This window comes from Molothrus ater, chromosome 1, assembly GCF_012460135.2.
Source record: "Molothrus ater isolate BHLD 08-10-18 breed brown headed cowbird chromosome 1, BPBGC_Mater_1.1, whole genome shotgun sequence".
NCBI lineage: Eukaryota > Metazoa > Chordata > Aves > Passeriformes > Icteridae > Molothrus > Molothrus ater.
The window spans coordinates 97313495-97601852 of record NC_050478.2 but is presented as its reverse complement, the minus strand read 5'-3'; the positions used below and the strand labels follow the sequence as shown (position 1 = coordinate 97601852).

At 35.9% G+C, this 288358-nt stretch overlaps 3 protein-coding genes across 3 annotated transcripts; 1 reads left to right on the top strand and 2 right to left on the bottom strand.

The window, feature by feature from the left end:
• Positions 1-43871: 43871 nt before the first annotated feature.
• On the bottom strand, positions 43872-57135 carry LOC118694725 (protein-glutamine gamma-glutamyltransferase 5-like). The gene is made up of 13 exons (XM_036395915.1): positions 57129-57135; positions 54636-54815; positions 54074-54316; positions 53026-53144; positions 52374-52502; positions 51958-52135; positions 50879-51011; positions 50064-50167; positions 49727-49969; positions 47982-48308; positions 46964-47121; positions 46511-46644; positions 43872-45564 (listed from the first exon to the last, which is right to left on the bottom strand). Exons 1-13 carry the CDS (start codon positions 57133-57135, stop codon positions 43872-43874), a joined length of 3648 nt encoding a protein of 1215 aa, XP_036251808.1.
• Positions 57136-78408: 21273 nt separating this feature from the next.
• Positions 78409-108977, bottom strand: TMX3 (thioredoxin related transmembrane protein 3). The gene is made up of 17 exons (XM_036405395.2): positions 108693-108977; positions 107597-107891; positions 107322-107376; positions 102630-102669; positions 101523-101646; positions 98322-98367; positions 97298-97378; positions 96316-96415; positions 95986-96063; positions 93684-93750; positions 91623-91721; positions 89566-89623; positions 88803-88856; positions 88429-88485; positions 85013-85142; positions 82776-82844; positions 78409-81412 (listed from the first exon to the last, which is right to left on the bottom strand). The coding sequence occupies exons 1-17, from the start codon at positions 108975-108977 to the stop codon at positions 81146-81148; spliced, it is 1905 nt and encodes a 634-aa protein (XP_036261288.2). The 3' UTR covers positions 78409-81145.
• Positions 108978-157577: 48600 nt separating this feature from the next.
• CCDC102B (coiled-coil domain containing 102B) lies at positions 157578-283481 on the top strand. Its single transcript, XM_036395903.1, has 5 exons — positions 157578-158006; positions 159843-160051; positions 164614-164722; positions 183540-183644; positions 283350-283481. Exons 1-5 carry the CDS (start codon positions 157578-157580, stop codon positions 283437-283439), a joined length of 942 nt encoding a protein of 313 aa, XP_036251796.1. The 3' UTR covers positions 283440-283481.
• Positions 283482-288358: the final 4877 nt, after the last annotated feature.

The following is a 288358-nucleotide window of genomic DNA, read 5'->3' as shown; positions in this document are numbered from 1 at the left end:
ATGTAGAGTTCAAAATTAAGACCTTAGTTAAGAATTGTCAGAACTGATATGGATGGAGTTCTTCAATTTATGTTTTTAAAACATTTCCAAATGTAGCCTGAAATCCTATTTTGCACACTTCCAATTATTCTTCTGTTGTTCAGTTCTAGGAGCAGCAAAGTGTAGATATAATCAGTTGTGCATTCAGTTCTGAGTTTTGAAGGTAAATTTTCTGCAGCCACCAACAATGCTTTGACCTACCCCACAGCCTCCTGCACTGCCCTTTGTCCCGACTCTGTCCCTGGCATTTGCCCTCACACAGCACATTTGCTCACCTCCTCCCAAAACCCCACCCAAGGCCCCGAGTCGTCTCAGCCTTAGGACTGGTCAGCTCTCAGCCTTGTACTGTTTTATACCACACTTCACCATTTATGCTCACTTACTTCCTGACTCTTTTCCTTGCAATTTTTTCCTCCCTTTTACTCACAAATCTATCAATTACTCCTTTATCACCTTTCCTATCACATCCATCCTCTTATTCTTCATGCTCACTAGCTACCAACAGCAGATATAATGCTTAACAAAGACAGACTCTTACCAAGACTTTTTAGCTCTTTTCCTCCCCAACTTCGATGTTAATAGGTTAGAGGAAGAACAAGAAGGAAAATGCAGGAATAAAAAAGCCTGGAAATACCGTGCAAGTCTTCTACAGTCCTATCAACACTTACAAAATTATATTTTCTTGTAATTTAGATAAGTTATAAAAAGATCTCGGTATTGGTAACAAATAAATATTGTATTTTAATAAGGTGACTAAAAGCTAGGTAAGTCACATACAAAACAGTATTTAATTTTGAGTTGAAAAAATTTTAAAATTGAAATGTTGATTTAAAAGTGAACTATTTTTTTTCAAACCTGGATATGAGAACACTTTTCTCCTAACCTGCTCCTTGGAAATGTAAATTATTTTCATCTGACCTATTCCTTGAAATGTTTGGCAAGTTTTAGTTATATCTTCTTGAAAATGTCTGCTTGAATTGATTAAACTGTAACAAAGTTGTAAGGAAGTAAAAACAGATATCCATAGAAAGTATCAGAAAAATTCAGATGTAGACTTTTAAAAATTCATATACACCTTGATATATTATAAATGGTCATATAACTAGCAAATATCAACTTGGGAGTTACTTTCCTGTTATATTAGTTAGAAATATGATCAACAGCAAATAATAAACTTTGTCCAAAATTTTTGCATATTAAGAATTTATTAAAACTGAGGATTTTCCATCAGTCAAGAGGAGAAAGAAAACAACTCTGTGGTACTTTAATGTTGTTTATATAATGTTGTCTATAAAAACGTATAATGTTGTCTATATAAACTTTCCATGAAGGCAAAGCAACACCTGAGAATTTATTAAAAATGAAGGTAGACTGCAGTGCTATATTTCAAATCTGAGCAAAGTTCATGAATGAACTAAACTGCCTCTTGCAACAGAAAACTAGAAAATGCTCTCATTGGCCTAGACTGAGGTGGTAAAGTATTGCTGAATCTTAGTGTTTGGAGTTTATGCAGACACCTTGTCTGTCTTTGCTAATCAATATTGATAATTTTCCTATTGATTCTTTCTCTGGGATTACTGCTGCATGTCTGCCCATTACTTTATTGGGTTCCTGCCCCTGGCATCCGCTCAGCCCTAGACTTTGATGTATCAGGAAGAATGAAACAGACTATGCTTAAATGGTTTGGAAGGGCAGATTATCCCCTGCTTCGACTGAGGGCCAGAGAACTTTGCCTTTATGCCCACAGATTTAGAGTGACCTGCTTCTGAGTGCAGCCTCCAGGGTAGGAAACTAAATCCTCTAAGCAGAGTTACCAGAGAATCCCATGCTCATTCCATCCCTCCTCACTAAAAGTGGAGCACTAATTGATGTCCCACATGCTGGAAGTAACCAGGCTATTACCAAAAGCACTGAAAATTTTCAGCAGCTTTTGGAAATATTAGAATTGATAAGGAAAAGTCACGTAACAATGTGGTCATTTGGAAGGTAACACGTCTTGCTTCAAACTACATAAATGATTACCAACACATGCACGTCATCTACTCTCCATTATGGTTCATTTAGCTAATGAAATGCTTTGGCAGCTAGTCATAGATTTGCAAGACAGAACATACTAACAGAATATATATTATGAAATAATGGGACATTTTAGCACATAAAAGATCAGCTGCACATTGCCTTTAATCCACAGGGGTTTCTTTTTACTATAATCTTATCTTATTGAGCGGCAGAAGGTTCTATAAATATCTAAATGTCATCATTGCTAATTCTTTTATTGACAACCATTTTGCTAAGAAACACCACAGGTATTTCTAAACTAATTTACAAAATAGCAAATGCCAGAGACACCATGTGGTATTCATAATGTACTGTTATGAAAGCAGAACAAATTTGATTTCTTTAGCAGATGAAAAGCTGGCAGTGATAAGCAACTTTTGAAAACAAGAACCCAAAAAATGCTAGTTTAAGTCATGAAAGATATAAGGAAACACAGCTGCTATAAAATCTAGCCTTTCTGGTGCAGAAAACCATTAAACTATAAATAGATGCAATCACGTGGAAAACAGAACTCCCTCGTCCATTTTCTACATTCTAAACCCTTACTGTACCTGTGAAAATGAGCACAGGAAGAGAGAGGGTTCTTCAGGAATCAGAAGTAGGATTGAATGAGAGTTATTCCATGAGAGCATGGTAGTTGGCCTTCATATGAGGAATGAGTTACAGACTGCTCCTGAACCTCTGCAGCAGTTCAAATCCCTTTTCAAAGTTTTACAGCCTTTTAGGTGTTTACCAGATCTGAGAGCCCTGGAGTGAGGAGCTGTGTTGACAAGCTAATTTAAAGCCTTCAGTTAGTCAGTGGAGGAAGTGGCTCTTGGGAGTAGGGTTATGGATCAAAAACTTAATATAGATGTTATGAATCTCCCTATGGATGAAACTACAGTTGCTCTAACCTGTGCCATTTCCTATATTTATTTGTATCTGTCACCAACAAGTCTCAACTACCCTTTAAAGGAAGATCTATGGTGATTTCTGAAGAGGTAGATCATGAATTTATATTTAAGACATTCCTAGCCCAGAAACTGAAGGTGCAGAGCCATGTAGCCAAAGAAAGCATAACAAATACAATCTGCCTGTAAATATACTATTATTTTTTTAAATTATATACAAAATCATTGAAATAACTTCTCAGTAAGGTATTTTGCCATCAAAGTAGAAATTAGCCATTTTGAAACTGTTTCTGTGTTGAATCTGTGTTGCCTTGTAATGAGATGCACAATCTCATGTGGCCTGTCCCTTTATCATCCAAACTCTTCACATGGGAACTCAAAAGATCTTGGAGAAAGTCCGGGTTAAAGCTAGTGAAATCTGCAGAGCATATTTTTATTAAAGTTCAAATTTTCCAAGTGAAGTCCACACCACACTAATTTTTTCCTTGTTTGGAGTCTAAATCCTTGCAGGAATAGAGGAGCTAAGAAAACATACTCACTCTTCTGAGTCCAGGAAAGATTAGAAAGTTTAATATGTCTATAAATTGAAAAAAAATGGGTAAACCTATAGTGAAAAAAATGTAAACCAAAGGTAGATGTATTTTGTTCACAGAGGTTACAATTCAGTGTAACTGTTCAAATGAATGAAGATACAATACTTAAATACAAATAATCAGAAAATCATGGGCCAAGCTGTGACCTAAGAACACACCAGTACCACTGTTGCCCATGAAAGCAGTTGTTACTGGGGGAACACTCTGGACACTGTAGCTCCAGAATGACCACATTTATGTTAACGTACATACAGTGGTATAAAGCCAACTTCTGGGAAAAAAACTTCAGATTTCACACACTGAATTATCCCTTACAGTTAAGATGCAATATCAAAAAAATCTTTTGTTCTCATAGTCAATGTATGACTTTTAAAAAGAAATATCTTTTGTCACCTTTATTTAAGAATACCATGTTTATTTCACATATCAAAACTTGTTTTATGCTAGTATTGTCATCTCAAATAAAAGTGTTTCTATGATATCTTCCTTTACTACTTCATGTTTCATTTCAGTTGAAAGGTAATTAATTATTATTTCAAGTAAAATTTTCAGTTTAGTTTATTTTACTCCAGAGAGAGCAAAACTGGGTACTACTCATGCAATGATCTAGCTTTGAAAACCTTGTAAGATCCCTGCAATCTCAAGTGGAATACATTGATAGTTCTCTCAAAAGGTTGCTGAGAGAGAAAATTAAATCTAAAACCACATTTAGACTTCAAAATGCTTTGAAATTTTAAGAACTGGCTACCAATTTAAAATATTTTGTCCCATGCAATTCTGTGGAGTGAATAGCACTGTACCCCTGCTCCCTGTTAAAACCATGGATGAAAATGAAAAGTGGGAGTGGTCCAGCCATTCAAACAAATTCTGCAATATATGCAAGGTAACTCTTTAAATGCTACTGATTCTTGCACCAAGTAGTAATAATATGATTTTGACGCAGCATTTAAAATTTCAAAGGTTAAAAAAGATCAGAGAAACTTTGTTTTTCCTCCAGAAATGGGTACATATCTGATTTAGCATAGGTTCCAGGAAGTGGAAGAAAACATCTAAGGAGCCATATTAATATACTAGCAGGAGTGTTTGAAGGACAGTGTGCCAAAATGGAAATGGAGGATTTTTGGATGCCAGACACAAAGCTTGAAAATCTGTTCTATGCTAGAAGCTGATCAAGAGATTGCATGAGAGGCAAAAAAGTACATTAAAGGTAATTCTGCACATAAAGAGCTGTGTGAAAATCACTTCAGAGAAATAAAAAGCATCTGTTGGTAGAGAGGGAGACTTTGTACCTATATTCTTCATAGTGTCTTCTCTATCTCATTCTTTAGTTAAAGAGCGTTCCACTATTTTAGGTCTCTACTGACATAGCAGTCTCCCAGTTCTAAAAAATTTAAAATGATTGGTTTTATACTGAAAGAAAGAAGACACATTCCTATTGTACTTTTGACTAAGTTAGCAAAAGTTAATCAAATTTTGGCTGCCTTGGTGAGCTATAATTCTTGTGGACTTTGTTATGTGCTTGACCATTTGTTTTAGAAAGGTGATGTCAAAAGATTGGAGTTCTTTTTGTTGCGTTGTTTTTTGGGGGTTTTTTTGTCATAAAAATATGATTCTGTCTTCATAGATCAAAGAATATTTTGGGTTTTTTTTGGGATTTTGAAATCAGTTAGAAGGAAAATAAAATAAGATCTTAGGAAGCCAAAACACCTTCTTCATACTTTAAAAATATCAAACATGTTTTGCAAAATTCTTAGTAAATTTGAGTTCTATTTTGTACATAGAAACATCAAAGAAATGCAACAGCGGAATCCCTTATTATGTGGCTATGGCCTTGAGCATCCTAATTTAGCTTTGAAGTTAGACGAGTTTGGACTCGATGATCCATAACATCTCTTTTCCCTCTTTGAACTCTTTCTATGAATAGGAGCAGCAAAGAATATAACCAGAGATGGAAGACAACTTTCAAATTTACAATATCTGAACCTATTTTAATCTCAAAGAGTCATTTTTATTGCATAGGTGATTTAATAGTGTAAGGTTACTTTTTTCAGATGGTACAAAATATTTTGTATTATTATTTTACAAATATGTGGGGATAGGTTTAGGGGTGATTAGGATGGTGTTAGGTTGACAGCTGGATTAGATGACTTTGGAGGTATCTTCCAACCTTGATGATTCGGTAATATTTAAAAGAAAATTAGGTTTTTTTAAGTGGGTAACAGAGACCCCAACTGCCATAGGCTCTAAAGCTTTCAGTCATCTCCCTATGGGAAATAGTTTGATTTTAAGGAATTTCTGTAAGCTTGCAGGGAGAACCTACCCCAAAACTCAGTGAAATTATGTATTTCACTGAGATACATATTGTCCTTGCACCTCATCTAAAAGCTAAAGACACACCCAAAGTAAATTCATGATGATATATTTAATTGAAATTAGAATTTAATGTAAAAATTCTAGGCCTCTGAGATTACAGTTATTTGAGAGCTTGCAGGGGGAAGGAATGTTTGCTTTCTTTTATATACCTAAGAAATGTCTTAATCTATCTCATTATTCCATGCATACAAACAAATTTACAGCTGCAGAAAACTCACTGGCAAGTGAAGTTTGTTCAATAGTTCAGAACAGATGTATGGGGATAAAGCCATCATATAGTCAACCCAGGACAACATGCAATCTATGTCATTCCAAACATGCAAAATATTTTTCCCTCTTAACACAGGGTGACATGACCTACATTCTCCCAAGACATTTGTCTTTCTGATGTTGAGCACCTCAGAATAGCCACAAGCCTTAAGTAGAGCAGTGACACTTCATTTTTGTGCAAACTTGTGAGTTTCTCATCTCCTTTAGACTTTATATCATTTAAACCTTTAGACTTTGAACATTTTAAATCACTTCTAGCTCTTTTTGATTAGCATTGATTGGAAAAGGAAGCATTATGTCCGGTGTGACTAACCATTAATTTAAAAACCTAAAATTAGTTGGGCATGCTTGCCCTCTGGAAGTTTTCAAAGGCATTCAAGTATATTAACTACTTGGGAAATTCAGCATTATTTTGGATATAATACCAAATTTCACTGGATCCTTGAAATTCATGATGACACATTTTTACTTGAGCTATGTAGACTAGATCTCCATTATAAATGTCTGAATAATATTTTTAAAAACCTCTTCTTGTTCCATTTGGCAGATTAGCTCTGTAACCCTGTTTCCTTTAAGTTTGGCAGTGGGATTGTTCCTCCATTATTTTCAGAGTGTTTGTAATCATGATCTCAGATTAATTGAGAAATAACCAACCAGTGCCACCTCATAGATTGTCAATGGTAGGGCCAGAGTGTGGGATCCTTACTATTCTAAAAATGCAAGGCCTCAAAAATCAGTGGAAAAAAATTTCAGCCATACTTTCTGAGACAGAGACTAGCTTAGTACAGTACTCAATGTCTGTAAACGCATGTGCAACTCCAAAAAACTGCAAGCAAACCTTCCCTGAGGAATTACACTTCTTGAGATTCAAAACTGTAGTATGTTTTGTGAGCACTGCCTGATGAACTTCACATTCTGATACTATGTCCTTCACATTTAACTCAAAGCAGTAAAAGCTTCCCATCTAAATACAATAATTTTATTCAGTGAATAAAAATTGAACAGGTGGCAAAATCCTTTGTGCAATATCAGCACAGATGAATAACACATCAGAATGCTTGGTTGGTAATGGCCACCAGATGTCCAGCCAAAGAAAAAAAGACGAAAAAATTTTCAGTTCTGTGGTACTGAAGTTCTGTAAAAAAAAACCCTTACTGTTCTATATAATAACATCAATATTAAACAAAAACAAAAAAACAAAGGAAAAAAAGTAAAAATCTAATATCTAACAGGATTATAACAGTTGTCCAGTCTCATCAATTTTTGAATTAGGGGTAAACAGAATTTTCCAATGCTGTAGGAAACAATCATGTATGTTTCACTCATAATGAGAAACAATTTGACGTCAGTTGAATGGGCAAGGAACCATTGCAAGGCAGAGAATTCATCTTTATTTACTATTCTTTCTAAATATCTGAGTGACATGTGAAACAATCAACAAATATTGAGATTAAAAAAGTTTAAAATGTGATTTTTAAAATTACATCAGACAGAAATACTCTAAACCAACTGGTGATATTTATACAGAGCATTCAGATTTCATGATAACATCCCAACAGGTTGTGTGTATAGGACATACTGAAATGATGTGACAAAGAACATCATTCAGATGAAAGCTTTTCTTTTCATTTTCCCTCACAGATACACACACACAAAAAAGTCTAATATATTCAGGTTTTTTTTCCAGATGTCTAATTATCTAGCTCTTAATAACTAAAATGGTCTCTAGAAACCGATACTCTGAAACTGAGAAATTGGCTTTATCTACAGAAGTCCAAATTAAATAGTTAGGAGGCTATAACAGGGATGTCATAATGGGCTGAAAACACTGATTTTTATTTACTGTTTTCTATTCACTTTTTCCCAAGTAAAAATCTGAAAGCCTCTAGAGAATACCAAAACCCTCTGTGCCACTCTACTTGCAATATAACATTAATATCTACACTTACATATAAATCAGATAGAGGCAACACTTCAGTAGTCTCCTCTGAGGAGCTCCTCTACTTAATTTTACACGTTTGTAACCACTGATGTGAAGCTGAATACGTTCAGCTGTGTGGACTCTCAGTGTTTTCCCAAAAAACAGAGAGCCAGAGAATAGTGTCATTTGGGTCTCTGTAATAGTCTGTAAAACAGAGTCAGCTGTTTCTAAAAAACAGTACAATATCATCTTAATTTCACTGGACACTTTCCCTGAACCAATAGTTAAGTAGAACATCTTTACCAACAGATACTTCATATTCCTTCCTTTTTGTTTTTTTTGTTTTGGTTTTTATATATATATATATATATATATATATATATATATATATATTGGTTTTGCTCAGGAATTCAGAATCAAAAAGGATTAAAAATATTTAAGATTACATGGTAATCTTAAATATTTTTATAGCCAGTAGGTTAACAACTCTCTTTTCTCTCCTTCTGCAAGAAAACAGAAATTGATTGGAACTCTCATTTCATTTCAGTAGCTCTCAGAGTTTAACTACAGGAGTGCATGAACTTATTACATGAGAGGAATAACTCAAAAGATCCAAAATTGTCAATACAGTTTATTCCTTTATAATTATTAATTAATAAATTATTTTATATTCTGAAAGATTATGACAACTGCAAGCAATAGGAGAAAAATCCACTGTTAAAAATCACTTCGTAACAAGAAGCAATAAAGTAAGTTTTCTTCCAGAGTTTTCTTCTTGAATGCAGTTCAGTTTTCAATCATCTAAAAAAGTACTTTTATATCAATAAATAAATCCTTCATACTCATAAAGTTAAGTTACAAGTCTCCCATGAGTTCAATAGCATTTATTCCACACTCAGTTTCAGTATGTTTATACCATAATAGTCATCTAATATATACAAGCAATGCAAAGATGAAGTGTAATTTTTGGCTTTCTAACAAAGATCTTCTTCTGATTCAGAATTACATGTATGGAAATGATTTTCAAAAAAGGTATTGCTGGATATGTGATTGGTGATAGGTCACAATTTTACCTATAAAAGGTTGTTTGGTTTTTTTTAATATGCATCCAAGTAATATTGAAAGAAGACTATGAGAAGGAAAATAAAATGAAGACCTTGCTTTCATAGCAGTGTTGCTGTGGTAATAAAGATATTTTAAGCTCTTTGTTATGCTCAGATTTCTCTGCTGTTTGCAAGTTTAAATGACTATTTAAGCAAACTCTGTTATTGAAAGTAAACGGTGTCTCTTCTGTAGTGGATAAGTGCTGAAGCAGCACAGTGCTGCTGTGGTTAAAGATTCTTATCCTGAAGAATATAATTAAATTACATGTGAATAGAGCATTTGAATAGCTAGATAAGCAATGAAGATAAATCAGGTAAAAATTAACAGATAAAACTCTGCCTTTCCTGAGACACTTAGCTGAAATCAAGGACCTGAGCATTCTGTGTTTTGAATTGTTCTTTACTGTCGTTTCTGCCTGACATTAGTGAAAAGAAAGACCTTTCTTTAAAGATATAATTTTAAAAATACCCAGTGGGAGTAAACAGACTGTCTAGAACGGAAAAATCACAATGACTGCAATGATATCTTATCTTTACAGAAGCAAAATAAAGTGTCAACAACAGTGAGAAAGAGGAAAAAGGTGACACACAAAGACAGAGGATTTTTGTCTTCCCTGATCCAAGTCCAATCAAGCAAGTGTGGAGGGGAAAACTGACAGTGCAGAACATAGACATTCTAGAATTAAAGAAAAAAAAGTTAAAATATCTATAGCAGTCAAAATATATCCAGCTTTATCCAAACCAGCATGAATTATACACAATACAGCCATTTTTCCTCTTGCCTTTGGAGATTCACTTGAAAGAGAATCTGGACACAGCTAAAGGTGCCAACTGCCTAAATTCAAGCAAGTTTGAAAATAATTGACTTGTCTGTCTTCCTTCTCTGTCCTTTCATATCTAATTAAAAATCTTTCACATAAGTACCTTTTCTTTGTGAACAGGTTGACTTTGACACTACAAGGATTTAATTTTTTGACTTCAAAGGACTTCACATGCTGAATTGTAATGCAAAGGCTTGTTTTATCCATAAACTACTAATATATCTTATCCACTGAACTTTGAGGATTTATACTTCTTTGTCTTTTGCTATACAAACAAGTGTTTTTGAAATGGAGCATGACCTGCTTTAGATTAATCTAATTGGGTACATTTTCAATTATTGTAGACTAATTTAAAGGGACTTCAAGGGTCCAGTTTCTCAGCTGCTTAATATCAGAGAGTTTTCAATAGAAATACGCAAATTTTAAAGATCTGTGTCTATATATACATGTAAAATATAATTTGATTTTCATAACAGAAAGATTTTAAAGTAGTCATTTATTATACAAATGTTTTTAAAATAGACCACAGTTAAAATTAGTAAGATTTAAGTTGCAAAATATGTTATAAATTATAAAGCATTTATCTCAACATTCATGTAGGTTTTTATATTTCAAACTTGAATAGCATTAGCTTGTTCTTCACTGTATTTAGGGTTTGTGTTAATTATTAGAACAAGCTTCACTGTAAATAAGGCTTAGGTGAAAGTGCTATAAGTAGTAATACACACAGAAGTATTTCATGTATGCAAACAGAAATTAAAGTTGAAAAGTACATTTTGTACTGCTTTATTCTCATTTTCCTTATCACAGGTTTTGATGTATATGTTCACTTACCATTTTCCAAAATTCTGTAAAGAAGCAGGAATGCAGTAATTAGTTTTAATATCTATTTTAACTATATAATTAAGCAAAAGTGTAATAAAAAATACACAGAAGAGCCGTGCATTTTTTCTGATGGGTTTACAAAGGGTAAGTTTACCTTTGTACCAGGATCACAGAACAAACAGAATATCCTGAGCTGGAAGAGACTCACAAGGATAAGCATGTCCAACTTCTAACTTCAAGAAGGGTAACATAAAAGTTAAAACATATGTCTAAGAGCATTTCCCAATTGCTTCTTGAACGGTGACAGGCTTGGGGCTGTAACCACCCTCCAGGGGAATTTGTTCCACTGTTTGACCAACCTCTCAGTAAAAAAAAAAATTATCTAGTATATAATCTAAACTCCAAACTGCAAATTTAAGTCATTCCACCTGACAGTAGAGATCAGCAGTAGGACCACCTCTGTCTCCATCATGAGGAAACTGTCAACAGCGCAGTCACCCCTCCATCCCCTCCAAACTGAACAAACCCAGCATCCTCACCTACCCATACCAAGTCATGCCCTCCACTCCTTTCACCACTGCTGCCCACCTAGGGTCATCACATTATATTTTTATATCCTACTCATCTTGTGGAGCCCAACACTGTACAGAATACTCCAACTGAGGCCACAGCAGTGCTCTGGTTTAGCAGGACAACCACTTCTTTATGCCCATCCTCTGTACTGTGCTTAAAGCACCCCAAGATACAGTTGGCCCTTTTGGAACACTCACAGTTCATTGTGAACTTCCCATCAAGCAAAATCTCCAGATCACTTTCTGCAGGGTTGCATGTGCAGCTCCTGTCCCTCAGTCTCTACTAATACCATAGAAATATACTTATATACTTATATCCATATAAGTATCCTTACATACTTATATATTACACTGTCCCAGGTGCAGAATCCAGTATTTTTCCTTGTTTCACATGGTTATACCATGAGGAAAAAAGCTAATGCTGCCTTTAATTAAGGATAAACCTGAGAGAAAAGCATTTTCAATTACAGGTCATTCAAAACCATTATTACAAATAAAATCAAAATTAATTTACAAAATTAAAATCAAATTCTTTGAGTTATTTCATGCATATGTCAATGTAAAATATTTCTCCACTGAAATCAAAGCTGAGGATTGCATTATTTTGTCAGCCAGACAATTTCCTCTCCCAGAGGAAAAATAAGTAGCAGATAAAAAATAGGTAATAACACAGAATAGATGGCTGCTTAGAGTGAGAAGCCAATTTCAGAAAATTTTGGAGTCATTCCCCTTTTAATGCAATGAATAATTTGCTGTGCAACAAACTCTTGTTATTCCTGTGGATATATTAGGAACTTTGGGCATTCTCTGGCTGCAGTTAACCATCCTACTTCCTGGCAACAAAATGGCAGCCAAAAGATATCTGTAGTACTCTTGAGAGATATTTTTTAAAGGAGCTAGTTAATGAACTGTGTTATGAAAAACAGTCTGAAATTTGCTGTGAGTTAAAAATACAATAAATAAAACCCTGACCAAACCAAACCAACCAACCAAGCAAAAAACCCCAGACGTAAGAAGCTGAAAAATTCCTTATGTTCTTGGCTAAAGCTCTTGTATTCACAGTCCTTGTCAGGAAATTACTACAATTTAGACAGCACCTATGTCCATAAATGTGAAAGGGGTTGCTGTTCAGAGGAATTAGTTAAGTATCTAAAGGAAATAAGGTCTATAGGGGCTGAACCCCAAATGAATCTTTAGACTACAGCATAAACACTACAAAAAAAAATAACAGAAGAAGGAATTACTTTTTCACTGGGCAGGAAATGGGTTTTAGGTTTTACACCTTGCTACAAAACCCAAGTTCCTGAAGAAAGTAGGAAATGATTACATTCTGGCTGCTGAAAACTGAAATGGCCCTAGGTCCGATACATGCAGCTTCTGTCAGCATTGAAATCCAGATGAAGTAGGCCAGATATAAGTGAAGATAAGCAAGTTATTGCTTACATGTTCTTTAGGAATATATCTTTCTAACAATTCATTTTTTGATAAACTGAAAGAGTAATTTGAAGCATAATGTGAGGGTTTGGAAGATCTTAAGATGTCAAATATGACAGAAAGTCCTCGACAGAATGTTATTTTCATTCCTTTTTATATTTTGCTTTTTGTTAAAGACAAAAGAAGGCTTTTTTTCACAACCGTAAGGTGGAATTCACAATTTGGGTTCTTATGCTGTGTGTAACTATTGAGTTCATCTGTAATTTTAGAAAAAGTTATGCACCTCTGAGATTAACCAGGCATTAAATTTTTAAAAACACTGAAGAAGCTGAAGTGACTTACATTTCTTCACTCTTTTAGGATGAACATTAGAGGGCTTCATATACCACTTAAAGATTCATAAACACCTAGTCATTTTTGCCTAAAACATCTTTTTTGGCAGACGACATGGGATTGTACCGTCATTTGTGAAGCAGTTGAGAGGAGAGTTTGATGGAAATAGTGCAATACCTCACAAGGATTCTGCTGAGCAGAATCTCAACCCAAAGGCACTCATACCCATATTATCAACCTCTCCTGACTGTCCTAGATGATTCTGCTCAAGTCTTCCATTCAAATTAAAAAAAAAAAAATTATAGGGATAATTATTGTATCAGAGAAAAAGAACACAAGGTTTTCAGTCTCCTTTCATATCTAGCCTGATTACACAAAGGGCCAAGAATTAGATTCCCATAGAGCACACCCATACTAGCATGTAGTGCTGCATCAGGGCTATGGCTGTGAAGTGAAACCCTCCACTGACTCCCTCAGTGTGTGGCTCATCCTTGGAGCCATCCCTGGCACACGAGCTCGGTTCCTTTTGACTCACTCTAAAGATCTGCTGCTGTTCCGCTGTGCTGCTTGCTAATGAAGACATAGCCAAATGCAGCTCAAAAACTTGATTAAATATTTATTTGGAGAATAGCTTTAATTCCAGCCTTTTAGGGAGGAAATCCCCTTAGAGATGGAAGGTGTGTGTTTGAACTTCTCAAGATGAGGCAGTGCTTTACCTGAATTCCTTTACAGCCTTACTCACTCTTACACTTCCCTTGTAAAAGGAAAGCAGCACTTCTTCAAAGGAAAGCAGTAGGGAATATTGTTTTCAGTGAAATTTAACTCTGCTGGTTTGCCCTGGTATCATACTCCTCCCTCCACAACAGACACAGCAAAGCCAAAGCATTGCCATACCAGGCCACATCAAAGGTCCTCACAGCCCAGCATCCTGTCCCCTACAGAGGCCCATAGGAAATGCCTTGGGAAGGGTATAATTACAGGACAGAAAGTAGTTCTCTACCCACTTGAAGCGATTTCATTTCTTTGATCATTATTACTGCCCTTTCCTGAACACTTTAAGGGTGTAATACTTTTCGGGAGATAAAAATACAAGAATGACACAGAGTTTAATAGATTTTAGTGATTTGAAATGAAGACATAGGGGTGTTTTTATCATTATTCTTTTCCTAATAATTTTTAATATCCTATCTGCTTCCAACTGCTACTGCACATGGAGTTTTTCACAAACTATTACAATTCTAAGATCAGATCCCCAAATGACTGGTTAAACTGCATCCCTGCACAGGTGAAGTCAGGTTTTGGCATGGGAGTTCTCTTTACATAATTTCACACTCATCTACATTGATTTTCTTCTGCCATTTTGTCCCCAGCTAACTCAGGCAGACCTTTCACTGGTTCTCACAGTCTTACTCTCACTTTGAATACTTTAGGTTGTTAGGACACCTTTTCACTTTGCTTCCCATATTATTTCCCAAATAATAGCTGAATATTCTGAAAAGCATAGGCTCAGTGCAAATCTCTCTTGGAAAACATGAACATTTATTCCTATGCTTATGGCTTTACAGGTTTGCATGATATTACTCATACGGTTAAGAACCTTCAATTTCAATCCAAGAATCTCATGTTTGTAGGTGTTAGTAGCTCCCACCAACACAACATTTCATTGCTTTACCTTCTTTCTTAATATCAATCAATTCTTAAGCTTTATGCATAGAAGTAGAATTTTGGACATTTAAAATACTTCCAGGACTGGCTGTAGACACAGCTGAAGTAACGATCTATGCTTGTCACCAGACCTAACTCACTTTTACTGAGGGAAAAAAACCTGGAAACACAGCAGGTGGTGGCTGCCATCACAGGCTGCTGAGGGAGCAAGAGAACAGAACAGAAACTATGTTGGGCCAGGAGCAAGTAGAATTGTCTCTCAGTGGCAGTCAAATTCATACTAGGGACACATTGCTCTGAGATTTCTTGTGATTCTTAGAGGTCCCACTAGCAGCTGGACTAGATGATACTTGTAGGTTTCTTCCAACTGAAATTATTCCATTCCATTCCATTCCATTCCATTCCATTCCATTCCATTCCATTCCATTCCATTCTTCCTTAGTGATTGCACCACACATTTTTGTGTCAACACAGCAAAGCACTGAGGCCAAATTCTTTAACAGTAAAATTTAATTTTACTCAACCTGCCTATGACTTTCAAGCTACTTCTTAGTCCATAGGAGCCAAAAAAAAAAAAAAAAAAAGGGAAAGATTGGCTCTGTGTTCACTTTTGGCATTTGTACAAACCTGCCCGTCTAGACATCTCATGTCAGCCTTTGCAAAAGACTAACAGTGTCTCTCAGTTTATCTAGACAGCTCAGTATTATCAGCACAAACCCCATTTCCTACCTGTGCTTTTGAAATTTCATTTCCCTTGACCAGAAATCCTTTTCTGCGAGAGTACACATCTGAAAATGAAAGGCACAGGAAAAGCCAGAATCTCTGGAGAATTCAGTTTGGCTCAAACATCAAATAATACTTTGGATCTTAAGATGGTCTTAAACTAAAAACTATTTTTCATTTCTTCATGCAGAAAGGATTTTTTTTTATTTCAGAGAGAAATACAGTTTTTTGTCACATAATCTTCCAGAGCATCCAGACTCATCAGTAGTATAGTTTGGGAGTATTTAACTTGCCTGTCAGTCTGTATCATACTCATCAAGAGCATCTGCTACCACACTGCACAGAGAGAGCTACAGATTTCATGAACAGGTGTTTATTCAAAACTGAATTTATTTAAAAGGTATTCTGTTATCAATTGATATGCTTCCAGCAACACCAAGATGTTTCAGGAATAAAAGTATCAGGCACTTAATGAGAATTCTGTCTGTAACAGGTGTGAAGACTATGAAACAGGTAAAATTCACTCCTTGGCAACACTGGTTAAAAAGTTTTCCTAGCAAATACCCAAAATCAAGGCAGAAAAAGTTGTATCTGCTAATAACGATAACTCTTTGTTGCACAGTGTCTCAACGTATCTCTTGCACTAAGAATGCTGATGGAAAATCTGAAGCCTTTCAAGGGTGTAGGAGAACTACAAGGGTGTAGGAAGCCAAAACTATTATCTACTATTAGCCTTTATGTAACACTCCTTATGACTGACAGTAGTGAATATGCAAGAGGTGTATAACTGGATGAAATTTGCAGGTTAAATGACTCAAAATAAAAGGGGTAAACAAATTGTACACATTAAATTTTGAGGCAGGTATCTTCAGAATCCTACATGCTTATGGTCCCTATTTTTAAGACAGAGTTCACTTTATACCTCTCTTGACTTGATGAAGTTTTAAAATGCATCTCACGTAATACAATTACAAGAAAATGTGTATTTTTTGCCAGGATGATTAGAAAAGTGGGGTTTTTTTTAGCACAGCAGGTCATATTTATATGAATGACATGCAAAATAAGTGGAGTATTATTCCTTTTTTTACATATACTCTAGAGCTCAAACCTAAACTATGAAATCTCCACCTTATATGGATCTCTGCAAAAATCTGCAATCATGGTGATTCACAGAGATCCTGAATTAAAAGCAAGAGTAATAATCTTCAAATTTTTAAATTTCCTTCGATGTGTAAAACAACAGCCATTTTTTCCTGGCAAAAGACTGATACCTGTGGCAATGAAAAAAATATGAGGTTACTACAATTGATAGAATCTTATGGAATTCTTGAGCAATATTTTTATGAAAATATGGACAAAAAGGTCTGTGTGTCAATTATAACTGTAATGAATATTCATTCCAAAAATTCCTGTTGTGTCCTAACAACATATTTGTAACAGAGAAGAGGTAAGGAGGAGAGCAAAGGCAGAAATCATTTTAATATTCCCACTTTTTGCATCTTCCTTTTTTCCTAACAGTATTTCTTCTTCACCTTTTCTTTACTTCACGTTCATTTCCCTATATAAGTTTTCTACCTGCCAGCCCAGAAGATATGCAGTAGCTAGCTTCCTTGAAGCAGGAATATTGTTCATAATTTATAATCCATTGCCACTGAAAGGTACAGGGAGAAAGAGAAGAGGAAGAGAAGAGAGAAAGGGAGAGAGAACAGAAACACAGAAAAGTGAATGGTAGCCTGCAATAAAACCAGTCATTCTTCTTAAGCTAAGGGGAAAAACACAAGCCATGAAATAATGATGGGTCTTGCAGCCCATTTGTTGGCTTTTTGAAATAGGACATAGTAAGCACTAGCATTGTAATTTAAAATATCAATTGTAAATTGGGCTTGAAGCAGAGGAGAGGATGGAGAAGAGAGAGGGGCTCAGGTGTGGCTGGTGGGACTGACAACTGATATGGGGACTGAGAACTACCAGAGCCACATCAGTGCAGGCAACTCCAAAATGAAACTCCTGTCAACTTCATTTCATCTCCACCAGTGTCAACACTACACTCCCTCCATTATTACAGTAGCCTTCTATCTCTTTTCTGATTGCTATTGCAGTTTATACCTCAGGGAATAATGCCACATGATTTTTCACTTTGTAGATAATCACCTGTCTCTTTAAATCAACATCAGGTGTCAGCTCAGGACCTTCACAACTAAAAACCTCTTACTGAGTTGGTGGGAAGTAAGACTCATATCCTAGTGCCTAATCAGTTTTTTTAGGCATTAAAAAAACCTGCTGCTTTATGAAAGCAGCTTCACAGAAGAATCACATTTTCACCTTTTTTATTGTCCTGACACCATTATTTTGGTTGTGGAAGCATACTCCTCTGGCTCAATTTGCTTTACTAGGACACACTGCGCTGGGGCTTTCACAGCCACTGCTGATTTGGAAAAGAAATACTTACCATTACAGCAATGCCATATTTCTGTGGGCTTTTCTTTCCCCAAATGATGTATGGATAATTCTGGTTGGGATAATCCCAATATTTTATGGCTGAATATGTCTAATTAGAAACCCAAAAAAATCCAACAAAAAACCAAAAACAGGTGAAAATCACATCACTTTATTTTAAAAAAGTATTTACATGGTTATGATTCCTTCTAAGAAGGAAAGTCTAGGAAGATGAAATCTGACCATTGAGGAAATTCAGAATCAAGCTCTGTAGATGCATCTAGGTAATTAGAGGGTAGACACAAGTTCTGCTCGTTCGAGAGTGTAATGGTTTCAGCCAAAACCAGCACAGAGAGCGTTAGTCTTCAGGCACTGCCCCTGCCTGAGGCAACTCAGTGAGACCCAGGAACTGGCCACAGCAACAGAAGTTCGTCCAAGAAGACACATATTCATGCAAAGTGACTAACCAAGGTCAAAATGTTAATTTTCTCCAGGAAGGCAGACAGTGGAACCCCCTCTAGATCTGTATTTTGCATCCTTTTCCATCTGATGTTATTGGTTGACAGGTACTTTACATATTAAAATCCTTCTAGTCAACCTGGATAGGTAAAAAAGGTGTAAGTGTGTGATTTTTGCCTTTATTTCTTTAGAAATCTCAGAGATTCACTGGTACAAAGACAGAGAAGGAGAAAGAAGAGGGAATATGGAGCAAGACAAATTATTAAGAGCAGGTTCAGCAATCACTGTATCCCTTTTGAATGGCTCTTGATGAGCTGCACCTGTCCCATTTTCAGCTAAGAAGTATTTGAGATGTCTAAGAAGATGAAAAGACTGATAATGAAGGTATTAAAAAAAAAAAGAGGAGCATCATTTCTGCAGATATAAGAAAGAGGAATTGGTGTCCAAGCTGCGAAAGGAAGGAACAGAAAGGTTATACGTGGTACAGATCAAGGGGTAGAAATCTGCAGATAGAGAAGAGAATTGAGGATAAAAAACACATAAAGAAGAAATGACAGAGGAAATAAGCTAAGTGGTAAGAAATGAGAAAGGAGTAGAAAAATTAGAAGATTATGCCTCAACACGGCTTTGCTGGAGAGAAAAACATCTGTTGAGGTGATCAGAGCAGTTGTTGGCCACCGACACCCTCTTCTGTCAGGTGCTAGATGGCTCCACGGGTCTGTGGTAACAGAGAAAAGGCTCGTGAGGGTCAAAGCGCAACCCTTAGAGAAAGCACACTAGATCCTGCTTCATCACAGGGACAGATAAAACTAAATAGAGACATTTACTCGGCTTTTTGAGTGGAGAAATTATTGACATCTTTTGTGGCTTTTTTTTTTTCTTTGTGTACTATCTTTTCTATAGTCTTTAGAGACAACAAGGGAAATTTACTTAATTTAATATGCTTACAGTTAGAACAAAATTTGATGATTGATTTTGGTATTAAAATAAAAAAAGTGCAACTTAAACAATTAAACAAATGCTTAGGGAAAAATCCTTTGTCTGCCCTCCCCATGCTAACTTCATTCCAACACCTTTTGTGGTGTACAAAACTCCTTTACTTTTCACAATCAAATTTGAAATCAAGAAGCCTTTTATATTCCTATATATAGCCTGCTGTTAATTACAGTTCTAAAATTGTTATTGATGAAAAGTCTCATTAATTCCAGCAATACAGACTAAATGGAATGTTTTGCTGTATATAAGCAATAAATATCTGTTGTTGCAGACCATAACATACTTCTGTCCTATGTTAAACTTGCCAATTAACTACAGTAGTTATGACTGATTTCAACACCCACCTTTCCTCTACAATTAAAATTAATCCTTCTACTTTATGCTCATTAGTGAATAACTTAGCGTGCTTGGAAATCATTCCCTTTTTGCTTAACTGTGTCCATCTTGAGAGTCAAGAAGAGAATTCCTTGTAAATTTTTTAAATATAAAACTACTTTTTGCCACATAGGTCAGTTTTGGAGGTGTTGCTTTGGGGGATTAAGACATCATCATTAAATTCCCTTTGGCACAAACAGCCTCAAAAATATTTCAGACCTTTCACACCTGCATTTATTTCTCAGAGTTTTAGGACTGAGAATAATGAGAAAATAGATGTTTTTGTAAGATATATATATAAGGAAAAAATGTTCAAACTACTGACTTTATACACTTACTAAATAATTTGAAGAGAAGAAGGTAATACTAGACCTGCAAAAGCATATACTCTGAGAAGAAATTAGATCATTTTGGACACTTAACAAGAGCATCTTCTTCCATTAAAGGAAGAAAAGGTTACCAAGCAGATGCCTTTATGTCAGTAGAAGTCCAGCTGCTGTACTTTCCAAATTTCATGTGAAATGTTGAATTTCATTGAATAGTTCAATTTCTTTTCCTTTACTTTTTGATTCCCATAGGTGTTAATGTACAGCAAGAGAGGGCAGGGGTGAAAGGGAAGGTGTGCATTGCAATCATGATTTCTGAGGAAACATTTTTAAATGCTGTGCAGTGCAGTTCAGTGCAATGTACGAGCTTGTTTGCTCGTACATCCAGGAAAATAAGACATATGAATAGCAACTGAAAAGTAGAAAAGCAAACAAACAGACAAACAAGTAACAAACCTACTCCCTGCTGTCATGGGGCCCTGCTGGCATTTGGAAAAAAACAGATTTCTCTGAAAAAAGTGTTGATGAGCTTCCTCAGAAACAGACACCTGAGCTGAGAGGGAAGGGATTATACAAAAACCAGAGCAAAGGAGGCAAAGAAGAAGGATTAGCAGAACTAAGTGTAACCAAAGCAATTTACCCCTCACTGAATTTACTTTGAGCTACGTAGGAGAGAAATGCTCTTGTGCTAACATTTGAGCCTTAAAGGGACAAGGTGCTCTTTAAAGCTAAAGTACTGTACAGATGCACTTAAAGGCTGTTTGCCAGTCAATTGCTGTTCAACCAGCAATTGGTTCCCTACATCACACACAATGTAGAAGAACTGACATATTGACACGAAAAGGGCAGCCAGGCATTCTCTGGATATAACCAACATAAAACATAACCTTGGCTATAGAAACATAATGGTATTGTCTATTGGTACATAGCTTCTACTATTAGTAGTCTTTTTGGTATCAGAATCAGTCCTTGATGCACTGTTTTGAAAAGGTATATTTACCCACACACAGAACATATAGTTAAAAAAACTTCTTTAAAGTTTTATGATGTCCTGCTGACTAACAGTACAAGTCATCCTTATTTGCTAAATGACCAGGTTAGCTGCTAAATGACCAGCTGATGGAATTAGTTATAATTTTGTTTTAAAAGCTGACATGCCACTGTCCTGTGGCATTAAGACAATTACATTGCCCTGTAATTGTCTTAACACAAATCACAGATGTTTTAATTACAAATTTCATAGCAGCTGTCCTTCACCTTAGCTGCCCTACACTTTCCTGAATATCTGCAGCCACCAAATAGTGAAATTCCTCACAGCTTCCTTTGATTCCCTTACTCATACCATTTCCTCCAGTCCTCCAATTCTCCATTAACAGTCACTTTGACTACCTTAAAATGAGTCCAGGTTCTGCATTTTCATACTTAACACCTTATTTATAATAACATACCACCTTCTGCATGAGTTAAAGCCTTTCATTTCTACTTAGAGCATGATTACCAGAACTAAACACATACTTTTCAGTGTTGATAAGAAGGACCAAAAAGAAGACAAATAAGAAAGAGGGGAGGGGTTTTTAGGTGTTTGTTTGGTTGGTTTTTGGTAGGGAAACACATTCTGTGCCGCATGTTTATAACGAAGACCTGATAAACAACAAAACTGAAAAAAGATAAAAACATCTCGCACACACGTACACAGACAGATTCACACCCATTTTTAATAACAGGTGCCTCTGCTCCCATACATTGCTCCTGGCTTTTCTTGAATGCACAACACTGACTGTCCATCTAAAGTCATTCTTCATGAAGAAGAAATTACACAACTTCTTCCTATTTGTCATAGGCTTTGAGGGTCTTCAGTGCTATTTTCAGAGAGCATTTGTGTTTTCAGCTACAATCTAGGCTTTGATTCCTCATCATTTTAGCAGTAGGGAAATTTCTAACTCTCTTCTCAGGCTTCATGAGCACCTGCATGCCTGGCTTTCACAAAGTATGGTGTACTTTGGAAATTTCAACTGTTAAAAAAAAGGTAACACTACACAAAAGGATATTGTTCTACATCTTTCCACTGAGATGGCTTCAGTCAACTATGGCCAACTCTGGAAAATTAATTTAAAGTTACAATATTGCTTTCAAAGACTACTGGAGAACTTTTCTATTATTTGATTTTCAGCTCAGATTTTCAGCAGAAGCACATGTCTTAGTAAGAAGAATTGGTGCAATCACATTTATGATAAACATTGAAATCTAGATTTTCAAGTAGCTAATGCCTTTGATTTCAGATTATTAACTTGAAAGCCAAGAAACAAATTTTCACAATTCTCCTTTAAAATTTTTTCCTTAAAGTTGCTCTAAGGTATATAGTCAGCTCTTTGGAGCTCCACATGAGCTTGCAGAAATTTAAGCTCCAAAAATTTGGATGATATTACAACATATTATATCTCAGCACTATTTTTCCTTCTATAATATATCTTTATATACTATAAATATAAATACAAATATATATACAAAATGATGCAACATTGTCGTTAATCATGTTATGAATATCCCCTAAGAATGTGTATTAATAAAAATAATTGTGATCTGCAAGAAACACATGGAACATAGACTTTTCATTCTTTACTAGAGTAAAAAAATCATGCTTATTTTTTCTTGAGTAACTCTAAAAATTAGTTTGCATGAAACCATTTATACATTTTTTATTACTTATTTTCTATGGCTATTCTTATTCATCACAGCCAGAATGTTTTAATTGTTTCCTAATTCATTTTTTCTTATGATTTGTCCTATAAATCATACAAATAGAATAACAAACATTCTTTACTTCTGCTCTCTGCCTGCCTGCATTTTATTTAACACAGTTCTTTAAAGAACAGTTTACATATAAGTTTCATAGACACTTATTACGAAGAGAAAAAAATTACAAAAATCTCTTCTCTAGTGAAATATAATTAGTGTATAAATACTTTTATTTTCTACTGGTATTTTTTTTTGTAGGCTTGGACCTACCTACTTTGCATGAGATGGCTTCTGCTGAAGCCTGATGTCTGAAAATATCATCATTGTTAAGCCAAGCACACATATATCCCCAAAATTCAGTAACTGTCAAAGTTTTGCCTCATTACAAAGGACCATCCAGATGCCAAAGCACTGGAACAGAGTCTACAAGAGGCAGCATCTGGCACTTTGGCAAACTAGGCTGGCAGATGGTATTACATTTGCTGTTGCTACTATTTTTTGTTTTACTGCCATATCCTCTTTTTTTTTTTCTTGACAGAACTTCATTTTAGAAAACTAGCCACTATTTGAGTAACTGTTTTATTCTATACAAATATTTCATTGCTTTCAAATAAGTACTAAAAAAAGGAGAAAGAATAAAATTAAAAAGACTGCGGCTCTGCATCTGTATTGTAATTACAGTGAACTCACCCGTGTAGTATGCATTTACTTGTGTGTAGACATTGAATTCTGAATTCAGACATGACGTTGATTTTTTGAAACAGATGAGATATGTGTGTCTTTTTACAAACAACCTCACAATAAATTTGTTTCTGAGAAGCGTGAGTAAGCTTCTAAAATGGGGACATTTTATAAACTTCTGTTTTCATAACAATTATCAGAAAGACTCACTTATATCTATGATGAACAACTCCACACAACTGATTTTAAATTTGTCCGCTGTTTTAGAGTGAAAATACTACATACTTCAGTTATTAATTTTCCTGAGCAAAAACTTAGGCCTTGCTACTGACTACCAAAAAAAAAAATTATTTGATCTGGATTTAAAATCCAAAGCTTCACAATTAATTTCTACCTTTCCAAGGAAGAAACAGCTAAGAAATACTCCAGAGAGGTAGAAAGTCTGTTTCAGTGATTCCAGTTTTATGTCAATATCAGATTTGCAAGAATCTTTAATACCTACCAGTTACTAACAGTGTTTGGCATCTGCAGTGCGGTGTGACATTTGCTGGTGGACATCGGTTCATCAAAAGTCATTTCATGATGCCTAAATACTCAACTTTACTACTCAAATAGTTGTTACGTGCTCTACCAGCTATGTCATTGAATGTGTGTGTCTCTACTGCCACCTACCAGTGCCAGCACATTTTAAAAAACCTATAGAAACAATGAAGGCAGCAATAAAAGAAATGCCAGAGATCATCCAAAACTGCACAAAAAAACCCAGTATTTTTCTAATTCCTGACAGGCAAAAAGGATCTGAATCTATTCATATTGTTGCACAAATGTAAAATTTTCTGCACTGGGTTACCCTAAGTCTTCAGTGGTTCTCATCTCAAGTCTTCATCTCATTTACTTCTCAGTCTTTCACAAAAATCACAGCAGTATAGTTTAAAAAGATGAGTTATTTACACATAGAATTGATGCACTTATATATATGAGTAAAAGGTGATCTTAAAAGCAATGTAAAACAAAAAATGAAAACACTAAGTGCAATTAATGATGAATCAAGTGAAAGGTGTAGGCAATTCTTTTTTGAAAACGTGAAAGCTTGAAAGAACATAGCGAACTCTTACAGTAAGGGCAACATGGAGAAGGAAGCAACATGAGAAGGTAAAGTAAAATTCAGGACACAATGTGGCTCACAAGTGGAGAAAACAAGCGAGGAAGCCCTCAAACTTAAGAGGGGTTACTGCCCTGATAATAATAGGACTTGGATTCACTACAGGACTGATTCACTTTGACTCATAAAGTCATTGCCAAGAGGCCAAGCACTGGAGCAGTGTAGTCTGAATTATGTGGTAAGGTCTACAAATGCAACGTGGTCATTTGCCAAGGTGAATGTCAGTGCATTATGTTTGCTCACTGTCTGCAGAATAGACATTTTGTTGCCTCCAGGATTTTAACTTTTTTTGTACTTTCATGAACTCTGGGTCCTGAAAAGTTGAATATGTGTGAGAGTTTTGCCATATAGTAACAATTTTTTTCTTTTACAAAGGTTTTTTTCCAGTGTCTTTTCATTTCAGTGGGGAACCAATTCAAGCACTGTACTAAAGAAGGGAAACATGAATGAGAAACCATAAAAGGTCCTGAGAACATTGCAAGTGGCTGCAGACTTTTCTAGGCATGTATGAGGACCTACAGTCTTTATGTCATCAGATAGGTACCACATTTGAAAAAATATTCCTGTATTAACATATTATAATAATGTTGGCTGCAATTTACTTCCCAATGAACTTGCAGTTGAGGTTTGTAAGACTCCTGGCAAATGCATGTATTTGTTTGTGTGAGAAAAAAGTTACTATGCAGATTCTGTCTGAGAAGATTGATATGAGGAAGGGGAAGAAAACCTCTTGGTCTCACGCCTGGAACATGTTGACAGTGAATGCCAATGACACAGACAGGACTGTGAGCTTTCATTATCACAAATTATTGACTGGGACAAAAATGACCTCCACTAGCTGGGAGAGTGGCACTGCTTGGCAAGGACCACCAGACAAGCACTGTAAGGGGCATCAGAGAGCACTCCAGCGAACATGAACCTGAGACAGAGCCCTGCTGCTCACAGCAGAAACTCACCATCAGAAAGAGGGTGGATAATGCCTGTGTGGAACTGAGTGTCTGCCAGACATTATCCCCATGGACTGCAGACAGCCAGCAGTTCAGCTGAGTTGGATGAAGAGAAATAAATGCAGCCTTTCCAGGAGACATTCCCAGAGCAAGGCCAGAGCTACCCCATCTCCATGGATGCATTGGGTTTGCGTGGCAAAGTTTCAGTAGTGGGGGTGGGCAGGGCTAAACAGGTGGCTTCTGTGGGAAACTGACAGAAGCTTCCCCCATGCCCAGTGGAAGCAATGCCAGCTGGCTCCAAGACGGGCCCACCACTTGGCAAGGCCAACATCAGCAGTAGTGTCTCTGGGATAACATAGATAAGAAGGGGAAAAAAGATGTAGTGCAGCAACAATTGAGACCAGAGAAGAGAACAATCAGGATATGTGAGAGAAGCAGCCCTGCAGACACTATAGTCGGTGAAGAAGGAGGGGTAGGAGCTGCTCCAGGCACAAGAGCAGAGATTCCCCTCCAGCCCACAGAGACCACAGGTGTGGAAGCTGTGTCCTGCAGGCCATGGAGGACAACAGGGATGCATAGATCCACCTGTAGCTCAGGGATGATCCCACACCAGAGCAGGTGGATGTCAGGACGTTGTAGCCCCATGGGAAGCCTGGACTGGAGAAGACTTCTGGTAGGACCTTGGCTTCTTGGAGAGAGGGGGCCATGCTGGAGCAGGTTTGGTGGCAGGGCTTGTGATCCCATGGAGAATCCATGCTGTTCCTGAAGGACTGCATCCCATGAAAGGGACCCACAGCAGAGTAGCTCATGGAAGTAATTGTCTCATGGGAATGACCCCATGTTGGAGCAGGAGAGGAGTGTGAGGAGTCCTCCCTTAGGAGAGAGGAAGAGCAAAAGCAATGTGTGATCAACTGACCAGAACCCCCACTCCCTTTTCGTCTACACCATTCAGATGTTCCAAGGTTACAGCTGTAACCCTAAGGGATCCCTAAGGGATCTTGGGAGAGATTGCAGAGGCACGGACTGCAAAAGAAGGACATTACAGACATTCAGGGCAATTAGAACCTCCACTGCCTCCAAAACTCTGACAGTTTGGATATTACCTTATATATTTACAGGTAAGAGGTGGAAGTCACAAGACATGTGCAGTGGAGTCCAGGAATGGTGAATGCTGTGAGATCTTAGGGGACACGTGGATTTCTGTACAGTCAGGTGTCAGGTGATACCCTCTCTAGGCTGGACATGATTAGGGTATTTAGGATGTTGAAGTTTGAACAAAAAAACCTTTTCCAGAATGAGCTTCTACTGACAACACCATTTGGAAAACACACATGGCATAATAGGTGAATGAGAGCAGCTAATTGTGCAGAGGTATAGGGTGAACTAGTTATCTTACTGTCTTCTTCTTGGGGAAAAAAAACCCTGAAAACATAAAAAGAAAACAACTATGCCTCCATATGGTTTAAAAACTCTCATTTGAGATATGAAATACAGCATACAAATTCATAAAGGTTCATTTAGGATAGGTCTATTCCTCAAGGTATTTCTGTAGTGTTACTTTCTATACTCCTGGTTAGCAAGTGTGGTACCCTGTAAGAGTCAGACATGATATTTGTGATTCTTATTTGTGGGCTACACTGTGTGGAAATCCCAGCCTCCAAAAGCCTCATCCAAGACTTCCTGAGGAAGAGGTTTATCTCTGTTCTCAGTCCTTCACCTCAGCAGGTACACCCTGGCACCAGCGGGGATGCTGCAAACATGGCCAGCTGGTGTAACTGAATGTTAGAATTAATCCCTAAGGAAAAAAGTCAAGAAACCCACAGTATCCTAAGAGTTACATGCAATATGATATATATATATATCTATAAAAATTCAGAAACTAAATGGTATACACAGAGAATGTAAGATTTTTAGACAAGTGTAAAAGACCTCACCTTTAATACCCTACTATTAAAGCAACATACTTTAGAGTGCTGTGTGTCTCTAAAATAAAAAATCATTTGAGCATTTTACAAGTTTGAAAGTCCAGTTAGCTTTGACTTACAAATATTCTGTTAGGTGGGCCTTAGCTTCCTCACCCCACTGAAGTATTCTAGAAAAGACAGAATGAAAGGATCTAACATTACAATTTCTGGATTCTATATGAAATACCATATCAGCTTAAACAATAGTATTATTCAGTACAAGTAAAAAGCTCTTGCTTACTACTACATTATATAGTCAACTGTCAGAAATTCCAAGCTGCAGAATCAAGTAAGACTCTCTCAAACCACAGTATCATAAAAACACCATCATTGTTAAAAACACCTAGGTTATATCAGCCATTCCAATTCCATTCTTAGCTATATTCTACCACAGCATTCCCTTCATGCCAAATGCGCAGATATCCCAACACAGTGAAAACTGGGACTATTGTACTTTGAAAAACTCATCTAAACCTTGAATAACCATCTGAGCAGATGTTCTTGTTTATCTCACAGTATTTTCCTGGTTTAAAGCTGCACAGGGCTAGAAATCTGTTGATTAAGGCCACTCTGAGTGCCCCCAGCAAGGGCGGGGGGGAGAGAATCTTAACAGATGCAGCAAAACTCACATGACCTCCTAATTACAAGTGATCCATGGGTAATACTGCAAGTGTATTGGAAAATGGAAGTATGGAATTCAGGCTTTCTCTAGATCATGAGCAGTGCCTTGCAGAAGCTGCCAGTTGGCATGAGCTATAGTAATTGGAACCTGAAATGTCCTAAACAACACTGCAGATCTGTCAGAACTGGAGAACCACAACAAACCCTAAAGACTTTCTTGCAGGATTTCTTTTAGTCCTAATTAAATTTTTTTGGAATACAAACCCAAAGCTTCTAGTACTTCTCTGGATCTCTTTTTATTTTCCCCATCTGCAACAATTTGTTTGTACATTTGTCCTACGTTTGGCCAATCATGCAATTTTTGGCTGAGAATGGCATGGCAGCTGTGGCTAAAAAAGACTAACTCCCCTACTAACCTGTAGTATATAAAGTATACAGACATTATGGAGGAAAGAGTGATGTATTCTCACCTAACCCACTTTAAGATAACCCAATATGCAACAACAAGCTCCTACCTAGTGTCAAGAGGAATGTACTCCCACCTTGTTGAACTATATATATATAGTTGAACAGCTACGTATATAAAGTTGTTACAGATGGAAGGCAAACATCTGTCATGATGCCTTACCTACCCATTGTCCCAGCTCAACCACACTTTTCCTTTCTGTTCACATAGTGGCATTTGTCAGCATCAAAAGATAAAGTGCACAGAAGAAAAGGACTGCAGAACCAAATTAAATCCTTTCCTTCATCAGAGGAAAAGGAAATTTTAGGAGCAGGATTATAGCAGGGAAGTTTCCATAGTTAAAGCTTCCATAATTAAAAGTTTCCATAGTAAAGGCTGGGTATTTATATGCTGACATTTGGAGGGTTCTGTCAGTTACAGAACACAGGAAGCCTTTTTGATCTTGACCAACAGCCTGGCTTATGTAAAAATCAGATCTACATTTTCTCATTATTGGGTAAGCTGAAAGATCAAGTCCTATGTGTTTACTAGGTGGAGTTGCTTTTCGAAATTAGCATATATTCTTGAAATGAAACCAATTTATAGCATCACAAAAGGAACACGTACAGATTGCAGTTGTGCACTGTGTGGTGTGTAAACCCCATTTCTCACAAACCGCAAGAGAGAAGCCAATTCCAGAGCTCACAGCTGGGTCCCCACTCCCTTAGGCGACCTTGTTAGCAGCCTCCCTGCCAACTCAGTCCCACACTGCACACTCCCCAGTCCCTCTCCCTCGGTTAAATACCAGGTATCCTAATGAAACACGGATTGCCCGTCAGCAGGGAATGTGAAGCATTGCTTGTCTTCATTTTATGCTTTAAACACATCATTTGTTTCGTTGCTTTCGTTCCCCTTCCCAGTCATTACCTGCTGTCATGTCATCCTGTCTCAATTCTTCCCTGATGCTTTATGTTTCATTGCTTTTCTTTCACCTTCTCTCCATGCTCTGCTAAGCACCTTGGCTGCAGCCAGCTAGAGGAGATGCTCTCCCTCATTTTGTAGCTTAACAATCCCCATGCTAAACCCTGTTCAGTTTCACTGGGTGCATTGGAATTAATAACCATTTGTTGTCTCCAGGCCTTTTTTACTCTGTCACTGACTTAATGGAGAAAAAAAAATGTTTTTGCTGTACAAAAAAATCTACAGCAAATAACATAATTTTGAGGTATATCAAATCCACTTTACTCCATTAATTGAAAAATATATTTTCATATCATTTCACATCTGTGCAAGCGCTCAGTGTAAATGTGCCTTAAAATCTACATTGGTCTTAGGTGAAATATCTAGAAAATCAGGAATGAACATGATAAATGTGGGAACTGTTTTGAGAGGATAGGAAATAGATTTTGCCTATATACATGGAGAGGCAAAAAGTGAGGAAACCACTTGTTTATCACCTTTTATCCTTCCACCATGCTTCCACCCTCACTTTCCCTTGGCATGACATTATACTCAAAGCAGGACATGCATAGGCTCAGTTTCTCTGCAACTGTAGACGATCTCCTGTTTGATGATTCAACTCAGCTGCCAGTTTCAGTGGTATTTACATTCCAAAACATAAGACTCTTAATGTATGTCATGTCCATAAAATGGAAATATTTAGCGTGATGCTACACCCTGTAATTCCTGATGCTTATAAGCTTGCCTGGGAAAGCTATATTAACTCCAGCTGTGCCTTTCTGGTGAAGCACGAAGGGTATTTTTGGCATGGATTGTTTATGTGTTGACAGGGAGTTCCCAGTGACTTAGATATCTGATCTTGACCTTAATAGTTTTTTGACCTAATTAAATAGGTTTAAGTGGTAAAAAAATGTAAGCTACATGGGTATTTTCAGGTTTGCAGTAAAATGGTGTATATATGAAATACATAGGTTATTTCAGGTTCTTTCTCCTAAAATTCAATTTAGTGTAAAGGATTAATCTTGAAAAGAATCATACAGGTTTATGTGACTCATGAATTATTGTGATTGATAGGCCCTTAACTTGACTGAAATTATCTTTTCTCGCTGGAGTGTGAGTTCAATGCATAGCATATGCAGTGTTTCCAGTTTGTGAATGAATAAGTTCATATCATTTTTCCACAGCACGCTGAGAGGACGCAGCATGACAAAGTCTGCTATATGAGGAATTGATAAGGAAAGATCATGCCTATTCAAGCAATCACAAACAATTGCTTCTGCAGTTGCAGTCAGGGGAAGAACCTAGAAAGCATTCATGGAAAGATATATTTCATTCACCTCATCTTTTACCACGATGTGAAAGTGACAGCAAAACCAAGTACAGAAAAAGAACAGATCAGCTGACTGGGCAGGGGCCTTCAGAAATTAACTGCTCAGGAGTGAACACAATGCTCAGTAGTACAAGATCACTGCATGATACATACAATACATACACTTATGTTTATAGTGTGTGCATCTGCACTAGAATTACAGGGCAGAGATGTTCTTTTAAAGCTTAACCTCTCAAATCTCCATTATGCACTTTGCTTTATATTTCAAAGTCATCTCGAAACACATGAACAGCATTTCTTTTGTGCAAGTTGACCTGGAAAATCAGCTCCACCTATTCACATGTACTACTGAATCACATATTCTTGGGATATTGGATTCTCAGCATCAACTGCTCAACATTACCACTTCGCTTGCATTTCCATGTAAACATACTTTTAAGAACCAAGGGGAAAGTTAGTGGGCACAAAAAATGGTCCATATATGCTGTACTCAGTGCAGCTTTTTCAGAAGTAGGGAGCCTAGCCTAACTCTTAGAAGGCATCTCCTATTCCTGATACTCCAGGACAGGTCTACCTGGAAAGGGAAGAATGTAAAGCATCAGTCACTTTACTCATTGGGTTTTTTTAAATTCAAAATTGAATAAACATGTTTCAGAAGAATAGTTCATTTTTAATAATTTTTATCTTACTGTTATGTGTATTCTTCATTTGTCTTAATTAAATAGCATTTTTCCTGTACTGGATGAGTGCAATTTTTATTAGCAGAGGAAGGACATTGGAAAGAGTTGAAGATGGACACACAGACATCTGGACTAAGTTCTTAATGACAGGGACATTCACAAACAAATCCTTCTTAAAAACAGTGGGGATTTAAATTTGCCTGTACTATTGTTTTTTTTCCTTCTTTCTGTATTTGTTTAAGGAAAATGGTTGCAAATGTTATCCAAGTGACTCAGACTTACTCATTCAAATAAACATTTGCAAATACTTCTTGCTCTCACTTGTTCTACGCATTTTATTAGCAAAAGCATTCAGATTATTCTGACTACTTGGCTGAACACAGAAAAACAAAACATTTCTGAGATAGTTTTTGATGGTTTTGTACATTCTATGCAGTGAAACAGGTATATAATTTTACATATTCATTTTGCAACAAAACCACTTATTTTTAACTCCTTGAGGAGGAGTAAGGCCTTGTATTTTTTTTTTTTTTTTTGGTAAAGAAATCTCCTGTACTGTTTAGATAAAAATAAGTAGACTCAGAGGGATGTTCAAATACATGTCATGGTGCTAAACACATCCTGTTGACTCTCCAAAGCACAGAGCAGGCAATACCAATAAAATGGTCTTCATGAAAAGAGACTGTAACTACCTCCATAAGTATCCTGCTGGAAAAAAAATAAAGGTCTAAGTTTGAATGAGAAGCTCTGATGAAGTCACAGAAATCAAAAGTGTACAAGTATTTGTCCTCCTGAGTTTCATTTTGTTGCATCTCCTCATGTATATATGTTTATTTACCAAAATCCATTCAGAAATAAGTAATAGTGGGAACATTTTAGTAGCAACTATGTTCATCTAACTGCTTTCCCCTACTTTTCCTGTCTTTACTCATTACTACTATGTAAATTATAGAACTTACAGAGAATTTCTATAAATTATAGAGAAAGACCCTATCATGTTTAAATGGAGTAGAGCTTTACACTGCAGTTTCATAACCAGTTTAATACGACATAAGCTAGCTCAATCATCAAAGAGTCATCCCACCACCCCCTCATTCCTGGGTGATTATTTCTCCACCCATAACTGCAGGCACATGAAGTCATATGGCCTTGCAATGAACTACCTCAGGGAAGTCATCTGAGATAATTAACCTGGGGAAAAAGAAGCCAACAGAAAAAAAAAAAAAAAACAGCTATATTTAAATCTCCTTCTTCCAGCTGGGTGTTTTTTCAAAGAACCGTCTTCAGCTGTCTCATGGTGTTGGGATTTTTTTTATTTTTACAGTGCAAGGGACAATGCTTGGGTCAAGAAAACACTGCCAAGAATTTCAGGTAGTAGTGCCACCTTATGCAGACCTGAACTAACATGAAATGATGTCATCTTCATGCAGTCAGTTCTGAGCACTTCAAAGAGCTATTAGCTAAAACAAATACAATGCTACTTAAAGCAAAATGAAAATAACCTGCTTTAAAAAACCCCCAATGAAATATGAAGTAAAAAGCATATTTTTAGACTGCATGTCATGTAGAAACATTCAATGCCAGCATATATATCTATGGCTTAAAAAAGAAGCAGGAAATCTGTGAATTTTTCACATATTAAAAAAAAAATCAAATTAACTGTGTTATTTAACAAGCCAGCTTCTGTTTCCTGCGTAAGTAAGTAAGAAAATGGACGGGTATCTTGCATCATCAGAATTCACCTTAGCATTTGTTATTTTTTCATGAAATTAAGGTGAATTTCACAGTAGGTTAAAGTTCATAAAGTGAGATGCTGACAAATGCAGGCATGTACATGCAGAGTTCTGAGGACTTTTCGGCTTGGAGGCACTGTAATTCTGTACGTGGCCAGTTTGTTTCTTCAAACTTGGCAGTTTGCACATCCCACTCACTCTCTGAGCAGTGTCAGCAGCTGATTTGTACCAAAAAACAAGGTCAAGATCCACAAGTCTAACATTCTTTAGCACACTTGGCACTGATAGAATTGACATTCCTTCTAAAGTGCAGCTACTGTTTTCTTTCATGGGGGAGGAGATGATGTTGTCTTTTGTATTCCACAGACTGTGGAATAGCTCATCCTCACAGGAGAAGGGAAATACCCTTAACTAGAAGAATGACATATCACTTCATCCTAGGCCATTTTGTGCAACATATCTAACATATCTTTCACTTCTCATTTTGAATCTCTGCTGCTGAACTGAGAGAAGTGTACGGGTCAGGAAATTTCTGAACTATAGAGACGCAATGAGAATGTCTGAGCAGCCAAATATTTAAGGTATTAGCCTAGGAAGAGAGAATCCCTGTTTTCCTGTCTGCACTCCAAAATTATCTCCTGGTTTTGCTTTTCTTAGACACTTTATCAGGTACTGGGTAAAATATAGATGTGGTGCTTAGAATCATATGCTTGCTCCACCTTAACATCGATACTGTAAAATCATACTGTACCTCAGCCTGAGTCACCTACAGCCCTCCATGATTTGTTCCTCTGATCCATACTCCCTGCTGGACAGTTCCAGGATCCTTTGGCATGGTGAGTTGCATGGGATAATTTTGAGATAAGAAACTTCCTTTGTTCACTGTGTGGGAATTTATGATATTTGTTGGTGTGTTTGGTTACATTTGGGGAATCTGACCACTAAAAATTCAGCAGTGAGGCAATTTGTCCATCTGGAAAAGGTCTGCCCTTTTTCGTGCTGGTTTCTATAAATTATTTATACTGTAAATTGGGGGCCTAAAATACAGGACCATAGTAATTAATAATAGTGTTTACTAAATAAGGAATAATATTATTCAGTATTGATGCAGCCATAACAATAGAAGTAGCAAATAATTCACAATTTAAAAGGAAAATTTATATTATTATAGAATAAAGATATGGGGGAAGAGGAAACAAGGTTTATTTAAGAACATCTGCCTTTCAAGCAAATAACTTCTTCAACAGAAAATGTTTTTCTATCACATCAAGTACAAAATCAACTTATTTTACCTCAAGTTCATTCTTTCAAAAGATCTATTATATATATTTTTTTTTGCTTAGACACATTTGCTCTCTCAGTATTTATTATGAATAACATTGTGATATTTATTCTTCACAGGCACACCTTAAGGTTGAAAATTTATTTGCAGCAGAAATGCAAACATCTCAATATTAAGGTCTGCCTTATCCCAATTTTCCAGGGATTTTTTCAGTAATTAGTATTCTTCTGTGTCAATAAATCATTTATATTTTCATTCTCAAACATAATTTCAGCCCAGAGAGAAACTGTAATAAATACTTATTATGCACATGATATATTACTAATGAAGAAGATTATAAATTGCTAATAGAAAAAAAAAGTATTGTGTAAGCCTTGCTGAAATACAGGTAATAAATTACTACTAGAATTCTCAGAATACAATTTTCAGGTGATCAAACATTCTTATTAGATTTCATATGCCCTTCATACACACAGTGCTCATCCAGAAAAATTCTACAGTTTTCTTCCTGCTCCACTGAATCCATCAGGACTTTGGACACTGATCTCTGTAGGAGCCAGGTCAAGCTGGGAATTAGTGAAGGAAGAAGGACATCTAACGTGATTTTATGCATCAGCATGTTGTCCCATTGTCCCACATGACGTCAAGTCTGAAATAAAATTGTCCAAGGAATATTTAGCAAAATCAGTCCTAGAAGAAAATGGGAGGAATCAAAATTCTGACTGGGGGTCAGCATGCTTGTGAGAAGCTGCTCAATGGAGGAAGCTGAGAGCCAAGTGTGACAGTGTTGCCATCAGGGCAGGGACCTCACCAGCATGGGATCTGCTCCGAAGGCTCCTGAGCAGGAAGGGCAGAGCAGGGCCTGAGCTGGGTCACGGCTGCAGGATGGGCTGGCAGGGACACGGGGATGGGGATGAGCTGAAGCTAGGCTGGGGGGGTGGTCAGGGTCAGGAATGTAGAAGTGGGAGGCTCAGGGATGCCTCCACCCAGCTCAGGCAAGACCAAGGGCAAGAGCTGCAGCTTTAAACCAGGTCAGGGTGAAGACAGGGAGGACCTCACCTCTCAGCCACTTGCACACAGCTCTGCTGCACTGCTGCACCAGGCTGGACCCCAGCCCACAATTAGCCTACAGGTGAGTGGGTGGATGAGAGAAGATTTGCACACAGGAAGGCTTTGAAATGTTATGCTGCTCGTTCCTGGGGTTTTAATCATACAGTCATCAGCTGTACGACAACATTTCCAGAGTTAAATACCAGATACCAAAGCAATTACAAGAGGTCAGACAAGTAAGACCATCTCTCATATATATAAAATATAAATTCAAACTTCTTATCATCTCAGAAAGGAGAAATATTGCCAGTGAACATTTTTCAAAGAAAGAGTTTGACATTCAGTTCAATAATCTTGGACATAAATAAAACAAAATGGAGAAAGACTCACATTTTAATGAAAAATCCTTAATCCAGTAAATTTAAAATCAAGGATTTTAACACTGAAAGATGTTAGGCAAGGTCAAAAGTTGTAGTACCAGCTCTGCATTCCCAGAAAGCTCGAGCGGATTTCTTTAATAGTAAATCGAACTATATTCAATGCAAATCTTTACTCTTTTGAGAGTATGCATATTCTACCAGACATTAGAAAGTAGATGTCAAAATTTCTTAATTAAAAGAGGATATTTTAGCATCATTATATACTGATTTTAGACACTAGGAATGTCTACAACAAGATGCAAATTATTTCCTTCCAAATAAGTTACTTCAATGCTTTGATGAGGTTTAATTTACAGTTTTTCACATTCAAGCTCTAAATACTCCAATATTTTAGTTATCCTCAAAAAGGTTTTTTTAGACAAAACCACACATTTTGTTCCTGCCCCCCAAGTAACTTAAACTATTAAATCAACACACAGGATGTTTTCTATTTGGAGAAAAATAAAAATACTTACATTAGTAAGTACGTTATATTACCTCTTTTTCTGATTAGTATTACTTTAATCAGACTTTCGGTCATAAAAAATGTCATTTGTGAATTATTCTATATTGTTTTTAAATAAAACCAAGTAGTTACTTTCTTCCAATCCAATATCACAAACTACCTAGTAGTTTTCCTTCTTTTAATAACTGAGACATATGGTTTAGAATTAAAATGCTCATATTTCACTCTATTATCTTTTGGATATGGTGTTCACAGCTTATTAACTAGGGATTCATTAAGCCATATGGTGAGTAGTAGTTTCACATCAGGTACGACTCAGTCAAATAATTAAACAGTTGCTTTGTTCTAAATGCACTTTTCAGTCCCAATGAGACAGGTGAAGATAATGCTTACTTAAACATTATTCTACTTAAGTGCACTTAAAATAGATTCATATCCTGATTTGTAGTAGCAACACAAATCCAAATAGATGGGTGCCCAATGTCATTATCTTTTAATCAAATACAAAATTGTGCCAAAAAATGAAGCGGGGCTCAGACCTCTCATTAAGGAAGAGCTCCTTTTGTCTTTCCAAATAATAATAGGGGTTTATCAGCTGCAATTTACACTTTAATAGTTTCTGACAAAACTCTTCTGCTCACATAAAAGCTTAGCAAAAGCATCTTAAAATTTGTAATCCAAATTGAGTTTGCTTCTTCAAGTTTTATTATTGATGCAAAAAAGTCTAGCTGTGTTAAGTATAGGTTGTCAAATTTTGTCTTACTCCTACCTGAGTCTTAAGATGATAAACAATTTGCACTATATCCAACATGTATTGCTGAAAATTCCCATGTTCTTAGCTCTGACATGCTTTAAAATTAAATGATAACAAAAAGGTACACCTTTCTGTCCATTATCTGCTTTTATATTACAACAAAAAGATTTGATGGGTTTTTTTCCTATTTTCAGATGTTTGCTGATTCACACAAAGAAAACCCCAGATAATGTCACAATTTAGAATACTCTTTACAATTTTAAATGGAGTTTAGCTGTTTGGGAAATTATTCACTGTAGAGATGTCAAAGAATAATTTATGTTACAACTGAAAGTATATTTTTACTTTTTAAGATTTATATACAAGAGATTTTAGATCCAGTATATCAATGCATGTTTGTTGGTACTTGTGAAAGGAAGATCAGTACCTTAGCCCTATTGTAGCTTATTTTTAAACACAAGACTAAACTGAGTAGAACTAAACTTTTTAACGAAAACATAGTCAATAAATAATGAGCATCAAAAGTTGCAGAAAAGTATCATCCACACATTTAGTTGTTTTAGCTTACTCTTATTAGTACTATTAGCATTCATTTACTAGTACTCTTCATATTTATAGTTGTTCTACTGAAATTAAAAAAAAAAAAAACAAAGGAAAAATAAGTTAAAGCTATTTAGCTGTTCTACATAACCAAAATAGCACAAATGTAAACTATTTAATACTTCCACCACTTGGCCTTGAAGAGAGATTCCCAAATAATTTCAAATTTGCTTGTTCTCCAGATATGGATCTTCTATTCAGAATACTTGTGTGTGCTAATTCTTCAGACATGGCAGCAGCAGGCCTGGAGCTGGGGGAATCTGTACATGATTGAAATTCTACTACACTGATTGAAAAACTGCACACTGCTGCTGTGAGAAAATTTTATACACAATTAACACTTTTCTACCTAATTTTACTTATGCAGATGGAAATATATACATTTTGATAGGTATATTTGTAACTATAAAAATTATTTAATCTTTGAAAACAGTACCTGGCATAAGTTTTTTGCAAATGCTTTCCTCTGTCAGCTTTCTAGAGCTCTGTTGGCCAAGATACAGAAGAGGAAATAAAAGATGACATTTACAAGCAACTCAAGTAATTTACATCCTTACAAATTAAATCTTCTTGTAGATAGCCACTTGCTAAAAAGCAGCACACAGCTTTGAAAGAAAGCAACTGAAGTGAATGAATTGGGACAGAAGGAGTTGAACCAGAAACTTCTACTGAGTAAACAATGCCTTTTCTACATCATCTCTGTAAAGACTAATGTTTAGGAGCCTTCTCCCTCATTTACACATTCATTTCCTTCTAAAAATAAATGAGGAAGAGGATGCTATCTGGATGGCAATGTGTTCGTGGTCCAGACAAGGAGCCAGGAAATGTTAGGTAGTTTGCCTTCAGCTTTCAAGAGACACCCAAGAAAAAAACATTTAACAAAGGAGTAGGTGGAAAAATTTTTTGTTATGGGGATTATGGACACCACTCAAAGCAATAGTGATATCCATTCCTCTGGGAATCAGCAGAACAAAGCTAAATCTTTCTTTTAGAGCACAACCAGCATCAAGTGCCTGGGAAATTTATAACAAGATGCAGTTTCCTATCTGATTCTTATAACAAGATGTAGTTTCCTATCTGATTCTTTGCTCACTGGAAATGAATAAGTCCTTTGCATCCAGAAATGCCCTTCCCAGACAGAGAAAATTACTGTCTCCTCTGTAATGGGGAACAGAAAGACAGCACCCTTCTGTTACAGATGGGAAAAAAGATTATACTGTGGGAGAAAGACAAGGAAAGCAAATCCTTTGGGATATTGATAAGATACTTAACTGTGTCCTAGATTTTGGGTCTAGCTTGGAACTGTACTCACATTTGGTGCTAAAGATGAACATTAAAGTGTAGCTTAAATACAAATTATGAGGGCTATTTATAAACTTTGCAGATATGTGTGTGTTATATTCATTCTCAGCACATCAGGGATTAGACCATTTAAAGGAATTTGGCCTGGAAATACCCAGCTTCTCGACCTTGACTTGGCTTAAGAGTAATGAGAAGTACACTGGGTTCAATGCAGATCTCGCTGGCACAAAAGTTGATACATATTGGGACATAAATCTCAGGCACCTCAAAACTTTAAAAAGAAGCAGCAAGGCTCCTGCAGGGTTTGCATATCAGCAGAATTAAGCAGTATCCATCACAAAAACTTCAGAATTGCAGTTTTGGGCATTTAGTCTCTAAATTTTGCCTTGTATGAAATAACCGTTCTATATCTTATTTCTGTCTGATCCATGGTCTTCAAATGAACTTCATACCTAGTTTTATATGAGCATATGAAGTTTCACTGCAAAGTTTTTATAAACCAGGTTTCAATGAATCCTGTTTATCATTCCTTCTGCATTGATACTGTCCTTGGCAAATGGCCTCAGTCAGCGATGCAGAGAAGTGCACTTTAGTATTCACCTAATGTACAGTTGGGACCCCTAATGACTCATGCTATTATAAAATTGACTGAGATCACCTAAAGGAAAGAAACAAGATCATTACAAAAACCTCAGTATTCTCCAAGACTTGTAATGCTTGTGCTCTGAAGACAGAATTCCCTATTAGCTACTCTGAAATGTCTAATGAAGGCTGTTGCAGCAATTTTGATGATATTTGCAATTGAGGAGTCTCTAGCTATTCTAATTGTTCCACTTGTTTGGAAAAGAGGTGAAGGGTAAAAAAAGGTCAAAATGAAATTAACAGATAAGCAAAAATTAGAGATGAAGATGCTACATTTAGCTCAGTCAGAATTATGGAGTATTTCTAGGTCAGGGTTAATAGCAAATGTCTCAGCTCTCTACCCAGAAACTGCTGTAGATGATGGATTAGGTTTACTGGAATATTTCAAGAGATTGGAAAAGCAAGGATTCCTGGTAATATTTATTTAATTCCTTTATTTTTATACAATTCATAGTATATATTCCAAAATATTTTGGCTTATTTTAACACTAAATAAAATTACTACAGCGTTTCCTTAATTTAACCTTTTTGTCTGACGCAATATATAACATTTAATTTACCTCTGTAACTAATGGTTGGTAGGAAATTTGTCCATTGAGTTATACCTTTCAACATTTTTCTTGCAGGTAATGGAATATATAAAAATAAATCACATTTCACTCCAGTATTTTATGGTATGCTGTCAGCAAATGTCCAAAGAAACACAAACCTAAAGCATTAAAAGCGAAACCATTAACTTGCAAATAAATCACAGAAACTTCTCATTCAAAAATGATTTGTAAAGGTCTAATGAACTGTTAGGGATAAGAACTGAAAATTACCACATATTAGAATGGTAATTTTCCTCATCTCTAAAATAAATACAACCTAATTTCAGCTGGACACAAAAGTAAATTCCACCAGTCCCATTTATACTTTTAAACCACAGAAAGGGTAACTATAACAATGCATGAGCAAATACCTTCTTTCACATTCATCACTTAGGGAAAAATGTGAATATATTTCCCTCACTTAAATAAAATTCATGCCTGAACTGAGATTAAAATTAGAAATTTATTCCTGAACACATAAATATGACAGTACTGTATTTAATTTCTGACGACTATAACTGTCATGCTTGAGTTGGCTTTTCATTCTCTAAAATAGACTTCTTTATGTATCACACCACATTACTGAATACTGTTAATCTTCAATATATTTAATACATTAGGCAAAAAAAATTAATTTCTTGTGGGTTTTACTGCAAGAAAGTATATTTGAGACAGTCATTTTGGGCTGACTTTGTCAGTTGTGGGAAAAAAAATCACAAACAAACCAAGCCACCACAAAACAAAACAGAAATTTTGTGGAAATTTAAACCATGTCTTCTAACAAAGGAATTACCTTATAAAACATAGGTTAGAGCCTTCCATTCATTGATGCCTAAGAAGAAGATAATTTAAATTCTGCTGGTTTTTGGGCTTTTTGTCATTATTGGTTTGGGGGCTCTTTTTCTTTAGTTGTCCACATGTTGCCCACCCCCTCTGCCCCCCCCCCCCCCCAGTGAGTAAGAGACTGTACAATGGACTTTGATGAGAGACTATGAGCTACCCTTTGTTAATGTCATGCTGTATGAGACAACAACAGCCTCAATACCATTCATTCAGCATCGGAATAATTTTGAACCTAAAGGATTTCTGCCTTCCTCTATGGCTCTAGTTAGAATGAACTTATTCCACTTTTCAAAAGCAATGCATACTCAGCATATACGGCAGAAAGAGTGTGAGTTGAGGTCGCACATGCTCTCAACAACTCCAAAGACCAGATCTTTGGAGCTTCTGAAATATGCAGTCAGGTTCTTTCTCAGAAATTAGGAACATCAGATAAGTCATGCCACTATTGGGAAAAGGAATCTGAAATGTCATTTGAGAATCATGTAGCTACCATGTACTATTTACACTTTTAAAAAAAATCACATTTTTTCTTATAGAAATACTGTCAGTATCTTATCTATCTCTTCCTCAGCCACCCAAAGGTTTGCTCATTTTGGCATTTCTTTGGATTGAAAGTTTTACAGAGCAAAGGAAAAACTCATGCAACAAGTGGAAAAGTTTATTGAGAGAAAAGAGGATGGCTTCATTTTTCCTCTAACATCAAACTGAGTATTTCAGGTAAAGTAAGAAATCTATAGATTTCCCCTAACTTCAGATCTTATTCTGAAGCCTTGATTTCAGACCTTGAGGAAAAGAACAGGAAATTTAACAGAAATGAAGTGGAGGGAAGATATCACAAACCATTTCACTTGCAGAGATTTAGTCTTCACCTTTTAAGCAGTATTACTGAAAAAAAAAAAGAAAAGAAACCAAAACAATGGAATGACAGGTGGTTTTTAAATTTTTATTGTCAGTCAGGCAAAGAAATTCTCAGCACATATCTAACGCAGACTATTGAAACTGTGTAAAAAAACAAAGTCACTGAGTTATGATCACTCTACTACAATATCCAGGCAAATCTTTCTTCTACCCTACTCAGAATTACTATGCAGTTGATAGTGTTGGCATGTTCATAGCTACCACACTATCTCAAAATCCTCAGAAGGTTACTCAATTTCATCACATAGGGGCGTAAACTACAATGATACTACTGAAATACTATTGCTACATGGCTGAAGATTCTGCAGCACCAGCAAAATTACCTTACCACAAAACCCCACTAACACTTGCTACTAAAATTAATGGACTACTTTACTAAAGACAAATAATGGAGGGATGGGAGGTGATGTTAGTAAATCCTAAATTCTTATGAGCAAATCTAAAATTCAGGGATAGTTTCATTATGACAACGTATAATTTCAACTCCTAAAACATCTGGAGAAGATTAGTACTGGAACAGTACCATCATCTGAAGAAGACGCAGTACATTCCACTCACCTTCTTAAAAACTTTCAGCTGGGAGGACTGATGTTGGAATGGAAGGATAACAGCGTACTTCCTTTTCTAAGTTCAGGTCTAGTGGCAGATTTCTCCTAGCTATACTCAATCAAAAAGGCACAGCTGGGGATTTAGAGCTTTTCCTAGTAACCTAAATGCATACAAGGTATGTGAGAAAATTTTTGAAATATGCTATATGAAAAACAGTCAGTTGTGATAGCCAATATATTGTATTGATTATTCATTGAGTTTTTCAGACTTTCTAACATGACCTCTGTATTCTTGATACTAGGTTTGTAATACATCAAGAGCTGTAAAACTAAAATTATTATTTATAAAAGGAAAAAGGATTAAAAAAAGAGATGCAGTTAAACTCTTCAGCTGATTTGTAACGATTTAGTTGCTCTGCGACCTCCGCAGTTTTCAGTGTTACACAGCTAGGGAGACAGAGTGCACGCAGAACTGACCTGAGCCACAACAACACTGGGGTTCAGGTGCCCAGTGTCTGTTAGATGAGACATAAGACACATCTGCTGTCACCTCTGCAGCATTCCAAGGACAGCACATTTCATGCAGGGAGATAGATTTGCTATGAGTGCTGTAGCCCAGGGAGATCTGAGAAATGTGCATTGCAAAAAATCAAGAGAAGAGAGAGTGAAAGCACATCATTTATAAAACAGCTTGACTGAGCAAGTAAGTCTGATTACCTGCACTGTGCCACTATTGTCACGATGGCTCCACAGGGAGCACATTCATTTGTCATTTCCACCGTACCGTATCTCAAGACATACAAGTATTACATTGAATGCATCCCTCAGCAGTTGGCTCACAGCCTGCTTTCTGGCACATCTCAAATCCATAGATAAATGCTCAGGAGCAGCAAGCTGCTCTTCATCACCCTATTTCTAACCTCTTGTAAAGCATCTGCACACAGGCTTTATTTCACTGGCTTCATGTTTTCCCAGGTTACTCTCCGTTACAGATATTTGCGTTTGAAATAGGTGAGAGTGCTCCTTGTGGGACTCCAGGGCCTGCGGGACCCTGCCAGAGCCAGGGTACTGCCAGAGGGGCAGGAGCCGGAGCGAGTCAGGGCGGCATAGGCAGAGGGAGAGGGGGAGGTGGAGCGGGGTAGGGTAGCGTAGCCAGAGCGGGACAAGGTGTAGGAGGAGCGGTTCAAGGAGCTGTAGGGAGGGCGTGTAAGGGTGCCGTAGGTGGCACGGGTCGAGGAGTAGCCCAAGCGCCCCTCGGGGCTCCACAACGATCGGGAGGTGGGAGCCCAGGTGGAGCCAAAGCGAGAGGTGCTCTCATAGGAAGGGCCCCACTGAGAGCCACACAAGGAGCGAGAGCCAGAGGTGCCCACAAGGTGGGAGATGGAACGAGAGGTGGGGCCACAGAGCGAGCGGGCTGTGGGACCTGCCAGGGGGCGCGGGGATGGGGAGCACGGCAGGCAGGCCGCAGCCGAGGAGTCCAAGGGCTGAGCGGCCGGCGAGCTGGCAGGGCGGGCCCCCACGGCCACCAGCGAGGCGGAGCTGGGCGAGCACAGGGAGTGGGCGGCGGGGGGCCCGACGGGGCGGGGAGCCGGAGAGCACAGTGAGTGGGAGGCCGGGGGTCCCACGGGCCGCTGGGGCGCCGGGGAGCACCGCGAGTGGGATGCCGAGGCACTGCCCACCTGCAGCACTGTCGGGGTGCTGCTGCGGTCAGCAGCACGGGGCACTGGGGAGGCCACTGGGGAGCACATGCCGTGCGCTACGGCGGCATTCAGGGGCTGGGAGGACAGGGTAGCCGCTGGGCCGCACTGAGGCTGGGTGGTGGGAGAGGGTGTGGAGCTACAAACGACGTGTGAGATGGAGGCACCAGGCACTGAAAGGGGAGTTGCAGACTGGATGGGGTTGCCAATGGTGTGGATTACTGGAGAGCACATGGAGTAGGATGGCGGAGCAGGCATAGGGACTGCCTGGGTTGCCCCATTGGGACTGGGGCCACCCATGAAGTGGGTCAGCAGCGCACTCACCGCATTATTTGCGGGGACAGAGACGGAATAGGACATCGGCCCCCCTCCACCTCCAGAGGGGTGTGTGGGAGCACGACCTGTCTCAAACACCACGTGAGGCATAGTGGTGCAAACAGGGTTGGATGCTGGGGCTGGCATGGAGCTGTACATGGCTGGAGCCATTGGAGTACACGTAGCAGGAGGTACAGTTTCGCATATGACACGGAAGCCAGGATCGCATCCCATCTCAAAACCGGGATTGATGCTTGGATTGAAGCCTTGGTTGCAGATGGTGTTGCATAAGGGATGGCCTGCAGGGAGGTACACAAAGTCGTACACAGGCTGTCCCCCTGCACTGCAGTTTGGGTTGCACACTGGGATACATATGTATTCACACATGGAGTTGAAGGCAGGGTCTGCCACAGGGACAGCCGTTCCGGCTCCCCCAGAGCCGTTCATGGGGACGGAACCATTCTCACACACAGGGAGTGACCCGTTCTGGCCGATGGGCAGGACACCATTCTGGCCTGCTGAGCAACACACTTCAGCTTTGGCACATCCCTTGCAGTAGGCAAACTTGTGGCACCCGAGGTTGGCCAGGAGCCGGTGGCAGCCAAGCCTGTAAGGTGTAAACTCCACGATGGTCCGTGCCTGTTGGTTGGCTGCCAGCGTTCCCAAACTGGAGCAAGACAAATAAAAGAATTAGGACCCTAATCCTTAGCACTCAGAGACCTACAAGATGTGTGCACAAATTAAGTTTGATTTGCTATGACGTATTTTAGAAACAAACTGTTATGACAATTTTGTTATTCTTGTCTTTTTCCAAAAAAAACATGTTTGCTGTTGTGAAAAGCATGGTAAAAGCTTTTGTCCCAAGAGAAGATTTGGAAGACTCCCACAGTCACTTCTGTAATTGGAATTGGAAAATCATTTGTGGTACTGACTTGAATTCTTAGAAATCCACCCTTCTGCCTCAAAGGTGTATTTATTGCTTACCACTTCCAGCAGTTCAACAGGACAGCTTTGTGGAATCCACTCCATTACTATTCAGTGAGAACAATTCTTAACTTCTTGCCCTCAAAACTAGTCATACTTTTTTCAGTTCTCCTTGTCATGAAGAGAAGCAATGCATATTAATGAACAGCTACTTTTCCTAGAATGTTACAGCATCTTGGAAGCTTCCAGTTTCCTGTGATTAACGTGTTATGAGCTTAGAATGCATATTGCTATTTCTCACTGTTGTTCTCTAATTGTTCCTACATGTGGTTAGTGCCAGTTCATGAATATTTAGAGGAATTTTATTATAAATTCAATAGGATTGTAAGGGACAGGGGACCTAGCTAGTACTTCTTGTAAAGAGAAGTGCAGACAGATATGTGATGCACCCACTTAAATTAAATCTTGACAAAAATGAAGCAGCAGCATTCCTTGCCAGCTTTAAATGATCAGTTTCAAGAGGAGTGAGGCTTTCAATGGAGTCTCAAACTAATAAGAGGCAAAATGTCCTGTTCATGTGCTAAACGCCAAAAATACCAAAACTATTTTCTCTCTCAAAACCTGTTCTGAACTTGCACACCTTAGTCAACCCCCAATATTATCCCCATTTCAGGAACTGATGAACTTACTCAATGGTCATTGGCTCTTTGAATAAACCACAGCCTTCTAATGTCATTACACAATTCTTCATATCCTCCTGGAGAGGATTACAGAAGGAGATCTCTGCAGTACATGGTACTTTCAGTCTGGGTTGGCTCAGTAGCTAGTTAAAAAAGAAATAAACACATTTTATGTTTTTTAATCCTTACAAAATTGACAATGAGGTAAATAAATGGAAGGGGAAAAATTAAAGGATTAGTAATATGCATTTCTTTTTGACTTGCTTCTATGATCTCTATATATTACTAAGTCAACTATTTTACTTTAAAAATCACACTAATCTCACTAAATTTTAAAAAGACAATAAGATAAAAGAAAAATGTAAAATATTTCAAGTTTATTTGCATTGTACTTAGGAAGTGGTCAATAATAGTCCCCAGGTCTGTTCCTTGATCCCAAATTCCATAATTAAAGTTACTTACCTTTACAATAACAGGTGGTCTGTTGACCACAATATCCCTGCTCACCATCAGAATTTCTCCACACTCTGGGTCTGAGACAGCAACCACTTTCATAATGTTGTGATCACAGAGATAAGGTCCATATTGATTATATGATATACACAGTGGAATTTTTTTCACTGTAAAACAAATTTTTTCTTTTATTTTTCTGAATTTTTTATTAATATTTCCACTTTCCTTCCTCCTAAAGTTTAACTCACGCTTACAATGGCTTAATTAAATATTAAGTTATTGTGACATCTTTGAAGATAGACAGAATTTTTCCTGACTTAGGGTGATACATTGCTATCTTCAGCAATCAGTTTCACAGTTTTCAATTCATCTATTAGTGAATTTTCAAGATTAGTTGATGATAATAATGATGATAATTATTAAGCAAAATTTGGAATCATTCCTCCCAGTGCAATTCTTAAAATAATAACTCAAATATAGGCAAATTAAAGCCACATAAAATAGAATTTTAATACCAGTATGAAATCTTGTCTTACAATGGTGTGGTTTAATGAAAGAGATCTTGTTTCTTCCAGAAAAAAGACATTAACCATGAAAAAAGGTGTTTATGTTCTGCTACACATTTGCACTTCCCAGCATATGGTATGCCTAGGTGCTCTAAGCAAGTGTTTTACACTGGCTGATATCTTCTGGCCAAAGAAAACATTGCTTTTCTGATAGACAACTGCAGCTTTATCTTTGTGTTGAGTATAGAGTACAGAATTGAAATTTCAATGAAACAATTTTTTAAACAATCATAAGTATCTCTAAACCTTGAGATATTAAGGAAAGACTACAATTTACTTGTCACTATACATGTAGTATTGACATGGTGTTGATTTTTGAGTGATCACCCTAAAGGGAATTCAGCTGTCAATATTTAACACTGCACATCTCACTTCCCACCACTATTAGGAAGTCTCCACAGATGCTAAAAACCAATTAGCTCTGAAAAACAGCAGAGTATTAGACAATTTCACCCTCTTACCTTCCCTTGGACCCAATGTGACATTCACACAGTCTTTCCAAAATTGATCCATTGGGACACCACTGTAGGTTATAATTTGTGCGCACAAATTAAACTTCAGGGTTTTGCTCTCATTACGCAAATTTTCAAGCAGCCAGTTCAGCTGGACATCTTCACCATACATTGGGCAGTTGGCCATCTTTAACCTCATATTAATTCCAGAGTCACTCAGAAATGGGTTTTTCAGAGACGATAGCTCTCTGTCGATATGACAGTTGGAAGCGTTGCAGTACCCTGGGTGAATCCTTCTGTAAGCCCGGTAATAGGCTTCTTTGTTTTTCACAGAACCTGTTGAAGAAGATATATGATAATGAATCGGCTGGAGGCACAAGAACCCTATTATTATTCTACCCAAATAATAAAGATAATTAAATTTATTGCTTCTTCTTCCTGAAACCCAAAGTAGCAGGTTGTTGTAGAACGAATGCATGAGATAATGAAATATGAGATACAGCAGACTGAATGCACAAAAGAAAATGAACACCTCAGGGAAAAAAGAAAAAATTATAAACCTTATTTTACTTTTAAGTAGTTAAATATAAAAAATGGTCATGTAAATCTCAAAATGTATAGTTAGTACAAAACTGAAAATACAACTCTCTAAAAGGATAAGGGTGAATATGAGATGCTACCATTCTCTCAAAAGACAAAATATGCCATTAAAACAAAGAAACTGTCAGTTGTTTTCCAACCAACCAACCAAAAATAAACAAAAATCCCCACAGAGCTTGCAAATGTACAATCAGCTGTGATCTACTGTTCATTCCTTTATGTAATCTTGCTAGTTGAACTCCTCCTTGTCTACTGGAATATGAAAATCAGTAACCCATGACCCAAAGTAAGAGCAGCAGAATATGCTAATAATACATTAATTTAGTAAGTAGGCATATATTCTGACAGACCCAGTACAAGAAGCAACAAGTAAGGTGTTAATCCTACGTTTAGAAGAATTTGTGGGTTTTTTTAGGTTATCTTGAATCTGCTAATATTTAAAACTATTTTCAAGGTGAGACAAAACATATACATATAAATAGTGTTATTTAAAGGGCTGGAATGCACATCCTGTTAAGAGCAGGTAAAAACTTTGTCTAGTTTGGAGAAAAGGAGGCTGAGCAGCGACCTCATTGTTCTTCCTAGCTTCCTGAGAAGAGGAAGTGGAAGGGGAGGTGCTGAGCTCTTTCCTGGTGTCCTGTGACAGGAAGCATGGGAATGGTTCAAAGCTGTGCCAGGGAAGGTTTAGTCTAGACATTAGGAACAATTTCTTTATTGCGAGGTTGGTCAAACAGTGGAATAGGCTTCCAAGAGAGGTGGTTGATGGGCCATGGTTGTCAGTGCCTTAAAAAGAGGTATTTAATAGTATGTTTCAACTTTCACTTAGTCCTGACATGTGAGGCAGTTGGATGAGATGGTCATTGTAGGTCCTTCCAGCTGAAATTATCCTATCCTATCCTATCCTATCCTATCCTATCCTATCCTATCCCATCCTATCCTATCCATTAGTATGTGCTTTGTTTGAATCATCTAAATATATTTAGAAGTTTTAAAATCAAGATCTTTGAAGAGAAAAGCATCTGCCTCTTTCTCAAAAATGAAAAGACAATTTCAGATTGTTTTGCGCATTTAAACACAGGAGAGATTACTTTGATACTTTTATATGATTACCCTGTAAAATTTCCTCTAACCCATTCAATATGTTTTCGTCATACCTAGTTCATACTTGTAAGCTCCAGTGATATCTTCAAATTGCTCACTGCCAACACTCTTGGTGATTAGGCGTTGTCCACATGGCCATGTGTCACAGAAAAATTTTGTTCTTTTGGCATTGTTTTGGGAAAGCCAGCCAACATAGTTAGAGTTTACTCGAGAAAACATATGATGACCATCATAATCCAAGTCCAGTTCCCCTTCCCTGATGCTTCGAACCCATGTAGGACCACTGCAAGCTGAACCTAAACCAGAGAACAAAAATGTTATAACACATTGTAACCTGAATAGCAGGGAAACATAATCTGAGTAAAATTATTCCAACTGTAGTAAAATTACCTCTGCCTGTTTCCAGAGGTGTTGGATCCAGACACTGCCAGTCACCACAACACTGATTTATATCTCTGCGAGCCATCCAAGATTCATTCCAGCAGTGGTATCGCCTGTAGAATGAAGGAATACTCGGTTAAAGATGTCTCTTGGATTACCAAATTTAACGCCTATGACAGAGGAAAACCATGTCAGTGATAATTTTTTGATCAACTGAAGATTTTGTATGTCTAAACACTGTTAATGACATTTATGACGGGAGTGGTTTTATTCACGTTATATCTCTCAGGCTGGAAATTTGTTCCTGAACCCCACAGACCTGATTGCAAAACTTGTTTCTTTTAGTAGATAACATGACAACACAGTTCGTTAGATTAAGTTTAACAGGCATTGAAAGGTTTATAAGAATTAAACAATCCATTACAAGGAGCATCAGGAGGACAACACAGGTATCAACCAAGTGATTATGACTAAAGATAAAAGTCCAAATTAGGGATAAATTTTCCCTAGCATTTAGTGATCTACTGTACACTTTTACAGCTTCTAAGCTTGATGGCCTTATTTGTTTCAGCTGAGAGTGATAAGCAAGCAGCATGGATTCTCACAAGAGGTTTTGCTTTTTTCTTTTTTGAACATTAATATTGAATAAACTGCCTCTTCAGTAATGTCATGATTTTGAAATGCACTATTAGGAAACTGAAGAGCATTACGCACATAAAGAAAGAGATACACCAAAGAGAGACACCAATCTGCTAAATTTATATCGTTTTTCTTATCATGTAATTTTTAAAAGGGGAAAAGAACTTTATATTTTTCTTATTTACCATAGTTTGTCTTTGCCACACAGGTTTTTACCAGTAGAGTCAAAAATCTCATTGATACCAAGGGGATTCTCAATTGAGCAAGGAAAACAGAAGCTTGTGACAACACGGCTTGGAATTCCCAAACATCTCATCACTGTAAGAAAAAAGATGAATGAATCATTACAAATCACAATTAGTCAGTCAAATCCTTCACTTATTTTATAAATTATTATCTTATATTCTAATTTGCAGTTATAGAAACACAATGGATAGGAAGCAATATTTGGCATGCAGTATCTTCAAAATTCTTTTTAGTTCTTGAAAAGTAGTTTGAAAAAAAGCCTAGCAGAAAGGAATGGTTTTTTACTCTTCCATCTTAAAATAAAAACCAAAAACATCCACAAAAACAGATAGTTTAAGTTCAGAAATCATTAACATGATTCTGCACTAATAAAACTTTTTTTTTTTTTAATAAATAGTGTGGTACATATAGATTCATCTACAGGACTCCGATTTAACTTTCTTCATTCAACGTAGAAGCAGATTCAGTAGATAAATGGTATAAAGCTGGAACTCAGATCTTCTGTCTGAAGAGTTTAGTGCACTATTATCTAATCTTTTGCATCAAAAGGAGAATATAGCCTCATGCACTTGTGTTTTGGGGGAGACATTACTATAGATCTTCCTGTTCATAACTTAATGCTTTTTCTTATCCTTCAAATATCACCCAAAGCATAAATTTTGGCTCCACAATGGAGTTGTGGAGGTTGTGTTGGTTTCTTCCAACCCCAACTACTCTATGATTCAACAATGCTGCACTTGCTCTGTGTTTTAATGAAAGTTTCAGTATTGATAACTGCATGATATAAAGGTCACAGAGAGGATGGAACTACTTTTCTTGCTCTTCAACCTGTATAGGAAAGCAAAAGGTTGATAATAAACACTTTATCAGGAGCATAAGAAAAATATTCAATTTCTTTTCTAGTAAAATTCTTACAAGTGAAATTATTCAAGTAGTTTTTAGGGTCGGAAGTTTTTGATCCTTGTTTTCTTTCTTCTTTTCTCTATGAACTAGGTAAAGGCAAACTGAATTATCATACCTGTGCACATTACTGAAGCAAGAGATCCACAGTACCCATATCTAACTGGCCTGCATCTGCCACTGTACCACTGCTGTAGAATAGGGACACTTCCATTCCAGGAAAATGGCTTTGTTCCTTTCAGGTAATCATTGTTTTCTGGAATCTTCATGATACTGTTAGTGGTATGGCTACTTATCTAAAAAGAGAAAAAAAAGACAATCTTTTCCAATTGCTGACCATGTCTTCACATTCTGAGCATGTCTCAAAATCATCAAAGATTAGCATTAAAAGTTTAATTTTCCTGTGAATCTGAACACAGGAAGGATTTCCTCTGCTCGCCTGCCGTGTTAGATTACTGTGCAGTCTGACCTTCTAACAATATAATGAAGCGTGACCTGATCTATTCACAGATCTCTCACCCCCACAGATCTTACCATGTGATTCACCACCATGCTGACATGCACGGGGTCATTGCGCCAGCAGTGGTCACGATCAGAGCCGTGATGGTAACTCGCACCCATATCTAAGATCTTCAAGCAGATATCCAGAATTCCATCTTCAAACTGAGGAAAAAGACAATAACATAGGCATCATGGTATGCTGATGTTGCTAAAGTACCTTTCTTATCAATAATCCAGTCTTTTTCAATTATATGAGTTGCCTTTCACCTCTCCTGCCTTTTTTTTTTCCTTTTTTTTCTTTTTTTTTTAATTTTGTTAAATAAAGCACAGCTCCTAGTGGTCTGCATGGTATTGCCCATCTGCCTGAAGGAAAACCAAAGGCAAAAATATGTAATTTTTATTTATGTTTGACCAATGGAATAACTTTCCTTCTGAAGCAGTGTTTGTTCCACCTGTTCCCAGAACATTGTGCAAGTTCCCTCATTTTACTAGATAAAAACTTTGTTCCAGTTATTTGGGCTACAGTGAAATTCTCAGACATTTTGGTTCATGTACACATAGTCTGAACTGATCCTAAAAACCTTTGCACTACAAATAGGCATACATTTCTGAAAAAAATACAAACAACACTTCATTTATCAGTATATGGATGTCATCTGTTTCTGAGCAAGTATCAAAAAAATACCTGTCCAAAGTGCCATGGTCGAGAGGTTATGTGCTTGTGGACTCCTTCATACAGTATTCCATGTTCATTCAGAACATATTCTTCTCTATGGGCCTGATTGTCCAAATATACAGGGTCATCTGGAAAAGATGAAGAGCTTTCATTCAGACAAAATGTACCTTTCTAGTACTTCTGTGTTTCTGCATCACTGGATCCCTCTTTCCTTTCCTACCAGTTTTTGATGTATACTTTTATGTTGAAGGTTGTGGGCTCTTTAAGCACTCACAGACAATTCATTCCTACTTACAGCTAGATAATATCCTTATTAAGTCTCTCCCTGCTGTAGAACACATTAATGGAAGAGTTTGCAATTTATCTTCACACTAAGCTGTTCTACAAGTCAAACACTCAGCAACATAGAGTTGTGTATCTGATTTAGATCAAATCAGCACAGACAATGTGAGTATTTGTCATGTAATGATTTTGGCGAGGTCCTACAGACTCCAGAATTGCTTGCCACCTGAGCCTGCTCCAAAGAATTTAATTTGTATTTGTACTGTATTATTTTATGCTGACAACACAGTATTCACAGAATTACAAAATGGTTGAAGTTGGAAGGGGCCTCTGGAGGTGATCTGGTCCAAGCTCCATCCAGTTTCCCAGGCCACATCCAGATAGCTTTTGAATATCTCCAAGGATGCAGACTCTGCAACCTCTCTGGGCAACTTGTGCTAGTGCTCAGTCACTCTCAAAGCAAAAATGTGTTTCCTGATTAACAGAGGAAATTTCCCAATGCTTTCTGTCCTGTCAAGATGCTGTAATATTGTGGGGAAAAAATTATACCTCACCCCTACTACCATTAAAAAAAAAAAAATCTTAACAATGGCTTGAGACAGTCTTGAACTTGGAGTAAAAAGATTAAAAAGAACAGAATTAAATCTCTCCTTGATTCTCATTGTTTCTGTTACTTCATCCTTTATGCACCAGCTAAATAATAAATATCTTCAACAGTTTTACTCATCACTAGTTATTTTTCTTAAAACAATCTGATTGTCATTAGAGTTCTTACCTGCACACCAAGGGTTAAAAAGGACATAAAAATCTCCAAGACACCGCTGATATGTGTGACCACAAGATGTGATTTGCATATTGAGAATATAACGGCCAATGCAGACATTGGAAGGAGGAAACACGCTGATACTGATGCATTTTGGCTGATGAACTTTGTAGGAAGCACTCCAGCAGGTTTGATCCAGACATCTGCCCATTGGGAAGGTGCATTTTGTCTCATTTGATTCACAAGGTCTGAGGCCTTTTCAGGAAAATAAAAACCACTTCCATCAGACTACTAAATAAAGCACATGTAAAAGGCTGGTAATTTGCTTAGGCATCATTTGCAAGGCGAAGCTCCCAAGGGTGGATTTCTTTTTCACTTGTCACTTCTCTAGCAGAGTGAGAAAACTTTACATATTAGAAGAACTGCCTGATTTAGGGGAAGGTAGTCTCTTTACATGGAACATAAGTAGGTTATAGGAATATGAAGACTATGAAAGAAGTCTTCTGGAGTCTATGGGAATAGCATTAATTAACAAGGGACTAGGAAAGTCTACAGAGTGCTTGGGAGTGACTACCTGTCTCCACGGTGAAAGCAGCCTGGTCCACGGAGTCATCCCATTCCCGATTTTGGAAGCGAGCATATAAGCTAAAGGCTTGCCCTCTCCTTATAATCTGTCTGTCAGTTCCGAAGAAATGGGTATTATGTATTTGACAGTTGGAAGGACAGTTCAAGTCGACTTCTCCCAGCTCAATAACTGCAGGACAGAGAAAGGACCACAAAGAAAAACCCCATATAATTAAGTTCCCAGCTTCGACTGTGGTTAAGATTAAGTGACAGAGGAGACAATGATGAAAGGCAAAGATAACTCTTTAAAAATTCATTCAAGACTTTGTTCAGAATTCAGCGAGACTTAAATTGAGACATACATCCATAAAAGTTGCTTTACAAGTTCACCACTTTCCTAGCTTGCAGATGGAAACTTGTCTAACTCTTTGATTTTTGTAGCTGTGCTACAAGTTTCACTTCTTTTATATAGTGCCTGATTTTATTATAAATACCTGATGCTGAAGACCAATATTAGTATCTCTACTTGAAAAGCTGACTTTGCATTGTAATAGTCTCTCCACACATTATAATATTCTGTCTAGTTACAGTTTTGCACATGCTATCATTTGAGATGTTTGAGTTTTTTAATAAAAGAAATAAAAAAATTAAATAGAATAAATAAAAAATTTGACAACATGTATGTATTTGAAAGCTTAAGTGGCACTCCAAATTATTTATGAAAAAAATAGATATGTATAAATATCTATCCAAGACTTAAAATAATGTTAAATATGCATGCAGATGTCTCAGTCTGCACTCCCAGAGTCATAAAAAAGTTTGCAGATATCATTGAGGAACTTAATGGAAAAGGAAATATTCACAAATTGTGACATTTTAAAATGCTGACAATCTATCCCAGGTGCTGTGATTAGCTTGACAAAAATCTTGGCTGCTTCCCCCTTAGGCATCCTGCTGGCATATCAGTCATTTCATAGGAGTAATTATGACACTGGTGCCAGAAGGATGGGTGGCAACATTCATCTTTACTTATTTGCATACAACTTTTTATTTTCCAAAGTTCTTCATTCTAATTGAAGATGATGGGAGCCACAGATTCTCAGCAGTTTTGGAAATTGGCTTTACTGATGTACAAAATCTTGTATTTTATTATAATATTAAAGTGTTATGTTTGGTCCTGCTAAGCCTAGAGAAAAATCTAACAATGCAGCTTCTCTAACTACATGGGTACCTACAGAATTAATATTTAAGGGAAAATACTTTTTCCTATCCAAAACCAAGGGTGTATCCACTCATGGGGAGACACATAGCTAAGCCCTTAGGATCAGGAAATTTTTAACACAAACCAGTGGAGTTTCCCAGGATCACATCCTGAATTAAATAATAATTGAAATTAACTGGGGAGAGGGTGGGAGCGGGTGGAATAGGTAGGGAAGAGGCAAAAAAAAAAATGCAGTTTTTTCTGATTTGTTTTCCTTGAATAAAAATGATCTTGTTTCTCATCTAATTAGTTTAACTTGGTCATGCGTTGGTCATTCAGATCTTCAACAGAGATCAGCAACAAATGCAGAGCTGTGTGCTACCCATGATAAAAATTTGCACACAATCAACAATAACCAAAAAAATACAGGAGTGCATTACATCATTATTGCTCATGAATACAACATACCTGCTGACAAGAATGAGCAACAGAACTGAACTGAAAATCTCATATCTTAATGAGAGTTGTCAACCATAACACAAAGTATTCTGGTCAAACCGAAAGTACTTATAGCTCACATGGCAAATTCCTGCGGTCAAGAACACTGAAAGAACCTGATTCTTGCCTGGCCTCTGGAGGTGTTTATAAACGAAGACAACTACTCTTCATCCACTCAGTAATCCAGCTGAACTGGAACATCAGGGAGCTGAGGTATTACATTTCCCAGGGATGTTCTCTAAAGTCAGCCCACAGTTTGCTTATCAGATTTAAGTATCGCAACTGGATCATAAACGAGCTAATGATTTCTTAAGCAAAGACAGCTCAGAAAAAATACGAAAGGCAGTTCAGTTTCACATTTCTTATTGGTTTTCTGCCTCTGGTCTGGTAGAAACCTGACTATCCATACCAGTCACAGGGTTTTCTCTGTCAATTCATATTTTTCCTTCATTCAAGTCAGAATACGTCAGGCATTCACTGGAAAATAATTGCTTCTAGCATGAGAATACTGAAAGCTAGTACTCTGTACTTATGCTAGCAGTAAAGTTTATTCTTTTCCATGCTATTTCCTATTTTCAGAATTGGCTATTGTTTCACTAAATCTTTTCCATAGCTTTATCCTTCATAGTAGTTTTTTTAAAAGTAGTTTTTTCCCTTTCTCACTAGTTCCACAAAGAACATCCAAACATACAAGTAATCCCTACACAAAAATATGTGCAATTTTTTAGGCCTGTACACATGCTCATTTAATTATTTCTGTTTTCAGTCCTGGTTAAAGGGACATTAAAGTTTCAAGAAACTTACCTTCCATTTTTTCTTCTACATGTACTGGTATCTGAAGCACAGTACTGGTGGATATACCAGCTCCTCAGCAAGACACACTGCAAGGTCTGGCTGATCTCCTCTGCCAACCAACCTAATTTCCTCTCAGTAACACTTATATTCAGAACTAAGAGGCCGTCACACGTGTTGCATCAACAAAATACCAGTTTTAAAAGAGGCCCCACCCATGTGTCTACTGATGCTCATAAATGATTCATTTTAACTTCCAGCATTTTTGGGAGAGTCCTGCGGCTGAAGGGAGGGAAGAGATCTTGGTAACCTCACCTATAGCACAGTGCTCTCAGTGTCCCACAGCTTGCCCTGTCTCAAAAATACTTTAAAGCCAGGATGAATCTAAGCACATTTCAGGGTAAGCCATTATTTGTAGCCATCCAAAGTTGCCATAAATACCAGCACCTACTGTTCCCTTCTGGCTAGACACCTTCAGACAGCTATGGAAAACAATAAGGAACACTGGACTAAAGATGAATTTACACTATCAGAATATGATAAGCAGTGGACATTTTTAGCATAATGTAAGCAGAAAGCCCAATTATCAGACAGTCTGCACAGCACTCCCTCCAAGGGGAGGTCAGAACAAAAACAATCAGTTACAAACTTTTTCCAACTAAACTGTAAAATATGCAGAGAGCATTGAAGTTGACAATAAAATTTAACCTGAAAATTATATAAGTTGTTTATACTATGTATGTATTTATTTCCTAGCACAGTTTTCTTAGCTCACTCCACCTCCCTTCCCCTGAAATTTTGAAAACCATTTCGAAAAATATCTGTGAACAAAAACCATGTTAATGCTTTAACACAAAATTTGTGCTATTTTATTTAGGTTCCAGGCATATGTAATAAAATAACACAAAACAACCACAGTAGTGTTCTCTTTGTACTCTCAGTGATGAGTAGTTTAGCCTGCAAATAGGAGACATGGATTGAAATTTCTTCTGGCAAAACCAGAACAAACATGTGCTACTAGTTTCCTCCTATTCTTCTTATACCTCTGTGCCAAGCTTTACTCCATAAGCTATCTTTTGTATCCCTCAAAGTTATTCTTTAGATTGAAAAAACCTAACCCTAAAATAAAACAAAAAATAACCCCAAACCAAGAAAAACTAAACACAAAAATCATTCATTGATATAGAAAGATTCAGACACAATGACAGAAGTTCTGTGATTTTCATAACTGCCTGGATTCTAGACAGGGCTTTAAGAAATCATGAAATGAAAAAGCTTAACAAACAGTGAAATAACTTAGTAAGCATAACCTAACAGCTCAGGTATTGTGAAATAACTTCAGAGAAATTAAAGCAAAGAAAAAAATCAGCACATCAACAGTGGGTTTGGAAGAGAGCAGTTAAAAAAGTTTGTACGACTGATGCATATGAAAGCAAATGTAATTTTCAATGTGTTCATATTTTGAAAATTATAAATGTTGGCTAGTCAGTAGACAGACATAAAAAGTCTGAATTGTAAGTAGTTCATTCACCTCTCATATATCGGAAAGATTTCTTTTTCTTAGTATTTGCCATTTGACTATTGAAATTCAACTCACTGAAAAAAGAAATATTAAAACCACCACTTTTTCATAAGAAATAATTTAGCAGCCATACATACAAAACCAGCTTTCAATCAGCCTGCGAAATGGGAATGGTAGCGGTCAAGCCAGCCACCAGAGACCTGCCTACAAGCAGATGCACATACTTGCATCCGGATAATAGAACAGAAAAGTACCAAAGTTGTTCACAGTTTCCAAGAATATATTAAAATCCCCTCAAATACATGTAGTTCAGTCTTCTGACTGAAATACCTTAGTAAATGAAAGCCTGTGACAAATAAAAGAAAACAAATAGCAAGCATCAGTAAGTGGCTGCACCTGTGGGTTCAAAGAGACTTAATTAAGCATTTAAAATAATAAAGACCTGAATCAGGAGAAGAACACTTTCTGTATGGAAATGAGTCACTGGCTTTAGTAAGTATGCTTGCTTAGATCCTTGAAGCTGCTCTGGTGCCTATCTGTCTCTGCAGGATCATTATATAGATGCCCAGCCCCAAAGCAAAGTCTCCCAGATACCCAAGTTCCTGCCTATCGGTGTCTGCAGAGCCATCCAGCTGCTGCTGCCAGCTCACAGCTATCAGACTGGTTGGTCCTCTCACTCAAGCCAAAACCTCATGCACCTAAAGTAAGAATCTTTAACAAGGCAGAAAATCATAGCATTCTGGCTCCCTTGATGCACTCTATTCTTACTTCTTTTGCCTACTAAGCCCTGCATCATATTCCTTGCATTCAGGTCATCCATACAAGGGCCACAACACAATAAAAGAGCCATGGGAAACTGAGCTCAAACAGGAAACACAAATATGGTTCAAAGAAAGGTTTTGCCTCTCAGCTTATGGCCTCTCTGATGTGTCTGGACTAGTGATTTCCAAGGCAGGTTGCTGACATCTGTCCAAAGTATCTCCTCCTGGATAGAAACAGTTCCCCTCCCTGCCTGACAGTGAGGTTGCCAAGCTGAGCCCTTGGTCCCAGCTGAGGGTACTTTCCCCTCTGCCTCCTTCTTTTTCCCTCACACTTTACTCATCATTCACACAAGCTGTCCTCGAGGTTACTACGAGGTTACTAAGATACTACGAGTATCTTGCACATCCAAAATTCTCTGACGTGTAAATCAGATGAATGCCTGATGCAAGCCTGAAAATTCTGCAAGATAGCATGATTATGAAGATATTCCAAATTTTAAGCCATTTAGGTTATTACGTTTCTTTAATGACCTTGACTTTGCCCTTAGAACAGTAAGACTAAACTTAAGTTTTGCAGTGGCTTGGTGTTCTTCTTAAATATTACTTATGTTGTAATAGGCTGACATGTGATGAGCATTTACAAAGACAAGTGGTGGGACTGCTAAGGGTCCAAAACCCCCATAGCTTTCAATTACCCATTAAGCCACCAGGAAAGGGTGAGGATTGAATAACAAGGCATTGCAATCACAGGAAGAACACCTGTGAATGGCACTGATGCAGTTCCACTGCATCACTAATATATTTGTGAACAGTAGAGAGGTTGCAGTAATCAAGCATCCAAGCAAGGAATCCTTTCAAGAAAAAGGTACACAAAATGACCGCTCAACAGGGGAAAAAGGAAGGAATCAGAAATTATGTGAACTGAGATTAAAGTGTTTTGGTGAAAGTGTCATCTACTGGAAAGCTGGGGTAATTGCAGTTTTTAAAAAACATTTTTCAATTTATGCATGTTCCAACAACCAGCCCTAAAGTTCATTTTTTTGTACTTGGTAATGTAACTGTATTCCTTTGATCACTGGACCTGGAGTTGATCTTATAGCAATGACTGACAGTGTAAAAAGATACTTGTCAAGATAGTGTATTTGAAATCATTAAGTGGCATCACCCTCTGCTCCTGAGAGTTCAGGAATATTCATGTCTAACAAGGAGAGGGGATAGAGAAGAAAAAATCAGATGCCACAGGTTAACTCTAAAATAAGCGTGTGTCAGGAATCCACATCTGACCTTCTGAAGTTTCATATTCCAAGGGCTACAGGCTGGCAAACTAATAGAACTCTGTCACAGAACACACCCAGAGTTTCTTAAAATTCATAAATTAATTTGCAATGAAGTTGCCTTTCATTAAAGAGCCTGAAAGCACTGGCAGGTACTCTGTTAAGTGTAAGCAAGCATTACAACATCATATTTACAGATGAATTAGGACAAAGAAATGCTTCAAATGAAATCTTAAACAAGAAGTCTGTGTGTTTTAAGAAGTACATTGTAGCTTTGTCTTTCTAGAAGCTGGAGGAAATTAGTAGCATTAAATAATTATAGGTGGTTTCTGACACAACAAAACCACCAGTCCTCATACAAAGAAACCAAAGCTTCAAGGGAGCTCCCATCCCATCCAAGCTGGACCATCACTTGGAGTTCTGGTGGAGCTACTTGCTCTCTTGTCTCAGTCTCTTTACTGGGTTTCCATTAACTATGTAAGCCACTATTTTGCTCCATGCAGTAGGATGTTTTTTCAATATCTCTGGTGCAGATGAGGAACACACACACACACACCTATAATGTTGCAGTATATGCAGAATTCAGAAAGGTCATTTACACGACACGTACCTCATGACAGCAGGCAACATCATTTGTGCTTAAGGTATATTGTCAATATATTTAGAATAGAACCTAGGTAAAATGCTAATCCATGTACCTTAGTAACAACAGTGACCAGGTTAACTGAATAGAATAACCATAAACATTACATATAACATAAGCATTACATAAGTTTCAATTAGTAGGTTATAATAAAAAGAAAAATTTGATTTGTTTACCAAAAAAAAAAAAAACCAAAAAACCCCAACAAACAAACCCAAAAAACCAAGGCCCCACCCCCTTTTCACAAACTAAGCTAGAACTTATAGCTGAGTAATTTGCCAGGTAACCTACTGTAAGTACTGTAAATTCACTTTCAAATGAGCTTGTTCCCAACTATATTTAAAAATGGAACTGGAATAAACTAGCACTACTGTAAATTCAAACCTCAGCTCACTGAGCAGTAACTTTCCCACACAGGGAAACCTATAAATCACCCAGCTGTGATTATAACCCACCAGTCTAACTGCCCCAACAATCCAGTAGATACCATGAATCTGCTACCTGCACAGACAATGCTAATTGGAAGAGACTCAGTCTGAGCAGTGGGAGTTGAAAGAATAAAACTAAGTGAGATATTTACCAGGTTGGATCATAGGAGATTTGAGGCTCTCTGGAAGAATGCAAATTGGCTCCTATTCTGTTAATTTAAAGCTTTAATTTTTAATGAAGCTTGTTTGTTGTTTAAAAATACCCATTTTCTCCTCTAATGCCTTTTTAGTAGTTGTTTGTTTAAAATTTAGTTATATAGGAGTAGAGTTCAACATCTTGGAGCACAGGCCCAAAATACAGATCTACATCCCCGTAAAAAAGTAAGTCCCAAGTACTGTTATTTGCAATATAAAGAGCTCTTGATTTCAGCTGGGAACTACTTAATGTTAAAAACAGAGATCAGGAAATACTTTTATTCTAACAAACTGAGTTCAACACCTGACTGATGTAACTTTCTCAAGATTTCTAAAATTTTCCATGTGCTGCTTATTTTGAACTTAAAAATATGTAGTTATCATCTGGTTTTATTTTAAGCAGTCAGGAGTAGAAGATAAAATAGAGCTAAATTAAAAGGGACAGCCTCTTAAAATTCTTGTCCCTTTCAGATTTCTACGGTAGATATCTTTCACATATACACTACACAGTTTATAAAGAAGACAGTAATGTGTATGGAGAGTAAGGAAGACGCCTTGTATCAGAAATGCAAAACCCAATTTTCATTGGTTTCTTGAACATGTACAGGCACACTTTCTACAATGAGAAACAGCATATTAACTCACTTGTAGGCTCTAGTGTCACTTTGGGGTTGCTTGCTCAGCTTGTTCAGGACTAATTAGACAGCAGGTTTAGGCAGACAAACCAACACATTTGCTGGAATACCAATCAATGGCATTGCTCTAATGATATTTGCCTCAGCTTTCAGAGTCTTACCAATAGTAGAGGATTAGCAATTGATTTTAGTGAAACGTGGAGCTCTGTTTTCAGCAGTATAAACACAGCACAAGACACAGAATAAAAATGTCAGCGGGTAAGGAGCTGGAAGTTCTGGTTTAGATAGAGATGGGCAGTAGCACAAACCAAAGCAATAGCTATTGTTCCCCCTTGATGGAAGCATTTTTATGTATTTGTTTAGCTGTGTTATAGGTTCCACTTCACTTCTGATTGCTCATCCAAATCAAACTCTGCTCCTGAAACAGATTTTTGCTTCTAGTTCATTACTTTGTCATAAGGGACAGACAGGTCACGTCAACCACTAATAGCAATGTATGAAAGGAGGTCAAAACAGTCAAAACATAAGTCAGGACTGGCATGAACACAGCTGATATCTCTCAATATAAACCAGCAAATACTTCCAGCTCCTGTACAAGCATGGCATACAAACATAGTCTTAGAATGATGCAGTAAATACTTCCAACTCTTTTACAAACCCAGCCATACAGACACTGATGTAAACACCAACACCTTTCTTTGAAGGCCCTTTTCTCCCTTTACTAGAAGTTCCTGAGTCAGTAGGCTTTCTTTTACTGCAATAAACATTCTTGGCTTGCTTTGAGGTGTCTGCCTTTTGGCAAGAGGATCCTTGATGTCATATGTGGTGACACATGAGGTGTCATAAAGCACCTTAACATAGAGTGGCTACAATTAGATTTTTAACACAACCATTTCATAGTATTTTATCTTTTCCATAATAGCTTCTAATACTCACCTAATTTTATATTAAATAAGTTTTACTAAGCAAAATACTCATTAATATGTTCTATTAGACTATATAGGTGCTACCATCTTCAAAATGGAAAGATACAAGAAGTCTTACAAGATTATTTTAAGAAAGGTTTAAGATTAAGAAACTACTTTAGCTTAATTTAGATTCAATATACAGATGTTATTCAGTAAGCTGTCATACACACAGTGGTGTTTTGGCCAAACTGTGTAGTTCTTCTTGATTCAGCATTAATTTATACCATCAAAAGACATTACACAATTCATAGAAAGACTGCTATTTTGGTTTTTTGGTTAGAGATTTTTAGCAAGATGGAGTATATAATGTCATTATGCTCACTGGACTGAATTTTAAGTAACTGGATTTAGACAAGTGTAAGGTGTTAGTTACATCTTGCTGTGCTTTGTTTTGTTTTGAAAATAGGCACAGACAATTTGTTTTCACAACTTTTAATGAAATTCCTTCTCAAAACATTTGAAAAACATAGCATAGAACTGAATATGCATTCTTTTATACCAAGATGATCTGTAATTCAGAAACTATTGGCTGTATTCTGTTCCACTCTGTACACAGGCAACTTCTAATGCAGCTGAGCAAAATTTCATGATGATGAAAGTAGAGGAATGGCAACTTAATTGCATCATAAAAATAAGCAAGGAGACACCTACACACCCAGATATCACATACTTCAAGCAGCACCTTCCAGTTTTTCTAGTCAGCTTTTAAATACGACTGCATTTTAAGGACGTACTAAAATGCTTTGGGCAAGTTTGCTACCTACAAGCATGGATTCTCTGCTTGTTGAAGTTACAGTAGCCATAACCTTGGTTTGCTGCATTTTAAACTAATACAGTTGCCTTCAGTAATGTCTTGGTCTAATCATGAGTTAATTATGTTTCAAAGTTTTTGTTTTTTTTTAACATCAAGTCTCTCAGTTTCTGTGCAAAGAAACTGAATACTCACAAGTTCTGCGTCAAATAATTTTGCTACACTAAGAAATCAATAAGAATATGGGGTCTATTTTTTTGCTGGTTTCAAACACCACACATTAGAGAGTGCCATCCTACCAGCCCATACAATAATCTGAAATGAGTTCTTTTTCATAAGCACACATCCAGCTGAGCAGTAATTACAGTGAAATGTCCTGTCATCTTTCCAAAGAATAGTAATTAGGGATATGAGCCTGGATGTCTTGTGTGGTTATGGAAACATTTCTTCTTCCCAGCTAATGATCAGCCAAATAGTAAATCATTAAAAGGAAAATGACAAAGGGTGTGGGTAGTGACTGTCATCAACCCGGTTCACCAGCCCCAAACTTTGTCATCATCCTTCGGAAGAGAAGCCTGATGATGCCAAAGTTTCAATTCTTTGTGCTTCTTTGAAGAAAATAAATATAGCTAATTAATCTTCCTCTTTACTGTTCTGGGAAAACATCTTTGTATTAGACAAACTATCCCTATTAGGGGGGGCTAAAGGAGTCAAAACCATCTCACAGAAAATGTAGCAGTGTATCTATTACTACCACAATAATTTAAAACACCACCTAAGAGCTCAGGCATATACCTCTCTGAAACTAACTTAGAATAACCATGACCTTCCACTTTCTAGTCAGACCAATTTTTACTGCTTACCTACTGATTGCCAGGAGGAATGGAAAAGACCTCCCAGGCTGCCTCCTCCATTTTTCTGGGAACAAGAATCATTCCTGTTACATGCACAGGTAACAAAGCACCTAATGGGCATGAAATCTGGAGCTGGTTTTGGTTTAATGTCATGGTGTCAAATAAATATTTAACAAAGTAACTATTACCAACTCTTGGTATTATAATATTTTTTTATTATTATTTTGCAATTAACACTACCAATTGCAACTGGTACCTTCTTTGCAGTTTTTGAGTGATCCACACCAGTGTGTTATATGACCAACGCACCAGTAACTGTAACTTTTTCTTGGGACTTAGGAGAACCAGACTCCAGATACACAGGAAAAGCTGCTTCAAACCTAACAGTGTAGGTGTGACTTTAGCTCTTATCTTTCAAATTATGTATGATCTAATCCTAAAGCCCTTACGGCAAAGTTTTATCCTCTCCACAATTTCAGTGAAAAATCATATTGTTAATCTTGTTTATCAAATAAGCACCTTTCTTTTTTTTTTTCTTTTTTCTTTCTAATCTCAAGTATGGCAAACTTAGGTGAATTTCCCTTCAATGGGTGAACACATTCCAATGTAAAATTTTTTTTTTATCTACTGCTAATTTTGAACTTGTTCAGATTTGTGAGACCTTAAGGCTAGCTGTTGGTCACCACAATAATGTTTTCCCTTTGATTTTGGAGGCAGGAATGTGACAGTTCAGTAAAAAGAATTTTTAGAACATAAGACACATCAGCACAGAAAGAAAACAAAAATTGTGAAGATGATGACAGCAAAGCAGGATTGAGAGATTGTTTAATAAAGAATGCTTCCCTCTTTTCTAAATACTCTGATCAATTTTCTATTAAATTTTTTTTCCCAAAAAAGTAAATGTCATCAAATCGAGTCAAAACTATTCCCCTTGCAAGTATTTGTTTTTCTTCTGCCAAGCAATAATGCATTTCAGGTTTTGCATTTCTTAAACCAATATACTGCATACAAACCACAGGCATGTTAAGACACAAAGACACACATTGCATTTCATAACCTCACCGTGATGAAACCGGTTTGTACATATTCCTGGAGCATTTTATTGCTCACATTGAAGAAATTCCCAAAGTGCGATGGCTGCTATTCATACTCGTGATATAAAAAATTTTAAAACTGATAACAGTCCACAACAATATAATTTAAACACAACCCCAGTAAAGTATGTTAATAGATAGGACACAGGACAAGAACAATAATGGTTTAGGATATTATGCAAGATTTACAATGTAGTTGCAATCTGCAGTAAGCGCCACAAGCAAGCTAATAACACAGAGCCATGGTTTAATCCCAACAAAATAACCAGAGAGATATATTTTTTCAGATGTTTGATGACACACAAAACTGTAATTACAGGGATATTCCCATTTAGCTGTGCGTAAGGAATAGCAAACAAATTATAAAAGCCTCGTGCACAGAAGGAACAGGCTGGCAGCACCTCAAGAGCACGTCTATCTAACATTTGTCATTTACCACCGTCAACAAATCACGCTTGCAGAACAGGTTACACATTTGTACTGAAATTCCACTGCTTTCATTATGACATCAAAGAGCTTCCAATCTAGGAAAATATCAGGGCTGATCTGGATCTTAGAGCTTGTTTGCCATTATGGCAGTATTTTTCTTTAACCATTTTTTTAAATGGACATATACGTATTATAAATTGCATATTATATTAGGACACATATACGATTTACCAGTCTTTTCTAATCCATGTTGTGGCTCAATTTTCTCCCTTTTGTGTTAAAAATTTCAGTAGATTTTCTACATTGAGAACAGAATAGACCTTTTAAATAAGTAAATCCAATACATCCTTCAAAGTCTGCCTGCACCCCAGACCAAAATATATTTTTCACATGGTTCTTCCCATACATATTCAATTAGTATTTATGACTTGGTGGAAATCATGACAAAGTTATGAACCATTCTCATTTGTTTATAAGTCAGCTATATATTTATAAAGTAATTTATAATCTGCTGAAAATTAGATAATTCTTTCCTGCACTTCAGTGTTTATTGATACAAATTTATCTTGTTCATCTATCAATCCTTGTTTATATAATGAAAAATCTGTATTAAAATCTGTATCCTGCTACTGAACTGACCTTTCAAAAGTATCTGTTCTGACAATCCATCAGTATGATATAAAATCTACACAAGTTTGGCTATATCTGGCAAGTTAACTTTCTGAAACACTCAGCTTAGTCTTTGAAGTTCATTTAAAGGTACTTACAGAAATTCTTGGAGCAAAAAGGGCAGGTAAAAATGACAGAAAAAATAGCATTATTCCTTACTTGACATATTATTAACCTGAATGACTTTTCCTTGAGACAAATTTAAATAGATTAAGAAGTTTATTAAAAACAAATAAAAGTTCTTCCATAAAATAGAAAAAAAATGCATTCGTATTTTAAAAAACGAGTGCTTGCTATACTCTAAGTTGGAATATAACTTCTTATATTTTATTAAGAATCATCATAAAACACAGCTTTAAAAGTAATCTAAACACAACTGGAATAAAAGGCCTTTTTTAAAAAAAAAGTCATAATAAAATACAAAATATTTGTTATATCAGAAGGGCAAATATGTAGCCAAGTAAGTCATATATGGCACATTTTTGAATCATTTGATGACTTATGTGCCCATCAATAATTAGTTACTCAACCATTACAAAAGATATAGGAAAAGTGGAATCATATCTCAGCTAGTGCACTGCTCAGTCCCCTGGGGATTTTTTCTTTTTTTTCCTATTAGTGAAACAGGCACAGAAAACAAGCATTAAAGTAGAAAACATTGGGGGTCACACAGGGAGTAAAAGTTTTAATTGTCTTTCCAGGAGTTCCTACACAAAAATCATACAGAGCTTATGGTCAGATTGCCAAAGTAGCTAACATTTATGTATTATCAGCGTGATGCAGACCTAAGACATGTTTATGAAGAGCATTCAGGCATCTTCATGGATGAGGCTCTTGGCTTCCTTTAAACTGGCATTCCATTCTTTTGGTGAAGAACTGCCTAAATATCTTACATATTGAGCTATTGGGGACTCAGAAAAAGAACTCACACTCTAGCGTTTTGAAGTATATTTGAAAAAAATAAGTTGGTAGATGGCTCTAAAAGTTGCGTTTTAGAAGAAAATATAGTGTAAGAGTCCCAGAAATTCAGTACTGTGACAATTCCATAGTGCACCACATAAAGAATTCAGAGTATCTTCATATTCACATACACATACTAAAGTTGAATAGAATTTGTATGAGGAGAAAGATACTAAATTTAACAAACATCTAAATATAACCCATTTTATTTTGCTGCCTCTGTCCCAAATACAGACTACTGAAGAGTACCCCAGCATGGAGAAAAATAGCATATTCATGGATGAATCACAACAGTAAAACCAAATGCATGGAGTTACAGCAGTGATGCTTCAGAAAAAAAGAAAAAGAGGGTTGAATTCAGGTTTTTTTCTTTTCTTTGGTTTGGAAATAGCATCATCATTGACATTTTGTAAGCCCACTTGGAACAGCACAGCAAAGTAATTTTCAAATTTTCACCATTTTAGGTGCATAACTTTTCTACAGAAAGGTATTATTTTGGATTACTCAAAAGGCAGCTGAAGTGGGTAATCAAAGCATTTCTGAAAATTTGTTTATAAAAATCATGCAAACGGCTTGCAGCAGATAATTTAGCTCTACATCTAATATTACAACTTTGACTCAATCATAACTTATACACATGGAACTATTTTAGAGCTGAATCAAACCTGTGATTCCTTTTGGCAATGCAGTCCCTTTTGAGTAGTAGGATTTTTAACTGACGATCATCTTTCTCTTAAATATATATGTTAGAATTTTAAACCAGTTGACCAGTTGACCAATTATATAAATTATTTAAACTGCTGACCAATTACTTTCAAACATTAAGCATTAAAAGCCACTTCTGGGTTTTATTGGTTGACTTTAACCAAAGAGTCACAAAGTGACTCTTCTGAGAGCTGGGGATCATGAATGAATGTCAGAACATTGCAAAGAGAAAACATTAAAGGAAAAGACTTTAAAACATTATTATTTGAATTTTTTTTTTCTTTGCTATGTTTTTTTTCCCCAATTGAATTGCTTTTAAATATTCAATTATATGGCAGTTGCCTTGAGCTAGGAGGACTGGTTTAGGCTTTTGATTATTAAGATCTCACATTAAGAACACACAGATTCAGAGACTTGGTATTTACTTATATTACCATGTTAACAGAGAGAAATGGCTAGAAGATTGGGACTTGAAATTCACAAGCAATTGTCCAGTACTGTCTAAATTTTTGTTAAAAAATGTGAAGTGTTAACTACAGAGATGTTCCCATGGTATTCAAAAGTATTTTTTGGGGTGGGGATGGGGAATCTATATTTTCTTTATTAATCTCCCTAGTAACTGAATCATGTGCTGTTAGAAAATTGAATTATGCAAATGACTGATGGTTATAATCTTTTTTGCTTTTTATTCATTAGTGTGACTTTTTCCTGAATCTCAGAAGACTTAAAGGATAGATAATTAAATGATGCTTTAATATTGCCCTCACATGAATATATTAAACTGGAAATACATAGATATTAATTTAAATAGGTATTTTATAATTTTTACCTGTGTAACAGTTTCACCTCTGATCTAGGTATAAAATTTTATTTTATTAATGATGAATTTACTCTGAACTTTTATATTTTGTTTCTCATTGGGATTTTCAGTTTTAAAGGAAGTTTAATTTTTTCTATGCTTCCACTGTTCACATATAAAGACATTTCATAGCAACTGTGTAGCTATATGGAGTCTATATAACTATAAATTTAGATTATTTACCATTATGCAGCAACTTACTCTAGAAAAGCATTAAGGTGCTGATTGTTAAATGGAATGTAAAAACAATGAGAGTGAAGTATATTAGTTTAGAATTCTGTTTCAACCAGTAGTATTTTAGAAAGTTGAAAGGGAAAGGTTATTTTGCTTTGAAGAATCTGTAGATAAACTTCTGTTTAAGTTACATATTACCTTAGTCTTTTATCTCCCAGGATCTTGGTTCAAATATTTCAAGGAACCACAGTTTACCAGACCTCAACTACATTTCTGCAGAACCAAGTTAATACAATTTTTTTCTGAGAGACTTGGGGTGGGGCATAGCATTAACAGCGCCTAAAAAACTGAACATTTCAGCTCATTGCATCAGACACAGATACTAGAAATTACATTAACTAGCAGTCTGAATCCTAAGAGTTAATGAATACAGGTAAATTAACTTTTGTGATGTTTGGGGGTTGCATTCTACAAGACAGCATTTGCTGAATCATAATTTTTTCTGTAGCATTTCTTTAGGTTGCACAGAAATTTAGGGCTTGCCCAACTAGAAGTTTGCTAACACAATACCACTGTCAAACAAACAATTCACGAAAAAAAAATTACCTTGCAAAAAGGTAATTAACTACAGTGGTAGAAACATTTGAAAAATCTACAGACATCTTATAGTTCTATTCAAGAATAAAATATTTGGACTAATTGTGAATTATTCTTGTAAATACTACACAAGCACTGGTCATATCTCAAACAAGGGAAATGAGATCTTTTCATTCTGAGAGCTATCCTTGTGGCTTATCAATTGCACGGGACACAGTAGTTTGTTTCTAAGGTAGTCTGCTTCTATCTATGCTAACAAAGAAGAGGAAGGAGTAAAAGGTCTCCATGAACACACCTTGGCTATTCGAGAATCAGAGCACCATTCCAGCAGCCTGGAAAAACAAAGAACATTAGTTCTGCTCAGTTAAAGTAGTTCTGCTGAGAGAATATCAACTCTTCAACAGTAACCATTGTGTTTTCCACAGACACTGTGCCAGTGCATTAAAATTAGTCCCTTCTAGATCATATAATCTCCTTTCTTTAAATTCCAAAACTATAAAAACGAGACAAGGAGTGTCGCAGACATCTTTTGTGACAATCCTTTCCTTAGGATTTTTCCTGCTGAGAAGCTGAGAAGCTACAGCAACAAAATGTAAACAATGGTTATCTACTGCTGTGGAATGCATCAGGTGTGTCTGTGATTGGCCCGTCTTGAATGTTTACAATTAATGGCCAACCACAGACCAGATAGCTTGGACTCTCTGTCCAAGCCATAGACCTTTGTTATTCATTCCATTCTATTCTTAGCTAGCCTTCTGAGAGGAAACCTTTCCTTCTATTTCTTTTTAGTATAGTTATAATGTAATATATATATATATCATAAAATAATAAATCAAGCCTTCTGAACATGGAGTCAACATTCTCGTCTCTTCCCTCATCCAAGAACCCCTGTGAACACTGTCATAAAGGAGGAAAGAAAAAGACTCTGAAGAAAAAAACTGAAAGTCTACATTGCTTTTTAAATCTGGAAAATATATGCTCTGCATACATTTAATTAACAGGACATCAATTGCTGATACTAAGATTAACTATATGAACACCAAGAGTAGCAGATAAGTTTGTTTGTACAATAATCATGGAAATTAATAAAAGCCTAGGGAGAAAATAGATTGCAAGACCATATTTATCATCCGAGTTCAAGATAAAGCTAATCAGCAAATGCTTATCTGTATGTTTGAAGGGAAGCCTTAAATCCTGCATTAAGTGCAGCAAAAATTCAAAAGGAGCAAATAGAAAATTCTAGTTTTCTAAATATAGGAGTGATATGTGGTAATTCCTAAGCAAAAAGTTCAAAGACAACATGTTTTCTGTACTGCATACAAATCTGTTCAATCTCAAATCTGCAAGTTACCTGGAACAAGTTTTAATCTTATTTTAATAATAAAATAGCCCATTATTTTCAACTGAGCCAGTCATAGTTAATGAGCAATACTAGAATGTTGAGCATGTTGGACCACTAAGGAAACAAAATCTTATGAAACAATGTGAGAGGTCACACAGTAGCCTGATTCCTAACTATTTATTGTTACAGTGTTGTCTGTTTCTAATGTATATTTATCCCTGCTATTATATAGGGACAAAAATAATGAGGGATTAAAAAAAAAGCAAAAAAAAAAAAGCTTGGGAAAAGGCAGGGGAAACAAGATGGTAAAATAATAGGAATGCAAAATACAAAAAGAGACAAAGAAAATTAGAGCAATGGGAAAAAGAAGTGAAAGAAATCAGAATAAATTGCTAGATATAACAGGCAAGTGAACACCTGGTTGAAGAAAGTGGTCTTTTCAGTCATAAAGAGGGGTCAGCACACATCTCTGGCCACTGCTAGTTAAAGGTGCTTTCTGCTTTTCTGTCAAAGAGTATATATATATATACTAGGAGTATAAAATAAATAATTTTCAGTACTGTTTCCTCTGCTTCTTCAAGGTTACAACCACATAGTTCTCATCTAACTTGGAAAGTGTCTCCAAAATAAAGCATTTCACACATTTGAGATTTTCATTTGACCTTCTCTTGCAATAGTCCTTAAATCTATCCAGCTCATAAACCTCTTAGATTCTCATACAGAAAATTATACCAAAAAATTTTGTAATTGCTACGTGCCAGATGGATCAGTCTAGAATTCCTTTATAGGAATAAAGGAATGTTTTTTCTATTCATGAAACAAATTTTTCTTTTAAAATGCGAGTCTGAAAATCCTGTTCCTTCTTATAATGTAGCTCCTGCTTCTCTTGGTTATTTGCATAAGTAGTCATGCAAAAATGAAACAGATTGCTGAGTCTGGACTCAGACTTCAGGCCTTTTAAAGGTTTGACATGCACATGCAGAGCTTTAAAACAGAATTTGTCTACAAATGTGTAACCTAGTGAGTCATCCCTGTGACAGTGACTCCCCACAGTTATACTCTGTACATCCCACTCTTACCCAGTTACATCCCTTGCAAGATGCATTTTGCTAACATGACAAGGCTTCAGATTTTTCTTCTTCCATTTTAACTCTCTCCTAGAAAGGAGAAGTTAAGAGACATTACAATTTTATTTCACCACTGAAAGAGGGATCTTGGGATAGCAACTCACAGTTCCTTCATTGTAAGGACATGGCCAAATCACCTTTGGTTTCTGGAGGGAGCAAGTAGAGGGCAAAATAAATATGTAAGTCAGCATAGCCAGCTTGTCATGAAATACCATTAAAATGTTTCCCCCTCTGCTGCTTCCTCCAAACTCTTGGTCTCTCATACACTGTCATAATGTTCTGTCCAAGGAGTTGTATTCAACTGGATCACTTCATTGCTCCACTCACAGCACTGCTTTTCCAATAGCTTGCCTGGCCATAATTTGAAGGACAGCCTACAAAGGTATGAGGATAGAAACTCCTTAAGCCAGCACTGTCATTAAAGTTGCAGTATAATGAAACTATGGCCTAAGCAACTCACTTAAAACTGCACTTCACGTCAAAGGAAGATGGTCAGAAACTGAACGTAATGCTCCATGGCATGTCTACACTCTAATTGAAATATGACAGGGCAAATTCACTGCCCAAGGATCCACAGGCACAGACTAACCTCTGTCTATGATCATGAACTTGCTGTTCCCAAAACAGAGTGGCCTGGTCCCAGCTTCAAACAAGCATGCATGGGCCTCAGCAGAGGAAATAGCCCACAGGCTTTTGTGTCTGCTCACCTCTGCACCTCATGTATTCTTCCTCACCTTATGATACATCATCACAGCAACGCAATGATGACTTTTTGAAGTGTGTGGAGCGTCCTTTCCCCTGTGCCTTCAGATGGCCATTAAGCTGTCTGCAGCAGCACACATCCTGGGTGTCAAAAGCTGGGGCTCCTAGGTCTCTGCTACCACCACTTTTCTGGCTCTTGTTCACTGTGGCCAACTCCTAATTCTTTCTGAAAACCACCATGGGGTGACCCACATGTGTGTGGCACGGGCTACCAAAGCTGCAGTTCACCAGAGATGCTGCTTTGTGCAGTCAAGCTCCTGCTCCTGGGAAATGGAGTGAGAAAAGCAACTGGCTTGGAGGTCAGCAGTGCTAATTCACACCAAGGGTCAACACGGAGGTATCCGTTCTTCCAAAGGGAAGGAGTGAAAAGAACAGCCAGTGCTGTGGAAACTTCCCTTTTTCTTACCAACAAGGTGCATCATATCCTGACACAACCACAGGCTTATTAGCACTCTTTAAAGATGACTGGCATGGTGGAGAAGCATCTCATTTCAACATGGATATTACAAGCTTCATTATTTTATTATGTGTTTACTTTACTACTATTTCCTAGCATGCAGTTAAACATGAGGAATAGCCTTTGAGATCACCATACCTTTAGCTCTCATTGCAAACTTCATTCTCTTATGAGCTTTGCTGCACATGTCTAGCCAAGATCACACCTTTTAGATGTAGTATGAAATCATGTCAGTATGAAAAATTCCTCCCACCTCATAGCCACCATTTGCAAAACCAAAAGACGGCTTGCAACTTCTCGAGATTGTTTAGATCACAGATAATCAGATAATCTCCATTAGCTAACACACAATGCCTGAGTTGGATTAATTTTCCTCACATGGCTTGAGACTTTGCAAAGCTAAGTGAGCAACTCAAAGCATTATTTTTAGCATATCTTAGCATTTAAATTTCTGACATCTGAAGCTGAGGCAGCTACAGCCCACAGAAAGAACCTCATGCCTCTGAATTATGCTTGAATTCCAGGTGCTCTCTGGAAACTAAAACCCAACACAGATTCATATTAATTCACTGACAGCTTTCCTAAGACAGACCACTTGAACTATAACAGCACATAGGCAATGTGTAGAAACAGAATGGAACTATGTTCCAGATTGATATCTTCATTTAAATCCTGTTCTAGAAATCAAGTATTACTTACCCTTCCTCTGCTAGAAATCCTTCTATTTTAAATCATGACAGTGTGATACAAGAAGCTCCCAGCTCCTTAAAGATCCAAAAAGGAACTTCTCATATTCTGGCATTTCTGTCTGTCAAAGGAATTGACACAATACTTCTATTTACCTTTTAAAAATACTACCTCTTCAACCCACTCCAAAACACTGTTGATCTTACCTCACAGTAGTATCAGATAAATCTTAAGTTAACACCACAATATATTGAACCATCTCTTGTAACCCATAGCATTTTTGGATGGAATTGAAGCATTTGGAGATTTCATAAATGAACCATGAAGATTAAAAATATGTAATCCTTCTGCATTTGTTTTTAAAAAAGGTATTTTTAAAAGATAGGAAAGCAAAAGATATGTACCGTGACAATGCCATGTCAAGGTTTAGCTCAATTTTCAAGTTTTTATTTGCATAAAGCACAATTTTGCATGAAGGCACAGCATAATTTATAATTATTTTATCCACCAGGAGCCAGACACAGCTTTTAGATGTTAAATCTGCTGACAGCAGTTTATCTCCTCCTCCATCTTAGAAGCAACTAATGCATTGTCAAGGGCTTGTCTGGGCCAACAAGTATTTCTCCCATCTTCTGCAGGAAATACCCTTAAATTTAATTTTCATATTGACTGAAAAGAAGGAAGCCTTACCTTTCTTCCACTTTATATAAAGATCTCTTTGTTTCACAGTAGAATTTTATTCCTAGAAACTCTGTATTTCTCTACAGACCATCTAGACCCTTTCAGAGGCAGTCTACCATAGGAGCACTGTTTTGCTGAAGCATCTCCTGTTCTACCAGATGTTCTGTTCAGAAAGTAATTCTGATATTTGAAGATTTAACAGTTTGTTGACAAAAAAATCTCAAAAATTTCTAACAAAAACACTCTGATATTTTGATAGTGGTATCTGTACAGGGATTTAATTTTATTTCAGCTTTAGTCTGCTTTCAGAAAATGTTACTGAGTAGATTATAATATCCACCTGAGGACAACAGGCTATGTTTAGTGAATTTTCTGATCCTGCAAGAAGCACTAAGGAGAAGTGGCTCAACTGGCCCAGTATGCAAAGCTAAGATCAAAAAAGACGTATTTTACAAAAGCAAAGAGGAAATGAACAAAATTATCCAGTGGCCATCCAAATCACCAGTCTGCATTGCAATTTTTCAAGTACAGTATGCTGTCACAATACTCAAACAAATGCTTTCATAAAAGCATGCTAAGGAAAAAAAAGAAGATTTACAGAAAAGTTACAGTCAGTTCCAAGCTAAAATGACTCAATGACAAAAGAAAAAAGAATTACTTTGCAGGGGATTAAAAACTTAGGTACTGAAGTCATAAAGTCTTTTTGTTTTCTCTTAGTGTTGTGACAAAGTTTTAACAGTCTATGAACAGCATTTTGTCTATTTTAGATTAAGAGTCAACATTTGCTATTCAAGTAAAGAGAATAAAATTGCAGCCACTATTGCAATATTTGTATTTTTTTAATTTAGAAAAACCAAAGCCACTTCTTTGAGATGAAAATACACATCCTACATTATTGATTAGATCTTTAATTCCTGAAAGCATTAAGACTACAAGTTGCCACCTTAGCACAAATTTAACTATTCTACAAATTGTCATTCCTTTAAAGTAGAGGTGTAGCAACCTAAGACAAAAGAGAGCTGGGGTTCAGGTCTTGTTTTGAACAAATGATAACCATTAAAGGATCTTGAGAAACCTGGGGTGTACATTTCTGTGGAGAAACAGTAAAAACTTCCACAAATAACCTTGATTTGGTAGTAATGTTACTCGTGGTATGGCAGGCAAATTTATCAGGCAAAGGCTCTCTGCACAGTAAGTAGAGAATAGAAGATTTCTTTTGGAAGGAATTAAATGCATACCAGTGGGAGTTTATGTTAAACATAGCTCATAGCCCAAGACACTGCTATGAAAACATATGGCCCTCCTTCATTCCTTTCTCCTATTCCATTTTCATGCCCTTCATGTGTAAGCCATAGAGCTTAGCAAAGCTTCCATCTCTTAACTCAAGACTGCCTAAAACCACCCAACATTTTGGCCAGGACAGTCATCAACCCAGATGAAGTCTACGCCAATCTTGCAACTGAACTACAAAGCAATTCTATTCCTCTCACTAGTAATTCCCTCAGAGGTTTCCTTGCTTCTCTTCAAAGGTTTTATTGCTGAATATTATTATTGCCACAATTCTCCATTCAAAAATGCTTTATGTAAAATGCTTGTAGTCTGTGTATCCTTGCTATTCCTGTATTTTTCTCTACTCAGTGTATAAGCAGAAGGAAGTTTGCCAGCAACAGGAGAGTTCACATCAGCTGCTAAATGGTGCTTTATGTCAGCAAACTGAATATATTCACAGTAATACCTTAAAATGGTTAAAATTTCAGAAATCAGAGAATTGTTTCAGGAACACGTACACTGCCTAGACAGCTTAGGAAAACCTCCCAGGAGCCCAACAAAGCATTCAGCACAATACTGTCAAAATTGTCTTTGTTGGTTCCAGCAATATCAGGTGCCAGAGCTCAGTGTGATTCGATCTGTTAGAGATGTGCTCAGGGATGGGAACAGAACTGCAGAAAGTGGCTTTGCTCCCCGAGAAGATTTGAGAGCCAGTACCAGTCTGTCACAGGATAATACAGCCTGACATATACATAGTCTCAGGAGATTTCAACAGCTTAATGGAATTACATTCTGGTTTTGCACCCTTTTCACTGACCTGAGCTTTTGGCTGTCCACAGAACAATCCTCCACCCTCTCACTCCAAATACAATTGCTTCTGCAAACATGCTGACACAAGAGGAATAAGGTAAATTAGTTCTGGACCAAAACAGAGCAAGCTGAACCTTTTGCTTAAGTACTTCATGAGAATTAAGCACTTTTGTGCCATCTTCATCACATCAGATGTCTGAGAGTGCCATCCTCCCGTCCTTTGGGCAGTGAGCACCACAGTGTGGACAAGAGCTGTTAAAGCAGCCCAGGCAAACAATGAAGCAGCATGAGACTGAGCACGTCCAAGTGCCAGGACTACTCAAGTGCTTCCAGAAGGAAATGTAAGCTAGGACAGGCTGACTCAGGTTCCCTTTGCTACAGAAACTCCTGTAGGTCTGGTATTTTAAAACTGCTTTTTTGGAGATTCATTTGTGTTATACTGCTAGAGTGCTCACTAAATCACAGAAAAGCAAATATAAACTCCTACCTCTAGAGTATTTTTAAAATCCTGCAGAATAACAGCTGCATTTCTGCACTGAATGACTGGGGGCCTAAAGTACAAACATCCCAGGAAACAGCCTCCTACACAACAAGTAACATCTAAGCTTGACACTGTAAATTAATCCAAAGGCAACAAGCTCTTTTAAGTCCTTTTTATTACAGAAAAACAAAAGGCTTACACTTGACTTAAAAAAGCAGCATTATTTTATGAATCCAAAGTTATTACAGTGAAGTTGCTTTAAGAAACCTCTAGAGACTGAAGAAAAGAAATAAAATGCCCCTCCTGAGACAGCATTCTAGATTACTTGACTGACCACAGCAAACACCTAATTTCACATCACTTCTGACACCCAGTATATGACCTGTCCCCCTTTTTTTCTCCCCAAGACTTGTTCAATGTAGCTGGGGGAAGGATTTGATGAAAACAGCAGTACATTTCAGGTCTAATTTTCAACAGTTCAGTACACATCTGATTGATATTAGAGTTCAGAAGTGACTGACACACAGGCTTTCCTCCTAACTCCAGCTATTAAGTGCTACAGTTTGAACAGATCCCAGTGTGATCCATTTCTACCACAGTATTTATCATTATTCAGGTCCACATCTCAGAATACTTCACAGCTAGTCAACTGGCTACTACTGACTATAAACACAAACAAAAATAACCACAAAAAAAGAAGGCTCCACATTGAAACAGTTCAGCAGCAGAACTCAAGCATTGTTTTTTCTTTTCATTACACTCCAGAGAAAGAACAGCACGGTTCCAGTGACCACGTCAGGTTTTTTTATTAAGTCAAATGCTGCAGGTTTCCAGCCTGAGCCAACATTAAATATGCAACTGATCTGTACTGAAATCTTAAGAAAAGAGACAAAGAAAACATACTACTGCCTTAATAGTCCTACATTTTGACTAATCAGCACCGAGTTGTGCAGAAGTCCAAAGAAATTTACAAGTTTTTCATTAAGTGATTTTTAAAATTTTTTTTCAATAAACTGCTCAGGAGCTCAATGCCATTAAAAAAAAAAAAACAAAAACCCTTTCTAAACACATTTTTAAGCACCTATTCCTCATGTATATGCTAAACCTACACCTCCTAAAGGTTCTACCAAAAAATAAAACCTCAACAAAAAGCAAGAAAACTAAAGCCACTATGTACAATTGGCTATAATGAAAACAATGAAAAAAAGGCAATTGATAGAAAGAAAACAGAAAATACATAAAAAATGGGAAAAAACCGTATCAGATACCTGCTACTCAGAGTTCTATGACCACACTTATAATCTTTCCTTCAAAAAGGAAAATGTTTGTATTCATAATCAGACATGGAATTTTTTTAAAAAAATTCCTAATCTCTTTACATGTTGTTTATACTGTTTGATAATCAAAATCTTTCAAGTCAGAGATCTACTTAAGGTACTCTGCATGGCAACCTGAAGCCAGCTGTTACCAAGCTACTTAAACAGAAGAAACAAGTTTCTTTCCCACAGGGAAAAAGAATGCAATACATTTTCCCTGGTTATAATTCTACAGCATCATCAAATTTACTCAAACGTAGAACTTGTCTATTTAAGCTTACTCATGGTTACTACTTAAAATTCCTTAATTTAGTGCTGTAGCACTAAATAGCAATTTCTTATGTGATCAAGCTGCCTTATAGGAGGACATAGTATTTTGTATTATACAGTAACATACCCTTAAAAAAAGAGAGAAATTAAATGAAAAAACCCAGCATGAATAGTTTGAGGTGGAGTAATATAAGTTTTGTTTTTGTGGTACTTTTCATGGCATTGATGCCAAAGGCTGCTTTATAGCTTACCATTGGAGAGTTTTAGCCCTGGACACAAATTAGTCCTTTTTGCAGTCACAGGTTTGTATTAAAAGTGGCTTTTATGATGAAACTGGTAACAAACATGCTTTATACTGAGCAATCTTTATCGATGTTTAATATTAAGCTTCATTAACTCCCTCCTTCAGAGTAGGTAACAGTCTCAAACAAAACTGCCTATCTCAAAGATTTATAACAATCTCAAGTATACACTGTAAAATAAATAAACACCATTCAAAAAGCTTGTCATTAGAGAATTATTCAAATAGTCAGAAGGTGTTCATATTGATGTCTTCCTTTATCAAGCTGTGCTGTGGATTCAGAAATCTTACAGATCTTTTGCACTCTAAGTGTGCAAGCACTCACAGAAAGTAATTACCAGGCAATCATGTTCTTAACATAATTTTCCAATATTTTTAGCTGCTAGAGCACTAATAAACAGCATGTAATTCCCATATTCTATATCTAGTAAACATTCTTGACTGCTATGGTAGAATGGTCCTCCAATTCCCAAAAATTTACATTTAATTTGAGGAAATAGAAAAGTTTGTTGTTTTGGTTTTGTTTTTCTTTTCCCATACTAATGTGTGACAGGTAGAACATGTGACTTCTTAGGAAACTTTTAAGTTGTCTTCAGCTATCAGGCTCTGAAACACTTTACAGCTCTCTTAACTTTTCCTTGTTTTCAGCTTTAATTTTATATGATTCAGTGCATAGCTGGGCTATATTAGTAGCAGTTCATCACATATAGTAAGGTCAAGTAACATTATCTCTGTTTTGGAAATGAACAATTCAAAACTCTTACAAAAATGGTATAGAACTGTACCTGAACATTTCTTCAGTTTAAATTGCTCTTTGTTAATCTACTAAGGACAATTAAGAGAATATCCTTTTTTTTCTGTCAATTTCTGAGAAAATGTGAATACATGCAAGTCAAAACTACCATTATGCAGATAAAACGATCCTCTTTCATGAAGATAACCAATAAATGACAACTGCCAATAAATAAGTCTATTTGGAAATTCTAGAGAATTCTCTTGCTAAACAAGTTAGTCTTTTTTCTTTTCCATAATGTCTTTCTGTTTAAGCTCTCCATCTGAAAGTTCTGTGTATTTTCCATTCTTTTCCTCCTCTTGTTCTTCCTCACTGCCTTCATCTGTGAGCTCTCGATCACCACTTTCTTTTTTGGCTCCCTCATGCTCAAATACCTCTCCCTCTGTATCAGCTGTGCAGATTCCGTAACACATGATGCTGATGACCCCCAGGGGTAACCCAAAGAGAAAGCATCCCAGCAGTGGTGAACTCTTGAACACAGACTGTTGAAATAGAAAGTAAAAACCACTTTCAGTAAATGTAGAAAGTTACTTCTCTTATCATTCTGTGTATTTATTCAAAAAACATCCAAAATGAAAATCAGTGTTTTTTAGAGGGACCAAGAAATCAAGTAGGTTGGAAAAGACCTTTCAGATCGTCAAGTCCAACCTATGACATAACACCACCAACAAAAGCACAGCACCAAGTGCCACATCCAGTCTTTTACTAAACATCTACAGGGATGGTGACTCCCATCACATCCCTAGGCAGCCCATTCCAATGCCCAATCACCCTTTCTCTGTCAACAACCTCTTCCTAACATCCAACCTAAACCTTCCCTGGCACAACTCAAGACTGTGTGCCCTTGTCCTAATGGATGTGTTATTTTGATTTTTCTGCTTGTTTGGTTTGGGTTTTATTATTGCTGTTGCTTTGTGGGGTTTTTTTAAGAAGGTTTGTCTGTTTGCTTTCTTCTGTAAAAATGGCAAGGAGTCCTCAACTTCAGCAATTTCTACTATAAATTCATAAAAAATGACACAAGTTCAGTAGTACAATATTGCATTGGGATAGTTAATGTTTACATGCCAACTGCATATCCTATGCATTCTTTGAAGTTTTAGAAACAATTGTTCTAAGAGCATTAAAATCCACTTTGAAGAAAAAGTTTCACCTCTTATTTGTGTCTTCTTGTCAAAAATTAGTCTGCAGAAAAATTCTAGAGAGCTTCCTGTTGAAGGGTAGCCTAATGGCACAGGAAGAAGGACCAATGGTTTCAGAAACTGGTGGCTAAACACTTTACCTTCACAGAAGTTTGGAAGACACTCATTTAGAAGTAAGTGAATTTCAACTTAAATTCACAGCATAGGTTTATTTGATTATGTAGGACAAGAGAAGAAATGGATTTGTGTACATCTTCCCAACAAAATCTTGTTAAGCATAATTAACTTATGAGAAAGATAGTAAAAATGTTTGCTTTAAAACTACACAAAGAGTAGTATTTAATCCCTTCTGCTCTAAGTAATTAAACAAAAATGCAACATTCCTTAGAACAGTGAAGTGGTACCAATTTCAGGTAAGGATGTCAAAAGGGTCAAAGAAATGACCTTGAATTCTCTCTGTTCTATCCCTTAAAATACATGTCAGGCATACAGAAAAGCAGTGAAAAATGAAGAAACTAAGATAGGTTGAATATTTATCACACATATTAAAAACTCTAATCAAGAATTTTATTTGGCTTAAACCTATACATATAATATATACACAATATATAACAACTCATATAAAAAATATTTTTAAAACCCTCTGAAAGTATTTGTATCCTGATTGACAAGGGCACCATCTAATTCAATGAAAAATAAAACTTACCACTATAGTAGACTTGGCATCATAGATTATTCTCTTGATTCGTTGCAGAAGTCCATCACCACCCTGTGCCTGAAATTTCAAATGGAACCATGTCAAAACTGCTGACACTTTTCAGTTATGATTCCAAAAGTTCATTCTTCAGACCTTGCAATCTTAAGTCCCTTTAGAAGGAAATGAAAAGTAATTATTCTTATATCTCATGATGCCCAGACACTCGCACTTGCCAAGCTTGGACAAAGATTATTCAGCAGTCTCATGAAAAGGTCTCTCACAATTGTTTTAAACAATCTGTGCCAACTTAGACAATGGGCTGACACTCTCTCTCCTATGATAAAGAAACACTAACAAAAACGAACAACTGTCTCATGTAACAATGGTAAAACTGCAGAGTTCTTCTGAACTTTCCTGCAGTTGTTGAATATCCACTTATGGATTACGACAGCACAGTTCTAGAAACATCTAAGAACTAAGCAAAGAGAAGATATGAACGTGTAATAAATAAAACCTGTGTCAAGCAATGACAGGCTGTACCTACACTGCCCCCTAATTCAGCAGTGTTCAAAATAACTACATGAACCAGAAGGCAGTCTATCTGCTCAACAGGACTGGTTTTCACCTTCCTTGGTAGCCAGAGAAACAAACTCATATTTGGAAGTCAACTCATCAGCACATGATCTGACCAAAAACCCCCCAAACAGCAAAAGAAGTCCACAAAGATGACTCGCAAAAAGTTACCTATAGAGTCTTAGAGAATAACAGTATCATCCAGGTGAATAATCCAACACTGCCCAAGGAAGAGAAGGGAGAAAGCCAGACTGCGCAGAAACTTCTCTGTGGTTCAGAAAGTCTGCATCCTATTAGTTGTTTACCAGCATACTTTGAAGACTCTCATTCCTCAAGAGCTGCACAATTTCTTGGGCAGAGAATGCAGCCAAAGTTGCACAATTTTATGTCTACAGACACCTTAAATATAGACAGCTTAAATGAAGTCAGATCCTGTATCTTTGTATTGTACAGAGATGTGAATTTAGACTGACCTTTAATCACTCTAGCTGAGATACTGCAAACAAAAGATAGAAAGACCTAACTGACAATACAGCAACAAACACGAGGCATCACAAATGATTCTTCTCTAAGTAAAAAAAACCAAACAGACAGAAACCAATTACATTTGTTGTTTCAACCAGGAAGAGACATACAATTAGAGTCTAATTGATGCTGATAACTCAATGCACTTAAAAACCATTAAAAAAGCGAGAACTCAAGAACAAAGAACCACCAAGTTATAGCAATACCCCTCACACTGCAATGGAAAGCATGGCCAGTAAAGTCCTGAAAAGCACATAAATCCACCTATACCATGTTCTACAAAAACCAGGCAGATTAAATAAACAGAAATAAACCCCATATGGCAAATATCTTCTGCATTATTTGCCATTACCAGCCAATGACCTAAAACTGCCAGCTTACAAGTGGGATTCAGCTAACACAGGAAGCACTCAATATACAGCCAATTGGGATTTAAACCAAAAACAGGCTTCTCCCAGGAGGCAGCCAAATTATTAACTATCAGTTGCCCTTCATGGCAAAGTCTTCTTTCCCCAGAAGCACAAATGAAAATCTGCTCCATGACCTCTTTCCTCATCCACACAACATAGCTTTCTGCTCAACTTACAGGACACTGACGAGATACCCAAAAATATCCAAGTCATCAATTCCAATTAACTTTGCTGTTTTAACAAAAGACAGCTCTTTTTTAGTTTTAGAGCAGAGAGGAGTAAGCTTGTGTCCATTTCTAACACCCAAAGCAAGTATAATACTGGTTTTTTGACTCTGAAGTTGTAATTCCTCCAGCTATTTGATTTATTAATTTTCCACCCAAAAGAAAGGGTGCAGTTCCATTATGCACTATCATTCAACATTTTAAACAAATGCATTTAATGCAAACCAGGAAATGAATAAAAATCTCTCCATTTACAACTGCACCAGTAAAAGGCATACCAAAAGAAGCTGTCTACCATTATGGTATAAACAAAAGAAAGCTTGCTTTGTACAACATGAAACAGCATGACTGCAGAATTTACAATCCCATATTCAGTGACAACACCCAAGACAGTAAGACAGGATAGGAATATTAAACACACGCATAAATATCAGAGTAACAAATTTTTTCCTTACTTTAGCATCTAAGGAAATAAACATTAACCAATATATTCCAAGCCACTAAGAAGACTTACTTCAGCTGTACCATCCAGGATATTGTTAATAAACTGAACCATGTCTTCTGTGCTCTCAATGTGCCTATCTGGTAGAAAATATTGCTGATTGGAGGTATTCAATACAACAATAGTAGGGATTGTCAAGTCACTGGAAACATAAAAGAGACAGTTGATCTATTTAAACAACTACCATATAAAATATTCCAATTCAAGTAATCCCTACATTATTTCAAAAGGGAATCTATTAATCTTCATATGTGCTCTTCGTAGTAATTCTTTAAAAACAAGAAAGCAAGAGAAAAGGTATGGCATGGTATGGTATAGACATGAATGGTATGGGCACATTTCTCATTAATACTGTTTTCCTTCACATCTGTGTCAGTGACACTATTGAAGCTTAAAGCATTTTACATACCCAGAGCAACAGAAAATCAGGTACCTTATGACTTTCCAAATAGTAAGAGATCACAAATAGCAGCCTTGTATACGAAATACATTAAGTATTTAAGTTAACAAAGGCAGAAGTGTAACTCAAAAATTTAATCCCACACAACCATTGTCTAACTGATCACCTTTACCAATTAACATCTGCTCGTCAAGTTGAAAGAAGAAACCATGCCAAGCACAGCTTTTCTACAGCTCTTTTAGATATGGTTTATGAGGAACAGAGTTTTTAAAGAATTATTACTCAGCAGTTAACCTTCATGTGCATGTGCACATACATCATAATTGGAAAGAAAAAAAATGTTAGAAATTATCTCTGGACACAAACCAGTCTAATCTTCTGTTTGCTATAGCACTAAATTCAAAATAAGATCAGGTTAAGAAATTTTAATACTGCAAAAGTACACTGTTCAAAAAGAAAGATTTAAATATATTAAACACGTTTAAGATTTATCAATCTTATCAAGTCTTTATCAATTTTCTATAACTCTGTCAGCAATGAATTCAAGTACTTCCTTCACAGTAGAAGCAATTCAAACCTTGTTTTTCTATGTTTTCACCCTTGTCTAATAGTGTCCTATCCATGTACATTCGCAATACATGTAAAATTGATGATGATTTCAGTCTTATCTCTGGCTATCAATTCATAGTAATTTATTTAAAGAAAATACTGGTTATTTACTCAATATGTCCATTTTTATGTGGAGTCACTGAAATCATCCTAAATTTTCTCTCACATTTTTAGGTGGGGCTTTTGGTTTTGATTTTAATTCAAATGCAAACTTAAAAGTGAAAAAGTTTAATTATATGTGATAATTTTCTGAACTTCTAGAAAGCTGAATACTTAAAGCTTTAAGGTGCAGACTCTCTTCCCAGTACTGAAGCTGAAACCATGGTGACACCTCAAAAACCATAAGGGCAACTACAAGGATAGCAAAATAATGCCATCCTTAAATTGAAATTTAGAAAAAACAACCAAATAACACAACTTTGTACACCAAGGCAATCTGCAACATAGGAGTCAATAAATACAACATTTCCCCTTGAAATTTTTATTCTTTTCTTACTAGGGACCTAAGTAGAAGGCCCGCTAACGAAGTCACTGTTTTTGCAAGCGTCTGGTAAAAGTTCCCAATTCCTGCCAAAATATGTCCTTCCAGCAAAACAGAACAAGTTTTATTAACTAGGTGCAGTGTTTCTGTTGCATTTAACAGTCTGGTAACTGATGTTCTTGGAGTTGGTTGTAGAGCAGCTGAAAGGTAACCTCCATGTAGAGATTCTTTATGCTATACAAAAGTTCACAAAAGCACATTTAATGTGTTACTTTCAAGAGCAGAGGAGAGTTCTACATATACCTATAGCTGACAGTAATATTATACACCTTAGCTCATAAAAAGCTTTATTTTTACTTTCAGTAAAATACTGAAAAGCATTTTTAAGTAAAATTTTAGGTAAAATTATGTATTTCAATTAAAATACATAATATTCTGATTTATTCTTTTGTGCATTATTCTTGCAATGCACAAAATTATTATTACTACTATTATTATGGGTCTTATTCTATCCCCAGAAATCATACAATATTTTGTCCTTTGTAAAGAAAACAGAATTTGTTCCGATGTGCATCTAGCACAGTAAAAAGTGGTTTGCAATACATTTCTCATTATTTAGATTTTTTCTCTTTCTACTTGCTGCCACCTGGTGACAAACTGAAGCACTTGCAATACTTTTTTTTAACTCTAATTATTCAAGTAGCCACATGAAGAGCCACTACTTTGAACATAATGTGCTGCATTCTTTTGCAAATTCCTACTCATGCTTGAAAGGTATACACTGGGTTTAGAAAATAATTAAAAACCAGTGAGTACTTGAACCAGAACTTTCCATATACTACAAATAATAAAATCAGGCATTTTGCAGATTCAGTGAAACAAATGAGCTGAACAGACCTTGCCACTAGATCACTACCACTCCAAGTGGCAGTTCTGTCTTTTTTCCCTTAATTTCCTTCCTCCTAAATATCTCATCTCCCTCCCCTACTTCTCTGCACATCTGTGCTGGTACTCAGCAGAGTAGAAGGGAAAACGTTGTTGAATCAGCAAAATAACTTCCCTACTTGCTCAGACCAAAAACCAGACACTTTACTGACAGATAAACAGGATGGAAGAGCTCAGCAGACAGACATAAGAGCCTGCACAGGAGAAGCAATTAAGCAAGTGAGGAAGGTCTCACTTTTGGCAATTATAAAGCACTGGCTCAATCAAATCACATAATTTTAATGGAGAGACAGTTGTTTTTAAAGCAGGTGTTAATCTACAGACATTCTACAGAAATACAGACCTTGTGCTTTTGGGTCCCTATGAAGCTCCTATAATCTTTAGGGATCATGAACACATGCTTAATAATGTTGTGATCCCCGAGAAATGGATTTGGAAAACTTACAGACTGACTCCTGGTTTTTGTTTCTTTCAGATCTCCAAAGGCCAGAGGAGAAGTAGAGAACTACAAAAGCCAAGCAACTCAACTCTCTAATTATGCATTTTTTTGAAAAGGATCATAGTAAGGGCAACTGTCAAGCATCTTGTTAAACCACTTATATATTTCAAAATATACCATGTACATATCAAGTGCAGACAGCATCTTCCATGCATTCTATGCTTCTCTGCTGAGGTGCGTTTCTATGCACGTCATAAAAATACATCAAGAAAGAAAGCCTCACAACTCTAACAGTAATTTAACAAAGTAGACCTAAAAGATAAGCTTTTTCAATCAGCATTATCAGTAAGCCAAACATCTAACATTAAATTATATATTTATACCATTTAATTTAACAATTAATTGATACTACAGCCCAGGCTGAATTCTGATGACAGTGGTTTTTTTTTTTTAAGTCATGAAAGCCAAGAACTTTCTGTAAGATTATTATCAATTAAATACATTTGGTAACAAATACAACCAAAGAAAGAAAGTTCAAATAAGAATTTACTTACTCCATTAGTAAACTATTAATGTAATCATTTCCATCCATATGGCCAAACTGGAAATCCCTGAAAGAGAAGCAGTTAAAAATAAAATGATGAAAAAGAAAACACAATAGTGGGTTTCAGTAAAAGTTCTCCATTAATATTTTTCCTATAACTGAAAATGAGAGCACACACTTAGAAATGTAATTCAAAAGAAGTGATGATCTGGAACACAACATTATGAAACACAGTCAGTTAATGAAATGGTTTAAATATCAGTATAAAAATATAAAAGCACACACTGTAACGTTTTTCACTTAGGAAAAAAAAAAAGTGACTGCTGTGTTAGAAAGATTAATGCAGAAGAAGCATTAAAACATCAGAGTCCCATGTGTGTCTACCTGTGAAAGTGATCCCGATAATCTCTGGCAACTTCCTGAATAATAGACTTTAATCTGAAAGGAAAAAAATTGGCATGAATATCCAGGATAAACTCCTTCTAAATACAAATAATAAACATTGAGATTTCCCCAGTAAGCAGCAATTCGTACCTCATCAGCAACAAGGACTATCAAAAAATACCTTGTTCATCTTGCTTAGTTCCTAAAGGTTGAAAATAGCATACACAGTATTTGAACAGTATTTTTTGAGTCTGTATATGCAACCAGAATGGGACGAGGGAAGGTCTTGTTCCTCTCAGCCTCTTTGGCAAACTCCAACCCCAGCAAAAACATCCCTTGTTTAAAGTTCCACAGACAACTAATATATAAGCATCACTAGCTTAATTTTCAATTTGAGTGAACTGAAGCACAGTCATTTGTTTAAACTCACTGAGTTCATCTCAAAGTCATCAGAACTCAAGCACTTTTGTCTTTGTTTAAAAGGTGACACAATAGCTTTTAAAAGCTATGAGATCATCATTTGCTCCTGTGATCCCATTAACAAATGGCAGAAGGGTGATACAGGAACTCCCACCATCTCAGTGAACTCACATGCGCTTCAACCAAGCCATAAATTAAGTAAAATTAGTACACTAAGTCAGAACATTTACAAGTTTAACCCACTCATTTAACCCATATTTCTCAATATTTAAGCAACTTCCAAACTTCCCTATGTCATACCAGCACATCTCTCCCATAGTGTCACCAATACTTAATTCTGTACCTGGTATGTTCCACTGAAGAGTTTTTATCATCAATGACTGCGATAGCCACAAGTTTTCCTAAAATAAGAAATAAAATTCTTGAAACCATTTAAAAAGAAACACACATTCTCCAATGGGAAATACGTCAACTTAGAAGATCAGGTACTTTGCAGGGACAGGAATTAGTTTTTAAGTATAAACAAGAATCACAGCCAAAGAGCCTCTTCAAGCTGACCAAGCTGTGGTCTTAAAGCTACTGAAAATAAATAAATTAAGATGGAGCTCAATGCTACACCACTGGCATTGCATGAAAATGCAATATAGAAAGAAGTTCCATAGAAAGAAGTTAAAAGGGAGAAAATGCAGATAAAAAATTATTTCCTACTCAAGCTGCATGTTTGCATACACCTAAATATGAGGCTATGGAGATCTGTATTATACAGCAGCAATTACAAACTGATTGTAAGTGATTAAATCACTACTGTATGGATTTAATAACAATTATTTTTCATACTGTTGTGAGCATTAAGGGGAAAAAAATTGGAAAACGTACTGGCAGAGCCCAAAATTCATGACATCAGAAACACAATTTAGTTCACAGACCTCTGTCAGATGAGCTTAAAGGTCAACACCAGAATATACCAATCTCTTCAAGATTTACTTTGTGAAGTTTTTCTGATTAAAAGAAAAAAAAACCTCCAAACCCAAAGAGTAGTATGGTAAATCAGATAAAAGTATGTTTAAAAAGCTGGCCAAGGTTTCTCCAGATCAAGCCCTTGCAGTTAGGAAAGCAGAACTGTTAACAGTGCAGTCAGTCATCAACCAGATTAACCCAAGGCTCCAGAGGGCTGATTTTTCAGTTCTCTCCAGATGCCACAATTCACTCAAAACCCTCCCCATCAAGACAATCAATTGCTCAGTTCCTACCATGCCACAGGAAGCATTCCCCTCAAAAATAAAAAGTCACTCTTGTTCAAGTAATACTGAAAGGTTTTAAGGGAAGACTTATGATTCACTCCCGTAATTCCTTGTGAAATAGTAGCTTCTCCCCATTTCACTTCTTCCATACATCAATTCTCAATTTCTTTCCATTTCTTTCCACCCTAAGACGTTACCTAATAAATACACCAGGAGACAACTAATGGCCTTTAGACTGCAAAAGAAATTCCAGGTACTATGTATTAATACATAAAGCTCTTTAAAGTAAATGATGGCTTCTCCAGTGTATTAATAAAGTTTTGGGGTTTTGTTTTTGAGGAATTGTTAGTCAAAAATGTAACAGGAAGAAATAACTTATATTTAAACAACTCGCAACAGCATTTCTGTAAATAACCATTCAAAATGTAGGTGTAACAATATTAGCTTTATAAACATGTAAGAACATAGATGCTTCATACTCTTTAAAACCTAAAAGAACTCAGTATTGATTGAATCCAAGTATTTTGAAATAGAATATAGGTGTTAAGATGTCCTGGCCTGGAAAAATCAACACTTACAGTATTTCTACTGGTACCTCAGTGTATATACACCTTAAGAACAGTACAAGTCGTGTGCCTTTGCCAGAGGTCACCTGGCTGCAAAATTTTCATTTGGCCTGCAGAACTTTTGCTAAAGGAAAGTTGAAGTTTTCTGGGACAAGTGCACTTCAATACATGCTCCTCTCCCTTTCTTGCCACATCTATTTCAAAGATATCTAAATCCACTAGAAACAAGATATTTGGACAATCCATATTTGATACTTCTAAATCTAGTTTTAAAATTCCCTGTATTCCAAGAGGTAATATGAAACTTAAGCAAAATGTAAGGTGCTCTTAAATTAAAAGTCCTACTAATTTTTGTGATTATCACAGGATTAGACACACTAACTTTTATGTTGTGAGGAATGGACTAGTGTAGACTGTGTGTGAAACCTCTAGTCACAGGTCAGTCCAACATCAACAAAATACTGCCACTATCAGCTCTACTCTGATATTGATCAATTTCTAAAGTTTAAAAACATGTTCTTAATACACTTTTGACTTTTCTTACTGTTTAGTACATAGTGTCAAATGGTTTAGCAGCAGCAGCAGCATCTCACCTGTATCTCCAAGTTCATACAGTGTAAAGCCATCGACATGAAGGTAGCCTTGAAATCTTTCTCTGTTTATCCAGGATGACAAATCACCATCTTCATACTCTGACAAAAAAAAAAAAAAAGATTAAATTTTTTTAAGAAATGGGCCATCAGATTTACTATTTCAGTACTATTGAGGCAACCACTATTTTTTCTCCCTTTTTCCTTTTACCTTTGTTACATCAATTATCATACTTCTATGGGCATTTTAAGTTTTAAAACTTCTAAAGCTATTTTCAACCATTGAACAAAAAAGCATATTATAGAAAAGCATGAAAAGTTGATTTGATTATTTTATTTTCCAAATCAAGGATAAATGATACTATATTAGAAGCTAACTGTGACCCAGTGCAGAAAGTAACAGGTTCAAACCCTGCTTTTAAAGAGGTGTGTGTACATCACTTGTCAAGTTTCAAACAAAGTAGAGACACAAAAATACAGAAAGCAGTATTTGTGAGAGTCCTTAAATGAAACAAAAAGATCAAGAAAAAGCAGATGCATTAAACAGCACTGTGAATGTAAATGAACAAATAATCATGTATGACTGACAATCCACTGAAGGCTAGCTTAAGATCCTAGATGTGTTAACCTATTAAGAATTAAATTCTAATATATACCATCAAACAGATCTAAACCACAAGTAAAAAAGTAGAACGTATATAATATATGCTGCATTTTATGCAAACAAATGCACAATAAATAAATTGCCTTAAATCCTATTGTAGACCTAAGTATCAATAATTTCAGGTTAACAATTATCTGCCGCAAGGTAGCAGCAAGCAATTCTAAGCATAATGCATCCCATGGATCTGCATCCATTTCCCCTACTATGGAGAAGGAAAAAACCCAAAACAAAACCAGACAAAGGTCAGAGCACTGAGTGCATTTTGCTGTAACTTTTTCCTTATAGAGAGCTCTTCATATTTCTGCCAGTCGTAACAGTTGCACATAAAACTTTATTCAGTCTCAAACTGCATCTTCATGATTTGTTTGACTTCCAATATTGTTTCTGGTATATCATGTAGAAGTAAAGTTTTTACAAAGTAAATTAAAAGCCTGAATTATTACAGTTTTTGCAATTGTTTTAGAAGGTGTGGAAAAAGAAAGCAGGCCACACAGCAAAAGAAGTGTTTCTCTGACAAGCTTTCCTTCTCCCAAATTCCTAAAAGAGATCAAAAAAATTAAATGCAAATCACGGAGGCTGTAGAGTGAATTTTTATCTGGAGGCAACAAACTGAAAAGGAAGACAAGTACATCCATTCTACAAGGTCACAAAGAATACTACTTATCCTATGAAATTAAACCTGCAGAATGATCTGAGTGATACATTTCCAACTTAAAGTGAAAACTTGCATTTGAAACAATCTGAATCAAGAGGAGATGCTTTTGAAAGTAAGGGGTGTGCTTACAAGCCCAGGCTATGCAATGTAACTATGAGGATGTGCTTCTAACATGTCTTATGGTACAGTCTGAGCACAATATAATACTTCTATATGGATATGCACACATATATACAGATACACACTTTTACAGCAGTGGCAGGTGCACTGGCCTTATGTACTGCATATATACACCGTAGAAATAGCAGTGCTATAAAATACTGCTAGTTTCAGGTGGCCTTTCTACAGCTTACACACTGAACAAACCAGGAAAAGTAGTCTATGTATATGATGAATTTGTACAGTGAGGGAAGCAGTAACTTTTCTAAGTATGTTAATGCAGGCAAAACTGTAATATTGGAAGCTACATCTTACTGCAAACATAAAGCAAACATCACCATTTCAACTTCAGTATTGCTTGCATTGCAAAATGCAAAATTCCTTGCAATGCAAAATTCCTTGCATTTTGTTGTGGAAGAACTAGTAATTTTTTTTTTCTTTTCCTTCATGAAAGAGCTGCTATTTATCCTAAAACTGGGCAATTTCCAAGCATCCCTACATATGCTTCAAAAAAATCCCAACTCCTCCAGTTTCTCCATATATGCTTTAAATATCTTGTCTTAAGGTAATGTCCACTTTTACTTACCATCATAAACAAAGTAAGTTCCATCTTTGAAGACCATCACAGCAGGTAATTCAGGCAATGTCACATACTGAAAGAGTCAGTTTTTAATTAATCCATGGAAGATTAAAAGATTTTTAAACAAAACAAAAACAAAACATCTGAAAACATGTAAATGTAGTTCATGGGGAATATCTCTAAGTATACCTAAATATTTTCTGTCTAAATGTACTAAGATAAATTTATCAGCTTTCTGTATATTAAAAATAATGCAACATAAATATATTTTTGAGAGGTGGATCTCACAAAGCATAAAAGAAATGTGGTTCTTACTGATATCTGCAGTAGCATGAACAACAGTTTATGGATTGGGCATGGACTCTAGATAGGAAATTGTAACTTGAGGGTTTTATAAATCATGCTCTCAGTTCACAATTTGTGCTGTTGTCAGCACACCTGTCATACTGCTGCTTCTACTAAATGGACCCTCAATTTGCAGACTAAAATAGTTCCACCAGTAACATGTGCCACTAAATCTGGGCTATTTCCTGTGCTTCAGACTGACGGGAATATAAAGAAAAAAGCTTCAGCACACAGGGCTGCAAACAGACCTCATTTAGACAAATAACAGAAGCCTGTGTTACCATGCTAACATGGCATTTAAGATGGCCAGCAACATACTAAAAAACAAGCTGTAGAACCTTTCTTCTTAGAACTCAAAATAATTTTATTCAGCTCATGTTTTTAGTGAACTGCCATAGAAAAAATACTGTATCTACTTCTTACAGCTTGCTAGCATTCTAAGCTAAAATATTAACAGCATCTGTGGTTAAGAAAGAACTACATCATAAGCTTAATTTTGATCATGTAATCTGAATCATCTGATTTACTGATGTTTTGGAAAGGTAAAGGACAGCATAATTTCCAAATGACATGTCTTCTGTCATTCTGCATGAACTTTCTTTTACGTTAAGGAAGTTAAAAGCAGTAATTTATAATATAATAGCTGATATGAACAATCAAGAAGGTAGTCCCAGATGATGCTTTGTTCTCTCACTTGCCCAAAACCTAATTTAACATTGTTGAAGGACAAATCAATTTGTGCACAGCTTAAAGCTTGAGAAAGATGCCTTAAGCTTGGAACAATATTCCCTAAGGTGATGAAACAAAGCCTAACAGTGATCACCGTGATGCAAAGGCTCATTACAACTCACAACTAAAAATTTCTGAACATTTTTGCTTCTCTCCATAGAATACTGAACACCATCACTACTTCAGCTTAAAGGACACTGATGGGAAATTACCCTCTGTGGGAAAAAAAGCTCACTGCTTACATCAGTGTGATCACAGAACCTCAAAGACTTCCAGCCTTTTTTACTCTTTCCACTGCAAACTGAACAGATACCCTTCTTGCTCAGCTGGAGCTGAACTGCAAATAGCAATATTTAAATTAAGGTAGCTTTTGATACAAGGCTTCTGGAGAACTAACAATATACTATTTGTAATGAGGCCAGTTCTACTTATGGTGTTGTAAAATGCAGCTGCCTAAAAAAAAACCCCACGAAACAACAAACCAAATTATGCCCCATTAATCACCAACTAACTTCAAAGTCACATGTTAGTAGGCATGGGGCAGACTTAGGTCTCACTTGGAGATAACAATAAATGAAAAAGCCTTTTAATTTTGCTTCAATAAGTAAGCAACAATGGTTAGACTTACTACAGTAAAATCAATTTTTTACACCCTTGTGGTGAACTGTAAACAATTTCCTTATCACAGAAGCCTTAAAAAAAGCCACAAGAGAATTCTGCAGCCAGTGGACTGGATTGGCTGATGCCTGGGGCAGATTAATGTGTTGATCAGCTGCACTGTACAAGATGAAAATAACTTACCTTTTCACTTACTTCTGATAACTAAGGAAACAGCAGTAATTCATGCTACAAACCACCTAATTAGCTGTAAAAGTGTTTGGTGAAAAGACTGTTGGGAGCAACAAGAGTTTTGCACTGGCTAAAAATCCAAGTATCTACTTTCTTGAGCAAGTTCTGTGGCCCACACTGTGAGTTCTGCTCATCCTCTGATTAATTTTATTAATATGACTGAACAAGTATTTTGGCCAAAACAAAGCAATGACAGACTGGAATTTGGGTTGTATTCTTTTCCCATATAGAGTCAAACATTACATGTTTCAGTGTATTTACTTAGGTATCTACCAAAGTAAACATACTGTAAGAAGCCACCTCTGTGCCATCAAAACAGCAAAATTACTTAGAGGAGGAGAAAAATGCCATTTCTGGGGAAGCAGTAGGAATGGAAACAGCTTACCTCAGGCAGCACATCTTCTGAGGCAGAAAAAAAGTATGTATAAACTATTAGTTCTGAAGCAACCTCAATGTATTTTTCCTGAAAAAATACAAACAATGTCTTTTTAATTTCTGAACTTTTAGTATGTGTCAAACAAAAGCTTTGTCACACACCTTATCTTCAAAGAGCAATTTGAAAACATGTTTATGGCGTAAGATTGTAAAAGCACTTTAATAAATGTAAAAAAACCCAAGAATTTGTTACAACCATGCACTTCAGTCTTTTGAAAGATTTTTAAAATTACTCCCTAAATAGCCAAAAGAAGTCATTTTATTTAATCAAGCTTCAAACCTTTAATGGAGATTCACCACCAACATACACAAAAAGTACACGATGTCTCTTTTGCACATGCTCAAACATATGCTGGCTAGGAAGTGGCCTGATGAGAGGTCTGGAAAGAGAAACAAAGACATAGAAAAATCTCAGTTTGTGCAACCTGCAACACCCAAACAAATAAAAATTCACAAGAAAATGTGAAGTGTCATACAGTTTTTGGTGCTGTTTTTCAAAAAAATAAATTCCCAAATGCAAAATTAATTTAGTTTTTCATGTTATTATTCTATTTTATACTAGAAGAAAAAAAGAACATTCCCACCCCCCACCAAATAACATGTCATGTTCATCAGAGAGCATGTTTAAATATGAAATTCAAATCTTACTACAAAATGCTACTACAATGTAAACATGCATGCCTTTTACTGGTGAAAGAATCACAGATTGGGCTAGAGTGGAAGCGACCTTAAAGATCATCTGGTCCAACCCTGCCACCATGAGCAGGGACATCTTTCACCAGATCAGGTTCCTCAGAGCCCCACACAAACTGGCCTTGAACACTTCCAGAGATGGGGCATCCAAAACTTTACTGGGCAATTGGTTCCAGTGTCTCAACATCCTCACTGTAGAGAATTTCTTCCTAATACTTTTTCTAAACCTATTCTCTTTCTGTTTAAAACCATTTCCCCTTATCCTGTCAGTACAGACCTTGATAAAAACTCTTTGTCTTTCTTAGAAAATGCCCTTATACAGTGGAAGGCCACAGTAAAGTCTCCATCATTTGAGAGAGAAAATTCTGAATGTAAGCACAACATCCAGGAAATGTGGCCTTATAAATAAATAATCTTAAATTAGCACCAGTCTTCCATGCAGCCACACACATAGTACATACAGTTTTTTACTTCAGTATCTTGCTCTTTTTAAATAAGTCTTGGCCTACCTCAAAGTCCCACATAAGTTTGAAGTCAGCAGAACCAGTCTCTGAGAAGAGTATACTTACCCTGCCACTCTATTAGCAAATTCAATTATATCATCTTTGGTTCTAGGTCCTCTGTAGTTGTATGCCAAGTCACCTTTCAAGCTGGATAAATAGAAAGACAAAAAAAGAACAGAAAAGCAATCATCTAAACGACATGCATACATATAAGGTTTCTCAACCTTCACATCTTTACTACAGTCACCTTTCAGCAAGTGATAAGCCAAAGAAGTGGTCAGTAAAATATAAAACTCAATAATGCAATACAATGGAATTATAGAATAAAAGCTTATTTACACAGTATCTGATTTACTGACTTGTTAAATACTTAAAATCCTTCTACAATTCTTTCTTCTAGTGCACAGTGCTCATTTACTTTGTAAGTGATAATTTAGAACACTTGTTTATGACCATATTAAAAAGCCTCCCTAAAATGATGAAACACCCCACACGCCAACCAAACTCAACTCACTCAACATTTATACTACTCAGGGATTAGTCCTTATGAAAGGAAATCATATAAACTTCTTTAATGCTTTTTATAATTAAAATGTATCAAATAATCTGCAAAACCTTTCAAATTTACGTATTATGTTTCAGTGAAGTGTTGGTCAGCTTACGGTATTCTGTTGAAAGGGGGTGTTGCATGCTTGTATTAGCAAAGTATTCAAGTAAGTTTTACTAATTCTGACAGGCTTTCTTTGAATCCATACAGATTCAGGAAATTCAGAGGAATTTTCAATTTCTCATGGCATGAAAACTTTCATCCTTTAAGATTATCAAACTGAACATCTCTGCTTCCTATTCTGAGAAAAACTAACTTGACAAGATTTATTATCACATATTAGGAATACTGTTTGCCTAAAGAATAACCTGCTAAAATACCCAGTATGTCGACAGTAAAAAGTACACAGAAGCATTGAGTCTTTATTTAATGTGACATTGTACTGGACTATACATTAGTTTGAGAATTCTAAATGGACAGGGCTATTTTTAATTTTTTGTCATGAAATCATTGATAGAAATTCAATAGGAAGGATCGACTTACAGCTTAATTGTTGGATAGCCTCGCACTCCAAATTCAGATGCAATACCTGAAAGAAATGAGTTCATGCCAAAGTGACTTTTTTTTCTCTCCTACCTTAATCTTTAAACATGTTTTACTATTCAAGCCACATAAACAAATGAAAAAAATACCACTTAGCTCAATATGGATTACTTTACTTGCTTACAAAGAAAAGCTTGCTGTTATTAAGCTACATCATTAAATTTTGGACTTCTTTCAGAGGTGCTAAAGGTGCCAGGATAGCCTTCCAATTCATGTGCCACAACTCAAATGTCATGAGAATCTTCTGGACAGACATGCTTGGTCTGCTTTTACCAAAAGTAGCATGCATTGAATATGCACATAATATTGACAGAAAATATAAGAGGCAAAAAATAAGCATTGAGGATGAAGAACTGTAAATACTAATGCTTGAAAAAACAGAAGACAATTAACTAGTCAAATGCTAGAGTAATGGCTAATGGGAAGTGCAGAATCATACTGCAGTTATTAAAAAAAATGTTTTTAAATCATATTCCACACAAGTAAATGTCTACTATCATGAACCTTACCAGAAGCAGGCGCTTTCTAAGCAGATGCTTAGAAAGCACCTGCTGCTTACTGAAGTGATTAAAAGTAAGACAACTGCAGAACTTTTTCCCTCACCTGAGATCTTTTTAAAAACTTCTATCTTGCTTCCAGCAATTGGAGGAGTATAATTTGCAACTACCCTTCCACTTGTGAAAGTAGCAACAGCCACCTTAAACTATACTTTCCAGCAAATTCAGGTTTTTTTCCCAAAATTAAACTACACAGTCTCAAAAAAGGATTAAATAAGTCTAAGATTGTGGCAATACTTGTGCAACTCCCTGTTGAGTAACAATCTCTGCACTCAGAAAGTACCTAGAATCAATGCTTGTTACAAAACCATTCTGAAGCTACTAACAACGTGCCGTGGCAAACACATGTTGGACATCTGGTGTGCAAAGAGTTTAGAAATTGACCCTAAGGTTGTTCACCTGGATCAGGTGCAAGTACCTTATTGCACAGCACTACAAATAAAACTAGCAGCACACCTACAGGCATCTAATCAAATACAACTGTTCTAAGAAATACACATATGAGGATCAATTTTCTCTTACAGCTCTACTACACAGAACTACAATGCATTAAAATGTGTATTAGAACATTCAATCACAAGAGCTGTCAACAGTTTATTTCTCCTGGTACAGCTCTTGTGTGTGCTTTGGAGATCAAGAAGAGACAATTTTTAATACTTTTTCTAAACATTCCAGCCATAGGGATTACCAAAATTCTCTCATCTTCATGGAAATTACTTACTTATATCAACACCTCTACTTCTTGATATGAAGAATACAGTACAGGCAAACAGCAGCAATTGTGCCAGCCTTAGGTGTGATGTATTTCTACTCTGCTCACACACAGTGGACTCCTGAGGCTAAACGCCTTGAAAATTAAACTGATACCACAGCAGATGACTGCTCTGTTGATGCAAGAGCTGTATCCTCAATCCACAGAGCTACCAGAGGTAACATTTACTGGATGATTTATATGTACACCTGTGATCTCAGCTCTCTGACAACAAGCTTCTCAAAGTTCAGCTCTTTCAAACCACTTCATATTCTTATTATTAACACAAACCATGCAGTGCAAACCACTCGTGTTCCTTCCTAGTGACACATACACATTACAGCTGCATTTCCTTCTGATATTTTCAAGACTGAATTACTTTGATTTCAGAGAATCTTTAGATTGCAATGGTATTAAGCGGAGTTGAGTTTTTCATATTCAGATGTAAAATTTCCCCTTTCAAAATGAGAGTACAAAACTATTTTAAAAGATTTATCAGACACTATGAAACCAGTAGCAAATCTAAGAAGAAAATCTTTTCCAGGACACAAAGGAACCCTTGCAGCTTTTAGTGATTTTTATATAAGTAAAAGTTAATTATATAACAAAAACATAGCACCAATTCTGTCCTAGGTATAAAGCACAAGATTTCAGTAACAGGATGAAGAATACAAATATTTCAGGATAATACTTTATACAATTTATATGATTTAGAATTTTATATACATGACTGGAAAGTCAGAGAACCATGAAATGTATTCCCAATTTTGAAGTTACCTGGTTGCATGAACTTGAAACTTCTAATTCTCCAGACTTACCTTTCGATAGAAAATAAGTATCTTTAAGATGAAACATATTTATTTGGTTTTATAGAAAAAGATATATGTAATAAATTGGTCTTTGAGACAAAGTCATTTTAATCTCAGAAGACCAAACTCTCCTCTATCTAAGCACAGGAAAAACTGGAATACCACTGAGAAAAGTATTCTGCATAACATTTTAGGCAAATACAACAAAACTGAATAACCAGACTTAATGGATAATAATTAAAAACACCACATGTATTTACAAAATTTTATTACACGTAGATCTCACTTGGGCCCCACTCCTCCCTACACCTACTCTTTTAAATATCCTCCAGGTTCACCACAGATTTAAGCAAATTGACAATAAAGAAGCACACAAACACAAAGGAAGTACTGTTAAACATTCAACAATCCTCTCACGTCTACCCAAACCACTTCTCTGAGTAAGGAAGGTTTGGGATTTTCTCTGAAAAGGTTGATACATATGAAAGACATCAGCAAACAAAGAAGCCCTGAAAGCACTGAATCTGGTTCTTTGAGAAGACATTTACAGAGAAACATGGGAAGAAGTCAACTGAGCAGTGATCACTGATGCAATGAATTCAGTTATTTCAGCAGGCTTTGTGAAACAGGTTCAGGACCGATTACCTGAAATGAGTAAGAGCAAGAGCACGGGCACTCCTCCAGCAGTAATAGAAGGAACCTAAAACTGGATGCTCTCCAGAGACACACCACATAAAAATGCTTATATAACAGTACTCTAAGAGGCATATCAAAAGCAGATCTTTGAGAAGCTTTTACTTTCCGTCTGTCAGGTAGAATTCCCTACTCAAGCAGAAACAAATGTGATAAAAAGCACATACTACAGAAAGTTATCACTTTTAGAAAGAAAAATAATTAGGAATTTTTTTTACAATTACTGTTTGTGCTATATTTGTGCTATGACACAGAAGAACAACTACAAGAAAAAAAAATAGTTTCAAAACAGAGGCTGTGATGAAATTAGCCCTAAACAAACCATACTTACTAGAAAAGGAAGTTGCATCCATTTTCCCAACTTTTACTGGAGAGCCCATGTTTCTCATTTCTATGCCCACTTCATTCCACACAGGCTCCAGTTTCTTACAATGGCCACACCAAGGTGCATAAAACTGAGAAGCAAATACATTTCACAAAAAAAAAAAAAAAATTAGTAGAAATTCATTCTACAATTAGCCCTCAAATTATTAGCAAGATTTATTTTCCAGTCATTGTACTTCTTATGTCTTAACAAAATTGCAAGTTAGTTACAAGGTTAGCATGACAAGCAGCATTTATGATTTAGTCCTACTTTTAATATGAATGCACAAGTTTGAAAAGAATACATTAAATTGCTGCACTACTATATGATTTCTTATTTAGGAATAGACTGCATGGTAACATTTTTTTGAAAGTAAAAAGATCATATAAACAATCTAACCAGAAATATGAATTTGTCAACAGGCAGTAGATATCAATGTTTTGATATAACAAGATAAGGTCGCAATTATAAAAAAGTTAGATTTTGTTTTGCTATACACTGCTGATAACTCCAAAGTAGCTCATATCCCACTCAAAAATCACTAATCTGAGTAATACAATTTTGAGAATTACAGTACATATTTGGGTGAGAAAAGGAATGTTACCTCATTCACAAGCAAACTCAATCTTTTCAAAAACTCTCTGTCCCTGAAATAAGGGACACTGAATTATTCCAAATAATTTAGAAAAATAACAGGGGTCTCATATATTTGGTCCTTCAGTGCTAACAAAAGTCTAGAACACAAATCAGCTGATATATTTAATGAAAGGAACTATAAAATTTCTCAAAAGAAGTTATCACCTACTGAGTGTGTTAGGTAATCTGCTTTCCTTTTTAAAGGACTCAAAACATAGACTGAAGCCTATTCAGCAGTCTATTCAGCGTATTCCTGGTCACCCTGAACAGCAGACAGATTGCTTATCTATCCTGTCAGAATTACTGTCATGAAGCTTTTCTGCATCATGTACAAACAATTTTCCAAGCAATGAAACAGCCTGACTACAGAGTGTAGCACTGTGCATTCTGTCTTTTGAGTTCCACCAGCAGATCTTCTCGTTTTTCTTAGATACTCACATCTACAAGCCAAATATCATCTTTACGGTTCTCTTTAAACCTGGAAAGGGGACAAAATGAAAGCAGTAAGTTATGTATCTGAAAATAAAATAGTGAAATGCATGTGTAAAAAGAAAAAGTCTACAGTAATGTTAATATAAAGCTATAGATACAAGATTTCTGGTTTGTTTCTTTCTTTGAGGGTGGAGAAACAAAGGAGATGCTAATTTTTTAGTGCAATATTGCCCCTCTACCTGACACTACACACACAGCTGTGCCAATTAACTTTCTCTAACTATTTCCCAAGACAAAAAAAAAAAACAAAACAAACAACAAAACATAAAACCAGCAAGAAGAAATAAGAATACACACACCAAAACACACAGAAGATATTTGACTAGCATGTGGAATCTAGGGGGAAAAAGTATTTTTCAGTTGTCTTAGTTATATTAGATATATTTGTTGTTGTATTTTTATATATCAACTAATAGAGACCCTTCAAGCATTGGTTTAAACTGTTAATCTTAGCTTTACTAAACATAAACTAGCTAAATTATCTTTAATATTAATTTGCAAAGCAATTTTAGTTCAATTTCCTTTAACATTCTTCTACAGAAGTGTCAGTTTATAGTTCTATTAAAGTTGCACACAACCAAGAAACCAAGTTAATGGAATAAAAATGATCAAGCCATTGATAAAACCCAGAGAAAAAAGGTACTACTGAATTTTCTTAATGCTAGACAAATGGCATTTAAATCAACTGACTGGTTTTATTAACTGTAAATCTGTCACTGAATTCTAAAATCTCTAATACAAAACTAAGCTTGATAAATCAAAGTTCTTTGGTATCTCCCAAAATGCTGCTTACACATTTCACTGTTGTCACTATGAGATCAGGTGAATTACTGCGTTAGTTAACTAGCTCTGTGTAGAGAATTAAATTAGCTAGAACTTTAGCCTAAGGTTTATTTTTGTACAAGACAGACTTTGTAAGTGACTAGGACTGGGACTAAAGTCACACTATAGCATATATGATACAACATTTCTACTGCACCACTCTTCTTGCAAAATGAGATGTTTACATATAATTATGCATAACGTGGACCTATGATCCAATTAATACAAGTTATAGCCCAGCTTGTCAGTTCCCAATATGCAGCATGCCTATAAATGGCCCATAAGCAGTAGGCAGAATTTATTATATTTCATTTAAAGATGAATCTGTAATAGTCCATAATGGTCTTGAAGAAATACTAATGCTGATATTGGCTTACTGTTTGACAGAAATAATTCAGAAATCATGGATACAATCTAATTACAGTGTTGAGTGTTTGAAACTCACAATTGCAGCATTTCACTGGTAAATTCCAGCCTATTTTATTGATGGCATACCAAGGCTGCAACGCCTGTACAGCAGCAGGAAAGGTATTTGCAGAGACTATGCTATGGACCTGCTAAAGGAAAGCAGCATTTTTAAGTCACAAAATTGCTTAGTTGACAACCTCACTAAAAATTTACTTCACCACCCTAAGCACTATAGAGCTAATGAAAGAACCACTAAGAGGCCAGCATCTCCTGAGAACTCTAACAGAGCTACAGCTAACTTCCAATTACAATGCCAAATAATTGGCTATGATGCAAGAGGTAGAAAGCAGTTACTGAATCATAAGACCCTAGGCTGTGCTTCAATTTAGCATATCACTTTTTCTTTGTATAAGAAGAATTTATAACTATATGTTCTCCTTCCTCTGCAACAGTACAACTGTTATGGCAAATTGTAAAGAGCAATAAAGTACTGAGAAAGGTAGACTGCAACCTTGCCAGCACACAGAAAGAAAGAAAGAATTAAACATCTGGAGGCTGAGCTTTCCAACAGAACTTAATACTTTTGACTTAAGATTGTATAAAAAATACTGTCATTTTTATAATAATAAATTTCAATGTACTTCTTACCTACAAGCACCTATTTAATCAACTTCCACAGAAACTAAAATCTGAAGTGCAACAAAACTCTATCAAAACTCACTCTAATTTTGCTAACTTCAATGATTAAATTACCAGACAATATTAAGCAAGTTCACTTTCACACTGCTGAAGAAAACCAGAAATCTCTCTACAAATGAGCAGTGAAGCATTTTCTGAAGATGCTGTTTCTAGGCCCTATAAATATGCTTTCCAGGCACAAAATTTCAGTGTCTCTTCTAACTGTTCTGTGGAAGCCTCTGTCAGCTGACAGAAACACAATCACACTGATGGGAAGATGGCATAAATGTTGCACATCCTTGAATCAAAATTATTTGTCTCAAACCCATATATCTTCCCAGCTACATGATCATGATCCAATGTTCTCTCAGCCCCCACTTAAACCAAGCACTGCATTTAATCATGAACAATTAAAAGAAGCCAGCATGAAGCAAAACTAAACACCAAGGTCACAATTCCAAGGGCCTTAAAACAACCCAGCTACTGCACCTCTTCCTTGCTTCCCCCTTGCACCATTTCTGATGCTTCTGATCATGGTTTGAGCCACCCCACAGACAAAAAACTTCCTTTTTAAGCCAGGTTACTTATCTGCTTCATTATGCCACTAGAACAAGTCCACACCCATCACAGTATGCCTACTGACCTGAGGCAGCAGATCTGCTATCAGAGCAGCACAAGCCAAGAGGAACCACAGCTCATTTTATGCATCCCTCCTGCAGCCCAGCTGGGCACTTCTGTCAGCTCTGCTCTGCTCCTTGTTTTCCTATATCCTGTAAGCTTAGAAATGGGACCTGCACTTTGTACTAGTCCCCACTGTTCACAACTACTAAAATCCCAAGAGAACACAGAGCTTTCGGCAACAGCAGAACATCCATAATGTTTAGGCATCTATAAAATGGAAAACTTGAAACTTCCCCAGTTACTGCTCTCTGGTTTGGAGCAAAATTAAACTAAAATTTAAATTGTTTAAAATAAATTTTAATTTCAAGTAAATTTAAATTGTTTTTCTGACCTCTCTCCCCACTTGCCAACTAGCTACAAAAAATTCAAAAAATCCCTCACAAAACCTGTCTGAACAATTCTTCAATTCTTATTCTCAATTGCAAATACATGCATCTGTATAGTTCTGTAATTGAAAAATTCAAGTGTTCTAAAATACGATTTCCTTTTATCAGTTACTTAAAAAAGTTATGTGACAACAGAATCATGATTTTTCATTCCAGAACGGCAGATATATTTAAATACACACGTGTGGAAACATGATGTAGGAGCACAGATAGGCTAAGCGAATGCATCTTCAGTCTGTAATATATGGGCATGTTTTAAAAACAAGCTTTTAAAATCAAGTCCACACGGTTCCCATGGTTCAGCTGTTTTTTCACAACACCAGAGACACTGCTGTGTCTCTCCTGAGAACTCCCTCCATATGTTCCCATCCCCTCACCCATAAAATCACTGTACCTCACCTGATCTTATGATTAAGAAACAATATTGTAAAAATGTAAGTGGTTTCCTGACACTTTGGCTCTTTGATGCAATTTATTGTGGATAGAACCCTCATGAAAACATCACCTTTAACTGGCTGAATTTAGTCCAAAGCAGTCATCTAATGCCAACTTCTCCTCCCTACCAGTCATACCTTCTCTTTCAATTCCAATAATCATGCTGCACTCTGTAGCACTTGATATCAACCTGACAATCTGACCAAAAAAAAACATTTGGGTAATTTTCATGGGAAATAGCAACTGTGTAGCTACCAAACTGCTACAGCAAACCAGTACACCAACAGCGACACTACACAACCAAGTTCATGGCAGGACCAGCCACTTCAATTCCTGCACAGTCTTGGGACTAATTCTGTTATAAAGGCACATTTTTACACAAATATTACTGGGGCTTCAAGCAGCCATGAACTAGTCCTGCAGCCTTTTTCTCTCTTCCATTTCTGGCCACGCATGAATGCACTTAAGACTCATTTTCCCAACCTCTCATGGCAGCCACGCTGCAAACTCTAATGAATAACTTGGTTAAATGCAATCAGCTTTTACTTGGGGCAAGCACCAACACATCAATGTATTTGCCCTACCAGAAAGAAAGAACAAGCAAGGAAGCCCAAGAACATTTCTGGCAACACCACCACAGTAACAGCTTTAAAGAAGCTGAAAAATTAAAATGTTCCTCAGCTTCATTAATTGAACCTCCTCAGCTTCATTAATTGAACCTCCTCAATAGGTGAGACGGAGGAGAGACCTCATGGGAGTCTACAACTTCCTCAAGAGAGGAAGCAGAGGTGCAGTAACTGATCTCTCTGGTGGCCAGTGGCATGACCCCAGAGAACAGCATGAAGCTGTGCTGGTGAGGTCTGGGTTGGATATCACGAAAATGTTCTACACCCAGCCAGGTGCTTAGGCTCTGAAACAGGCTCCCCAGGGAAATGGTCACAGCACCAAGAGCTCAAGAAGGGTTTGGACAACATTCTCAGGCACACAGTGTGACTTTCTGGGAGTCCTGTGCAGGAACAGGAATTGTACTTCAGTGATCCTTTTGGGTCCCTTCCAACAGAGAATATTCTATGATATTTCAGGCCACAACCTTTCTGTCCTTCCTGCTACAAAAATCACAATCTTTTCCAGTATAGCTTTCTCTACGAGAACACTACGCACGAAGTCGGGGGTCATGTTCCCCACAAGAAGACATCTTGGCAATTAGGCAAGACACCCCAATACTTACGACTCATCTAGATCCTCCACAAAACCCGCACCTGACGCCACCACATGTGCAACCACTGCGAGGGGAAGGAAAAGCGTTCCGTGAGTGATGCTCGAACCAACCCGGGACGCTCACCCACGCCAGCTGACAGCCTCCCTTCCCTCCTGGCCCCTCACGCCCCCAGCGCTTCCCTACACTCCTGCTTGCCCCAGCGCGGCCCGCCTCCCAGCCCCGCTGCTCTTCCCCGCTGTGCCCTGCAGCCCAGCCCGGCGGAGCCGGCACCGCCCGCCCGTCACCTGCCGCCCAGAGGAGGCAGCGCGGCCGCCCGCCCGGCGCCGCTGCCATGTTGACAGAGCCGCGGCACGGCCGGAAGGGGAAGCGCCGACCTCTCGCCACGGCGCAGGCGCGGAGGGAGCCGCGGGCGGCGGGGCGGGTTCCGGGCGCAGCTCCGGGGTGTTCGCCCTGCCGAGGGGCGCCCGAGGAGGCGGCAGGGAGACAAGCGTGGCACCGCAGCACGGTGGAGGAACGCGGGGTGAATAGTGTCTTGTCATCTCCCCAGCGGGGAGACTCTCGTTCCGTTGAACCAGCGCTCTGTGTGAAAAACGCCAATCACTTGTTTTTAAAACTTTAAAAGTTTAATAGTAATAAAATGGTTAAAAAAATAGTAATACAATTAGAGTAATAATAATTTGGGCAAATTGAATTAGGACAATATGAGACAATAAATACAAAGAGTTACGGATGTCCGGGTACCTTTTTCTGGGCAGCACGAGCCCGAAAAAGGACACCCGTTAACAAAGGATTAACCCTTAAAAGCAATAGCCTGTTGTAATATTCATACACTTCATACAGATGCATAAATTCTATTCAAATACAGGATTCTGTCTGGTCGTCGTCAACTTCTTCCTCCGAATCGTAACAGCGCCTTCGAGGCGGGAAGAAGTTCGTTTCTTCTGATAAGAGGGCAATAAATTCTCTTTCTCTGAAAGATTTAGGTGTCCTGTGACTGCTATCTCGCTGCGGGTCCTTTCTTTAAAAAAAGTATCCTACATAGCATCGCTTCTATTTTAACATTTTTTATAACCTAAGACTATATTTAACACACTACTTAAGAGAATTCATACAGCATTACTTTCTAACACAACACATATAATATTCATTTTAATATTTGCGAAAAGCCAATCATAAATTACATGCATTTTTCACACTCTGCTTATTTGGAAGAGCAAATCCTCGCCCTCCTTCCAGCAGGAACACATGTGCCACCTGTCATGTTGCTGGGTCGCTGCCCTGGGTAGAGCTCACCCCCTGCCTTGCTGCTGTTAGAAATGATCAATCGAAAAGCCAAATTATCAAAAATGCGAAAAGATTTTATTTATCTTTTTCCGCGACCAAAATACGGCCCTCAAAACCACCACAGCCCAAAGAGCGTCGAGCCCGGGATCGGCGCTGGGTGAACACAGATCCGACCCCTATGGCATTGGACCTCCCTCTGTTCACGAGTGCCGCTTCCAGCGAGGCTATTTTATACAGTTTATTATGCCTGAGGCAGGGGTGCCCCGATTTCTTTGGTAACCCCGCATATGCATGAGAGTTTCTTTCACTCTGCTGGGCTGGACAATTGCTGTTTAGGTAAACAGGGTATTGTTCTCCTGATGCCTTCAGGAATTTGGACATTGCCGAAGTAGACATCTGTCCCTGGGCTGCTTGTGGTCAGAGACTCGTTTGGATTTTACAATCTTATAAAATACATTCTCTCTTTAAGCATGAATTATTTCATAACATCTATTACACTGCTGTGTCAGCAGCCTTCCTTCAGCAGTGAAACTTGGGCGTGAAACTTGCTCACTTTAATGTCGGCGTCATTCCCTCATTCGTTCAAACCTGTTAGTCTTTCCTATCTTCAGCTATGGGGGTTTTTTTCTGTCAATGCAGATCTGCAGGTCCTGGTAGGGCAAGTAGTACTTCTTGTTTAAAAACTTCAATTAAAACAGGTCTGGGATTGTTCAGCCTGGAAAAGACTAGGTTAGGGGAACCTTATTAATGTGTGTTAATACCTGAAAGGGGCTGCAAATAGACCAAAGCTGGGCTCTTGCCAGTGGTGCCCAGGGACAAAAGGGAAGGGCCATAAAGTGGAACACTGGTAATTCTCTCAGAATTTGAGAAAACACTTCTTCACTGTGAGGCTGACTTGAGTGTTGGCCACCAGTCTCCCACCTCAGAGATACTCATGATCCACCTGGACATGGTCCTGAACAACCATCTCTAAATGGTCCTGCCTGAGCAGAGAGTTTGGACCAAAGGACTTCCAGAGGTCCTTCCCAACCACAACCTCTCTGTGGTTCTGTGATCTATCCCATTTCAGTTTTGATTCCTGTAGTGTAAACTCTTATCCTTTCTCCCTATACTAGAATTACTTTCCTCAGCTGTACATGCAAATGTTTGTTGGAAAAGGGTGGATTCTTTCCAGGGACCATCCAGTTCCTCTGAATTAAGTGTTTAAGCCTTTTTGTCTAATGATAGGGTCTATTATCTCTTTGAATAATGTCTACAACCTGCAGACACTGAAGTTGCTTCATTTTTGGGCTGCTCTGTGCGTGTGTGCTCATGTGCTTGTACTTACATGGATGTAGATATGTGTTCTCTGGGCTACTCATTGCTTTCCACACTGGGCCATACGTGCTCTGGTGAAGATGTACTGTTCACATAATGCTTTGTGGGTATAGCCTGTTGGATTCATCTGATAACCCCCAGAGTTGTCCAGCCCTTTGCAAAAGCCATCTTCCATGTCATAGGCTGAGAAACAGCTCAAGGCCTGAGAGTATATACAATAGCTCACATTAGAATTCTACAGTATCTGACTCTGGCCTATGATAGATGCTTTTTTTCCTTCTCACATTTTACTGAAGGATTTTGCAATATTAAGACTATTTTTTTTTCCCTAACCCCTCAAGCTCCAGTGCTGGGAGAACTAGCAAGTTCCAGACATCTGTATTGAATAAACAGTGACAGTTATTCACTGAATGCAGAAAACTTCTTTTCCACAGCATTTCACCCTCGTACACCACAGTTGGCTAAGTGGTGTCTGTATGCCTGACAGACATGCAACCAAATGAGAAATGGCATCTTTTTGATCCTAATCTAACTACTGTCTAGACTGAGACAATGAAAACTATTTACTCCATCAATCTGTTAGTAGAAAATCCATATGGGAGAAAATGGGCATAGCCAAGTAACTGTTAAATTAGTATAATCCTGTTCTCTTGTTCAGACAGTTCATGGCTGGCTCTAAAAAACTTTTAAAGGGAAATAAACATTTTATACAGCTTTGTAGACATTTGCATGAAGCTCTTTGTACACCCTCTAGGTCCTATTTGCAGCTTTTATTCTTTTTGCAGGTAATGGAATATGATTGTTCTAACTTTTGTATTTAGTAAACCAAACTTGTCTCCTGAAAATACAGCCTGTACACTATTCTTGAGCTATTTTATCTTGAAATTGAAGCAGTTGCTGTAGATTTACTTCTTTGTAACTAAATTTATACTCACATAGACAACTCTATTCTATATTTACACAGTTATTGCTGAAGCTTTACTGTGTAAAATCCATATAAAAGATGGTTCTTGCACTGCAGCCAAGTAAAAGTATCATGGAAAAACATGTAAAAGCATGCAAACCAAATAAGCTGAATAATGATAGATGGCATCCAGAGAAATGTCAAGGGGTTTTTGTGGTTTTGTTATTTCTACTATGGACATTTTGTTTGAAGAAAATGCAGGATTAATGTATTACTATTAATGGATTATTAATCAGTGGAGAATTTAGTGTAGAAAAGGGATGATTTGGTATATGAACTGAACAGGAGATATGAAAAGGAAAAAAAACATGATGAAGGGTAAGAAGCAAAAAGCTCAGAGAATAGTGTTGAAATCCTGGGAGATATTGCAGGGAAAAGTGGGAATTATAGGGACATTAGCAAACAATGAAATATTGGAAATTGAACATACAAGGGTTCAAAGACTCCTTCCAATCCATATTGGGTAGGACGATTTAATGGTCCTGCTGTCCCATTTTTTTTGGAATCTCAGAGTGGGGAGTTTCGGCAAAGACAAGAGTCAGGCTTTGCCTTGGTGGCCTTGCCTTGAAGGGGGATTTGCAGAGGAATCTTAATGTTGCAGGATTTTCAGTCTGTTCATGCAGGTTGTGTACTCTTCTTGCTGTGTATGAAGGGCATGGAAAAGGATTTATATGTAACTCTGTCTAAATAATACAATGTGGATTAGTTTTACTGGAATGCATTAACTTTTGCTTTAAGAGAATTAATATCTTTCAAATTACTTCCTGTCTAACTTTCATTAACATTGTAAACAGAATATCAAGGTTGATTTCAATACACATTTGCATAAATAAAATACTTAGAAAATTAAAATTCTTTGTGCACATTATTATTTTACAGGGGATAACATATCCATACATATCCATAGCACCATATTCAAGGAGAATTTCCTGGGAAAGGCCCAGGAAAACCAAAGGCAATGCAATAAAAAGTGTAACTTAAAATGAGGCATGAGTGAGGGAAGCATATCTTAACACTAACTCTATCCCTATATTAACAGTGCTAAACTTTTGGCCTGTGAGCTTGATATCATTCACCAGAACAGTTTTAAAATCACAGAATGGTTTGGGTTGGAAGGGACCTTCAACATCATCTAGTTCCAACCTCCCTGCTCTGGGCAGGGACAGCTTTCCTTAGACTTTGCTGCTTACAAGCCCCATCCAACCTGTCTTGAACACTGACAGATGGAGCATGGACAACTTCTCTGGGCAACCTGTTCTGTTGTCTCACCACTGCCACAGTAAAGAATTTCTTCCCAATATCTAACTTAAACCTGCCCTCTTTCAGTTTAAAGCCACCCCACCTTGTCCTGTCACTACCTGCCCCTGTAAAAAGTCTCTCTCCAGCTCTCTTGTAGGTCCCCTTCAAGTACTGGAAGATGCTATAAGGTCCCACTAGAGCCTTCTCTATGCTGAACAACTCCAACTCCCTCAGCCTGTCTCCACAGAAGTGCTCCAGGCCTTTAATCATCTTTGTAGCCCAAAGGTTATATTATAACTTGCTTCTGATTCCTTCCTTCATTCCTGAGAGCCATGAAAGCAGCCAGTGGCTAAATCTAGTAAATTATTTGTTAGTGTCACTATGCTCCCAGCCACTATCTTGCTAGGGCAAGTCAGGAGCAACTTCAGGGCAACTTCAGAACATGTGTGTACTCTTTGCAGTGAATTAAGCCTGTTAGTCCTATGAGTGTGATCCAAGTTTGTGTGCATGCAACCATTTTTTGCCATCTCGGGCACATTCATTTCCTCCTTTGCCTTGGGAAAACCTGCTGTTTCTATTTGGCCTAAAAATTTGTGCATCCATTTTCTATGCTGTCCCTCAGAATTAAAAGAGTAAAAGCTGAGGTGCTTGACTGTAAAGAACCTAAAATAAGCTAACTCTAACAATCCCACACATGACTGAGGACTGTCTTAGTGTTAGTATTATATAAATTAATGATGTCTTCAGTCCTAACTCTGTCATACACAACAGCCAATAGCTGTTGAAAGAACCAACGATTTTTTGATGGTAAATAGCAGCAAGTCACACTGATGATAAAAAGATGAAGACAGCAAAGAATGTTAAGAGAACTCACAAAAATTACTAAAATTCACATTAGAGATTTCCTTATTTTTGATCTTCCAGTAACTCAACTAGTTTTTTTCATCAGTTCACTGAAAGAGTCAGACTCAATGATCCTTCTGCATCCATTCCAGTTGAGGTGATTCGGTGACCTGTACCATGGCACTAACCCTCATGTCCCCCCATGGATGCTGTGTTCGGGACCCCAGTGGCCAGATGGCAGCTCTGCCTGTGACTCACCAGGCTCACACCTTGCCTGTCCCATGGCAGCCCTGGAGGCCCTCACCGAGCCCTCCCCATGGCACAGCGTGGCCACAGCTCCCCCAGGGCTGGGACACCTCAGTGCCCCTTCCAATGTCCTTGAACTTGAGCCAGAGCCTCGGTGGTTCTGGAAGGAAAGCCATCAGCAGGCCCAAGCCTCCCTCTTGGCCCAGTGCTGTTTCCCTTGCACTGCCAGGCAGTGTTCAGGAGTTTTTACAGTGCTCAGCAGTGAGGGCAAAAACAAAAGCCCTGTGGCAGAGGTGAGTAATGAAGCCTCCACCCTGGGCACACCTGTGTTGGCTCTGCCCATCCCATTGTCCACTGTGGCTGCCCTAGCTCAGGCCTCCAGGAACCTGGGAAGGAAGGAACAGACACAGCTCATCCTCTCCAATCTGCTGGCAAGACAAGGCAAGACAAGACAAGGCAAGACAAGGCAAGGTAAGATGTTTTTTCCCCCTGTTCCTGCTGACTGACAGAGTTTTGCAGAAGTGATATCCTGTTGTGATACAGGCTGAAGGGAGGAGGGAGCATAAGGCACATATGGCCTATAGAACATAGAACTTCCTTATTGTGGGTAACCCCAGAAGTGACCGTGATCTTCAGCACTGTCTCTGAGTGTGACTGAACATTCACCATTAACTACTCAAGAGCCTATCAACAGATAGGGGGTGAGAGACAGAAGATAGAAAGGAAGAGCATAATGACAAGGTGAAGAACAAAGTGAATTGCTGACAATTTTGCTCTTTCTTCTCATTTTTCTTTGCCACCAGATTTTTTTGTATAAGCTGAGAGATCATGAAAGTAAGGGAGGAGAAACACTCTGGCTGTGATCTCCCAGCCTACAGTATTTTAGGGAGGATGAGAGCTGTATTGAAGCTGAGTGCAGGAGAGGAGGATGCAGAGGTGTTAATCCTAGCTAGTGACATCTAACTGAGGACCAACAGGGCTGTGAGTGTTCAGATTATGTACAAGTGTGTGTGTATGTGGGAAGGGGGAATGTAATGTGGGGAAGAATTATCTGCACACAATTTCATCTCAAAGAAACAGTAGCTTGTCCCTTCACACAGAACTTCTGTTACTTCTTAGATCCTGCATATCCTTTAATTTATGTAGGAACATAATCCACTTCTAGCATTGCTGCTTCTTACATCCTGAAGAATGAATTCTGTCTTTTGGTGCAACTCAAAGCGCAATCCAATCACATATCAGAAAGGGAGACATGTCAGGATTGTATCCTTGTATGAGGATTTCTGAAAATCATTTTCTTACAACCCTTGGAAATTTGATGCAATGGCCCTTCTTTCCTTGCTTGCAGTGCTTGGTACCTGTCCCATTGTAATCACTCATGACCCTATGCTTTTGCCAAAAAATTATTTTAAGAAGGGAGAGGAGAGAAATTTCAGGGTTTTCTCTAATGAATTCCTGTGCCTCTGTCTTCAGGTAAGGAGACTGCAAAGTATAAGGTTGTGTTCCTTTCCTGCTAACATTTTGAAGAACAAAAAGAAGGTTTTAATCTCTTTTTTCACATTGATTTGGGAAGTTGCTAATGAGTTAGGAAATAGTTCAGTGACACAGTGTGTCACACACACTGAGTAGACATTTGACTTCATCTTGGTGATTTGTTTGGTTTTTTTTTCTTTAGTTTGGTTTGGTTTGGTTTGGTTTGGTTTGGTTTGGTTTGGTTTGGTTTGGTTTTGCCTGCACAACTGTTTTCTTTCAATGCCTAGAGAAAAGCTTCAGTTTCAGTAGGTTCTGGACCCAGTCCTATCATATCAAGCACTTGCTAATAATACACTGTTTATTTATCTGTTTCAGATGCTGACAAAAAATACTGTATCCTATACAGATTTTGAAAAGAGGTGGCCTCCTCCAGCTTGTGATAAATCCTGTTTGGAAACAATGCATAGATAGCTACAAAGGGAAATTTGAAGAATGGGAAAAGGCAAGCACCCCTCCAGAGTCTGTGCAGCCCAGGAGAGGAAGCTGTGACTACTTGCAGCACCAGAACAAAGAACACCATGCAGACATGATTGTGGGCCTGCAAGGGCTCAGCTGAAGTATGCACAAGTCTCAGAAAAATATGCTTTTGTACTGTTTCATGTGAGGAACTACACCCTGCCATGCTGCAGAGCACAGCACAGACCCTGGAATGTGGAATGCATCAGCTGTGTCAGATGTGGGCTCTGTGGATGTGAGGTGCTCTGCAGAGCACATCAGTGTGTCAGCACATCCTCCTGTGCCTCTGCTGTCAGGATTTTTCCACCACCCTGAGTACCTGAGCTCCATATTTCAACTACAAGCTGACAGCATCCCTGTTCTTGTAATTTGCTGCACTTGCCAGCACGTGGCACAAGACACTGAAATGGATTGCCTTCCTAAAATGTCTGTGCAGCTGCTGCCAAGCCCATGCTTCAACACCATTACAGTTGTATTCCATAAAAGAGGGAAGGTTCTCCAGATTTCTTATGGCACAGTAGTGATGTTTCTTTACACACACACAAAGAGAATGATTGCATATAGATTCAACTATGTCTGGGTAATAGGTGCAAAGAAAAGGGTACTGAAATGCCACTTTTGCAAGCAACAGAGTGATAGAGGAACTTATGCTCATGTCAAAAAGAGTAATTATCAAAAATCAGAATCTCATGCACAGAAATGGCAGCTTTCCTGTGATTAAACAGGAACATTTGGTGCCCTATTGAATAAGGACTCATAAATGCATAAATACATCGATACGGTTGGGTGTGCAACTGTGAGAGAATGGAGGAGATTGCTGGCTGGAAATATTTTGGATGCATGTGTGGGAAGGGAAGGGGCAAATTGGGCCTTGTTCTGGTGAGGCAATGCCCTGCCCCACACACTCTATGTCCCTGGGCCTTATCCCAGCCTGGCAGTGGCCACCAATCCCTGGCACACTGGAGGCAATGGTCCACACCTGCCTCTGGGGCCCCCATCCAAGCCTAGAGTGGCCAAGACAAGGGAAAAGGAGGAAAGAAAGCAAAATGAGAGCTTGAACAGGAAAAAGAGACATAGAGGAAGATGTAAGAGTGTTCTGATATGGACAAAGTTTTGGAGCTAGATTTGCTGGTAACGCAGCCCACGCCAAGAATTTATGATAGAGAGGGAGGAAGAGAAGTCATGAAAAGCCAAGAAGCTGAGATGCTGTCTAATGAAGAAGGCAAACCAAGGAAATTACACACCTTCTAATATTGCATCCATTAGTATCCCTCAATGATGCTAGTATTTTTTGGTTATATTTTAATACTTGTTTTGTATAATTTTGTTGTATATTTTTACTTCATTATTTATTTGCTAAATATATTAGCTATTATATGAAATGTGTAAACATAAAAATGAATTTTGCAAAATACTATTTCTGAGCATTTACACAAAGCTTTTATACAAAAATTTTCCAGCTATTCATGGGGTTTTTGCTGCTATATGAAATCTTTCATATGTTATATGAAAGTATATAAAGTATGTTTCAATTTTAGTAATAATCCAAACATTAATTTACTAATTTCTAAATTAAAATATATTCTGAAACTATAGAAAAATATATTTTTTCTCTTTAATTAGGTAGAGGTGTTCTGTACTTTTAGAATATTTATGTCCTTAGTATTTACCTGGTATCAGAGGGTTAAGATTACAATGCTCACAATTAAGAACTGCTGTGAAAGACATGTTAAACAGAACAATAATCTAAATAAATATTACTCAAATAGCTTTTCACATGTATCAGACTGAAGCAACAAAGGGGAAAGCACGATATGTACTTCAATTTGAAAGTGGTAAGTGCACATTTGTGAACAAATACTTTGTGTTGTTGTATTTTTATGCACTTTTATAACTACATGCCAACTATGGAAGTGTTTGTTTTCATGTTTGATACCAATACTGTCACAAACAAGGTTATCAGTAATTTCATCATTCGGTACTGAATATTTTGATAGAAATATGCAAATTTGTGCTGCTATAAGTGTTTATATCAGTAATTTTTTTTTCAGTACAAGAATCAGCTATACTGATGTGTAGTATATTCCCATAATCACTTTATCTCTGATAATGGGTTTGTACAACTATAACTTTATCAGTACCTAAGTCTGTGCCATAAAATGAACTAACCAGTGACACATTTGTCATAAATCATAATTCAATTCAAAGCTGTGATAAACTTGTAGTGAGATAAATTCATGTCTAATTAGAAGAACAGATAATTACACATTATCTGGAACACTTTGGGGATTTTTTTATGTGCTTTGCATAAGATTCCTTTCAGTTTCTGTAAGGCACATCATAAAGTACAATCTGAATTAAAAGCATAATTTTGAAGGCATTAATACTGCTGACACTGGCAGTAAGTTTTGCCTGGTCTTGCATTAACACTTCACATTTCCGTATAACCCTAGTTTTTAAAACAGTTTGGACTGATCACTAGAGGGTTTTCTTGTTTGCTGTTTTTTTGGGGGGATTTGTTTTGGGTTTTTTTTTGTTGTTGTTGTTTTTGGGTTTTTTTTGTTTTTTTTTTTTTGGTTTTTTTGCTTGGGTTTGTGTCTGTGTATATATTGAAGATTGAATTCCTTTTAAAACGTTTTTTTTTTTTAAACATTCTTTTTTCATGAATTTCTATATACATTCCTTTTATTACAGAGACACCTGGTGGTCTTTGGGTGGTATTTGCAAAAATAGTGTTTTCCTTTTTTATCGCTGGATTTGTTTTAAAGTTTGCTTTATCATTTATAATATATCACTTATTTAGAATCTCCTACATTATGGGACTATGTAATTTGAAAATCAGACTGAGAGAACTTACACATTATCCAGCATGCAATAGGTTTTGATTCTCATGGCTGATCATAGGTAATTCTCTTGAATCTTTCCTATCAGGGCTATAAAGGAGATTTGAGCATATTGTTGACCAAGTGGTGAAAAATATATTTCTTCCAAAATTTATTTTTAGAATAATGGGTGTTTGGCGTTCATGCTTTAAGCATTCAGTTTGTGTTTTATTTCTGATTTGTGTGTTCTAAGAGATTGAAATGATGACCAAAAATTTATGTCAGAATGAGTCTAATGTCCCGATCAGCGTATTAGTACATTAAGGAAAAGCTTTCTGCACTAGCAACACTGGCAAGAACAGGACTATTCTGCTGTAGAAAAGTTTTAATAATACTTATTGCATACAGCATTTTCTAAGTAATTACAGGTAATTACACAGTATAATAGGTAATTACACAGGATGCTGATGTTAGATCTCTTCTCACACCACTCCCAGACTGTCAGGCAGACAGCGTTGATCAGGTCCTGGAGCAATGCCTCTGGTGTTAGAGCAGCTTCTCCCAGTTTCCATGACTGTAGCTGCCCTGTCACAGCAGTCCTGACACCCACCCACAGCAGGGCCCTGCTTGCACAGCTCCAGCAGATTCATGACCTCCTTGTAATGCAGCTGGGCATGGCCACAAGCAGCTGCGCGTAGGTGGGCATGTGCTGTGGTCCAGCCATGGCATTCCTAACCAGCAGCTAGGTTTAGGGTTTTAGGTAAAAAAAAACCCCTTCCATTCACTCTTTTCTCATAGGCATGTCCTGCAAAGTTTCAAATGCTAGGTATCTATATTTTAGTCATTGTGGTGTTGATGGGAACCAAACTGCTTTTTTGCTGCTAAAACAAACACTATTCACTTCAAGAAGTACAAATTACATAGGAACATCCTTATCCAAATGTAGAATTGATGCTTTTACAGCTTTTACCTTAGTGAAATTAAATTGCTGTTGTATTTTTTTTTGTAATTATCCTTGTAGGGTATTTGTTTTGGCTTTCAACAGTTGTCAGGCCTGTGCTCATGATGTCATTTAATTAATGCAGTTTTTCTTTTTTTTTTTTTTAAGAAAAGTTTACAGACACTTTGAAGTCATTTTTTGCAGTGCTTACATTTACACTTCAGTTGAGGAGTGGTTTTCACATCTGAATTTCTGTTATGCTTACTGCAGTGATTTTCAGTATGTTGCCAAAATGTTTTGTTATAATTTGAAACTCTGAGGGAATAATTAATGCAAAAGAAATGTATGAAACTCTAGGGAGCTGTCCTCTGCAAGATTTGTATTTAGCAGTACTATACTTTAATTTTCACCCTTCTGCTGGCTGCCAGAATGCTTGCCTATCACTATGAGAACCAGAACATATTAATTGTATTTTTGGGAGTTACAGAGGAAATATAAAGATTTATTCAACAGTATTTTCTTCCTAACTTGGCCACATCTTTTTATAGCAAAAAATATTCAGCGTATAGGAGGCAAGAACAAGAAAACAAAAGAAAATATGCTTTGTGTTAGTTAACATAGTTGTTGGTGTAATTTAAGTCAAAGCACATTAGTAGTAGTGTGATCAGATAAAATTAGAAGTATCCTTGGTGTGCAGAAGATGTTATATAAACATAATAAAAACCTTGCAGTTTGAGTCAGTACACAGACAAAATTTAAAATTACATATGGGTGTTTCTTGAGGACCTGAGTGATTTAAACAAAGATTACTTGTACATCTTGATTTTTAGACCTAGCCTATAAAACTGAATGCATATATTTGGAGGTATTGCTTATTTTGACAGATAAAGATGATTGAGTACAAAGAAATAATCCTTTTGGAATTCACACAAAATTGTTTGGCAAGCTCTTCTTTAGTTGATGGAACTGTGCAGAATCCAGGACCTAAGCAAGCTTCTGTTATTGTCACTCACTTAATAAGGGAATGCTTCCCCATGCTAAGAAATGAATGACTTACATGCCTTATGCACTCTGAACCTACGCTGAATATAAAGTTAAATTAGAATACACTTTCTCATTAGTTTTTTTCAGTTTAAAAAAAGTTTCATTGTTTCTTAGCATTAGTAGAGTTATCTTTCGCCCTTCAGACTTTCCAGTTATATCTGTCTTTGACATGATAGTGTTGCTAGACAAAGGGTCCCTGCTGAAAACAATGTTACACAGTTTTTCTCTGATATCCTGAGGACTGTCTGGTTGGGTAATATCATTGTAAATGATGGTACTTGCATGTCAGAAAGTTGGAAATCTAAAAGTGGAGCAGGAGCCATTCTCTGAGTGCCAGAAGTAACCAGCTTCCAGCCTCTATCTTCATGGGAGGCTCCATTTTCACATCTGATAAGCACACAGTCAACCTGCCCCCCCTTCATTACTGTTAGGTTCTTGAAGCTGCAGATGGACATGATCCAGATGTTATGGGATGTTATAAATGACCATCACATTCTTCAGCTCCTGGCACAGGGGCTCCTTCTGTCTGGCTACTGAGGAGCATCCCAGTGTGCCAAGACAGACCAGGTTCTTTGTCCCAAACTGGTCCTTGGCACTGTTTCTATTGACCCTTTTTGTGGCCAGGTTTGTGTCTTTGTGGGCTCTTGTTTTTGGTTTCCCCTTTTACTCATTATTGAGTACAGAATCACCAATATATTGGAAAGGTTTTTGATCGATGATGGTCTTAGTGAAGAGACACTCGCTCTTTTCACATGACCTTACTCCAAACTATTTCTCATTATCTCTGTTGCTGCACAGTCTGGTGACCTCCTCCTGCAGACACTTTGCTCGGTGTGCAGGCAGGCAAGGAGCCCAGCTCACCCTGTCCCAGTCTCAGCCAGAAGCCCCTGGCATCTCTGGAGCCAAATCCCTGCAGAACTGGAGCTCACTCTGGGTCAAGGCCTCTGCTGTGCAGGATCAGTTCCTCCAGTGGAGTTTGGGAACTATGCCCAGTGGGATGTCACCACCACTGCTGAGCACAGTGCTCTTCTCAGCAGAGCATCTGTCCCCTGCTTTCAGTGCACCCTTCTGTGCCAGTTGGGTGCCTCCCCAGGCCAGTGTCCTGTGTCTGATGGTGCTGCTCACCAGTCACACCAGAGCAGATGTGTCACAGCTGCTCATGAGGCCAAGAAGCAAATACACTGCTTATGGTGCATTACAGGTCACATGAGAATTCCAGTCGTGGTCTAGGGACAAATGAGTTTGGTGGAGAGGGACTAGTTCCTTTCAAGGGACTGAGATGGCCATCAAAAGCTTCTGGGATAAATCATAATCTAGTCAGCTGGAATATGGTAATGCAGTCAGAAGGAGGTACTCTTCAGGGATAGCCTTTACAGAAGAGGAATTCTCTCCACACAGATTGTCTGTACATGCTGAAGACCATATTTCTTTGTTTTAGGACTTCCATATCAGATTTTCATGAATAAAAACAGAGCTGCTCTCTGATGATAAAGTTTACGTGTTTACCTGATTCTGTAGTTGCAGGGGACATTTCAGATTTTCAAGTCTCTTGCTTTCCTCCTTGTTCCCATAAAGGTAGCACTATGTAGATCCCATAAAGAAAAACTCTTAGAAAATCTTAAAACATTTTCCTGATTTGGAGATGGAAAATCTGAGGCTCATAAGAAAAAACAGTCAGGTGTCTATGCACAACAGCTAGATAACCCAGAGCCCTGTAACAAACCATATCAAAAGCCAGAACTAACACCTGGGGGGCAAAATCACTAATTGTAAGAAGTAACCATTTGGTTATATCTTTGGGAAATACACTACATTGGTAGTAGGAGCCAGGGGTGTCTTACAGGAAAGGCACAATCTTTCTAAAAAATCTACAAAAAATAAACCAAATCTACAAAAATCTACCAAAATTATACCAAAGGCTTTTTCTTCTGTGATGACTACACTGCCTTGAAAATAGTCACAGCATATGTTCAGAGCTTACCTATATTCTATCGCAAAATTAGTGACAAACACGTTTGAGGTATGAAAACTGTATTTTCTAGTTTGAAATACGGCATTTTGCTATATATGACTTCATTCTTATTGCACCGATGCGGGGACTTGGACATTTTGCTTGTGCAGAGTCCAGCTAATAATAATAATACTGTTATTTTATATAATTTTGAGTTGAAAAAAATTGCTTATGCCTGCTCAATCAAGCAGACAGCTTTAGTTCCTATGAAGCTAGTAGATGCTTGTTATTTATTTCATATTACATGTTAATGTTGCATCAATATAGGGTGAATAATGAGATATCTTAATAGCTTTCCATATCAATTTGCTTAAACTATACCTTTAACAAGTTTGAAGTATTTTATGTGCTCAGTTTAATTTCATAATTAGTCTCCAGTAAGCAAATCTACATAAATGTCTGAGCTATTGACATAAAATGTAATAAACAAGCACTTACATTAGAACCTGGGTTTTAATTTTATTTGATCCTACCAGCCAAAGAAGTCAGTTACAATTAAAAATTAACTGTATGCTCAGAATATAAACTAGAAAGTGCATAGATACAATTTTCCATTTATGTAAAGGATAAATGGACTGAAGGAAACAACTGTAAGTAAAAGCAAAGGAGAAAAGGGTCAATTTTCTTTTATTTAAATAATTTTCTATTTGTTGTTATCCTGATACTGTGAAAAATGTGATTTTTTTTTCCCTCACATATGCAGAAAATATTGTCGATGAGACACTATGCAACACCTGCAGGAAGAATTAGGACAAAATGTAATTACAGTTGTTCTGTAGCTTCCTTAGTCTTTTTTTGGCAACTCCACAGTTAAAATTTTCTACGGTTAAAATGGAAAATGATTTTGCAGTTTCAGGGTAAGGTGCCATATCAGATTGAATGTGAGTAAAAATAACTTCATAATACTGACCACTATAATTTTAGTTCCTATAGATCTCATCAACCACCCAAGAATAAACCCACTTAGTTCATGCAAGTTTATGTGTCACTATGCACATGATGACTACCACCCTTCTTGAATTGAATAGGTTAATTTGTGACTCCAGGTCTGTACCAAATACCTATGTGGTTTCTTTCTCCTTCTGATGGAGGGGGTTAAAATGCATACTGTAGCATGGGCTGTAATATGCTTGCGTGGCAAAGAACAGAAAGAAAAGAAAAATAATTTTTTATTTTAATAAAAACAATATTGTATTGTTTTAGATGGACATCCAAACACATTTTTATTTCTTTGCAATGGTTCTGACATTTTTACTTCTTCAAGGGCCTTTTGACAAAGAGGGTGATTAATTCCCAGGGTTCTTTTTGTCTTTGGTAAAATAGTTTCTAAATTGTGGATAATGGCAAACATCTGCAGAGCTCTATTTGCAGAGCCAACAGGATGCAAGTAGATTGTGGGGTGCTAATGTAATAACTGTGATAAAAACCAGACACTGTATTAAAGAAAACCAGCCTCTTGGGCTGGTAACTATTATGATTTTCTGTATTATATCTCTCTGTATACTTTCCACTTGAGAAGGGTTGTCCTCTTTTAAAAGAGAGTCACTGCATTCTGTTATGCAGAGCTTAAACCATGTCCCATTCACCATTTTACCTGCAGGACATCCTTCCCTGGTTGCAGATTGGCTGGGGAGCTGAGCAACGTGCTGCCAGGGCATCCAGCAACAGCCTGAGCCTCTGAGACTGTGAAACACCAAAGGAGAGACCCTCATACCACTGTGAGGGCTGGTGCCTCTGGGGGCTGGTAGGGTAGAGGAAGCTCCTTGTGGGGGTCTGGCAGGGCAGGGCATGTCAGCCAATGCCTGTCCCACTGCCCCAGCACTGGGCACCTCCTTGGACCCATGGGTGGGCTGAGCCGGGCTGTGGGAGGTGGGGAGCAGCCCTGCTGCTGCAAGTGGGATTGTTCTGTGTGAACAGAAGGATGCAACAGAACCAACAGAGGTCATTCTCTGTATTTGAAACATCTAACAAAGTGCAACAGTGTAATGGATTTTCTGTCACTAAACATCCAGTGCTGCACTGTGATGGTCTTTGCTCTGTCCTAGCTTTGTCATCTTCTCTTGGCCTGAGGTTGGAGGCTTAGAATTAGGGTTTATGTTTTCCCATGGTTCAAAAAGTAAGATTTGTTTTTCTTTGATGTAATCTGAAGGTATTAACATGCAATCTATCTCTTTTGGAGTTTGAGGCACAATTAAACATTCAGAAATTCAGCATTTGCTAGACAAGAGTTTCAACAGCAATCTAGAGAGATTTTTAGGTTTCCAGCCTCATGAGTTGACAAAAAAACAATGACAGAATAATTTTCTAAATGCTGTCTCAAATTACCAATATTTCAAAAGTAACATACTCATCAGAAAAACACCTGCACAAGATACAGAATTAGATCATAGACATGAATAAAATATTACTTTTTTACATATCTTGTAGTGCACAAAAATGACACACAGCTGGACACTAGGCTGAGGCCCCTAAGAAAAGCTTTCTCAGCCTATTTTTTTACAGCCTGTGTAGAAAACAGCCCTGTTGCCAGATGTTTTGTTGAGGTTAGATTTGTGATATCCCCTCCAGAATGATGGCCAGCATCCTTGTAATGAACAGCATAGCTTATGCCTTAACTTTCCAGCATCCCACTGATTTCCACAGAACTCTATGTCCTCCCTCCAGGCTTTGAAGCTGCAAAAGAAAGTAATGTTTTGTTGGCTGGTGAACCAGTCTGTCAACATCTTGGGACTGTAAATTACAGCATGCTTTCTATGGTTTGCTTGGATTGGCAGAAACTAGTTGTACACATGTTGGCATCCTGTGATTATTAGCAGCAGCAGAAACTGGAAGAGCTAACATAACATGGGAGTAAAGGAGATAGCTGCTAAAAATATTTTTGAGGTTTGCTGTTATCCTGTTCTGATTCTTCCGTTCATATGAGAAATTATTCTGCTTATATTGACCTGAAAACATTATGTTCTGGCAGGCAATCATACAGTCTTGATTGAATTTCAAGAATAAAAAGACCCTCCCAGCATTTTTACTTATAGTATTTCAAATTTATTTGCTTGTTTTGGCACTCTCTTCTCCTATATCTGAGATTTGGGTTTCTGCACATTTTTTAAAGATTCTAATCTGACAGTGTCCAGGAGTCTGAATTTCATATCATCTGTCATTTACTTCATGTGTGACATAGATTATATGCATTTACTTCATCTGCAAAGCCACAGAAAACATTATTATCATAAGGTTGTTATGGGGTCTAATATTTATGAAGGCTGCTCTAATCCCTTCCAATGAGAAATCTCACGAGAGAAAATTTATGCTATTCAGAACATTAGCTCTGAAGAATATGAACATATAAGGCAAACATCTAATTAAAAACCACACTAGAGAAGATTTACATTGGCTTTGAGTTAAATAAAGCAGTATTATGCATGATCTGTAGATACTCCATGCATTAGACCAATATCAATCTGAAAAACAGTATTAAGGAGTTTAAGTGTTTACATAATTAAAGGGGAATGTGGAAAAATTGACACATTATATGAAAAAAAGATTTTTGTAGTTTCTGTCATTCTTTTATCCCAGATATTATATTTTCCCTGATACCACTGTTTATAGAGTACAGTTTGACTTTGGGGTTTTTTTGTACTTGTAATAATATCTGTCTTTATAAGTATAGTTTTATCATTAAACCTCATAATATAATATGGATAAATTTGAAATATCCATGAACATCAGGGAAAATGTGAGAGATGAGTCCCCCACAGAAACTCTGGAGTAGGATTTAAAGGACAGGCTTTAATAACCTGCTCTGCCAGAAACTTTCCTTGTGAGAAGTCACAGTCATTGTGTTTTATGGTCTTAGTTTCAAGAGAGGGAAACAGTGTGCTAACATTAATTTGCAAGAATTTAGATACTCTGAGAATGTTATGTTTCCACCTACCTGCTGGAATTTCTTAACAGGATTTCATCAGAATGGTATGAATCACTTCATGCTGATTTAGATATGCTTTTATTAGCTGCTTACATTGAGAACATAGGTGCCAGCCACTGAAAATTAGTTTCTGTGTGGATTCTTCCATAGTGTTGTTAGGTGGCTTTTAAAAACTTCACTGTTCTATGGATAACATGCCTTAGTTGTCTTTATTTTAATAGAACACCCACACCAAATCCAAGTAAATAGAAATGTGTTTCAGCAAAATGTTTTTTCACTGAGAATGCCTGTCAGCAACAGACCTGTTTATGCAAAAGTTTTGTCTTCAATTAATATGTCATGGGTGCAGAGAAAAGGGGGCTTAAATTTTAAAAAAATATATTACCTTGAATATTTATAAAATATCTTTATTTTTTCAGTCATCAACTTAGAATTTTGAGATGGCTACATAAGGAAATTAAGTGCTCTTATTTTATCCTTTCTAAGTTACTGCTCTATATTTTTACATTTGATTGTTAGAAATTCCCAGAATGGTTAGATTGTTAGAAATTTCCAGAATTTCTAATATTTCTAATTTCCAATTACAAATTGCTAGCTGTACAATAGGCACAGCATTCTTTCTTAGATACCATAAAACCCTCTTTTTTCACTTAAGCTGGGCAGCTTTCCCCCTGAGATTCCAGCAGGATTACAGCTGAGGAATATGAAGGGATTTTTTGTTGGAGAATACATTTGACAGCAGGCTAGAAGTAGTAAGCTACTAGGTTAGGTGTTTGCATCCTCTCTGCAAACAGCTGAGTCCTCTTGGAGCAGATAAACTGTTTTTTGGGGAAGGGCCAAGCTTCTCCAAATGGGCTGACCTGTCCTGCTCCTGCTTCTGTTGTTGCTGCTGGGTTTTTGTCTTCCAGTTCTCTGGAGCTGGCAGGAAGGGAAGGGTTTACTTCCCTTTTTTTTTACTTCCCTTACTTTACTTTACAGTTTTACTCAGTCCTTTAGAGTCCTGGAGCTGTTAGCTGTTGCTGGTCCAACAGTTGCACTTCCATCTGTTTTTGCTTTCCATATCTTGCTTGTTTTAGCTCGCCTGCTTTCTCACACCTCAACAAGAATTTTCTCAGTGAACCAGAGCCAAGGTCAGGCAGAGGGGCTGTACAAACTAGGGACAGCTGAACCCTGCAGCAGAGAGTCACACAGCTACTAATAAGAAAAGTTACTGTGAGAAAAGTACTGGTATAGCAGCCAAGAAGGCAGTGAAACAAAAAATCAGAGTCAGAGAGGGGGGGAAAAAAAGGGCAACAGAACATAGTATAAATTTTTAAGACACTGGATTCATCATAAGAGTATAATCTATTCAAAGTCTAGCTTGGAATTTCATGTCCCTGAATGCAGGTATGAAGTCATGACCAAGTATCAAAGTATGATAAATGAAAGGTAATTGTCAAAGGTAACAAAGACCAAGAATATATTTTTAAATTCCTGTATAGAAGTAAGTTGATTTCTGTAATACAGTTTTGGTTTATATTAATCTGTTTTAAAATATCCAATATTAACTGGATTGGAAAAAAAATACAATATTGCCCCAGTCTCATGGCAGGTTGAGGCTGGGTGTAATCCACAAACAATTTTGTTCATCTTCACACTTCAATGTCTGCTCACAGTATTCATTTCTGGAAATGAACTAGGAAATATTTTTGGCTTATTTATTATATATATTTGGTTTTTAAGCTTATTTTGACAGCACAAATGTTTTATATGATCATACAGTAACAGTGAGTTTTGATACCTTTGTCTGACTCACAGTGTATAAAGTACATGTTCCCGAGAATAGAAAAATATTGTTTGTGATTAATTTTTAAGTCTGGTAAATATAATTATGGATAAATAATTTATCCAGTTACTTAACTCTTTATCAAAATTTCCTTGGTATCCTCCACTTAAAACAGGTTCTTCTTAAGCCAAAGTGCCTGTACCATTGTCTCAGCTTCACTGGTCAGCTCCAATCAGGACTCTCTTAACTTAACCATAAAAATTGTTGATATAACTGATATAGGAGCTGATGTAATCTTTTCCCATGCGGGAGCCAAATAAAGTTGATCTGAAACACAGTTTGTTTCTGACTGTCTGGAAATATCCATAAACGTCCCTCCCAGAATGTAGCTAAACAATTGAGCAACATCTGAAAACACCGGTATGTTCAAGTCCAGTCTTCAAAAGGTGACAGATGTTTTTCACATGGCTAGAAATGTTGGCACATGTCCTGGTTTGTCCCAGAACATTTTTTTCTGCTGAGTCAGTTTTACTGAGAAATAAAAAAAATTCCATTTACAGCATTTTCTCTTTGTATTTTGCCATGGTGACAAAAGCTATCATTTTAGTGTAACTATAACCAAGATTTCTTTGTCAGAATCTGAAACTATGGTTTCATACCTTATTGGATTTAAAAAAAAATATTTCAGCAACACAATTATTGTTTCAGAAGCAAGTATTTCATAGACAATGTTTGGTCACATTAGAACAAAAAATAAAGATAAATGGATAGGAAAATAGCTATTTAGAATATTCAATAAACAGCAATAGAAATAAAAAATATTCTCAAAAATTCTAGTTGTTTCCATGACTCAATGCAGTTCAGTTTTGCAAGCTTGCAAATTATTTGTGTCATAGTATATGGAAAATATAAAATGGAAGATTTTATTGAAGCAAAGAGTGTCTTGATATAAGCAAAATTTTATATAGATAATATAAGTACCTGTTAAATCGCTTTATTAGCTATGCCTATTAAAGTTCTCCATTACTTCTTTTTTTAAATATTAATATTATTGGCAGAAACAAATTTGAGATCATAGGAAAAAAAAGAAATACCAGAAGATATTTTAACCTTAGTTGTAGTCCACTTCAGGAAACATAAAGAAAGCCTGCTTGCAATCTAATCCTGCTTAATGTTAAGATAACTGATTGTCTTTCTTAGCTGTATTCTGTTGATATGACCCTCAAGTAGTTTGTTGTGTTAGTATGGCAACTGACACATCATATATAGGGTAAGAGATTTATAAAATCCATAAATGCATAAATTCTGAGTAAGAAAATATTTGCACAGGTAGTTAATATTTTGTGATAGACATTTTTATATTGCTGGAAAAAAATAGTAATCTTACTGGGCAAGCTTTTTGAAGATATGTTGCCTCTCCTAAAGATCTTCTTTCAAGTATTTAAATGATAATGCATTTAACAAGGGTTTGATGAGTACTTGAACATCTAATCAGGATATGGACATCTAATCAGAACATGTATTAGAAGTGCAAAATTGTTCAGTGCCTTCAAACATTGTAAAAACTATACCTAGGTAAAGTAGGAGCAAGCTACCATCACTTCTTTTCTAGTAGCAGTTGCTGGCATTAGTTGACAGTAATTCCTTTGTAGCATAAAATATTAGCATGATCATAATACTTTCTACTTTTTAGCCTCAGTTAGAAGTTAAAAGGTTTCTCTCTGATTCAGTTTAATCTAGTCTTCCTCTGGCACAGAAAATATTTAATTTTAGCCAAACACAACTCTGATTAAATGGTACATGCTAGTGAACTATGCTAGTACAAATTAACTGTGTGCTCAGCCCTTTATGAAAAAAAACATGGAATGAACTATAAGAGAGGAAATTTTGTTATGTATCTCCTTGGTTTCATCTAAACATTGCACAAGTCAGGGAGAACAAAAGGGATGTTTCAAGTGACTGGAAGAGGATTGGAATAAAGTAATTTTCCATTCTTGTGGAGAAATCTAGAGCTCTAGTGCCAGGCACTTGAGCCAGGCACCTTTGGCATTTTTTCCCTGACAGAAAGGACCCTTCAATTGGCTGAGTGTCCTCACAGCTGCCCAGAGAGACCCACAGCAGGAAATGCAGTAAAAGCTAATACTAATGCAGGTGTTCTCACTCAACAAGACAATCAGACCTCCACAGCACTATAATCTGCTGAAAGCAGTTTTCCCCAATTTCTCTATCGTACTTGCTAATTAAACTTGTATTTTCACATATTGCTTAGAATTTCAGGCTGTGAAAGATAATAATCTTTCAGATCAGATAAAATTAGAATTTATAAAATTGGAAAATACCTCTAAGAACATCGAATCCATCCAATAACCTGACACCACTGTGTTCACCTCTAAACCATATCTCCTGGTGCAGCATAGAATGACAGAATATCCTGAGCTGGAAGGAACCCACAAGGATTATTGATACATTGACCTATCCATACACTGTTGGAACACTCCAGGGGTGGTGATTGCACCACTTCCTTGGCAGCCTGTCCCAGTGCCTGACCACCCTTTTAGGGAAGAAATTTTTTCTTTATACCCAGTCTAAACCTCCCCTGGTGCAACCTGAGGTCAATTCTTCTGGTTCTGTCACTTGTTTATTGGGAGAAGCAACAAACCCCCACCTCCTTTAAGGCAGTTGCAGAGAGGGATAAGGTCTCCTCTGAGCCTCCTTTTCTCCAACAAACAACCTCAGCTCCCTCAGCCACACCTCATAGGACTTATTTACCCTTCACAAACTTCCTTGCCCTTCCTTGCTCTAATTATATATGATGTTGAAACTAGCAAAATCAATAAATAAAGACAATATTAATTAATAACAATTTAATTTAGAGTTTATTATTTTTAGCCAGATCTCAGTTTACATAAATAAAAGTTTAAGGCCAAAAGCAGTTAAGGGATTTTAAATAACCTAAGGTCACGTGTCTCCTCTTGGGATCTAGCACTTGCTAAAGCCAATAAGGAAGAAAAAAATCATGTCAAAGATGAGGTGATTTTGTTATTTCTTGAGTACTTACTCAACTATGAGAGCCTATTAGTTTCAGGTTTATGAATATTTTTTATTAATTTGTGTTAACTCTGCCTTATAATCGTATATATTCTCCTTTTATTTATATACACAACTTTTAGGAATGGTAATCAGCAGGCAGTAAGTTTCATCTCATTTTTCAATGAATATCACCTTGCTGTCTAATTTATATTTTCATATAAATTAAATTACTGTGTAGCTGGACTATAACATTAATTTTAACAAAAATATGCCCAAAGTCATATACATGAGTGTGGAGGATTTTTTTCTACAGTGAAGAGATAATTTTGTCTCAAAATACATAGTAGAGCACTGCATTTAATTGTGAATAAAGACCAAATCAAAACCACACATAAGTTAACAAGTTTAACTTCTTCAGGCTGACCTCAGTGGTTCGAATCAGCCACAGATTAAAAAAAAAGTAAACACAGAAAACGTGCATATAAAAAAATGGAAAAAGAAATGCTTTATTTCTTAAATCCAGTCTTTTAGTCACAGGACTGTTGACAACTGCATCACTCACAATCAGAGTTGCCAACAGATATACTTAGCCAAAAGCAGACTTCTACCAATGACATTATTGACAGAGGAATAAAAGCAAATACTGACAAATTTAACAGAAAGCAGCATTAGGTTTTTTCTTAAGAAAAATGTTATTATATCTGGTGTTCTGAAAGCAGAATTATAACTGCTTTTCTAAACGCCATATACATTAGAAAAATTGTCACTTGGAAAGTTTCTTGTTTTGCTTATTTGAAAAGTCAAAGGACAATTTTCATCTCATTTGGTCTTGCCATTCCTTCACAATGCTGTCTACATTTCCATTTGTCTGCTTTAGCAAAAAAAAGATAAATAAGATCAATTGTCACTAAATCTTTTCATTGCAGCAAAATAAATTGTTACAATACAATAATATCTTAAAATACCAGAAAAGCAGAAAGTTGGGGGGTTTTGGTTCAAAACTTGCTTATGTTTTCCTTTTTTGCCACCTTTCTGTGGCAAAAGCTGTCCTGGAGGGTGAGCAGATAGAAGAAAAACAAACAATTGAGCAGGAAAGTGCAATATAGAAGCTGTATATTGAATATTTCTTAGTTTTTAGAGTTATATCACAAGCAACCATTTAATACAGATCCTTTGATCTTTCTAGATAAAAATCTCTAGCTTTACAGATATGATTACATATCTCCTTAAACATTTCTGTAAAACTTTTTGTAATTATTTTAATTACTAACATTTTTCAAGACTACATTACCTGGAAAACTTTACCTGTAACTTAAACTTCTAATGCAAGACAAAGTGCTACTTGGTTAAAACACTCACTCACAATGATTGATGTTGGCCTTGGCTTTGAGTCCCTGTTTGTAGAACAGTAGAACTCAAGACTCTAAGAGATTCAAGGCTTATCACTGTGATAGGCTGATGGTGGGCATCACCCATATATAAAACTAAATTTATCAATAATCTAAGTACACTCGAGTTAATATTATATTATTTTATAGACATTTTCTCTTTCTAATTCTACATCTAAATTGGCCTGCATATTTCTTCTCCTTGCAAATTCATATTTTTAAGCATGTTTTTCATTAACAACAGCACAGTTTTTAGTGATTATTAAAGCTGAATCCTCACAGCTAAATTAAGAGGGGTAGAGAGCAGAACTCCTTTTGTGTTAGGAAATGATGTCTCTCAAATCAAGGCAATGGATGGAGAGGAGATTAAACAGAACAAGGAATGGAAAAGCCTCACCAAAGAACAGCTTCTGACTGGAGGCTTGGACTGTAAGACAAAACTATTTTTCTTAGATTACATGTAAAGATACTGCTGTAAGAGTGAACTTACTTATTAGATATTTTCATACATAAATGTGGTTGATTTGCTTTAGTTTCCCCTCCCGCACACCAAATTTCCATATATTATTCCCATCTTCATTTAATTGTCACAGATATTTGAGTGAGGGATTAAGTTACTAATACTTTATATTTTTAAAATGAGCCTTGTAGCTGCTCGCATTATCTGTCTGTATTGCATTAATGAATGAAGTTTCCACGGAATGGTTTTTATTCTGTGTCTGTTTTGCTCTGCCCTTTTCTTCTCATTCGAAAGAAATGCTAGCCATCAACTTAGGTCAAGTTAAACAGTACAGAATGTATTTCTTTGGCTTGTCTATGACAGGATCTTGGATATTGGAAAAGTTCATCCTTTCATTTCTGCTGGGCATTCCTGTACTTAAGTATGATGGAAAGTCACTAAGAATGGAAAGAGAGAATTAGATTAAGGAGAATACATTAGAGAGAGGATAATCTGAAGCAGTACAAAATTGTGCTGAGCAGTTTGCTAAATTTTTGAAAAATGTGAAGAAGTTAAACTTTAAAAGAAGGTGGTAAGAGAGAGAGTAAAAATATTTTCATGTATAGACATCAGCCTTAGTATTTCTCTAGAAATGATGAAGACACTTGAGTCCCTGAGCACAGGTAATAAGCAGTGTCCTATTCCATTTATGTAAAGAAAGTTGTATAACAACATGGCAATAGCTTCTTCATGGTATGAAAAACAAAGTTTAAACTGGACTCAGGTTTCTCATTGATATGTTCCCATTGAATATAACCATTCAAAATAAAATTCAGTCAATTCAGAAGTAATCTTTCCTGTGAGATGGATATACTTTTCAGGCTAACCCAGAGCAGCCCCTTGCATATGTTAACTTTAGGGCTCTCAAGGGTAGAGTTAGAATAGCTTCATTGACCAATGGGCTCCTCATTACTGAGGAATTATGTGGAAAAGTTTTGTAGAATGGATGCACTACAAGAAGTGTGGGTTATCTTAGGGGTGTGACATTTGTGACAATCTTGATTCTCAGATGTGTCCTTTATCTTCATGGGCCCTCATCTGTTTAGATCATTGCTGACAGGTAAACTTTGAAATATCAGTAAGTAGGGCTTAGAGACCATATAGAAAGAACCAGAAAAATTGTGCATTGTTCTTTTAATAAGAAGGTATTTTAAATCATAAAAAATGGGGTCTTTAGATGAATAACAGCTCTCTTTTACAACCTCTCCTAGTTCATGCAGCCTATTTGTGACATTCGAGTACATCCACAAATACTGTTCCTGCTGTCATAACTGGAAGTGATTTGCACCACAACTTTAATTCAAGACATCTGCCTGACACTCTGCCCAGACCAATGCTTTTCTTTTTCCCCCCCCATGCTCTTCAGTAATACTGTTGGAAGTAGATGTGTATCTCTTTTTTGTATTCTCTTATGTTGTATATAATAGTCTTAGGTGATTAATAGTGTTTGTTTTGAAGCTGTGATTAATTTTTCTTACAATAAAATGTAGGATAACAAAAAATAGAGTAAAAGTTTGCAAGAAGATTCTTGCAAACCAAACCAACCAAAATTACACTTATCCTATCCAAAACAAAAAAAAAAAACAGGCAGATGCTTGACTTTCTACACATAAATGGATTCTGGGTTCCAATTTACATTTAATCCTGGGTAAGGACAACTGTCCTAAACAAGATAATCACAGGAACGTATAGAAAGATCTTAAATATGTTCTTGCTTTTTATGGCCTCTTTAACTGCTGTTGACCTATAAGTAGTACTAAGACACGAATTTTCAGCATCTGTATGCTGCTGATGTTCATCTTCATTTTGGACTACAGGAAAAAGTCGAAACACATCTTTCTTCGGATGTTATTTATAATCTGATGATTCAAAGACTTAATTATTGTAGCTTCCTTCTGAAATAGATACAGATGAAGTCCAGATATTTAAACTTAAATAAAAACATTTGTTTTATTAATAACATAAATGCTTCCATCTTGCCAAATTTTGTCACTTAAAGTACTGAAGATGCAAGATGTTTTCATTATTGAGAATGGCAGCCTTAAAGACAGAGAGATAGTATTTCATATAAAAGTGAGTAAACCAGTACTTTTTAACTCAGTAACTGTTTCTAGAGTGATTAAGGTTTTTGTGGCAGTCTGTTTGAATGTTGAGCTCCAGCAGTAATACTATCCTAGTAAAAGGAATAACTACTTTTAGACCAGAAATGAAAATTATGAATGCTCATTTTCTGTGAAAAACTGGGGGGTTTTTGTTTGGGATTTTTTTCAGAGTGGAATAGACAGTGTTTGTAGTACTAATTTAGACATCTTTCTTGCTTCAGGTATGGTCAGATGACACACTAGTTACATCATGCTGCTGTTACAATCCCTTCTGTAAAGCCGGGGTATTCTTATGGAAGACATTGTTATTCTTAGGATAGAGGAGAGGGGGGAAAGAAAAGGTTGTTTCTAATGCTGTACTTATTAATATTACTCACATTCTATGAACACAAAGCAGCATCTCATCCTGCAACCTTCCCAGCATGTTGCTGGAAGATACATATGCTTCTTGTACACCTTATTGCATTATTTGTCAACTTTCTCTGAACAAAAGACCTTTGTTTTACAATTAATATCTGAGAAGGAAAAATTGCAAAACCTAGCCATATGAAAGACTCACCAAGAAATATATTTCCCCTAAAATTATAAGGCTTTGTAATTTTCATATGTGTGTTGGACCTTTTGCATTTTTCATCAGAAATATATGTAGAAATTACTTGATTTCTTTCATAGGAATGTGTTGATAAGTATGATTTATTCAAAGTCATATTTTGAGGTTTGAAAGTGGTGAACTGAAAAATCATGCAATGCAAATTGCTGTCAGTCGTCTTTGCCTTCTTTGTACTCACCTGTGCAAGTCTTTCTAATCAGTGCATTTGTGGGCAAATCTAGAACCACAGTGGCATCACACCACTGTGCAGTTAATAAAAGCATGACCTCTCCTTACACTCAGGTTACGCTGAAGAGCAGGATAATCATATCTTTTTAATTTCTTTTAGTTTTTCATATTAAAATATCAACCTAGAAGCAATTTTTTTTCTTTCATTAAAAAAGAAAAATTCTTAATTTATTTTTAATTTAATTTCTTTTTAAATTCTTCTAAATTATGTTGCTGCTATTTCAACATTACATTACTTCAACATTAAATTGTAGCCATAAATATGAATTATGAACTTCTTCCATCAGATGTACCAGAAATTTGTAATGATATTTTTTATTGAGACTTTATTTGGAAACTATTTTGCTGAGTTATTTATAAAGTATGGAAAGGGTAAACATTATATAGGCATTCAGTAGAAAATAATATGTACATCACAAAAGGAGATCAATTGTTCTTGCCTTTTTACTTCTATTGCTCATCTTGAAACTGCTAGTGTAGTATTCTTGCATGTTCCATAACTTCTTTTAAAAGACTTAGAGTAGGTTGGGTTGGAAGGGACATTTAAAGGCCATCTTGTCTAACCTGCCCCTCACAATGAGAAGGGTTTTCTTCACTTAGATCAGTTGACTCAGAGCCCCACCCAAGCTGACCTTCAACGTTTCCGATGAGAAGTCATCCACTACTTCTCCAGGCACTCTATTCCAGTGTCTCATCACTCTCAATGTAAAAAAAAAACCAACCAAAAACCAAAAAACCAACAACAAAAAAACCCCACCTCTTTCTTATATCCCATCTAAATTGATTTTCCTTCAGTTTCAAACCATTACCCCTTGCCCTATCCCTACAAGCCCTTGTAACAACAACCATCAGTTGGTCAGGAGACACCCAGAATAAAATCAGGAACAGACAAAATAACTGAAGTGACTAGTCTTGATTTTTTTTTTCTTAACCAGAAAATACTGAAATTCTGGTATCATGTGGAAATAAATTCCAGTGAAGAAGAATCTTCAAATTTAGAGCCTATTTTGATAACCTGCTTTACTAATATTTCTTAGAGAAATCAGTAGTTGAGAATCAGTAGTAGTTCTGCCAAGTTGAGGCTTTTTGAAGTATACTTATGTATGATAAGCAATCCATTTTCAGGTGCTATATATTAATTTTCACTAAAGAGTGTAATGAGCAACAGAAAGTGAAGCTTATGAGAATCTTTAAGCATGTAAGTAATTTTACCACAACTTTGCTTACCACATATTTGCTACCACAAAATGTGCTGAAAAGTATTAATAGGCCAACACATCAAGTGTAATACATAGTTGTTTCCTGTTTCACTTCCTATAAGCAAAGAAGTTCAATCAGCAGCATAGATCTTTACAAGATAAATCATCCACATTTATCTGCTATCACTGTTTGCACTTGTGGATCAAATTAACTTACACAGGCAAAGTCAGAACTGAAAACTAACAAGCTGAGTAAAGTTTTAGCCCTAGATAAGCTTCTTCCTGTTATGCTTTATCACTGTGCTGGAATAAAACTAAGACTTATTTTTTTTAAGTTGTTGCTGTTCAATGTCGCTTATAAGTTTTATGATCTGTTTTAAAGTTACTTAGGAGTGAGGTATTACATACGTAGATAGTTTTATTAATGAAATCTAGCCTGCATGTTGCCTATTCAGGTGGATTGACTCTGGCAGGACACTAGGTGCCAACCCAAGCCAATGTATCACGTCCTTTTCAACTGGACTGAGGACAGAAGATACAATGAAAGGCTCATGAGTTGAGGATGGGGAGAGATCACTCAGCAACTGCCATCAGGGTAGAAGAGTCTCAGGGAAATTATTTTAGTTCCTTACCAACCAAATCAGAATAGGGTAATAAGAAGTGAAACTAAATTTTAAAAACACCTCTCCCCCACCCCTCCCTTCTTCTCAGGATTAACTTTATTCTTGAATTCTTCCCCCAGGCAGCGCAGGGAGACATGAAATGGGGGCTGTGTCAGTTCGTCATGAGTTGTCTCCGCTGCTCCTTCCTTCTCAGAAGGAGGACTCTTCTCTATCTCCAATATGGGGTCCCTCCCATGGGAGACAGACCTCCATTAAGTTCTCCAAGATGAGTCCTTCTCCTGACCTGCAGTTCTTGACAAATTGCTCCAGTGTCAGTCCTTTCTACAGGGTGCAGTCCTTCAGGAGCAGGCTGCTCAAGTGTGGCTCCCCTAGGGGGTGGTCTCAAGTCCTACCAGCAATCGGTCCAGCATGGGCCCATCTCTCCACAGGGCTACAGGTCCTGCCAGAAATCTGCTCCAGTTCAGGCTTTCCACAGTGTCCCAACCGCCCTTTGCACAACCACCCACTCCAGCTCTGGGCCCCCACAGTCTAGAGATGGATCTCTGGTCTGCCATGGACCTTGGTGAGCTGCTGGGGCACAGCTTGCTCACCATGGTCTGCACCACAGGCTTCATGGGAGACTAATTTAGTGATTGGATCACCTCCCCTCCCTTCTTCTACTGACCTTGGTGTCTGCAGGGCTGTTTCTGTCACATATTCTCACTCCTCTCTTCAGGTGCAATTGCTGTTGTGCAGGGTGGGGTTTTTTCCCTTTAACCACATTGTCCCAAAAGAACTACCACCATCACAGATGGTGTGATGGCTAAGGCTCAGATGTCTAAGGCTGAGCCTTAGCCAACATTGAGTCCATCTTGGCTATGGGTGAAGTTTCTGGCACCTTCTAACAGAAGCCATCCCTATAGGGCTCCCCTCCGTGCATACACTACCTAAACCTTGTGAAAGCAAAGCTTTGCTAAGATCACATGTTTAGGATATGTTAGAACTTAAAAGAAAATAGGAGGAGAACGTTATCCCTTTCTTGCATTTCTAATTTTAGAGAGATATTCTAGAAAATAATTAGCCGATGCCTTTTTCCTAGACTGTTTATCAAATGGAACCACAGTGTGTTTTTCCACACTGAGTACCCTATGCATGAGATTTGATGGAGTCTCAGTTTTGGTCATTTTATTTAATTGATTCATCTCTCTCTGTAACAGGTTTGCTTTTTTTTTTGTTATTTAAGTTTGGGATTTGCTAATGCTGCTGTAGAAATGGGATTCAAAATTATATGACTTTTTTTGCCTCCTTTATTTTCTCCTTCTTCATGCCCTGAAAGTACCTTCTATATCAAGTTGTCTTCTATGTGTCTCCATCACCTAGGGGAGCATGTCTGAGTTGAGGCACAGTAAATGATGATCTCCTATTCTCATATATTCAAATGAAATGTGATATTTTTTGTTTCAATTGTACAATATTGTGCGGAATAGTATGAAATAGTAAGATTAAAAAATATTTCTGTCAATAAAAAGAAACTAGCATATGTTTGTGTTTTTTTAGAATACTTGAGGAAGCCCAATTTCAAAAGGTTGCAATTTTAGTGCTTCATACCCCTCTCTATTTTCCAATTTCAATAGAAGGAATGTTCTGTTTTATTGCAATTTGTATTTGATGTGCTTTATTGTTTTTGGCTTGAATGATAATTTCTTATATCTGCTAAGGAAATTGCATCAATACAGTAAATTGTAAACTTCCATGTTTTGAGAAAGACTTGCTCTAACTTTCCTCTGAGACAAATTATTTAATCCTCTTCATTGGCTCAGTGATCCTGAAAAGGATCACATCTCTTCCTTTGTGACCCCCCAAAGGGATGAGTCTTGGCATTTAAAAATTCAAAATTTGGCTTTCATGTTCTTTTAATGTTTCTCTATGGATCTTGGAAAAAGCAGGTCAGGCATGCTGCCAAAGCTTAAATGTACTCAAAGTGAAGAGAGTCTATTCCACCCTAATCAAGCACAATTGACAACTAAGGCCATACATTAATACATATGTTCTAGATTATTGATGCAGTCTACAGGCTTTTGTCATATTTTCTCAGTACAATTTTCTTACAAAAATAACAACCAGCGTTGCTTATCTTTCTCTTGATGAGCATATATGAGTGTTCTTAGTATGAACTAAGAATTGTTTACATACATGGAGAGTTCTAGGAAGACAATTCAGCTTCATATGTAAAGGTCATGTGTTAGCAAACTTGCATGTTGGCAAGATCTGTTCTGCAGTGACAGCATCAAGGTAAATGGTCAAATAAGACTAAAAATCAAGAACATATTTGCAAATAAAGACATAAAAATAGCACTGTAACGTCCCAATTTTACAGTAATTTTTTAATTTAAATTCGGATACATTTTTGACAATGGTATAAAATTGAGATTCCTCCAAGAATTGCTGATTACAACAGAATGCAATAGAATAGAAGCTTTACTATTTACTATGGGGTTTTTTAATAGCTTTACTATTTACTATGGGTCTATTATACATATTTCTTTTTTGTGCCTTTTTTCTTGAAGAATACAGTTTTTCCTTCCCAAAAGGTTCTTAAATGACACCACCAGGATTGCTAGTTCCTTCACATGCTGTAATGACACTTTTTCCTTTGTGCTTATTTCTTATTGAATGATGAATTCTCTGTTACATATCTTCACTTGGGAATACATTTTCAGTTGTGATCAAAGTTACTTCCCTTCCTTTCAGACAAAATAAATGTGCATCAATTTCTTTAGAAAAAACAAATTTGTTTAAATATGAGCCATGGAACAGGCTTCTTGGATGTACTCAGAGATTGTAGCAAGTGAAGAATGGTGGAAAATGAATGGGAAATCTCATGAATGGGTTGAAATGTGAGCAGTTAGAAGCTTAAATTATGATGTGTATATAACTTGATTTTTTTTAATGTGAAGCTATTTCCCTCAGTACCGGTAATGGAATGTAGCCAGATACTATTCTAGTGGGAGATGGGATCTATTTAGTTGCTAAAGAAGCCATGCAAGATGCATAAAGTAGCTGTTGCCTTATTTTATTGTTTGGATTTGGGTTTTGTTGGGTTGGGGGTTTTTGTGTGTGTGTGTTTGTTTCTAATTTGATGCAGACTTGTGGTTTTGTTTTGTTGTGGTGTTAGGTTTGGTTTCAGATTTTTTGCTTCAGTTTGGGGTTGTTTTGTGTAGAGTCATAGTTTTTGCCTTGGATGTTGCCGTTTTTGTCCTTTGGTTTGCTTCTTTTGTTTGTTGGGGTTGGTTTGGGTTTTTAACAGAAATATAGAGAGAAACTTTTTTCACCTATTTTACTTATGTCTTTTGGAAGACAATACCTTTTTTCTCCTGGAGGTGGAATAGATTTTTTGAGACATGGAAGAGTTGGGAGCATTTACTAGTTCATTTCCCTAAAAAAAAAAAATTAAAAATTAGAAAGTCCTAGTGTCAGACAAGAGAAGAGTCATGCAGCTATAACTGCTAATCATGATGGAAAGACTACTGCTAGAGAGCTGCTAAAAGTTTTGGGATATTAGTAGGGAAGTAGAGATATGTCCCCTAAAGCTAAAGGAAATCTGGCTTCTCTGTCTGAGATTATGACACAGGAATTGTCAGTATTCTGTACATTATGAGGGATTTTTTAAATGGGAAATATTTGGATATTTGGCTTTTCATAGCCATGGCAAATCACCCCATCTGTGTCTAACTGTATCAGTTTTATGCCTTGAGGACCTGCCAATTGCATAGCCTGTTATATCAGGCTTGAGACAGTGGTGTCATGCTTTGTCATGTTGGTTACAAAAACATTGGAGTTTGTATGCCAGAAAGAAATAATTCTTACCTTAAATTGTAATATGTAACTGTAAAAAAGAGCTTTTCAAAGTTTTTGGGTGTTTTTTCCTAACTTTCTTTGCCTTGGTCTTTTCACCTCTCTGACAATCTAGAATACTGCAGTTTTTCATAATAACCTCCAAGAGCCCCTGACTAATTGCAGAGCTAATTATGAAAGTACGCGTATTTTCAAGGTTATATCATCCAGCTGAGTGAAAAACTAGTCTTATTCTAGGCTATTTAAAACTCAGGAGGGCTAGCAGGAGCAAGTAGTGGCATAAAAATCCAACCAATTTGTTTGAATACTAGGACCTGTGCTTAGTACTGTGATTCAAATAACTAATTTAATATTACACAAAATATTTGGGGGACTAGGGTCAGAGTCTTCAGTTTAGAAACGGAAGGAGAAATAACATAATTTGCTCAGTGTTGTTCACTGAGCAAATGATGCTTAGTGAACAACAATATGACAAAAAGTTATGGTTTGTATAAATGACTTGTACTTAAATGAAAAATGTGGTTTTAGTTTTGATAATGCCTGACCAATGAGAATCTTCTTCAAGTTACTGTGGAGTGGCCTTAATGCTGTAAATAATCCAATTGGCCAAGTCCCAGTACAGTGCAGATGAGAAAAGGATGCAGGAAATTCTGTTGTTTACACATGTGTCTGTTACACTGAGAAGCAAGAGGAGCCCAGCAAACTCAGAAGGTAAGGGGTCTTAAGCTTGTGGGTTTAATGTTTAATTTCTATAAATCTCTCCAGAGACAAAGTATGAGTTACTATTATGCTGATGGTAAGGAGTAAAACAGTCTGAACTGCCCAGAAAAAGTACTGAAGATTAGAAAAAAGTATTTGAAATATGTGCCTAAGTTATATCTAGCTGGATTCTTCTATGTTTTTTGCTACTATCATGTAGCATTACTCCTAACATTCCATTGAACATAACTTGTTTTTCAAGTGTAGCAGAATGCTTGCTTACTATAACCAGGTAAGTTTTTAAAATTGTCTAAGTGACAGTTTGTTGAAGTTATTTCTTAGTTTTGATTAGAAATTAATATAAATGCAGAAGTTTCACAGATTATACAGTTTTACTACTGAAAACCTTTTTAAAATTACTTTGTGAAATGCATATGCAATGGCATAAACTAATGAAACTTTGGTACCTTTTTATGGGGGTGGTATTATGTACATAAGGGTCATGATAATATTATTATGAGTTTGCAGAAGCTTGTACTGCTTTTTTTTTTGTTGGAAAGTAATGTTTTCGTGGTGTTTCTGTTTTCATAAGTTATGCAACTCAATAATGAGTTGTATAATCCTAACTTCCTTCAGGAAATATCTGAAGATGGGATAAGAAAAAATGCATTCTTAGCTGTGTGCTCTTATTCTAATGCAATGAAATATATTTTTTGATACTATGATTTGTTGATGCTGGACAAATATATTCAGTCTGTCATCATTTTAAAGGCAAACATCAGATATAGTGTGATACACTGTGGATGATCCTTCAGCAATGAGAACCAAGGGTCAAATTCCAAAAGCAATGTTCTTAAGTTTAATAAGCAGATATAGAAAATAGTACTAATGGACTTCCTACTGACTATCCAGATAGCTGCATTTTGTTTGTATAAGTTCTCACTGATTCTTTCAAACATTTTATCAAGCAGACTCTGCTATAAATAATCCTCTAGCTAGAGTCTTAGTTTTTAGTTTAGAATTCTTGTGTTGTTAGAAAAGTTACTTTTGTGGTTTTGAATGCAGTTCTTTGCATAAAATAATGAAGATAAATGAATTTCAAAAATATATTAGGTATCATTAATAGAACTAGTCATATCTCTTCCAGAGACATCTACAAAAAATTGAAATTGAAAAATGTGAAATTATATGTCTGAGGGTGTTTTTTGTGTATTTGCATGTAGCCAGCTTTGAACTGAGGCTGCTCTTTCACCTTAAGTATAAAATACTAATGGTAACCTCAGGTAAACCTGAAAAATAAATCACTTGAAAATGAATGCACGAAAGGAGCTGTTAATGAACAGGCTGTAATTACTGTTGTTTACTTCAACACAGATAGATAGATATTGGACAGACAGGTAGATATTGGAATCATTTGAAGTGTACAAATTTGATATTCATGTAATCATAGATTCCTAGAAAGGTTTGGGTTGGAAGGGATCTTAAAGATCATCTAGTCCCAGTCTCACCCCCCAGTATAGAAGGTTGCTTAAGGCTCCCTCTAACCTGGCCTTGAACACTTCTGGAGATGGGACAACCACAACTTGGGGAAGCCTGTTCCAATGACTCAGCTAATCTGTTCCCTCCTATTTTCTTTTTATCCATACAATGATCTTTAATTTACGGATTCATTATAAAAATGATCCTTCCTGAAAAGCTTGATTCTCTGCTCATGCTAATTAAGTCATCCAGGTCTGATTTACACTGAGTTAAATAAGACTGGGTTTTTTACCAAGCCCATTCATATTTAATGTCAATCACATTACTGGAGGAATACCAGGGAGGAATTTTTGTGAAAGCTCCTATTGTTTTGAATATTTTTTATATGTATTTTCAGTTGACTTAGATGTTTCTCCATAAGTTTTGTAGGTGTCCATTTTTGCAAAAGTGTGCCAGCTTCCCTTCTACCATGCTGAGTAGTCACCAATTATTCAAATAATTTATTCTCTTCTAGTGGGACTACATACTGGCCTAGAGCAAGTGGGCACTGAGACTATACATGCTTCTCTATGTGTTTAAGTGACATCTAGGATACAACAGATGATACTTAGTGATTTATTTTATTTGACCACTCTAGTACCTGTGGAATCCAGGTAAAAGTCACAATGTGGATTACTCCTTTGTTCATTTCCCTCAAGGATGATTTAGTGGAACTGGGATCATTGTGGGATAATATCTTACAGCATTAAATCACACAAAATCAAAGTCCTTGAGCTATTGAAAGACATGAGATGGTGTTAAAATACTAGACTGGTTAGGGAAAAACAAGAATAATTACATATAAATGTCCAAGTAGCAATCTTTTTTCAGGAACATTCTTAAAAGCATTAATTATACAAGATATGGCTTCTAAAACTGTTCTGATGAAACCAAAAACATCTCTGCACAAGAGAATTGTCAATTCTGATGCAATTATATCAGAGTAGTTGAACCAGCCAAAGGGATATGCTCTGACCCAGAGAAAACAAAATATTCATGAGTGTTCTTACTTGTCTGCTTATGTGGCTGGGAAAATCACTTGTTTCTAGACTCTGAGTAGTGTTTTGAAGAAAAATTGTTTTGTGTCCTAATAAGCATTGGAATGTTTTATGTCTTGGTCTGAAACAAATCATCAGATATTTGTGATAAATTTTCCCTACTCCCAGTGTTATGAAATTTCCTTTAAAAGTAGGTCATGTTTTGAATAGGAAAGCATCATAAATGACTTAGACTCTAACAAGACAATTCTTGATCTCTCATATCATAAAGCATATGGTTTTAAGATACTGTTAAGGGTTTTAAAACTCTGAAGAATTTCTCAAGAGTATAGGAAAGGATTAGAAACTTAACTTTTTCAGGGATATGCCATTACATCTTCACGCTTCATTGAAAATAAAATAAAAGAAAGAAAAGAAAATACAAAAAAAGCCACACCAGAAAAACGTCCAAAACAAAACATGACCCCCTCAACTCAGTGGGATAAAAAAGCCTGTAAATGAAAGTGAAGCTATCCAGTTCAAGGTCACTTTCCAAATGAGTAACTCAGAAGAAAATAGAATTGAAGTACAGACTCTAGAAAATAAATTTGTGATGATTTTGTCTAAATAATGAAGCTTCTCTATACATTTAAATGATCTCTTCTGTTTGGATGAACATGTTTTAGCATTGCATCTGACCTAATTCTTGTTCAGTAAAGTGCTTTTCATTATGGTTAGTCTGTCTTCAGTTTCCTTTTTTCACTTTTGAGGCTGAAAGAAACCCAGCTGACTTGACTTGTAGCCTAATCTAAAAATGTGCTAAAAATCCCACAGATCTATGAAATCCTCAGTTATGTTTGGGAGTAGTTGGGCCTCCTCAACTATATTCAATAAGAAGCTACAGTGACTCTCACAAGGAGGTGGATTTGGCTTTTGAACATAAGTAAATGAAACATGAAATCGTGGAATGCTAATACCATCAATAGCTGGGAAAGGAATTTAACCTTTGAGAATTCAACATGATACAACGGTCTTTTGTTTTAATTGTGTGCTATAAGCTTATTTGTAGCTTATTTGCAGTTATTAATATTTCATATAGTTTAAATTGTTTAACTAATACCCTGAATGAAAATTACCAGCTGAATGAGATGTTTTTAGTTTTCTTGTTGTCTTTGACTTTTAACTTACAGCTGGCTTTAATGCTTGTAAAGACTTCTAAGACCAGTTATGACTTACATACTCAAAGGCAGATCTAAGCTTGTGGGTGATATATACCTTGGGTATTATTTCCCTACATATTTCCCTACAGAAGAGTCTTCCCTCTTTCTGAAAAGTTCAGAGGAAATCCATGCAAGATACTCTTCTGTGCCACGTTAGAGGGCTGCCTGTCAGTATAAGCAAGACAGTGCATGTGTGCACTGGCTGAGCTCATAACCAGTGTGTAATAACACCCTGGCAACTCAGAGCGAGCTGAGTCTTTTGAGATTTTCTATTGTGAATGACTACTGGCTCTTTTGTAACTAAGCTGAGTGGGGTAAGAAGTTAACTGCTTATCCTACTTGTTCCCAGTAAAGGGAATGACCCTGTTAGCACTGCAACTCATTTCAATGTAGGTTAAAAATATTTGTCGTGCTAAACACTCCCTGAAACTAATTTACTCTGCTTTCTGTGTAAACAGAGGAGGAAGACTCATGCACTCAGTTAATTTTAGTCTTAGCTGGGGAATTGCTGAAAAACAAACCAAGCAAATAAAAATACCCATACCATTTTAATATGATTAGAGTAAATTTCATTGGGCCTGCAGAACAAGATGTCTATAGGTATTTCTGTAAATCACAGGAGGAGTTCTCTTGTATCTTTAGCTATAAGCATTAAGATAGTGCTTCAGTATAGTGAACTAGTAGTAAACAGTGTGAACCCTATTCTTCTGAAGCAATTACTTGTTTCAAGTTTGAACAGATACTATTGTTCTAAAGAAATCTCTCTATGCTATTTAGAAGATATCTATTAGACCAGAAGTTTAACTGATATGAATTATTTTGTATGAATTAACCGTTGCCTCGTTTTAAATACACTCCGAATCTGTTCTCAATTGAAGTTATTGTTAATATGCTGATTCGTAATCTGTTTTTCCTAATAATAATTCAGGCAATATATTCCATGGAGATTACCCATCTTCACACAGAATCACTGAGATTAAATTAGAATTTAGGGGACATGGCTACTTGTTTAACTCAGCAGTTTACATTAGGTTTTGTAAACCTGTTTGTAAGTCATTTACTCTGAAAGGATCTAAAACTTTGAGAGTTCATACTTATCCTAACTACCTAGAAGGTTTATTTTGCCTCTTTTTTCATTAATCATATCCTCGTAAAACGTTATAATCAAATCTCAAAGGGGAGCTAGCCAAGCAAACTGTCTCAAATGCCACAGCTACCAAGTTTAGTTGGGTTATGATTGGTTATGATTGAGCTTCTACTTAGCTCTTTTTGAGACCGTCTGGGAAAGTTGTTGGTGTCACACACACTCCCTTCCCTCCCTGCATAATCTGATTATACAATATGTTTTTTCAACTGTAGTGGCTGAGAATCAATACTACAGACTTGAATGTACAAAAGATATGGGTGAAATGTTATGAAAGTGTGTAACCAAACAAAACATTCTTGGGGAAATGAAGTTACTGTAAATTATATTTAAAGCAGTACTTCAGAGCTTCTTTTGGCCTTATGGGTAGTAAATGACAACATCTCTATGTACAAATATTTATGTTACCCATATTTAACCCTAAGGATTTGAATACAACTTCAAAGATGTGAAGAAAGATCAGCTTGTTGCTGTAAAAGACTTTGAAAGATATTGCAATGATACGTAATCACTTGTATTACCCAGTAGACCTAGATCAGAGTACATAATTTTGGTTCTCATCTGAAGAAATAGTATCCAAACTGTTTAAAGTTTATTAAAATTGGCAGCCAAACAAAAAAAAGAGTAATATTTGTTTAGTCTTTACATTTATTGTAATCTGTGACTACCTTCCAAACTGTCTTTTTTATGAATAATATGTTTTTAGTATGTATATATAGTATGTACACTATGTATATAATCTGTATAATATTAAACAAGATATATTGTATGCATGTGTTTAAAAAAAACAATTGAAACGCTGAATAGGATTTTATTTTAAAATGGATATTTAGACATGGAGAGAAAACCGTAAAAAGAAAAAAGGAAAAAATGTACATAGGACCACAGTGAAGTGGACCACGTCCTTTTTTTGGTGCATCCTTTTTCAGAGAGAATTACAGCATTTCATTTTGAGCAAGCTTTAAGACACCCCTGACCCCCACCAGCAACAATAATGTAAAATATGCTGTGAAAAAAATCTTGTCCTAAATTACTGCTTTTAATTGTTGACACTTTTTGTATTAGTGTAACTTAATAGAACAAATTCCCTTTACCTAGGGGTGTTTTATTCTGTGGAAAGAAGTAACCACTCAGTTTTTAAAAGCCTCGAGCCACGTCAGCTATACTAATCCTGTGGTCAAATTCTCCTATTGGCATGGAAATTTTCACTATGTTTTACAGGAGCAATTCACACATTATAATACCTCATGGTTAGATGAAACATGGTATAGGCAATCATTGCAATAAAAGCATCAGTCCAAATATAAAATTTTGTGAAACTTTATGAAGAAGTAAATGTTTCCTGCAAGACACTAATTGTTGCTGTTACTGGCATGTTTATTCTGGATTGTTTCCCCCCGTGCTTAGAACTGACCTTCAGCCTGGGAAGTATCTGGGAGCGCCTGATTGTCTTGTTCACCCCTTTCCTTCATACATATGTTCTCATATTTTCAGTTTCTGTTGGCAGAATAGATATGGGAGGAAAAGCCTTTTTTCTTCTTTTCTATGTCCCTTACAGCTGGTTCCTGACAAGAGCACAGAATTGCTGCTTTTAAGGCAGATCAGTGTTGTCACAAAAGGAGCTTATTTCCTATGGCTCTTCCCTACTTACATGGTGTTTTGTGACCCATTTGGCTAATACTTACATATTCTGAGATTCACAATTTGTGATCTTAATTTTTCATTATTTACTGGATGTCATGGCAACATTGCTAAAACTGGGAGGAACAGGCTTCTAGAGCTCTTCAGAAATCACACTGCTCAGAGAATCATGTTGGGGGGACTTTAGAGATCATCCCCCTTGCTCAGAGTATCATATTTAGGAATTCTACATGGCATGCCTTTGTTTTACAAAAATTTCTGTCACACTAGAGATTTATTTTTTTCTAAAATGAGTGAGACAACTTACACCTGGAATTTTAAATCTTATTTCAAATGATTAAAATAGATTGTGAAAAAGCATAGCAAACGAGGACAAACTGGCAACGTGACTGGCATGGCCAGCCTGAGGGCCAGTTAGGGCTACTTCATGTTTTGGGTTTTTTTTAAGATATAAATTATATATATGCAATTTTACCCCACATGCCTTCAAGTGAATTATTAAAACCTTCAGGAGAAGCAAACTACTATTAATAATAGAAAGGATTCCTCCTCTGGAGTCCGAGAATTTTGGTTATCACAATGGATACTGGAATATCAAGAAGCAGTATGCTTACTCCTGTTGCATAGTGTAAAATGCTTATTTCAGCATTATGCTGATTGCTATATTTTCCTTTGGTTTCTGGATAGGCTACTAAAATAGAAAATAGTTTAACCATTTCTGAGTCCTCCTTTCACTTACTGCTTCATCTTAAGGTTTAAGTGGTTTATTGTCTTTCAGTCACTATCTTTGCTGCCCATCCTTTACCTCTTCTCCCAGGAATTTAGCTATACATGGACAACAAATATAATGATGCACTTTCTGGGGGTACTTCAGAAACGCCTGTCTGTCACAATGTTTTGTATCATAGTAAAATGCATTCTTCCCTGAAGAACTACTATTTTCCTAAAGTTACTTTCTAGTTTTTACTTTTTTAGGCGTGATAGAATAGCTGGCAAACTTTGTTTATGGCTTTTTTAATAGAATGCAAAGTTGAAACTTGAGTCTCTGTTTTGCCCTCCCTGTCTGTCATATTCCATCTCATCATCTGATGTTGATCAACTCAGAAGTGGAATCAGACTCCAGTTTTACATAGATTCTACTATGAAGGGCTTACTTATATTTGGTCCTATACCTTTCTGCTCTGGAGTTTTTTAGTGTCTCCTGATATTAAATTTATTAATTTGTTTTCAAGGCAAAGATGTCTATACTATAAAGAAACAATGAGAAAAATAGTGATATTCTGGGCTCCCAAGATTATAAATTTCATCAGACCTATAAGAAGTGTGGAACTTAACACTTTTCTCTTTACTGTTTCTTCTAAAACCTCTCAAATACTTTTGGTTTATGTTCTTCCGTTCTATTTGCTTTTTTTTTTTTTTTGGCAAAGCATTTGAGTCTTTATCCTGTCCTTTAGGAACTTTGACAATTAAAGAACTTGGAAACTAAGATTTAGGCCTGACATTGTCTCTTGCTCTTAAAATGTTCAGGCAGATGCTATGTTATAGAAGGAAAATGAGGTTGCATAATTTCAGTCGTGCATATCAGGACATTAATGAATTGCCACTATGATTTCATTTTATCTCACAGAGATACTTAACACATCATACTATCCAAATTGATGTCTTAAGACCATTTTTTCAGGTATTTTTAAGATTTCCTAATTGCACAAAAAAGTGCAAAACAACAACAACAACCCCTCACTGAAACAAAACCTGACAAACCACACAACACTTCTCTTTGTGAAGTTAAAAGCAAAGCTTTATATTTTGTCATTTTCATAGCATAACTGGTTTTAGTTACTGGACATGAGAAGGATATAAATCAGGTTTTAGATATAAATTAGATCTTTATTGATATTTCTATGTTAACAGGAAACTAGAGAAGTATGAGGAGGAGGGAAAAATTATCACGTAACTCCTAATAGGAAGTAAACAATTAGCATTATTTGTCTCTTCAGGCCATTTTTTGGCTGATTTTTAGTTATGACACATGTAAGGAATACAATGTTTGGAAACAACATAGCTTAAAGATTTACCATATGGTTTAATATTGTTAATATATATTTTTTATAGCCGTGGGAAAAAAATTAACAGAATCATCTTTGGATGTGCATTAAAAAGTCCTGAATGCACTATCTTTTAATTTTCATGAAGTACGACAATCTGAGTATTATGTCATGGTCTGTTTGGATCTTTCAAATTTACAGCACAGTGTAGTTTGTAAATTAAACTTTATTTTATGAGCTTATGAGCTCATTAAAAAAAATAAACCATTTTAAAAAAGTCCTCTGTCCCAAAGAACACCACCAAAACATAAAGACATCAAACAATGGTGGAATCATCTTTGTACAGAGTAGTCCAACACATGAACTCACTAATTCATTATTTTCCTAATTAACAAGCTCTCCTATTTATAAGTTCTCTAAATTGTATTTTTTCCATGAACAAACTAGTTACCAAGCTGTCAAAGCCAGTGCTCATTCTTCCTCCTCTCTTGAGGAGCTAATGTCTCCATACCACACTGGAAAGCACAAAGGCCCCATCAGTCAGCCTGCTGTTGGATCTGCTACAAAAATATTGGGGATAAGCTCAGGCATTTACACTTTCCAGCTCAGAAGTGTGGTCTGTAGCACTCCCATTTGAAGATGCAGAAGTTGTTGGCTGCAGATAATATCCACCCTTAGCTCTTCCTATCCCTTGAGTTCTATGTACAGGCTGCTCATCCGTTGACCACTCACATTGGCAGTGCTCTCAGCATGTGTCAGACTTTAGGATCAGCTGTATGTTCATTATTGTCATATTTTTACTTTTTGTTTCTCTAAGGGTTTTCCAAGTCATTTTGGTTATCCTAGCTTCAGTGTCTTGCAATATCAAGAAATTTATTTGGTAGGATTTTAGTATCAATTTAATTCAGTTCATATAGCAATTTCACCCAATAGATTTTTAATATCTCTTTAACCTCCATGTCCTTTTGGCCAATGACTTTGTAGCCACCATCATAGAGATGGTCACTGTAATCAGTACAGGTTTCATTCCTTGCAGGAGTGTATACATTGTTTATGTTCAATGTATGTTCATTGTAATTAATTTTTCAGCCATAATCACAGGTTCTTGTACATAATGGAACTGCATTAAGTGAAGGGCACTTAGGTAAGAAGTAGGCTGGATTGGTTTTTAAGATACACAGCCATGAGCCATGGTAGCTTTATTTTGTCCATTTACATTTATTTGCACAGTGATTATTAGGAATGTTTATGAAATCATTGCTGTGTATTTTTTCATTGTGTACACATGCTGTAAGTATTCTGGGCCACTAGTACATGATTAGTTTCCTTACATGCCTGCAGTACCCCTTTCACCCTGTGGTCACAACCGTGTAGAGCTTCATATCCAGTGTTAACTACATGTAGGTAATGTCAGGTTAACTTTGGATCTTAGTGGTTATGTAACATTATCACCCACTGTCAATATGCCCTTGTGATGCTGCAGATGGAATTCCTTCTGTATCTAGTTTAAAGGTTGGTTTATAATGGATCTGCAATACCTGAGTTGTTCCAAAATGCAGGATCTGTTATACAGAAGTTCTGGGTATATGTTCCAATTATCAGTGTTGCCATGGTGATGCAGGAGGGTCACACTTTCTGCAAGAGAAGACACTCGGGTCTTGGACATAATCCAAACCTCAGTTGTTTTCAACTTGTTCCCTTTTTCACTGTAAAAGGAGAGGCACATGGATAACCCCTGAGTTGTATGTTTAACTGCAACCTCATTATATGGACTTCAGAAGGGTTTCATTTCTATTTTAACAGGATTTTGGGCAGCTACTGATATGAATTCCTTATCTGTGGTTCTTCTTCTGGGAGTTTGTCACTTGTTTAGCCAGCTTACAAGTTCTCACAGACATGATTCCCATGCAGTATTAATAGATCCATTCTTGTGTATTTGCTGGTTTAGTAGTTTATTCCATTGATCTACTCTCCCACTATTTTAAGGCTGATGCAGTGGCTGGAAAATCCATTGTACAAGATTTGACCTAAACCCAGCTTGTTCTACTTTATTCTTAAAATGTTATCGATGCTAAGATTATATTTCTCTGAATAAGGGAGAAGTACCAAACCACTGGCTTAAGGCAGTTGTGAGACCAGCGATAGCTTAGGCAGGGAATATATTCTGAGCACCACTATTTCCCCTCCTATAAGGATTTCTTTCCACCTTCCAGGTGTTTGTTGTAACACACATGAGAAGTTTCCCAGATTAGCTTACCTTCCATGAAGTTGGTAGAATGTTGGTGATGTGCTGTACCATTGTTTAAAAAAAATTACACAAACATTCAACTTGTTTCGCCAGAACTTTCACCAGTCCTTTTTTTTGACATCCTCTCTTATTGTCTGTTAAAATGAATCCTATGTCCCTGTGTGCCTAAGCCACTCCTGTAAACAGGTACTGCCTCAGAGTTTTGTGCTATATTTTTTCTAACCAAATTATCAACCTCCTAGCTGCATATTGCCAGGATGTTTAGAGTTTGGAAACTAGATGCAATTTTCATGGGTATGTTTTTAGACTGAGCAATATCATTGATTGCTTTCCAGTGTGATGTTTTTTTCACCATACATTTCAATCATTTACTTGGCAATATTTTTTTATCTACCCACTGGGTGGGACCCCTAAGGGTTATTAATTAAAACCAACTTTACAACAGGAAAACAGGAACAGACACACAAAATTTGATCTCCTTTTCTTGAGTTGATCGCTTGATAGTTAGCAGCCCTTAGTAAACAGCCAAGTTTTCAGGGAGTGAGTTAAATCACTTCCTATATTCTTCCCATAATGACCACATCACCCCCACCCATTTTCTCAAAGCCTTCTCCCTATGTCAGGGTCTGTTGATGGGTGAACTACAGCAATACCATAGAAAGTTCTGGCTTTCCAGTAGCACTTACAAAAGAACATGTTGAGTTCTATGATTCATTTTTTCCTATTCAATTTATAGATTAGACAAAAGAAAATTAACTAGTTTAATCTAAAGCAGACATTTTCTCTAAAGACGGAATACCTTAAAAAATTTGGCTGACATCTTAATAATTAAGAGACATGTAAATAAAGATTAAGTCATGCAGTTAGAAAAAGGATGTTGAAATTGTATCCTCAAGCACTGCTCTAGCTACTGAACTGACTGAAAAAGCTGAGTTCAGTGAGCAGGTATTAACATGAAGAAAGTGCAATAATTCTTTTCTCTCCTGGTGATTTTGTTTAACGGTGCCACCAAGGGTGAATATACTGCTGTTTACCTAAAACAATTGGTGGCAAAAATAAATCAAGAGCTCTTCTCTTTCTTACTGGTGTTCAGGATCATTAGGTAAATAGAAAAGGTTGCAGTATAATTAAATATCTTTCAGACCCATGTTCTTTGCTGTGTTCACCAAATGTCTTTTTTTCCTCTGAGAACTATCATCACTCTGTTCTCACTCTATCATCACACCTCACTCACATGACACAATGAATGTTGCTTCATATATTTTTTTCATGCTTATTTTAAATTATTCCATTAAGGAAAACAACTTTAAAGGGATGTTGTGTTCCTTCTTATCACTCAGCTGTTAAAAGTGGAATGATCAGAAGGCTTCACTGATCAGAAAACCTCCATTTTCACCAATTCTCTAAGTTTATTTTATCTTTCCATCCAATTATCTTTCATCTAGTAATTATGTACACTGAGCTCCATATGCTGTGCTAGCATGTCTGTTGCTGCAAACTCAAGTAGTGACTTTAAAACTAACTCTACACAGTATTGTTTTGTCCATTTTAGACTTGTGATATTTCTGATGTTAAGAGATTTGTGTCTAACATTAGCATGGACCTTTCTTCTTTGAATTATCTTTAACGTACAAGTTAAAAATTATTCTTGATCCCCCTGGAACATATATAATATGTATAATATATATAATATTTTATAGATAAGAGTTTTCAGAGATCAATGTACATATATGATGTTTTCTATGAGGTGGTCATAAACCAGAGAAAATGATTATAATTTTTAATTACCATTATAACTATAGAGATGATTAAAGATTCAATATCAACAGATTCAATACTAAAACAGTCTTCAGTTGGACTGTTGGACTTGTTTTGATTATAGTTTCATCAGTGCAGTATTTTTGAGAACATGAAAGACTTTGATATGTACTATATATAAGATAAAATAAGTCCATTCTAATTGTCCCTCTGGAACTGTGAGATTTTTGACAGTTTCAGAACTTTTACAATAATCAATACATTTTTTAAATTTTTAAATCTTTGCTTCCTTTTAAGCTAATATTTTAGTCCACTTCTTTAAAAATAGATACAAGCACAAATCTTCATAATTCATACTTTTAATAAAATTTCTGTTACCTATTTCACTTATTCAGTAATATTTCTATTGTTTTTTGGTTTTATCCTGAGTCAGCCATCCACTGAAATGGGTTGTGTTGAGATCTGTCTCTTTTAATGAAAAAATGATATTTTATTCTATCTCTTGCAATCTTAAAGAGGGTATCTAAAAAACCTGGTTTGATTAGAATTTCTGAAAAGGAGATAGGGAAATCAATACAAATAAAAGCACTGTTTCTTTACCACTTTGGAGTGAGAGAGCACTTCTGTTTTCTGGAGGAGGAATGACTACTTTTAATTCTTAATTTTTCTGAATTTTAGGTACAGAGTTGGCATCATCTATCCACGCTGAAAACTGCAGGCAAAGTTCAGCCTACCATAAAATGATTAGAAGCCTAAAAGACAACCAGCTTACTGTACAAGCCTACTTCAATTGTTACAGCTGTAAGTTTGATCTGACTGGCAGTGTCCCAGCCTCAAGAACACTTGAGCCATCACAATGGAGGGAAGCAAGAATTCATGAACAATGTTTCCTTTTCAGTATCCTGTGATCTGTGATTTAAACATTTCTCCAGCTTTGGAAACCTTACTGAATGTCACATGACAACATCACCTCAAACCTGTAATGAAACATCAGCAACAGGCTATTCTGATTCATAAATAATTCTCAGGTCTTTCAAATTTTCAGTCCAAGAAAAATATTAACGTTCTTATTTCTCCATCTTTTAAGATTTGTAAACTGCATTCCCCATGTTCCTCTTCTTTTAATGAATATGCAAAGAAGCTAGCAAAATCCACTGAAAAAACCTACTGATCATGAAAGATGCAATAAATGTTTCTGTAGATATATACTAGTTTGGGGCAGGCACAAAAAAAGTAAGAAAATTTATTGTATTTTTTTAAAATCCAAAAGTTTCAACTATTTCATTATGTATTTATTACATTATGTAACATGTTTTTTATATATTATTATGTATTTAAATTTTACTGTGGTTTTGTTTGATTGGGGTTTTTTTTGATTAAAGCTTTAGGAAACAAAAGAATTACTATGACCCAGAAATTAAATTAACAACTGACTGCAAGAGTTTAATATTTAGTTATTTTGGCTCGACTGGGCCTCATACAAGTTTCTGGGTGGCAATATATTTGTATTTTGGATTAGGCTTATTCAAATTAAATTGCTGGAAATAGGTCAAGAAACAAGAAAGGCTCAACCTTGATGAAGCTTTGGCAGCAGCTCTGCTGCATCTGTGTAGTGTTGTTGTGGGGCTCAATGGTACTACACCAGACAGTGATAATGAAGGGAACTGGGAGTCCTTCATTGTCCTTTTCCTCCTCTCATATCTGTACTCCACTACAACAGCTCTCCATAAGCTTCTAACAAATGGCAAATAAATGTCCTGATAATCACGGAAAAGTTGAAAACAGCTGGAAAACTGGAACAAAACATGCAAAAGCTTCTATTCAGTTGAAATGAGACATAACTGAATCATACTGCCAAAACTATCTACTCTTCAGTGGTTTGTTAGCAACATGGGCTTTCTGCATTTCAAATGCAGGTGTTAGCACTAGTTGCTGTAACATATAAACATTTTTTTTACAAATGGATATCACAATACAAAAGCAATTTCTTTTTAACTTCTAACAACTTAGTCTTCTATTGAAGTAGTAAGATTCTTAAGTTCATTTATTTGTCTGAATTTTTTGTTTGCTTGCTGTGATTTACATAACCAAGATGAAAAAAACCAAGGAGATATAAGTGGCTAGTCTCTACAGACTGTCCACATCAGCATTTTCTCAGCACTGGGGTAGGGAAGCAATTTCTGAGAAACTGTTTTTCTTCTAGGCCAAATAAGTAATAAATAATCAAAAGATAAATAATGAAAAAGAATGCAGCAGGATTTATTAGCTGAGTCATACCACTGCCAGGTAGGCGGTACAGTACAGTAATAAGGATAGTGCTACACTTTCAAGAATAATATAAGAATATACTATGTGTAAATCTTCTGGAATGCAGACAGCAAAATAAAGCCCCCTATAAAAACTTGATTTTTATCTTGAAAAAAGGAAATCCAAAGGTCACAGGGGTTTTGATAATATTTTTTTTTCTTAGGTATGCAAATTATAAGGCAAGTTTTGCCTAATATGAAGTTCCACAGTTTGGGAAAGAAGGCAAGTAATTTGTGATTGTAGTTCTAGACAAATAACTTCCTCTTACTAGATATTTAAAATATATATTGATTCAATTCAGTCTTTTCTTGAAGGAAGAAAGCTTTTGTCTGTTTTCTTTTGGCTCAAACATTTTTGAGAGCACTATGATTATTTAATGACTCTTCCTTTGCAAACAAATCCTAGCCAAATAATAGATATGTCTGTTTATGCTGTACTCAAAAAGTATTAAAGAAAATATACTTGAATAGATATTTCTTGTTGATAAAGCACATTTCCAAAACATGAGCAGCATCATTAACTCTCTATTAGAACAGTAAAAACCCCAACTGTTGAAGGTTATTCATACGTTATAATTAATTAAAAGCTAAATTATTGTCTGTCTTTGTCTTTTTTAGGAGTGAAATTAGATGATGAATCAAAGCATTAATTTAGACTCCATTCAGAAACAAATGGAAGAGATAGAGGTTTTTGGGACCCAACCAACACAACCTGATAAATTAGATAGATGTTGGCAACCAGGTGACCATCTGTTTCATTCAAATCTTCCATCCCAAAGTTTCTACCCAAATTCACCTCATTATGCACATATGCATACAAGTTACAGCAGTGATTGGGAAATTTTTGAAGCAGTAAAAATTCAGGAACTGGAGGAAGTCAAAGCCAGAGCTGCCCAAATGGAGAAGACCATGCGCTGGTGGTCAGATTGCACTGCTAATTGGAGGGAGAAATGGAGCAAAGTTAGAGGAGAAAGAAATAAGGCACGAGAGGAAGCAAGACAATTGAGAATCAAACTAGACAGTGTCATAAAAGAGCTAAGTGTGCTTAAAAAAATAAATCAGGATTTAGTAAGTGAGAAGGAAAACTTAGAAAATGGAACTGCTTGGAAAACGGAATGCTATTGCTCAGAAATATCCTGTATTAAAAAAGACCAAAGCCTATTAATGTTTCTGGAACCAGAACCTCCGAAAGACCTAACCAAAATCATCAAAATTACTGGGGCAGAAGACACAAAGAAGGTAAAGAATGGGAAATATTTTTTGTGGTTCATGAAGATGTGATAAAGTATGGATTTTTATGTAGAAATGGGATTTTTCAAGATTTTTGACCAAAATACTGCCTGATCCATTCACTAGCAAAACCCTTCAGCCCCCAGACCCACCCATCTAAATATTTCTAATCCAGAAAAATAAAGAAAACAATTCATACCCTTCCACACTACATTAGACACTTAAGGAACAGAGGCAGACTGTTATATCCAATAATTTACCATATTGTTTTGATTCTCTCTCATGTTTTACGGTAACAGGTTACCTCTCTTGTCTGAATTAATCATGTTTTGTATACTTACATTCTTTCTCCCCTCCAAAAAAGCATATTAGGTTCTTGACTTCTAAAGAACCTAAAATCTAAAATCATTTAATTCTCTCTGAACTTCAGAAGTGTGGGAAGAGGTAGGCAATTCTTTTGCAAATGTTCAAGACTTTTTTTATTTGATAATGAAAACAATTAAATCATTATATAGAATAAAAAAATCAAGTATCAGCATTGTTTTGACAGCTCCTAGCTTTACACAAAAGATCCAGGTACATTCATCAAAAATTGAAGTATTTGTTCATGTTTAACTACCTTTAATTCTGTGCCTTGGAATGCACTATATAGTCTTCATAGACAGCACCATGTAAAAATCTTTACTTGTTTTCTGATAGATGGCAGTATTTGTAGATATAGGTAATTTTTTTTTCACACATTGAAGGAAAATGTTTTTCCCTGCATTTTTGAAAGCAGGAAAGTTTTTACTTTGATTCAAGGGAAATTGCCAAGATCTTAGATCTGTATGTATTCTGTTTTGGAAATTTTACACTCTAATGCATATTAACAGTATTATATTCCTGTGAAATCTGGGGAAAAAATAAAACAAAAAAGGTAATGTTAGTAACAAGAATAAATTTTGCCAAAAAAGAACACCTTTCATATTTTCAGTCAGACAAATGTGCCATTAGAAGGAAATACCACAAAATATACTTTAACTATTTTTCCTTAGTATAAAATTTTTTCTACTTAAAAAATGAAAGTTTATATGTGAATGGGAAACATTTTTATTTTTCAGTGGTTTCTAGTATTTTCTGATGTAAATTTTGGGTATTATTCTAAAAACTCAAAACAACATAGTGATGTGAAAGAGGATTGTCAGTAAACTGCTAAAATGAGATTAGATTTTAAACAAATTTCCTCAGCTATGGTAAAGCAAATATATTTCTAAGGGAAACTTGTTTATAAGAGACATTCAGTCTTCCTCAAAAATGTGTATTTTACTTTTAATTTTTTTCCAATTTTGATATTAGTTTTTCTAGTGTTTTGTATGCAAAACACGTATCTTCAAAATAGATATCTATATACTTTGTTCCTTATAAAAAACTTGTGTAAGCCTGCTTCAACATACTTTACATAAAAAGTTTGAGTTCCTAATGTAAAGTTTCTCAGTAAATTATTTGTATGGATAAATTGCATTGCTAGTTTTATTAGTCCCAAGATTCTGTCTTCACCAGAGTTATAGCCAAAAAAAGAGAAATTGAATATATTTCCTTTGTAAAGACATGTTTGAAGTATTTTGGATATGAAGCTTTTCATAACAGAAGCTGTGAGATATTACAAAGTTACAGTTATTTAAATATACTGATATTTTTGCACCTTCTACCCATATACAGTCCAATTGTCTAAGATGTTACCTATTTACTTTTTTTCTCCTATATTCCTTAAATGTCTAGAAGAGCCTTGGTAGGCCCTGCTAGAGCTATGTTAGACTTTTTCCTTCACTTATGTTTTTCTCAGGTGTCATATTTTTGTTTTCTCAGGATGTAAACAAAGACCAAAGCAATGACAACAAAACAATCACCCCAAAGCCTCCCAATTTCTTCTCCAATGGACTTCCCAGCAACTTTTTGGAGGAACCTGAAATATGTTTGGGTACTACAGCTAAGACAACAGAGAATGATTTAATACATGTATCAATCTTAAATTTGCATTTGGCTGAGATGAGGAAAATCCTACAGAAGGAAAGAGAGTAAGTGCAAAATATATCCTACTTTTGGAATTCTCATAGAGGGGTTGAAGACAGTTTTTAAAATAGATATGGTGATGTTGGCATTTAGTGCTCATATCTTCTAAACTTTATTCATTGCTATTTGCAAGGCTTTAATAAGAATTTAGAGAAACAATTCAGCAAAGTGTGAACAGTTGTTTTCTTTGGCTTCTCTGTCATTTAAATAAGAGGTGTCCCATACAAATATGTAATCTGGTATTGATGCAGTGATATTTAATGTATGTTATAACCAGTTATTGGAGTGCTTTGTGCACAATAACAAATTTTCATATACTCTACGAGCAGACTTTGAAAGAGTCCAACTGTAGAATGGCAAAGGCTGTTTTTGAATTCAAAATATATGAATCAGCCAGCAAAATTCTGTTAACCTCTTCACTTGTAGCAAAGTCTGTGTTAAAAGCCTGTAACAAAGAGGGAGTTACAGATTTATTGTACACTTATGTAGCATATCAAATTTGCCTGACATAAATACTAAATGTATATTTTGGTGGCCTAAAAGAAGTTTTATGCTGCATAAATGATCCAAATTGAGAAAGATTGAATCTCACCAGAAATACTTTCCAAGGAAACATGGAGCATGTGATGTATGATGATGTAGTAGCAGACTTCAGGCTGTAATTACAGGGGATGGTAATTTCAAAATCAGTTGAAGTTAATTAGAAAATTAAAAGGAAGAAAATGCCCTGTGTATTGCAAATACAGTCAACACTTTCAGTTCAGAGAGTATTCAATGGTAAACTGTGCTGAAGAATTTCCTTCCTGTCAGTTTATTTCACATTTCCTGTCTTTTTATTTAATGACTGTCATGTACATAGTACAGGTCTGAGGTAAAAAATCCTTTCAATTCCTAACTAATATTTAATGTGCTTTTTTATATGAATTAAATAGTTGTAGAAAGCATACAATAATTCTCTAGTTGAATCATATAGCAGAAGATGGCTGTGCTCTCTCTCCTTGAAAGGTATTTCATTTGCCTGTGAAAGCAAATATATGTGTGAGTTAGGAGACTGATGCCTCACATACCCATTTTCCTGGGGTAGAAATATTTAGGGGCCTGGGTACTTCATCAGCAATGAAGTATGCATACATATATAATAACTTTCTTTTAGAAAATGGATAATATTTCCACTCACTTTTAGTCACTTCTCAGGCAAAACTTTAATATGTTTTGGTTTGTCTGTTTGTTCACATGCCTCTCTAACCAATTTTTAGCTGTACTTCACAAAGACAGATTTTTTCATTTATTCCTTTTTTCATGTGTTTACTTTTTCATTTTTTTCATTTATGAATAATTTCATATTCATTTATTTTATACTGCAGTATAAGACAATAAATTTACTGGCACACAGTTAGAACCAGGGCACGTTTATAACATGCAACATGTGGCAGTGCCAACCTCAGGCAGCAAAAATGCTCACCGAGCTGTGATTGCACATAACAGCAGGGATTGGTACAACAACTCCTTCTCCAGGGGGGCAACATTTCCTGCCTGCAGAGATGTTATGCAAGCAGAAGATATGCAACTTCTAAGTATGAAGCAACTATATTTGGCAATGCAGACAGTCAATAGCTAGGAATAATGTTACTAGGATAAGTATTCTAATAGCCACCAGTCTCTTGAGATAGCTGATGAATCTGTATTAAGCAGGCTGTCACCTGCTAGCTCAGAAAGGGTTGGTCTCCACCACTCTGTAGAATTGGCTGATTTTGCCATATTTCCAACTTCAGATTTCCAGTTTTCTCTCTTAGGTTTTGTTCTTGCTCATGTCAGTATTTTTACTCCTGTATTCTGGAGTTGCTAGTAATGACTATCTCAACAATCTCACCCCGTTTGCATTTTTATTCCCCTTATCTTGTGTGGCTCTAGCTTAAGTATTTTCTCACAGCTTCTTTCTCACAACTTAGCAATTTTCTCAGTGAACTCGAGCCAAGAACACACAGCTGTGTTGCATCAAAAGCAAACAGATAATAGACAGCTTGAACCCTAAGGCCAGAGGTTACTTTAGCAGTCAGTATGATCTTACTCATACAGCAGAGGACTTCTCAGCAGTTCCCTTGTTTATATGCAGCACCCTGAACTCTGACTGCATTTTTCTAGAGTCAAGTTAGCTTATGCAAATCCAGTGTTTGAATTTCCCTCTAAGTTACCTAACTAGTAACCTTCTTGGTTTCCCAACTCTCTCTGTAAGGTATTTTGCTTTTTCACCCTGAGAAGACTTCTGCTTTTTGCATTCTGCTTAGAGCTATCATCAGTAATGTTGACATAACCTTATGCACACAGATCAGGCTTTGCAAAGGACAAAAGGAAAGAAGGTCTAAAAGAAATAAAAGTAAAGAGATGAAAATTTATGTTTTGACATTCAAAAAATATCTTGCCTTGGGTTTGCAGTGTAAAATTACACACCAACATTCTCTACTAGGTACTAATGGCTCACATCAATTACACATTTGAGGTCCATTAGCATGAATGGAAATTACAAACCTTATAAGTGGCTCAGCATTTTGCATAATCATTTGCTTAAAATAGATATCTTTTGTCATCAAGATTGTAATTTTGGATCAGTGTTCTCATCTAAATTGTCTTCTAGTTTTAAGATAGTAATTTGTTCTGTTTGAACTTAAAAGTGTTTATTTCCTCTAAAACCAAAAGCCCACAAACTAGTTGACTGCTAGTTGATAATATCAAAGAAGAACTTCTTAAGACTGGCTGGGTAATGCAGACAATGGATACAAAAGGCTCTGACTAAGCAACAAAAAAATCCTCTTTTTTCCTACGAGGATCACTGAACACTGGCACTGGTTTCCCAGGAAGGTTGCTGAGTCTGCGTCCTTGGAGAGATTCAAAAGGCATCTGGACATGGTCCTGAGCAATCAGTTCTAGGCAACCCTGCTTGAGCAGGGGGTTTGCACCAGATGGCCTCCTTGGGGTCACTCTCAACCTCAACTATTTTCTGTAATTCTGTGATTTAATTAGATAATGAGTTAAAATGTCTCCTTACAAGATCCATGAAACATGCTCTGAACTTGATTCTAGTAAGTTGCTTCTGATGTCTGCTATATTCTTTCTTCCACTCTTTGTTTTCTTTATTTAAATAGTAATCTTTATGTAATCAGAATAATTTCTTTCAATTAGTGGTATCAGAGGGAAGTGATCTCACTTAATTACTGTAACACAAAACAAAACTAGTGTCTTCTAAATAAGCAAAACATACTGTACATTCCTGTTTTACTTTTCAGAATAGACCATTTCTGAGGACTTTTACTGCATTCAATACAGTCAATAGGCAATTATTCAAAGTATTAGAATGCCATCTTTCATGCTTTCACTTTCCACTGTATTAAATGTCCCACTAAGAATACTCTTAGTTCCCCAATGAAGTCATGATATCATTCCAATGAAATATCCCATCACTTTGAAAGCAAAATGGTTGAGTTGAAAGGCATGAAATACATATTGCTCCATTTTGCTTTGTGAGTAATGGTGTTTATTTTCTTACTGTAATGTTATGGGATTTCTAGGTCCTTGCTAACATAAGCTGTGCTATATACTAAATCTAGGCAGAAAAAGGAGATCCCTGATTCAAGAGCATTAGGTTTAGGTATAAAAGAGGAGAGAAGGAGATATTTCACTATAGTGGATTGCTTCATTAGAGTAGCTGACATTGCTTCCAGGACGTGAGTCAGTCCAGTCAGAGGCAACTCTTGTTATCTCTGTGCAAGCCTGCAGTCTGCTGCATAGAAATGTCCCAGACAAATTCCACCAATACACTTTGCTTTAATATGTGAATATTTAAACCAAATATTCTCAAAATATAGTTCTAGTAAGCCTGGCAATAACATCTTTGTTAAAAATGTGGAAAAATTATGTTAGCCTCCATTAAAATAGAATATTACTACTGTGGCACACAACAGTTTCTTTAATTGCCAAGTATTAGAATTTTCTTTTCAACTATTTCATATTTTTCACATTGTACAGGCATAGTACTTCTACACTAAATATTACATTTTCCTAAAATTCTTCTAGCAGTTTCTTCCAGGAGCTATTATTTTTTAAAACATGAAATATACATCTTTTAATATTATTTTTTTTACACTTAACATAAATCATCTTTGTTTCTGGTCTTTATAGTGTATATTTCCCCCTGTGTGTTTAATCTGCTGTTTGTACTAAATACAAGTGATGTAATATGTTTTCTTTGAGGATCTTCACTAATGTGAAGAAACTTGTGATAAATTAGGTGGCCTGAACCACTAACTGAAGTAAAATTTTCTTCAGTTTATCCCAAAATTTTATTTCATTTAAAGTTTCAATACTGTACTACTGGATTTCTGTTTTCTCTTTAACTATTATTTTTATTAATATTTTGGACTAATTATGCAATGATAATAAAAGTTTCTAGAAAAGCCAAGATATAACATTGACAAAGGCAGCATGACTCAAGCTATGAGAAGGAAATTCAAAGTAATTTTTGTTCTGTCAGCCTCAAAATTATACAATGCTAAATTTTAAAATACTTTTTTAGAATGAATGTATTTCTGGAGAAAGAAATGGAAAAGATGGAAAATGAATTATTTTGTTGGAAATGGAAATATGAAGAACTGAGACAAACCAAACTGGAAATCCTGAAACAGGTATGTTAGTAGTAAATTATTATCACATGGAGTTAGAAAGAAAATTTAGACTTCCAATTTCCTGTGTTGTAGCTGAGTAAAATTGCATCCAGGGTTTATGAATGTGATAAATCCACCATTTATCAATGATTATTCTGTGTAGCCAGGTGGGAGGGACCTGGTGGGGGTGAGTGGATGCTGCCACGGCAGCACAGGTGCTGGGGAGCTGTGAGAGTGGCACCGGGATGGCTCCACAGGCTTCCAGAAAGGACCAGGCAGAGGTGGCAGGTTCCATGCCCCTTCCCATGTGTGGTGAGGCTGGTGGTCCCAATGTACAGCAATGTGTGATCAGGGTCCAGTGTGCCCTGTGTTCAGAGAGAAAGGGCCCATGTGGGATAAGGGAATGTTCAGGAAAGCCCTGCCACCCTTCCTGAGAGGCTGGAGAAATAGAGCAGTAGAGGTGTAGAAATTGCCTGAAAAAATGTGTTGTCCCCATCAACCTGGACAAGGAAGTAAGGCTGGGCAGGATTAGAGAAGGCAAAGAGGAGATTAACAAGATCTTCATAGGGATCCAGAGATAAAAAAGTCTGAACCACATGGGAGGGGCAGCCAGAGGCTGTGAGTTTCACAGTGAATTGAGTCCCACAGTAGGAGGGCTGGAAAGGTATGTTCTCTAGCAACTGTAGGATTGCTCTTTTTCCAGATCTGCAGTTCAAAAGTGAAGTAAGAGAAGAGAGCAATAACTTGTGAGGCACCAGAGCCAGCCTTAACACACACCATGCATTAACATCAGAAGGAAGCAGCAAGTGGCAGTAGTAGGAGGCTTGCTCCTGTGAGGATAGAAACCCCTGTGCTCCCCACTTGCTTTTTGGAGGTTTATGTGGCTTGCTGTGGGCTAGGATCCAGAAAATTGCAGAGAGATTGCCAAGGTCTGTCCAGTCCATAGACTGCTATGCTGCTACTCATCCCGATGGGCACCAGCTAGGAGCATATTGGGAATGATCACAGAGCTCTGGGTTGAGGTCATGGGGACCTGAACTAGGAAAGGAAGCAATGAGAGATTACAGACCACAGTGAAATAAAGAGGTGGTCAGCTGGAAAACATAGGGCATAGGTTGATAGGAGCATGAAAGACTTCAGGAATGATAAAACAATGTGAAGGGACACTCGCCTCAAATGTTGATTAAAAAATGCACACATCCTAGGAAACAAGCAGGGAGAATTAGAGCTGTATGTGGTTACAGAACTACAATGTTGGAATGATTCAAATGCTGTGCCAAGTCCATGCAGCTGGAGTACTGTGAAGGACTTCTAGAAACACTGGCAAGGAAGGGCTGAGGGAATGGAAGTTGCCCTCAGATCTAAAAGCAGCTCAGCTCTTTTGAGGTCTCCAGAAGGATGGGGGACAATCAGACTTGTGAATTTAGGATCAGAGGGCAGGCCAGTGAGGGTGTCATTGTGGTAGGAGTTTGTTACAGACCACCTAATTAGGAAACAAAAAAGTGTTTAAAGAACACAGATCTCAGAGTTGTAAATCCCAGTTCTCGTGGGTGACTACAGCTGCTAGAAAGTTAGAATAGCTGGTGCAATCACAAAGATTTCAGTGGGGTTTCAGGAATAAATTCTTGCTGAAGGCTAAAAAGTGGTGATGAATAGCTGGATCTGCTGTTGACTAATATGAAGGAAACTAGCTGGTTATGAGATGATGAATAATTTCCTCCTCTGTGGTAGCTTTGAAATAGCAGTGTCAGTCACCCTAAAAGAAGAAAGGCAAGAAGCAGAGTACAGACTCTGAACCTAAGGAGAGCAGGATATTGCCTTAGTCAGGGAACTGCTGGGAAGGCTCCCTTGGGGGGCAACTCTGATAGGTAAACAAAGGAGTCAACCCAACCTGTCAGGCCTTGGAGTACGACCAAGTTTTGTCCTAATACTCAGGAGAACAGGTAGATGCACCAGGAGACAGATTTGGCTCAGCAGGGCACTCATGGCGGAGGTCTGACGCCAGAAAGCAATGTACTTTTACATTGAAGGAGTAATTTAAGAACATTGCCTGGTTGTGTTGAATTTGTGTTAGGAAATACATGTTCATTTCAATCTGTGTCCATGATTAGAAGAATAAAAAATATTTGTATTGCAGTTTTCAGGTTTTAGCTTTCAGGACAATGGATAGAGGACTCTTTGGTCCAACAAAACTCAAGATGTATGCTTGTACAGCTAAACATAGATGGTGAATTTAAATTGTCCTATGAATTTAATATCTCCAATTTTGAATAATGGAGGGAATTTAATTAGTTTTCTTTCACGTTCTGGAAAGAATTGCTAGCAGTCTATTAAATCTCAAGTTCCAGTTAATAGGTGATGCATATGCAACGCAGCAGCAAACCAATATCTATCTTTCATATTTGAGTTCCTTTAAATTTTAGTTCTTTATTTTCTGTTTGCTCATTAAGTAGGATTTTAGCTTGTAATATTTGTGCCAAACAGAGGAACTCTACGTTTAGTTAATAGTTTTGCTTAAGAAATTTAATCTTCATGAAATGCTTTATGACACTGTCATCAGGAATAGAACAACAGGAAGTAAAAATTTTCTGAGAATTCAGTGGAGATAGAGAACAATATTTATGCATTTGCATGTCTACATATATGTGTTTCTGTTTTTTTCTTGAGAACATGCTCAATTGCTTTAATTACTAACAGGAGGTAATATTTTAAGCTTTCTTTTCAGCTTCTGACATTTATGACATAAATCTCATTTTTAAATTGCAGAAAAAAACACTGATCTGGATGAATCTGACTAATCTGAATGAAATTATTTATGTCAGTGGAGGGGGTTTCTGTAAGTGGAAACTCTACTGAAATAAACCAAACCTTGTATGTTGACAACATAGATGTGAATATTACTCACTATATATTACTGTTGAGAAATGGATGCTGGAACAACAGATAAGAATTTTGACAGTGAAAAATTTGAAAGTGGAATAAAGCAAAGTGCAGACATCTACTAGGCTAAGCATGGAATCTGATTCCAAGATAAATTTCCAATATTAAATCACAAAGGAATTTCTAGATTAAAAGCAGTTCAATCATTACATCTGGATTATTTTCATGTCCTTGACTAAATTAATCTGCTATTTCCTTTGGTAGATTGCCTAACAGTCCCACTGTGAATGTGAAAAAAAAGTGCTTGGTTTGCAAGTGACAGTGCCACTGCAAATTAAACCATTTTTAGGAGTGGATAGCTCTTCTAGCCTTTTGGAAGTTGGAGAGATTTTGGGGAATGTTAGAAACTTCACAGCTGTCAAGACTTGATTATTAGCGCTCCCAGTAACTAATCACTTTCTTTAGTTACTTTCATTAAAAGACAAGTATTTACTCATCTTGGAATAAACTAAATATGGAAAGCCTTGGTGATCTTGATGATTGTCGTTTTAACATATTATCCATTCAGCATCAATTTGGAAGTTGCAAATAAGTTTTCAGTATATTGAGCTCATTAAAAAAAGTAGCAAAGTGACAATCTATGATCGTAGTAACCATGAGCATTATAGGCAGCTTTGTGTGACACTAGCATTGATCTTGACTTGTTTGGGGTCGTAAATTAGACCATTTTAACAGGTACAATAGAAAGTTGCGTTTGGTGTTGTAACTGATAATTTCTTTGTTCTAAGAATTCTGTTCATCCATTAAAAGATATAAAACACTTTGATATTTTAAAAACAAGAAAGAAATTACTCAGTATAAAATTACACTAATTGTTGTATTTGCATGAGTATCTACAGAAAGGCAAAAATTGTTTGAAAGGCTGTTGAGTAAATAAAGAGTATTGACATTAGATATACTTGGGTTTAAAGTAAACTTTGTTGGAAAGAGTAGGGAATCTTTAAGTTCTCTGAAGAACATGAAAATTTTTACATCCATAATTTTGCTTGTTGAAATGTCCCCAGGAATGGAGTATCCAATTTTTTCAGATACAGTTTAGTTTTCAGCTCAATTAACCATCAGTCTGAGAAACACAAAAATTATGTATGAGTTTGATTAGTTAGGTCTGTGGACTCTGGAAAACAAAGCAAATCCTTGGTGTGTTGCTGTGATTTGTAAACACAGAATTGGAGTCAGCAAGCCTGTTGAAGTTTTAGGTTATAGAATGATCATTTTATCTTATGTACAATACAACATTCTTGTTTATACTCATTGCAAATCTTCCTCAAAATTTTATATCCATCCTTATAAATCCTGAATGATGTGCTTTTCTGGTCATTTAAGAGTTAAATAAGATGGAATATTTACAAAACTATCCTGAAAAAAGTGGAAAAATGCATGTACTACTATAGTCCACTGGTGTGCACTGTAGACTTACAAATGCCACTATAGGCAGTGCAGGTCTGTGTTTAAAAGAATTTTCAGTTAGCTGAAGTACAGAATGTACTCTTCCTCTATATTAATTAGTGCTTTGGTAGTTAATGGGGGAAATTCATATCCCTCTTTGTCGGATATGAGGTAAAAAATACACTAATTGGTAGTTAAATCCTCCTGGAACATCAGTGATAAAAAAGTATACCTAGATAAAAAGGAACACAAGCTAAACGAACATTTTGTATATTTGGCAGAGACATTTCTGTTCTTCCTCTTTTTTTTTTTTTTGTTTACAATTGAAAGTAAGTCACCAGTTATTGATTTTGTGATAGAGCCAAAAAAAAACACCTTTAAACATTTTTTAAAACAAATGTTTTCTGTTCTCTCTTTCAGTATATAGATGTTTTACACTATATTACAACAATCTATGTATTGCTACTTAGGAGCATTACTTTCTTTAAGAGATTGTGAATGTTTTCCTACTTGTTGTTCCCAGGTGAAGGAAGCTCCACTGATATAAGTGAAGCTTCTGGATAAATCACATCTTCTCCTATCACTGTAAACATTTAAATGCTCTTTAAAGTGCAACGGCCTATTTGGAGGCTCAGGTTGAAAACAGGTAGATCTTGGTAAAGACTCTGAATGATTTCTATCCTCTCCAGAAATCTTTATTCTGAAGTTACCTTATAGTGTGAAGGTGCTACACAGCTGTTTACCTGAAATTGCTTTTTTCATTCACTTAGTACATTTATGAAATAGAAAAGCGATACTCTTATAATCTTAGAGAAAATTTAGATACATATAGTAAGATCATCCATTCTGCCACATACTCTTCACCTGACTCAAAAAATGCCTTCTGACTGTTCCTCGAATCCTGCAGAAAGAATAGTAATTATCAGACATAAACCTGAATGGCTGTACTGGCTCCTGTGAATTACTCTGTTTAATTTCTTACCTAAGATGCCCAGAAATGTTGAGTACTTTGCATGGCTATCATAGGAAAACAATTCTGTACAAAAAAATTTTATAGTGCTTTTATAGAGACTAGACAGTAGTCTATTTTAGCATGCTAAGGGAGTTTTTATAAAGTTTGATATCAGAAGCCTCAAGGCTGAGATTTAAAATATCACTAGGCAATTTTCTGTAAACAACATCTGAATTATTTGAGAATGCAAATTATTTCATAGACTGGAATCTTGGTGCAGTTAATTTTCCTGTAATAAAATCTCATTATTTTTAGACTAGGTCTAGAATTTTGAGTGTTCCTGTGTAAATTATAATAAATGACAGGTGGTCAGACAGTAAGGACAGAATTCTGTATTGTTGCTTCAGCAGCAATTCTTGCAAAGAGTTAACTATTCTTTACACTCTTTTCATATATCAGGTCCCCGTTCATATTTAGTTTTATCTCTGGAAATGACATACTTAATGTTCTTAGTGTCCAGCATAAAGTATAATTTGTCATACTGTGTAAAATTAAGGTTCCATTTGATGTTTATTTTTCCACAAATCTAATTTGGAAAGTGCAGGATAAGCCTTTAGTTTCATTGACATTTTTGCTCATACTGGCTTCTGACAAGATATTTAAACTCCATTGAGTCATACTTGCCAATATTTTCTCTGTCTTCATTACACAATTTGCATTGAAAACACCAAGCAAGACAAGAATTATTTATTGTTTATTTTTTATTTAAGGACAAGTGAGAGATGAAAAGTTATTTCTGTGAGAAAGCATGTTGAGAAGGAACGTGTGCATGCTGAAACATATTTCTGCACACAGATTTTCTGTGAAAGGAGCACCATGCCTAAATGGCACCATTTGAGGAGGTTTGTTTAGCCTGTTCTGCCACTGGCAGAAAGTAGAACTTGGTGGTGAAACGAGGAATACAAGGGAGGAATGTGCAAATGCACACACTCATAGATGTGTGTGTATCTGTGTGTTTGTGTACATGAAGCAATCTTGGTCTTTGGGATGAGTCAAGGTGCTCCTTCCCAGAGCAGGGGAGTTGGATCCTGATGATCTTTGAGGTTCCTTCCAATTCAGGTCATTGTATGATTCTATGATTGCATCTTTAATTAAAATAATTTTTCATAGTTCAGATTGAAAGGCCCAAAATCATGACAAAGTTGCTTCTTAATCATGTATTAATGTGGTCCGTTCGCCATATGGCTCTCTATATCAGAAATGAATTCTTTGCAGTGTATAGTTAAAAAAAAAAAAAAGCTTTTTAATATCTAATTTCTAAAATATGTTTAACTGTCCTCAATTTAACTTTTGGTATTGTATTTTAGCATTCATTTAGTTGTTAAAGTAAATATTTCTGCTAGTCTTACTTGTCATTCATCCACATAAAATCAGCTTGGGCTGAATTTACTTGAAAACAGTAACAAACCACTGAAGAATTAAATGTAACAACAGGTAGAATGTTGAAAATTTATGACATTAAAGGTATTTAATTAAAGATAGAAGCATTTTGCAGTTAGTGATTCAGTTCCTTTTTTTTTATTCTTATCTGGAAAAAGGGAGCAATGTGCCACTTAAAAATTAACAATCTAATTTGGGAGGAGGCTTGACTGGAAAAACAGCTTTAGATAATTTTCTTCCATTTTGAAGCAAAACTTTGACACTGGTGAAATACTGCATATTTCTTCAAGTAACAGCATGAGTGATACCTTGAAGTCAATGAGAAATCTGCTGGTGTCAATGTACTTTGATCAGTTCCTAAACTATGTAGTAACAGGTGATTAGGAATTGTCACAAAAGATTCTTCACTTGTAACACTTGTAACTTCAAATTACCAGTATGATGTTCTATTTTGGGTATGCCTCAGATAAAACAGAAGACATGTACTCTGTAAGCAGTAGAATCATTGCTACAGGCACTTTCCACCAGACCACTGCTCTACAGAAATTATTTTATGTAATTGCCTTATCTAGATCAAACAACTAAAGCTGTATATTTCAGGTTCATACTCTGAAAGGAGAGCTGTATGGAGAAATGACCTATGATATATTTATCTGAACTCTAAGCAGCACAACACTTTTAAATTTCCTTGAACAAGTAATTTCCTCTATTTCTTGAATCCTATTGAACTTACAGATCAGAAGAGAAAACAAGCTTGAATACTGGTTTAATCTGTCCTTTTTAGCATATGTTGTTAATGTTTAAGGAAAAAGCTTGCTGCATCAGAACATGGCAACTTTTGGAATCTGTTGTATTATAGTGCAATTTATCTGTGCTTTAATTAACATTGGTATAATATCTTGTACTCATCAAAGAACCTTGATGCCATTTTGATTTTCGTGAATTTTTCACATTATGTCAAATCAGACTTGCAAATTTTAATTAAATATGTTGGTATGGATGCTTTTCCTACAGGAAAGTAATGATTGCAAATTCTAGTGTGGTTTCACACTATTTAGTATTCTAGTAGTCTGACATGTATTTATTTGTAGAGACCTACAGTTACAGAAAACATCCTATTCCCAGCATCCCCTGACCATTAATCTGAAAAGTCAACAGTTCTCATCTGTAAGATAAGGGAACTTGTGTAGTCCCTAAGTTAAATGTAGAGACTTTGACTGTTGCTGTCATTTTGATGGTTTTTGTTATGATTCATTACCAGTTGCATTAAAAAATGTACTGTAAGTTTAGTTAGTATCTTATTTTCCAATATATGAATTAACATTCCTATTATATCTTTAATATTATTAATTTGATAGTATTGTATTACCAATTAAAATTGAGTTGAACAGTGTTCTGATCTGCAACATGTAATACCCACACAGTTTAGGAACTTCTTGAGACTGAGGAGAATTTGAACTTGTTTTGAATGCTTCCTAATTATGCTGACCATTATTGATTTTTCTGTTTCCTTACAGTTCCTTATTTAGCTATACATTTTTCTCAATTCAACAATATAAAGTGAGGATGGAAAGTTGGCTAAGAAATTTGTTGTAAGCAAAAGAGTTATTGACCTTCTGTACAGCAAATAAAACTTCACAAACAAACAAATAAACAAATATATTACCCATTGCACTATTTACTCTTTTTTTCCAGATGATTTTCTACGTGTATGCATTCATCTTCTTATGACCAATCCCTGTATTTTTTGAGGAAGGGTTGTCATTTTCCTTTTACAGTACTTATTAGAATGACTTATGGCATATTCTAGTTCCTAAATTAATTACTACTAATAACTACATAAACACACAGCAATAGATAACTATTTGAAGTAAAAGAAGGCAAGCTTTTATAATCTGGATTGCAATTAAATTTCTAGGCTGTTTATTTTATAAATAAAATATAAAATCATTTTTATTTTTAAAAATACCAAATATAAAAATTATTTTCTGTAAATGATATATAAATTGTTATTGCTTGGAAAGTTAAGAATGAAAATTTAATTTGTCTGGTCATTTCTTTCCATAGAAGGAGCTCATTTTTGATTCCGTTAGGTATGTACATGTAGTTCTACTCACAGGCATACAAATCTATTTTTTATCTTGCTGTTAAAAAGAGGTTTTGCATTAGTCAGTCTCAGGTCTCCCAGGGCTTAGTCTGTGTTCCTTATTTTAGGAAGAAGCTTGTTGTATTAGGTTTGACTAGGAAAAACAGCCAAAAATCCACATACATCCATGGTCCCCTCCCCCTGATAAGAACACTAGTAACAGAAGTAAGCTAAATGCAGATTAAAAAAATCTTAAAACAGGAAACTTCAATCTTCAGCAATACTTGGATGAAAAGAGAATTAAGCAAAGTTTAATAAAAAATTTCAGGTGTTATTTAAAAAAAACAGAACAAAAAACCCACCAAGATTCTCATCAGGGGCCTATTTTACTTTCCTTTAAAATATAAACCAGAATGTCTGGAATTGAGCTTTTTAGCACAGAGTAAGGAATCATTCCACCCTCCTCTCCCTCTCATGAAACTAAGATGTCAGTGAGGAAAATTAAGGGGTGAAGGTTCCTGCTTTGCTTCAAATTTTTTGATTAAGAATTCCCAAAACCTCTACCTCTGAGATTTCAAATTACATTCAGAAAAATATTAATGTAATCCTATGCCTAAAACAATCTTTGCCATTTACTTAGAATTTTTAACATAGTTTGTTTATTCTATTACCACTGCCACCCCTTCTGTGTTTTATCATAATCCAATCAACTATGAGAAAAGCAGGCTACTGCTTGTAAAGTAAACAAATCTAGCCCTTCATTGTAAATGTCAAGAGCTCAAGTTTTACCTTGTTTCTTAGTGAAACATAAATATTAAAGTGTGTTTTTATTATTTTACTTTTGTTTTTTTAATTGACTTGAGCTGCAGGTATTGGATCAATTGATTATTACTTAATATGGGATGCTTGTTTATTCCCTGGAATAGAAATTTGACCTCACTGTGCATAGTAGCAAAAGGAAATACTTGTTTGTACATTGGAATTCTCACTCTCCACGTGAGTGATGGCTTGTCAAGTTTTGAGAGTTTTGGTTGGCATGTGTCCCTTATAAATTTCAAGCAGTATTCTCCAAGGGATTAGCTGAAATGTGAATTATTTCCTTGAATGAGATCAGAGAACATTTTAAACTCACCTAAACCACTGTATAATGTTTGTATAGATTAATCTTGGTTAGAACTCTAATTACTATGTTCATCTCTAGTCAAAAAAGGAAAAATAGTTTGAGAATTTAGTCGTGTTGATCCCATCTCAAATATCATTTTCATTTAGGAATACAGCAAACAGCATCTTGTACATGCAATTTTTATGTAAGGTCATGATTATCTAAGCACCAATATTTTGCTAAACACAACAACAACAACCACAACAAGATAATTGAAGAGCCTGCAGTAGAAGGTATGCTGCAAAAAGATGCCCAGTGCATTCAAATTACTTTAGATTTATTCTCTGTTTCTAATTATGGGTAGTACAGAAACCACTTGAATATGACTGGTTTTTTCATTATTAAAACAAAAAATAGCCTTCAAGTCACATGCTACTTAAAGGATGCCTAACATTAAAGTTATGAGTAAATAGTAATTGAATTATGTTGGAACCAATTATTCAACTTTTGTTTCTGCAGTCAGGAATTACTCTGAAAACTGCTCTCATCAGATTTGTACAGGAAAGAGTGAAAAGTGTTTGACTTATAGGCAATTCCAGAAACTGAGAAAACTTTTGGAAGTGGTTAGTATGAAGTAGGCTAGAAAGGAGCCCAAATAAAAAACTGATACTGGATAGTCTGAAAGACCATAACGAAAGAGAACATTTGGTAATTTTGTAGAGTCAAATTACTGAAGTAAGCTATTGAAGCACCTTTTTTGTGCAGCTAAGTTATATTTGATATAGATGTTGGTACATGTTATACAATGAGCATTACTTTTGAAATACAGCAAGCCATAGAAGTAGGAGGGGAATATAGCTGAACAGCAGCTAAAATGAGAAATACAGAGCAGGAGAAGTTGTGAGTGATGCTGACAGAAATTCTGGAGGTGAGGTTCTTTGCCCTAGACAGAGACGGAAGTTTCTCTTAGATTTAAGCAAAAGAGAATGCATAGAGGTGCTGTTGGAATGGGACTAAATTGGGGTGTTCAGGGCACCCAAGGGGTCTGTGCTGAGGGTCTTTGTGGTGTGAGCTAGAGGTGAGGGTCTTAGTCCCAGACAGATGGAAAATAAAGTCCTTCCACTGTTGCCCATATTATAATAGAGGTATAAGGTCTACATGAAATTATCTATGGCTTGGCTATATTAAAAATAAGAGAATATGAGTATTTGTTACTGAACAGTAAAAGTTTTAAAGGAAGAATGATTTGATGGACAATTTATTATTGGTAATTTAATTGGATTTTTCTTTTTTCAGTAAGTAAATAGCTCTCACTGCATTCATCTTACGATGGAAGAGAGGAGAATTTCAGAGAAATTCTGGAAAATTCCCAGTATCTTGATAGATAGGATATTTGCAACTGAGAGATAATCTTAAACCGGCTAAAGACAAAAAGAATAAACAGGCACTATTTATTATGGCAAATTTTTCAAAATGCTGGAGGAGCAGATTACAGATTACATATCTTTTTACCTAATTAGAAATCTAGGTTTCATTTTTCTTGCAGGGGCATTTTTTCTGTCTAAGATGCATCAAACAGGATTCCGGTGGTGAAGGGACAGTTACTTAAATGGTTCCTGATGCAGCAGCAGCAGATAACCACAAATATCTGAGAGGGTTCCCATGAGCTCCTCAATGATCTCTGAGAGGATGCTTGGAAAGTCAGGACAAGACTTAAGCCAGAGCACTTTCAACTTCAACCTGCACAATGTACTCACAGGGATTTTACCTAGGCTACTCAGAAATTCAGTCAATATCAATATAATTGGCAAAATTGAGGAATGGTTCTTACTCAAATATTTTATTTTGAGGTAGGCAAATATATGCCCTGCTCCCTTTTGGACAATATGAGGGCTTCTCAATCAGAAATGGTGGTAAAATATTGATATATTCATATTAGAAAATGTGAGACAAAGCTGCATCTATAATAAACACTGAGATGAGGCTTATACTCTGTTGTAATTTGAAAGGTAGATGACGATATTGATGTTTAGTTTTTATTATTTTTACTGTTTTCACATATTAAATTTGCATATAGAAGATGCATTACTTCTCATCAAGTACATCAAGTGTACATTTTCCAGTGAAAAATGAAGAAATCTTTTTTTTCCTGTGTTTCTCTCAGCTGAAACACTCTTTACTCATAACAAAACTAACAGGTATTTGTATGGACTGGTATGATAGGGTATATGTATGGAGGTTTGCATTTTGAACTACAGATTTTTTAATTCAGCTCTGCAAGATAATAATAAAGTATATGGCTCATTTTTCATGTGCATTAGTGATTTGGCTGGTCAGGACACGTGGATGCATTTAATATATCACCTGACTTTAAAAAAAATAAACAGCATTTTTGTATTTTCTTGTTTTTTAAACAATGGGTGAAAGTCCCTTAGTTTCCAAGACAGCCTACAAATGGTTTAACATTTGGTTTATATATCAGTAGAACACTGAGAATAGAACAGCACAAAATGTATCAGAAAAAATAATCACACTCTTCTTTGCTTTAAATACTCATGCAAATATTCATGTTTTTCTGGCAAGCCTGCAAGAATGTCTACTTGACAAAATTGTCCTTACATGTTATAAATATCAGATTCTTTATTTATAGCATGTGTTTTTATATCTTCATTATAACAGTCCATTCTAGTTTTAAATTTTTTCCGATATAATTTTCAAATTGTTTTTGACATATGAAAATGTTGACTAAATAAGCAGCACTGTACCTCTTGGTAGACACTGATTGTTTGGACATTCCTCTAGTCTCAATCTTCTTATGAAGATTACAATGAGGAAGGTTAGCATACCCTGCTTGAACAGGGATGCTGGCCCAGATGGCCCACCAGGGTCTTTCCTACCTTATCCATTCCGTGATACTGAAAGAAACTTCCAGTATTTGTTTAGTCATCTTGTTTAGTTTTTCCACACGAAAAATGTAAATATTTCTTGTTTAAAATGAGATCAAAATGCAGAAACTCTTCATAATTTTAAAGTAGAAATAAGTGCATGATGTGTTACTGATCTCAAATGTTTAGGTAGGTAAAGGTAGTTCCTCAGTAGTATTCAATTATTTACAAATAATAGGTCAAAGTAGAATTTTAGATAGGCATTATGGATAATTTTCTATGGTAGACATTGATAGAAAATTTGTTTTCCTTGAACAAATAGTAGATTCTCTTGGAGAGGCAGTGTTAATTTTAGCATAATACACAGTCTAGATGAAATTGAACTTACAAGAAACTGATGAAAGCAGTGCCAGATTCAGATAGAAAGAAAGATCTGTAAGTTCAAAGGTAATTTTCTCCACCTGACCATGTTCCTATTCTTGAACTTATATTTATGTCTCTCTTCATATATTATTTCTGATTGTTGTGAATTTTCATGCTTAAACCTTTTTATATATCTATGGACAACTTCTATTCCTGCATAAATCACTTCTTTTAAACTAGTCATACGCACAAAAGAGTTTTCTCTGTGTGCAGACAAGGGGAGAGGAAAAAAAATACTGGTAAATCAGCAACTTTCCATTTAATGTCAGCATAGTGCAATGATATCAGCTTGCAGCAGACTTAAGCATTTGAGTAGAACCAGGAGGAAGAAACATTTGATTACTAAATCTGCTGGTGCTAGGCATTGTTATGAATACAAGCATTCATTAAAAAGTTCCATTTCTTGCAGGGCTTGGTGTCTCAAGATATTGTCAGGCACAATAACATTTATCAAGCTTTCAGTATAGTTGCTGATGGACTTAATGGTGTTCTTGGCAGACTTGCATACAATAGGAAAAAAAACAGAGTAAAATTTTTTTACTGCATTGAAGCATTTGTCAAATAAAATGGTAGCAAACATTTGTCTTCCTTTTCCTGTGGAAAGAGTGCTATGGATTCTAGTAGTCTTTGATTGCACGTTTCAGGTGAAAAAAAGAAAAGAATTCTAGAAAATGCCAGACATACTGGAAATAATCATTGCAAAACTGCCCATTGTCACGCATGCTTAGTAATAATTTTGCTTGCCAGCAAACATCACACCTGCATACAGCAGTCCTGATCTTGGAAGCAGGAAACCTGATGAGTTTTCTTTAAGACCTTAGGAACTTTGGCAGTTTTCCTCATGTTCTTACAGACTTCTAGGAGTAGAAATCTCAAAATAAAATTAAAAAAAAATAGATAATCATTTTTAAAAACGAAAAAAACAGACTTCCTTCCCTTTACCCCAACAAAATAGGGGTTATTTTGCAAGTAGCAAAGATTCTTGGAATTGTTTTCTATCCAGTTGCACATAATTGTCTTGCTACGTGAAATCCATCTTCCTCTTACACCTTTCTCAAAGAGAAGTGAGAAGTGGAGTGGAACCATGGTGTATCTTCAAGTTCTGTAGATACAGCTGAACTAAAACTGGAAGTGATTTAAGATAACCAGATTCATCAGCATAACTATTTTCTTCTCTTGTGTAACTCTTCGATGATGCTTCTGGCTCTATGAGTTTTTTCTTGATCCTGCAACCCAGAAGTTTTTTCTCCCAGTTGTGCTGAGAGACTCTCTTTAAGCACTTGATACCATTTCTTTTAAACCACTGATAAAATATCTTCTGACCCTGTACAACTATGTTACAAATTGTAATGACGTTTCACAATGAATTCAATGAAGGAATGTGATGCTTTTGCTTGATGTTTGCTTGATCTTTAAGCAGAGCTTGCTTTCAACTCATTTGATCCAATCTACCTAGATGCCATATTTAAGGATGCATGTTTGCATTCCATCTAGCAGCTGAAGCACATTCCATACTTTGAAGTTGATGACATCTCATAAATTACCACTGGAAAAGGGCAGATTCTCTGTCCTTGCATTTCTTATCAATGTACAATAATTTAAAAGATGGTTGGTAAAAGTGCACAATTTTTGAGTTCTCGGCTCTAAAAAGACTGTTGGATATGACATTTTTTGAGAGACAGTATTCCTGTCTGAGTTACAGAAAAGAAAAATTTGCTTCTCGTGCTGAGTTTTCTGAATAACTACAGGGAAGAAATCTGTAAGAATCAAATTCACTTGTGGCTTTATGAAGATTTATGGTTATTTCAATAGGTTTTCTTTATTAGGAGGGTGTCACAGTCCTTAATTCATAATCAACCCATGGGTTATTGAATTTTCTGTGTAATATACCTCTTGCTTAAATTCTGTAGAATAATTTGTAGCATAGATGAATGGAAATTTTCTCCATGCACAATAAAATGAGGATATCAAGAATCCTGAAAATCTGTGTTCATTTATCTTGCTTTGCAACATGAAAAAAAGCCCTGCATTGTCATTTAAAGAAAAAAAAAGCATATTGATTTTAAATTCTGATTTTTGATCTGCACAGACTGAAGCAGATATTTTACATTTGCACTTGAGTGAGGCTGCCCGAGGTTACTATTTTAAACAGGAGTTCTTCCTTCTCTGGGTCACAAGTCTGTAGGCCTCATTCAGCTTGCCTGTAGGCTCTGAGTATAAAGACAGATAGCACTAGAAGCTAATGATTTTCTGTGGTTGTGTAAGATTCAGATTGGAAATTTAAAAAAGAAAAAATAAAACTCTTCTATTCTCAGTCAAATCAGTTTTTATTTGAGATATGCAGATTATCTTTCATAGAATGTGCTTTTGGTAAAGAAAATTACAGTTTTGTAGAATAAAAATTTTACAGGGAGAATTTCTGGTTAGATTGGCAGTTTTTTATTTCTGACATCATTGTCAAATCAGATCAGATCAAAACTACAGGTTTTTTTTTAACATAATGCTTGTGTTCTGTCCAACTCTATTTTAAAAGCTTCTTTTAAAAAGCTGAAGATCATAGTTCTCTAAATACATTTTTTGACCTTTTCCAAGCTTTATAGAAAGCTAACAAATCTTTGCACAAAAAAAAACAAAAAAGAAGGGTTCATGGAATTTCTTCTGTTTACTGTCTGAAATTGTGTTGACTGCTAGATTTCATCTTCATCATCTTTCTTTTTGCATTCATTGCACCTTAATTGTTGCCCTTCATCCTACTCTATATTTTCTTAACTAAGGGGAAGGAGAAAAATCTTGTTTCAATAAAACTTTTGGAACCTCAACCACTGTTATATTGCCTTAAACTAAACAAGAGCATTAAGATTTTCCTTCTAATGAACTGTACAAGGTGGAGTTCCTTTTTCTGTGTCTGTTTTTTTCAGGGTTCTGCCTTTCATGTTATTCATGAAATGGTGTAGGTTAGCTCTAAGATGTAATTATCCAGTTTCAAAAGGTCAGTACTCTGTACTTCATTTCCACCATTCACCTTTGCAATTATCCACTTCATTGACACTACCTTGACCTCATTCTATGCTTCCACCATTATTCTGGTCTTCCTATTAAAAAGTAAAATTCAGTGCAAGTCTGTACAGATATTTTATAGAGAGAAAATATTGACATTTTAAGGGAAAATTAAAGATCTGAAGGTTTTTTCACACGTTGCAAATTTTTTCTTAAGCTTTCCCTTTTCTTTATAAATCAGAATTTGGAGTTTCACACAAGAGCATAATATAGAATGGAATATCCCTGTGGCTGCTCTGGGTTAGCTGTCCACTCCCAGCTTCTTGTGCAGCCTGAGCCTCCTTGCTCACAGGGCAGTATAGGAAGCTGAAAATGCCTTGACTTAGTGTAAGCACTGCTCAGCAACAATGAAAATTTCCCTCTGTTATCAACATTATTCCCATACTAAATTCAGAACATAGCACTGTACCAGCTACTAGGAAGAAAATTAACTCCTATCCCAGCTGAAATCAGGACTGTTAAATATGTAAATTTATCACAGTTATATCTTGGCTGCAATGAATTAAAATTTTACAGACATAGGTAAATAAATTTATCTTTGATATCAGATCTTCGTGTGATAGTCATCCTCTGCTTAATTTTTTGATGAAATTCAATCTTGGATGGTTTTGTGATTTCTCTCTATTTGATGTCTGACAAAAATGAATTTGTATTGATTAGTGTCAACACTGTGAAAATGTGAAATTTCAGGCTTAGAATTTCAGCTCTGTATTTTGGCAGGTGCTTTGCAAGAAGACAGGGTTTCTCATGTTCTGGAATTTTCATGGATACTTGTAATAATAAATATGCCTGCATTTTTATTTAAGAAAAAATATGGGGCATGTGTTTTTAGTCCAGTAGAAAGTATTCAAACAACTTGCATAACTTTGGTGGGGAAAAAATAATATTTGCTGCTAAATAGGGGTATCTGATTCCTTAATTTCCAAGTATTGTACAGAAATTCAGTGGATAGATTTTAAAGACCTCATTGGGAACAAGTGAGCATCAAACATTTACTTGTGTGTTGGAGTTAGCAACTTGTAGTCTATCACTCTGGACCCACACAAATACTTTGATGACCTGTGCCCAAAACTGCAGACAGTGCTCAAGGCGAGGCAGCACCAATACAGAGCAGAGTGGAACAATCATTTTTACTGTCTTCTGATAATCTGAATGAGCTTCTTTAACTTTATTTGATTTCCAATTGTTTTTCTTTACTCAGAAATAAGGTGGGAACAGACAAGTTTGCAATTTGATTTAGCTAGAGAATGACATTGTCACTATTCATAGGATCAGAATTATGCTGTAACAGCTCATTCTCTTTGCTCTACATTCAGAATCTTTTCATTATTTGCCAGAAATTGATTTTAGAATAAAAGTAACCAATAGAACTTAAAAAGCACACCTCTATGGCACTTTCTAAAGCCTTGTTGGCACAGATATCCTGTTTCTTCAATGAAGAAGTGTCTTACAATGTTTTCAGTCACCATTTTTATCAAACCATTGATTTTAGTTTTCACAGAACTTAAAATTGTAAAAAGCTCTTAAAGTTTTGACCTTTTATTTAGCATATTCACAATTCTCTTCTTTTTCACCTCAATCAAAAGAACTGGAACCTTTTATTTTCACAATTTTTAATCTATGTTAGTTTCTTTTAATCTCCTGTTAAGAACCAGTTAATAATAACTTGTTAACAGTAAGTACTTGTCAATAATAGTTCTTCTGAAAAAATTTCCATTAGTACTTGATAAGTACCTGTTTTTTGTTATAAACATAAATTCACTTTACAATATTTTCATTTGAAGTCTGAGAAGTATTTATTGCAGCCCTGACAAAAACCTCTATGTAGTTGTCTCTGAAGAATATATCAGGTCTTTGATAATTACTCTATGTGACTTAGAAAGGTGTCTTTTTGTTGATATATTTAATTTGTCCTATATAAGGATTTGATGAAAAGATTCATTAAGTTATCCTAAAATAACTTTACAGCATTGGCCATAAAAGATAATATTTCACTTAAGACTATTAATCATGACCACAAGAAAGAGATTAACATGAAAACTTAAAAATCTTTCCTCTGATTATGAGGATAACTGTATGTAGCACTGAAGGTATACTTTAGAACTTCTTCAGTTTAATAAACATTTATTACAATCCTTCTAAATTGTAAACAGAAGAAAACATGCTGATTTTAGAGAATAAAAAGTGAACTTTGACATTGTCAAGCCAAAATCAATCTCAGTTTTATTTGAAAGACTTTATTATTATTTCAATACTATTTTTCCAGAAATAGCAGGAAAAGAATAGGATTTTGTTACCAGTTACTGTATAAAAAATTATCTATGCTTTACTTTTTTGAAGGTACATTTGATGAGCAATTGACTGTCTTGGTCATTTTCAAATTAAAATATTTAACTTTATGACACACGGAAGACTTACACCTTGGGCTGATTTCTAAGGTGCCGACCTTACTCTGAGTTGAAGCCATTTGCCTCACCCAGTGAAAACCAGGGGGTTTTAATCAGATTATTCCTCTTTCTTTTTCTTTCTTTTTTGGTTATTCTTCCTCCTACCCTCAACCTTCCCAGATGGAAAGAATGCAGTGTGAGAATGCCTCTGAATGGGGAAAGAGAGAGCAACTAGAAGAAGAAAAACAAAGTTTGGAAGAAGAGACCAGAAAACTCAAAATGCAGGTAAAGAAATTTAGGAACTTCTGGAGATGAAAAAAAAAATAAAGCAATACTAACTAAATTGAGTTGTGATCACTAAAATACACCAAGTAGGCTTTTGGTAAATATCAGCTTATTTTTACTTAGTTTAGTATTATTACTCAGTTGGATTATTTGGGGAGCATTCACACCCAAAATTACTATTTCAAAATGTCAAAAAGTGTCCATAAAGCAAAGATTATACCAGAGAAAGCAGCCCTTACTGCATCCCAGACTTGAGCAATTGGACCTCAGTGGCTTAGAATTTCTGTAGGGTACAGAAACAGAAAATATTTTCTGTTCATTTTTAAAAGGTGCAGGGAGAAATGACAAGTATAACAAGACTAGGAAGCAAAAGTGAAGACTGGGAGGAACAGAAGAGATTAAGTGAGCTTTGCAAGCCACAGAGTTCTGATGAAGGTCAAAGCAAAAACATAACTGTGAGACAAATCATTTCCCTGTCTTGTTGAGCATCAAATCTCTTCTTAGGAGAGGGAGAACTGAAAGAAGTGCCTATTCCCTATTTTTTTGTGCCTCCAAAGATCTGTTCATTTATTGTCCTGCTGAAAATGGCTTGATAATTTATTCAAAGACCCTTAGCTGAGCATATTTCCTTTATTTTATGGATCTTAATGCTGATAACTAAATAGTAATCCAGAAGGCTCCCACTTTCATTGAGACTCTGAAAGTTCAGAAAAGAGAAAGCAAAAAGGCCCTCAAACTCACCAATCAATCACTAAATGTATGTATCCGATGCTATGAAGTGTGTAGTGAGAAACAGCATCTTTTTTTTATTTGCCTGAATAACAAATCATTTCATCTAATTTATGTGCATTTGCTGCTGAATAATGACAGCTAAGTAACTAGATCTAGGTTTAGTAACTAGGTAATTTCTCTTGGGAAAGACTGAGAGAGAGGTTTTATACTTGGTAGCTGTTAAATGTAATCATAGGATTTTTCTGTTTCCATCATGACTGAGTAATAGCAAATGGAAGCTCATGCATATAAGCCTACCTTTCTAACATATATTACATAACATACAACGGGTTTTAGCTTTTCTTTAATATTATTTATTTTATGATAACATATCATACCATATCACATCAGTATTTTCTTGATTTATTTGTAATGCGAGTAACTTGAGGTTGGAGATATGGCCAGAAAGAGGCTCATCTGCTTAGGCATATTACTATATTTCAAATCTCTGTTTCTTGTATGTCTGTGATGGCTTGTTTATGTGTTTGGTTTTGTTTTAAAAAACAGTTAGTTGCATAGACAATTATTAGATATCTGTGATCAACTCTCTCTGCTAGTATCAGCTCTCTCCATTAGTAAAGCACCCCTATGTCTGATTTACAACAACTGCAAAACATGGAATCACTGGAAAGTCAGACTGGAATGAACCTCATGAGATCTTCAGTCCTACCTCCTGCTCAAAGCAAGACCAGCTCCGAAGTCAGATTGAGTTATGCAAGGTTTTGTCTAGTGAGGTCTCAAAAACATCCAGGTCTGCATGACCTACTCTGGGCAGTGGGTTTGTGATGGCTTGACCCCAGCTGGCAGTGAAGCTCCCACCCAGCCTCATTCACTCCCCAGCAGTGTCTTGGGGGACAGAATTGGAGGGGCAAAATTGAGAAAAAAACTTGCGGATTGAGATAGAGACTGATTAATAACTGGGAAGGGGGAAAAGGGAAAAGAAAGGAAAAAAAACCAAGTGATGAAGAAGGGACCAACACCACCACCTAGCCAGTCTCTAAGCAACAGCTGCTTTGGAAAAAACATCACCATGTCATTGCAAGGGACTCTTCCTTCCCAGGTGTAAGACTTCGTCACTGCTAAATTTCACAAGGTTCTTGTTGGCCCCCTTCAACTTAACAGAACTTCTTGATTGCACCTACAGGCAAGGATATTGCCCCTGCCTGCCCCAACCTCAGAGGGACACAGCAAGACCTTGATAGGAGCATTTTCCCTCCAGAGCTGTGAATTAGCGCTGTGATGTGTTCAGGCTCCATTTAGGCTGGGAACCATGCCCTTCATCATCCCCAAGGCTGAGGTCTCTTGCAGTCTTCAGCAGCGTTTCCAGCCAAATCTCCTAGCCAGAGTCTGGCAAAGAATCCTAAGCATTCTTCTAACTGTGTCCAAGGTTCCTGGCCTCTGGCTGCAGCGAGCAAGTGGTACCACCAAAAACTTCTGTGACCACCAAAAGGTCTCCTGTAACACCCAACACCCATTGACAACAGGAGTAAAATTAAAGAGCAACAGGATTAAAGTGCTGTGGCAAACCCTTAATGAGAAAGTTAATCTTGCTGCTATTAAATGGAAAACAGGTGTTAAGAAAGGAAAGTGTTCCTTTTTCAAGGATTCCATCCTAACTCAATTTAGGTGGAACCTGTCTACTCCTTTGTAGACGCATCCTAATGTCATTGTTGAACCTTGCTAAATTCTGAGACTGTTTCTGATTTTCTCTAATACTATAAATAACCTGAAAACAATTGCTTTGACTTCTAGTTCAAGACCCTTTTATTTCTGGGATGGTAGCTTCAAGTTCAAATAAAATAACATTATAAACAGGGTTAGAGTAGTAAAAAAGAATGACTGCTGTAATGTGGGTGATGGTTAGATATCTAGGTCAGCAGAAATTGAAACTAAAGCTATTTAAAGGTCTTTGTGCATCTTTATGTGTATGATTATGGCTTTATTCAGCAAGTAGACATAAGACATACAGCTAATTTTTTGTAGAATGAATCCCAAACCAAGACACAGTTGTCTAGTATTCTACTTTTTTTTCCAAAACTTCTATTTGTGAGATTATTTGGATCATCCATTATAGTTGTTTAAAACCATATTCAGTGTTATTAACTGATATATGGCTGATTTGTACTTTTTGAGGATATAAGCAAACAATTGCAACATTTTTTATTTAGTAATGGTTTTAGTAGTATTAAAACATGGTATCAATACACAGAAATTAAATCCTTACATCCTTGTCTAAACAGTTTCATGGTGACAGTTATCTTGCTCTTTAATATGTATACATACCTCCATAGGACATAGAATTTGTGCTATCTCTTGCCACTCATAGTAGTAAACCATGTAGATTGAAGTTCTGAATATATAATGTAATATTAATTATGTCTTTCAAAAAGTGTAAGTCCTTAATATTATTCTTAGCTGTCAGTAGGTTGGTTTAAAATGTTTCCACATGCAGTTTTTGAAAGGTTAACTTCTGTTGTACAAGATGAACAGAATTCATGAAACAATTGGGACCAGACATTGTTGCTGTGCAGTTTTATTGATTGTACTTCTTGAAATGGAAAATACCACTTAAATTAATAGATGTATTATTTGACTGATATCATGATAACAAATACTAAATGGATCTAGCTGGTTCATCTAGGAAAGGATAGCATGAAAAACCCGCCTTGTTGATGGTATAAGTCAATACCCAAAACACGATTTTTATGGAAAAACATTTTCTCTTTCTTCTGTGAATATGGCCTTGAAACAAACTTATAAATTAATTTTGAGGAATATTCACTATTCTTTTGTATTATCTCTAATAATTATGGTAAATAGCTGGCTATGAAATATTAAATTAATGGAATATGTTCATGGACATGTTAAATTAATGGAATATTCAGTGGACCTGAATATTGAATTGTGGAACTTGTGGATGTGTGAAATAATTTTTATTTTAAGTTTGATTTCTATCTATAATATGATAAGGTTATCATGTTGTTAGCAAAAAAACCTGTACATTTGTGGGCTTTGTGAGAAGAGCTTAGGAGGCTCCCCCATCCCAGACACAAGCAGCTCCAGGTGGCTCTAAAGGAAGCCCACTGGCCAAAGCTGAGCCAATGTGAGAGAAACAACCCTGCAGACACCAAGGTCAGTGAATCAGGAAGGGGAGGAGTTCTCTGGGAGCCAGAGGATGGATTCCCCTGCAGCCCATGGTGCAGACCCAGGTGAGGCAGCCGTTCCCCTGCAGCCCTGGAGGTCCATGGTGGAGCAAATGGCCATCTTACTGTCCATGCCTGACCCTCTGCTGGAGCCTGTGCTCCGAAGGAAAGTGCAGCCTGTGAGAGCACATGCAGGAGCAGGCTCCTGGCAGGAATCTCAGACCCCGGGGGCCCCACTCTGGAACAGTCTTTCTTAAAAGTCTTACTGCATAGAAGGCTCCCATCCTCAACCAGTCCTTGAAGAACTGTAGCCTGCAGGAAGAAGCCATGCTTGAGCAGTTTGTGAAGGATTGTATCCCATGGGAGTGACACCCCTCACTCTGATACAGGGGAACACGTGAGGAGAAAAGAGAATCAGAGAGAAGAATGCATCCTGACATTCCCCTTTTGTGCATAGACAGAAGAGGTAGTGGAGAAAATGAGTAAAGAAGTGATGTTGAGCCTGACAGGAAGGCTGAGAAGGAAGATTATTTTAGTTTTTTCTTTGTTTTTAACCATTCTACTCTATTTTTATAACAGGTAATATATTTAATTTTCCCCTAGTCAAGTCTATTTTTGTGAAGTAAATTTATCTCAATCCATGAAACCTTCTCTCTTCTTTTCCACTCCTGTCTTGTAGAGGAAAGGTGTGAAAGAGCAGCTGGGTGGGCATCTGGAATTCAGTCAAGGTCATCCCATCATAGTGTCAGAGTGGATGTGTTCCTCACATTTCACAGGCAAAAGTTGCTTTTAATGATGCAACTTCAATGAGGTTGATTTTCCTTGCATTTTTAAAATATAGGAAGATTATCCACTGTCTCCTTTCCCTTAGACCCTTTCCTTTCCTCTCTTAGAAATGAAAGGTAAGTACATTTCTAAGTACATTTAGAAATGAAAGGTAAGTACATTTCTAAGTACCCCTTAGAAATCAAAGGGGTACTTCCTAGGTTCTTCCTAATTATAATAGGTATTTAATGATGGTTTTCTTATATGCAGAAAATAATTCATCTGCTTCATAGCCAGGAAGTCCTCCTAACACTATCACTGTGTAAACTCTAATTTTTATGGATACAAAGTTTTGCTGTAGGAATAGGAACAATGTGAATGACATTCTTCCTTGCTTTAACTAAAAAAGAAAACAAAACTAGTAAAGGCTATAAGACTAAATTGCTGCGCCCTAAATCTATATTTTTAGTTCAGCAAGAAATCAAAGTTCAAATATTCCCTTTTTTTTAAGATCGAGAAAAATCAAATTAAGAAAAAAAATACAAAATAAAAACCCTCTTTCTCTGCACATCTCTAAAGAAGTTATAACACAACTGTACTCACTTCCAGATTTATTTTTTAATAAAGGCTAGACCACTAAAGCAGCACACTTTTATTACTTATTACTCAGCCTTATTACTCTGAGCTCCCCAGAAATGTATCACGTATCACAAGTTATTAATTAAAACAGCTTTTGCAAATTCATTTGAAAAATCAAATTTAAGAAGCAGTCAAGAAAAATAAATGGAGCAAGATAAGATGAAAACTGCTTCAGCTGCATAAACATACCTTTACATTTTGGTTAAAAGACAAAATGTGACTTTAAGACAAATTCTTTCATCATCCCCACTTGAATTGGTATTGCTTTAATTCGGACTGATTTTGTACACATTAATTCTTTCTAAAGGAAACCATGTGGGAATTTCTACTTCAGGTATTGACAGTCCTTGCTCTAAGCCCTGAGAGAGTGGAGATGGCTGGAGCATTAAAGGTTTTGGGATGGCCTAATGCCACATGTGGACTAAGGGCCACAGCAGCAGGAAAAATCTTGACTCCTGTGTTTATGTTTTGTCATTTTTATGTGAACTTTTGCTGCTCTGCTCTGTTTACCAACTTCTGCTGTGCTGAATTCAGGGTGTGAGTAGGGCCAAATGCAAAAGGAGTTGCAAACTACTTCCTTGTCAACAGTGAGCACATTCAGAGAGTGTGTAGATGTGATCTGTCTGTGCACTCTCTGAATGGCTGGGGAGTGACGGATGCATTTTGAGAAGGCACCACAGTACAGAGGAGGAGTTTTATGATTTACCTGGATGATAAGAGAGGAATTTAAATACTTAGGGGTTATATTAATTGCCACGTGTTTCATTCCTGGTTTTCTGTCACGGATCTCTTGGACTGAGTTGTATTTATTTTTTATTCTTCATCAGAACAAAACTTGAGAAGAGATGTAATTATGGTAATATTGTTAAACCCTTTGATATTCATCTAGCACTGTTCAACCAGTGGAGAAATAAATTTGTTTCAACAAAAAACCACTGGGGCTGGTTGTTGCAATGATAAAACAGTACAAGCTGCACAATTTGCTCCCTAAATGGATTTCTAAAACACAATATATTTTGTCAGAATTACATCATGAAGTACTGTTGTTATTATATGTTTGTTTTCTAATTACTTTCTGGTGAAATGCTCATTTAAATTCCTTAGAAAATTTTCTAAATTATAGGGCTAAAACTAATAAAAATAGAGCTTTACAGATATGTTTCCTCTAGCAAATTATGCTGATATTTAATGAAAGACAGAGAAAAATTTACTGGATTACAAACTGTTATGGATCAACACTCAGCACCGTACTTTTCTCACCAATTTGTCTCCAGTTTCAAAGATATTAAATTCAGAATTCCTGACAAGAAAAGCTGAAAGTTCAAGAACAGATTTAAAAATTAATCTCTCATTTGCATCTGACTAGTGGTATAACTTTAGGAGCATTAATATGCTTCAAATTTTTCATTTAACTTTATTATTTTATCACCCATTTTCTAACTTCTTGAATGGGCCTGTAAATTGTAATGATACATTTTTCAAAGCTCTTACAAATATTTTTTAATTACACATTTTATCATGATAATGGAAACCAGAAAAGCTATATGTTTTTTTGATGCATGTGTATAATTAGCTATTCTATATTTATTCTTTCTTTTTAGAACAGTATTTTTATTTCACTTTTATTGCACTTTATTTCACTTTTATTTCACTGAAGGATAATATCTTTAGTACTGTTCTGTAGTTTCCCAACCCTGTTGCACCACCTCCCTCCCTGTTTTTTCCAGTCAGTAGGGAAAGCTTGCTTTACTAAAGCCAGTTACTTTTTTTTTTTTTTTTTTTTTTTGCAGAGTAGCATGAGAGTATTTGAAGGCCATCAGAATAAAAGTTCATCTAGCCCTATATCCCATTTCTGACATTGACCAAAAATGGATATGTACAGAATACTTACTAAGAGCAGCAGGAATACTGTCTCAGAGAACTGTCATGGGCTCTTAGCAACTCATGTCTTAGAAGTTTCCAGAATGAGCTCAGTGTTTTTCAACTCTAATGCTTCTTACTGAATTTTTTTTTGATAATTTTTTGGAGCACCTGTTAATTTTTAACATCCAATATGCCCTGTCATAAAAAATTGTAAATTTAGCTGCACATTAGTAAAATATTTACATTGTTTTCTTTACATCTACTTTTACATTTTCATGATACTGAAACGGAAAATGAATTCAGTTCCCTCTTTCTTCACACCATCACTGATATGATCTTCCAATACCATGGAAACTGCTCAATTATTCCTCTCTTCTTTCCCTTCTCACTTATTTTTCCTAATTTAGTAACTAGGTATTCCTGTACGTAAGGGCCTTTTTTTATGTCAGCTAAGTTTCTCTAAGAATCATTGTGGAAGATCTTTGTTAAATACCATTTGAAGGCCTGCCAAGACCTCTGATCTAGCAGAGTGTTTATTGACTCATTCAGAAAACTGGCATAAGTTAGTAAGACCTAAGATTTTTTGAATAAAAATTGTTTTGATTCTTCCTCAATAAATCATATTTGCCCATGCCTCATCTTATTTGTAACTAAGAGTGTCAATATCAGTTCTTTCTGGGCTTTTTTATACCCTCTTGAAGCATTTTAAAAATTGTCCTTGTGTTAGCTGTTTCCTAGGCTTTTTGAATTCTTGAATGTCTGATATCTCATCCCCGGAATTTTTAACTACCCATTTTGTCTTCTTGATTTATGACAATGTTCAGTTTGAGATAGATCCTCTGATGTAACGCATATATATGTATATAAAATATGGGCACAGAATTATTTATTTCCATGCTTCTCCCATGTGAATACAGAGGAAACTCATGTTTATGTAATTGTCAATAGACTATGAAGTTTCTTGCTGTTGATTTGTTAGAAAAAGAATTAATAATAGTTTTTATAATTTCTGCAAGTTATTCCTCCTATCCTATTTGGCTTCTACTAGTTATCTTTATAAAAGTACTGCCAGATTTTAAGATCTATTTTTCCCCCTTGTAAAAAGATAATTACACTATTCATGTGAAATAATATTTTATATAGTTCCCTTATGAAATAAGCACAGTAAACCCTATCCTAGAATATATGTATGTGAAATTGATTTAACTTTCTTCTGCTCTATTGTCAGATTTGAATATGCTTTCAAATTGTTCCCAAAATCTGTAATAAGATAAAATCCTGATCTTTAATTCTCTTTTTGCCCTCATTTTATTAATTCCTAAAATATTTTCTTAACATTATTGCTGTTAATAGAAGGTCAGGAATTTTACTAGGGTTTTTTTTTCTTTTGTCTCATGATTAAGTTGTCATTTGGTAAAGGGGAAAATGTGCGTCCAAGTGTGCCAATGCTCTGTTCAAGTTTCATTCCTTTGAATCCAGCCTGTCAAATCTGATTAATCAGTGATTAATCTTTTCAGTTACATAGAAATTTTGGCCCTGTGTGAAATATTTGAAAGCTTGTCTCAGTTGGCAAGGTACCTTGCTACAGTTACTGAATATTTTAAAATACTTCCTCTGATTAAACTCCATCTTCTTTGAAGTAGCCGACTTTCAAATTCACTTGTTACAAGAAAAGGAGTTGGACTTTTCTTTGTGGGGGCCTTCTAACTAAGGATATTCTGTGATTCAAATTACTTTTTAAGAAAAATAAAAAAAAATTAAAAAGTAAGGAGAGGCTAATTCAGCCTTCAATTTGGGATGTCTTTTAACAGTCTTGGAAAAAGAACAAAAGGAATTGTTCCTCAGCAGTATCTGTCTCAAAAATCCATGCTCATGGATTTGAACATTTTTGACATTTGGACATTTCAGTTCTTTAAACAGTCAGCAGTAGATCTTTGGAATATTTTGTGCTTTGCCTTGCCGTGCTATGCATAGCCCATTTCTTTCAGAACAGTTATCTTGGGTTATTGTGTTCATTGAAGAGATCATGGCTCAGCTGTCCCTGATCTGCTCGCACTTTCTAACCCTTTTAGCCAAGTTTGTGTATTAATATGTCTCTATGTCAACCTTCATAATGTTTCTTATTCCTTCTTTCTTTCCTTTTCCTTCTTCCCTCCCTCCCTTCCTCTCCTCCACCCTTCTTCTCTTACTCATTAATCCCTTCCTCCCTTCCTCTTTTACTTATTTATCCCAGTATATCCAGCTCAAGAAGTGGGACAATGCAAATCTCATGACATTTAACAAAACCGAGTGCAAGGGGCTGCACCTGCGTCAGGACCAGCCCCAGTATCAACAAGGCTGTGGGATGAACAGATTGAGACCAGCCCTGTGAGAAGGACTTGGGGCTGCTGCTGCTGAGTGAGAGGCTGGACATGACCCAGCAATGTGCTCCTGCATCCCAGAAGGCCAAATGTCCTACATCCAAAGCAGCATGGCTAGCACAGCAAGGGAGAGGACTCTGCCGCTCTCCTCTGCTCTGCTCTGGTGAGATCCCTCTGGAGTGCTCCATCCAGCTCTGGGGTCCTCAACATGAGAAAGACATTGAGCTGTTGGGGCAAGCCCAGGCCACCATGATCAGATGGATGAAGCTCCTCTTCTACGAGGCATGGCTGAGTGAACTGAGTTTGTTCAGAGCTGGAAAAGAGTGGGCTCCGGGGTGCCTACTTGCAGCCTTCCAGTATCTAAGGTGGGCCTACAAGGAAGATAGGAAAGGACTTTCTACAAGGATGCCTAGTGACAGAAAAAAGCAGAATGGCTTCAAACTGGAAGAGAGTAGGTTTGGATTAGATATTAGGAAGCAATTCTTTATTATGAGGGTGGTAAGGCATGGAACAGGCTGCCCAGAGAAAGTGCGGTTGCCCCATCCCCAGAAATGATCAAGGCCAGGTTGAATGGGGCTCTGGGCCACCTGGTCTAGTGAAGGATGTCCCTGTCTAAGCCAGGGGTTTGGAATCACATGATGTTTAAGGCTCCTTCCAACCTAAACCATTCTATGATTCTATGATTATAGGGAAATAGTAATCTAAATCTAATTGAAAATAGTGGAAATAGTCTAGTATTTCTTCATTAGACCTTATTAAAAAAAAAAAAAATCACAATACTTTGTCACTTGAGAATTTCAGAATAATTTAGTCCTGTGCCAAAGAAGAGAACAGAAATAACAGCTTTTATTTTGTTATTATTTAAGGTAATTTTGTCAAGATTCAATGAAGACAGGTAGTGCCCTAACAGCATAAATACTTGTCTATGGATTTGAACACCTCTTGTCTGACCTCGTCTCTTCCATATGCTTTGCTTTTCTCCATTTAGGAATATTGATGTCTTTGCCTTTCTCTGTTCCAGAAAATTTGTGATGAAGGAGAATAATAGTTTATGTAAGGTGACCAAAGTTATTTCTCTACCTAAAGGCAAATTCCTTTTTTTCTGTTTTTTTTTCTTTTTTTTTAGATGCTTTGACCAGAATTTTATTTCTACTTGATGATACTAAGGATATTCTTTTCTTATAGGCTGAAACTGCACTTCTTATTGCAAAAAATTGTGAAAGAATTTACCTTTTTTTTTTTTGTAAGGGAATAACATCGAATATTTCTAGTATCTTTGTTTAATTATAGTTGGGAAGTGAATACGTTAAAAAACAATTTCAAGACATTCTCAAGCTGTGTTGACATATAATTGCAAAGGAAAATAAATAGTCTTCAACATTATTTTACCTATTATCGACACACAGAAATATCAATCATGTAGTCATTTAGCAGGAATTCTTAGATAACATAAAAAAATCTTTACTCTCAGCTCTCAGCCATACATCTTAAATAAATAAATAAATAAGGATATTTATTTTCACATTATCAAATGTGTAATACAAATGAATTGCGACCATGTTGGAAGATGCAATTTCTTTAGTGCCAGATATTTAATAGACTGTTTCATACCTTGCTTAAGCAGGTTGTAGATACCCTTACAAATGTTATCTTAGAAAACTTCTTACCGTCCTAGAATTTGCAAGAGGTCCTTGTAATTTTGCAAGTGATTACTCTCTGGAGACTGCTTTTTTTTTGCCACTGTTGTAATGGCTGTAAGTATTTAGAATCCAGAATTCCTCTTCTGTTGCACTAGTGTAATTTCGGTGTCAGCATCAAAACCAGTATGTTAACCTCTACTCCAATATGTCAGAGGGGCACCCATTCCCTAAGGGAAACAGAGTCAGGAGCTGAGCAGCACTTACTTTTGGTTTCCAGCAGAGCATTTTGTCCAAGCTTTATTTAAGGCCCTTTCTAAAAGGGGAGCAGGGGCATGCCCTCAGCTATACTGCCTCTAAATTGGCTCAAAGCCCAGGCAGCCCAGCCTCTGCCCTTGGAGCCCCTCTGTCCATCACTTAGCATCAAATGACTGTATCTGAATTAGAACTTGGCTGAGGCTGTAAAACTGTTGAACAGTGATAGTTTCAGCCCAGCCGAATTCACCAAAATAATAAGTTTCTTCTGTTTAGATTGATTAAATGTGAGGTTGCTTTTTTGTTTTGTTTTTTATGAGTTTTTTTGGTTTTGTTGGTTTATTTGTGGATGGGGTTTTTTGCTTGATTTGTTTTGGTAGTTTGTTTTTGGGGTTGGTTTTTTTTGGTGTTTTTTGGGTTTTTTTTGTTATTTTTTTGTGATTGTTCGTTGTTCTGGTAAACTAATCAATTAATAACTTTTATGTCATGTTGAAGGTCAACACTGGTGATGGCTGACCTTCAAATGGAAATGACTGTAATGGGCTCCTATATAGTTGAGTGGAAATACCTTTTACCAAGTCTAATGGCCTAGAACTGATAAGTTTAAATCAATTACTCTACATTCACACTCTTGTGATTTTATGATTACTAGGTGGAAAGGTATCTGCAGTTCTGAATTGTCTTAGACATTTACAACTCATCACACGGCACACCATGATTGAAGAAGGTGCTTTTTCGTAAGTAATATTTCCAGCTAACTAAGTGGAAGTTAATGCTTTTGGCAGTTCTGCATCCCTGGCTCCCATGGTATAAGGCAGATCAATTTACATGAAGAATATTGTTGGTAAAATCTGAAAGGTCATGGTACTCAGACATACCTAATAGTCTGCCTTCTGAAAAATCAATCTGTCTGCATTGATTAGGTGAAGAAAGCTATTGATGTTTCTGTTTGTTTCAGAAACTCATGGTTGTGCTGAGTGGAAACTTTATTTTCATTGACCTTACTGGGACTTCTTAAGTCTAATAAATAAAATATTTCATTTTATATACAAGAATAATCTTTATTATTTAAAAAATACTGACTCCATAAATTCAAAAATTTTAGGAAAATGTCCTATAAAGAGAAAGAACATAAGGTCCTAGAGAAAAATAATGAGACATTTTAAATTTTTTTATTTCCCAACAAAGCTAGATTTGACTGTACTCTTTTCTGTTTTCACAATGCTCCACAAAAATCTTGTAGCTTATAAACTGTTCCATTTGTTTCCATCAAGATGTAATAAAAGCTTCAATAATGTAAAAAAAATTGTGGTGTTCATACTAAAAGATGAAGGATAGGGGAGATAATAAAAAGCCTTGAATGCTTATGGGATTTTTTTGATGAATGTATGCATCCCCTGAAATAGGAATAGAAAAATGTTAAAGAAACTATATGCCCTGACACCATTGTGACTACTAAGTGATTAGGTAACAAAGGGTTGGAAAATATGTTTTCTGAATTTCTAGTAATTTTTCCAGTATATTAACTAGTTCTTATCCAAGCAAAAACTATTTTCTTGCAAGTGCTTATTTTTCTGAAATGTTTCAGGTAACGCAATTTAGCCTCTAATTTTTTTAAAAAGAATTTATTACTAGTGACCTAAATACATGATGACAAATCACAAGAGGTTTTTAAGACCTTTCTGAGTGTGTGGTGCTTACTAGCTTCTAAATGCAGATAAGTTAATTTCACCGAACAGTGGATGCAACTCACACAGAAATGTTAAATCAAATGCTTCAGGATAAGCCTATATTAAATTTCACAAGAACCAATCAGGATCATGTGCATGAAGCAGAAGTTTTACACTTTGGAATGCTGAAGGTCAAATGCCAATCAAAGAGAAGTTGTGAAAACTGGAGTTTATGAGGAGAAATGTCTAGAAATAGTTTCAAATTCTTCTTATTCTTCACATGGAAAAAAAAAAGAACAACTCTGTTTTTTCTTTGTAAAGAAAAAAAGAAAACAAGATTTTTCTCTAAATACTGGATCTGATTCCCTAACTTGCATACAGTACTTTGGAAAAATAAAATATATTCTATATATTTTTTATAATTTTCTGAGTAGGTATATTTATACTACGCATTTGTGTTTTGTCCATTATAAAAATGTGTTCACATACTGAAAAAATAAAAAAGAATCAATTGATGAAAAAAAACCCTCCAAAATATCTATAATTAAAACAATGTAATATTTTAAATGGAGTTTTAAAAAATATTGGTGTTCAATCTTGTACGCCAAGACTTCACTTGTTCTTTGTATTCTCCAAATTATTAAATGTTTAAATGCATAAATAGTCATACAAAACTAGACACAGTAAAAATTTTTACTTATTTGAGGCTTCTTGCTTTGAACCAAGAAGAAGAAAACAGAATTATGCTATAAAATAATACAGCTTTAAAAATTATTGTAAACATGTTTGGATTAAAAGCACATTCCACTTTAGGCTGTTTTATGAAAACAAAGAGTTGTTAGCTGGTGTGTTGTAAATGTACATTTTATTTTAAATAAGCTTCTTTGGGGTTTGAATTTTTTCTGCATAGAAGGTAAAAATAAGTTTTCTGAAGAGGGGTGAGCCAAGGAGGGAACAAAATTTAGGATTTTTTTTATCCTAAAACATTGATATGAACGACAAAGCAAATTAAAAAATACAGCTATGTTACATACTCCCAAGTAGCATATATGGAATAATAGAATCAGAGAATCATAGGATGGTTTACGTCGAAGGGACCTTAAAGACAATTTGGTTCCAACTCCACTGCCATGGTCAGGGACAATTTCCAATAGACCAGTTTGTTTTGTTCGTTTGTTTAGAGCTCCATTCATCCTGATTTTGAGCACTTCCAGGGATGTGACCTCCACAGCTTCTCTGGGCAAGCTGTCCCAGTGCCTCATCACCACCACAGTAAAGAATTATCAGAATATCTAATCTAAACCTACCCACTTACCCTGAAGCCATTCCCTCCTGTCCTGTCACTACACATCCCTGCAGAAAGTCCCTCTCCATCTTTCTTGTAGGCTCCCTTCAGGTCCTGGAAGGTTACAATTAGGTTAGCCCAAAGCCTTCTCTTTCCCAGATTAAATACTCAGCTTATCCTCATAGGAGAGGAGCTCCTTTCCTCTAATGAACTTGGTGGCCTCCTCTGGACTCACTCCAGCAGCTCAATGTCTTTCTCATGTTGAGGACCCCAGAGCTGGATGGAGCACTCCAGGTGGGGTCCCACCAGAGCAGAGCAGAGCAGAGCAGAGCAGAGCAGAGCAGAGCAGAGGGGCAGAATTCCCTCCCTCTCCCTGCTGGCCATGGTGCCTTGGATGCAGCCCAGGGCACATTTGGCTTTCTGGGATGCAGGAGCACATTGCTGGGTCATGTCCAGCCCCTCACCCAGCAGCAGCCCCAAGTCCTTCTCACAGGGCTGGTCTCAATCTGTTCATCCCACAGCCTGTGTTGATACTGGGGCTGGTCCTGACGCAGGTGCAGCCCCTTGCGCTCGGTTTTGTTAAATGTCATGAGATTTGCATTGTCCCACTTCTTGAGCTTGTACAGCTCCCTCCTGGATGTCATCTTGTCCTTCAGGTGGGTAAACGGCACTGCTCAGCTGGGTGTCATCTGCAAATTTGCTGAGGGTGAACTCAATTCCTTCATCTTTGTCATTAATGAAGCTATTAAATGACTCTGGTTCCAGTAGAGACCAGTACAGAAAAATATAATTTGGTTTTATAAATACTAATGGTAGAAATAGAAACAATAATGTTTTGTAGTGGTGGAGAATCATAGGAAAATTGTGAACCATCCAGTTCATGGCATGTTCCAAAACATGGGCACATTGATGTGAGTTCAACTTTCTTACATCTTCAAGCAGTAAATCAGCACAATAACAGAACCAGAAGTCTTTACAGGTGCTTTTTATGAACACTAAAATAGATACTATGCAATCACTTGTCTGCCTGTTGTGATCTCTTACCTACCGGATGTATTTTTCCTTCAACACAATAATTATTATATATTAAGATATTCAGTATCTTAAATTAAATGAGTGGTCTGTATATAAACTACTGAGCTGTGGATTTGGACTAGTAGAAGCAGGCTGATAGAGTCCAGCATGTAGGCTGTGTTACATACAGTAAATACTGTATGTAAATCAGTATTTCCTATCTACCTTTCAACTGTGGACAAAATATTTGAATTTGTATTTTTCTTATTTTTAAACAGTGCTGCTGGGCTAAGGAACTTGCACTGGAGTATTTGTTGAGTTTGGCTCCAGAGAAAGAGGAGCTGTTTCATAAGATCAGCTAAATTGATATTTAGAAATGTCACCCGTGATATGGTGGCCTTTTCTAATATATCCCTAGGCAAATATAACCTTTCACTCAAAATTTTTGTTGTTGAAATTATGTACTTGTATAGTCTATTTCTTATTTGGAGTCCTTAATATTTAGATGATTTTACAAAAAAAAAAAAAATTAAGCAGATCTACCTTTTTTTTTGCCTCTCAACATCATTGATTTATTGATTCCTACTTGTATATATGGTAGAAAGTATGTCCTTAGCATGCTAGGAAATGGTTGAGCAGAATTTGAATGTTTGATTGAACAATTCCTACTGAGAAGGGGAAAAATAGGCCATATTAGATTGGGCAAAAAGGAATTTTTGGTGTGAGAAACATATGGGAAATGGTGGAAAGCATGCATACTAAATAAAAAAAATGTATGATACGGTGCTATCTTTCTATGCATTGTCCTCACAAGACAAGAGGAATGCTGCAATAGTTTAATCTTAAAACTTTTTTATTTTTTCTCTGTATTGTGTCCTCTTACCTTTTGCCCCAACCTGCTGCAAAAAACTGCCCCGATGATACCAACAAATGTTGACAGGAAAATTATGCTGCTTTAGAATAGTCCTTGGGTAAATTGCTCAGGAGACCTGTCAAAAATGCCTTACAGTTCTCATAGCACAGATATTTAAGTTACCTTCTGGGTGATCTGGGGGAAGAATAGTGCTGCAATAGAAATATTACCCTGGTTTTGAATATGCTCCATAAATTGCTTATTGTGAATTCTTTCCACCACACTGTGCTAACTGAATTGCTTCTAGGAATACATAAAAATTATACCATTTTGTGGTGATTTTTTAACCCTTTGTGCCAGGTAGCATTTCCATGTTTTTACTGCAAAACTCCAATGATCAGTGGGACAGAAAAGTTTAATATGTTAAAAAAAATTAATAAGTATGAATATATTAATATGTTGTGCTAATATAATGTGCTAATGTGTATTTAGGACAACTGTATGAAATTGCTTACACAAGCAATCTAGATGGGAATGTCGCTTTTAACTTTTCCGTATGTAATAAATATACAGCAGCTGTGTGGAATTGGTAAACTGAGCTGGATTAATGTATGCATTAGATATATATGATGACATGTGAATGACTGTATTTACAGAAGAACTGTAACTTGCAAAACTAATGGTTTTGTCAGTATGATAGCAGCCATCTCAAGATGCAGTACAAGGCTGAAATAAAAAACAAGCAAGCAAAAAACTTACTGATGTTTAAGCTCATATCTCTTCTCTCCCCCACCCACAGAAATTATATTCAAGTGAAATTCAGAGGTCTTGTTAATAGATGTTTGGTAGTGGTCTTGTTCAAAATACAAATCTTGACTAGATTACAAAATTTCCTAACTGAAAACCTGAGGTCCAGGGCAGGTCCATTATGCACATCAGCTTCATAAGACTTGTGCAGTGGTGCCCTGGTTTTGGGAAAAGCAGAAATTGTGCTACAGTACTCTGCATTGTTGGTTTGACCACACACAGTAAATCGGACATGAGAAAAATGTATTGCCTGTCCTGAATGTGCTCCTATCATCTGTGAATATCATACTCAATAGAGCTGACTTGGAAATTTTAATTCGTTCTACTCATTTGCTAAGTAGGACATCTGTTACATGCTGCTGAACATTAGGGCAGTATGTCTACCTGAGAAAGGTAAATGGTGAAAAAAACAGATTTTTGCTATGTAGTTTTCCTACTCTGAATGTCCTGTTCTCCCTCCCTTCTTCTTCCTCCAGCTTTATATGCTGAGCATGACATGGTATGGGAAATCTCTTTGTCCAGTTGGGTTCAGCTGTCCCAGCTGTGTTCCCTCACAGCCTCTTGCCCATCCCCAGTCCCCTCGCTGTCAAGGCAACACAAGAAGCAGAAAAGGCTGGGATTTTGTGCAGGTGCTGCTCAGCAACAGCTGAAGCAGCTAATGTCACAACTCTGTTTTGTCCAGTAATTCAAAATACAGCATCATAGGAACTGCTATGGAGACAATCAACTCTGTCCCAATAAAACAAGTACAACTATGAAAGATTTCTTCAGGTTACATTGATCTCTTTTTTGAGGATGATTTAATGCAGTTTTACTTTACTTGAAATGAGACATCATTTGTCTGTCGATAGGATCTCTTTCAATAGTTTATTTTACTTCTTTATTTTGATAAAATGTAGGCGATTAACAGAAAGAGTGAGTGAAACTAAACCATGTCAATGATATATACTTATTTAATTATGTTTACAGAGAAACTATCATTATGCATTTCTAATTGGACATTTGCTTCTAATAATTTTGTCAGATATAGATTCACAGCCTTTAGAACAGCTTTTAGCTATAATCTGGAGGTGGACCAGGATTCCTTTACCCATCTTTATTAAAAAAGAAACATTCCATCTGCTCTTTTTTTTGCACATAACATATGGTGACAATAACAATGTAATAATACCTAGGGGGAAAAGTACCATCTCTCTGTGTAGCTAAGGATGGCTGCATAATCCTGTGAGATTCTGTTACTGTCATTCCATTACAATATGTTACAGAGGCAAAAAATATATTTTATTGGTCTGTATCTATGATGTCTGTGGTAATACTATGATCATATTGTAGTAGGATGAGAAGTTTTGTGATTTGAGGAAGATTGCATTAGAAAATGGCTAGTATAATAATTCTAGTTGATTCAGTCTTAGTAAGGCCAAGCTAAAGGAAACAGAGAGCAGTAAATTCATTTATTACTATTCAAATAGCAAGAATGCATATTTATTTTACATATTTATTTTAATCTAATTTGAAGAATAATTCTATCAATCATGGGGTTCCTGATTCACCCAAGAACCCTTTTCAACCACATAAAAAATTAAATGCTCCTAAAAATAATTATATGGAGCATCTCCATTGTCACTTCAGGATTTTGTATATTTTCAGAATATAGCACAATAAAAGGGTGATACTGGGGGTGGGAGGAGGGAAGGGGAGCTGAAATTTTACTTTAATAGCAGTAAAAATCACAGATTTTTGGTTTCTGTCTAAATTTTGTATTTTGAATATCTAACAAACTTGAGAGTGGCAAAGACAGAATTTACAATAAAAGTTAAAATGAGCTTCTTGTCTTGCTGTTAATTGTCTTCCTTTCCTATCTAGCAAATTCTCTGTGATAAAATTTGTCTTTTTAAAATTATTTTTGTCTCTAATTACTTGATCATATTTGAAGATTCACTTTTTCAACATAATTCCTTCTTTGTTTGCCATAGTTCTGTCTTAGTTGCAATGTCAGGCACTTATGTCTAGAAGTAAGATTGTTTCTTCTGTTGTCAAGATTAGGAAGAAAAAACCAACACTGTCAATTATTGCTCTTTTGTAGTATTTTAGATTGTTCTTTAAAATATTTTTATTCTTTCTCTGTCTACCATCAACAGAAACAGATTCCATGAAATACCAGTAGAGTTCTGCTCTGTTATTTCACTTCCTACTTCACTATGTATCGAGAGCATTCAGAATTTTTTTTTCTAACAAGTGAGTTCTGGAAAGGCCTTAAATCCCATCTCTTCCCATTTTTGAGGGACATGCAGCTGTCATGCTATGCATTTTCTGTAAGTGTGCAAAATTCTTTTTCACATCTCAAAATCAGAAGAGTGGAATAAAGCAGAAAACATCTGGTTAGGTTGGCAGTATCTGTCAGTTTGCAAAATTAATAGCTTAATAATAGAATATCTATCAAACATAAAGAAAGAAAAAATGTTGGGGGTTTTTGTTTGTGCACCATAAATGGATATTTGCGTTAAAACCAATGAGAACATTGAGGACATCTCAAACTTTCTTTACTTCTTGAGCCACAGCAAAGAATGCTTCATTTGAATTTTTCTGGGTTCTCTGTTTTTCCTTCTCATCTAAGAGGGATTAGAAGTAGAATAAGAAATAAAGTAGTCTCTTCACAAACCTGATCAATCTTGGTTTTTGTTTTACTCTCATAGTAATAGACATTAGAGAGGAAATCATTAGTTAAGTGCTGTTTAATCATGTTCTTCATTGAAAATTAACTGTCATTCTGTTTAAGATTTGAACTTCACTACTCTAAGTAAACCATACTTTGTGGGTATTGTTTCAAGCATAGTAAGCTTTGAAGTTGTGTCTGATTTGTTGCATTTTCTTTTTGAGTGTTTGATAAATGTTGTGGAGTGGTTTCAGTATCAGACTAAGACAAGGAAAGAAAACATAAAATAAATAAAGGAGTTCATAATGACTATATCTTGAAATTAGGAGAATCACATGAAATTGGTACGAATTCAGGAAGCACATCCACACTTTGGATTATGTTATAAAGTTCACCTAATTAAAGTCTAATTGTGTAATCCAAATTCATAGTTACTATCTCAATTACAATGACGCTGCTATTTACGGGACAAATATCTAGGTAATAAAGAAAAGCTTTCAGTAGAAATATGGTTAAATTTGTAGTATGTAAATGACTCAAGTTTTCCACTTCTCTGATGTTTTTTTCATCTTTGCTGTCAGCCTTGTATTTTAGGTTGGTACACATCCTCAGGAGGGATGGAGGGGGAGGATTACAGGAAGTTATTGGTCCTGATTTTTTTAAAATTAAGAACTTTATGATGGTGGTGAGCATTTCTTCCTTCTCAGATTTGAGTCTGTCATGGGATTTTTTTAAAATGTTTTCAAACACTCTGCAATTGTTTGACTTCTGTTTGTTGGTTGCTGCCTAAACTGCATTTGCCCGTTTGTGAAGGCAGTTTGCAATTATTAGTTTACATTCTGTGATGGCCTCCTCCAACCCCAGTGTAACCTATAGGGGTAATGTTTGCTACTTATCAGCTTTATAGATTTGTCAGACCTTTGCCATAAATCGTATTCACATTGCTAAACTCAATTCTGGTCAAGACAAGACATGAGATATTGCACTGCTGAGTTAATAGAAATTCTGTGGCCATCCATGAGTAAGGTCAAATTGCTACATGGACTGGCATCACCACCACACTCTCAATGTAAACTTTGAGATATATTCCACGTAGACACCCTTTACTATGTGGATTTTTAAATTTGGGGTTTCATTTCTTGTTTGGATTAGGGTTTTTTCATGTGGTTTTGTGGCGGGGGAACAACAGGGTTCTGCTTCTAAGGCTAATAAATGAAATTAGTTGGAAAGCTACTTGTTGATTCTCTGACAGGTAGCTATAGCAAAGACACACTATAATTTTTATTCTATTTAGCTGGGATGGTTTCGATTATATTAAAGGTTTCTTCCAACCTAGTGATTCTGTGAAACTGTGACATGTTCCAAATCAAGTTGCATCAGATATCAGATTTGCTGTTAATACATTAAAAGTATTTAGGAGAAAAAGACTAATAACAATTTAATCTCTGAACAATTGAAAGTGAAATGTAACTCAATATGGAGTACCAGAAGGAACCCTATGAGCTTATCCATGCTCCTGTTCTTTAGAATATGCAAGGTTTGATGTTCTGCAGCCCTACTCAATGACCATTTTTCCTTTTTTAACTTTTCATTGAAGGACACTGATGGACAGTGATGTCTTCAGAGATACATTATGAAACTAATCAGCTTCAGTAGAACAGTTTGCCTTTCTCACATTTTGGTTTTCCAGCTCCTACCTAAAAATAAAACAAATAAAAAAATCATCTCTCCCTTTGGTCTAAAATGCTTTCTTTCAGTGTGTGATAACATTTAGTTGTTTTTATGTACCTTGTCCTACACTCCTGTTTCTCAAAATTCTACTGCCTGAGGAACATGGAGTCTTAAAGAAAATTTGCTACAGTGCTGTAAATCCTTATAATTGAATGGCCCAAGGTGCATGGATTCTTTTGAAGGTAGTTTATTTAAACCCATACTTCACTATTTGTAATATATCCCAGCAGATCCTGATCACATGGTGACCCATAAAAGCCGTGAAGTGGTTCAGCTGATACCCATAAGAGAAAGTAACTGACTTGGGAGTACAAGCAAAGGTTCATCTGGCCACAGATAAATAATTTTCTAAGATCGTGCAAAGATACTGCTTGGAAAGGAATTTGCTGTGACTGGTGTTGGAGTAATAAAGCCACAAGGACGAGTTTGTCTCAAAAGTCTAAATGTGCTCATTGAAAAAATGTGGAAAACAAAGAAAAATTTTAGGAAGACTCGCCTACTCATTTTGGCTCTATTCCTACGGGTTTGAATGGATTTAAACCTTCGAGCAATATTTACTGTTTTAAAGAGACATATGAGAAAAAAATAAGAAAATAAGGATGCAATTTCCAAGTATATGCACTGTTATATGTAAAATTTATCTTTGAATTGCTTTTCCCCACTATTTCTGTACAGAACAGCTGCAGAGGTTGCAATTCCTTTCCCCAGTTTCTCTTTCCAATTCATTGGAAAAATTAATCATCAAAAATTCAAGATTTTTTTTTATTCAATAAATTGACAGTTATTTATGTCCTCTGAATAGAGAGGATAATAAATCTTTTACCTTGAAAATCTTAGTGCTTGATGCATCAAACTGCTGAGGGTAGAAAAAACTAAGGAGATGTGGTGACTTAGGTTATGGATTGAATATGAATCCATATCTGCCAACAGATAGATTCTGCCTGTTCGAATTTGCAGGTGTGTACACCAAAAATTTCTGTACTGTAATCTTATAAAGGTATATTAACTGTTGAATTTTATTTTCTATTTTTGTGTATCAGAGGATTGTATAAGAAGTTCGTATAAGAAGTGCTGTTGTTTCTTCCTCTGACAATTGTTGCAGCAGACCTGAAATAGTCAAATAAAACATAATTTGAGTTCTGTAACATCCAAAAGAAAAGGGACTCATCATTTACAATATTTGCATCAGTAAATGTGATAGAAGTGTAAGGCAATCATCAGGGTGTACTTCAGGCTTGCTAAGCAGGATTTCTTATTTGGCATTTTAAATCTGTGGTGACCTACCCTTGTTTAATAAGGGTCACATGCAAAGCTAGGATTGTCTTAGCTCGAATTCAATCCCCATGTAGATGTATTAGCTAAAATAAAAGTAATACAGGCAACAGCCTTTTGACTCAGATTAAATGTATGTGGATCTGCTCAGTGATTTTATTTTAAGCAAAGAAGGGTGGTAATGTGTTGTCTTACATATTGCAAGTTCTATTATCATTATAGTGCAAGGATTCCATATCTCTAGAACCTCATACCTCCTCAATGTCTCCCACAGGCAGCTCCTCTCAGCACTGACTCTTCCTGGCCTTTGCAGTAGTCATTGGACACCTGACCCCACCAATCCACTCTTTTATACCGCTTGTTCTTATTGGCTACAGGTGTGGCCTGTTAAGATCAGGCCTGCTCCTAATCTTTAGTAATTGGTTCAGCTGCAACTCTTTGCGGGATAAGATTACATTCTATACCACCTTCATACTGTATCCCCCTACTGTAACATCCATTTCTTACACTCCTTGTGAATAGACAATCATACTGAGTAATCTTCCTGCTTACTGATTTTTGTTGGTCTTTTTGATATATCTGTTAAGGACGTTGAAAACACCTCTGGGAATTAGGAGAAGTAATTATTAAAATTGATTAGTAATACCTTAAAGAAAATTTTCAGTGCCTTAAGAGCAGTGATTTATATGATGAGAAGAGAGTTTTATTTACTTCATTTAGTAAACTGACAGTCAATAAGGATGGAAGGTTTGGAAGTACGCTGTATTTTATGCCTTTTATACCTGCCCTGGAGAATTTTCAATCTTTGTGAGTGGAATGCACATAAGTTATGTCAATAAATAGACTATTTTCAGTGCTTTTATTTTTTTTGATTTTTCTATCACAGTACTCTAAAAATTCCCTATTGTTTTTTTGCTCCTGACCAAGCATGGAAACAATGATAGTGCTCAACAGGGAACATTGGAAGGAGGTCACAAGAGTATTTGCAACAAGTGTCTGCATGGCCTAAATGTGACATAATATATTGTGTATAATTTTGAAAGACATAACCATATTGCAGAGATGTTTCCAAACTTCTGGAACTACGAGAGGTTAAAGAGGAGAGCTGCTAGGTGAGCTCTGTAGTGGTACATCTCCTTTGCCTCCCCTACATAATGTGGGAAGTGCTCCTGAGAACTTCTGCCTTTTGAATATCATTCCTTGTCAACTGTTAATGAGCTGGTCATTTAGGAAAAAAGTGCTGGATTAAACCTGAACAGCATGTAGGTCCTAATTACATATATTTCTGTGAAAGTTCATGAATGGCCTGAAGGATCGGTGCAGACTGCTTGCTCTATCTCTAGCATAGCATTCATTCAGCACAACTTCATATTTTGTGTTACGTTCAATTTTGGTGATTGGATATTTTATCTCATAAAATTAACTGTAAAGTCAAAAATTTCAATCTTCCAAAATTTGTATATGAATGTATACTCAATATATCTAAGAGAAACATGTAGAAGATAAAATATTTGGTTAATTGTTACTCAGTAGTTGATCTTAATCAGTAATTACTAATAGCCAACACTTGTATATTAGATGAGTAGTGCTAAATAATTTAAACAAGGTGTTTCCTGCATCTACTGTAACTCGATGATATAATGTATGAATAAAGATTTAGAACAATACCCATACAAATAAAGCTTAGCTTTGAGATTGCACTTAGTTCTCTGTGCTTTAGGGGTATTAATATTGGGATGTTAACATTGATTTTTATTTACACAATCTGTCAACTGGAGCTGAGAAATAACTCAAAGGTAAAAAAATAATAAAGAAGAGATGACTATGAGTGAAATTTGAATAAAAGTAAAAGAAATATTTTTGGCTTGCTTTGGTATTGATATACTGTGCTGTCAGTAACTGCAATAATCAGCAGGTCTCTGCAAGGTAGCGATTTTTTAAGCATTAAACTTCTGCATGTGTTGGTAGTTTTAGGTACTGCTACAATTGCTTTAATGATGGGGAAATTTTTTAATCTTCATGTTTATTTTGTGAGTGCTGCTGAAAAAACTCAAAGACAAATAGAATAAAGAACAGAGGATTTTTTTGTGTAACTGCCATATGTATGTGTATATTTATGTTCTACCAAAGTAAAAAAGGAGGAATTTTTACTTTAAAACTTTAATCATGCTGGTTATATTCACTAAAAAACTTAAATTTAGCTTGCTGTATTTTAATAGAGGAAACTTAGAGTTTCTAGATTTTCAATGACATTTTTTCCTTAAGAAATCAAAGTCACCCTGAATAATATTATATTTAGAATTAGCAGGAAATCCTCCACTATCCAAATGGAATAGGTTCTGAAATTATTATATTTTTGGTTTTGCCTAGCTAGCTTCCAGTAATGGTTCTCGTAGGCAGAGAGGCAATTTTTAATATCTTGATTGTTAAAGTAATCTTGTTTGCAAAAATGTCTCCTTATTTTCATTGTTTTGATTTGAAAACAATCTTTACATCAAGTGAGTTATAAAAATAATTGAAGTATTGATAAAGCTGCAAACCTGTAGGTTTTAAATTGTAAAAAATACACAGTTCATTTGGTTTCTGCATATTGATTATGCTGAGAATATAAAAACCTTGATAAAGTGACAACGATGGCAATTTAAACAAAAGGAAATGAAGCTGAAAAATTAAATGACTCTTTGAATTAACATCAGTAATTGAATTTTTCCACCTTCTGAATATTTGTGATTTTTTCATATAAACTGTGAAATACCAAAGTTGGAAATTAATCTAATCTATTGTGGATATTAAAAATATATTGTTTATATTTTAGAATATTCCAGACCAAAGTACAGCTGCTGAAATCAAAGAACATGGAGAATCTATCAATTTTAATATAACAATAATTTAAAAAGAATTGTGGAGAGAGTAGTGACATCATCTTTCTGTGGTATTCAGCTTGGATACAGTTCAGAGAGTGCAGACATTTTCAGGTGCCATTCAAAGCAGTCCTACAACAAACTGTTGATTAGAAAAATGAAAGATAAAATTGTTAGAGTTGTGGAAACTTGAAGTATTGCCCTACTGGCAGTTGTCTCAGGCAGCTTGGTCACAACTGTGTTTCTGGTTATTGACAAATAGCAGCAGGGCTACTGCTGAATAGCTAACAGCAGCTATCCTGAAGGAAGATAAATGGTTCCATGCTGCTTTACCACCACCATTTCCACGATTACCATAGAAACAATCAAAAATGGGATGTTGCTGACAAAACTGCAAACTGCAGCAGCAATCATTAACTTCAGAAAGGCTGAGCTTTGCACTTGGTCAACCTCAAACTTAACAGTGGGCATTTTTCCTTGTATTTGGTGATCTGTCCTTTTCCAATGGGGTAAGCAGGGGCTAAAAAATGGCTTGAAGTGTGGCTTGTTGGATATTCAGGCTCTGGCCATTGGTTTATATTTTGCTCTTTTCTACCGGTGCATTTAAGTTTGCGCATGGTCAGGTTTACTTGGCAGAAGCTCAATGGAATATATGGTGCAGTACTTTTTATGTGAGAAGAAATGAAAATGAGATTTCACCATGGTTCTCATGATTGATGAGATTTGTAAAATAAGAGGGAGTCCAATTACTAAACGGTGTTTCAGGCAAAAAGATCACTGAGTTTCTCAGTCACTCCTGACTGTTAATCAATTTGTTGAGTGATGATTAAAATGTTTTGCTTTGACCTAAAATGACTTAGCAGTTTGAGCCCTAGCTAAATGGTTCTCTTTGATAAGGAACTGCATTCTCATTCTATATATAAGTTGCAGTTCCCTGTTTTAAAATGAAAAATTGTGGGTAGCTCTTTCAGGATTTTATAATTCCCTCTATTTTTTACTCATTCAAACCAGGAATTTGTCATCTTCACAATACCTAAGTAACTTTCTGTTTATGAAGGTAGGAAAAGAGGATGAAATATGTCAGAAATGAATAAGTTTTTAGTGCTTTCAGAATGTTTTTTTCAAGATATTCCTTCTTAACATTTTGCACAATTCATTTTCTCTTTTTGAAAGGGTTTTGAGACAAGGGTGCCAAAAGTATATTTGTAAATGTAGGTGACATCATGTTTTATTCCAGATAGTAAACCCATTTTTCTTAGATAAGTGAAAAAAAAATTAAAAATCACTAAATTGTGATACAAAATATTTTCGATTTTTTTTTTCTGGAAGAAAGATTTCATGCAAGAGTGCCAGCAAATTTATGGTTTTTTGCCTGCATTTCTGAAGTTTTATCAAAAAATATATGGTTGTATGTGGATTGTATTGTGGTGTTACCAATAAAGAACTTCAAAAAACAAAGAAAATTCTGGTAGACTGTATCCCATCTACAGGTAGACTAGATTTTATTGCAAACTCTTCAGATGCATAAAGGTGATGCTTGGATAAAATCCAGGTACAATTTTGGAGAATGGAGCCATCATTTCCAATAGCTTTGGTAGTCCTTTTGCAAGATTTGTCCAACAGTCAGATAAGAACATAAAGAATTTTCATTTGTTTGGTCTGAGAAAAAAAATGCTGGTACATCAAAATGTCAAAGTAACTGATAATATGAAAGTAAGTAAACATTTTCCTCATACAAGACTCCTGAACCCATCAATTTCCAAAGTAGATTTATGATATAAAAGCTTTGTGCAGATGTCAGGTATGATTCAAACACACAATTCTGGCCAAAATCCCAGATTAGATACTGTACCATTAAATCTGTTACTAGCCTAAAATCTAGCCTTCTTGTAAGTGTCTGTATAGTTTTTGAAGTGATTCAAAGCCAAAGAGGTATTAATACTCTTAAGCAGTTTTATTTAGGCAAAACCCAAATTTGCTTTAATTTTTATTTTTCCTAGCTTAAGTAAACTAGGATATATGCTAATTAGAGGAGTAATATATGCCTTCTTAGAGAGTTGCAATGTCTTTGGAGAGCTCTAAACAAACTTCTTTAATTTTTTACTAGTTTGTATTTCACTATTAAAATTGCAGAAAATACAATTGTAAATTTGTAGAATTGTTTTTGAGTTTACTTTCTTTTCTATTGATCATATTTAAGAGTCTGAGTACTCTAGTTAAGCGCATATGGAAATCTATGAGTGTAACTTTTGTATATTAAAGGAAAAAGTCATATTCCATATGGAGGGTTGTTTTGGTTCACTCATTCTGAATTTAATTGAATTATTTAAGTGCCATAGGAAAATACAGAGAGTCAAATGAAGAAAGCAGTATCCTGTCTTTATTTTATAGGGACATCTATAAGAGCACAACATATAATACACAGCCTTTTTTGAAAAGTGTAAAGGTGGGGGGAAAGCTGAATTAGCTCATGCACTGCCTAGCAGCAGAGTCAAGCTGTTCTTTGGAATACTTTGTTTTGCCCCCAGGCACAAGTAGTGGCAGTATTCCCTCTCCACATTTACTCCAGATAGAAGAGCTTTTTGGGAAACCACTCTAAGGAATGCTAAGTAGGAAGCTGGAAATGCAGAGCAAGCAGACTGCTTGCTTGTGGGGAAAAGACAATCTGTCTGTGCTCAGAGGAGTAACATCTCACTTTAGCAAGATTTATTGCAGCTTCAAGCTGAAACCAGTTTCTTGATATATATAGAAAAGAGGATGTGATTGTCTTGATCAAAGCACTGTCCTAAAGATTAATTGATCTGTGCTTTATCTTCGGTTTTGTACAGACTTGAAGACGACAGGTAGTAGTACCCTACTACTATTCAAATTTCAAATTTCAAATCAATCAAAACAGATGATACTTTCCTTCTTTTTTACCTTGTTATGAGCAAAAATAATTCCTCATAAAGGCTCTAGAGTATTGTGGGTCCATAGTTCTGGAGAGAAACTTAAAACACTAATATTCAGTACCTCTATGTACTTTCACACTAATATTTTTCACTGTGTTGTGACCTCTGCCAAGAGGTTGTTCCCTGGTTTGTTTGGATTTAGTGCAATCTGCCTGTGTCACATAATTGGCTGTGGGTACCTTTGCCTCTCATTTCTATGTGCATACATGGAAATGAAGTTTTCAGGTTGATTTTAGCTATAAATCATTCATATGTGTAATCATATAAAAGCTGATGTCTTTTTGACACTTCAATTTATTTTTTTAAAAATCAGAAAAATGTATAAATATCTAGCTGACAACAAATAAATACTTAATAAACATTAGGAATATTTCTGTATTATATGGTCACATGAGGTACAGAAAAATTCTCCACATTCACTACATGATAAGTCATATCTCCATCTGTGTAGTACCAAATATTTATAATGTTCCAATTTTCCATGCTAACCTTTTTGCAGAGAAGTGCTGTAGCTTCAGTATCTTGAGAAAAACCCAGGTAATCTACCAGCACAGAAGAATTTCTTTAATGAATAAGCCCTTTAATTATGTTCTCGTTCTGCTATATGTTCAAGATTGTAAAATTGCTGGAGAGAAGACTAAGTAATTGAATAGCAATTTAAGTGTGAATTTATTAAATCAATTAGATTTACAAAAGTAATTTGAGACACAGTGCTGCTATGTTGGGCGCACCAAGTATATAAAATTTTAAATAGATGCTTGTAAGTGCAGTATAGTTTCTAATGGGAATTTGTCTTGGTTATAATAGTAAAAATGATTGATTCTACGTGTCTTGTAAAGCTTATTCTGTAAGTTATTCTTATCCTAATAGCACCTCAGAGGTAGGCCATTTTATTTCAGATTGCTGGGGAATCTCTAGGCATAATAAAAGATTTAATAAACTGATGAAAATTTATAACAGTGATGGAAATATTGCTGTGCTTTTATTTTCCTCTAAAACAAAGGTATCTTCTGTATTAACTAGTTTGATTAAGCCATTAATTTCTCTGCACTCGGAATTTCCATGAACATTATGCTAAACTTTTATGTGTAATGTACTATGTAATAATTTATGTTGTACTTTAGAAAACTATAGGAAAGCTAATTTGTGCAATTTGATGGGTGTGTGTACTGTAACTAGCCAAACACAAGAACAGAAAATGGTTACAAAGGCTTTTGTGATCAATTGTTAAATTAGCAAATGTCTTTCTAAAGACCTGATCTCATACCATGGTGTTAGGTGCAGGGCATCAGAGTGTGAGAGAAGTTATCGTGTATCAAAAAGCAGAAAGAATCTTACATGAACAGTGTGACTGGTACTCATTTCTTACCTTTCCTGCTTTCCAAAGGATATGCCTCTTCAAGCTTTCCTTAGTGTGATAAAATAGATTTAATAGATGCAGAATTTATTGTCTCTAATGGAAGTAAGATCTCATGATACAACTTCATTGTCCCTCCAGTTTAGTGACCGTCTTCCTCCTCCTATATAATATCTGTGATCCTTCAGATCATCACATTTCCTATCCCATCAGACTCTGTTTCCCAGAGGTAAATGGTGCCATGAAATACAGCTTTATTCTTCTCCACTTTCAAATTTCCTTTGACATCTTATATTTAGAACTACAGTCACTGTTTTTATGTTCCTTTTTCTTCTCCTTACTTCACCTTCACCAAGTTATTTGGATATTCAAGATTTTCTCCTTCTCCTCTTATCAATCAATATTTTAGTTTCCAGAGTCTGTATATTAATTTTTCGCAACTCTCCTCAGTCTTTTGCATTCAGGAAAATTTCAATCTGAAAAGGAAAATTTAGTGTTTGATGAACATCTATTATTATAAGAATTTTTTCCTGATTAGTCCACTGTACAAAGTCAATGTTGAGGCTACATATTTGTATCCGCATCAAAAGGAGTTAGGAGAGTGAATTAAAAAATACTATTTGCTAAAGAGTATATACATATTCCTGTGACATTGAGTAAAATATCATAAAGATCAGAGCAGTAAATAAAACTGTTCAGATTAAATAGATAAATAATTTATTTAACTCAAAGTGAAACTTGAAAAACATTTAGTTTAAAAGTGAAAAAGTGAGCAGTTGAAATATTATTATCAACAGCTAATTTTGTCCAGAGAGGATGATCTCAGGATACTAATATAGGAAAATCCATTTACTATCTGTTTTTATGGCAATAAAAGAGAAGTGTTTGTAGACTATCACTATACTAGTTTGGGTACTTTCTGTATGGCCTCTTTGGGTATTAGGCAATCATTTATGGTAGTAAAGTAATAAACCCCATGTCTTAAAATATTACAGCTCAATGAACATGGAAATATCCTAAAAGTCAGATTCCTATTTTGTAAGATATGAAGTGTTAGAGAAGCTAATGAAAAAAAAGTAAGCTTGAACTGCTTGGCTTTATTAAGTTTCTGTATGTATTGAATTTATAACCACAAGGAACAGTGAAATGTGAAGGATGGAAAACCTCGAATTAAAAACTTCTTAATGTCTAATTGGTTGCCAAAACAGCCAATAGGAAAGCTGATTGGGCACTTTCTCTTGAACAGATGACAGAATCTCAGAATGGGTAAGGTTGGAAGGGGGCGCAGTTGCGTCATCCAGTCAAATATTCCTAGTCAGGGTCATCTAGAGCCCATGGCACAGAATTGGATCTAGATATGTCTTGAATATCTCCAGTGAGGAAGTCTCCACAACCTCTCTGGACAGTCTGTTCGACTGCTTGACCAACAGTCAAGTTCCTCCTTGTGTTCAGGTGGAACTTCCCGTTCATCTGTGGATGCCATGGGACAGAGAGAGAGAGAAATGGCAAGCGTTTCTTACAGCAGCTTGTGAGAATTTTAGGGAGTTGTAAGGATGCGATAACTTGTTAAGGATAAACAATCTGCAGGTGGTGTTTTTCTACTTCATCTGTCTTTCCCTCTCAAGGACAGTGTGTGAGGAAGATGTTTCTGTTAGTTAGCCAATCAAATAGAATCTATCAGATCACTCTATAAAAACCGCGCGGTTCTCTTGAATAAAGCCTTCTTTGCTCTTTCTACAATACTGCCTCCTGCCTGTTCCTGTGTTATTCTCAGCACAAGAGTGACATTCATCAGATTTTTTATGTTCAGCCATCAGTGGTTGGCCGGGTAATACTTTCCATACATGGGAAACATTAGCAGCAGTGACACTTAGGAAATTCAGCCACGCCTGACTGACTCTTTGCCAGCTTGTGACTTCAAGAGGCAGAGGTACATCTCCAATATCCACAGTGTCTGCTATCACATTACCCGTGAGAGTAAAATGAGTTATATTCCAAATCCACAGGACCTCCTAGGCCTGGCCTCATTATGTTAGCAATGAGTTGCCCTATCTTGCACCACCACCACTCCATGCACCACCTACCCCAGCCCCTGCCTCTCACTAATTTTTTGATAGAGCCATTGCCCAGCAAACTTAGTAGGGCATATGGGCCCTTCAGATCATCCACAGGGCACTGATGCCTTAAGTACACACTGCTGCAGATTTTTTCCATAGGGAGTCTTGTTTAAGGATTCAGAAGTATTTACTCTACTGTGAAGTAGACAAGTACCATGCTAGTCACTTCAGAGCCATTTTGGGACCCCCCTTAAAGAATTCATCAGGTAGTGGGTGTAAAGTAAGTGATGTCTTCCAGAAAACTTTCTGGAAAGCAACTAGTGATATTGGTTATCAGGAAAAACTGAAAAAAGTTTTATGTTCTCGACAGAGAGGGCCTTAAAATTTTGTTCTGTTTCTGAAGGGTTAATTTTTTCACCTTTTTTTTCATCTGCAGTCACAATGCACCAAAATCTGGCAGCACTGTAACTCAAGGAGACAGTAAATTTGATGGAGAATATAGCAATTTCTTTTTCATCTGCATATAAAATGGTCACAGATGAAAGAAATGTTTTCTTCTGGTGCAATCTGACTGAACATGTGACAAATATTTTACTAACTAATGCATTTTTAGGTGCATTAGTTAAAAGCTGCTACTTTAGGCAGAAGAAGTATGAATTCTAAAGCTATTAAGTACTGGATTTGAACTGACATTCTTGTGAGGCCAGATCGTATTGTCTATACACAAGATATTTAACAGCAGGTTTTTAAATTAACATCACCCTGATGGCATGCTTGGAGCCAGGCAAGGTATGGTGTGGTCATATTGATGGAATGCAAAAGTGTGTCACTCTTGAGGCTGGTCTAGTAGGGAATTCCAGAAACAAAGTTGAGATATTGCACATTTCCTAGGGGAGTGACAAGTAAGAAGACGCTTCCTTTCAACAATCATGGCTAAAATGTTGCTGAGAGCAGTGCTGGGCCACAGCAGATGTGGTAAACATCACAGGGATCCTGAGAAAAATGTGTGAAAATCACACTAATGTGCTATGAAAATGTGCCAGCAAACCATTTCAAGAAGTGGACTATCTTTTTATTTTTCGTATTACCAGAGTTCTTGAGGTCTTCCAAATAGTTATGGAATATGGCCAAAGAAAAATTGTTACACTCATGATCAGATATCACTTAAAGAAAATGCCTTAATGAATATTCCGACCATTGTAAAGGTCAGGCAGAGACAGACAGCTGGATCTCAGCTGTGACAGGGATGGTGGATGCTATACAGGATTAGGAAGTGTGCCCATGTTCTTTAGTGAATCTTTGTTAGCTCAATATCTCAGTACTCTTATCTGTAGTACAGGTGGTCTGAGAGAAATTAGCACTTTTGCCTCAATACATTAAGCTCACAAACTAACATAAAAATTGAAATTCTCACCAGCTTTATTAACAACTACAGTTTGGAGTCAAATGTCTGTCCTCAAATTCTGTCATGGGATAGAATTCAGAAGATGGAAAAGTCAGGAGAAGTAGAAACCTTTTCAAATATTATGTCTAATTACATCAGAGCTGAACTATCGATCCTAATTTTTAACATGTTTTAATGATTGATTTCAATATCAATAGAGCGTATCTGTGAACAGATTTATATTTACAAAGAATTTCACTGTTCAAAATGAAATTACAAAGTTCTGGTGTGTGAATACTGTAATACAGGCCATGCTGGTTTACTCCCACATAGCTTCTGCTCTTGTTCACTGTGTGGACACACACACACAGACACACACACACACACAAATCTTTGCATTCATGCATTCCCAGACAGAGTTCTTTGTGGCCCTGAGCTGTGCCATGAGGAGTTTTGATAGAGAAATGTGCAAATGACAGTCAATTTTTTTTGCTGTTGTCCTGTTGGTTTTGTTGTTGTTGTTGTTGTTATTTTCAGGTTTTTTTTCAAGCAAATGTTTCTTTCCTCTAAGGTTTTGATTTTTTTACATATTGGCACTAAGCATTTCAAGTTAGATTCCTTTTGTGCTGGCTCCTCTGGTAGGTAAAAAGGATAAAATTCTTAGTATTTTTCACTGTTTTAATACTTATGTAAAAAGACAGCTTGCTTTGACAGAAGGTTTTTAGAAATGTTAGGACATAACAGATCTAAGGCTATCATGATGGCTCATTATCACAATCTAGATTGATGTAATTGAATCCCACACCTGTGAAACAAAAGAATGCAGTAAAAGAGTGTTTCTCCAGTTACTTGCTGTTTCTTGACCGTGCAGTACACTTGGCATTGCATGAAACCTTGGCAAAACTTGTGGCATTGAACAGATCAAAAGGTGTTTTACTGTAATTTCTAAATTGAAAGTTAGATTCATGTTGAGAAATTTCTCTTTCCTCCTTTGCTTCTAACTTTCAAGATTAGTTTGCCATGTGTTTGTGGGACTGAAACACTCTAGTGTGGATAAAGGTGTCACTTCATGCCAGTATTAAACTTTGCCCATTTCTTCACTTACCACCTTTACTTACAAGGGAGAGGTCACCATCAGAAAAATACATTTTTATTCAGTCACCTCAAAAGCAAACACTGTGTTCCAGATAATAAGGAAATTCTTCTTTATCTCTGGTGCACATTTTTCTGCTTTTCCGAGAATCAGTGATCTTCTGGAACTGATATTTTGGTAATTCCTGGTGGCCTTTGAAGGCCTCATGACATTCAAAGCATCTATGTAACATTAATTTCCAGGTCCCCATGTACATAAAGACAGCTATCCTCATCTAGACGATATTCTTGCATCAATTGCTATGGAATGCAAAGCTGATAGATGGTTACAGACATATTAATGTATGTGTTTATAGCAGCTGAAGAAATTTGCAGCAGGGAAAATATACACATGTAAGGGAATTAGAACAATTTTTAAAATCATGTTTTAACATTCAGAATTCACAGACTCTAACTTTGTATACTGGTTTTTTGTTTAATCAATTTTTAGTCATTGCTTTTACTGAATCATAACTTTTTACAGACACTGTTATCTCTAACGTGCTCTGGTTCTGTCAGAGAATCAGATGTAAGTACTTTCAAGTATTTGGAGGAAATATTGACAGCTTTGAGAGTCCTAGATTCAACAACTATTTCAAAGTTCTTAGAATATTCCATGCCACTTCTCCAGACAATTTTGTTTATATATATTTATATGTGTGAGGGAAGGGAGGGAATTAAACACTGTTAATACTAAATTACAAAATACAGAAGAATTCTAACTCATGTTTGTAGATAATTAATATTACTGATAGGGGTCTGGTCTCTAAAAGAGGATGAATATTTTTACACCATAGCTGAAAGGGAGTGGGTTGTGTAACCTGGGTCTTCTGGATGTGAGCTGGTAACAACAATTAGCTGAAACACAGACTGAATTTTAAAAACCATTTACTATGCGATAACTATTTACTATAATGGTAGTATTTCTCAGTTACTTTTAATTGAATAGAAACATCCATTTTACCTTTCTTTCAGTCTCCAACTTTCCTGCCTGCATGAATGCAGCTCAGACTTCAAATGTAACTTTGGATACAAATAATGAAACTCATTTAACTTAATTTAGCAGAATGGGCTATTCTAAGATACAGTTCATTTCATCCTAAAGTGGATGTCTCTCTGAAAATTTCTGTTATCTAACAAGTCACACATACAACATCAATATAGTGTATGAGGTATGAGTGTTCAAGGTCTAGAAATTATTAGCTCACTACTTAGAAGCTCAAAACAAATTTTATTCAGTTCAGGCATTACAAATGTCATTCTGACGTATTGTTGACCATTTGTGAACTACGGGAGCTGAAAATTGCAGTAATAGATGGTGGAGATGGGAAATATGGACCATTTCTTTCACATAATCACTAATGTGGCTTTTTTTCACTACTATGAGAAATTAGCAGTATGGTAGTCAATAATAGTTGTTCAACTTTGCAGCTGATAGGGCAGGTTTCTTCAGATTTTGCCTTCAATCAAGTTCTATTTTATTTATGTTCTATGCTGCTTGCTTAGGATAAAGTTCTCTTTTTCTGTTTGCTCTCACCAGACTGTCATGGTACTGCACATTTTTAGTTTAATGGTACCAAGCACCAATGTGATTAAAAACTGCGTTTTTTCTTAAGTCACTTTCGCATATTTATAGACTACATTGCCTTTTTTTTTAATATTAAAGGCTGGTTCCATTATCTGCCTCTACAAACTAAAAGAATTAAAGTAACCATACTGTCATTTTTCCGTATATAATAAAATTATTATTTGTGACCAAATGCAGAAAACTATCACAAGGGAGGGATGGTATTGTAATGTAAATATAAATGTAAATACATCACGTTAGTGCTCAGGAGGAAATAGCAGATTGTGCAGAGGATTGGTAGAATAGCACATGATAATAGTGACAGTGTGACAGTAGGGTTATTTAAATCTCTTTTTTTTTTTTTCCAAGCAGCCTCTGTCATTGCTTACATTTCAAATAAAAAATGCACTTGTAAATATAAATTCATTTTTTTAGCATAAATAAAGCAGAAATATTTTTTATAATTATTTAAAAAGTACATATCTCTGAAAGCCTATTAGATATAGCAATGTGGACAAATACAGACCAAAAAGAATAACAACCACCAATGTATCATTATACAATGTTTTTGTCCCTACATACTGGAAATATTATAATGCTTTTTTTTCCAGCAATAGTCAGCATCTTTGACATAACTCTAGATGAGATCTTGGAGTTCCAGTTGTGGTTTTTTTTCTGTTCTTAGTTAAAAGTAACTCCAAAATCAAAGCATGCTTACACCAAGCTGAAAATAGAGAAAAAAGAAAAATGAGGAAAACTGATATATGCAAAAAAGTAATAGAATGGCTCGAAACCGAAGCTAAAATACTGATAATTCTCAGGAAATCTTAGGGAGTTAAGTATTCAAAAGCTGAGATGCATCAAAGGAGAAGTTACTAGTAGTATATTATTTTATCAGAAGCACTTGGCTGCCAAGGTTTGGAAAATTTATATATTTATTGGAAATTAATCAAGGCTTATATCTGAATTTAGACAAGGATCAGACTAATCCATTGCTGATACTCTTCTTTCTACATCTTCCCTCAGCACACATACATGCTTTCCTACCTCTGTGTGCATGTATATATAAAATTTAAAATGTCTGCATTTGTGTAAGTCATTGATATCATGACAGGCTAATCTATAAAACACAACATAGTTTTAAGGTAAAATCTTAATGCTTTTAAAAATATATATAAGTAAGTTTCATCATCACGTTAGTGTAAATCAAAAGAAGCTGATTTTTTCTCAAGTCTCAGTATTATTTACTTTGAGGAGACTTGAAGGAGTTATCAAGAAGGGAATAAAACCACAGTTAGTTATCTAGAAAATGGTATTGGGCAGAAGCAGGGCACTTTTTAAAATTAAATTTAATTGTAAATAATTATTTAGCAGGCTTTTTTTAAATGCAGGTGTAAGATCCTCATGAATACTTCATTTGATACTTCCCTCAAATGAAAAATTATGCGAAGGAAATCAATATTTACCTTTAAATCTGTATGTGTGAGGTATTCATTCTTCTGCATCTGTCCTCTTTCTGAAAATAATCTGGCTTAATAAATGCTCTTGCACCAGTGTCAGAGTAAAAGTTTCTTCTTCTTGCTGTTGTTGTGATTAAGTGTCATTAGTAAGACCATGGAAGTAGTAGCCTTTCATACTCTGCAAAATGGCTGGACTTTCATTATTGCACTTCATTTCAAGGATCACTCTTCATCTATAAGTGTGTGCAAGTTCTGTGTTTGCTCTCCCCTGAATTCATGGAAAGGGACAGGGAGAGGTGAATCACAAGCTTTATTTTGAAACCTATAATAGTCCTTTGTGTAATCATAGTCATGATACAGTGTAAAGAAGGCCTCTCCCTACTGTTAAACTTGAGTTTTTCTTTCTTGTGTAGAAGTGTGTAAGAATAAACATTTTCTTGTCCAACAATATGACCCTTGTGAAATACCACAATGCATAAAAAACGCAGGTGGAGGTGAAGTAAAATAAAGAAGTTCTTCCCTTATCCTGAACAATGTGTCAATTTTCGTTGAGCTTTTGTTAGGTTTTTCATTTCCTGTGATTGAATTTCTAACTGTCAAATCTACACAAAGACCAGACCCAAGCAAAGAGATTTCAAAGAAAAGCTAGGAAATGGTAGAAGTAATAGGAAAATATGGGATGGTGGGCGGTGAAAGGATTTTTAGGCTCATTTTGAGTATTTTGGATTTGGGTGTTTTATTTGTTTTAGTTTGGCTTTTTGTTTGTCTCTTTCCTGTTTTACACAGGAATATATAGAGCAAATTGCTCTATATATTCCTGTGTAAAACCTTCAATTGTCTCACTTAAGCTGGAAGAACTAAACTTGCCTCATTGCTTGGTTTTTCATGATCTTCCTGAGCCTTAATGTGAACCTCACCAGTGCTTCAACAGGTGAGCCAACAGGCTGCTTGCACCTTAGGTACACAGATGAAATTGCTCATGGCTTTAGCTGTCCCAGGTTCCAAGTCCTTTAAAACTCTGAGTAGCAGAACAAGGATCACTGCATTCAGTAGGGATATCTCTCTGGGGAAAAACTCTAATTGCAGAATGCATTAGAAACCCTGTCATTATACTTTTTATTTATTCTTTATTACAGTGTCTGCACAGCATCAATAAAGCACAGCAGAACTTTTATGAATGAATACACATATATTTGGCATGCTTGCTCAAACATATTTTAGTATAAAGGTACCTGATCAGAAGTGTTTAGAGGCCTCTTTACTAGATCTTCTCCAGAGGTACCTTCCAACCTCAGCACTTCTATGACTTTTTGATTCTGAAATTAATTGACACATTTCCTAGAAGAGTCAGGAAAGGGTTTATATAAGGAATAACTACAAAATAATTTAACTTTCTTTTCTAAAATATACATCTTGTCATACTGTAAGTGGTTTTAAATAAAACTACCACTCATCTGGAATCTTTTTTACAGTGTGAAAATACAGGCTTCAAGTCTATAATATTGTTTACCTATTGAACTCCCTGATCCTCAGCAAAAACCTCCTCTCTGATCTTTCTGGTGTAATAAGTAAAAAAACAGGAAAAATATCTACAGTACTGGAAGAATATATTTTCCCTACATTTCTTTAAAAAAATCTGTATAAAAGGAGAGAGAAGTTGTAGTTATAAAGTATCGCATTTATCTACGTTCCTTTCCCTAACACAGCTATTTATCAGTGATTTAGCAAAAAGCATGAAGATCCTGTTTTCACTTTAAATCTGAGTGGTAGGAATCAAGGGATAAGACTAATGCTAAGGTAATTTTCTTTAGATAGCCCTTAACCACAACATATTTGCAGTTAATATATGTTGCACAGTAGAATTGTACTTAATGGTATGGGCAGTATGTTTTTAACAAACCACAAAAGTGGTTGTTTTCTGTTTTCTGTTTTGTCAGTTGTTTTCTCTGTTTCATTGTCAGGAAATTATCTTGTGTATTCAGATGAAATGTGCAATGTTATTATTTGTATTCCGAGACTCACAGGAAAATGAAAAGTTCTTAGTTTTTCTGACTCTGCTACTTTTCATTTTACTGTATAGTACATACTAATTTTCACTGCTTCTCTTAGGACTACATTTATAAAGCCATAGCATAACCTAGCAGGTTTTGAAGGAATATTTGACATGCAGTTAATATTCAATCTGATTTATGTAGATTAATGCAACAATGGGATGTGCTGTCAGATTTTCTCATTATTTTGTGCACTGTTTAGGACACACATCATTAAAGTGATCAAGGCAAGTAAGTGTGATTCCAAACAGTGTTGGCAGTGAGTTTATAGTAAAGTTTACAATTTCAAGGATAAAGAGGTTCATTTTTTCTTTAGATTTATTATTCTCAAGTCAAATAAATTTTACAATGCATGTTAAAAATACATAGCACTCAAGTTTTGTGTGTGAAATTACGTTTATGTACAGCTGTAGATAATGCTGAAAATAGCAATACTACCTTGTTTCCAGTGAGGTAGTAGCTCATTATTATAGTATATTCCTGTAAAATGGAATGTGTTTTCTTTTTTCTTATGGCTGTAAATGTTTAAATCCTATCATGTGGTTTTAGACTAAATTCTTTATGGTGAGTTAGGAAAATGAAATTTTTCTCACGAGAGACAATAAAAAGATACTCCTTTAAAGATTTACATCCAAAACTTTTTGCTGTATAAAAACACATATACTGGAGTATGCATGATGTATAAGGTGTAAGGTGTAAGGTGTAAGCAATACCAGCTATTTATGAATGTTAATGTTTTCTGCCCAAAACAATATAATGTTGAATGTAAAGTGGCTAGAAGGAAAGAGAATTTTGATGCATAATTTTTTTCTCTCAATAAATAAAATCAGAAACACCTATATTTTTTAACTCTGTTACAGCATTGTAGGATACTGGTCCATTAACTTTTTTTGTGAGCAGGAATTTTCGTTTAGGCTCTACTCTATGAGGTGTCTCGTAGTCTGTTTTCTAAATGAGTAAATAATTGGGGTATTTTACTCACAGAGTCACTTTAGAACTGTACTTAGTTTTCCAAAACTCCTCATGTTACCAGGTTGTGTGTTCACTTTAACCAAAAAAAACCCAACCAAACACAAAAAAATTTAAGAATGAAAATGTCAAGAGTGATGTTAAGCCTATCTCCTATGCTTTCTGACAGTAATCTGCATTTACAGATGCAGTGATGTTTGTTCTTTACAGAAGTAGTTGAAATTATTAAAGCCTTTCAAGTACTGGAAATATGCTTAATTATCATCTTTACTGTATTTAATCTCAGTGAAAAATGAGACTCTTTACACTTGAAAACTCATAATTGGATGGTAGGGAATTGAGAAGAAAGGAGTACTCTATGAACTAAGAAGCAACAGAACAGGAGCATTAAATCCATGGTTGGAAAAGGAGATTGGCTAAAATCTTGCTCTGGGGATACTAGAGAACAAGTGGATAATGACTTCTACATACATTAGAAGCAGTCTCCCATTCACATATCCTGGTCCTTATAGGAACTGCAGTCACCCCCAAATAATTAATATTCAATGATTTTCTCTGACCTCTAGAGTGGTCCACCCTAATTTTTGAGCATTAAATTGGGTAAAAATCCTAGGAGGCCTGCATGGGTGAACAAGGTGCTCCTGGTAACACTCAAATGCAAAAAGGAATTCTACAGAGGGTGGAAGTAAAGACAGGTAATTTGGGAGAGGTGCAGAGATATTACCTCACCATGAGGAGATACAATAGGAAAGCCAAGAACCAAGTGTAATTTAGGCAGGCCAGGGTTGACAAGAGCAGCAAGAAAGGCTTCTATAAGGCTTCTACATAGCAGACAAAATAAAAACTAAGTAGAATTAGAATGGGGTGGGAGGCCCAGTGACAAAGGATATGGAAAAGGCCATGGTCTTGAATGGCGTCTTCACCTCAGACTTTACTAGCAAGATCAGCTTTTAGGAATACCAGGGCAAAAGTCTGGCCCAACAAAAATGTACACTTGCTGGAAGTGGATCAGATCAGGGAATTCATAAGAAAACTGGACATACATAAGAAAACTGGACATGCATAAGCCTCTGGGCTCTGATGTGATGCACCCACAAGTGCTGGGGGAGCTGGTTGTTGTCATTGCCAAGGCCACTTGATTATCTTTGAAAAGCAGCAGTGGTTGAGAAAGATGCTTGAGGACTGGACTATCTCCTATCCTCAGGAAGGGCGAGAAAGAGGACACAGAGAATTACAGGCCAGTCAGCCTCACCTTGATCCCTGGAAGTGTGACAGAGCAAATAGCTTCCAGGCAAGGACAAGATGAGGGTGTGGTCAGCATGGACTCTAAGAGAGGAACACCTGCTTGGCTAGCAGGGAGAACCTGTTGAACCTATTGGATTAATTTTGTGAATACTAGGATCTGAACTGGAGAGGTACAAAATGCATATGCATATACAAGTAGAGTGATCTTCATATAAAAAAAAAACTGCAAAAAGAAGTGGATTGCATGAAAAATATTTACTTGTAGGTCTTCTTTCATTCAGGACTTTTTTTGGTGGCTTTTGCACTACAGTTTTTTTTCTGGGAAGTCATTCAAGGTGAAGCCTTGAAGCTTCCAATTGCAAATGAGATAATGAAACTCCTATTAGGCAGAGTCAAGACTCATAATTTTCAGATTTTGGTCTTGATTGCAGTTTGGTTCCTAGATTTTGTGGCTCCAAATGGGGAAAAGACAAGTAAAGATTAATAATTTTGGCCTGCGTCATGCAAAGAGGAAAAATGCAGATGGCTAATTAACTGATTAATCACTGGGAAAAAATGCAGTTTTTCATAGCTTTTAATTGAGAAAATCTATGAAAGGAATAAAATTAAATAATTTAAATTTTAAGAATTAAAATGTTATATAAAACTAAAATTATTTTTAAATTAAATTAATTTCTTTATTCATTTTTATTAGGATCATGGACTGCACTAGTATACCATGCAAATGTGTGAAAATTATCTCAAACTATTGCATAGTTTCAACCCATCAGATTTGTAAGACTGTAAGCTGTTCTGATGAGGAACAGACATGATAACAGCTCCATGTCTTTCGAAATGATCTCTAGCGCAGAAATGGTTGGGAAAGCTGATAAATTCTGAGGAAAAGTTGAATGTACAGTGTCATTCTAGCATTTATCTGAAAGGAAAGAAAGTTTTCAGCCCAACAGATCTGAATTTTTTTCTGCAAGGTTCCAGGTGACACAGTCTGCATAACAAGTTCAGCAGGAACTTGCTCTGCACATACATGATTTTAATAGAGTGAAAATAATTTAAAAGATCATATCTAAGCATAAGAAATGATTGAGTGATCCTAGACATTACTAAGAGGACATAATTTTTATAAATAATTCTGTTAACTAAATACCTGGCCCTTCACAAAGCTCTTAAGATCAATATTGTTCTTGCAAATTAAGAAAAAAATAAAGGATGTCTATACCTGGAATAGTGCCAATAAATTGTCTGCATCTAGAGTGATATCTTGTTATAGGTGAAAAGATAAATTGGCACTGTTTCTGTTTTTAACTCCTTCCCCTGAAAATAAGTAAAATTATCTTTCATACCTAAGGATATAATGTCTCTCAGATTTAGATCACCATTGTTTGAATAAGCCTACTAGGATCAAACAGCAAAATTCTTATAGATTTATATTTTTATCTTTCCCTGACTCGAAGGCCATTATAACTTTATACCCTCTACATTTTAAGACGAATATTAGCCAAACTAAAAAAAAAGGCTCAATGTATTTAGTTTTTGTTCAACATTGCCCTAAAGTAGATAGTTTGAAGGTATGGTCAGTGTGGCATAAAGTTTATCAAGCTTCTTCTTTATTTCAATAACAAACAATATTCAGATGTGCATAATAATAGTGCACTGTTCTACATATACAATTTAGGTTACGTTTTTATGATAAGGTGAATGAAGATTCAAAACAAAGCAGTTGTATGGATAAAGCAAGACCATCCTCCTTGTGAAATTCCTTCCTATAAAAAGGGCCACTTTTGTCTGTGTGGAATTAATATTTATTGTCCTACTCTTGAACCATCAGTCCTTCAGAACAGTATGAATTCACTTGAGATAGTAATAGACAAATAATTTAAAAGAGAAAAGAAACTTTAGAGAGATATTAAAAGTCAGATTAATCAAATATTTTATTAAATTTTGTTTTAGATAAATGTCATAAAAACGTCTAAGAGATATTTGAGGTCATGGAGGTCGCTGTCATGTAACAGATGATGAACCACTGAATTAAGAGTCAGAAACCTTGAATTCTCATTCTAGTTCTGCCATTGAAGCATCATGAGGTCAAGAGAGTCACTTGTCTGTACTTCAAACTGACAGCCTTGAAAATTGAGATAATTGCATGTCTCGAGTCAGATCTCTTCTGATATACTCATTTTGTACAATATACCATTTCAACTGACTACAAACCATGGGACAAAACCAACTTAGAAATAGCAAGTTACTTTTCTTTCAGAATTTTAATTCTTCAAAGAACTATTACAAGTATAAAATATAGTCCATTTCAGATATGATACCAGGTTCTATCCTCCAACATCTCCAGCCTGACCGGTCATGCTTCAAGTAATTTTGGTGGTAATTCAACATTCTTACTGTTTAGAAGACTGGGATGATTTCTATGAGAGTCAGTTGTTTAAAGATAATCTATTGAATGTCTAATCCTCCAAAAGAGGCACAGGGCCAAGGTACTGACCACTTGCAGTGATTATTTCCCATGGCTCAAAGCATTTAATCAGTGTTGAGCCAAACTCTGCCCATTGGTTTTACTGAGATGGTATGACTGCAACAGATGGCAGAATTTGTCTTGTGTTTCCTCTGGCCTCCTTCCAAATTGGGTAATTCCATTTGACATAACTACAGTTATGTAGAGTTTCAGTTCAGTTCAGTATTTTTCATCCTCTTCATTGCTAAGCAGTTTTCATATTTGTGGAACCTGTTTGAGCTTTGTATGGGTTCACAGATGATACTTTTCTATAGTTAAACCAGTATTTTTTATTTATAGCAAAGCAGCGTGCTAAGAATCTCTCAACACAGAAAAACACAATACAGATTTTGAGAATCTTAGAGTCCATTTCGATTGTTACAGTTCAAATATATTGAAGTAAGCCTGTCAACTGTGTTTATATAATGTGAAATGTATTGCCAGTGTAAGAGCCACCACTTCCAGTCCTGCAAGCAAAATGAATTAAGGATGGTGTGCTTCGTAGTGTAATATAAAGAAATCATTTTGCTATCAAACAACATTTATTTCATCTGAGCCCCCCAAACAAAACCACTAAAATAAACAAGCAAATAAATGAAACAAAGCAAAAGAAAAGAAAACAAGACAAAACCCTTTTTATAACAAAGTACTATTATGTTCCAAAATGCATTGCTAATGACTTGCTTCACTCTTTTCATAATTGTGTTTAAGAACAACAGATGCGAAACAAGAAAATTCTGCTGCAAGTTCTAGCCTAAAGATAGGGAAACAATAACCAGAATAAATAATGTACAAAAAATTAATAGCTCTGTGTGAGGAAAAATTTCTGCAAGTAAGCATAGGCTAGCAAAGTACTTTCAAAATTAGTTACAAAGATTTCAAATCCTACTAGAACTAATTCTAGATTTAGTGAGAGCCTTGTTCTCATACCTGTTAATGTTACGTTAGAAATATCCTTTTTAGAGTCCTTGAAGATTTCCCATTCCTTCTCTATCAAAAAAGAATTTTTACTTCAAAGTGCAGATTTGTTCTAATATTACATTAATAATACTGTTTTGAGGTGTTTACTATTTAGATTTCGCTATTTGACTGTGGACATAACCATAGTTCTTAGCTGAATTCAACAAAAGTGTAATTCCTGTGTTCTCATCCTTCTGTGCTCATATAAAAGTGTACTGAAATTTTTGGATTTAAAGGCTTATAGTTCCAATAAACATTTCAAATTATTTGAAATCTGTTAAATTGGAATACTTATCAGCTTTTCCAGTTTCTTTGTATTTAGATGCTTGTTTATTTCTTAGCCTCTTAATATCATCCATCATTGCAAATTGCAAAGTATTTACCCACCAAAAGTCCTCTGGTTTAACATTTACATTTAGTTGAAGCAAACAATATAAATTTGTGGGATTTGACATATGATCTCATGGAAATATTAAGAATGACTACATTTCTTTCTTTCCAGGTGAAGATTCACTGTAGTAAGGAATTAAGTAGTATGTTGTGTTCACATGGAACCCATTTATTTGAAACTGCTCAGAAATTCACAGGATATCTTCAGGGATTCCAGAGGTCATGATTAGGAAAGACAATTACATATCTGTAGCTTTCTTAATTACTTCTCGTTTAGAGAGTTTTATTCTCTTGACTCCTTTACTGTGACTAAAGCATCTGGTTGGGACATGTTTTATTATTTCTTAGGGACTATGCTAATATGGCTCATTTTGCGACTTTTTCATAATAAGCCATATGTAATGATAGTTAGATCCTCCCAGATAAGTTCATGATGTTATCCTGGTGTGAATAAAACTTGCAGTAAATAATCAGGCATCCTTTGGATGACATAAGCTATTTGGTCGATTTTTTATAAAACGAAGGTCCCTATGTGCATTATTTGTAGGAGGAAGTTTCTGTACACTGCAAACTCACGAAGAGAAGAAAGTCTTTGGTTTCTCCCTCCACCAGCATGGTAGCCAATGTCATTAGAGGCACCGGTTATGGCCAGCAATGTTCATGCATGCTTGGAGAGGCAGGTGAATCATACTACTTGTTGAGAATTAATTTAAGAAACTAAGAGAATTTGAACTTTTAAACTGAAAACTTGTTCATTACATCTAGACAAGAAATTGGAGGCCATCAATGACTTTACACAGAGTTTTGCCACCAGCTGGGGGCTATGTACAAATTACGAACGGGACTGAACTGCTGTAGAATGTGCCTTGAGCTGTTTTATTTTTCAGCATCAGTCTCATTACATGATTATGACAATGGGAAGATGCCAGCAGCTCACATCCCAGGCAGCAGACCAAGAACTTAATGCTGCAACTTACTTTATAAGCTTTTTGACCAATCACACAAAGCAAAAGCACATTGACACTAGTTCTATCTAATCACTATAAGCACATGTACCTTTGGTTAAAACAATGCTTGCCTGTTTTGAATACAATACTTACTTGTAAGCCTTAAAACACAATGCACAGACTTCCATTATTAAGCTTCAAACTTCCTAATATCTTGCTAGATAAACTTTTCTGTAGCTTATAGAGTTATTCTAGACAAGCGTTAATACACAGACCCTTGTTCTATTTCTCCTTGCTTTTCTACAGTTTAATTTTTCTGCTGACCTACCTCATGGCTGCTGCTTAGCTGTAATCACAGTTCTGCTGCCTCTGAGGCCTGCCTTTTGCAGCTTTCCCAAAACCCTCTAAATTTGTAGATTCTCACAAGTTTGTTTCCCGCTTCCTCCATTTTGTGTCTGGTGACTACCATACTGTGACAACTGTTGACTTCCCTAACACTGCTGTGAATGGTTCTTAAAAAAACATTTAGTTTCTTTCAAGTCTAGGTGGCCCATGCTTGCTTAATTTGCTTTCCTTTTAAATAAATAAGTTTCACTCTTCCGAGAAAACTGTGAAATAGCACATTTCCTTTCTCTTTCCCATTTAGAACTTGCCTGTTTATTTGTTTTGACTCTTGAGAACAAGAAATATTATTTTACTATTATTTTTATTGGTGAACATCATGAGTTTTTTCGTGTCTTGTGGAAAATTGCTGTCTTCACACAGTTCCTGAGATGGCAGTCACTGTCAATTCTGTTAAATTCTGACAATTAATTATATTAAGATTTAGTTCCCTTGTGAAAACAATGAGTAACACATTAGCTCTAGGATATGTACAAGTGATACGACAAGAAAAAGTTATTAATACTTGTACAGAAATGATCCATCTAATTATTTCATAGTTATGATTTTTTTTATTTTGTACTCTGTTCCTAGGGACCTATTCATGTCTGGTCAAAATATAAAAATGAGGCTAGTTTTACTTGGAAATGAAGCCAGGCAAAATTGCTACCTCTAGTGGAAAACTTAACGAGTTCTCTGTGACTTCTATTTGTAGATAGAATAGTTTAAAAAGATCATCCAAATGAATATTTTATTTTTGCTTCATGCTCCAAGTTGGCTGAAGAGGTAGTGTTCCTTATAGTGAAAAATATATATATATGTGAAACAGAGTTGTTATTCTCTTTCCCTGTGCAGTTTTGAGTGGTCTGGTAAATTCAGGCAAAGTCATTGACCTGGCAGAGGTTGGTAGAATATTTTGTCCTTTTTTCCAAGGTAATCAAGCAACAATAGCTGTAAAACAGCAGTTTGTGCCATGACTGATAACAGTCAGGAATACAATACAATCATAGAAACAAGAAAAATGTGTCATGTTTGTACAGATCCATAAGACTAAAAGAATAGATCTGGAAGCATTGAAGAACAGCTTGCTCAATAGCATTTCTCTTTTTTAACATGTTCTTTGTTTCAGTTAAATTATTTTATACAAATTATTTCTCTTTAGCAACTAGTGGAATGAAAGTTGAACAGAAATGTAAGTGGTTTTTTCCATTTAAATTTGCATTTCAAGTTGCATTTTCAATATGGGACACCGTGCACATCTGAAGCATATTTCCTGTGATGTGAATTTGTCTTATGTAATGCAGAGTAACACATATAGTCTTATTAATGAGAATACACTCAATTAGGATTGAGTAACATTCCATAAAATCAATATTTTTAAATTAATTTAGTATATATGACTTCATGACAGTTTAAAACTGATTTTTTAAAATTTTATTTTGTTGTATCAAACATTTTAGTTTCAACTTCAGTAGGACATGTTTTCAATAATTTTAGTTTATGGCATTATATGTAGTATAGCAAATTATGAAAGACTTTTGAATCATCGTGGAAAAAATTAGATATTAACCAACAAAAAATAATTCAGCATGCCAATCACCATCTTCTTCTAGTACCTTTGCCTAGAAAAGAACCAGAATACTTTACAAGAAGTTCAGTACTAGTTGAAAAGTCTCCTGAATCAGAATGGTTTCTGAGCCATAATATCAACCCTCTCATTAAAAGATTTTCCTCTATTTTATTAACTGTTATCACTATATGTACGTATGTATACACATGAATACACTCAGAATTATTTTCACAAGTATAAATTCAAGATTTTGGCCCACCAGGTTATGCCTTTGAGAAACTCGACACACTATAGTACTTCTTCAAGATTAGTTTTTGTTCTTGAGACTAAGAATACCTCCCTCAGTCCATCAACTGTGTATGAAAATGCAGAAAGTTCCTTTTCCATGGAACTTGGAAAACAGCTCATGCTCAGTTAGAAGTTTTTTGATGGCTCCTTTAAAAAAAAAAAAGGTTATACATTGATTGTTAATGTATCAAAACAAACAAACAACCAAAACAAAACAAAACAAAAGTTTCATCCATTAGAGGTTTTCATTGGAGAGATTTCATAGGGTTCAAATTACAGTCCTGTAGTGAAAATTATATGTGACTTATTTCTCAATCATCTCTGCACTATATTGCATTTCCAGTCTTGTGAATATTTTGTTGTCAGTGTCACAGGAACAGAGGAAATACATTAAGATAAAGAAATATCCTTTTCTGTCACTAGAAGGAAAAATGTGTGTAATGCTCTGTTGTCCATGAACTGTCATATAACATTTTAATGGAAGAATTTCAAGGTAGCTAAGAAATGTATAGCCTAGAACATACTGTACAATGATATGTAATAAAACATGGCATAAGATCTGACAACTTTTATTTCAAGCATGAGAAGCAGAATACTACTCTTTGAAGTTAAAATCTTTTAAAAGTGAAACATGTACATATATAGAGAACAGGTTCAAATATTACCTTGCACCATAATCAGCATCAAAGTAAAAATGTGCTTAGGATATTTGATAATCAGTCTATTCATTTTGAGTTTAGTGTTTTGCTAAATTAGATTCAAAAGCTACAGCAGTGCCAGGATTAAACAGAAAGAAGCAAACAAAAACTCTGCAAATTCAGTCTAGGTATTTGAAAAGTATTTAGATAACATTAATAATTGGATCTCAATGGTGATGTTCAAATGGATAGATTAAGGGAAGAGGTACTATATTTTGATTTGCTTTCAGAACATTGATTTGCAGTTTGCAACAACAGTTAAGGTGATTTTTTTCCCAATTTTCTGTTCTGCATCTATGTTTCAAATCTAAAATGCTGGGCTTAAGGTCAGATGGATGTAGCAATGTTCAGACAAAGTACAGGCAAGCAGTGTCGTCTCTGAAAGGAAAAAAATCTCATGCTCCTGCAGAAGGACTTGCATGAGGGACAGGTAATTGTGCTTATTCATATTGTGCCTATTATTCTGTTCTTAATTGGTTTTGTAGAAAGAAGGAGATGGTTAGCAATTTGTTAAATACAAAAGATTTAACATTTACTCAATTTCCAAATATCCTTTCAATTACTTGACCCACATTTGACCCAAAATCAAACAGCAGATCAGCTGGTGATCTAAGGTTTTTTTAATGTCCATTCTGCCAGCTACATTACAAAAAGTGGTTACCACAAGAGAGCAGTTAAGTTCTTAATTGCAATATTCTTCCTGCCTTTGTGGTGCTACCTTCTCAGGATAGAGGAAGGCTTATGTATTTAATAAACCAAGTGTTAATTAATATACTAAATTTGGCAGACAATTTAGTGGGGTCTGAGTGTACTTTTGAAAGAATCTGCAGATATTGGAAAAGCTCCAAACCACACAGGAGACCTCTATATTCATGTCAGCAGATGGGATTTTGTTTGAAAATGCAGGGTTGCAATAAAAATTTGGGCTACTGCTGGAGGTGTTCGGTTCTCTGAGCTTTTAATGACCAGCTGTTTCCTGTATCCATGGTTACCCTGAATGTTAAAACCTCCTTTTTGAAAAAAACTATTTCTATATTGCTCTGTATTTATGCTATACTGCCGCATCTACCTATGGAACAATATTAAACAAAGGTCTGTAATCATACAGTACTGGTCTTGCCTAAGAAAATACACCTAGTTAAAATAGCCTAGGTATATCTAAATGAAAAAAAAAGTAATTTCTTCATACTTATTTTCTTTTTGTAATTAATAGTCATAAAGAAATAAGTTACTCTATGGACTAATAAAAATCTTAGATAAAAACAAATGTGATCATAGAAAAGAAATTCACCATTTCAAGAAAAGGAATATGTACAAATATCACAGATTGAGCTGTCTTGGCATTTTTGTTAAAGTGCTGATGTCAGGTTGCATAAGCTATAAATTATAGAGTTATGAAGTCCCAGTAGACAGTAATTAAATTTATGGGATTGTCACAGAAAATTATGCAACTAATAAGATACACAGAAACTTTTGTCTATGACTATATTGTCTATGACTCTGGTCTATGACTGCCTTGGTCTTCATACACTGCTTCAATGTTTATCACTTCATCAGAATTCAAGGTCTTTTTTAATCTAAAAAAGTATTTTTGTAGAAAAAAATACTGCAAAATATTTGTAAGATAATAATTATGCTGTATGATGCACTTAAGTAGAATTATTGCAGTTAAGAACTGTATTTAACACCTACCTGCATCTTCCTGTACAGTCAATTTTTTAAAATGTATACCTACCCTCCCAACCAGTCCAAGATATATTCCACAGTTTTCCTACTGAAAATGTCCTACGGCTGTTCTGCAGTCAAGTCAAAGTTACTTAGCATCTTAAATTAATAGTGAGAAGATAATTTATCAAGAAGTAATCCAGATGCTTAAGTAAGTATAATAGTGTTCTTCATAAAAGTGAATAGCATGCTTAATCTTCTCTCTGAGTGTTAAGGGCAGCCAAGTGAACTAGCTTCATGCATTTTCAGAAGCAGAATCTTCACACCTTCAGAAGACTATTTTATGACAAGATAAATATTTTTTTATCTTTTGATAATGATTCTACTTAATATCATAAAGGTGCTTTACAGTATGTAAGAAATACAGGTACTATTTAGATTAAATGTCATTATTCATTTTTTATGCAAATCAAAATCCTTTGTGCAAATTACTTCAGAGATATTTCCAACTTCGGCTGATTTTTTTTTTTTGTGATTTATGTTTAAAATAATATTTTCAAAAAAATATTTTATGCCCACTAGATTTAGTAAGATAATAGCTTCATTTCAAGGGACTAGATTGTAAGGGACAAAGTTGACACACAGCTATTCTAGCACATTGCCATTAACTAGACTAAGGTGATAGTTTTAAGTAAATGTTCACTGATTTAATTTGAAGGAATTTCCAATTTCAAAGGAAGTCAGTTTTTATTGACACAAGGTGTTAACATTTTAGCCTTTCCACAGTCAGAATCTTGGCTGTGTAATTGTCTAATTTAGTGTCTGTCAATATTTTAAGATTGGTTTGCTCTTTAGTGTTACTCAGAAAAAGAAATTTTTGTTCCCAGTAAAGATGTGAAACATCATACCTGTGATAAATTCGAGGTTTGATATCAAAATGATGACACATTTATGTTGGGAACAGTACTGAAGAGTGTCTGAACTCAAAAAAATCTGCATGAAACTAAAAAGCCTCCCTTAGATCTCCTGTAACTTTTAGGCAAAGGCAGGTCCCAGCTAAATAGTTCTAAAAGATTTAGCTAAAATGTAGTGATGTCAAAAAGGAGTCTCTATGTGAGACAAGCCTATAATATTCTTCCCATTTCTCATTATATGTAATTCTACTGGATAAGATACCTTCCTTATGTTATGAAAGCACCATGAACTGTTGATGACACGAATGCTGCTGCTCTGGGTTATCAGTTGTCTGATTAGACAAGGATTTGGGACATGCTGTTCTCTGGCGGAGACTCTGCAGTAGATCTCGGATCAATCACTTCTCTCGTAATTCTCACTTCCTGAGGCAATAATTTCTTTTTTTTTTTACATCCTCTCCTTGTCTCTTAATTTTAATTTCTTGTCTTTTTAGACTGTGAAATGCTCCCTCTTATGCACTTCTCTAACATCTAGAACAGTTGGGATCTAAATTCCACTGTAATTTTAGCACTTCAGCATATAAATATTCTTGAAGGACTTTTAAAATCACAGAGGTTGTGATAATTACAATTATATGAAGTGTTTAAGATAAAATAACTTTCCTGAGTCAATGTTGTAAAAATTTAGCCTGCTGAGTTCTGAAATATTTAGAGTGAAGTTTGTTTCAGAACATCTCTTCACTTTATCGTTGGAGGATGCTCCAAGTCTGCTTTTCTTATTTGTGATGTTGGGGAGTAAAAAAAATATTGCAGCAAACTATTGTTTCAGCCTCTTTCTTTCTCTCTCCCCTTCTCCCCCACTGTTAACCCTGTATTGGTTTTCTTTTTTTCTTTTTTCAAATGCATATTTCTCTTTGAGAGGAGAAAGAATATCGTTACACTTCTCTCTGTTTTCCATAGTACCTTACTGAATCCTCTATTTCTTTACTGCTGGTGTTTTGGCAGCAAGTATTAATCCCTTATTCTCTCTTTCAGCCTCATTTTTTTTTTTTTTGGTAGTCTTGTTTTGTGGGGTATGTTGTTATTTTCTATTTTTAAGACAAACAGGAAGCTATCAGATGACTTTTGATAGCAATGCAATTTTTCAATGGAATTTTTCCTTTGCTGATAGTTAGATAATGTAAAATGGATGTTTTCTTGAGTACAGATTACCACAATCTCCATTCAGGCACCAAGTTTTGAAAAACTGTGCCAGGGCATACAACAAATAAAGTCCTGAAATGCACAGAACCAAGCTCCATCATGTGCTGTTGCCAGTTTTATGATTTCCAGAACTATCAATTAGGAAGAGAATCCAAACAAAATATCGATATATTTTACTTTGCACTTGTTTAGACATGGTGGAAATGAGAATCTGTCTCCCAGTTAGGTAACAATGTGCAGTGAGAGTGTACTCTGAGAAGGAAGCTGCTTCATTATTGATTTGGAGTAGTGTTAAGAATAAAGAAAGGTCCTGATTCTTGAACTTTTATGTTTTATGTAAACTAGAATTTTGACATTTAAATGCAAACTACAAAAGTCACTTAGAAATTCCTCATTTAAAAAAAAGCAACCCACACAAAAAATATCCAAAAAACTAGTAAAATTTTATGCAAGTCTTGCTATGGTTCTCAGTGATTACAGTATTACAGCAGAACAGCTTTTATATATTCAATCTTCTTGGCAGTCAGAAATGATACTTCTAGTAAGATGTCTTATGCTTATTTTATGTTAGTATCTTAATTTCAATATCTTGATACAATCCAATCTGGCTACATGTAAGTACATAGGGCACCAAGGACCAAAAATATTTTGACTTATTCATTTCAGTGTGAGTTGTATTTATTTGTAACAAATAGCAACTTTGCTGTATCAAAGAGCCCCAACCTTGCACTATAGGATAAATTCTAATAATAATTTTTATCTGTTAATATACTTGCAAAATCAAATTCAAGAATAGTACTGTATTGTGTTACCAAATTCAGAATGAGTCTAGGAAGGTCAGACAAGCTAAACTGTATTGAAAATTGATCATGGCCCAGTTTCTCTGTGTGAATAAATTTTCTGTGTGTACTTTCTTTGCAACATCTCTTTTTCTTAGATTAAAAGTTAGAGAAATAAATTTGTTTAAAGTTTACCTTTGTTTTTCCCTGACTTGATGTCTTTTTTGTAGTACTGACTCACATATGAATTACATCCACCAATAATACTCAATGCATTATGGTTTTGCTAACTTTACCAAGTACTTTACTCACAGGGTAGGATGATTACCCAGAAACCATGTTTCTACTGAATAAAGTCAAATAAATCACAAATATGTTATGTGTCTCCTTAGAGAATGGGCTTTGCAGTTCTGCTGTTCATATGACATATCACAGCAAGGTCAGGGAGCAGACTGAGCATCTCTCCAGGCATTTTATCTCATTTTAGAAAGGGTGCTGATAGTAAATCATCCAAAACACTTTTATTCCCATTTTCTCATTATGGCACTGTAGTCCCTTTTATAATAGCCAACCATTTTTTTATTTTTACATGTATACTAAAATATTTTCCCTCCTTGAGTTCAGGGTCAGAGTCCATGAAAATGTATCTGTGTGCACTGGCTAAGCTGCTCCCTCTGTGATAATTCTGAACTTCAGTATAATTTAATGTTGGTGTTTGGTGTACTCTGACTCTCAGTAGCTTGTTGCTCCTGTATCTCCATATATTTTGAGTTTGACTTTTGAAATCCTGCCATTACAGCCATTTGAACTGTGTAATATTTTTAGGAAAATCATACAAAAAATTGTTCAGCTTGCCATATTTCACATTCACTCATGTGTAATAAATGTTGGGACCAAGTTTGTTATTCTTTTTACAAAGGTAGCAGTTGTATTTGGAGTCAGACTTTGGTTATAGTGTTCATATCTACATGGACAGAAATTTTCAGAAGTTAAGAAATTACTATTACAGTTCGGGTTTTTTTTTTTTTTTTGAGTTGCTCAGTATATGAGACAAACTTTTTATGTTTGTAGTGGAGCCAGGTAAGATGGAGTTGTTTTTATGCTGGTCTTTTATGTATAAAATGGCTTTTAAATAATTTTATAGAAAATATGTAATAATTCGGACAGAAAGTGCCAAAATAACTCTTTTACGAGTTGAAAATTAAATTTAAAAAATTTCTCTATGAAAATATGAAATGTCTTTGTGCAAAGTATCATGTTTTACTTCAAATTAATGATTTTTTCCTTTTATCTCTGAGTATCTTATTCTTCCCATTATGCTAAGCAGTGTCTGCTTGATAACATTTGAAGCCAAGGGAAAAAATAGCTGACACACAACACAGTAGTTGTTGTATTTCAATAAACATGACTGCTTATTGAAATACACTGATTGAATTCTACTACTACAGACCACTAATATGTGTTGTAGTATAAGAAAGGCACAATTGTTTCTCTTTTCTTTAGCTTCTGTGCTCAGTCTGGACATTATTCCCAGGTAAAATTTTAGGAAAGAAATTTTTACATGTCATTCGACTTATCGTAACAGAAACAAGTTTTTAAATTTACTGTAAGTTTTATAAAGTGCTGTCTTTAGATTCTAGAACTGCTGTCCCATTGTAATTAAAGTTCTGGTGAAAGACAGGGACATGCTGCTCTGCACTGGTGATATTACAGTGAAAAATCATTGACACAATGAGATTTTTCATAAATAAGTCAGATAATAGAGAACTGGAGTACAATAATAAAAAGCAAAATATTCTGAAAATAATCAAATAAATTTCTCTCTGAAAAGTCAGTCGGCTGTTATGAATCTGTGGATGTTTATAGTGAGCATAGAGTATAGAATATTTCATCTTTCAAAGCTCTTTGGGATTAATACTTGTGGAAAATTAGAGCAGATTTTTACTGAATATGCTTGGTCTTCAAAATGTATGGCTGGGTGGAGTAGATGAGTATATATTTAGAAGTGTGCATGGGAGTTCTGTTCAGTGTTTGCTACAAATTTCTACCTCCAGACTAAGATTTATTACTAAGAGACGCTTTGAAACACCATTAGCAGAAAGAGCAAGAAGAAAGAAACTTTTCTGTCTATCATTTAGTAATTGTGTTAAAGATAAGGTTTTCTTCTTTTTTCCTTTTTTTTTTAATAAACTTCATTCCTGGCTTTATTGCATGAGTTGGCTGGGAAGAGTGCATAAAGAAAAACCCCATGGTCTACTGGCGAAGTTCTTGGTGGCACAACGGAATTAAAATTAAATCAAACTTAATCAAGCCTCATGAATGAATAATCAGGTTGTACATTAAAGCTTAATTGCTTTTTTCTAAAATATAACAAAGACATTTGATATAATTTTTGCAGTGAGGCAGTGCTTACATTAACGCTTCTCAGTCTGATAATGTTGCATGTTCCCTAATATGGGAAATGAGTTGCCTTCTTAATTCTTTTCAATATTTTACTATCTTTCATGTATCAAAATGTTTACATTACTTTTTAGAAGTACATGGAGAAAAAAGAATTTATGACCTTATGGATTTAGGCTCTTTGATACATTTCCATGAACTATGCAACAACACAATGATTAAGCTGAATCATCTCAGTAATTTTTTAATTTATATTCACTGTTCTTCTACATTTGAAGTAACTTATTTTTTCTGATCCTGCAAATGATGCATCTTCTTTGCAGTTGATCAACAAGCATTTAGCAGCATACTTCTAATGAGGTATGGAGATTTCTGAGGTGTTCTGCCTTGCAAAACTAAGTTTATATATGATTTTCTAAAAAACCTTCCAATTTACAATTGATGATGTGAAATTTAAGGAAAAACTGTAAGTTCATTTGTGCCCTGTAAACAGAACACATGGATAAGGGAAGAAAATAATTGATGTGGTACTTACAAATGACAGAAAATGCTGGTTTAAAGCATATAAAAGTAAGAATATAAATATTTTAAAATAGAAGTTCAGGATTATTTGTGGCAAATAATGTGTATTTCATATTCCTAATACTTACTGCTTCCTGAAGTGACACCTTCTTTGGCACAAAAAGATAATATTGAGTTGTATAGTATATTCAGAATAATTCAGAGGGTTTTTAAATTCCACTTCAAGTCCTTAGGATGAAGAATTCTGTAGACCTCAGTAACCATTGTTATTTCTTCATATTGTGCATCTACCACATTATCTCATATTATTAATGCAATAATGGGAGGTGGGGGGAGAGGCATGGTTTCCTCTTTTTTATGGTGATTTCTGCTTTGGGATTACTAGGTTTGTTTGTTTTCTATCACATCCCTCATAAAGCATTAAATGCTGTGGCTTTGGTTGCCAAGACTCAGCTGTAGTTCACACCATCCGAGATTTCTAACCACACTTTTTGTAGATCATTAGTTTCATGTAAATCTGCTCATTGCATATAAAACCAATGTTGCTTTTCAGGTTATGGCATAGCAATTGAAACATAATTTATTCAAACTGCTGCAAGTTCACACTTCTCTTACTTTTGTGTTCAAGATTTCCAAGCTCAATATTTGCTCTGGACAGTCCAGCTTGATCACTCATGTTTTCTTCTTGTCTTGGTTGCATGACAGTGTTTCCAAGGAATGGATTTTAGTCTCACTGCTCTAACACATCAATTTGTTACTTCACTGACAGATTTCTTTTGCTTTTCATATCTATTGGGAAGATAAAATGCTTATAAACACTAAGTGCTTTAAAAGCCCTGTCTATTCCAATACTCTTTTTCATGACTCTGCAAGTTCAAATTTTGGCAATATGAACCTGTAGATCGAAGGCCTGACTATGGTATTAAAAATTTTAGTTGTTTCTCTTTGATAGAATATCTGTATTTTACTATTATATAAAATAGCCTTGGTTATTGATACTAATACTTTTTTCCTGAGAGCCTACTTCATAACTTCCAAAAACACTGGTTTTGTAGTCAAATTAAACCCAGTCCACTTCCAGCAATTCCAGCCTGGAACAAAATCAGAAAGCCCTTTTTAAGGGTGCAGGATAAATGTTAGGCTGGTGTATGAAATCACTGATAGGACAAACCTATTTCTTGTCAGTCTTTGCATTACCTTGCATCCTTTCTGTATGCCACTCCCGCCAGAAATGAGCACAATTCCCGAAGCCTGTGTTCATTCCCATTATTTCATAGTTAGTGGAAATGCAGAACTCCTTTGTTAACTTCATTTGAGTATTACTATTTTCTATTAGCATTTTTTGGCCTTATTTGTTATTACAGGAAACAAGAGGGACTCCATTGTAGCAAAGATAACACCAGAAAATGTTTGCAATGTAATATAAAATGCATAGAACTGGAATTGGATTGTTTACTTTATTTTGTGGGGGTGGTGGTGTTTTTTGTTGGAGTTTTTTGGTAATTTCATGAGTGAACCTGGGTCTAATGCTCTTAGCAGAAGATTTGACATATGGAGAAATGGCAGAGGAATTTTGAGAAAATACTCTTAATGCTGCCATTATATGGATATGAGAAGGATATTAAATGCAATTCTATTCTGAAAGGGGTAATTAAAATGGTACACGGTTATATACTGCAACTATTGCTGTTCTGGGAAGAATCCTAATTGTTGATGATATCTTTTTATATGAGTAGTCCCTTAGTCATACACTGATCAGATGAGTCATCAATGTTTCTTAATTTTTATTTTTTTAGTAAACGTCAAAAGACTTTTTAATTTATTGATTTAGCTATTTACTTGTGGATTTTTCTCTTTCTTCAGGTTTTTTCCTTATTGGACTGAAATTGTTTAGGTACAAGTGGGCATGTTTAGCATTTCAAGCTGTACTTGTTAGAAGGTTTCACTGCTCTCTGATTCTCCAAAAATTCTGTGGAATTTTATGCCTGCAGTAGAAGTTGAAGCACATTGTGTCTTATCACTCTTTTTTTGTTGTTACTCCCAGAAGTTACTAAAGTCTGCAAGACTTCTTGGCAAAAATAAAAATTAGTCTGTTTAAAGAAGACAACTTTGTGAACATGTTTCTCTAAAAAGGCCAATTAACTGTTGCATAAAAGTAAATTTAGTTCAGAATATTCAGGAGAAGATACTAAGAAATATATAACAATTCTAGCCTAAGTTTTGAGAAGGGAAAAAGAAAAAGTCTTTATTTTTATAGCATGCCTTTATACTTTAAATTGCTTTACACATTTTTTTCTTTTCTTTTTAAATTCTGTTTATATTGCCATTTTTCCTTAATATGAATTAAAGATACTTTAAACTTTATAGCATATAATTCGATATGTAAAATAATTTATTTACAGTTTGGACATCAGAAGATCTGACTATTCTTAGTAAATTATACTTCTTACAGAAGCAAATCCATATTCATATCTTGTGTCTTTGGAAATTTAGATCCTCTCTCTTTCAGAAATTAACAAAGAAGATTATTGAAGTTCTGGAACTTATGTAAATTTTAAAGAGTGTATGTTTTCAGGATTTTTCAAACCAAATTAATTGCAACTGATACAAATCTAAGTTTAAACCTGATTGTGTTTGATCTTCAATCTACGAATACTGTACTTAAGCTGAAGTCTTTAGCAGTATCTGAGTTGTAAAACATTAATCATCTACATTTATTCTATTTTATTATGAGTCAAATATATTTCTTTAAATCACGCTATTTAATATATACTATTTACACTTATTATGCTTAATAACTCTCTGGAAAATAGTCAATGTACCTAAACATTCCTAGGAGTCTCTGTTGCAGAATCCAGTATCATCTCTTATTTCTAATTAAAATATTTGGCAAGGAAAATCAAACAAGATGCTGTGGTTTTGAAATTTTTCAAAGTCCTTAACAACCACTACATTTTCATCAGAAGGAAAACTGAAAAATTAAGTTCTACATTTTAGCCAGACATAAATATTTCAGTTTCAGTAGCATTTTGGAATCAAAATAATTTAGGTTGGAAAGGACCTAAGGAAAGGAAGAGATCCAGCCCAACTCTATGCTCAAAGGTTGACTTTGAGGACCAATGTGGTTGCTCAGAGCCACTCAATGCTTTGGATGTTTCCAGCAGCAGAGATGCCATAATTTCTCCAGAAAATCTCTTTAATTGGAACTTTACCTCCATGCATTCAACAAGAGTCACCATCCCAAACACAATATACAATATCCTTACAGATTAATAAATGATTAGTAAATATTGTCTGAGGAAACAAGCACAGTGGGCTTCTGAGATACCAACTATCTGTATATTTGCAATAGTTCTATGGCAATAAAGCAAAGTTTTTGAGAGGATTCTCAAAGATTAGAAGAAAGTAAATGAAATGGGTAAATTCATATCTATTTTAAGTAAGCATAATGCCACTGATTTAGTCAAAGCAATGCTTTTTTATCTCAGCCCAGGAGCTTCTTTAAATCTTTTCAGTTGTAATTTCACTCTAAGTTTATTTTTTATTTTATGTTGTGTGTTTTTTCATCTACTTATTTCTTCATTTAATATTACTTTTTATTTATTCAAGACCTCTTAACTCTTACATAAATAATTTTGATATTTTTTTCACACTGGTTTCATATTAGTTATGACAGCTGTTCACTAAATGTACCAAAATTATTAATTATTGTAAGTCTTCCAAGCCAAGTGCTATAAAATAAGAAGAAAAATCTTTGATAATGTGATAAAAATGCTTCCATTATTTCCACAAGATGCAAGAGTAAAATATAAGTTCCCTTTTTTATAAGAAACTCTCAAACTTAGAAACTAATATCTGATACCACATAATGGGATTAGGGCTAATACTGTTTGTGTTGCAGTCAGGAAAAAGGATATTTGTCTCCAGCATTGAAGGAAAGGGCCAGATGTATTTGTCCCTATCAGGACTAGGGCTGGAACAAGAGGCTAGATACACAATGTCTCTGTTTAGACTTTTCTATGGTCAATATGCATTCTCAGTGCCAAAGTGAATTTGTCTCTCAAGAGAACAAAAAAATAAAATTCTGAAGTTTGTGTTCTGAACAAAGCAATTACCTTGCAGTCAAAATAAACAAACATTTCTGCAGCTGTCTGAATCATGGATGCTTACTGTATCATTTTTCCCTGTAGTCCAAGAATAATGTTCCATCTGCAAAATGATTAAATGGATTTCATAGGTAAACTCATTTACGATTCCATTTTAATGGAGTTACCCTTCATTAGAGGCTGTCATTCAAAATTAATATGAGGAGCAATTATTGAGATACCAAAAGTGAAGAGCTGAATGTCATAGTACTCATTTTTCATAAGTATGGATGCTCTTGAAGTGAGAATTGAGCACTGAGAGCAGATTGATCAAATAAATATTTGGTGTAGTACTTAGTTACATTTTTATGTCAATTGCTCCTGTCAGTCAAAGCATGGCAAACTAAAGGAGAAAATACAACAGAACAAATATTCAAAGCAACAAGCACAAACAAAATAATGTCCTTCCCTTGTCCTTTTTTCTTATAACACTTCCACAATCATGGAGGAAGGGTCTGGGTTCATTGTTTGTTGGTTTTTGTGTTGGTTTGTTTTGTTGGTTTTTGTTTGGTTGTTTGTTTTTTTTTTAATAATAACTGAAATTATTGACTATTCAATAAATTCATATTTCAAAAGAAACAAGTGGGCACTGAGCCTGTACAAGTTTTGTGAGATAGAAGACAATTTGTATCTCACCACTGGACTTACATTTTTACATAGCAATATGCCTGACAATGGAAAGAAAAAGAAAAGAGTAAAGGAGGAACATCCAGCACATTTGTATTTTCAGTAAATACAGTGTGCAAAATATCTCTGTTGGCCTTTCTGATTTATTTGCGGAGTAATGTATATTGCCAGGATTATGTGATCTTATATATTACTTCCTAATGTAATTCATATAATCTTCTACTCTTGTTTCCTAGTAGATACCTATATTTCTGGTCTCTTTAATAGAAGTCTGTATTGCCTTTCATATGTAATCATAACTTTTAGAATATGACAATATGTATTCATATTTGGTGTGGGTCTTTTTTTAAGGCGTGCTGTGGGAAATGGATTTGTAGAGAGTTCTCAGAGCCTGAGAACAGAAGGCTCACACAGTATGCATCCATATGCAAACTTTGAAATAAGAAATGCTGACTTAGAAATGCCATGAAATAGGATAGATATTGTTGAGAGAGAAACGGAGCTAGAAAAAAGTTTCAAAAGATGGCCTTGCAAATAAGACTAGATACTTTTTAGAAATAGAACTATGAAAGATGGATTGCAGTAGGACCCACGAGGGGTAGTTTTAGATGATTGGCTTTAAGGCATCTACAGCATGGCGTGGAAAAAGCTGATAGGCCAAGAAATGTTTATAGTGTCATGCAATTAGGAAATAGTTGGCTTCCGATTGTGATGGTGTGAATTATAACATTTGTATAGTCTCATCCTTCTGATGAGACTGAAAATGGAATAAAAGTTTTTAAAATGCCTCTCAGTTGCCCCATCTCTGAGTCAGGAGAAGGGTATTGTCCAACAGTATGCATTTTTGTGTCCTTTTAAAACACATAGTATCTTTTGCTGTCAGCTAGTCAAGGGGAGGAAATATTTCTTTGCAGCAATTTTATCACCTCAACGTATATTTTGTCGATAGTAATGTGTAACAAGGTGGGAGTGGGTTAGAGACAGAGACAATACATACTCCAGGATTCCCACGAGACAGCTGATTGTTTTATTGTCTGCATCCTCCTTAAATAGGAGGATTTGAATCTCCTGGTCCAGACAGCTCATTGATGTGGCTTAAACACTGCCCAGCTCCTGTGCCAATAAGATATCCACGGCTCAAGGTGGAACATGATTGGGTCAAGTCCCTGTATGTGTTCAAATCCATCCTATCATAGCTCAGCCCAGGGGCTGGTTTATGGAACTGGGCTTGGTTTCTTATTTATAACCAAATTATTTGCTCAGCCACAGACCAGCTGTGACAGTAATGTTATTAAAATTTACATGTAATAATTAGTATTGTTTAGTTTGATTAGAGCATGCATCTGCTCCCGAAAATTATGATGCTTCAATTTTTATTTTACTGTTTGCTCTTATTACAATGGCAAACCATTGTCAGTAATTAGACTATTGTTTACTTCAAGAAAGTGGAGTAGTCATCTGCCTTCAGCAGCATCTGTGTGCAGATACCATCTGTTCTTCTCAGGCGGTCATGAAGTACTGTCTGTAAATTTTCTTCCTTTCACCCTGTGAATGGTGTCTAAAATTTCTTAATATTTGCTGCTAAGCAAAAAGCAACTTTTTGTGTATTAAGTTAATAAGAGGTGGTATAATATCATTTTAGAATATAGAAGATGTTATGTCTCGGGAAACATCTTCAACCTTCAGAAAATGAAAGTCCACAGAGACCTTACAGCAGCCATCCAGTACCTAAAGAGAGCCTGCTGGAAAGCTGGACAGGGACTTTTTACAAATGCCAAGTAGTGATAGGACAAGGAGGAATGTCTTCAAACTGAAGAGGATAGATTTAGATTAGATATTAGCAGGAAATTCTTTACTGTAAGAACTGCTAGGTACTAGAAAAGTTTGCCGAGATAACTTGTGGATGCCCCATCTCTGGGAATGTTCAAGGTCAGGCTGGATGCAGCTCTGAGCTACCTGGTCTTACTGGAAAGTGTCTCTGCCTGGTGCGGTGAGGTTGGAACTAGATGATCTTTAAGGTTCTTTCCAACTCAAACCACCCTATAGCTCTATATAAATTATTATCTACTAATCTCCAAAGACTATGGTTCTATGATGTGAAATCTAGTTTTCACTATTGCTTTAGCATTTTGTAATAATTTCCACAAGAAAATGTGCTGTAAAAGTGAGATGGCAATAAAGTGAAGCCTTCTGTAAGCTTAGGACTTATTCCATTATCAGTAAAATTTAGGAAATTTTTTCATCATGATAATCTGTTGCTAGGTTTAGAAGGTTACATTCAGACTACTGATGATTAGGTCAATGTATTTTTTCTCTTGAGGAAGTTAAAAATTAAAATAAGGCCAGTTTAACATGTGCATCTCATTTATATTTTTATAAAAGTCATACATATATATATTTTTTTTTAATATGGTGAGAGACACTATTAATCCTGGACATGGTTAATAGACACTGTAGAGAGGAATGAGACTCATTTTAACCTTAAAATTATTTGATTTCATAATTGTTTTCAAAATATCTTTAAAAAAATAGTAAATTGCATGTTATTAGTGTTGAATTCATTGCTATTATCACAAAATATGCAGGGCAGAGTTTTGTATAACTTCTGTACTGCAGTTTAGGATATATTCTGTGACTGTGACCTAATTAGTGATGAGGTTAGGGATAGAAGGCTTTATAAACCTGCATTTGTGGCCAACCTCTTGGGCAAAATACCATTTCAACTGGCAATATTTTGCATTCTATGTCTGCTTTCTATAGCAAAATGTTCTTGTGGGGATTTTGTGTCATTGCTTCTCAACAAGTGAGTATCAACAACCTCATTGACAATGTAGAACAGAGAAAATAATAAAAAAGGAAAAAAAGGAAAAAAAAAGAGAAATATTACTAAAATGACTGAATTTAAATTTGAAGACTTCTTTCCTGAAATTAAAGCAAGAATACAAAGGCAGATACTTGATATACTTATTATCTGTGGTTTATATTTTGCCTTAATCCCTTTCTTCCTTCCACCACCAGATTCTCAACATTAAAATGGAAATATAAAGAATATAACATTATAGACAGGAAAAAGTTTGATTCAACCAGACATAAAATCAACATCAACTATTCATAGGTGATCTGCAGTTCTTAATTTAAATGCAAGGTTAGTGGTAAGACAAATTCTGGGCAAAGGGATATGATTATGGTGGTTATTCTTTTCCGGTTAGTCTTAATGTAATATCAATGTTTTCCTTCTACTACTTTATTTTTTTTTAAATACACATACATAAAAACCTGTGTAAAAATAAAAAACTTAAGGGATGAGAAAAGGAAACACACTGCAGTATTTTCATCAGATTTTAAGTATGCATTATTAAAGTGCTGGTATTTTGAAATTCTTGACAATATTCATCAGAATAAGTGAAGATTGATCAAGTGGCCAATGTAGGTTTGTTTCAGGAAACTGAAAAGATGAAAAATGCCCACTTAATACATGCACTGAAGTGTTAATTATAGTCAAGTTCTGCTGATTTCATAAAGCTGAAGTCACATTTTCACATCAGCATTCAATGAACATAAATAACTAATGAGTAAAAATGTTATTTCTATTAAAGATTCTTAATAAACCATAAAGAGTAGATTGGAAAAATGATGGTTGTTCAATTTTAGCATAAATAAAGGAAAAGCATGAGAAAATTAATCTAATAATCTTTATAGTGACAAATCAATTTTTAAAAATAAATTTGTCGGACAAAAAGCCAGTATTTTGCTGATAAGCAGCAATTTTCTGCTTAATAATTATCTTTTAGGGAACAGTCACATTTTATTAAAATGACTAATTAACTCACTGTACTACTGTGCTAATAGTGAAGGAAGCACAATAAATGAATATTGATAGCATGATTTTTTAATAAGAAAAGAATTAAATAACAATGTGTTCCCCATATTTCATAGCAGCAGTTTAAATGCAAATGTACAATACAAAAATTACCCCCACTCTCCCCCTACACAGAAGGAACATCCATTCTGGTAAAGGACATTCTTATGCAGGAAGAGGCCTGGAAAAAGAGATGAACTAATAGGGGGATATCACTTGTTAAAATGCAGTTGATCTGTTCAGCAGGGGGACATTTCAAGCAGGGTTATCCTCCTTGAACTGAGATTTCAAAAGCTGTAATCTCCAACAATCTAATTTCCTTAGTTTTATGCTTTTCAACAATTGCAAAACCCACTTGCCATTTGGAACAAAACTGGGAGTACAGATATTTGGAGAACAAAAACCTTTTCTCTAGGAATGTGATAGATGGATATGGTACAGGACTAATCGAGGTCTCATTGCTACCAACTCACTTCTGTCACATAATATTCAGAATTTTTGCTTTACTTAACAGTCAATACATCATGCTCAGAGGGGATACATAGAACATAAAGTAATGGCAGGAAACTTGAGCTGATGGAAATTTTTGCTGAGAAAGAGAACATGGTATAAATAGTAATGTAAAAGCAAGTTGGAGATTTTCATCAGTTGGTATTTTTCCTTGTCAAGTCAGATTTGGGTTAATCATCTAGGAATAGACCAAGAAGAATTTTGTAGTTAAAGAAGAGTTCACGTTAAACAGGAAGATTTGAGTTATGTGGCGATTCAAGGCATATGTTAATGAGAAATTAGAACTGGTTTATACATTGTTTCAAGCAAGTAATATGCTGTTTTGGAACAGCCCTTACTTTCTATAGAGAGACCTGACATCCAAATTTTACATCCAGCTAGATATTTGAACACTACTATCATATTTATAGCTTGATAACCTTACTTTGCTTTGGCATTTCTTATTTATAACTATGCAGTCCTCTAAATAATTCATACTGAATATTTGCACTTGCAAATTGGAGAAAATTGAAAGACTATGAAAGAAAAACTTTCTTCCAGTACCTTCCAACTATGCTTCCAGAATGATGAAGGGAAAAACAGATGCCAAACTGACGTTTGGACCTGTTAGTAGGTGCAGTGCTACAATGTGTGTGTCAATAAGAGGTTTAATCCCCCAGTGTTAGTTGTGTCATTGCAAATGTTGCTAACAAATAGCTTCCTACTATGGAAATCTAGTATGGAAGCACTTGCATCAGAAGGTGAGCAAAATACAAATAAATATTGCCTATGGAATTTTTCAGATGATGCTATAAGTTTTTATAATATTATTATTATTCTTATTATTATTACTACTACTATTATTTTCATTCTCATATCATATAATCTCTCTAGCTGAGCAGAACCTTTTTTCATTTCTTTTGTATCTTGCTTTACTTCTCTTGCCCTTGCTTCTCTCTGATTAGAGTCCCAAACCTGAATACTGTGATTTTTCTATGTGAATTGAAGCAAGAATTGATGAAGGGACTTTCAGCCTGAATTTATAATGGGAGTTATAACAATCAGTTTCTTCACAATGTTGCATTTTACTACAGCAGTTATAGCTAAAAGTACTGAGAAATTATTCATGTCAAAATTAGAATAAAAATGAAGCTTAAAACTGGAGACAGCAAAGAAAGCAAGAATTAGGTTTTCAAAAACAACTGTAACCCAAAACTAGATTCTTTAGAAACCTGGGAGCTGATAAGGGTGGAAATTAATAATGGAACTCAAAAAGTGTTATGAATAGTTCCCAAAGCTAGAGGTAAATAAGATGTCATGCAAATTTCCAAAAAATAACACTGACAATCAAATGTAATCTTTTAATAACAGCCTCAGACAGGATCATACTAAACATAATGTGCTAATATATACACTGTATTCCTGCCATTCAGCTCCCATCATTAGTTAAATGAGATTTAAGTCTTTATAAACATGTCTGGAAAGAAGCTTTTAACTGGAATTATGATTTCGATTGCATCCAGTTAGGAACTACCCATGTTCCTAAACAATACCTGTGCCATTAAAATGTAATGTACTCTGGAATTTCCTGTGTTCCTATCACCTTGTAATAGCTCAGTAATGAGAATCTCCTTCAGGAAATGATGGATTGGGTTCCTACTTTGCTCTACTGAGATTAGCAATTTGTTGTTCTAGCTGTAAAACTCAGAAATAACCCCTACATATTTGAGCTCCTACTTCAGGGCATTTCTCCAGTTTCAGTATGGTAACATTTTCTGTCTGTCAAATAACATTCTGAATGTTATTTGAGTATTCAGGTACAAAAACCACTTAATTTGCATTAGTAATTGTAATAATTATCAGATATAGAAAAATACTCACTTCTACAGCCATTGGCCATATTTTTCAATCACAAACCAGTACACATTTATTTTGAATTTATCTCTACTGAAATGGAGTTACTTGCCAGCAAATTAATTGACCAAATAAACAGAGACTTTTTAATATACTGGTGCTCCATGATGAGCATCGATCAGAAGTTTGGATGTAGTTCATAATTTAACTAGCAGCTTTAACTAGAGGCATTTTTAAGAGGTGTTGTGGTGACTAAGAGAAAAACAAGAAATACACATTATGCCAGTCTGTAGCCTTTCCTCAGTGAAGGATTAAGTACTTGTGTCCCTTTTGGTTTTACACTTACAGCAGGTCATCTTCAAACCTCCTTCGCTTTAGCCTTCAGAAAAATACTGATGAAGAGACTCATTTGAGACAAAATAATAGATTATATGTGAAAATACTCACTATACATATAAAATTCTTTCAAACAATGTAAATGGTCAAATCTATCCACATTCTTTTCACTATCTTTTCTTTTGATGAACACATAGGCAAGAACCAATTCCTCTTAGGGTTTTGGATTGAGTTAGTGTTTGGAAAAACAAGTTGAACATCTTCTATTGTATCATCAAATAAAGTTATGAAAGAAAAAAACTGGTGTAAGACTTTTCTACTTACTCCAGTCAAAGTATAGCATGTTCTCCATAACCTGCCTGAGCTGCACCCCAGAAGGCAGTTTAGAAAATGTGAAATTTTGACAACATTGGAAGACTCTGTGTCCTTACTGACAACAGACCTTCTTTTCACGAGCTGATACCTTCATCAACAAATGTTTATGTAGCACTTGTCATATGTTCTGAAATTTGATGCAGTTTGAGGTTGAAATTATTCATTTGTAAAGGAATTATCTAGAACATCCATTAACTTTCTCATAATTTGAATTCCCTTTCAAAAGCTAAAGGCCTTTCTTGAACACTCACAGCACTAGAAGGATGTTAATCTACAGCTCTGATTTAGATGATTTTGTTCTTGTTTTACATAAGAGGTATGTGGGAATGTAATGAGAATACAGCAATGGTTTTTTCTAGTTGTGTGGACAAATTCTCATTTGTAATATATAGGCAACTGTTTGGACACATTAAGAAAAATCCATGGCGATATTTCATAAAGGTTTACCTTCCTGTGTCAATAGTCAAAATTTTAGCTCTCTTTGATTGTGATATTTTGTTGGTTTACTAAAGACTGTCAGCTAGTGAGCAATAGCAGCCTTATGTGGCTTGCAAAATTAGTTATGCTTCTTGAGTTTTAGGTTAGCATTGGCCTAAATCCTTGATTTCCCACTATATAAGCTCTAGAGTGATATTCTTTTATATGCTGGAGCTCATCATTAAACCCTGAGTGCTGGGAAAAAAAATAAAAATTAAAAAAGATATGCAAAGTTACTTTTTTAAATTAAGCATTTGATGACTAGGAATATAACGTACATGAGTTGTTTAAAACTAATATGAGCTGAAATTCTTCCAATAAACAATGATTAAAATGACTCAAAACTATAGTTGCTGGGTTGGCTTTTTTGTAATTCCTAAATGTCAACTAAACACAGACTGATGTGCTGAATGTAGCAGAGCACTCTGTAATTATTGTCAGGAGTGACAACACTCAGCCTGCTGAGTGAGAAGGCTGGGCTTTGAGCTGTGATTTTTTCTTTCTTGTATAATATCTGTGCTCATCTATTAAACTGCTGGTCTGTCTGACTAAGTTTTTATTCTTGAGATAGCCTTCTTCAGAGCCAAATGATTTTGGAATAACTGGAGTGCAGACTATTATTTTTTTTATGTCAGTGTTGTTAGTTTTTTCTGTAACACCAAAAACAACAAACCTCCAGCTCCCTTCACTTCTGAGGTTATGGAAGTATACTTACATCCCACCACGAGAAAACGTCTTTTGAATTTGTTGTATTTTTTAGTCTTAATAAAACATGTAGATAATATTGCAGGCTGCTTGACTAACTTCCACTATTGCCATACTCTAGTGACCCCTTACGGTCCCCAAAAGTTTCAAACTAAAATTTCTTACTAAAATTTTCAATCTACATGAACAATAATGTGACTTGTGAAAAATGTTCCTGGAACAAAGATTAAACCTAGATATAAACCCTTTAAAGACAGAGACATTGAAGAAAGATTTTATTTAAGGTTATGTAAAAATACAAAGGAAATCTCTTAGAAAGATCATCATATTCAGGATTTCAAATATTTTGAATAAACGTCATTGTAACATACAAAGAAAAGATAGTGAGACAGAAAGCATAAAAATGGTCAAAACCACTCTACGAAAGAAAGAAATATTACAATTAAGTAATATTGTAATTAAGTAATTACAATAAGTAACTTGTGTGGTTAATTACAAAATAAGTTATTTTAAAGGTTTAGGTGGATATTGCTTTGTAGACTACATCCTCCGCTCACCCTGCATCAACCAAACTTGTTACTTTGTTGTAGCAGGACATCGGATTTGACAAGCACCATTTGCCTTGGTGAACCTATGCTGGCTTTTCCTAATCTCCTGCTTCATCTGACTTTTGAGAACCTCCAGGAGCATTCATTCCATAACTGTCTCTGGAATGAAGTAAGCCTGATGGGCCTGTAATTTCCTGGATCCTCCTTCAAGACATTCTTGTTAATGGGGGTGACATTAGCCTCCTTCTATTCTGCAAGGACATCTCCTGACCTCCACAGCCTCGCAAAGATCATGGAGAGTGGCCTGGCAATTGTGTCAGCCAGCTCCCTTAACACTCTGGGTAGATAATGTCAGGGCTCATCAGTTTTTAGGGGTCATGCTCATGTAATCATTGACCTACAACCCTTCCTACACTGACAGCAGCTCTGTGTTTTCATCAACCCGGATTTTTATTCCCAAGGCCAGGAAGCCAGCAGTCAGAGGTAAAGAGACTGTTGAGGACCTCTACTTTTTTAGATCTCCTTTTCAACATCAGGCTGATATTTTCCTTCTGATTTTGATTGTTATTTATGTACCTGAATAACCCTTCTTGTATTTTTTAACATCTCTGGCAAATTTCAATTTGAGCTGAGCTTTTTCATTTCTAACTCCATCTCTGCATACCCTGCCAATGCCCTTGTAGTTCTCAATGTCTGTTTGTGCAGTTTTCCATTTCTGGCACAATTCTTTTTTTTTGCATTTGAGGAGACTCAGATGCTTGCAGTTAAGCCAAGGAAGTCTCTTGCTTTGCCTGCTTTCCCTTACCTTAAAGAGGATGAACTGATTTTGTGCTTCCAGAAGAGTGCTCCTAAAAAGCTTCTAGTTCTCAGTAACTCCTTTATCCTCCATGGAAGCTTCCTGCAGAATCCCTCCCAATGAGCTCTGTGCAAGCTGAAGTTTCCTCTTCTAAATCCAGAAAATTTTGTCTTAGAAATAACCTTTAGTGTGCTCAGCAGGATCCCAAAGTCCACAGTCTTGTGATCACTTGGTTTGTGGTCAAAATTTGATTGAACTCTTAAGAATTAGTGGCTGTAATCTATTTCCGTAAAAACAGCAAGTGAAGAATAATAAAATTATTTATCCATAATGTCTGGTTGTTGGGGTTGGTTTTTTTTGGTTTTTTTTTTTAATAAAACATAGTTTTGTATAAAGAGCAATTAGTGGCACAACTATAGGATATTACATTTATTTTTTAAAAATAATATTAGAAAGGCTTTCTATCTCAGGTTTAGTAGTCAGTCACAGCATAGTTGCTTAAAGTGCATTTCTTAGGAGTTCAAAAATTGATTTAAGAGAACAGTCCATTTTCTGAAATATGAGAGCAAACTGTGGTGGAAATTTCACAATTATACAAAAAACTAGGGCATGATGCCACATTAGATTGGGAAATGGCTCACAAAGTTTTCTAAAACTAATATTCTGCAAGCTTCCTAAAACTAATATATCTCCCGTGTCCTTATATAAATAATATTCTGTGGTAGACAAGAAGTGATTTGAATATAAGAGGAACTGATATATGTGTATGACCATGAAGAGTTGATATTCCCAAAAACCAGTATACATCAATGACAGCACCATCCCAACCCTCTTTGATGTAAACCAAGTGGTCAGGAGAGAGCAGAAGGCTCACTTTGGTTGTCACCTTGGTATAATACATTTTTTCTCTCATTTTGCTTTTAAGTGATTCCCTTTGACCAAGCTTGTCAGGCTGGAATAAAGGTTTAATCTGTCAGTAAATCTCAGTTCCCTGAACAACCTGGTCTTGCATGAAGGTGTCTCTGCCCAGGACAGGGAAGTTGAAACTTGATGGTCTTTAAGATTCCTCCCACCTTCTGTGATTCTATGATTTATCTTTTTTTCTCTCTGTGATTTGAAGGAGATCCTTTCCTTAGGTAAGGACTGTGTTAGTACACTTAATTAGCTAGAGATTGCAAAAAGTCTTTCATGTATGTAGGAAATTTGCAGGTCTTTAGCAAAGCTGTTTAAGATCATAAAACCCTTGACAAACTTATAAAAACAATTTGGTCTCTAACCTAACAGCAGTCCTTTAACATATTTTCTAGGAACATTTTGGTAACAATATCCTGTACAGAAAGTATTTGTTTAATTGATCAGTCTGCAATCATGTAGAAACAGTATTTATCTACATCCAGTGACAAATATTTTTAGTTTTAAAAGTGTAGTAATGATGCACTAAGTTTCACATCAGCCATATAAATTCAGAACAGAGCTACCATGGCTGAAGATTTAAGGGAAATTTTCTTTTTCACTGTGTCCTGAAAGCTGAAAAATCCCAGTTCACCCAGATCAAGGCAAGAATGCAAAAATAGATGGCTGCTAAGAGAGAAGCATTATTAGCTCAACCCTATCTCTCAAAGTCTCCTCCCCTCAAGCTCTCTTCCCTCCCATCACTCTCCTCCCCTCACTTAATCTTTCTCTTCCCCACTCTGTCTTTCCCTCTTTTCATTTTTATTTTTTTCAATACCATGGATTACCAGCTTCAGTATGGTTGTTTTTCAGCTATGGTGGCAACATGGAAACCAGATTATAGACCAGTGACTACCTAATTCAGTTGAGTTATCCCTGTCTATGTAAAGCTTATGCAGACCTCAGTACGGTGACCCATGCTGTCTGGTTCAAGTGGTTGGTCATTCTAATTTATTACACCTTGCCTGAGCCCTATAATGCCATGTGTCTTCCCCAGAAAAGCCAGAGGATGTATATTTTTTGTTAAGAAGAAATGCAGAAGGGACACTTTTCATGTTATTTAATCCCCAAAACTCCAGTGAGGCTTTTAAATATAAATTTGAGATCCATTAGGTAAAGATTTATTTCTACACTGTGAACATGACTAAGACACCTATTTAAGAAAAACAGTCTGTGTAAAAATAATGATTTTGACTTTGTTATATGAAACTAGACTGGAGAAGGTGATTTTTTTTAAATTACTTATTAAAAAGTGTACAAAAATATTTGACACATTATGAACAACGTAAGTTAGAAATTTGAAAGAAACTTAAAATGTTAAAATGGAAGAATTTGTAGGAATAGCATTTTCCTTTCTGGAGGAAATAATTTAAACAGGTTATTCCCTTATTAGTAATGCTTTTTTTTAGTCTGAATAATATCCAAAGCTACTAATATTATTTCTACCAGAAATTGTCAGAAGTGTTAACTAAAAATTATTTTCTTTGCAATGCAATGGTATTTGTAAAAAAAAAAAAAAAAGGGGTTTGCAATTAAGAGCTCTAATTCCAGTATCTAGAAAGATTTCCTAAAGACACTATAAGCAAATTCCATCATCTAGATCCTGTGTATTTTTTTGTATAAAGTATTCTTAGCCAAAATTTCTAGAGGATTCTGACCTATAACAACTGCACAAACATGGAAAATAATCCAAATAATAGCATGTAGTACTTATGCCTGTCTTATCTATTTAGATCTTGCCCCTTGTAATTCTGCATGAGATCTGGATTTGTCTCAGGAGCTAATGAAGGGCAAAATACTTTGGCAAGAATATGTCTGTATGACAAGTATTGCTTATTTTTGCTACAAAGAATTGAAGTACCATTTTTATTTCTTGCCTACAGTATTTTCCACAGCAGTTTTGACTACTCCTTATTATCCTAGATTGTCTGACTGAAATGAGATATTTATTTGCTTGTTGGCTCAGAACCTTCAGCAGTATTTTGCATCTCTAAAATTGGCATTAACATTGCCCATTGGCTTTGATAATTAAATTGTACACCTGCTCAAAAATAAGCACCAGATTGTTAATGGTTCTTGGCCATCACACTGCCGGTTGTTTTCCAACAATATTTCTCTTCAAATTATCAGAACATTTTTGTATTCCTCTAATTGTGACATTAACTATTCCAAGTCTTCCATGGCAATGCCTGGATAAAACCATAACACCAGTATTCTAAATCAATAACACTCTGGCTGAAGTAGGAACCTGATGAAATGAGGGTCATTATTATTAAGGGTTTCTTTAATTAATCAGCTCATAATTTCTCTTAATAAGACATTTCATTTTGGTTATTTCTACAAAGATATAACAACTTCACATGTAACTAAATCACTGGAGGTTAAGTAGTTTTAGTAAATTGAAATCCATCATATAAAATTTGCTGAAAAAATTGGTTTTTATACTTAAAAGTACATGATACTGAGTAATTAAGAGGAGAATAAGAGGCAGAGAATATTGAAGAACAAAGCATCCCACACATAAATTTTATTGTCTGATATCTTTTTTTAAGTAATAGATGTGATGAAACACTATCACTTTTTACCTGTTAGAGTTTTATGAACAATCTTTTCTTCCAAATTCCTTTCCTAAATAGGTCACAAGATTTATGAGCTTTGTGTTTCATATAGAACCTTTCCACCAGGACAAGGCTTCATTTCACCCAGTGATTGTTGAAAAACAAAGTTCAAAAGGGACTAATACAGTGTATTAAAATCTTTCCTTACCATATTATTATAGTCTGATTCATACATTTCTAGACACCAGAAGGGCAGAAAGAAGAATCATTGGATACTTCCTGAGTACTAAAGCAAAAAAGTGTTGTCTTTTGTTGTCATTCACTCTCTGCAAATCTGAATTCCTTCTACAACTGAAGGAATTAGCTTCTCAAGGATTGCTCTTTTTTTCTTTTAATGTCATAAAATAGAATTAATCTTTGCTTACTTGTAAATACAGTTCCAAATTTCCTTCACAGCTGATTTCTGACCTGATTACTTGTGGTCTGTACAATCACTCGGACATGACTATTTTGCTCTCCATAGCATCTCATCCTGCTCAGTTGGGTCTCAGTTTCTGGGCTTCCAGACCTAGAAGCAAAGATACAGCATCAGTGTCTGTTCCAAAGTGCCATCTGTGTGGTGCCCTGAAGTTGGTTTACTGCATCTGGCAGCACTTCTGCTTTTCCTGGGCTATGCCTTATTCTCACCTTGTAGAGCTGGAATCTCAGTAGCTGGCTCTGCAGAGAGATGAGCATTACATTCAGTAGGGTTGTCTCCCTGATATGTTTTAACAGCTACTGCTCAGAGTGCACATCTGCTGAATGGCCAAAGGCAAACTGATGAAACTGTCCATGCAAAGCATCATAACCAGTAACTCCTTCCCCATCTCCTCTCCCCTTTTGATATGCACTGCCTGACTCCTGCTGTTAAGCAGAGTACCAAGGAGCAGTGACCTGTTCCAGGGGTGCTCTTACTGATTTCTTCGTACATTAAAGCCCCTGATTTTTTATCTGTTGTTCTGATTCAGTTTGCACTACCTTTCTCAAGGTTCTGTAAGCTTCAAATAAACATGAATGAATAAAATAAAATATTGTTTAGGCCACATGTATCATTAGACTGTATTCATGTTTCTAGTGAAGAGATTTACACCATAACTGGCAGATAACTTAGACATCTCTCTCTAATGGTCCCAGAGGTGAGTGTTCCAAATTATGGTTGTACACTGTACTAATCCAAACCTTGTATTGTCCAAACTTTCTTCTTGGTTTGGGAATATATCTTTAAAAGCATTCTGAAGTGTTGTGGTTTGTGTTTGGTTTGTTCCGTTCCCCCCTCTCCTAGCTTGGCAAGTTGGTCTGGCTCAAACCCCCAGTTATGTCAATCACGGTTTTCCCCTCCTCATTTTCCCTCATTATCCCTTATTTGTCCTTGTATCCCCTCCCCAGGCCTTCTGCCAATCACCGGCACCCCGCCCCAAGTTCCAGAATCTTCCAGCTAGGGTGTCGAGTGATTGGCTGGTAGGCCTGGGCTCCTCCCCTGACCTATCCCCATTGATCCACACCACCCATCAGTCTTCAATGTATGCAAATTTTCGTTCTGTGATTGGTTTCTTGTGTACCCACCCCTTCCCTGTAAAACCTGGTCCCCGGAGGGGCCCGGGGCTCCTCCTCCGCTCGCCACCTTTCGGTGGCCACCCTGCACTTCCCCTACCCTGGATTAAACCAAGTTAATTCACCCAGCAGAGGAGGGCCGTCTCTTTTCTTCACTCCTGCGGCGTGGTTGCTTCAATATCGGTGACTGTTTCCTCTCGCCCCACCCACGGTCGGCACATGCCACTGGCTTCGTGCCAGGGGAGTGCCGGTGTAACTGAAGGTGGCTGAACTCTAAATCCCTTCAGCCGGGCCCCCCTTAAAAACAGCCACAGCTTCAGTTGCTGGCGCCCAACGTGGGGCCCCTCTGCATCGATTGCCTGCTCCTGGTCGGCCGGATTTGGGACCAGTAGAGCCTGGACTTACAATCTTCGCAAGGACCCTACGGATTTTGGACTCCGTCCTTTGGACGCAGCAGCACCCCGAGGTGAGCAGGCCCTCTGAGGCAGCGCTCCCCGGGGACCGGACGGGACCTCGAGCACCCCGAGCCGTCCGGCCGCAGGACCCGCTTCGCCGCGCTTTCCTTTGATAGCCCACCGGACACGTGAGTGTTTCGCCGCTCTCCCTGTCGTCCTCCCCAGTCCCCAGGGTGTTCTGCCGCCCTCCCTTGATTTTACAGGCAGGGGCCGGTGGGTGGTCACCTTTTAGTTTTCGTTTTTCCTTTTGCGTGGCAGATTGGGCTCGAAGTTCTTAGTGGTGGACATTTGACTTCGTGGGAAGTCTCTACTAGCTATGGGTGCTAAGCTGTCCACTGCCCAAAAGAGACTTATTATCCAAGTTGAGGGAATCCTTGTTGGGGGGGGAATTGTTTATGAAAAACCTGTTGTTGAAAAATTAATAAAATGGGTCTCTTCTGAGTTCCCGGAGGTTTCGCCTGACCTGATCAAAAATCCGGCCTTTTGGCGGAGGGTTAAAACTCGACTCTCGGAGTTGTTCAGGCCAGGCGACGCTTCCCTCATACAATTGGCCAGGCTTGTTGCCCAAATTAGAAAAATATTAAAAGAAGAAGGGAGCTCAGAACAGGCCACAGTTCGAGTTAAACGTTGCCCCAGTTCGGTTTCGCACCCCAGTTCGGTTTCCTCACCCTCTGTCCCGAATACCCCTTCCCGTATACCCAAACTTAAAACCGGGATTCTGGAGGGGGCACCCCCCCAGACCAGCCAGGCGCAGGGCGTTCCATCATCCCCTGGCCCTCTCCAGAATACCCGGTCCCCCCGCCCCGAGAGTTCTGGCCAAACTCTCGGGGGCTCCTCGACTTGTCCTGCCTCCCCTGCTCCTGTCCCCAAACCCCAGAGTTATGTACCCCAGTTCGTTGAATCCCCAGTTTGCCCCGGGTCGCCTCTGGTTTCACAAGATGGCCGCGGCGTGGCCCAAAATGGAGGCGACCGCATGGTCGAGATGGCGGGAAAACCCCCATCCTCATCCCAGAATCCTTTTCTTCCAAGTTCCAACCCCTTCCTGCCTCTCGGCCACTCCCCTTTCCCCGCCCCTTCCCTCCCAACCTCCCCCCAGCTCCACCCTCTATCTGACCCCTCCCATCTCGTTTCCCCGCCTCCCTTTCCCATGATAGCTCCTCCCATCGTTCCTCCCACAATCCCGCCCCTTTCCCCGCCCACCGCTTGCCACTGTGCCCCGCCTCCCGCTCCCGCCTCCGGGGATGGCCCCTCGTCATCGGGCCACCCAGTCTCCCGCCACGCCCCCTCCTCCCCTTCTTCCGGTTCCCACGCCCCTCCCTCCGGTTCCCACGGTTCGGGGCCCGGGGGGGGGGGGGGGCCAAAGGCCGGGAACCGGAGCCGCCCACTGTACCATCGGCGGCTCCGGTTGTTTACCAGCCAGAAGCGGGTGGGGGAGTGCGTCGCCAATGGGTCCCATTAAGTCATTCACAAATTAAGGAGCTGGTCAAAGCCCAAAAGGAGTACGGCCGGGAGAGTGAATACTTCCGGGGAGTTTTGGAAGCAACACTCTCCGAAGCAGAGATCACCCCCTTCGATGTCCGGCGGCTTTTTACTTGCCTGCTGAATCCATCCGAGCGGGTAATGTGGGAGGCCGCCTGGAGGAGGGGGGTGACTGAAGCCCTCCCAAGCCTGTGGAGTCGACCCCAATCGGGAGTTGATTTCACAGGTCGCCCTTTGGCCATCGACCAGCTCCTGGGGACCGGGGACTGGGAAGATGGGTACTCCCAGGCGAGTACCCTTCCCCGGGAGGCTCTTAAAGCGTCGGCAGCTGCCGCAGAAAAAGCCTTTTTGTTGCTGCCGGGGGGCGCGCCCCCAACTGCCTTTTCTAGAATCTTTCAGGGTCCAGACGAGGCCTTCCTTGACTTCGTGGAGAAGTTGAGGAAGGCCATTGAACATCAGGTGTCGGACGAAGGAGCTAGAAGCACCATCTTGCGGGAGGTGGCGTCCTCAAATGCCAACCAGGCATGCAGGGATGCCATCCTCAGCCTGCCCCTCCACCCGGCACCGCAGATGGCTGATATGTTGGAAGTGTGCGCGCGTAAGGTCCCGCTACTGACCACCAGGGACAGCGAAAAGAGGAGGATTCAACCTCCCCGGGTCGCCGCGGCACTGAAGTGCTCTCACAGTGTTTCTATATGCCTTGCTGATTTTTCTTTCATCTTTGTTTTGACTTTCCCTAGAGTGACTCTGTTTCACGTCCCACTGTGTAATAGCATAAATATTTTTTGTTTATAAAACCAAACAGGTTTCATTTTTAGGACAGTCCAGTTGGAATAGACTTCTGAATACAACTAGTATTTCAGAAAAATTTTCTCACATCTCCTCCACTATTTTCCCTTCTGTAGCATGGGATCCTCTTGTCTTTATTTAACCTGCAGTCAGATTGGTGTCAACTGTGACAGCAAAATAATGTCCACATCATATTTATAGATTTAGCCTGAAGAAAAACTGAGAGCATAGTCCTTCCCTCCTCTCATTAGAGGCAAAAGAAAAGAAACTTTATAAGGGAAAATGAGTTTTCATAATCTTGTAATTGGAAAATCCAAGCTCAAAGAAATGTCAAAATATTAGTTCAATGTAGTGAGGCCATAGAAAAAATTTCTGAAACACATTATAAAGCAATTTAAACCTGTATTCTCTAACAGTGCTGTGTTATTTGAATGACCTTAGGTAGCAGTTTCGGAGGATACCATATTTCTATCCAGAAAAAAAAATAAAATTGAGGTTTGTTACTATATGGAATTTTATCAACTTACGTGATAGCTATTATCATTTACAGCACAGCAACCATGAATGACAGTAGTCCAGAGCTGTTGCTGTATTTGCATTATAAGAACTGCCAGAAGCAGGTGAGAAATATGATGGATTGGCTGCACATTTCAACATGTGTCTCTTTAACAGAGGATAAAATGAATGAGAAGAAAATAGTGTCACCAAGAACATGGAGAATCTTCTAAAAAAATAAATCACCAGTATTAGGAATTGAGTTCCTAGCATTTTTTCCCAACTAATCACTGTTGTAAGTCATTAGGAAGTGCCTTTCAAGCCTGTGGCACCACTGATACTAATGAGTACAATTTCAAATGCATTTGCAATATCAAAAAAGGGATTGGAACCTCACATGGATAAAAATGTGTGCTGACAGAGTCAGCAGACATAAACAAATCATGGGAAGGATGTATGAAACTCTTAAATCCAGGATTAAGGCAATAATCTTTTATTAAAGAAGTAGATTATTCAATTATATCCAATCAGGTTTTAATAGAATTCACATATATATATATATATATATATATATATATATATATAATGTCTGATATTCTCTCTGTGGATTGTGAAGAATCTTTACACTCAAACTATACTGGGTTGATGAACACAGAAACACAGACATCTGGTATACCTATTGTAGTGTCTGAGACAGCTACATTTTCAAACACAAAAACATTTTGGAGGAAAGTGAGTGACATGGCTACATCTCCTTTTTTGACAAGATATTGATATTGCAGCTCCTTTTGTTTACACTCTGTTTACACTAAATAATATACTAAGTAATGAAAAATTGCAAATTTAAGAGATGTTTCACAAAATCTATAAAATACTCATTCTTTTTTGGATTTTACTGGAATTCAATTAGGGTTTTCAATTTTTTGTTTAAATACCTTTATCAAAAGTAAATTTGATAAATTTGATAGTAAAAGTAGATATTTCAGTCATACCTGCATTTGTAGCAAAAACCTGAGGTAACAAAGGAGGTGATATTTTTAAGTTCATTTACTCTTCAAATAACTTAAAGCTTTTTTTTGAATTCTTGAAAATGAGAGTTTCTTCAGTGCATTTACTTTTGGTTCATTTTTAACTCGGTGTTGTTTCTAATGTTTTAGCTGATGAATATCCCACTTTTCCCTCTCTCCTTGCCACCCTGAGGGCTCCTGAACTCTGTCACAGCATCCTGCCTGTGCTATCGTCTGCCTCTTCTTTCTGTGTGCAGGGGACAGAATTAGAACTGGTGCATTCAGCTCAGAAAGGAATTGAGTCTGGGAAAGAGTCAGCAGGTTTTAAAATTAATGGTGGTGGTGGACCCCACTGATCCTGGTACTAAAGGCTCTGATCTTTTAATTGATTGAAGTTTAACTTTGGATAAATCAAGTGAAACACAGTAAAATCTGTACCATTTAATAATTCCTTCTACAGACATGGTGCTGGTGTTAAACCTGAGAAATTGAATTTATAGATAGTGGTTATGTTAATCTTTTTAATATATATATAAGGGTAATGGGAAAATATCTAATACAATAAGGCACATAATTTTGGAAAAATATAAAATACTACAAATTTTAGAATTTTTTTTTTTTTAAATTAAAATTGTATCCTGAACCTCAAAATAGTGGAAGAATAACCCATATGGTCTTCCTGGAAAAAAGATTAATGTACCTACAGATTTAAATATTTTCTTCCAGTCAATTCTCTAGTTTGAGAGTTTACGCTGTATCTACTTTATGAATTTTTTAATTATGGTTGCTAAAAAAGCATAATTACCAGCAAATAAGACTTAGTGAAAAAGGAAACTCAAAACATGCTGCATTTTTTCTCCTACATCATTTGTGCCACCATTTGCTGTTCCTCAAATGCATGATGTCATTTTTAATGAGCTAGGTTTTGATTTGGGGCAGGAGTACAGCAGAGAGTTGACAAATTAGTACTACAGAGATGTATGAGCACATTTTTCAGTCCCATCTAATTTAGACTTCAAATTCTTTAATCATTTATCCTTTGAAATTCTTTTAGTTAAGCTATTCATCTACTGTATTTCCAGTTTACTTAAACATAATGACAAAAATGTTGAAAAAAAAAATAAACACCAGCAAAATATTTCCAAATTAATTGGAGTGGAAACCAGAGGCACATTATGATACAATACAAAATACAGATTTTATTTTCTTTTAAATATTATATTTCAGAATATGGTATAATATACATTTGCTCTTAAAACTTCCTCTAAAAGAAAATTCTGATCTTTACCCTTCAAAATCAATTGATCTCTTTTGAAATACATGAACCAATATTTTTACTGTCTCGATTCTTCCCACTGTAATTTTAACAGTGTAACAGAAAAGTGTGGGGTTTTGCACATTGGAAAGAATGTGATAACTTCATGTCCTGTCCCGTGGCTTACAATGGAAGGATGACAAGATTTTATCTCCTGTATTCACCTTAGACTTTAAGCCAGAGGAGGACTTGGTGGCTATTAAGAAACATGCAGCTCTCAGAAATTAACGAAAAATGCAGCTGTGCTATGAATACAATTTTACTTCTGTGTTTAGAAGGTTAGAAAGAAACTATGGACATCTATAAAACAGCACCCATAAGTGTTGAATATAAACAATTTGTAAACAATTTTACTCTGCTCCAGCACAGTATCGTGCATGTAAAGCTCGTAAACTGCAGGAGACACCAATCTTGATGTTCATTATATTTGATGGATCAGAATCTCATAAAGTAGACTCTTCTATTTGCACAGTCTCCTATAGCTGCTCATTGTTGCCGTAATAAGCAGACAGGACTCAGTTTCTTCATGCAGGAAAAGCTAATTCTTTATGTAACTCATTTTTATACAGTTTCCACAGACTTGTATAAAACTCCAGCTCCAATTGTCTATAGTTTTCTCGCTGCTCAATTCATTGGTTAAAAGGTGTTTTTGTGTGTATGTGCAGAGACTCTCTATTCTTAAATTGTTTATATATCTTCTTCACTGATTCTCATGGGATAGATTTATTGTTTTTTGCAGGTGTGAACAGTTCTGTTACCAGGATAGTTCTCAGTTGTGCTAACTGCTTTCATTCTTATGATTTTTCACAAGGGAAGTTACAAGCTGACTGCTAGCTTAGCTACAGTAACAGGGCCTAAACCATATTTTATAAAGCCTTACTTTTATAATATCTCTACCTGTATGCAACAGCTCATGTACCAAAAAAAAAAAAAGGGGGAAAAAGATGGCATCTTATATGGCTTTGCTTAAAAACAGTTTATGTTTATAGCAACCTTTGTACCTGGATATGATAATGATGAATGATGATGATGGTGATGATAACAACTAAAAAACTTCATCTTATTATATTGTACATTTGACAAACTTCCATGGCAGAGCATTACACTGTCTGGGAAGGCCTGAAGCTGTGTGTGTACATGTCTCTGTGAGTGTACATTGCTATATAAAGCCCCTATAAGGACTGTGCAGCCTCTGTGAAAACACAAATATTTGCTTACTTTAAAATAATACTTGAGTTTAAACTTTTTGACTCACAGTGCTTTAGAGTACAGACTTTAAATCAGGTAAATTGATTGTTCTGCTGTCAGATACATGGCTCTTGCCTTCCCTGTTAAAACATGGAATATTCTGATGAAGCTGGCAGAAATCAATTTCCTGCGCTGAAGACTCGTTGAGTTTTGAAGCAAAATGCTTCATAGCTTTTCAGTCTACCTGTTGTACATCAATCCTGAATCATGAGGTAATATAATATTTGCTAGAACTTCTTCTTCCAGCTGCAGAGAACCTGTGGAATCTGCAGTGTTTTGAGGCAGGTTCTGTTCTGTGTGTGCATTTGACATTGTCCTCTGACATCCACATGCTGAGATGAGCAAAGGTCAGCAGGACTGGCCTTGATGTGATGCACAGTGGAGGAACTGGGGGCAGAGGTAAAATGGGAATGGCAAACAGGAGTATCAGATAGTAGGGGAAGGGACAGAAGGAGATTAGGAGAAGAAAGGGTGATTAACAGGGCAGATGTGAATAGGGATGCAATTCTCAATCATGCACGTAAGACTGTATTTTAAATAAAATTTGGGTCCACCAAAAAGTTGTGAGGGTCAGTTCTTCAACTTTTAGCTTAGGAGACGTTTGATTTTTGCAACCATAAAGTTATACGGATTTTGTAGCAAGAGGCAAGAGGAGAGCCTGCCCATAAGTCTTACCTTTCCATCATACAATTCCTCCACAATTTGGATTTTTTCATTTTTTTCCCTGTCCTCAGTGGAGAATAAATTCTGAAGTTCTGTACCACTTCTATCCCCCCAAAATGGCTGTCTTTCTGCTTGTAACATTTTTTTCCAAAAGTAAGGGAGGAGGAGAAGGCTGACTTAATGTTTCAAAATTATGTATCTAACTAAACTGATCAATATCTCCATCTTTGCTGAATAAAATTATTCTTTTCTTTATATAGGATTGAAAGAAATAGAGTGAATGGTTTTTCTGTATCAAGGGACTTCCAAACCTCCAGTCTGTGATCTTACAAGGCAGCTATCCAGTGTAAATCAGTTCTTTCTTGAAAGTATATGAGTTATCGCCATGGAAGAACAGTTTGAAAAGAATATATAAAATTTTCATTTCTTAAAATGAAATTTGACATCTGGGAATAAGGTTCCAGGTTTCAGACTATATGAAAAATGAATTATTCAGATGCTTACAGGGGCAGTATTCTTATTTGATGTAGTTTAACCTTATTTCACTGAAAACTTGCCTTCCTGAATAACCATCAAATATTCAGCCAATATTCAGACACTAATTACTCTGAGTTTGCTTTTTTATCCATTTTTTTTGTGTTTAATGCATAAAAGCTTTTGATGAGGGTTACAGCACATTTAGATACACACAGAGGTATGTTTAAAAATTTTAATTAAAAATTATATAATTGACTAACTCAACAACAGCATTAAGCAACAAACCTTTAGAATAAGTATTGTAGTAATCATTTCAATAATGTATTCTTCTAAAAATAAAAATTTATTTAAGCAGATTCAGAGAGTGACAAAAGGTGAAGGTTTCAATTACATACAGCTAGATATGTGGGACTTGGAACAGGCAAAGCTGAAAGATGTAAAATATGATTGGTGTGCATGCTACAGTATTATGTCCTTCAGGGGCAGTAAATTATGGCTACAAATGAATACATTGTAACATCAGCAACATTGCTAAACTTTTATGCTTGTATCAATTTCAAAGTGAAAATTTTATTTGAAAGTTGGGTCTCAAAAAGGATTTTTTCCCTTTAGCAAAAAAGTGTGAAAAATTGCATTTGATGCTATTGCCTCTGCGGTGGAGATATTAAGTACCTTGAAAGGATATAAAGTTTGGTTGTTTGTTGGTTTGCTTTTTTTTTTTTTTTTGATTGGATTTTTAATGTATATACCCATTTTTCATAGTGGAGTTGACAATTCAAAGAGTTCTGAAGCAGTGGGTCTTGGGAAAGGAGTCACTTCATGGAGATTGATTCATTCCAAATTTATAGCACCGTACCAAACCTTCCTCTAATCTAGAGCTTAAATTATTCACATTTTTGCTGTACCAAATCACATGGATACTATTTCAATAAACATGAGCTATTACATTGTCTTGTGAAAAATGAATGTAGGAAAAGAATATCAAGTGATATGTAAAAGTTTTGTAAAGACAAGATTTTGTATACTTCTTCTACCAGTTTAAATATTCCAGGCAAAAGGCAAATTATACAGCATCCTGATGCTATTAGCTTCTACAAAAAAATGAAATATTAATATTGTTTCTCTATAGCTTTAGAATCAGTAATATTAATATTGTTTCTCTATAGCTTTAGAATCAGTGTTCCAGATAATTCAAACTCATTTTTCTATTTCCTTGATTCTCAAATGGAATGTGTTTTCTAAGCTGGCATCAGGGATGAATTTATCTTATGACATACTTATTAAGACCTTGAACTCTTTTTGTTAGTGATTTAATGTCAGCACAGAAGTAAATTTCAGTACTAGAAAGAAATATTTAGTAATCCAATAATTCAAGTCCTTTTTTTTTTTCATTGTGACTGACAATGTTGTTATGTCCACAGCATCAACCACATTGCTTCCTATAGACCTGCAAAAGTTTGGTATATGAGGATATTTTTATGCTATGCTGATTATCTGCAATATCACCAGCATATATATTATTATCTACTTATCTGAAAAGTTCTTTTCCTTACGTTATATTCTTTTGGATTTTGTGTCTGAACTAAATATCCACCCCTGCAAGCAACAGCATTTTGACAAAATTCTATAAATGTTCCAAAAGGGAAAATGGAACATATGGTCTCATGGTTCCATGAGATCTATTTCAATCTATTATTTAGAGATTATTAGGTCACTAGTGGAGAAAAAGTTTGGCTAAATAACTAACATTTTTTAAGACAACGAAAAATTAGATTTCAATATGTCTTTTTTTCTAAATCTTCTTAATGATTGCAATAACATATTTTCTTTCAATAGTATTGAATTCATATGTACAGTAGAGATAACCAGTGCATTAGTCTGAAACCTAACCTGAAGTATTGGATGATTTTCTTAAATATAGAAATATTTATGTCACCATGAATGTTCTTAAAATGCATTGTTGATCTTTCCTGAAATTGTTCTGTCACTAAGCAGAAATACCATTGTTGAATGATTATTAAGATTATTAACTTGTAATTAAACAGCAAAATGCTTTACTTGAGATGCGATAGTAATTATGAGTCTTGAGATGTACAAGATGGTGATTTTACAGAAGTTTTTTAAACAATCATACAAGTCACAAAACATTTATACAAGAAATACACTTCTTTTTACACATCATTTAAAGTTTCAACTTTTCTGAATGCATGACTTCATGCTGAAGAGTATAAATGTGTATCATGGACGAGATTGGCTAATGGTCTTCAGCAGACTTTGCAAACGTTTTCTCTAGTCAACTGTGCATTTTCTGGTTGTGAAAGATTGCTCAAAAGATAATTTGTCATGACAGTTTCTGTGTCAGCTCTTTTCTTTATTCCTGAGAGCTTCAATTAAATCTTTTAGCTGTGCTTATCAGTTCTTAGAAGATATTTCAGTTATGTTTTATTCTGGGGACCAGAAGAATCACTTTCTTCTAGTTCTCACATAGCAATGTGAAGAATTTTTATTATATAGCTTCTTCCAACAACATTTCCAAAAAGTTAAATCTTATATTACATACACTTTTTTTTTTGGGTAGCATGTTTGTCATCCATCAGTTCCACACTTGAAAGCCTCCTGCTGTGCTTTGCATTTACTGTCACTTGCAAAAAATACTACTGTTTGTTACTCATTTTTCTTCAAACAAGGAGAAGAATTTTAAGGAATGGATTTTGTCTGCTTGCCCACACTGAAAGTGTGTTTAAAGACACAGAAGCAAACAAAAAACATGGATGATTTTTGAAGCATCAGTACATATCTGCAGTGACCACCACTAAAATTTTAACCCTCACACAACACAACCTACAATTTTTGAGAGAATTCCCCAGGGTGCGGCATCATTCCATCACCACAGTAGATGGGCTGAAGTTACTTTTCAGTAAAACTTCTTTATTTGTAATCACTAGACTAAACATGAGCAAATCATGCAATCAATATTTAGAATTTGAGGAAGTACAGGTTCTCAATATTGAAGCAAAACTATTTACTTGACAGACAGAGATCAGATTTTTATTATATGGTATTTCATTTTAGAAACCAATTCATAAGAATATATATTAAACTGCAATTTTAAGTAGACAAGCTTAAAGTCTTCAGAAGCACTAAAACTTTTGTAGTTAGATATCTAAATGAAAATTTAATGCTTGTACCCAAAACTGATCTACTAAAAAGCTTGCAATTTATAGCAAAATATATGACTTCAGAATAATTTTAAAATTGACTTGTATATTCAAAACAAATAGATGCAATAGAAAAAAGCTAATGTGGAAAGGAGTATAAAAGAGGAACATTAATTAGAAAGTGATGTATGACCAAGTGGTGGAATTTATAAGCAATTATGCACTTTGCAGAAGGTCCTGGAAACCTATCATTGGAATGATTAATTATTTTCATAAGTGTTTCAAAGATTTACTTCCATATTCTAGACTCATGCCCCTAAGGAGGCCAGCTAAAGCTGGTTTCATGAGATATGAAAAATGAAATATCTTGGATGGGATGATGGGAAAGTGCAGAGTGAGAGAAGCAATATTGCAAAATGGGTGCCAAATAGGCTAAGTTATGTGAAACTGGAGCATACAGTAAAAATTACAAGACTTGTGATGCTTCCAGTTTTATATATTTTAATAAGGCAGAGTTTTGTAGGAGTCCAGTGCTTTAATTCTCAAGTGACAATTATGGAGATGTTATTTCAACATTTTTAAGGCTATTCTTGATCTCAAAAAAAAAGAAATAAAATACATACAATTATCTGGATTACTTAAATTCATCAATATTAACAAGAAATTTAGCATCAGTTGCAATGAAGTATAAGGTTGATAGCAGCCCAGAGTCCTCCAAAGGAGAAACTGTAATTTCACCTTATCCTTGAAATCATAATACAGGCAAAATTCTGCTGGGTTTTACTGGACAGAGAAAAATCCCAATCTGAAATCAAAAAGGCTGAACTTTTTCTTCTGCTGCATTTTGCTGCATTGGTAATGCTTTGAAGTAAAAGAGAAACCCATCCTTATAAGTCTGAATGCTTCTCCCTGGTCAGGGAGGATATGTGTCTTAAATTCAGTTGGATTAAAAAAAAAAAACACCAGAAGCAAAAAGTCCTGCAAGTTCCAGCAGACTTCATTTCACATTTACAATTCTTCTGATGCCACCTCAAAACCCAGTTGGTTTCAGATGTTGTTCTGAATGCTCAACAGTGCCTAATGAGTGCCACAGAATAATATCACACGAAATTCCATCTAAACTGGTGTCTTCTTTCTGGGATGGAAAAAAGTAAGTCTCTGAAAGACTTTAAGAACACAGCAGGTGTTCCAGGGGTACCATGCAAGATTCCAGGAAAATCAAAATCAAGGACTCCTCAGTCAGAGGTGATATCTTTTAAGCCTTTTCCTCTACTAAATTGTTCAGTTGCTTTCTGCTCCCATGTAAAGCTTTTATAACAGCTTACTACAAGAGGTCTTTAGACTCATGTACTGTTAAAATTTATTCAGTACTGATAGAGGTTGTGACCTGTTCCTATCCACTCCATCATACGCATCATGAGGTTTGTCTAGTCATCTCTGCTGTTCAAGTAAGACAATATATGTGTTAACATGTCTGGATGGTTCTGCAAACCTTTTCTTGGTTTGGCATGAATTCTTGTCAGGTACAGTAAATATTGTATTCAGTATTCATCGTGTGGTTATTTATTCGATTAATATTATTTTTTTGGTACTTTACCGTTCCAGACCATTGTTACAGTATCTTATCGCTTTCCAAATTCTGCATAATGATCAACCATTTTCTTTCAGAGAAGAGAGCAGCATGTTCTCACTGAAAAAGCAGTGGGATAACTAAAAAAAGCCATTCATTTTGTAAGTGGAATATTTCAGAAGTTTTCAACTTCAACTTCTGCTAATTAAGATTATTTACAATCTACTTGTCTATAACTAATCAGAAGATCAGAAGTTAGTTATTTCCATATGACTTTTTTCTCCTTTTTTTTGAATGCTGATAGTCTGATGATTCCTTTCACTGAATTGATATCACTGTCACTCCACTGATCACCAACTATCATCTTTAGAAATCCTGAATGATGATGTGCAAAATTTTTTCTTGAGCCTATAAGTATAAATACTGCACTTTTATCTTTTTAGACAGAGAAATAATAATGTATTTTTCTATATCCATCATGGTGTCCTTTACAAAAAAAAAAAAAGAGACAATCTATTTTGCTACCAAAATTAACAGTAGCAAGCAAGGATGGTCTGTCAACATGGGTCTGTCAGCATTTGTGGTGCTTATAGGCTTGTGCTTCTTTACAATTACCTGTAAAATATTTGGCACTTAGTTTTTCATTTGTGCAATCATGCTTCAGTTGTGCTCCAAAATTTAGAAAATTAATAGAGAAAAGCAGATCCAGTATTCTAATGTTCTTACAGTTTTAGATTCATAGCAATTTTTCTCACAGACATAAGATTTTTAAAGTAAAACAGCATCTCACACTTGGAGAATGCAAATGTATTCCTCTTAGAGGCACTTTAAGCGCTTCCTTATGCAGATGACACTGCCACTGAAGAGCTTCTTTCCCTTCCCAGTACAGTTGCACTTGTCATAAAAAATTCTCAAGTGATAGTTGAAGACTGCAAAGTTAAAGTTGATATAAGATTATTCATATTCTTTGTATGCTGTATCTAAATTTCTAGGTTATAAGGAGGGGAGGCTCAAGAAAACTTAGAAATTCTTACTGACACCAAAGAGTTGTTCCACAGAAATTATTTGTGTGTGCTCATGATTTGTATTAGTTTTGTGAATATAGCTCTATAAATTTTAGAGATACATCAACGTTGAGCCATCAGTGGTGCTTCTTTCACAATTTTCAGGGGAAAAATATATTTCTCCCATCAGGTTTAGGAATAATTAAATGTTCTGTTCATGACTCCTCTTATTCAGAGGTAAATTAACTCATACACATACACGAGTTTGTAACAAACATGTCTCTATTTTCATGTATGATTGGACTATGCTCAATTTTCTATCTAATATAATTTGAAATGGATAAGCCACTTTACCAAAATGTCAAGGCCAATCACTATCGCAATCTCACAGTGAGTAATTCTAATACTTTTTGTGCATCAGTTTATGCAGTTAATGTAACTACAGTGCCACAAAACCAATAAAATCCAGCATATACAAGATATGAACAGAATTCAGAACCACATGATGAAACAACCAGCTTGCTTGGTTTAACTTTCTGTGGTCTTTAAATCTAGCATAGCTCATGTATGTGCCTGTGAATTCTGCATATCCTATGGATCTTCTGTATCTTCCATAAAACGCTGTAAAAATTCCTAAAATCTAAGAAAATCTACCAAGAAGACAATATTCTCAAAATGTTTTTGATATTTCTGAACCCAGTAAAGTGATGCTCACTCTAACTCCCCTGCTGTGATTCATAATTTTCAGGAAATAAAGAGAATAAAATAAATCAGCTATGCCTGTCTAAAAACATAGCAGAAAACCGGATTCTGCCTCTAGTCAGAGAAGAGCTTCACAGCATTTCAGTCCAATATTCTATTGATTTTAATGACATGAATAGAACTATAACCTTTTTTTATTTATTATATATATTTTTGATAAGTAGCAATTTACAGGCATCTAAAGAATTGTTTGAAAAATTTAATCTGGAAGTAGCAAAAACTTTAGATATCTGAAAAAACAAGGAACTTCAAAGCAACAGATAGAAAATTGTAACAGTAACAAAATTATTCTATCAAAAAAAAAAGAAAAAATTACAAGATTTCTGTATTGCTACTGAAAGAAAGAATGTTCAAAATATAAGACCCTTTCTATCATTAGAAGTTATAAGTAAAATCATAGAGGATGTGAAATTAAACTCAATTACACGCAATTGGAGCTACCAATATTCCATATTCCTGTAATATTTAGGGGTTTTTTTAAGCTTTAAAGCGTGACTGTGCAATAAACCAACAGCGATGTGTGCTCCAGCTGCTGAATGGGTCAAGTGAGGGTGTTGGGTACTTTGCAAGGAAAGAGTCTTGGACTGTTCCACTCATAGACAGGGAGCTGAGAGGGGTGGGAATGAGATTTGCAGAATCATGAAGGCAGGAGATGAGCTGAGCATGGCACTGTTGTTGGCCAGACATGAGAAACAGAGGTCACTGGAGCCTGGGTGAGGGCGAGGATAACAAGGCAGCAGTTTGCACAGCCTTTTGCACAGAAGGGTACAGAAGGGAGAGATGGGAAACCACAGGACAGTCAGTCTCACTCCTTGAACCCTGAAAAGGTAACAACTAAGCCTAGAAACCATTTCCAAGTGTACTGAGGACAATAAATGCATTGTCTGGATCCAGAACTGGTTATCTGAGTTGCTGGGCAACAGGACAATAAGGGAATCCTGAAAGTACAAAGATGGAACGGATCCTCAGATATGCAATGGTTCTGGATGCTAGAGAACTACCAGGAAAATAGTGGTAGAAATGCAGTCATTTCATTATTAATTTTGTCCCAGCAATGTCGTAATCCAGAGACAATAAATTGGACTTTTCAAAGGAGTGTGTAGGTAATAGGTCAACTTATCCTGAAATGCATTCTGAATTAGGTGTATCAATAATATAATTGAGATATGGAACCTTTGTTGTTGATACTTGAGAAAAGGCAACTTTTCTTACCAAAAAAAAAAAACCAAAACCCAAACTTTGAAAAGCAGTGTTGTTAATTTTTACCAGATCTATGAATAGTATTTGGCAAATACCAATTTGTTTTCCTAACACATTGGTAAATAGATAAAACAATATTGCGAAAAATTGACAAGGGAAAAAAAATAAGCATGATGTAAATCTTATCTACTTGTATTTTACCTAATCTTTAACTGCTTTACTCTTTCACTGCTTTTGTCTTTGTCAGCTTTACTGCCATTTTGGCATCAGAGGCTTTCCCCCTGCTGTTTGCATACATAAGAATTTTACTGGTCCTGAGAGCCCTTGTACGTTTTTTATCAGACATGGTAGGTCCTAAGATAACAAAACCTTCATGTCACCAGATTACCATCACCATTTGTTGCTTTTCACTTCAGGTCCCACATGATTTCAGCAGTCAAAGCCTTACTAGGCACAGAACTGGAGATTAGTGCTTTGTGATACTTGAAAGCTGAGGTTCATACTTCCAGCTGTATGATTTTCTAGCTGCATGCTCTTTAACAGCTGGTGAGATAGTAGCTGCTCTCATGTCAGAATTTGAAGCTGTGAGGAGTGGAAGGGAGCAGAATGACTAATTGTAATGCACACGTTCCCTTTCTATCTCTAGCTTTGCAAGTTTTAAAAGAAATGCTTTCCTTGTTGCAAAGCTCATAATCACAGCCCAGCAGTTGTGCACAGTATTTGTTCCCACTCCAGCCGGTTCAAGAGATACCAGAATTTAATACTGTTAGAGATGAGCAGTGTTTTGGGCAATGATCCAAGGCAGAACATGGTCTATAGCATAACTCTCTAGTGCTTCCCAGAACTCTCATATAATTTTCTTTCAATGACTATTATAACCAGGAGGCATAATATTGAATATTAGAAGCAAATTTTTCAGGAGTTAAATTATTTCTTTTCTTGAATGTACATGGATTTGAATGTACATGGATTTTTTTTTCCCTTTTTTTGAGGAGAACTTGATTTTCAATCTAAATCTTAGCACACTGTAGTGTTTTCCTTGTGAAAAGTACAAAGAACTTCCTCAATATAATTCTGAAAATACCTAATTTAGTTTCATGACATATATGGATGGAAAATAGCAAGCGAATAAAGGCACATGGGGAGGAAAGTTGATGTCTGCTTCATAGTGATATATCTTTCATACCTGGAAGAAGTAAGAGGAAAGCCATGAAGATGCATGCTGAGCAACTGTTAAAAGTTGAGAATACTGAAAGAGTAAAAGAAAGGAAATTGAAGCTGGCAGCCATGTAATTGCTGGGAAGGGAAAACATCATGATTTTTATTGGCCTGGAGATTGTGTAGGTGAAGATTTTGTGGCAAGTGAATTTTAATGTATTAAGAAAGGAATGAGAAAAGGGCTTGAGCCAAGTGCACTTTCTTGGCCTTTTTTTCAATTTTTAAAAAAAATTGCTCACAGAAAACATTCTATACAAATCACACTTAAAACAGAAAGGAATGTATATATTATTTATATCTTTTTCTTGGTAGGACTAGAAGAGCTATTCCTGTGTTCAAAATCAGAAGACACTTTAAAAAAGAAAGAAGTATTTAAAAGTATTTAAAAGAAATATTAAAGCATGTTATACAAGTGAGACTTCTTATGTCTACTTACAAGTCCTAAAACAGCCACCTGTACTATCTGCATCCTTCAATATTCCTGAAATCTGTTTTCAATTTTTACCTTCAAATGTACTTGAATTTTGAGTGCTTGCAATACAAATGTAAAGCTTTGAATAATGAGAAAATGCTTTGAATAATGAGAAAAATGGCAAAATCAGTTTGTATTTAGCCTAAATGTATGCTTAGCAAGAGCAAAAATGCTGAGACATGCTTTCTTTTCAAACATAAGGAAATTTTCTGATATTTTATTGTAATATGCAAGGAATTAAATATTAATTGGCAAAATTACATGAGTGAAAAATGGAGATGTAGATAAGAGAAAAAAAACATTTTCAGACAAATTTTGAAAAATGTACTTTCTTCTGAATACTTTCACTGTAAAAGGAGATGATATTGGTATTCTGGTTCATTCCAGGAGGTTCAAAGTATTCTAGAAAGCAAAGGTAGAAAGGCCTTTACTCCCCTATTACTATCATTCCCCTAAAGGTGGAAATTTTACTTCTTGTGTTCATTTTCTTGGGGAGAATAGATTGAATTTTTCTTCTATCATGTAGTTGAAAGGGAAAGTTTTCTTATTTGGTCATCCCATAGCCTGCCATGGTAATATTCTAAAATGTTATAAATGAAGAAAGATGTTATTATGCAAAGCTATTATGAGAAAAAATATCTGAATATCTGAGAATTAACTATTTAAGAAAAGGAGAGCTTTTATTTTAAAGATAGGTTATTTTAATTATTATTATATGTCAGAATCATATGTCAGAACAGTGAAATAATTATGTTATAAATGGGAACAATTCTTCTTTTGGAAAACTATAGTTAACAAGACCTGAGTTTATGAAAGACTGTTCAAAGGAGTCCTTTCCCATTAAGTATCCACTGAGTTGTATTTATCCTCTACCATTCTAAAAGTTCTTACAGTGGGTAACTTATTCAAAATTTCAGCACAGTTACCATGATACAGAAGCAAAGGGTCTTGTTTAGTAGCAAAATTTGATAAAAATATTAATTTTGTCATATTCTATTTTAGGGAAAATATTACATGTAATTGTAAAGTGAATTTCAGTGGTACCTATTGTAATATACTGTACACAGAAATGTACTTGGGAAATTTATTCTTATATAAATTTTTAAGTTAAAAGGGGTTATAATTATATAAGAAAACACAAACATTTTCTTGAAAGGAAAATAAAAGCATAATTTTTCATGAGTTCAGTAAGTAAAAATAATTTAATGAGAAATATAGAAAAAGATGGCTTGTGGTCTTGTGGATCTCAAAGGAAACACAACTTTAGCATTTAAAGAAAATGTCATGCTGTTTGAGAGGACATGTAGAATTTTTAGAGATTGGAATAGCATAGTGGGTGAGTTTACAGTGGGTTTGAGTAATTTCTGCAGTGTAAAATATGAAACCTAATTCAATATCCATATGTTCACTCATGATCTTTTACAGTCCCCTAATGCTAAATGGCAAATACATTTTAATTAAAGCAGAAGCTGACATAAATCCATGTTCTATAATTTGGGCATTAGCTTGTAATTCCACTCAGAATATTAATTATTTTATTCATAAATAAATGTCTAGAATTGTAGTTTAGTTTATACCAGTAGATGCTAGCTCAGGCTTATAGAGTTTTCCTTTCTGAACTCTGATTAGGTTTCATACCAGAGATCCCTTCCTTCCTTATCCACCAATGAAAATAGCTTAGCACAGCACCACTGTTGAGACAGTAAATGACAAATGGAAGTGGTTCTGAACTGAAATTTATTATTGATTATTGCTAAGTGAATTCTCATCTTTTTATATTTAAAAATTACATATCCAGGGTATTAATTATTTGGTCTAAATTATTTGATCAAAACGTTTCTGATGCAAGTATTTGAGACTTTAGTGGTAAGGGCTCATTTTCATTCTTATTTCATTTTCTATATCAAGTTCATGATGCAGTATATGCCTTTTAGAAAAGCACATGACATAGTTAAGAGTATTCTTTTGAGAAGAGAACTGTTTTTTAGTCTCCATAGTAGTCCTAAATTTAAATAGGAACCCTGATAGGATTGAGCTAATGTGGCAAAATTCAGCTCATCTAAGAGGCCTATGGAATCTGTAAATACCAAAAAGAGAGACAGTGTGTTTTACAAATAACTATCATTGTGTTTTTGGAAATCCATAAATTCCTTAAACTTTAGTTTTTCAAGAATTAATTCCCTTAAAGGAGAAAAATATTTCGTACATCTTCATTTTCCTCTCTTCTCCACATGTACAGGTGGATATTTATCAGAATATAGTCACCTTATATTTCTTGCTGTATTTTCATTCACGCTGCTACACTAATCCCTTACGATTTTGCCTCTAATCTGTACTCCTGAGAAATGCACACATCTGTCCTTGGGAAGTCATCCTTGATTAAAACAAACAGCAACCTTGTAATGTCTCTCTGTAGAATCATTACAGCAAACTGTGTGAGGATTAAATAAGATGACAATAATAATTTAAGTATCATGTGTAGCTACCTTAAAATAGTTCTATCTAGCTCTTCCATCTATTGAAAATTTGGAAAGAATCCTACCTTCCATCGATACTTACTGTGCACTTTCACTAAAAAGGAGATCAATTGAAACAGCAGTGAATTTTTTTAAAATATTCTGTGGAGAAATGCATGTACAAACTATATTAATTGAGCTCTAAAATAGTGATGCTAAACAACAAAAGCAAGGAAATGCACAGTGAAGCAGGAAATGTACCATATGTTATTGTATACCTGGGTACAATGGGGACACTATCTTAATGGCTTTCTTAATATTTCTGTTGTACCAGATATTGGTGGACATATGGTATGCTGCCTTTTTATATGCTTGTGTCTTTTCACAATTTTGTTAGCTGACTTTGATAGCATTTTCTATTTGTCTGCTGTTAGGAAAAAGGCTTTAAAATGTTTTGCTTATTTATCTGGAGTTTGAAACCCATGCACATCATTTTGCTTATTAATTTATACCCCATTTTTAAAACTTTCTTCAAGACCTGTTGCTTATTTCTTTTATTTTTAAGCTTTCCATAGTCTTAGTCCCAGTCTGGAAGTAATGTGAAATACAGTTAAGTGTTTCACATGCAGATGGGTTTCAAATCAATGTCAGTGCTGGCCAAACACATGGCTGAAGCAACAGCAACAGCTGCAGAGCTCACCAGGCTTTGCACAACCAGAATGGTACAACCATAGAATCATAGAATTATAGGTTTTGGAAAAGACCTTCAGGATCATTTAGTTCACCAGTTAACCCAGCACCACTGAACTATGTCCCTAAGCATCATATCTGCACATCTTTTGAACACCCCCAGGGATGATGACACAACTACTTCCCTGGGCAGCTGGTTTCAGAGCTTGACAACCTTTTGCTAAAGAAATTTTTCCTAATATCCAACCTAGACCTCCACTGGCACAACTTAAGGTTATTTTCTCTTGTCCTTTTTCTTACTTGAGCACTCATGCAACTGGCTTCTTCCCTACTGACCCAAGGAACCTCCACGAGCTCCAGCTGGCAGCAAAGTTTCCCGTTTCATTTGACTCCTACTGCCCTTCCAGCTGAGAAACAAAATAAAACTTCTTGTGACATCATTTCCTGGACACCACGTGTTTTCAAGTTTGGCTGATACAGAATACCAAAGGGAAAGGTTTCCCTAATTTTTTTATGGCCCAATCTTCATAAATGTTCACATTTAAATAGGTCATTCATTGCTTCCATCACATGGAATACACACATTGAAATCACAGAAGTCCAGAAGTAGTCAGAGGAAATATATCGTGTAGCAGAGAAGAGCAACTGGGCCAAATCCTTTTGACATACATGTGACTTACTCCAGTTATATCCTGGCAAAAATTCCCTCCATTAAAGTGATCTCAGGGCTTCTCACTGGAGGTGTTTGAAGACTGTTTAAACCAATGTAGAAGCAAAAGGACATTGTTGTACATTAGCTGGTCAATAGCCATTCTTAAGTCTTATAAGACATTACAGATCAGGACTAGTTTTTTAACTAAGATTTAGTCATTTCTGGCAAGTGTTAGTACCTTTGTGTGAACATTTAAAACTTGCCATTCTAATATTCACCAAGCAGTTCTGGTAGCAGCTCATTATATGTGCAGCTGCATTAGCTTAAATATGAAATAGAAGGCATAATGAAAGTCTCCTAACTTTTTTATAATGTCAGTAACCTTACATGATATCTAGCAATGCCAGACTAATTGTTTCTGAAATGTTTAAATAAGAAATATTTTAAAAACAAATCACTTGATTTATCCTGAAAACTTACCATGTGTATTCCTAGGAAATCAAGTAATTTAAGTCCATAGCCATCAATCACACCTAATAATTTTTCATATATTTTAGGGTTTTTTCTTTAAATTTAATTTAAAACCTTTTCAGTAGCTAGTTTTAGGAATTCTATTTTTAATTTATATTAATATATATTTGATTAGCACATGAATGGGAAAGGATAAAACTGAGTAATTTTGCACAAGTATTTTAATAAGGAGCTGTTCATATAACTAATCTGGAATTTTTTATATGAAAAAGTCATTATTGGAAATCATTAAATGAAAGTAATTAAAAAGGAAACAGCCATCTCTTTCAAAAGGATTCCAGTAAAACTCAGTAGCAGTAACCAAGTTGCTGCACAACCTAGTCTTGTGTATCCAGCAGGGTGAAGAACTTGCCAGCTTATTGATTCTTACTGATGTAGGGCTTGGCAATCAGTCTGTATCTGGAATAATTAGTGGGGATGTTAATTAGTAGACAGGAACATCATGGGGTCCCTGACACTATAAAGAATTACACTGATATGCCAGCTCAAAGGCTTTTACACTTTGGCAGCTTAAATGTTTTTGACATGTGACGCTGTTTTTTCTAAGAAGGTTGTTGTTTTATAAATAGTAGGCAGATTAGATTAGATGTGTGTGCACAGTGGCATGACTGACCTGTCCACACTGTCAGGGAATGGATTTACAAATGCATTAAAATTGCAAAGAATTAACTGGGTACTATTACAATGGTAAAAAGTCTCCACATTTTGGTAAAAAGTCTCAGGTTCTTTGACATTTTATTCAGACTTTGTTCACAAGACTATTGGGGTCCAAAAATCAATAGTAAACCAATGTGTTCATGAATTCTCTTTTCTGAAAACCTGTTCAAGACACATAAAGGGACAAGTACAGAGTAATTTCACCATGGCTTTTGGTAGGATTTGAATGAAAGTGCCAAGATGACATGGAGGGAATTGGAGATGTATGCCCCTAAGCTTAAAGCACAATTAATTAATCATGGATGAGATAAAAACTAGTAACATACAAAAACAGTTTAGATCTGACATGATTTCCTCACTTTTACATGAAGTCTTGTAGAGTCAGCTTGTAGTATAGCTACTTTGGGTGTACTTGAGATCATACATTTTGATAAATGTCTGCTGTTCTGTGCAAGGCTACTGTCTGTTCATTGTGCTCTAAATTCCCGAGAGTGTAATAGCCAGTTTCTGGCACCCAGCTTGAGTGGATGTTCTTGCTCTGCTGCACATTGTTATTAGGAATGCGACTTATCAACTCAAAAATTATAAAAACTGACATACTTTTATCATAGTTATGTTTCAATTATAAATTTTATAGTGCTTATACTATCTCCTTGTTGTTATTAATTTAATGTGAAGACATTATGCCAAACTAGTGGCTAGAATTCTGTCAGATGAGGAGTTTGAGACCTGTTTGATCTTTTACACTATTTCCCACTTTCCCTTCTTGCCAAAAAGACACATGAGTTGAAAGTAAGTGCTTTAAATGTGTCTTGAATAGCAATAAGACTGAAGTTCAGAACTGCCAATCAATAAATAATGGCTCCTAGTCATCAAAAGTGTAGCTCGCTTCTCTCTGTGAAAGACAATTCCAAGTAATTGCTCTGAAACTATGCTTTTTCATTTCTTATTAAGGAATCAGCTGAAAAAGTATCCAATGTGTACAATACAGAAAGATTTTCTCATCTAAATTCTAATGTCTCCTATTGAAATATTTTTCTTAGAAGAAATTTGAGCTGCAACTGTTTAAACTTGAACTGACTTTTCTGTTTTGTGTTGTGGTCACACCTTTTTAAAAATTCCATTCCAGAGTAAAGAGGCGGAAGGAAGTGAATGCAGGATTTGGGACCAGACAAAGTTCCTTGTCTGTTGTTGGAGATTCCACCGTGACAGTGAGTGAAGTTATGGGAGATCACCAAAAACCCCTGCAAGGTTAACAGCAAAGAGGAGAGGCCAACACTGTTCATAAAGACATACAAGAAAGTTTCATTGAAAAAGTGCATGTCAGATATATATAGGAATACTGTATGCATTGTTTCTATGCATTCCTGATTTTTTATAAGAACCAAGGAAAATATGCTAGAGTCAGGGTGCACATTTCTAGAAGTTATGTTGGCCATTGTCATTCCTTTCCAGTCGTTCTAACTGTTCTCTTCTAAAGCAAAAGGTGGGCTTTAATTAAAATGCTCTATAATTTACCTTTGGGAAAAAGGACTTTACAATGTGCATGATCTATGGCAGGATCACATTCTGTCCTGGGAAGATGTTAAGTCTGAAATGGAAGTCAGTGGTTTGTTTCTTGCTTTGCTTGTGTGTTTTACTTTCATAACACAGTGGAAAAAATATCTGTATCACAGGACACCCAGTTGTACCAGAGTGACATGTCTATTACACTTTTCTTTCATTAGAAAAAAGAAGGAAAAAAATTATTTTAAATATCCAAAAATTATCGCATACACATTTAGATTAAAAAAATCTTTTCCCTATGTGTTTCTTATACTCATCACATAACAAAATAAATGCATCTCAAATTTACCTTATTGTCTACATATCTCATTTTAATTTAAATTTTACTTTATTAATTGTCCATGAAAAAGAATTTTAAATGTCATGGAGGAAGTAACATAAATAAGATAAACTGGAAAAGCAGATATTGAGGATTTTAGAAAATTTACAGTTTATAAAACCATCAGCAACTTTCAGCCATCAAGGGAGACAGAAATTATAATTTTGTTTACCATGTGCAATTGATAATGAGTATATGCAGATTCTATTTCACCAGGCTTGCTGTAATTGCTCAGGAATATGTTTGTTTTGTTCCTTATATCCCCATAAACTGAGAACATATCTTAGGGCTCTAGTTCTATTTAAAGCTATTTCCTTTCCAAGAGGGGGTTGTTAGATCTCTTGATTTCTTTTGCAACCTAGGACAACACAAAAAGTGAGAAGTCTTAAAGATTATTTCTTACACAGGAATTGCATTTTTCCCAGGAATTCTCTGAGCTGCAGATGCTTTGAAGCTGGGAAGAAAATGTTCTTATGACCCTTTCTGAGCTTTAGGCTGCTGGAGATGGGATGTGAGAGCAGAAGTATCTGTGTTTTGACAACCTTTATGTATTCTTAACCCTCTTTCATGTTTGTAATGCTGAACTAATTTCAGCCACTACCCCTCAGTACATGCTAAGGGATATACAATGAGGGGATTCTGTCTTTGTTGCCAGTAGCTGATTCACAAGTTTGTCAACAAGGTACAGAGATGCTGTGAGAAAATTTTAAATGGAATTTAAACATATAATACTTACAAGAATTGACAATAGGATTCATAATTCTTTTTTTCATAATTCAAACTTCCTCTCTTTATTAGTTCATTGGTTCAAGGTTTTATATTAGACAAAAGATCTCTGGTCTTGTTCCATGCATTGTGAAATGGCACACTGACTTTCTCTAAAACTCCATCTGCTTTTCTTATGCCAGCGTCTTCACGATGCCACAGTGTGTGAAATGGCTGCATTGAAAATGTTGATGTGAATGATAGAAATGGAAAGTGCATAATTATTGATTTTTAAGTGCTGCAGCAGCCAAATGTACTTCTAGGGTTATACTGATGCACTAGAAAGAATGGCAACACAACAGCTTACTGATAAAAGCTTGTATCATTTAGATTAACTTCAGAGATAAGATCTTTCTCTTTTTTTTTCTGACAAGCCATTAGAAATGTAGCTATTTTAGAGATAAAGTATGGTTTCAGCACTGACCAAAATACCTATAAGCTCCAGAGTATTTTTTTCAGCCCACAGTAATAACTGTGCCTAAAAATCAAGTCAAATGATATTAAGAATTACTGGGGAAACTGGGATTCTGTCTTTTCTGTCTCTATTTCTAAATCTGTAGGAAAAACAAATAACACTTAATTGGTTCTGGAGAACACTTCTGTGCTAACAGCTTGGTAGTGCAACATGGATATTGAGGGAAATCAAACCAGAAGCTAGTTTCTGCTGCTCTTTTTTAACTCTACCATAAACCCTTTCATATGTGTTCACTGTATTATACAGCCCAGCAGGTGGAACACTCCTGGATGGTCTAAAAGTCATGGTGACAATAAAATATCACCACATGACACTAGTTTTAAAATTTATATTACAGAATGTCAGTACAGTATCTTTTCTTTCTCATGAGAAAATTTTATTTTCTTTTGGGGTAGTTAATATTGACATTTATCCCACACATATCTTTCTGATCACTTATTGATCATATTTTACTTTCAGGCACCTTCTGAATAGCACTTTTTATGTTTTCTTTCTTGCCTCTTATAGATCACACAAGATGCCTTAATTTTTCATGATTTCTCCCTATTGCCCGAGACAGAGAAAACTCAGCTACTTCCATTATCTAAATAAAATATTTATTTCATCTTTATATACACAGAGAACTTCAGAGGCTTCTCTGAAGAAGTAAACACATAAATTAGTCACTTGAAAGTGAGTCAAAATAAGATGATGTATGATTACCCTGGCTGGAGTTGAGAATGTGTGAGAATGCTAATTTATGACCTTCCCATAATAATACTAGAATATTTCCTGATCTTAAATATACACCTACGATATTTGCTATATACCAATGTTCCCACCCATTCCTCTTCACATTTTCCATGTGGGAAGTGAAGATAAACACATTTGTGCAGGAGTGATTTGCTCAAGGTCACCAAGCATAATTATGGGAAAGCCAAGAAAATTAACCTTAAATCTGGTAGCAAAAAATTGAGCTGTTCACCTTTTGAGATGAATGGTGCCTAAAACAGTGGAAAAAATAGTCGTTCCTATTTTCCTTTGCAAGGTAATAAATAGCATGAATCTTTTATGTGGTAAATTTTGCAAACTGATTGTAAACACAGTGATAGAATGACATGGAAATAATTTTCACAATGCTCAATTAAACCTTGTTTAATACCATCAACGTGTGTATTATTTAATATTGTTGCATGTGAAGAACGATAGGAAAGAATGATTTATGTGGTCTTGTGGTCCCGTATTAGTTGATATGGAAACAGTGGGTAACACTGTGTTTGGAATAAAATAAACCAAAATAGCTCAGCTGGAAGACACCTACAGTGACCATCTACTCCAACTGCCTGACCACTTCAGAGCTGACCAAAAGCTAAAGCATTTGTTAATGGTATTGCCTAAATGCCTCTTAAACACTGACAGCTTTGGGTCACTGATCTCTAGGAAGCCTTTTCCAGTGTTTAACCACACTCTCTGCAAAGAAATGCTTCCTAATGTCCAGTTTAAACCTTACTTGGCACAACTTTGAACCATTGCTATGCATGCTGTTACTGGACATCAGGGAGAAGGGTTCAGCAATTCCCTCTCCACATTTCCTCCTCAGGAAGCTGCAGAGGGTGATGAGGCTGCCCCTCAACCTCTTTTTCTCCAAGCTACACAAGCCTAAAATCCCTAGCTGCTCCTTCAAGGATATTGCCTCCAGCCCTTTCACCTGCTTTTTTGTCCTTCTCTGGATTCATTCAAGGATTTTTATATCCTTCTTAAATTGTGGGGTGCAGAATTGCACAAAGCGCTCGAGATGAGGCCACACCAACACTGAATAGAGCAGGACAATTACTTTATTTGACTGGCTGATGATGCTGTTTCAGCCATCCCAGGATGGGATTTGCCCTCAGGACTTCCAGGGCACTCTGCTGACTCACACTGAGCCTGCTGCAGAGCAGCACCCCCAGGGTCCTTCCTCCAAGACTGCTCCCCAGCCATTCCTCTCCCAGTTTATTACAGTGCCCAAAATTACTCCACCCTTGGAGCAGAATATGGCATTTGTTCTTGTTACATTTCATCCCATTAATCATTACCTAATGCTTCAATCTGTCTAGATCCCTCTGCAAGGCATCCTGTGCCACAAGAAAGTCAATAGCAGCTCCCAGCTTGGTATCATTAGCAAACCTGTTAATGGTGTATTTAGCTCCTGCATCCGGATAGTTAATAAATATACTGATATATTATTGATAAGTATATTGAACAAACCGGACCCTAAAACTGAGCCCTGAAGAGCACTACTGGTGGTCAGCTGGCAGACAGATGTAGCCCCATTCAGTACAACCCTTTGAGCTCTGCTCTTCAGCCAGTTCATCACACAGCACACCCTAAAAACATTCATCCCACAGTTGGACAGCTTGTCCAGAAAGGTGCTGTGAGGCACAGAATTAGCAGCCTTAGTAAAACCCAGACAAACTATATCCTTCACACATAGGCAGATGACTTTTTCATAGAGATATATCAAATTACTCATGTAGGACTTTACTTTTGTGAACCTAGGTTGTCTGTGCCACGTTGATGTCCTCCTTCCGGAATTAAACACTGCTTTTCTGAGGGATGTATCAATCTCCCTCTAGAGTACTTTGAAATAGTTTTCAAGACATAGGCCAAAATAATGTGCACTTATTGCACACTGTTGACTTGATTAACAGTTAGAGAATACTACTGAAATCTCTACCCTTGAATTCCCCAATCCACCTGTCTCCATGACTTTCTCAACTGAAAAGTTTTCTCAGAATTATCTGAGTCAATTTTCCCCATTTTAAATGGAAAGAAACCTTAAATGCTGCATTTAAAATATGCCATAAGCATATTATTTCTCAGAAAACATGAAGATTCTTGGATGCCTTTTACCATTACAGACCTTTTATGACGTGACTTCAGGAAGAAGACAGGCAATTTTAGTCAACTGAAATCAAAAAAGATCTATTCATAATTTTGTGCAGTCTAAATCAAAATTACCTAAAACCCAACACTAATTTCAAAGGATATTTTA

Excerpts from the sequence above, each read along its gene's own strand:
- LOC118694725 (XM_036395915.1), bottom strand. Across the intron at positions 49,970-50,063 it reads ACCTCTGGAAACAGGCAGAG|GTTCAGCTTGCAGTGGTCCT; the intron begins GTAATTTTACTA and ends TCTCTGGTTTAG. Across the intron at positions 45,565-46,510 it reads AAAGAGCCAATGACCATTGA|TTTGGGAACGCTGGCAGCCA; the intron begins GTAAGTTCATCA and ends GTCTTGCTCCAG.
- TMX3 (XM_036405395.2), bottom strand. The coding sequence starts at position 108,977 with ATGTCCAAATTCCTGAAGGCATCAGGAGAACAATACCCTGTTTACCTA. Across the intron at positions 97,379-98,321 it reads GGCTATCCAACAATTAAGCT|CTTGAAAGGTGACTTGGCAT; the intron begins GTAAGTCGATCC and ends CTATTTATCCAG. Across the intron at positions 96,416-97,297 it reads TTTGCTAATAGAGTGGCAGG|ACCTCTCATCAGGCCACTTC; the intron begins GTAAGTATACTC and ends TTCTCTTTCCAG.
- CCDC102B (XM_036395903.1), top strand. The coding sequence starts at position 157,578 with ATGCATACAAGTTACAGCAGTGATTGGGAAATTTTTGAAGCAGTAAAA. Across the intron at positions 158,007-159,842 it reads GGGCAGAAGACACAAAGAAG|GATGTAAACAAAGACCAAAG; the intron begins GTAAAGAATGGG and ends TTGTTTTCTCAG. Across the intron at positions 183,645-283,349 it reads CCAGAAAACTCAAAATGCAG|AGTAAAGAGGCGGAAGGAAG; the intron begins GTAAAGAAATTT and ends ATTCCATTCCAG.